General features: G+C 42.9%; 8 protein-coding genes, 1 long non-coding RNA gene and 1 pseudogene across 26 annotated transcripts; 3 read left to right on the plus strand and 7 right to left on the minus strand.

Moving 5' to 3' along the window:
• Positions 1–25879: 25879 nt before the first annotated feature.
• On the plus strand, positions 25880–88704 carry LOC146391823 (protein NLRC3-like). 7 transcript variants are annotated; one of them, XM_084915699.1, is made up of 10 exons: positions 25880–25926; positions 25960–26052; positions 26137–26256; positions 43058–43136; positions 43769–43973; positions 44128–45934; positions 53515–53688; positions 66159–66332; positions 84520–84566; positions 87953–88704. In XM_084915699.1, exons 2-10 carry the CDS (start codon positions 25964–25966, stop codon positions 88495–88497), a joined length of 3240 nt encoding a protein of 1079 aa, XP_084771825.1. In that variant the 5' UTR covers positions 25880–25926; positions 25960–25963; the 3' UTR covers positions 88498–88704. The 7 variants fall into 7 exon arrangements, with proteins under 7 accessions (XP_084771825.1, XP_084771873.1, XP_084771858.1 ...); XM_084915747.1 differs by lacking the exons at positions 25880–25926; positions 25960–26052; positions 26137–26256; positions 43058–43136 and adding an exon at positions 82016–82041 and having other exon boundaries at positions 43922–43973; positions 66159–66291; positions 87953–88161; positions 88341–88450; XM_084915732.1 differs by lacking the exons at positions 25880–25926; positions 25960–26052; positions 26137–26256; positions 43058–43136 and having other exon boundaries at positions 43922–43998; positions 44162–45934.
• Positions 78907–81247, plus strand: LOC146391824 (uncharacterized; annotated as a pseudogene).
• A 7155-nt stretch (positions 88705–95859) lies between the features above and the next one.
• LOC146391825 (sentrin-specific protease 2-like) lies at positions 95860–97733 on the minus strand. Its single transcript, XM_084917437.1, has 6 exons — positions 97671–97733; positions 97461–97549; positions 96680–96785; positions 96377–96482; positions 96167–96228; positions 95860–96073 (listed from the first exon to the last, which is right to left on the minus strand). Exons 1-6 carry the CDS (start codon positions 97725–97727, stop codon positions 95981–95983), a joined length of 513 nt encoding a protein of 170 aa, XP_084773563.1. The 5' UTR covers positions 97728–97733; the 3' UTR covers positions 95860–95980.
• A 4111-nt stretch (positions 97734–101844) lies between these two features.
• Positions 101845–185187, minus strand: LOC146391826 (protein NLRC3-like). Of its 10 annotated transcripts, none has more exons than XM_084915856.1 (10): positions 185093–185187; positions 183563–183655; positions 183301–183450; positions 179843–179919; positions 177899–179726; positions 176216–176389; positions 174295–174471; positions 171382–171558; positions 168838–169011; positions 165767–168162 (listed from the first exon to the last, which is right to left on the minus strand). In XM_084915856.1, exons 2-10 carry the CDS (start codon positions 183649–183651, stop codon positions 168144–168146), a joined length of 2865 nt encoding a protein of 954 aa, XP_084771982.1. In that variant the 5' UTR covers positions 183652–183655; positions 185093–185187; the 3' UTR covers positions 165767–168143. The 10 variants fall into 10 exon arrangements, with proteins under 10 accessions (XP_084771996.1, XP_084771982.1, XP_084771983.1 ...); XM_084915857.1 differs by having other exon boundaries at positions 183563–183652; positions 185093–185163; XM_084915855.1 differs by lacking the exon at positions 185093–185187 and having other exon boundaries at positions 177899–179723; positions 183563–185052.
• On the minus strand, positions 117605–121102 carry LOC146391827 (protein NLRC3-like). The gene is made up of 3 exons (XM_084909734.1): positions 121093–121102; positions 119088–119312; positions 117605–118971 (listed from the first exon to the last, which is right to left on the minus strand). Exons 1-3 carry the CDS (start codon positions 121100–121102, stop codon positions 117620–117622), a joined length of 1587 nt encoding a protein of 528 aa, XP_084765860.1. The 3' UTR covers positions 117605–117619.
• LOC146391828 (uncharacterized) lies at positions 121182–126230 on the minus strand. The gene is made up of 3 exons (XR_014798947.1): positions 126121–126230; positions 121395–121526; positions 121182–121310 (listed from the first exon to the last, which is right to left on the minus strand). It is a non-coding gene; the product is annotated as an uncharacterized LOC146391828 (long non-coding RNA).
• LOC146391829 (uncharacterized) lies at positions 157943–161411 on the minus strand. The gene is made up of 6 exons (XM_084917286.1): positions 161375–161411; positions 160084–160407; positions 159495–159752; positions 159282–159349; positions 158728–158771; positions 157943–157994 (listed from the first exon to the last, which is right to left on the minus strand). Exons 1-6 carry the CDS (start codon positions 161409–161411, stop codon positions 157943–157945), a joined length of 783 nt encoding a protein of 260 aa, XP_084773412.1.
• A 1161-nt stretch (positions 185188–186348) lies between the features above and the next one.
• On the minus strand, positions 186349–192742 carry LOC146391830 (focadhesin-like). The gene is made up of 5 exons (XM_084917425.1): positions 192557–192742; positions 191384–191488; positions 188434–188535; positions 188210–188337; positions 186349–187098 (listed from the first exon to the last, which is right to left on the minus strand). Exons 1-5 carry the CDS (start codon positions 192626–192628, stop codon positions 187056–187058), a joined length of 450 nt encoding a protein of 149 aa, XP_084773551.1. The 5' UTR covers positions 192629–192742; the 3' UTR covers positions 186349–187055.
• Positions 192743–197325: 4583 nt separating this feature from the next.
• On the minus strand, positions 197326–203119 carry LOC146391831 (focadhesin-like). Its single transcript, XM_084917023.1, has 7 exons — positions 203030–203119; positions 202228–202302; positions 201648–201802; positions 200634–200726; positions 198498–198599; positions 198153–198378; positions 197326–197960 (listed from the first exon to the last, which is right to left on the minus strand). Exons 1-7 carry the CDS (start codon positions 203084–203086, stop codon positions 197691–197693), a joined length of 978 nt encoding a protein of 325 aa, XP_084773149.1. The 5' UTR covers positions 203087–203119; the 3' UTR covers positions 197326–197690.
• Positions 203120–213438: 10319 nt separating this feature from the next.
• mllt3 (MLLT3 super elongation complex subunit) lies at positions 213439–236489 on the plus strand. Of its 3 annotated transcripts, none has more exons than XM_084916467.1 (13): positions 213439–213585; positions 214159–214339; positions 222156–222238; positions 223804–223947; positions 224300–224338; positions 225845–225955; positions 228793–229365; positions 232432–232501; positions 234989–235115; positions 235204–235294; positions 235406–235459; positions 235616–235687; positions 236044–236489. In XM_084916467.1, exons 1-13 carry the CDS (start codon positions 213574–213576, stop codon positions 236164–236166), a joined length of 1680 nt encoding a protein of 559 aa, XP_084772593.1. In that variant the 5' UTR covers positions 213439–213573; the 3' UTR covers positions 236167–236489. The 3 variants fall into 3 exon arrangements, with proteins under 3 accessions (XP_084772593.1, XP_084772583.1, XP_084772602.1); XM_084916457.1 differs by having other exon boundaries at positions 234989–235114; positions 235197–235294; XM_084916476.1 differs by lacking the exons at positions 213439–213585; positions 214159–214339 and adding an exon at positions 221292–222075 and having other exon boundaries at positions 234989–235114; positions 235197–235294.
• Positions 236490–262500: the final 26011 nt, after the last annotated feature.

Genomic DNA, 262500 nt, shown 5'->3' on the forward strand with positions numbered 1-262500 from the left:
TCACACGTATTTCTTAGCTAAGTCCACACACAAATCTTTTTTACACACACACAAATTCTTTTTCCACCTACGAATCCTGATTTACAAGTACAAAATATTTATGACCACAATTTGAGCCCATACATCCACAGACTGATGGAGGCAGGAGAAGCTGCCTACAGTCATCAGTCAGTGGATCCACAGTAACATCGACTCTGAGTTCAGCTGCTGATCATCAACTAACTGTTTCTGTCTCGTTCCCAGACTCTGATCTCACATAAAACGAAGCAGATTTATGCTGAAACTAAGCTGCACACAGCTGATGTTAGCCAGGAAAACAGTACAGACTGCTAACGTTACCTTAACATGGAGACGATCAACTGCGCCACAACATTCACGAAAGCGAAAGTAAAAGTGACGCAAGGAAACGATCAGAGAGGCGTTTGAGGGACGTTCAGAGTCAGGAACTTCAGAAACGGATCAGGCTGGAGTTTAATTCTGTTTTCATCTTTAGAAACATCTGGAAAAAGGTTAAAAATACTTAACCAACTTAAAAAATTACAGGCAGACGTTGTTTTATTACAAGAAACCCACATGCCTGTCACAGGTTTGAATAAACTCAAAACACCTGAGTTTCCTAATGTGTTCTCAGCCTGTTATAATTCTAGACAAAGAGGAGTAGCAATTCTAATACATAAAAATATTAATTTCACAGTACTCGATACAGTTATAGATCCAGAGGGCAGATTCCTAATCGTCAAACTATCTATACTTAACCAAAAGCTAGGTATTGTAAGTATATATGGTCCAAATGTTGATGACCCCTCATTCTTCCACGGTTTTTTTAGTACACTCTCCGAACACCTAGACTGCACAATTGTTCTGGGGGGAGACCTCAACCTGGGACTAAATGAAGAAATGGATAGGCTCAATACAGCAGGAACTCAGCGTAACTGGCAGTCCACAAATATAATCAAACAGTATATGAGCGACTTTGGTCTTTGCGATGCATGGCGCTCCCTTCACCCCAACAGTAAGGAATATTCTTTCTTCTCACATGTCCATCACTCCTACTCTCGTCTGGATTATTTTCTGGTCAGCAGCTCACTGCTGAGTCACATTACAGACACTGAGATTCATCCTATAGCTGTCAGCGATCATGCTCCTGTATCTTTAACACTAATACAGATGAATAATACTACACCAAGAAAAAACTGGAGATTTAATATATCACTGCTCAAAGACGAAGAGTTTATCAAATACTTTAAAAAAGAATGGACTCTATATTTAGGCTTTAATGACATTCCTGGAACATCAGCATCTGTCCTCTGGGAAGCAGGGAAAGCCGTGATGACAGGTAAAATAATCTCTTTCTCATCACATAAGAAGAAAGAAGAAAACAAAAAAATTCAGGAACTAGAGAAAAACATCAAATCCTTAGAAAAAGCCTATGTGTCACACCAAGATCAAGAAATATTAAACAAAATACGCAAGACAAAACTAGAATTAAATGAAATTATTAATAAAAAGACTAAATTCTTAGTACAAAGACTTCGCCTGCAAAATTATGAACACGGTAACAAATCCGGACAATTTCTTGCTAACCAGTTAAAAATCAATAAAGAAAAAACAACTATATGTGCTGTTAAAGATTTATCTGGGAATACAATATATGATCCTAAAAAAATAAATAAAATTTTTAGGGATTTCTATGAAACTTTATATACACCACAAATAAACCCATCTAAAAACGAAATTGATCAATTTCTCGACAACATAACTCTTCCAAAATTATTAGACACCCAAGCAATGGCACTGGATTCGCCACTGACGCCAGGTGAACTCCAGGAAGCTCTGATAAGTATGCCCAATAATAAGGCTCCAGGTCCAGATGGTTTTCCAACAGATTTTTACAAAGAATTCTGGACAATTCTGGCACCAGTTTTTCACAGGATGTTGCAGGAAATCAAAGAAAATGGTAGACTACCACCAAATATGAACTCTGCAAATATCAGTCTCTTACAAAAACCAGGCAAAGACCCTGTATATCCCTCAAGCTATCGTCCAATATCCCTTATTAATGTAGACCTTAAAATAATCTGCAAAGCTCTCTCAAAGAGATTAGAGAAAATAACCCCCCTTTTAATTCATCCTGACCAAACTGGTTTTATAAAAGGTAGGCACTCATCAACAAATACACGTAGATTACTTAATTTAATAGACTACTCATGCAGTAAAAACACTGAAACCATAATATTTTCTTTAGATGCAGAAAAAGCATTTGACAGAGTTAACTGGAAATTTATATTTGCAACTTTACATAAATTTGGTTTTGGACCCTGTTTCATAAACTGGTTAAAATATTATATAACTCCCCAACAGCTTGTGTCAGAACAAATGACCAAACATCCTCCCGCTTCTCTCTTCTGAGGGGCACCAGACAGGGATGCCCACTCTCCCCTTCACTGTTTGCAATTTTTATTGAGCCATTAGCAGCAGCAATTAGACAGGCTACAACAATTAAGGGCATAAAATGTAAGAATATAGAACATAAAATCAGCCTTTATGCAGATGATGTGTTACTTTTTCTCCAAAACTCACAAACCAATATCTCTGGGGTAATTGCATTGATAAATTCCTTCTCAAGTGTCTCAGATTATTCAATTAACTGGTCAAAATCAACAGTTCTTCCGATTAATTGCTCCTTCCATAATTCTTCTCCTTCCCCACTGCAATGTGGAAATATAAAATATTTAGGTATTAATGTCTCTCCTAAACTTTCAGAATGAACTAAATTAAACCACATCCCACTTTTAAAGACAGTAGAAGGCGACCTGGCTAGATGGAAATCTTTACCCATATCACTCATGGGAAGGGTCGCCGCTATAAAAATGATGATCTTGCCAAAAATAAACTATTTATTTTCAATGATCCCAAATAAGCCATCACAAGATTAGTTCAGATCTCTAGACTCGTACATTTCTAAATTCCTTTGGAAAGATAAACCCCCACGTATCAGCTTAAAAACACTACAAAGGACCAAGGATAAAGGAGGATTAGATCTGCCTAACTTTAATCACTATTTTTTAGCCAACAGGCTTCAGTTCATCTCTAGATGGTTTAAACACACCCTCTTAGATGAACCTTGGATAGATGTAGAACAGGCACTATGTAATAACCTAGAAATTTCAGACCTACCATTTATCAGCTCAAACATCAAATGACATGAATGCTTTAAAAGCATCAATATTAGCTCTTCTCTGACAGCATGGTGGGAGTTTCTAAAAATGACAGAGTCTTCATTAATCCCATGCAAACGTACACCTATCTGGAACAACCCGGACATATTACAAAACAATAATATGATAAACTTTTCAGATTGGAGTTGCAAAGGAATTAAATACTTGGAACATATATTGGAAGGAACAGACTTTATTTCGTTTGACAGACTAGTTATACAATATGGGATCAACAAGAAACGATTTTTGGAATATCAACAAATTAAATCCATAGTAAAAAAGAAATTTAATCCCAGTGAAGCTGAATTACAAACACCACCAAGTGTGGTACAATTTCTTAGTCTAAAACCCCCCAAATTATTGTCTAAAATATACAGAACACTTTCTAAAATAGATGAATCAATATCCCTTCCTATTGCAAAATGGGAAGCAGATTTATCAATCAACTTAGACCCAAACCTTTGGTCTCAGATATGCTTAAAAACCTTTCAATGAATCAGAAATCCCAGTTTGCAATTAATACAATACAAAATATTACACAGAGTGCACTATACTGGTCATAGGATGTTCAAGATGGGCTATACGCCTTCCAACAACTGCTCACACTGCACAGCAAATACACCGGACAATTACATCCACGCTCTTTGGTTCTGTCCACCAGTTCAGAAATTTTGGCGTGAGATATGTGAAGACTTATCAAAGTGTCTGAAATGTAACATTCCAGCCTCCCCTTTAGTATGCTTGCTGGGCAACTTGGATGAGGTCACTGCAGAAATAAACACAGCCCACGTTGTTTTTATGGCCCTATGCATTGCCAAGAAAATGGTCCTCATTAACTGGAAAAATAAAAATAATCTTAATTCTAACCAATATAAAAACCATCTAATAGATTACATTAGTCTTGATACAACCTCTGCCATCACATATCACATTTGATCAATCCCTTTGGGCTCCTTTGATCGGCTTCATCACCTAGTGGGGGTGGGGGGTCATGGTTTGGTCCTACCTTCGCTATTGTGGTTGATATGGGGGTAGGGACGGCCTTAGGGCGTCTGGGGAGTCCCTAGGGACGTTTCCCTAGGGGGCCTAACCTGGGGGCTGTGGCCATGACCTGGTTAGGAGCTCTGGGGGCTCTTGGATGGTGTTTTCCCTGTGGCTGCGTACAGCGGAGATGGGGGAGGGTCTGTGCTGGCGGACGTTGGTTACTGGCCTGGTAGCCTGGCTGCCCCTGGGAGGGTCCGGGACGGGCGTGGAGGCTTGGGGGTCTGGGGGTGCTCCGCCCCCCGGTCTGGGGTGCTGGCCGGGCCTTGGGGGCTTGGGTCCTGGCTGTTGTGTCGCCGGAGCAGTGGGCGGGTGGGTGCAGGGGGGCTCAGCCCCAGTGCAGGGGACCTCTGGTGCATCGGCCCAACTAGGGGGCTCTCTAACTGGTGGGGAGGTTGTTACATCTTTGCAGGTGGTCTCCTCACCACAGGAGCTCACTCTGCAGGTGGGGGGAGAGATATAGGAGAGGGGGAGAATGAACTCAACCTGGGTGTCTATTGTCTTGTGTAGTTTGGGAGATGATTGGATGATGGGGTGGGTGCAGTTTTCTCTGGGGTGGAGTCGGGTGGGCTGCCCCGGACTCTGTGGGGCTGGGCAGTGCTGCTGCTGCGGGTCCCGGTCCGGATGGGCCTGGGCCCCCTTGCCCTGGTGGGTTCCAGAGCGTGGGGGTGCCTACTGGGGTCAGCGGGGGAGCTGGCCCCAGGGAGGGGCCGCTTGCCCCTCCCTTTCTTCCCTCCCCATCCTCAGCTGCCTCCCTATTCTCGCTCTACCACACCCACCCACACACGCAGGGCTTGGGGTGCAGGTATGTCACCAGGGTGTAGAGGAGGCACTCCCCCTCTGTCCCCTTCTGGCCGCCTGTGCCTCAATTTTATTCTGCAACCTAGACATCCACATTACTCACACTTTCACATAACACATACATATAGGGCCTTGGGGGTGGGCACGTTTTACAGCATCCAGAGGATGGTCGTTGTACTCCAACCCACCTCTGGCGCTGGTGCCCTACCCTCAATTTTAAATGCATTTAGACACTGAGGGTTTTCGGGAGGAGCCGTGCTGCTCTCTGAGAGGAAGCTAGTACCATGCTCTCCTGAGTTTTAAATGCACTTTAGAACAGCACACAACAACATTACATATGAGCGGGCGTAGGGAGGTTTGAGGTCTTCACTCACCCCAGTTCTGTTAGCCGTCAGGGCTGGGGGGCTGGGAGGAGGTGCTGGCCGTTAGACTGGGGTCTGGGATGCGGGGCCTCCCTGCTACTGCAGATAAGGAGGTGGTCCGCTTGCCTCCACCCCAGAGAGAAGGGTTACATCTCCTGGGTCTAGGTGCGGCTTGCCCCTCTGGGGTCGGGGGTACCTGGACCTGGGATATAGAGTATGTTTGGGGAGTGCGACTGTCTGTGCAGTGTCTATTTGTGTCTGTCTACACGTTGGGTGAGTGCCGAGTATTTGGTTGTGCATATGGGGGTGGGAATGCACGTCTGTGTCCGCGTGTGCCTGTTTGTCTGTGTCTATATGTCAGGTTGGGTCTTAGACTCAACCTCTCTGGGTACATCTCAGGCCCTCTAAAGTACGGAGGCCTATCTCCCCTCACCACACTCCCTGCCGGTGGCTGATGCCCTCAGACGATGGTGTGTTGGTGGTCCTTGTCGTCTGGGGCTGAGCGCTCATGTATGTACCGGCTCACTCCTGGTGGCCGATTGGCGGGGCCGGGCGCCTGTGGCCCGGCTGGGCTCCTTCCGGGGGGTGGGATGCCCTCAGGCCTCTGGCCTCTGGGCCTGAAGCTCGGTCCTCTCTGGCACAGCTGGCTGCCGGCAGAGCCCGCGGGCACGCCACTGCAACCCCCTCTGGCCTCTGCTCCGTAGCTGCGGGGTGACCTCTCGTTTGGGGCTCTACTCAGCTCTTCCCAGGAGGGTGGCACGGTTCCCCCCCCCTTTGGTGGTCCTCCTCGGGTCCTTGTACTCTGGGGCCTCTGGATATCTGGGGCCTGGATCTCCTCCATACCTGCTTCATACCCTGGTGGACGGGGCTATGGCTCCCCACACTCCCTAGCAGATCGTTACATGGAGAAACCTTTGGAATACAAGCATGCTGATCCACACAGGTATGCACACAGGTGTACACACGGGTGTACACAGACGCGGACTACACCTTTCTTGGCTGCTGCCTCAAAGCACATTGTGCGCTGTCTATCTTGCGTGCTGCACAATATTGTTTATTATTTAGTATCTACTGTTATCTACTGCTAGCTAGTTTATTGTGATGGTGCTGTTTTTATTATGTTGCTCTTTGTTTGCTTTCTCTTCTGTTTTTTTTCTCCATACAGGTGATACAGGCGTTTTGTTTGTTTGTTTGTTTGTTTTTTCCTTTCTTCCCCCCCTTCTCACCGTCTTTTCTCCCCTTTGGTTTTCTTTCTCTCCCTCTCTTTCTTTCATTCTTTCTCCCTGTCCTATCCCCCAGTCACGTCTGTCCCGTTTGTTAAAAAAAAAAAAAAAAAAAAAAAAAGAAACATCTGGAAATAGTTATAAAAATGCTGCGTAATAAAGAAAAATAGTGTAGATTTGTTTGAGTTGTGTTTAACTGAGCTGTGTCTTTAATCAAATCTAAACTGAAGAGTTCATTTTGTGGAGGAGCAGCAAGACTTTCAGTGTTACTCTCAGGAGAAAGCCTCCCAAATGTCTGTTGTCTTAATAGTGGAATTATCTGGAAAATGAACCAGTTCTTATAAGCTGCTTTTCAATATGAGCAGTCAAAGCATTTTATACAGCGTGCTTCATTCACACAAGCACTTCTTTTTCTAACAATGACACTATGATGGATGCATCGGAGAGGAAGTCGGGGTTCCATATCTTGCCCAAGGATACCGTGGCGTGCAGACTGGAGCAGCCAGGGATCAAACCTCCAACCTTCCAGTTAGTAATTCTACCTGCTGAGCTACAGTCTGTACTTCCTGAACAACACACCCTCCTTTTGTTTCTTTATTTCCAGTAGCAACCAGGACCATAATGAACCCTGACTCCAACAGACACTCAGGATCCACCTGCCCAGTAAGTCACCCGCTAACTGTAACTATCAGAGCCCTGACCTTCTACAGAGACGACCCCCCCCCTCCCACACACACACACACACACACACACACACACCCCTTATACAAATATTAAAAAGTCTGTAACAAGATGAATTGGATCAGATTAAAGCATACTGTGCTGCCTGTCTGCACTCTACATGGACATCGTGACCTTCATGTCATTCAGATTCACTTCCTTCATGTGCCTCAACATTTAACTCTGTTAATAAACAGACCACAAAAAAAATTCCAAAACTTTGTTATAAAAACAAAAATGCTCTGTTTAAATAACTTTTAATGAGCCTTATAAAATAAACACAGTTTAAAAACATCTAGCTAGTAAATAGGGCTGGGTATTGTCACTGATTTCTAGAATCGATTCGATTCCGATTCAATTCAATTCGATTTAAATCTGGGAAATTTTGCCTCAGAAAGTCAGAAATATTATAATTCAGGTCATGCATCAGTACATTTCTATACTTTTTTATATCTATAAAAAGAAATCTGACACTCGCAAGACTTTATCAAAGGTGTGAGCATCACAGCAGATGCCTTTGTGTCAAAGTAGCTGAGGATAAAACAGAAAAACATGAAGGTTTTCCTGGCATGGGATTTTATAAAAATATTCTGCAGTACATAAAAAAAGAAAGAAAACCATTAATCAACATATGAACATTATCTCTGAAGTTACAGCGGTTTTATTAGAGACACGGCTAAGCGTTTTGCATTTTGCATAATTTTAAAAAGTTTACATTTGTTCAGTATTGAACGGCAGAATCTAGGTTTTCTTTTCGGAAGTAAGTAAAAGAAAGAAAAAAAAAACAGCGGCCGACAGCCAGGGGCGGATCTAGAAGGGTGGCATGGGGTGGCAAGTGCCACCCTAAAATGATCCCTTGCCACCCCAAGTGCCACCCCAGTTTTGCATATGACAGTGTTGTTTATTAAAATAAGATAGCATTAACAGTTTGAGCGTAGTGACAGTCAATACTGAATATAAATGCTAAAACTGACCATATTGCATAGTGTCGTCCCCCCCTCCACCATTAACAAATGGTTCAGCCCATAGCAGGACCCAAGCGATGTTTATGATTGTGCCAGAGCACATTTTGAACAACACCATGGGAATTTCGCTTTTTACACAGGTGGTTGGATACACTCCGGAAATGGAAGGAAGGTGAGTGTTATTAACCATCTGTGGTCCACAGACACTGCATCTCCAAATCACATGACTGATGTAAGCTGACATAGCAACAAGCTGCAGCTGCTGAGTCTCTATTTCAGCCCACATTGAAAGTTCGGACTTCAAAGTTTTTTAATTTTAATTACAGGCCAGTAAATCCAGATTTATGATAATATGTAAGGACAGCGCGAAAACAGTAAAGAAAGAAAAAAAGCCACCTCTTTCTTATTGGTGGAAAAATGTACCATGTCGACCAATTAAAAAAAATAAGTCAACACGTGGGATTTGATTGTTTAGGGGAAACTTTTGGGAGTGACGGTAACTGTTTAAGGTCTTTGTGTGATTTCAGATCAGTAATAGTACTATTAATAGTAATAGTAGTACTAATGCAGTATGTCAGTGAAAAAAACAACTAAATTCAGTTGAGCTGAAAAGATACCAAACAAGGCAAGGGGGGAAAAATAAAATGAAACAATCTGATGGTGAAATACAAACGTAAACTCAAAAGGAGTCAAAAATGGCCGGTTGTATTTCAGACCTCAGAAGGTTAATCCAACAAAACATGAAAAATTAGGTTTAAATTTTTGTTCATGACAGTGCAGATTTCTGACATTTTGTGTAATTTAACATGTAACAATGTGATTGTTTTCTAACAAAAAACAGTGAAACTTAAGTTAGATTTGTGTTTGTAAATTAACTGCCCCATGTTGTGTAGCTTTCTGGATTTTATACTTATTGGGCTACATATTTATTTATCATACAGGCTATACAGTACATAACATCAAAACTCACATGTTTTATGTAACTAAAGTGTTTAATTACCGTATTTTCCAGACTACAAAGCGCACCTGAATATTAGCCGCACAAGCTAAAATCAGGGGAAAATCCTGTTTTGTACATACATTAGCCGCACCTGACTAAAAGCCGCAGGTGTTTCAATGTTGACTTATCATATGTAAGAGAATATGCACAAAGGGAATTGTCAGGAAAGAGATGGCTGTTTGGAGACACATCACTGTTATTAATATTTTGAAAAACAAGTTATGGGTACATATTTGCATAACTTTTTAGGGTATATGTACAAGTACCGGTAATTACAAGTACGAAACGTGTACTGTGCTTCATAAACGAGTAACAAATGTAGTACATAACAATAACCTACAGCACACCAGAAAAATACCTTTTAGGCTCAGGTACAGCGACACGGCTTTAACAAGAAGAAAAGTCAGTCATTCACCACCATCTTTCTCTTCTTCCTGCGCACTAAAACCACCAAAGTCCTCTTCTCCAGTGTAAGAAACGAACAGGCTCAGGATGGCTTCATCATCCACTCTCCGCTTCTCTCCTTCGTTGTCACTTTCAAAACCAAAGAAATCCTCGTTGTCAGTGTCAGAGTCGAACACCCTCTGAAGGGCCGTGGCGGTGTCCTCCTCTCCATCATGCAGCAGTCCAGCCCTTCGAAATCCGTTGGTGATCATGGATGTTTTCACACTTTTCCACGCTGTCAGAATCCACTGGTGGAGTTGAGCATAACTTGCTTTTCGCAAGTTTATCGCCGCTCGTCATCCACGCCTCCCGCTGAACGCGTAGCACTACTTTGAAGTTTGTTTTTCGCGCTACTTCGTACGGCACTACGTTGCCTGGCGGACAGACATGTGACCAACATACCACTCTTGAACCCCGATACTGTGTGTCTGATCACATGCCCTTCCGCCAGGCAACGTAGTGCCGTACAACAGCGGAACAAACAAAACAAATCCTCTTACGATATCACAAAAATCATGGACAATTACGGTATGTGGGCTACAGACAATAATTAAGTTGTAGACTATATTTATATGAAAAACGTGTATACTTACTGCATTTGAATCATTTTAACCATATGTAACCACCTGCACATGTGTTTGGGGGAAAAAAGGGGCTTCGATTTTGCCACCCCATTTGATTTCTTTGCCACCCTCATGCCACCTTAAGAAAATTTCTCTAGATCCGCCCCTGCCGACAGCGCTGTAAGAACAGTAGACTTGTGCATAACAAGCAAGCGAATAATGCAGAAAACAGATTTTTAGACAGGAAACTGTTCTTGAAGTACAGAGAGAGAGAGAGAGAGAGAGCTGTGCATGAAGTGTGATTTTATCCTGGTGGCAGCAAAACAATCAGAGGGAATTCATGACGATGTTTATGTGAAGCGAAGTTTGGATCTTCTTTTGCTGCTGGTTTACTCAATATTGTTTGGAGAGAGATAAAACCTGCAGCTTCAGAATCAGCGCAAAAAGGGCGTAAACACAAAGCACGGACCCGCCGAAACATCAGAATCAGCGAGCTGTCGGCTTTCAGCTCGTGTCCGTGCAGTCAGGTGAGAAAGTCACATCTCACTGATTCTGATGCGTCGGCGGCTCCGCGCTTTGTGTTTACGTCTTTGTGCAGAATCCGTGTTCCTGCTCTCATTTACTGTTTTAGCTGTTTGGTGGTTCTTGAAATTTTGTGACGTTTAACCTGAGATTCTGGCGTTTTGGCCAAAATAAATTCGATTCAGGATTTTAATGAATCGATATCACGTCAAGCCAGAATCGATTTTAATCGATAAATCGATTATCAAAACCCATCCCTACTACTAAATCAAGGGTAGCCTGAACTTAAAGTCACACTGAACACAAGTGTCCCTGCTCTCAGATACAAAATATGCCTTTAAAAGTTAAGAGTAATGAAATCAGCAGTTCTGATTCTATAATTTGTAGTATGACACACCACTTGTGCATTTTTGTTGTTTTGATTTACATACGTTGATATTCTGCTGTAAACAACTAATGAGAACATTTTATAAAAGCTTTGAGTGTCCATCAGGATCCTGTAGAAACAGCTTCCATGTCAAAGATCAATATTCTGAATTCTGTTTAGAAAGAAAAACATTTCTAGAAAATTCTCTAAAGAATTCAACATCTGTTTTCTTTTCTACTATTTTTTTAAACGTCCCTCTAGCACAGATTTCTTTAGCCACATGTCTTTCTGTGTCTTCCATACAAATATTAAACGTGCAAACACTCAACACAGCAACACTGAAAGCATTTGATTGTAAATTTCATTCAAATCAAACTTCAAATCTCTTTTTCTCTCTGAAAGAAAGTGACAGCCGACTGAGTCAAAGGCAGAAACCTTATTTAAACACCAAATATTCACCGGCTTCACTTCCTGATCCAGGATTCAAAGAGGACGTTGCACTTACTCAGCTTCTTCCCGTGAACGTCTTCACTCTGCAGCTCTGCTGTCTGGACCAGGTCTGTGTAGAAACAGAGACAATCTTCTGCTTCATCAGTCCTCTGTGTCTGCAGGCTGAAGTCACATTAAACACTTCACACCAGCAAAGAGTCTGAAACTCACAGGTCAAAGGTCAGCTGCTGCACCTTGTGTGATATTGTTTGATCAATAATTAACCTGCAGCAGGTTTCTGCTCCAACTCCAACACACTGAACAACCCTGAGAACAAATCAGATGATGTGGGTGTGTCTGCAAGCTTCAATAGTATTAAACACCTCACACCAGCAATGAGTCTGAAGCTCGCAGGTTAAAGGTCAAAGGTCAGCTGCCACACTGTATATAACATTTCAATATGTATACAACCTGACTGTGGGCGTGTGTGCAGCCATAAACAGTTTAAACATTAAACACTGAACCATAAAAGAAGCTTAAGCTGCAGCTCACAGGTCAAAGCTCAGCTGCTGCAGCCAGTTATGACTTTACATAAATCATCATGTTTTCCCTCTCAGCACTTGGGCTGTTTTGACTCAGCTACACGATGGGAAATGGCCAATGGTTCCACAGCTGTTCTTGTTCACAGCATCATCCAGTTAGAGAGGAAACTGTATAATGCAATGATGATGTTCCAGCGTCACGCTGCAGTTGTTGCTCCTCCTCCATATGCTTACCTGCCACAGTTTAACTCCGCCTCTTAAACAGTCATGTCACCTGATCTGAATGTTTTGTTGTACGATGATGTTATCTTGCTGTTGACGAGGAGGGCGAGAAAAACTAGTTTGTCCTGCAGATGGCGATCTTGCACCGTGTTCAGAGAGCCAACACTTTGATGATGCTGGTCTACTCAACTTACTTTTAGCCTGGGTTGGACTATAAATGAGCAGCTTCCACTCTGGTTTCACTGTTAAACACACTTGTTTGATTTCACTTGTAAAAGTTGGAAAATAAATATTAAATTATTTGTTGGTACATTTTTTTTAAGGGTCAAATATCTTGCTTCATTTGTTAAGGTGGAGAAATGAATCAGGTTAAAATAGTGGTCCTTTAAATCAGTGCAGATGTATAATGTAATTTAAAATGTTGATAATGCTTGTAGTGGGCTTGTAATGTAAATGTGGTCTGATTAAATGTGACATTAATGGTGACGCTGCATAAAACCTGATAAAACAGTTCTAGTAGTGGGTCTGTGTGATCAGCATCAGTGGGTTAAACACACACACACACATATTCAAGCACATGCATATACACACACATACATGAGAAGGTCTGGTTTCTTCGCCAGTTTTCAAGGAGGGTTAAGGATGGTTTCTCCACTGAAAGGAGGTTTTTCCTCCTCCGCTGAGGGCGTTGAGTGTTTGGTTTCTCCACCAATACAGGGAGTGCAGAATTATTAGGCAAGTTGTATTTTTGAGGAATAATTTTATTATTGAACAACAACCATGTTCTCAATGAACCCAAAAAACTCATTAATATCAAAGCTGAATGTTTTTGGAAGTAGTTTTTAGTTTGTTTTTAGTTTTAGCTATTTTAGGGGGATATCTGTGTGTGCAGGTGACTATTACTGTGCAAAATTATTAGGCAACTTAACAAAAAACAAATATATACCCATTTCAATTATTTATTTTTACCAGTGAAACCAATATAACATCTCCACATTCACAAATATACATTTCTGACATTCAAAAACAAAACAAAAACAAATCAGCGACCAATATAGCCACCTTTCTTTGCAAGGACACTCAAAAGCCTGCCATCCATGGATTCTGTCAGTGTTTTGATCTGTTCACCATCAACATTGCGTGCAGCAGCAACCACAGCCTCCCAGACACTGTTCAGAGAGGTGTACTGTTTTCCCTCCTTGTAAATCTCACATTTGATGATGGACCACAGGTTCTCAATGGGGTTCAGATCAGGTGAACAAGGAGGCCATGTCATTCGTTTTTCTTCTTTTATACCCTTTCTTGCCAGCCACGCTGTGGAGTACTTGGACGCGTGTGAAGGAGCATTGTCCTGCATGAAAATCATGTTTTTCTTGAAGGATGCAGACTTCTTCCTGTACCACTGCTTGAAGAAGGTGTCTTCCAGAAACCGGCAGTAGGACTGGGAGTTGAGCTTGACTCCATCCTCAACCCGAAAAGGCCCCACAAGCTCATCTTTGATGATACCAGCCCAAACCAGTACTCCACCTCCACCTTGCTGGCGTCTGAGTCGGACTGGAGCTCTCTGCCCTTTACCAATCCAGCCACGGGCCCATCCATCTGGCCCATCAAGACTCACTCTCATTTCATCAGTCCATAAAACCTTAGAAAAATCAGTCTTGAGATATTTCTTGGCCCAGTCTTGACGTTTCAGCTTGTGTGTCTTGGTCAGTGGTGGTCGTCTTTCAGCCTTTCTTACCTTGGCCATGTCTCTGAGTATTGCACACCTTGTGCTTTTGGGCACTCCAGTGATGTTGCAGCTCTGAAATATGGCCAAACTGGTGGCAAGTGGCATCTTGGCAGCTGCACGCTTGACTTTTCTCAGTTCATGGGCAGTTATTTTGCGCCTTGGTTTTTCCACACGCTTCTTGCGACCCTGTTGACTATTTTGAATGAAACGCTTGATTGTTCGATGATCACGCTTCAGAAGCTTTGCAATTTTGAGACTGCTGCATCCCTCTGCAAGATATCTCACTATTTTTGACTTTTCTGAGCCCGTAAAGTCCTTCTTTTGACCCATTTTGCCAAAGGAAAGGAAGTTGCCTAATAATTATGCACACCTGATATAGGGTGTTGATGTCATTAGACCACACCCCTTCTCATTACAGAGATGCACATCACTTAATATGCTTAATTGGTAGTTCGCTTTCGAGCCTATACAGCTTGGAGTAAGACAACATGCATGCAGAGGATGGTGTGGACAAAATACTCATTTGCCTAATAATTCTGCACTCCCTGTATTTGTTTTACATCTATACTGTCCAGTCTCTCCTGGTGGACATGGCATACAGCAGCATTGTTTTATCTCATTTGAGTCATTGTTAACCTTACCCATCTTTTTAGTCTTCTGAGAGCACTGAAGCTTCTTTCAGCCTCAGTACATGCGTTTTATCCTCAGATTGAAATTATTATTATGTGCTTGATGTGCTTCACCTTTGGCCCTGGCTCTTCCCCTCTGACTGCACTAGGACATATTGCCACCTGATAAAATAACACACTGATTCGTGCCATATAAAAAGTGAGACATGTCAATTCAGATTCTTTGTCAAATATACACTAATGAATCAGTTTACATCAGCAGCCTAACAATTGTTGTGATAATAAATACTAGTTAATCTATAGCACCAAAACATCAGTCAGTCACCTGTGACCTCGCATCTTCACCTCTGTCTGAGCTACAACATGGCAGAGCTGCCTCTGTCACCTGATGAATAACAGTGAGACATTCCGAACAAAAAATTCCAAAATGCAGTCACACATGTGCTTCAAATACAGTTATGAACCAACAAGTCATCATCCAATTTCACCTGTGATCTTGTATCACCATTGCTCTCTGAGCTTTGTGTTGGTTCTTCTGTCACCTGACAAATAGGACATACATGACAATAAGAATAAAATGTGCAGCTGCTTCAGTGTTTCTGTCAGTTTGTGCAGATCTTGACTCATCAGTAATGTTTGTACGGTGAGTGCATTTTTAAAACAATTTTTGAAAACTGCACTACAAGGTGGAATATTTGCAAAATCATGACTACCTCATGATATTTTGTCTCAAAAATTAACCCTATTAATATGTCAGTGCCATTAGAATGAAATTATTGTGTCACCAACATTTTAACGTTAGACATACAATTTTAACAGCCTCTGTAAACTAATATCCTGGCTTGCTCAAAGCTGCCGTTTTCTCTGACAGTTTCAATCAAAATTAGAAATGCTACTCTGAGACTGAGATAACTAATAGTGCTGCATGTTGTGCAGTTAGTTTCCAAAACACGTTATTCATACTTACAAACAATTTTAGCCTGATGTGGGCCAAAGCCCAGCATAGCCTGTAACGTTATTAAGACGGACACATTTTATGAGTGAACTTGGCTTTAACCCTTGTGCGCCCGCCTGTTCTCGGGGCGTGGGTCATGGTGACCCCCCGAGGGGCGTGTGTGTTATGATGATGATGATGATGGTGGTGGTGGTGATGGGGGGGGTCTTAGTGACCCCCTCGGGGCGTATGTGTTATGACGATGATGGGGGGGGTGTCGTAGTGACCCCCTCGGGGCGTATGTGTTATGACGATGATAGGGTGGGGTCGTAGTGACCCCCTCGGAGCATATGTGTTATGATGATAGGGTGTGGTTCGTAGTGACCCCCTCAGAGCATATGTGTTATGACGATGATAGGGGGTCGTAGTGACCCCCTGGGAGCATATGTGTTATGATGATAGGGTGGGGTTCGTAGTGACCCCCTCAGAGCGTATGTGTTATGACGATGATAGGGGGTCGTAGTGACCCCCTCGGAGCATATGTGTTATGATGATAGGGTGGGGTTCGTAGTGACCCCCTCAGAGCGTATGTGTTATGACGATGATAGGGGGTCGTAGTGACCCCCTCGGAGCATATGTGTTATGATGATAGGGTGGGGTTCGTAGTGACCCCCTCGGGGCATATGTGTTATGACGATAGGGTGGGGTGGGTGGTTGGGGTCGTTCGGACCCCCCGAGGGGCGCTTGTGTTACTACGATGTCGGTGGCATCTGAGAAGCAGCGGTGCGGGAAGCGGCGCAGTTGGGACAGTACTTGACGGCGCAGTTGGTGCACGGATGATCTGATATCCTCGTGTTGGTGTTGTTCCCAGACCATCATGAAAATGTTGTTCCAGGTTCAACATTGCAAGTGACCAATCACATTGTTGTGACGTTATTCTTTTGCGCGCCAAGCCATTCGTGCATTTATGAAATTCCAATGTTGCAAGGACAATATCAATTCTGCTTACTGTTTATTAAAGGGTTACGGTTAGGGTTAGGGTTAGGGTCAGGGTCCGTTGATCGGCAGACAGAGGCGGTTTCTTGCAGCTTAAGTACAGTTTTTTGTTTTACGCCGGTTTTTCCCGAAGTCGCAAAAGTATGACGTCACAACATTCTGATTGGTCACTTGCAATGTTGATCCTGGAACAACATTTAGTATGATGATCTGGGAACAACACCAACATGAGGATATCAGGTCGTGCGTTGGTGCACACGTACACTCGGCACTTGTGGCACAGGATCTTGGTCTTGACGTCTTTGCTCCTGGGACACACGCGGCACCTTCGCCTCTTGACCGGAGAGGAGTCGCGTGGCGTAGCGGTGGCAGTACGAGTAGTACGAGCATCGGCATCAGCATCATCGGCCTCAGTGGTAGTAGTACCTCGGGCCGCGACTCGGCCTCCTCCTCCTCGTGCTAACGCCCTGGCTTCGATCATGGGGCGCGCGAGCGCTTTGCCCAGTCGCTCGAGGAAGAGCCTTCGTTTGTTGAGCTTGCCCGCCATCCAGTTGGGGTGAATTTCCCTCCAGAGCACGAACGCGTTGTAGGCCGCGACGTCGACCATGTTGTGGAAAAGGGCCACAGGCCACCTGCAGGTCTTTCTCCTGCAGCTGTACGTGCTCACAACCTTGTCCAGGTTGTCGACGCCTCCCTTGGTGCGGTTGTAATGCAGCACCAAGGGAGGTTTTCCACCGCTGCCGCTGTCGCTACTGCGGCGGCTAGGCCGGGGCTCGGGGCCGGAGCGGTGGTGGTGGTAGCGAGGAGCGGTGGTGAGAAGCAGCACGTTCTTGTTCTTCTTGGCCACGTAGGAGAGGATGATCGTGTCGGGCCCTCTTCCGCCACCTCGTCCTCGTCCCGCGGAGCCACCAAGTACTACAGATTTGACGGAGCCCACGGCCCTGCCCGTGACGCAGCGCAGCTCTCTGGGGATCTCGGGTCTGTTTGATCGCAGAGTGCCCAGCACAGTGTGGCCTCTTTCGCGAAAGAGCCTGTCGGCGAGCTCGCGCGAGGTGAAAAAGTTGTCGCAGGTGACGTTGCGTCTCGGCGCCAATCCCTCGGTGAGGTCCACGACCACTTGAGTGGCCAGGTGCTTTTCGGGAGGGCCGCGCTTGTCGGGCTTGCCGGTGGAGACTTGCATCTTCCATGTGTAGCTGGAACGCGCGTCGCAAGCCACCCATATCTTGATCCCGTACCTGGCGGGTTTGCTGGGCATGTACTGTCTGAACGGACACCTTCCTGATGGCGAGAAAGAGAGAGAGAGAGACATAGAGAGAGACATAGAGGGAGATAGATAGAGAGGTGTGGGAGAGATTGGGGCAGAAACGGATGAAGAGACGTGAGTTTGACAGAGAACACACGTGCAAGAGTGGAAGATAAAGTCATGTAAAAGCACGCACACAACACGCACACAACACACACCATGTACGTACCTCTGAACGGCACCAGTCTCTCGTCGACGTTGACCTCCGGTCCCGGTCGGTACATGGCGGGCAATCTCGCGCACTACTCGTCCCACACGGCTCTGATGGGGGCCAGTTTGTCGTAGCCGCCCTCGCCGTAGCTGTGGCCGCCGCCTCGCCTAGCTTGTCTGGTCTCTCTGTCGTCGAAGCGCAGTGCGCTCAAGTAGGCTCGAAAGGTCTTGAGCGGCATCGCGGCTCTGAACACGGACCTGCCGCTCTCGGCGTCCCACAGGCTCTCGCAGGCCTCTCCCCGGGACCTGTACACGCCGGCAAGCACGAGCAGCCCCACGTAGGCCCGGAACTCGACGCGGCCCATGGGCTTCCATCCGTCGATGGCGGGCCTGCGCCTGTCCGCTTCCAGGTTGGTCATGGCGATCACCGAGTCCTCTATCTCTGGTGGAAAGTAGGCCATGAACGAGGAGGCCTCGTCTCGCGCCGCCGCCACAGCCTCTTCGGTGGGGCCTCGTCCTTGCGGGTCGAGGTCGTCGTTGTCGTCGTGGTCATCATCTTCTTCTTCTTCATAGTCTTTGTCATTATAGTCTTCGTCTTCTTCTTCATCGTCGTAATCATCGGCTGCATCGCGAGTTTCACCGACATCGCCGTGCCTGCGATCGCGCCCAAGATCATGAACGCCACCCGCAGCACGGCCGGCGTCCTCTTGCCAAAGCTCCGAAGCCCCCCGCCCCGGTTCAGCGCCTGCTTCTTCCTCTTCCTCTCGGCAGTTCGACTCACCTTGCGAGCCGCCGTCCTGGCAAAGTTGCAACGGCATTTCGTAACCGTGATCCTCTGCAGCCACATACCCATGTTCCGCCACCTCGTCGTTGTCGTCCTCCTGATCCTCCGAGTAGCGCTCCTTGTCTGTGAGCGTTCGGGCTGTCGAGTCGTTATCCTCCTCGGCCTCTTCCTCCTCCTCTTCCTCCTCCTCCTCCGAGTTCTCCTCTTGTTGTCGTTGGTCTTCCTCGACCCCTAGCCCTCGATAGCGAAACGTGGCTGGTCGCAACAACGGAGCGACCGGAGCCGACCCCGCGTACGCCAAACGCGATGGTGACGGTGATGGTGATGGCGAGCAGGAGGAGGAGGACGATGATGACACCGCCGGCGAAAGCGATCCACCTGTACCAACCTTAGTGCTCTTTGGCTCCCACGGTCTAGTGCGTGACATTGTCTTTGTCTGTCTTCTTCTTTCTCGGTGGCACCTTGTTGTTGTTGTTGTACGGCGTGCGCCCGGACACCGCCTCTGTAGCCAAACCCCAACACGCTTAGTACCCACGATCCCCGCTCTTATCATCTCACCGTGCGACACGCTGTGCTTTCGCCGGGGTGTTTCTCAACCCCCCCACCCCCCCACCCTCTCTCTCTCTCTCTCTCTTGTTTGTCTCCCATCCCCTTGGGGGGGATTTCGCGACCCCCGCATATTCCCTCCTCCCATCCCCTCCCCGAGGGGGGATTTCGCGACCCCCGCCTCTTCCCTCCTCCCTCTCTCTCTCTCTGTCCCATCCCCTCGGGGGGATCTCGCGACCCCAACCACCTTCCTCCCTCCGCGGGGGACCCGCATCCCCCGACCCCGCCGCTCCCCCTGGCGGGAGCATCAGGGTTAAATAAGCATTAACACTAATAAATAAATAAATGTAAATAATATAATAAAAGTATTTTTTTTCAATTCATGTAATATAATTCATTGTAGTACAAATAGATGAACACGTACAGAGTCAAAACCTAATTTTGTAAGAAGACAAGGACATAGAAACAACATTAATAAAAAGGACGATACAAAAAGCATTAGAGACCAGAGGGTATAAAAGGAGTGCAGGTAGGAGAGAGAGCTCATTCTGCTTTCGACAGCCGAACAGTGCACATCTCCAGCAGCCAGCCATTGTTTTGAGCGCTTGGATTTTAGTTGATTTTATTTTCTTTCGTGCCTCACAGGCCTGAGGAAGACCTCTTAAGGTCGAAATGTTGCCTGAGGCACGTTTGAACTTTTTTTGAACCAGAAAACACGTTTTTTTCTTTTTAGGGATTTTTAAGCCTTTGGGCTCTCTTTTAGTTGTTTAAGCCCCTTTTGGGTGTTTCTTTTCTGTTTAAAACCAAGCCTTATTTTTTTTTTTGTTTAAGAGAAATTTAAAAGACAGAGCCGAACAGACGGTTTTTATTTTAAGGGATTTTTAAGCCTTTTGGCTCTCTTTTAGTTGTTTGAGCCCCTTTTGGGTTTCACTTTTATTTGAAAAAACAATTCATAAATTTTTTTGGACATATCATTTAGTTTTTAAAAAATAATATTTAAAAATATAAAAAACAACTAATTAAAAACCACCCGTCATGACGGACGAGTGGCAAGAAGTCCGCTACGGAAGGCGGCGCCAGCGCCTCTTCTTTGACGACCCAGACAGGTATCAGGGGTTCTCCCGTGAGATGGCCCGCGCACCTTCCTTCTACCCTCGTAGGAGGAATCAATTCCCCTACCCTAACCCTAAACCCCGGAAACACTGTGGAGGCCCGTCCCTTAAAGGAGAGGGATGAGCTAAAGGAAGAACAAAAGGAGAAGGAGAAAGAGAAGGAGGAGGGAAAGGAGAAGGACAGGAAAGATGAGATTAGTCTCACCATCCATTTTTTTTTTTTTTTTTGGTAAAACTTGTATACGTGATTTTTAAATGCCATTAGAGGCAGTGGCGGTTTTTGATATGGGCGACATCGTCGTGGGGGCGGCATTATAGCATCGGCAAAAATTGCTTGCACCTGCCCTGACGTCATGCCACCGGTTTTTGGGGATGGCATAGGCACCTCTATTTACGAGGTGCACCTGCTGCTTGCGTTACATTGTTACTTTGAAACCAAGCACACCATTGTTTTTCTTGTGACATTACCAATAGGTTTGATGTGTCACATGGCCCTTTTCCTATTGAAAAAAACAAAATTTGTATCCAAGATGGCCGACTTCTAAATGGCCACCATGGTCACCACCCATCTTGAGGAGTTTGCCCCCTCACATATACTAATGTGCCACAAACACAGCAGTGCTACTAATCCAAAATACTCAAAGCTTCATAGAACTGAAACAAACATTTATTTTTAGCTCCATTCTGCTGCTGATACATACTTTAGGTTTCTGAATATTAAACTTGTTTCTGCTTTTCATAGTGTGTAACTTGAAGGCCCTGAGTACTTTCTCCCACACTGAAAACACTGGAATGATAAAATTTTTTGAACAATACCTAATAAGACTGATTCAGGACAGACAATTAGTTATGTTAAACTTTTTTATCAGTCCTTCACACAGAGGGAACAGTCTGTCTATTCTCTCCATCTGTCAGCTGCTGCTGGCTCTTCCTCCTCCTCTTCCTCACACACTGCTGAGTTTGTCCTGGTGGATCATCAGGGGTGCAAAGCCTCACAGATGATGTGCAGCAGTGGGTTCCTCAGTCTATCCTCACACTGGACACTTGCAGTCTTCACACATGGAAATCAAATGTGTGATAAGCTACAGGATTCAAACACAAATGTATCTTATAAATACATGTTCATACTTTTATTACACAATCAGAGAGAAACAAACCAAACACAAGGAGCCAGAAACAAAAAAAAAGCGCAAACACTGGAGCCCGGAAAACAACAGAACAAAAATAGGCTCACGACAGGCGCAGGCGGCCAGGAAAAACAGTTTCCACAAAGTTCAGGGGGCCGGCCCGGAGGTCGACAGCACAACAGTCCAAAACAGTTCAGGTCCGGAGGCCGGCCGCGCAGAAGGCAACGGCGGCGACTGGGCAGGTCCGGAGGCCGGCCGCGCGGAAGGCAACGGCCTCCATGAATTTACATCATGGAAAGATGTTTTGGGACACACCCTGTCTTCATTAATCTACATGGAAATATAATAAACAAAAACCAAGTTAATAATAAAACTAAAACATTACCAATTCAGTTCTTCTGTTATTAGCAACATGTGAAACATACAGTTCTGTCAGAACACCTTAAGGCTGAGTGAAGTGCACCTAGAGGGATAATGATTAACTTTTGTTTCAGGGTAATGTACTTAAACCTATAAAGTGATATGAGGGTGCAGTAGCTGAGCTTTGACCCGAAAGCTGCAGCTTAAGACTCTTTTATGATTTACTGTTTAATGTTCAAACTGTTTAAGCCTGCACAGACACATCTACTGTAGCAGTGTTGCATCTAATCTTTGACGTGTGAGCTTGAGACTCTTTGATGGTGTGAAGTGTTTAATGTGAGGGCAGCCTGCAGATACAGAGGATTGATTGCAGAGAAGAAGCAGAGGATTTTCTCTGTTTCTACACAGACCTGGTCCAGACAGCAGAGAGCTGAAGAGTGAAGAAGTTGATGGGAAGAAGCTCAGTAAGTGCAACTTTGATTCATTCCAGTCTCTGAGGTTTCCTCTTCATCACAGAGCAGATGCTCTTTGGTTGTTTGCGTGTTTCTGCGGAGAACACACGAAGCCTTGTTTCATCTCTGACGTCTGGTGTTGGATAAAGGATCCAAAGCAACAACAAAGTCTCCAACATCCAGCTCAGAGCCTTTCAAACAGAGTGTGCAGGTTTGTTCTCCTCAGATCATCACATCAGACTAACAGTATGTGTGGGCGTCTTCATCAGACTGTGCTGCAGGTCGGTACCAACATCATGAAATCGTCCTCACACATCTGCCACTGTTTGATCCTCTTTAACAGAGGAAAGTGTGACTGTGCTGTGATGTCTAGTCACACTCAGTGTTCATGTGGACTCTGAGCAGGCTCACAGTCAAACCATAAAACTGGAGTCCTGATTTGAGAACCTGCTTCAGACGCTGGACTTCAGTTTGACTCTGAAGTTGTTTTATGAAGGATCAGAGTTCATGTTTGTCTGTTAAATATTCTCCAGAATTTATGGAGAATATTTAGCAGGACTCAGTGAGCGCACCCTGCTGGTTCCCCCTGAGTGCTGCTGTCAGTCTCCAATGAGCCTGTAGATGGATTTATGGAGACTTTGAGGGATTCGCTGCAGTCCTGCTGTAGTTAGTCCATCATAGCAAGTAAACTACACTTACATTTTTCACTTCCAGCTCAATGTCGTCTGTGCAGCAACATTTCTTCATCAGATCTGTTTGATCTTCTAGTTTCAGATGGATTCAAATGGAAGCTGTTAGCAGGAAACATGAACTCATTCAAACTTAGACTGCTAATACTGACAGCTCACACATGAAGTCACCGCTTGTCTCCAAATCTGCACAGAGATAAAAACTGAGCCACATTGAGCACAATAGATTTTTTCATTGATGCTGATAATAATTAATGTGACATATGCGAGATACAGTGGGATGCAAAAGTTTGGGCAACCTTGTTAATAGTCATTATTTCCCTGTATAAATTGTTGGTTGTTACACTAAAAAATGTGAGTTAAATATATCATATAGGAGACACACACAGTGATATTTGAGAAGTGAAATGAAGTTTATTGGATTTACAGAAAGTGTGCAATAATTGTTTAAACAAAATCAGGCAGGTGCATAAATTTGGGCACTGTTGTCATTTTATTTATTCCAAACCTTTATAACTAATTATTGGAACTCAAATTGGCTTGGTAAGCTCAGTGACCCCTGACCTACCTACATACACAGGTGAATCCAATAATGAGAAAGAGTATTTAAGGGGGTCAGTTGTAAGTTTCCCTCCTCTTTTAATTTTCTCTGAAGAGTAGCAACATGGGGGTCTCAAAACAACTCAAATGACCTGAAGACAAGGATTGTTCACCATCATGGTTTAGGGGAAGGATACAGAAAGCTGTCTCAGAGATTTAAGCTGTATGTTTCCACAATTAGGAACATATTGAGAAAATGGAAGACCACAGGCTCAGTTCAAGTTAAGGCTCAAAGTGGCAGACCAAGAAAAATCTCGGATAGACAGAAGCGATGAATGGTGAGAACAGAGTCAACCCACAGACCAGCACCAAAGACCTACAACATCATCTTGCAGCAGATGGAGTCACTGTGCATCGTTCAACCATTCGGCGCACTTTACACAAGGAGATGCTGTATGCGAGAGTGATGCAGAGGAAGCCTTTTCTCCGCCCACAGCACAAACAGAGCCGCTTGAGGTTTGCTAAAGCACATTTGGACAAGCCAGCTTCATTCTGAAATAAGGTGCTGTGGACTGATGAAACTAAAATTGAGTTATTTTGGCATAACAAGGGGCGTTATGCATGGAGGAAAAAGAACACAGCATTCCAAGAAGAACACGGTAAAATATGGTGGTGGTTCCATCATGCTGTGGGGCTGTGTGGCCAGTGCAGGGACAGTATCAGCAGATTATGGAGACCAATGTCCAGGAATCAGTAACAAAGCTGAAGCTGCGTCGGGGCTGGATCTTTCAACAAGACAACGACGAACCACTGCTCAAAATCTACTAAGGCATTCATGCAGAGGAACAAGTACAACGTTCTGGAACGGCCATCTCAGTCCCCAGACCTGAATATTATTGAAAATCTGTGGTGTGAGTTAAAGAGAGCTGTCCATGCTCGGAAGCCATCAAACCTGAATGAACTAGAGATGTTTTGTAAAGAGGAATGGTCCAAAATACCTTCAACCACAATCCAGACTCTCATTGGAACCTACAGGAAGCGTTTAGAGGCTGTAATTTCTGCAAAAGGCGAATCTACTAAATATTGATTTCATTTCTTTTTTTTGTGGTGCACAAATTTATGCACCTGCCTGATTTTGTTTAAAAAATTATTGCATGCTTTCTGTAAATCCAATAAACTTCATTTCACTTCTCAAATATCACTGTGTGTGTCTCCTATATGATATATTTAACTCACATTTTTTATTGTAACAACCAATGATTTATACAGGAAAATAATGACTATTAACAAGGTTGCCCAAACTTTTGCATCACACTGTATGATGTAACTTCTTGTTCCCTTAAATAACCCTGTCACTGCAAGAGTCTGCTGGCTGCCACACAGTAAGTTTTTCTGAGAATTCTCCTTTTACAGCCATCTTTACTTTCAGGGAAATCTTTCAGAGATTTCAGTTCAGTGTTGTCTCTCTGTGATAAAATCTGAGGAACATCTTCAGCTGCAGCCTCAGCCTTCCAGTCGGAGCCTTTTTCATGATGGGGAGTCTGACTGTTTGATGAGGCCCAACTTCAAAGTCTTGCTGAGCAAATTTGAGAAAATATTGTATATATTTAAGGTTAAAATATGAATACATATAATATATAATATGTTAAAATGTGATACAATCAGTGAAAGAAGTTATTTAAAAACAAAAGCTTTGTTAGAGTCAAAGTAAAAATAGTTCTTGCTGAACAATAGTGCTGGATTTCAAATCTAAATTCTAGTTAAACATGACAGCATGAGAGTTTCTTTCAACCATCAAATTACTCCTTATTACTCAGACACTTTTAATCCAGCTGCTGAAAGATGATTTACGATGTAGCGGAGGTTTTCAAAATATTGTTTCATGTTTTAATATATATGTATATACTTTTAATTAACAGTGAATCAGTGTGAGTCAATGCATCGTGTGTGCTTCATGTCTGCAGCTAGTGGACTGATAGTAGAAGTAGAGCAGCTGATGGCAGCTTCCTCTGCCTCACACTGCTGTCTGACTGCATTCAGGTGACACTGAGATGAAGCAGGAAAAAAGCAGCTGATATTTGGACACCACGCATGATGGAAAGGAGCATTTCAGTTGATGTGCACATGAATGATTTGTGTTTCCTCTGCAGGTGAAGGTAGAAAGTGTGTGTGAGCTGATGTGAATTTAGCAGCATGGATCAGTGTGAGGACAGAGAGGAGGGAGTCCCTCCCTCTAAAACCACTCTGTGTGGGGAACATGAGAGCCAGACCAAAGCTCAGAGGTGAGATGACCATCTCTAACTGTCCATGACTCTTCTCCATGTCACAGCTCAGCACTCACATCACTGCTTCATCATTATTCACAGGAAGAAACGAGGAACTAAACGCAAACATGAACCTGGACCCAGCTGTGTGTCCTTAAAGAGTGACCGGTCTAAAGATAGTGGCATTAATTTTAAAGTCCAGCCTCTGTCTACTGCAGGGAGGTGAGCTGTTAGTAACATGAACTCTTTGATTTAACTGCTTGATATTGTTGGATAAAAACTACAGTGCAAACATATCATTCCCTCAATCCCATTTAAACTGTCTCTTAAAAACAAGCCTTTGGTTCCTAAGCAACTGAAAATCTACTTCAGCTGTCCATCTGCATCTAAAGGTCAAAGGTCACTCTTTCGAGGATGCCAATGTTCACATTTTGGACAGAGAAGACAGATGGTTTGAAAGAGGAGTAAAAGCCGTCTATGTCCACTGTAAACAACCATAGTAGTAATATACCTGTACTATTTTTGCCCCCCCACCCCCACTGTACGGGTTCATGAGCGTGCGTGTACACATGCGTCTTCCCCTGTACTAGGCACTTTTGCTTGTTTATATTCACTTCAGTTCATATATGTTTAACCAGGGTTTTCATTTAATCATTCAATTATGTTTTAATTAAACTACTTTTTGTGGATTCTGGACGTGTCTCAGCAACAGTTATACAGGCATAAGCTCTTAAAAGTAATCCGTTGTTTTACCAATGCCTTGACAACCCTGAAATGGCGATCCGACTTTTTAAATTTATCTACAACTGGTCAGAAAAAATGTGTTTACAATCCTGGTTCTAACGACATTTCACCGGTCATTTTATTTTTAAAAATTTAATTGGTTTAATTTAACCACACCTCATGCTGGTTTTCCCATCCCAGTTGGTTCTTTCTTTCTCTCTCTCTCTCTCTCTCTTTTATATTTACCTTTCTGTTACGATGCTCTGGACATTTCTAAACCCCACAAGTTCAGCCTCAATTTTCAACCCAATTTTCCTATGCTCTCACTTTACCACGTCCAGCCTTCACCTCTCACCGGTCCTCATCCTCTCTTCTCACAGCTTCCTGTGTGGCCTCCCAAATCTAACACAGGCCCAAATCAGCCATTTCTTCTTCTCTCTTCATTCTGTCTTCCTCTTTTCAGTCTTTTCTTGGCGGTTAACTCCCAGCATAGCAAATATGAACTCAGAGAGTCCCGTCCAGTGCTTTCACACAGTCTTGTCACTGGTACACTTCCCAGCTTGTAATTCAGAGTGCATGTTTCCATTAACAATGGTATTCATACATGCTGCTGGACCCGTCAGTGTTTTAGGTCAGTTGTACTATCTTTTGCCTGCTGTGAATTCTTCAAGACCACGGTGTTGTTCTGTCTGTCTTCTGTCTTCATCAGGAGATTGAATGTCCTTTAAGCTTCTTCTCAGGATAAGAACAGGATGAGAGGTGAAGCTGTAAAATTTCAGACAAACCTGGCCTGTTTGTCGTCCCAATTATGTTAATCTATCATTTTGCCACTGTACTCATCCGATGTTGAGCCAAGTCCATGGGCACCTGTATTAACACACTAAGACATTTATTTAATATCATTTTCATTACTATTTCTTAACACATTCATTCTCTAATTCCTCTGTTTTAATTTTGAAACGTCTCTATTTCAGCCTTTGCTCGCACGGTCTCTTTTCTCCAAACTGCCTGCAGACTTCCTGCTTCACTTCCTGCCAGACACACACACACTCTTCATTTCACTGGATTTTCATCCGTTTCTACAGCGTAATCGAACTCTTATTTTATGTTCACACTCTATATATCCTCTGTAACTCCACTAATTTCAATATAAAAAGAATGCAGTCTCAGCACACAAACACTGGACAACATCATGCAGTTATATAGTCAGCACTTTACACTTGCAGCAATACACAATAAACGGACAACCCAGGTACATACAGACACAAACACCATGATCCCTACGGGGGTTTTCTGGCGTCCAACGCCCGGGTCCAACCCTTTTGCCCCCTTCTGCTGGTACCAGACTTTTCCTACACAATTTTGACAAATTTGAAAGCCTCTAAGCCCAGGTCCAACCTTGCTGGTCAATCAACCCGCTTCGGGAACACCGTCACCGATAACGGTCAAATTTCTAGGCCCTATGTTAATTTAAAAGCACTTCCCGCAGCTTGACCAGAAGCTCCACTTAACCAGCGTCTCAGTATTCAACTGGCGCCTGAAGGTTTACCGGTCACTCCATATTGAAATGGTCACACCCGAGCCCAGCTCTACACCCAAATAGCGCATAAAAGAAGTGATCCCTGACCTGGTTATTAACGGGAGCCCGAATCCCCACGGGAACCCCCCGAGCTAATCCGGACGCCGCTGGGCCCCACCGCGCATCCGCGATGAGGAGTCGTTGCCACACGCTGAACAGCTGCGCTCCTAGGAGTCCAACCGGGTCCAACCCTCTAATCAATAGGGAATTAAATCCCTTAACCAAATGTCCTAGTCTAATCTCTTTCTCTTGGATGACACAACACAATTAACGTTACACACAGCATTTCAACCTTAAACACACACCCATTAACTTTAAAATTCACTCCAACATTAACAACAATAAGTTTTCATCAAATATTCCCCAGACTTTACTTTTATTGTCACAAATTACCCCAAAATCTCCATGGACATGTCACTAGAAATCTACTGAGCAGATTCTATAATTTAGTTTAATTTTACCACTACTGAGCCAATTTAACGGTCAGGATCTTTAACTCGGCGAACAGATAATTTAGAATTCATCCAATCTGCACAATTTGCTTTTTTGAAAGGGCTGTGCCTACCTTTAAATCTTTTTAGACCGGTCTCCTGTTCGCCACATTTGTCCTCTCAGCCGCAAAAGAATCATGGTCACAGGCACCAATTATTAAATTTGGTTCTTTTCTGAATTCTTTTAGTGACAGAGAAAGACCGGACTCAGTGTGGTCAAGCTCAAAAAATCATCTTTATTTTACATTTCCGGAAACGGAGAGCTGTAGACACGAGCACACACCCACAGTTCTAAAAGCATTGCAAGCCAAAATGCGTATATATAGTTCTGCTATACGTCACACACAGTTTCGATCAAAACAACTCTGCTTAGTTTCACTTTATGTCTGCACGCTTCCTGTTCTCTGGACAAAGCGTGCCGTCTCCTGTCATTACTCTGTGACTTTTGGCACACATTCTAATTTAGGGGCATTTTCCTACACTGGCCTCTATAAAACAATATAAACAGAAAATAAGCACTAAGAATATATATTTATTTCGTGACACGACACATTCTCTGAATGTCCTTTGTCAGCTTCCAGATTGAAACAGAATAAAGTGTAGCGGTTACCAAAGTCATCACGTGTTATGACCAAGGGTCTGTCCTTTAAATGTCTACCTGTGGTTTGTATCAGCTGGTAGAATTCTCAGGTATAGTGTTTTCTCTGGAAATGTGGCTGGAATAGTTTAGCAGAATAAGCCTGACCATCAGCGTATAAAGAAATGAATTCTATATTGCGGTTTTCAAAATTAAACGGATTACTGGGAAAACTCCCTGTGTAAGCTTCATTTTTGACGAATTTAATGATGACAAATTTAGGTATCTTGCCCATAAATAAATTGTCATTAGTTAATATTCTTGCCCCCACTGGTATGGAGAAATTCTTTAAAGATACCCTGTCTACAGTGTATTTTGCGTTTGCATGATGCAGTGCCTTGCCGTGCGTCAGCCTGAAGCTGGGTGAGAAAGTGACTTTTTTCACAAACATGCTGACAGAAACCATTTTAACTCTATATGTAGTGTTTGTCTTTACAGCGCACACATTTCAGTGACAGATCGATTCCATTAAGTAATATTTTTTCTTGAAAAAACAGGTCTGTGTGTACTGGCGCAATCAATTCAACAATACTGCTATTTGCTGTATGAACACCTCTGGTCACCAGACTCTGGTTCTCTCCTATAGATGTATCATTCATGTGCAATGATGCATCTTTACAGAATAAGTCTTTGCTGAACTGTGTGTCTAAAATCTCCTTATTATAATAGATTAGGCATTATATTACACCTCTGTATGGATACTCATTGGATGACTGGCTTATGAGCCTATCCCCCAGCATTATGTCAACTTGAGAAAATAGTATACAGCCGGGATAATTAACAAATCCTACGTTTGCGTCCCTAGCTAAGTTTGTGCCATCGGCATTTGTGATTCTTATACGCATATAGATATTAGAGTCATTTCGATCCAGGTAATCTTCTCCGGATGATGAAATGTAAAACTTGATCGTCCTACGTCGGTGATTGCAGAAACTGGCGGGATTTCGATAAATGTACTTTTCTCAATGCTAGTCTGTGTGAAGGGCACAGTAAACAGGTCCAGCTCTGGGTTTAGACATTCTCCAGATTGATTGTGTAACAGAGCCATTTAGAATATGTCAAACACTGCAGTTTTTGAACGACTGGTTCTTGGTCTTTTCACTCTGTGTAACTGTCCCCCTTCGGTGGGTCTCCTCACAGGGTTTGTTGGTTTACGCTTTTTAGATGGCGTGCGCACTGTGCTGTGGGGGGGGATCTTAGAATGCTTGGTTGAATACACATGCAAGCCATTGCCATCCCGTTTAGTAGATGCGGGCCTGGTTATGTTGGATATGACATCAGACACTATGCCTGATGTGGCTGTTTTTAGATGGGGTTTGACTACGCTGACTCCTTTTTAAAACAACGGTACAGCAAATCTAAACAAGCTGTCGAACAAACCACCCAGACCTGCCCCATATTGCGTATTGGTGCCGATATACCCTCCGAGCTCTCCCCCCGCCTGTGATATTTTACATATTTTGCTTCATCTGCGTTGTAGACAGCCGTCCTTTTTTTTTAAATGCTGTCTTATCGGACGGAAGTCGAGCTGGACACCTTCCCATATAAAAAGGGTATGTGTTGATTTTGGTCATCTTTCAAATCAATTTCTATGTCACCTACAGTGTAGTGAGGGGTGTCAAATTGTAGAATGGGCACCGGGCGGTCATCGTCTGTTATGGTAAATGGCCTGTATTTGTATAGCGCTTTACTAGTCCCTAAAGACCCCAAAGCGCTTTACACATCCAGTCATCCACCCATTCACACACTGGTGATGGCAGCTACATTGTAGCCACAGCCACCCTGGGGCGCACTGACAGAGGCGAGGCTCCAGGACACTGGCGCCACCGGGCCCTCTGACCACCACCAGTAGGCAATGGGTGAAGTGTCTTGCCCAAGGACACAATGACCGAGACTGTCCAAGCTGGGGCTCGAACCGGCAACCTTTCGATTACAAGGCAAACTCCCAACTCTTGAGCCACGATCGCCCCAAGGAGTCCAAGATAACTGTGGCAGAAACACCTTTAGATGGAAAAGAAGGACAACAACTTAAGGAAAAGGTTAAGCAAATACCTATTTCTGGCACAAGCACAAGGTAAGCAGAACTGTTATCCCAAGACGTACAGACCCAGCTTGACTGTGCTATTCAAATTGCTCCATCACTAAAAACACAGAGGAGAGAACATTTACTCAGGAATAAAAGAAATGTTAACAGCCTGTTTTGTGCATTTTTTACAGAGGTTAATGCATAGGCCAATGACTTACACTGCAATTGTTATACGCAGATGGAAGACAAAGCAGCACTTCTGTGTTACTGGCGGCTTCTACTACAATAGAAAGTTACTTTTGTTAGGTATTACCTGTAATGGCCCTTTATTCATCAGCCCTTAGTAAACAGGGTAAATGACAGACAATAAACCAGTAAAAAATACACAAAACAGTATCCACATCTGAACGAAAGAGTAAAACAGTGAAATGTGGATTATTAAATATTAGGTCTCTCTCCTCCAAGTCTCTGTTAGTACATGACTTAATAATTGATCAACAAATCAATTTACTCTGCCTTACAGAAACCTGGTTGCAGCAGGATGATTATGTTCGTTTACATGAATCAACACCCCCGAGTCATTCTAACTACCAGGAACCTCAAAGCACAGGCAGAGGGGGCGTTGTGGCAGCAATTTTTTCACACCAGCCTATTAATCAGCGAAAAACCCAGACAAACTTTTAATTCATTTGAAAGCCTGATGCTTAGCCTTGTCCAAAAGTAGAGTTGAAATGTACAAGTTGTCACTGACCAGAAATGGGAGATGGAAGTATGTAAATATAATAATAACCACTGCAGCCAAAAAGAGTGCACGACAAGCCCAGTTGTAAGTAAGCTATTAAAACTCGACTGTACACTGTGTTTGTGTTTTCCTGCGAAATAATAAGTTCCTTTGCAGCAGCCTTTCAATGCCTCTCTCTGTCTCTCGCTAGCAAAGTTGACCCAGACAGTAAAGTAAAGCTGGTTTTTGGCTACGGGCCTGACACAGAACCCAACGTATTACCCAGAGGTCCCTTCATTACGGTTCGGAGCCGCTGACCTGTTTTATATATGTGCGGAATAGTTTTCTATACGAGATCGCTGCAAATAGTGCAGCCTTACGTAATGTCCACCCTACTGTTACTTATTTATATTAAGATTTTTAAAAAAAACTTAGTATTCGTATGGCGAGTAGCCTTCAGTAATAGTAATAAATCACACAGCAGTAGTACATTCATGTAGTTGTAAAAAGCATGATAATATACTAAGTAATCCAAAGTATTCAGAATACGTTACTCTTAGTAACAACAAAGTCACAAGGCCAGCATGTTGTTGCCGTTTCAGGAGGATAAGAAGAACATGAATAGAACTATTCTTTGTGTGACTTGATAACAGCTGTCCAGTCTTTTCAGAGAAAACTTGACATTCTAAAACAGGATCTTCAGCAGGAATGTACATATTTTTCCTCAGTGAAAGGGTGTTAACGTTACTTGCTGCATTTGCACAAAAACTGACTGAAAACTTTAAGAATCGGTTTGATGGCTTCGCTTTTGGAGATCAGCTCCACCTTTTCATGAAAAATCCCTTTCTAGTGAAAAATATCATTGCATTCTCAAAGGAGGTTGCACATGTCTACAAATGGGTGGATATAGGTTCTCTGCAAATGGAACTTTCAAGCTGATATGCTGTTAAAAGAGCAATGTGAAGCATCTGATTCTTCTACCTTCTGGATGCAGACTGTGCCAAACACAAGGTTTCCATGACTTACCAAAGTGGCAGTGTATACTGTTGAGGAATATATATATATATGTATATATATATATATATATATATATTCTTATTGCTTATTTTCTGATTATGTTGTTTTATGTATTTAAATAATAAAGGCCTGTATAAAGGAAGGCCAGCTTTGACTCACAAACCAATTGCTTAGCCAGACTGGAACTTTGCAGAACAGGAAGTCTTGTGCAGAGCTGCAGAGGCAGTATATTAAGAACAGGAAGCAGATGCAGACAGAAAAAGCGGAACTAGGCAGATGGTAGCGCACGTAATCACTCTACCAGCAACACACACACACACATCAAGTAAGGCCAGAGGTAAAGAAGCTGTTTTGATCGAAACTGTGTGTGATGTGTGATTACCAAAATAACAGAAGGAGGGAGCAGACTTATATTATACACCTCCGGCTTAATGCTTTAGATCTGCAAGTGGCTTAGCGCTGTGCACATCTCTCTTCCGGAAGATGATTGAATAAAATGATTATAAATACTTTGACCAGTCTGAGTCTGCGTCTTCTCTGTCCAGTAAAAGAATAAAAAGAACTGGGTTCAATATTACCTTAGCCATGTTTGGATTGACATATAGTTTTTGATCAGCCTTCTCAACTGTTAACATGATTAAAAACAAACTTCACTCACAACTGACTAATGAACTTTTGCATGCTTAACCCTTGGATGCACAACCTACCAATACCTACACTCTTCCACAAGTGGGGTCAAAAAGCAGGTCTGCAGGTCCAGATGGCGTCAGCTCCAGGCTCCTGAGATGCTGCGCAGATGAACTGTGTGGCATCCTAGGATATCTGTTCAACCTGAGCCTGTCACTGGGGAAAGTACCACAGCTGTGGAAGAACTCCTGTGTGGTACCGGTACCAAAGACCTCCCATCCCAAGGACCTCAGCAGCTACAGGCCGGTAGCCGTGACATTGCATCTGATGAAGACCCTCGAGAGGTTGGTTCTAAACCATCTGCGCCTGAGGTCTTCATTGGATCCGCTGCAGTTTGCTTACCAGCCTGGCATTGGGGTGGAGGACGCCATCATCTACCTCCTGCACCGAGCTCTGACTCACCTGGAGAAGCCTGGAAGCACTGTGAGGATCATGTTCTTTGATTTCTCCTGTGCTTCAACACCATCCAGCCACGACTTTTGAGAGACAAGCTGGAGCTATCGGGAGTGGACCACCACATGTCCCAGTGGATACTGGACTACCTCACAGAACGTCCACAGTATGTGAGGTCACAGGGCTGTGTCTCTGACACACTGGTCTGCAGTACGGGGGCCCCACAGGGAACTGTGCTGGCACCGTTCCTCTTCACCCTCTACACTGCAGACTTCTCCATCAACTCCCCATGCTGCCAACTACAGAAGTTCTCTGACAACTCTGCCATAGTCGGCCTCATCACAGGTGAGGACGACTCAGAGTACAGACAGTGGACTCTGGACTTTGTTGACTGGTGTCAGCAGAACCACCTGCTGATCAACGCCGGGAAAACCAAGGAGTCGGTGGTGGACTTCCGGAGATGTAGACCCACCACACTGACACCGGTGAACATCCAGGGAGTGGACATTGAGATAGTGGACTCTTATAGGTACCTGGGTGTTCACCTGAATAATAAACTGGACTGGAGCCACAACACTGATGCTCTTTACAGGAAGGGTCAGAGCAGACTCTACCTGCTGAGGCGACTGAGGTCATTTGGAGTCCAGGGAGCGCTTTTAAAGACCTTCTATGACTCTGTGGTGGCTTCTGTCATTTTTTACAGTGTTGTATGTTGGAGCAGCGGTTTATCGGCAGCTGAGAGGAAGAGGTTGGATAAACTCATCAGGAAGGCCAGCTCTGTTCTGGGATGCACCCTGGACCCAGTGCAGGTGGTGGGAGACAGAAGGACTCTGGCCAAAATAACATCTCTGATGGACAGAGTCTCCCACCCCATGCATGTAAATGTTGCTGAACTGCAGAGCTGCTTCAGTGACAGACTGCTGCATCCTCGATGCATGAAGGAGCGTTTCTGCAGGTCCTTCCTCCCTGCAGCTGTCAGACTGTACAATCAGAACTGCTCCCAACAAACATAGATGTTTACTTCTGCGCTGTAACTGCAATAAGTTAATTAACCGATTCGCACTACAACCTGGTTTGCCTCTTATCTGTAGTTATTTTTATTTTATTTAATAACTGTACAGTACTCTGTATATAGTAACCATTGTCCTTAATGTAAATATGTAAGAAAAATTGTGTCCTGTGTACTGTTTGTTTATATATATGTCTTTTTGGCTGCTGTTACAACCAAATTTCCCCTTGTGGGACAATTAAAGGATTATTCTATTCTATTCTATTCTAAAAATGACCCCAAATAGAAACAATGCTTTTTTCTATAAACTCGGTTGCTATTCTTCACAATCTTTAAAACGAAGAGTTGTAATATTTTCATATTTGAGGTATTCCTCATAAAACATGTTTGTGACATGAGGCCCTTTGCATTTTTATTTATTTTTTCATTAATTTTAAGAAATTGCAGTTTTTGTATCCTTGTATCACTTTTGTATGCTTGCTCGGCATATACTGCAGAAGCTAGGTCTTCCCTCTGAAAGGCACAAGTTGTTCATCCACTGTAACACAATCACCGAGGATGAATTTCTGCCTGCAGTTGACCAGGAACAGGCCCCATATGTAGCAGAAAGCTGCCATGTGGTTTGTTTTCAGTCGGTAGGCTCTGGTCCTCTTGTCATCAAAGTACAAGAAATGGCGAATATCTTCAAATCTTTGAATTGACAGAGTGGCCTTGTACAATGGGTTACACCGACTGGTACATTCCAGTTCTTCTCACTTCCTGCAAGAATGGTCAATCAAATGAAGGCCAGGAGCTTATGTTTGATTACATTTTTCCACTCTTTTCCCCTTTCTGTGGCTACTCTTCGTGACTCCATGTTTGTGCATGTCAGCACCTCTTCTATTATCAGACATGAACAACTTCCACGCATCTATTGGGGAGACAGTACTAAACCCAGGTGCAAGCCCTGGCCGACTAATTCAGAATATTGTAGCTAGAGCAGTAAGAGGGGCTCATTCTGTTAGACTCAGTATCCATTTCCTCTTCAGAGGACTCATCAGAGGACTCCTCTGTATCTGACTGGCCTTGTTCAGTGGGGGGGACAATAGTCTGGGTCCTCTATATCTTAGATGTCAGATTCTGAGTCAGTGCCTCCGATGGGCTCTTCATCCCATCCGTCCTGGATCATTTGTAGGGCAAGGTCCACAGGGATCCTAGCTGGCCTCATAGCAGCCATGTTACTTTAGATATTTAAAAAAAAAACAACATCAGAAAGGACAATGTTTTTAAACTATAAACAGGGCTGCACATAAATGGTTCGCAGGTGCGCATTCACTGTTAAAATAAAAGATGCGTACCAGATAAGAAGTTGGAACGCGCGTTTGCGTATTTGATGTTCTGGAGGAGGACAGACATTTGTTCAGAACTCTTAAAGATGTCGAAGAAGCAAGCTCCGTAAGCAATTAGTTTGGTGTTCTTCCACCCAAAAGAAGCATGTATTCTCTTAATTTCTAGGAATACTTTTATTTTGACAGCGAATGCGCACAAGGGGACCACTTATGTGCATCCCTGACTATAAATCATGTATGTTACTGTGTAAAAATTAATTCCTGATCCATCAGATGTGTAAGTGGGACAGTCAGAGTTGCTAAGAATGAAAGTTTCATAGAAGATTCCATAGGAACTCCTTGGGGTCATTTTTTTCCCACTTGTGGAAGAGTGGGGTAGTGATACAAAAACTGCATTTTTTCTAAATTAATGAAAAAATAAATAAAAATGCAAATAGCCTCATGTTACAAACATATTTTCAAGAAAAACAACCCGTGGGGTCATTTTTGATCCCACGTGTGCATCTAAGGGTTAAGAATTGCATTGACCCCATTTCACCCAAAATTTAAAATGTTAGCTGCAAATGTCCCTGCAAATTTCTCCCACTGAAGTGAGAGTCAGCACTGTTTTACAGTATGCAGTTTGGTATTGTGAATACTTTCATTCTTTTTGTAATTATGCCTTTTCAAGACCAAAGAAAAATGCAGGTATGTCAGAGGCACAAAGAAATGGACCTTCCCTGTCGAGCGCTGGGAGAATAACGGCTTGTGTTCTTACATGGCGCTGCCCCTGTTAACCTACTAGATGGCACGCGTTGCCTTTAGACGATCAGGAATAAACATATTTTATAAAGCTACAATTACTTACAGAACGAATGATTATGACCCATCATATTAAAACTGATAAAAATCATGCCTCAGAAAAAACCCAGTGGATAGAATATTAGAAACATTTCTCCCACTGAAAACACTACGTATAGATGAACATATTGAACTTATTCAGATTTCCTTACGTGAAATACTGAGCATGCATCAAGGCGTTATTTCATAGGGGTTTGTTGTTACCTATCAAGCAGCTTTCCCACTGAAGCATAAGACCTCAGTAAGAGGGACTGAATCACCTCTATTATAAGTCAATGATAGTTTGTGTTGTAAGCTACCTCATCTGTTCATCGACAATTATGGACAGATGACTTCCTGTACTCTTTTGTCAAACTACTGCATCTGTCTTCATGGTCAAAAATGTGAACATTTTCTTATTTACATTCAGATGTACGATGAAGCATTTTTCTACCTACCTGGCTCTTTTTGGAGTGGTCATTTACTTTCTCCTTATGTAAAAGTCAGATCATTCCTCACTTGATTTAAAACTGAAGAAATATTATGTGAAAAATGTTAGTGGAATTTTATCATGGACCAAAAAAAGACCGGATCCATTTTTTTTCAAGCAGTCAAGACTACCACAATGTTTCCTGTTTTACTTTGAAGGTCCCTGTCTTATGTCAATGTATTGTTTTGCTTCCTCTCTGTCTAGTTATGTTTAATTAGGTTCAGCTGTGTCTCTCTCCTGTTTGCCATTCCTCGTTTCCCTCTGTGTCTATATATTGTTTGTGTTCACTTCTGCTCCTGGTCGAATTGTCTGTGTTACCTCTGTGTTTCTTCCCCATGTTGTGTCAGCATTTCTGCCGTCAGCTTTCCCTGTGTTTCTTGGTTCCACGTCATTTGTTTCTGGTTTCCATCCTCAGGTTATATGTTTATGCTTAGTTTTCCCTAATTTAGGTCTGGTTTAGTTTTCTCTGATCCACCTGTTTGTAGTTTAGTTCAGCTCTAAATAAAGGCTCACCTTTTCAGGTGACCCCTATAAAGACCCCTATGAGAAGACAGTTTGCCCGCCCTGGAGCCAGGCCCGGGGAATATACTAGAGGGCGAGCGTCTGGTGGCCGGGCCTTAGTCACTGGGGCCCAGCCAGGCACAGCCCGAAAAAGATACATGGGCAGGTCTTCCTGCAGGCTCACCACCTGCAGGAGGCGCCGTTGGGGTCGAGTACATTGTGAGCCGAGTGGCGGCCAGGAGTGGAGGTCCTGGCAGACCGATTCCCAGATACCAAGTCTGGCTATTGGAACATGGAATGTCACCTCTCTGGTGGGGAAGGAGCCGGTGTTAGTGTGTGAGGTTGAGAGGTACCAGCTAGATATAGTTGGGCTCACCTCAATGCACAGCTTGGGTTCTGGAACCAGTCTCCTGGACAGGGGCTGGACTCTGTCTCAGTCTGGAGTTGCCCCTGGTGAGAGGCGGCGGACTGGAGTGGTATCCCCTCGGCTTTCTGCCTGTATGTTGGGGTTTCTCCCAGTGGATGAAAGGGTTTGTTCCCTGTGCCTCCAGGTCAGGGAATGGGTCCTGACCGTCGTCTGCGCTTATGTGCAGAGTGGCGGTTCAGAGTACCCAGCCTTCTTGGAGTGCCTGGGTGGGGTACTGGTGGGTGCTCTGCCTGGGGACTCTGTTGTCCTAGTGGGAAACTTCAATCTTCATGTGGGCAACAACGGTGAGACCTGGAGGGGCTTGATTGGGAGGAACAGCCTCCTGGATCTGAACCTAAGCGGTGTTTTGTTGTTGGACATCTGTGCAAACCACAGTGACAGGGGATTTCTTTGAATCACCCCACAGTTCTTCAGCTGTGACGCCTGAGTTAGAAAACACAAACACTGCAGTTGTCTTTACTCGCGAGGACGGTCACAGAGCGCTCGTACTCGCAAGAGGCACTCACGGACTCGCGCTCTGTCACTGTCTACGTTCTTTATTTATACAAGCTTATGTGTGTACAAAGGCAACAAAGATAACTCAGAGCTACGGTTTTCCCCTTTTCTACGTCTGTATGTTCTCGTAAAAGAGCTGAGGTTTCTATTTTCTACATCTGAATGTTCTCTGAAAACAGGAAGTGGTTAGCTGCTAAATAAGTGAGAAATAAGTTTATCACACAAGAGTTCATGTGAAAAGTCACGTAGACATGTGACTTTTCACATGAAAAAAACACATTTCATGTAGCTGATCACACTATATACAATTTTCTTTTAACATTCCCTCCTGTAGATCAGAAAATGAAATGTACATGTTATCAGTAAGTAACTACTTGTCTTTCACATGTTCAGTTACTATATCATTAGTTGCACTTCATCTTCATCTAACAAATAGGAAAAGAAGTCTTCATGATCTTCATCGGTTTGTGGTACCTCTGCATATGCTGTGAGTGATGTTGCTATCATCTGTGAAATTACAGCTTTTAACCCTTTAAGACCTACCATAGAACCAAGTCCGCCAGAGCTTATATTATATTTTTACATGTTGTAGAGCCATTTTTGGGAGCATTTCAAGTTGCTATACATCAATACAACCATTACAGCCTAAATTTTAATAATTTGTATGCATTAAGTGCATAGTAATTACATAAATTGCAAAAAAGTGCAATAAACTACAAAAAAATTTAAAATCGTTTTTGTTTTTTAACATATATTTCTAGTTAGAGAAATTTAAGAGGCTTATCCCTCAAAACTGTAAATACAAAAAAGTTGCACAAACTAGTTTCCCACCACAGGAAATTTATTTTGAGTGTCTTCATAGTTTTATTTTTGAAATACACCAATTTCTATACACTGCAGGAAAAAAGAAAATAAATATTATAGTGCAAATTTGCAAAAAAACAGCGTATGGATCAAAATAAACTATTTCCAGCAGTGCAATATGAGTCCTAAGCAACCCAGAAACGACACAGAAAGTCATAAAGTCAAACATAACTTTTAAAAACACCAGTATAAGCTCATGAGGCCTTGATGGTAAAAAACTACATTTCCGCGAAAATGACATCACTTCCGGTTTCGGGCAGGTCATGGCGGACATGCGATAGTTCACGCTGATGGACGTAGAAAGTGTTATGAACAGCTGATCGGATCGGCAAAGCGAGTTTCTGGAATATTATGTTTTTGTTGCTGCAAGCGCTTTTTATGCAGTTTTTGCAAATCTATATGTGGAAGGAAACCGTGACCTAGGACAAGCTGATGGCATCAGATGTAAGTACAACTCCTCCGGTTTCATATGCAAAAAAAATTATTGCGCTAGCTCACGTGGTTGCAGTGCTACCGGGATTTAAAAATAGTTACGCAAAACGGAGCGTGCCCGCTCTGACCGGTTTTAAAGGGTTAAACAAGGAATAACAGTGTGATCAGAGATCAGAATTGGTGCACATGTTCCAGTGTGTTTCCCATATATGGTTGGTTGTGTTAAACACGTATCTGTATCAGGCATTGTTCATCCAAGGATGGATGTGGTCTTGTGTCATGTCCAGTAGATGTGAGTTGTCATGTGTTCATCTCTTATCTCGGCTCATGTATGGGTTTCTGCCGTCTTCCAGGTCGGATAGTCTGATGAATAGAGCCATTGCCAGTAGTAAGACGCCAGTCATCACCTGAGAACACTTCATGCTTGAGGTTGGCCACACCCAAATGTATCAGTGAGCCTAAAGTTGGTCAGTGGCTGGAGAGATAGGAGTGCGAGCTGAGCTCAATCAGCACTCCTCTCTCACCACTGGACCCACTGACACCTGGTGAAACACCCCTTACACTTGTGAATCTCTGGTGGTCTGGACTTCAAGCTCTACTTTTTTGCAGTGGCTCTGATGAATCCAAGATGGTCTCTCTGCTATCTTACAGGCTGTGGGTGTGGTCAACCTCAAGCATGAAGTGTTCTCAGGTGATGACTGGTTCGAATCCGGCTCGAAGGACCAATTTAAATGACAGGGGATTTCTAAGAATCACCCCACAGTTCTTCAGCTGTGACGGCTGAGTTAGAAAACACAAACACTGCAGTTGTCTTTACTCGCGAGCACGGTAACAGAGCGCTCGTACTCGCAAGAGGCACTCACGGACTCGCGCTCTGTCACTGTCTGCATTCTTTATTTATACAAGCTTATGTGTGTACAAAGGCAACAAAGATAACTCAGAGCTACGGTTTTCCCCTTTTCTACATCTAAATGTTCTCTGAAAACAGGAAGTGGTTAGCTGCTAAATAAGTGAGAAATAAGTTTATCACACAAGAGTTCATGTGAAGTAAGTCACGTAGACATGTGGATTGCTTAGTGATCAATAAAAAACACATTTCATGTAGCTGATCACACTATGTACAATTTTCTTTTAACACACAGTTTGGCCATAACGAACACCATGTCTGAACATAAGAGTGTCCATAAGTGCATGTGGCACCAGGACGCAGGACTTGCGGCTGCAAGGTGGTTGGTGCCTGTCGCGGTGGTAACCCACGAAGCAAATGGTGGACACATGAGGTGAAGGGAGCCACCAAGCTGAAGCAGGAGTCCTACTGGGCTTGGTTAGCCTGTGGGAGGCAGCTGATAGGTACCGACAGGCCAAGCGGAACGCGACTAAAGCAAAAACTTGGGTGTGGGAGGAGTTCAGAGAGTCCGTGGAAAAGACTTTCAAACTGCCTCGAAGAGATTCTGGCAAACCCTCAGGCAACTCAGAAGGGGAAAGCGGTGCTCTACCTGCACTGTGTATAGTTTGAATGGAGCCCTGCTGATTTTGACTGAGAGAATTGTTGAGGGTGAATAGGCTCAGAGTAGAGCCACTGCTCCTTCAGATCGAAAGGAGCCAGTTGAGGTGGTTTGGGCATCTGACAAAGATGCCTCCTGGGCGCCTTATCAGTGAGGTGTTCAAGGCATGTCTCCATGACCCGGCCCAAGATAAGCGGAAGAAGATGGATGCATGGATGGATGTTTTTTTTTCTACAATTTTCAGTATATATTCAGAAGATTCCAGTTAATATTACATGATGTTGAATTTAATTTGTATGTCAAAAGCAGTTGTTTATACTTTTCTCTCTCTCTTTTCATCAGCTATGTGTTTGTGTTCTTCTTGGAAACCTTACGGTTAGAGTATTAGACCTACATAAATTTACTTCAGTTTTCTTTTTGTATTTTTTATAACTTGAAGATGTCAAACTGAATTGGCCATTGTGAAATAAATAAAATGTTTTATTCAATCTGATTTTAAAGACTATAAAACTGAGAGGTGTTCTCATCTGTTCTTGAAGCCTTCATGACACTGCGAAAGTGTTAGACATAGTGTCCATTGTACGACACTTGAGCAATAACTCCCACATTTCTTGTTTGATGGGATGGTATTAAAAAAGTTCAGTTATGTGACTTGGCTTTTTGAGCACAGAATGCATGATTATGTTTTCATTTGTTCTTTCATAACATGTTTAATACTTTTATTAGAACACTGAATGTTTAGCTGTTCTCAATTTTGTTTTCTTTTTAAAAATTGTGTATGTGTGAGGGGGTGGTGGGGGGCATGGTGGACAAATAGCAACAGATAGCAGGCTATAGTGTTTTGTTTTATCATTTTTATTCTCCATGATTCTTTCACAGAGTGGACCAGGACAGCGCTGAGGTTCCCAGTGGTCAGTCTGCACAGCAGCATCAAACACACTTGGACTCCATATTTATGGTCTGTACATGTACAGTGACTACTTATACATCTATTCTGTTCACAGTCATCTCCATTCTGTATGTGTATGTTTTACCTATTGTAGTGTTTGGAATATTTAGTTATTCATCTTCCTTCTTAACCATAATGGTGTATAACAACTACCACTCTTTTGTTTATTTTTTGTAACTCACTTTAGCTAAGCAGGCAGCTTGTTCCAAAGAACAGGTCTACAGTAACTAAAAGCAGCCTCAGCACATTTAGATTTAATTATGTGACTAATTAAAAGATCTGCACCTTATAAATTACGAGGTCTGACTGGATTAGCACATTGTACATTGGTCAAATCAAAGATTTATTGGGAGGCCAAACCACTGGGAGCTTTATGAACTAAAAACAATATTCTAAAGATAATTCTGTATTGAAGCAGGAGCCAATTATTTTCTTCTCTACGCCCATCTTTTTACTCCCTATGTATTTATATACAACTGTTGCATGTCATTAAATTATGTTCTTCCTCATCATAGTTTGTGTTTCTTACGCCCCAACACTTTTGGGTCTCTATGCTCTTTTTTTCTGCTTTCTCTTTCTCTTCTCACTATAACCTTAATGGATGTGAGTGATTCGGTCATTCATAAAGTATTCTGTTCCAGCTGCTGGAGGAAAACATCATCACTTTCGTGAAGAATGAGCTGAAGAAGATCCAGAAGGTTTTCAGTCCAGATTACCCAGAATGCTTAGAAAGTCAGAGAGAACATGAAGAGCAGAGCAGGAGCAGCAGGAAGGCATTTGTGAATATCACAATAGATTTCCTGAGGAGAATGAAGCAGGAGGAGCTAGCTGACCTTCTCCACAGCAGTAAGAGGATTTCTTTAAAGATTTAAATCTGCTCGATAAATAGGATAAATAGGATAAATAGTTACTGATGTCTCAAAAAAGGGACAAACATACATTTAAAAAGTGTACTTGATAAATACTTAATTGATGTTTTTTTGTTTGTTTGTTCTTATAGGAACTTCCAGTGGGAACTTCCAGTGGAGTCAGTGTGAACTTAAATCTTCTCTGAAGAAGAAGTTCCACTGTCTTTTTCAGGGGATTGCTAAAGCGGAAAATCCAACGCTTCTGAATCAGATCTACACAGAGCTCTACATCACAGAGGGAGGGACTGCAGAGGTCAATGATGAACATGAGGTCAGACAGATTGAAACAGCATCAAGGAAACCAGACAGTCTAGAAGCAATAATCAGACAAGAAGACATCTTTAAAGCCTCACCTGGAAGAGATGAACCAATCAGAACAGTGCTGACAAAGGGAGTGGCTGGCATTGGGAAAACAGTCTTAACACGGAAATACAGCCTGGACTGGGCTGAAGACAAAGCCAACCAGGACATCCAGTTCATATTTCCATTCACTTTCAGAGAGCTGAACGTGCTGAAAGAGGAAAAGTTCAGCTTGGTGGAACTTGTTCATCACTTCTTTACTGAAACCAAAGAGGCAGGAATCTGGAGCTTTGAAGACTTCCAGGTTGTGTTCATCTTTGATGGTCTGGATGAGTGTCAACTTCCTCTGGACTTCCACAAAACTACAATCCTAACTGACCCTAGAAAGTCCACCTCAGTGGATGTGCTGCTGATTAACCTCATCAGGGGGAAACTGCTTCCCTCTGCTCGCCTCTGGATAACCACACGACCTGCAGCAGCCAATCAAATCCCTCCTGACTGTATTGGCATGGTGACAGAGGTCAGAGGGTTCACTGACCCACAGAAGGAGGAGTACTTCAGGAAGAGATTCAGAGAGAAGAAGCAGATCAGCACCATTATCTCCCACATCAAGACATCACGAAGCCTCCACATCATGTGCCACATCCCAGTCTTCTGCTGGATCACTGCTACAGTTCTGGAGGATATGCTGAAAACCAGAGAGGGAGGAGAGCTGCCCAAGATGCTGACTGAGTTGTACATCCACTTCCTGGTTGTTCAGGCCAAAGTGAAGAAGGTCAAGTATGATGGAGGAGCTGAGACAGATCCACACTGGAGTCCAGAGAGCAGGAAGATGATTGAGTCTCTGGGAAAACTGGCTTTTGATCAGCTGCAGAAAGGAAACCTGATCTTCTATGAATCAGACCTGACAGAGTGTGGCATCGATATCAGAGCAGCCTCAGTGTACTCAGGAGTGTTCACACAGATCTTTAAAGAGGAGAGAGGACTGTACCAGGACAAGGTGTTCTGCTTCATCCATCTGAGTGTTCAAGAGTTTCTGGCTGCTCTTCATGTCCATCTGACCTTCATCAACTCTGGACTCAATCCCCTGGAAGAACAACAAACAACCTCCCAGAAGTCTGAAACAAGAGAATCTGCAGATAAACACTTCTACCAGAGTGCTGTGAACAAGGCCTTACAGAGTCCAAATGGACACCTGGACTTGTTCCTCCGCTTCCTCCTGGGTCTTTCACTGCAGACCAATCAGACTTTTCTACGAGGTCTGCTGACACAGACAGGACGTAGCTCACAGACCAATCAGAAAACAGTCCAGTACATGAAGGAGAAGCTCAGTGAGAATCTGTCTGCAGGGAAAAGCATCAATCTGTTCCACTGTCTGAATGAACTGAATGATCGTTCTCTAGTGGAGGAGATCCAACAGTCCCTGAGATCAGGAAGTCTCTCCACAGATAAACTTTCTCCTGCTCAGTGGTCAGCTCTAGTCTTCATTTTATTGTCATCACAAGAAGATCTGGATGTGTTTGACCTGAAGAAATACTCTGCTTCAGAGGAGGCTCTTCTGAGGCTGCTGCCGGTGGTCAAAGTCTCCAACAAAGCTCTGTAAGTAAATATGTGATTATCCTTTAGTATTAAAATGCTCAGTCAACTTAAGAAAAATTATCTAAATAATTATTAATTGATTTTTTTAAAATCATTTCCACTGTCCCCTAATAAGAGCTCTAAATATAGAATCTAGAATGTAATGTTCATCAGCATGTGTAGCTAGTTTATTAAATTTTGAACGTTTCATTGCTGCACAAACATTTGTGTGTGCAATTGTAATCAAGGTACCACCCAAACTTATCCCATTGTGCGCATAAATGTAACAATCACTAACTCCTGAAGAACAAGTACAAAATGTAAATACTAAAAAAATACAAAATCAAAACTTAATGACATGGTCTTTCAGTCTTCTCTGGTAGTTTCATTAGTCCCAAGTTGTAAACTTGTCATTTTGTCCTGATATGTTGTTCTTTATTCTAATGCATACAATGTCAGCTGATTGTTACTGTACCTTGTTTCTTGATGTCATTAAATATAGATGTAGTGCTTTTTTAAATATACGCTATAGTTGTCACAAGAAGGAGATGCAGAGTTTTTCATATTTGTGCGCATTTAATGGGCTGACTTTAAATACCATAAAACAAGGGAGCTCATTATTGATCTCAGAAGAAAAAACAGGTGGTTCAGCAGCCACTGATGATAAATGGGTGAAGGCATGGAGAAGGTGTTTGCATTGGGCACACATGTATTGGAGGACATCATGTGAATACAAAACATAAACTCTTTAATTGGGAAGGCACAGGAGTGAGTACACTTTCTGAAAGTTCTCAGGAAGATCAGCTTCCCACATCTGCTAGTGTTTTTCTTTCACTGTTCCACTGACAGTGTTCCGATTTGTGGCATTTGGGTGAGGTACAGCATCAGCTCTGCAGCTGTTAAATGTCCCTGCAGAGATTACTTCCAAGAAAATAACAAAAAAAAACCAACTACCTACAGAACAGGTCAGGTGAACAGTGGTTAGCACTGATGCCTCAGAGGAAGAAGTTCCTTGGTTATAAATCTGCCAGGGCCTTTCTGTGTAGAGTTTGCATGTTCTCCCTCTGTCTTCCTGGGTTGTCTCCCGGTTACTCTGGCTTCATACTATAGAGCAAAAACATGGGATTAGGTTAACTAGTTATTCTAAAGTTCCCATAGGTGTGAATGACTGTCTGTCTCTCTTTGTTAACCACATGACAGTCTGGCCAACTGTCCAGAGCGTGCCTTGCCTCTCACCCTATGTCAGCTGGGATAGGTTACAGCCCCTCCACACCTTAATTTGGATAAATGCAAGAGAAGGCAAACATTAAGGAGTCATCACACTGCTCTCCATTTTCTTGAACATCACCATTCTGAAAGCTGCTATGACGTGACATAAAAGTGTTTAAATATGTTTAAAGCACATGTTGAAACTTTGAATTACTGAGTGTACTGTATGTGAGATTTACTTAATTTATTTATTTTAATTTTCTTTCTCATTCATATCTTCTCTTATTACTTTTACTTATACTACACGGAGAGCAATTTTGATTCACTAGTTTATAAACTAGTGACTGCTAGTTTAATGCATTAAATTTTGTTGTATTTTACAATGACCAATATATAGAGGAATTGGGGGGTAATTTATACAACCCAGATGTCCAACTGTAATTTTGTTGCTTTTTATCGCCATTGTCATATTCCAGAATCTGAGTCTAAAATGTAAAAGTGGATTAGAAAGGATTACATTTCCAATTATGAAACACAAACTATGTTTTTCTTTGTTTGTTTAGTTATAGTGTGTTTTCAGAAATTCTAAACCAAAATGTGCAGGAGGTGGCATTCAAAAGGACTGGTATTGAGCATGCTTTCAGAAAATGGTCAATAAAAGAAAGAAAAAAAACCTTAAATTGGGTTGTTTCACATAGATGATGAAAAGTGGTGGCCAAATATCCTTGGGCAAGATGCTAACCCCAAATTGCTCTACGATGCATCCATCAGAGTATGAATGTATGTGAATACATAGATATAAAGGACTTGAAGCATAGAACAAAGTGCTTGTGTGAATAGGTGAATGTGGCGTAGTCAGATATGCGGATGCAGACAAAAAGGGAACATGAGGACACAACACCATGGCAGGGCACCAGGTGAGGACAGCGGGCCATGACAGAACCCCCAGTTAACGGGAGCCTCCTGGCAACCTGCCAAACTTGTCAGGGTGCCGCTGGAGAAATTCTCGCAACATGGGATATCAAGAATGGCAGACCGAGGCACCCAGGGAACGTTCTTCCGGACCGTACCCTTCCCAATCCACCAAATACTGAAAGCCCCTACTGCAGCGCCTGGCATCCATAATCCGGGCAATGGAGTAAGCTGGGGCACCATCAATAATCCAGGTGGGTGGAGGGGGCCTGGGAGGAAACATGGAAGACATTTTGAATCTTCATATTAGTAGGTAGCTACAGTCACAGGATTAATGATGGTGTCAATGCAGAACGGCCCAATAAAATGAGGAGACAATTTCCTGGACTCCGTGCGCAAGGGCACGTTTCTCCATGGATAACCAGACTTTCTGACCTGGAGCGCAGGCCAGGGCAGCAACCCTGCGACAATCGGCCATTCTTTTGTTCTGGTCCTGGGTCCAGAGGAGAGCAGCTCGGGTGGCCCTTCACATATGCAGACAACGACGAACATGTTGCTGGACGGAGGGGACCTTATGCTCCCCCTTGGAGATGCAAAGGAGGGGGGGGGGGCTGATAGCCCAGGGATGCCTAAAATGGCGACAGGCCCGTGGCGCAGGATGTCATCGTGTTATGAGCATATTCCACCCACGGCAGTTGGGAACTCCACTGAGACTGATTTGAGGAAACCACACAGCCGAGCATCGCCTCCAGCTCCTGATTGGTCCTCTCCGTCTGCCCATTAGTCTGAGGGTGAAATCCAGAAGAGAGACTTACTTGGGCTCCCAGCGCCGAGCAGAACTGCTTCCACATCCGCGATGTGAACTGTGGACCTCGGTCAGACACCACATCCTGAGGAATGCCGTGCAGGCGGAACGCGTGGTCGGTCAGCAGCTTAGCAGTCTGTAACGCGGTCGGCAGCTTGGGCAGAGCTGCCGACAATATGGGCAGTTTTAGAGAAGCGGTCAACAACAGTGAGAATGACTGTGTTACCAGAAGAAGGGGCCAGTCCAGTAATGAAATCCTGGCCTGAGGAGTCTAGGAGGCGGAGAGGTGGATGTCTTATTCTGGGCACAGGTGGGACAAGCAGCCACAAATTCCTGGACATCTCAAGCCAGAGACGGCCACCAGAACAAATGTTGCATGGAGGTGCAGGTGCGGTTCTTACCAGGGTGGCAGGAGAACTTAGTAAAATGGGTTCACTGGATCACTTGGGCATACACTGCTGTGGGCACATGCAGGGGGTGAGGTGGACCTGTACCAGGACCGGGTTCCCCTCTCTGAGCATCTCTGATCTCCCATGTGAGTGACCCGACGTTGCAAGCAGCAGGTAAGTTGGTCTTGTCCCTCTCAGTGGCGTCCCCTGGCGACGGGAATTGATGAGAGAGGAAATCAGGTTTCACGTTTCGGGAGCCTTGACGGTAAGTAATAGTCATATTGAAGCTTATGAGAAACAATGCCAACCTGGCTTTCCAGGAGTTGAGGCGTTTCGCTGTCCATAGATACTCGAGGTTCTTATGGTCTGTCCATACAACCAGGTGCTGCTCCAATCCCTCAAGCTAGTGTCTCCATTTTTCCAAAACATTTTAATGGCCAGCAACTCTGTCTCCAACGTTATAGTTCTGCTCCACCTATGTGAGACGATGGGGAAAATAGGCACAAGGATCTAGCTTATCCCCTGAGCGCTCCGACAGCACTGCTCCAACTCCTGAGTCAGATGTGTCCACTTCCATAATGGACGGCTGGGAAAGGTCAGGCTACACCAGGATGGGGGCAGATGCACACCATTGCTTAAGCTGATTGAAGGTTTGCTGCGCCGCTGGGAACCACTGAAAAGTTAGCAAAGCCTGGGAACTTCTGCAGCAGCTTACGCATCCAGGACACTGGCCACTCGACCACCGCTTTGACCTTTGCCGGATCAGCACGTAGCTGGCCCCGTTCCACAAAGTATCCCAGAAAGGCAACTGAGGACACTTAAAACTCACATTTTTCCCCCTTGACCAAAAGCCGGTTCTCCAGCAGTCGTTGCAGTACCTGACGAATGTACCTGCTCCTAGTGTTCAGCCTCTGACTTGGAAAAAATCAAAATATCGTCAAGGTGACAAAGTGATTCAAAAAATCCCTCAAAACGTCATTTACCAATGCCTGAAACTTGGCAGGTGCTTTTGTAAGACCAAACGGCATAACCAAATACTCAAAATGGCAGAGGTGAGTATTGAACGCAGTCTTCCATTCATCCCCCTGTCTGATTCGGACCAGATGGTAAGCATTCCTGAGGTTCAGTTTCAAGAAAACCATGGCCCCCTGTAACAGCTCAAAAGCAGAAGATAGTAAAGGCAACAGATTTTTAATTTTGATGGTAATCTTGTTCAACCCACGATAGCCTATGCACGGCCTCAGAGATTTATCCTTCTTCTCGACAAAAAAAGCCGGCCGCTAACAGGGACTTTGAGGGGCAGATTCTCCCTGGTGCCAGAGAGTCTGTGATATAGTGCTCCATGGATTCCCGTTGCGAGGGGCAAGCGAACGAGTTCTTACTGCACCTCTCGGCAAGGTCACGATAAACCGAGGGCACAGAGGAGAGATCAGGGGCGCTGCCCGCCTCAGAACATGGTGAGGGAGACGCAGTGGGTGTAGCACAGCGCAAACCATTTTCGTGTCACCAGCGACTCCAACCAACAACACTCTCCTTGGGCCAGTCAATCTGCGAATTGTGTAAACTCAGCCATGGGAAACCAAGAACAACGAGGGTCCCTGAGGCATCAAATAGGAAGAAGCTGGTTCTTTCTACATGATTTCCGGACATAGAGAGCTGAATGGGTTGGGTGTGTTGAGCGATGGGGTAAGTTTAGTGCCATTCAAGGCAGAAACCTGAAGTGGCTCCACTAGCGATGTCAAAGGAATTTTTAATTCTTTAGCCAGTGAGCAATCTAAAAAACTCTGTTCCGCACCGGAATCAATGAGGGCCAAACACTGATGTGTATGGGTGTGGAGAAGGATTTTAGCCAAGCACTTGACTACGAGTAGGGCAGCGTCTTTACTAGTGCCCGCCAGCATCCCCACGCTTACAGACGGGCGCGCCCCTTTTGCCGCGCCGGGCATGCATCAGCAAAATGTTGCCTTTTCCCACAAGAAAAACACTCACCGACTTGTGGCCGTCTCCTCTGATCCGCGGGCGAGAACTGAGCTCGTCCGAGCTGCATCGGTTCCTCCTCCTCTCTCCAGAACATGGCCTCGAGCCTCCGTCCTCCGCGGAACTCCTGAATGTTGCTGCACTGTCACCATACTGTTCCATGTGGTCATCCATTTTAATGCCCATAGAAATCAAAGCATCAAATGAAGCAGGCAGCTCTTAGCAAGACAGTTTGTGTTTCAGTTTCTTATTAAGGATATTCAGAAAAGCGGAACACAGCACATTCTCCTGCCACCCTGTCTCCTTAGCCAGAATCCAAAAATCAATGGAGAAGTCTGCCACGCTCCTCTTACCTTGCCGAAGATTAAACATCCTGCGGGCTGCTGCATCCTCTCTCGAGCCCTTATCAAACACGCTCCAAAACTTAGAGAGAAAGTCAACATAGGAAATTCCTGGGCGTCCGTTGAGGACCATTTCAGAGCCCATTCTGTTAACAGGCTCATCATCTTTGAGTCATCTTTGAGCTGTCGGTGGCATAGGCCTGCAGCATTCTTTTAATTTCCGCTAGGCTTTGGAGGAGAGCACTCTGCTCCTTGGAAAAATGCTGAAGCATTTGTTCATGCCGGTCAAATTTGTCCCCATGCATTGCCAGAGCCTGCTGCATTGACGCAGAATCCGCTGGGTCCATTCCTGGCTGGATCATTCTGTCAGCTATTAGGATTCACAACCCACACACAGGACTCTTTGAATGAAGATTGTCACTCACCTGACTGTAAATAAATGCACTAAGTGCAGAATATTTTCTTCTGGTGACGATGGCCTGTGTCTCCTTTTCCTCTGTTCCCAAAACCCATGCATCAGCTTAATCCACCTGTTTTCGAGATCGGTTTCTCAGACAATGATCCAGCTCTGACAGGTGCTCAGTCAGTCTCCTAAGACTGATCAGCTGCAGGTGTGTGATTGCTTTCTGGTGCGGCGAGTCCTATGACAGGGACACCACTCTTCGGGCTCGGACTTGCAGGGAGACCAGAACATGTCACACACACACACAGATGAGGAAACAGGGAACATGAGGACACAACACCATGGCAGGGCACCCGGTGAGGACAGCAGGCCATGACAGGCGTAGTGTATAACACACACTGAGTGCGCTATATAAGATTCAGTCCATTTACCAGTTACCAAATGCAGGGTTGTATCATGGTTGTAGTAATAAATTATAATGTTTTTAATGGTATCTAGCAACAATATTGTCATGGTCCTGAGTCTGAGGACTCGGTGTTTTGTGTTTCTTTATATTATTCTTTGTTCTCATTTATTCTGTTTTGTCTTTTGTTTAGGTTTGCTATGTGTTAGTGTTTTTGTTTCATGCCTGCCTGTGTTCCCTCTGTCTGTCCATGGTGTTATTGTGTCTGCTCTTGAGTCTGCCTGTCAAGTTCAGTGTCCTGTCTGGTTCTCTGTGTCTGTTAGTTTCCTGTTTTATTCTGAAAGTTCATGTCTCATGTCAGTGTGTTCAGTTTTACCTCTCCCCTGTCTCGTTAGCCTAATTTCTCCCAGCTGTGTCTCCCTCCTGTGGCCCATTCCCTGATTACTCCCCGTGTATTTTAGCCCTGTGTTTTCCTGTGCTCTCTGTCGCGTCGTCTGTTTAACTCCATGTCAGTCTGCATTACTCTGTGTTACCCGGTATTCATTCTGCGTCTCTCTGCCATCTTTCTTTGTGCATTTTGCTCCTCCTCCCGTGAGTGTTTGGTTTAGTTTAGTTCTTTAGTTTTCCCAGTTTAGGTTTGTTTACTCCCCGCTCTGCTCTTCCTGTTTTTGTCACCTTATCACCTCTGTAAATAAACACTCACTCGCACCCCAGCCAGTACCTGCATTTTGGATCCTTTTTTTTTTTCAATACTCCACACGACTCCTCCCCAGCCATGACAAATATTTAGAAATATTAGAATTATGAAAGTGAACAACAGTACTTTACGCCTGGGTCAGCAGGTACAAAACTAGATTTAGTAGCTAATATAGCAGCTCTTCACTGGTTTCTGTTTCTATATAAAAGTATTCTCATAAGTGCTGCTAATCAGGCACCAATTAGGCACCTGATTGTCAGTACCTAGGGTACTAGAAGCTAAACCATTTGCAGAATAACCTGTTTAGATTTGGGAAAAATGATTTGGCAAGTTTTTAATACGTGCAACCCACAAAGAAATAATCGACCAAACACAAATTGCCTTACTTTTTGTAATTTGTTTCTTTATCTGAGTATGTTCGATATTAAGTTATTTTATTTGTTAACAATAATTATTTGTTTTCAGACTGAGTGCCTGTAAACTCTCAGAGAGAAGCTGTGAAGTTCTGTCCACAGTTGTCAGCTCCCAGTCATCTAGTCTGAGAGAGCTGGACCTGGGTAACAACGACCTGCAGGATTCAGGAGTGATCCTTCTGTCTGCAGGACTGGAGAGTCCACATTGTGCACTGGAAACTCTCAGGTCAAGATTCAGTTTTCTTATGATCACCAAAGTGTTAATTTTATCATCATTATATTACTATTTCATTATAATTTTAATTATATAAAATGTATGGGCAGAATTTTGTGCCATCAGAAACGGAATTTTAATAAGTTAAATTCAAATTTAATATATATATATATATAATATCATATTGAATCTGAATTGTAACTTAAATAAATGCTTTTTAAAACTGAATTTGAATTAGCCTAATTTGAAATTCAATGTATTGGTTTAAAAATGATCGTCACTAAATTGAAATTGAATTATATAGTTTGAAAATGAATTCATTTGCTTTAAAGCTGTATTTTTTTAAAAAAAAAATATACCTCTCGAATAATTTCAGTTTCACTTCTCACCCTTCAGTTTCAGTTCTACAGTTAAATTTCAGTTCCAAACTTCATTTCTTTTTGGCACTTACATTCGGTTCTGGTTCCAGAGTAATCAAGCACAGATTAATAGAACTATGTTTTACAAGGGGACCGAAAGTGTTACTGACAGGAATCTACAGCATCTTGAGTTGGAGCTAGATTAAGAAGTCAGTTGTCATGTTGAATGACCAGTGTATAAACTCTCAGGTTGTTAATAAATGTATAACATGTATAAGAACAAGCGTCATGTTAAAAATAATAGCCGTACAGTAACTTTTATGCTTATTGTAGCTGTTAGCTAAAAACACTAATTTAGCATAGTTTGCCTTGTTTTCAACTTTGACAAACAAATATGATTCCAAAGTTGTCGTGTTGTACCTTCTCAGAGCCCTGTATGCTTGCAGAGACCCCTACATTAGGGAAACATGCAAATGAATGTCCAAAACATCATATTTTTTCACAGTCTGGCAGGGGGAAACTGTATGTGTTGCGAAAAAGGACTCAAATGCAGACCAAAACAGAATGTGAAACGTGTCGTGGAATAACAAAAACGAGCCATTTATTAAGGGCTGGCAAAGAAGTACAAAACAAAGGCAAAGATGAGGCTAAACAATAAACTAAACTGGATGAACTAACACCTTACACATGGAACCTGGCATGGAGACATGTAAAAAACCTGGACATGAACACAGCAGACGACCTGAGAAGGAATGACTGAAAACACACGGACTAAATACACACAGGAGGCTAATGAGGGAAGTGGGAAACACATGGGGAAACAGCTGACACACATGAACATAGCGACGTCACAAGCAGAGTGTAAAACTAAACACAGAACACAGGACCTCTTCAAAACAAATCAGGAAACATAATGAAACGCAGACATGACTACATGAACTTGACAACATAAGAAACACAGACATGAAACACATCAAGGACAAGGGAGCTTTTACACACGGGTTGAAAACACAAGGGGAATATAATAAACAAATGAACTTGAATAACTTAATGAACTTAAACATAGACCATAAACATCAAAATAAACTAAAACTCGAAACGCTGGGTCAAAAGACCCAGGATCTTGACAATTTTAGGTTTATTTATGTCTACACAGCATCCCAAGTCTTTAGCTAACTTAATAACTTTAGCTAAAATGAATAGTTAGTCTAATTTATTAGTGCAGCATTACTGAATCACCTCGGTTTGAAGTGATATGATGTGACATGACATGATATGATATGATATGATATAATATCCCACATAGCAAAATTGGTATGGCCCGGATCTGTCCCACACAATGTGCTTACACATGGCCCACATACCGCAAAGAATGACGGCCCTTTGGTGGCCCAGACCAGGTTTGCCAGAGGTAATCTACACATGGGCCAGCACAGGACCACAAGTGTGTCTGCCACTGGCCTTGTGCAGGCCACCTCTTGCAAAGAGATTGTGGGCCATGTGTAAGTTGTGTGCAGTCACGGGCCATTTGCAGACACACTTCTAGCCCTGTGCTGGCCTAGAACAGTTTCAGCTCTGGTCCCAGATGTCAGCCTTATGGTAAATGGTAAATGCCCTGTATTTGTATATTTGTTTACTAGTCCCTAAGGACCCCAAAGCGCTTTACACATCCAGTCATCCACCAATTCACACACACATTCACACACTGGAGATGGCAGCTACATTGTAGCCACAGCCACCCTGGGGTGCACTGACAGAGTAGAGGCTGCCGGACACTGGCGCCACCGGGCCCTCTGACCACCACCAGTAGGCAACGGGTGAAGTTTCTTGCCCAAGGACACAATGACCGAGACTGTCCAAGCCGGGGCTCGAACCAGCAACCTTCCGATTACAAGGCGAACTCCCAACTCTTCAGCCACGATTGCCCCGTAAAGTAATGTGTACTTTAATCAAGCCATGTAATAGTGCAAAAGTAACATGACAAAACTCTGTTCAGACATGAACAGACGTGTGTGTGTGTGTGTGTGTGTGTGTGTGTGTGTGTGTGTGTGTGTGTGTGTAAAACAGAGGTGAGCATTCTTGCTTAAGATCTAATCATCTTTCACAATGACAACCATATTGATACACAATTCTCTAGCACTCTCACTCGATCCACTCAACGGTGAGTCATTTACTTTGTTTATTTTGTTATAATTAATGAAAATGCGGCGCCGTGGTCGCGCAGTCAAAACGCCCGTAAGTTTAGCGTTACAGCAACTTTGCTAAAACAATGTGAGAATTTGTAGGTGGGTTTTTATATTACTTCCGGCATCGTCTCAGATAGCAGCCTGTCTAACATGCTCTCTACATTTGAAAATTACTTTCCTCTTTCTTTCTTTTGCTCTTATTTATTTCTTTTTTTCTACTTAATTACACAAAAAGTATAAACTGAAAAACCAACTGAGAAATTTTTATCCTTGTTTGGACACAAAATTCCGTGTAAAACTACTGTGATGACCGCGATGCCACACTGCCCCTTTGTCTATAGCTGAGACCAGCTGCTGGGACTCAGACATCATAGCCATGCCGGTATTCAGCACAAGATCCCTGCGGTGATCAAAAGGTACTACCACGGCTGCAGAGCCAGGAATGCATGGAGACCGAGGAGGAAAAGATTCCGTCCTGCTCTCCCGTCAGTAGTGACTGGTAATGTCATATCGCTGGTTAACAAGATGGATGAGATCGTGACGCTAACAAGGACAGAGAAAGTTTTCCGAGAATGCAGTGTTATGTGTTTCATGGAGATATGGCTGCATGAAAACATCCCGGATCTGGTGGTTGATCTAAACGGATTTACGTGTGTGAGAGCGGACAGGGACCCAGGCAGCAGCGAGAAGAAGAGGGGAAGACGACTCGCTCTTTATGTTAACAACCGCTGGTGTTCCCCCAGTCACGTCAAGGCTGTGTGTAACAAACATATTGAACTGTTAGCAGTCGGTCTTCAACCATATTATTTATTGCAATATTTTTCCCTCGCCATTATCATCATTGTTTACATCACCCCTGACGCCAACGCAGCGCAGGCTTATGACATCATCAGCTCGGCGACAGCGGATCTTCTGAATCAAAGCCCCTCTGCGTTTGTGGCTGTAACGGGTGATTTTAAGCACACGAAACCTCTCTACTGTTCTACCCACATTCAATCAGTATGTGGACTGCAAAACCAGAGACAATAAAACACTGGACCTGTTTTATGCCAATGCTACTGAGGCATACACCTCCATCCCTCTCCCTCCTCTGGGCAGGGCAGCTCACAACCTTGTCCACCTCCAGCCACTTTACAAACCTGCCTTTCAGAGACAACCTGCAGCTATAAAAACAGTTATAACATGGACAAGGGAGTCAGAAGAGACACTGCAGGGATGCTTTGAGGCAACGGACTGGGATGTTCTTTGTGATTCTCATCAGGACAATGTTGACAATCTCACAGGCTGTGTTACGGATTACATCAACTTCTGTGTGGACACTGTGGTTCCCAAGAGAAACATTCTTGGCTTCCCCAACAATAAACCCTGGGTAAGTAAGAACATCAAAGTGACTCTGAACAAGAAAAAAAGAGCTTTCAGAAACAGGGACATACATCAGTTGAAAATGGTGCAGAAGGAGCTGAAAGCCAAGATTGCAGAGGGAAGAGAGACTTACAGGAGGAGGCTGGAAAACAACAGGGAGGTGTGGAATGCAATGCGGGCAATTACTGGCTTAAAAAAAAGGTGTTGGGATGGATGGGGACGTTGAAAGTGCAAACAACCTAAATCTACACTTCAATAGGTTCGACTGCCATGCGTCTCCCACCTCCACACCCAACTCTTCTCATCTTCTCCATCTACTCCATTCTCCTCCCCCCTCTCCTGCTGCCCCCTCAGCCTGTCTCACCCTGTCCCTTTCAGAAGATGACATCAAAAGGGAATTGGGCAGACTCTACTCCAGTAAAGCTGCTGGCCCGGATGGTGTCAGTCCCAGAGCCCTCAGGTTCTGTGCTTCCCAGCTTTCTGGAGTTCTGCATCGGCTCTTCAACATGAGTCTGAAACTGCAGAGGGTCCCATCACTCTGGAAGACATCCTGCCTGGTTCCTGTCCCTAAGAAGATTAACCCGTCAACCCCCAGTGACTACAGGCCAGTGGCTCTGACTTCACATGTTATGAAGACGGTGGAGAGATTCATCCTGAGAAATCTGCGCCTGTTGGTGGAGCCTTGGCTGGACCCCCTGCAGTTTTCTTATCAACCCCGTATCGGTGTTGAGGATGCCATCATCTACCTGCTGGACCAGGTTTATTCTCACCTGGACATTGTTGGATGCACTGTGAGGGTCATGTTCTTTGACTTCTCTAGTGCTTTTAACACGATCAGACCATCACTGCTGGGGAATAAGCTCACAGAAATGCAGGTGGACGCCCCAGTGGTAGCTTGGATCACGGACTATTTAACAAGTCGACCACAGCATGTTCGGCTGAAGGGCTGCCACTCGGATAACATCCTGATCAGTATGGGGTCGCCGCAGGGGATGGTCCTATCACCCTTCCTCTTCACCCTCTACACGTCTGACTTCAGGTACAAGTCATTAGTCATGCCATCTGCAGAAATTCTCTGATGACTCTGCCATTGTGGGCTGTATAAGAGATCATGGACTTTACTTTACTCCTACCCCTGTCACCATCAGAGGGGCTGATGTAGAGATCGTGGAGGACTCCCTGTACCGGGGGGTACGCTTGGACTGTAAACTGGACTGAACCAAGAACACTAATGCTGTCTTTAAAAAGGGCAGAGTCGGTTTTCCTACTGAGGCAGCTCAGGTCCTTTAATGTTTGTAGGAAAATGCTGACAATGTTCTATCACTCTGTGGTAGATAGTGTTGTGTTCTTTGCAGCTGTGTGCTCGGGCAGTGGGGTGAAGACAGCCGAAGCCAACAGCCTGAACAAACTGATTAAAAAGGCTGGTTCTGTCCTGGGTGTCAGACTGGAGAACCTGGAGGTGTCTGAGAGGAGAATGATAAAAAAATTTTCTTTGTATCATGGATAACCCCTCCCACCCCATGCGCGCCTCCATGATGGACCATCGGAGCACTTGCAGCAAAAGACTCATCGCACCTGTCCAGAGATTTATTCTAAATGACACTTCTTCAGCTGAGAGTCAGAGAGTGGAGACACACACGCTGTAGGTTTTTACTTGCAAGGGCGTTCACAGAGCGCTCACATCAGAGTGGGGGCCCTGTGAAGTGCGCACTCTGTTCTTGCACTTGTCTTTATTTATACACAAGGAAAATGAATACATTTGTTCAGTGACGTGAGCATGTGCATGTGTGTGTGTGTGTGTGTGCGAGGTCAGTTTTAAATAACAATCAGTTCTAAGCAATGAAAAGAACAATCAGTTCTAAGCAAGGAAAAGGTCATCATGCAGTATTCTATCACAAATAAACTTATATCGTTAAAAGCTTATACTGACTACTCAGTACAATTTTCCCTTAACAGCACTGAAATCCAGAACTGACCGCCACAGTAAATGTCACGGCTGCCGGGGCGAGCCGTGTGGTGTGGGAGGAAAAAGGACCCAAAATGCAGGCAGTGACTGATGATACGAGTGACGTTCATTTACAAGTGGCGGAGTGGCAAAACAGGCAAATGACAAATGACTAAAGAAACCTAAACTGGGAAAACTAAATAACAAACCTGAGGACATACGAAACAGGGTGCGGGGCAGAGAGACGCAGAGAGAGGAAACGAAACACCATGGAACACAGACGAGCCGACAACAAACGCAGACCGACACCCACTATATATACACACACAAGGAGACCAGGAAATGGCATACAGGTGGGAGACACAGCTGATTCTAATACACATAATGACTGGAGGATACAAGCTGAACACAATGACCACAGACACAGACCTTCAGAATAAAAGAGGAAATCCAAAACGCGAACTTAGGGACATAAACCGGGCACAAGGGGAGGACACAGGATACCAAAATCAGAATAAACTAGAACAGAGGAAAATAATCATATAAAACCCAAAACGCTGGGTCAACGACCCAGCACCATGACAGTAAATCTTTTGTGCCAGTGGCAATAATAAAACAAAACTGTAAAATAAAATAAAACTGTACAACTCTTCCTTACTCTGTTGGTGATTTTCCTGAGGATTAATAACAAAGCTATTCTGTTTCCATTCAGACCGTGCAATATCACCGAACAGTTTTTCATTGAATGTTTGTTTCATCTCCCTATCATATGCTGCTACTCTTTTATCCATTTGCACAATACTATCTCACTTTTAGAATCACCTGCACTGATAGCTAAGCTAAGCTATTTAATTTTCAGGATATAGTTATATTGTTGCTTGTTACAGTTATTTGATATTATATTTTGCACTATCCTACCCTACTTTATTTTACTGTATACTTGTATTCTATTGTACATATTGTATATTTTATTCCTCTGCTCCTCTGTCTCTCTTGCTGCATTGAGCATGTGTATGACAAAAAAATTTTGCCCGAGCACTAAAAGTGCAAAGGCCCTATTGTATCTGCTCTGTTTATTATTATTATTAGGGCCCGAGCACTAAAAGTGCGAAGGCCCTATTGTATCTGCTCTGTTTATTATTATTAGGGCCCGAGCACCGAGAGTGCGAAGGCCCTATTGTATCTGCTCCGTTTCTTATTAGGGCCCGAGCACTAAAAGTGCGAAGGCCCTATTGTATCTGCTCCGTTTATTATTATTATTATTATTATTATTATTATTATTATTATTATTATTATTTCGGCAAATGAATCGGCCTTTTGAGGGCCTAAACATGCTCAAAAACTCATGAAATTTTGCACACGCGTCAGGTCTGGTGAAAATTTACGTATTTTAATGTCCTCAGACATGGCCAGGGAAAATTGGCTCAGTAGCGCCACCTAGAAAAATGAAAAACGCGAGCCCCCCGTGTGGGTATGACCTACATGTATGAAATCTGGGACACGTGTACCATGCCGAGACGAACAAAAAAGTCTGTGGGCCCATTGACGCAAACCCAACAGGAAGTCCGCAATTTAGAAGTGAAGGTGACATTTTGGCTCTAATTTTGCCATTTCCATGCCTCGAACTTTTTCGAACTCCTCCTTGGGATTTGGTCGTATAAGCTTCATCTTTGGTCAGTGTCTGAAACCTGGTAAGCTTATAGGAGATATCAAGATGTACAAAAAAGTCTCTTGGAGCAATATCCCAAATCCAACAGGAAGTCAGCCATTTTAAAATTAATGTGCAATTTTGGCGACATTTTCCCCTCTTTTCAGGCACCATACTTTGACGAACTCCTCCAAGGGATTTCATCAGATTGATGCGATCTCCAGTGCGTGGAATCTAAAGACCTTTGTGATGTTAAATTGCGAAGCTTTTTACATTCAGGGAAACGGGGTGGTCATGGCGGCACGTGGAGTTTCAATCACTCGCCAAAAAGCAGTAATCTGCTGTTACTCCAAAACACAATGTCCAATCTCTCCCAAAGGTCGCAGGTGTGATGAGACTCGATCTCGGAAATGTATGTTTTGCCATTTGTCAGTAATGGTTAGAGCGCCACCTAGTGGGATGACTATAATCCTGATTGAATGAGATGAAATGTTAGCTGGTGGTTAAAGGCATGAATTCCATCAATGTGACATCAGATCGGACGTGCTGGTTTTAGGTGTTGGGCGTGGCTCGACGCGCCGGGGGTGCGAGGGCCCTCATAACGCTGCTTGCAGCTTTAATCTTATCTTATCTTTTAGATAACTGTGAGCAGAAGATTCAGGTTCACCCTGCCCGGGATAGAGTTGTCTTCCTGACCATTTTCAGGGGCCATGCTTCCTGAAAATGGTCAAAGAAAGTAGAATTTTTAGGGAGGGTAGTATTGAAAAAAAAATAACATGGATTGTTTTAGATAGATGATGAAAAGGGGTGGCCAAATATCGTTTGAGGAAGATACTAAACCCAAGTTGCTCTACGATGCATCCATCAGAGTTTGACTGTGTATGAATGTTTAGATTAGCCAAACCTACATCCCAACAGGCTTCCAACCCGACGACAGGGCCGTGTCCCTTCTGGAGGCCGGCCATGCCTCCAGCGGTGGTGGCGACACTGGTCTGGAGGCCGGCCACGCCTCCGTACCCCCCTCAACCTTGGACCTGGATCGAGCAGACTCCCCTGCCGCGGGGACCTCCGTCTCCCCACACGGTTCCTCCACCGCTCCCGGCTGGAGCAGCCATTCGCGCAACGGCCCATCTTCTTCCAGCCGGCGCAGACCCCGGCGCGCTTCTTCCACTGCCCGTTGGAGCAGCTCCTCCACCGCATGAGCAGCCCTTCACCCGGCTGCTGCCCCTCCTCCGGCAGGCGTCGACCCCCGCTCGCCTCGTCCACCACCTCCAGCTGTCGAGGTGTCCCAGACGGCTCCCCCACCGCTTACCCACCACCAGGTTCCACCAGTGGGGTTGGTGGCAGCAGTTTTGACCATGACTGGAGCAACATCGCCAGCTCCGCAATTCACCCCAAGTGGCACTCAGCCTGGTCCTGTAGCTCTTCCTGCCACGGCGCGCCCCCGCCTCGTGCTCCCACTGGGTGGCTGCCATTTCGGCCAGCATCTGGGCCAGGGTCCTCCCTTCCCTGGCTCCGGTAAGGACCTGCTGTGCTGCCTCCTGGGTATCGGCACCAGTGTGGTGTGAATGAGATACGGTGGGTCCAGAAAGTGTTGTTTTGAGCCATTTTTATTTGCGGCTACAGCTCACAAGCTGCCAGCCGCACATGCAGCAGACCACAATACCCCACAACCTCTTCTTCTCCGGGTTTTTAACATGGCTGGCATGATTGTGGATGCCGTGCAGGTGCGTCTGCACGGCACTGCCGACCCCGTCTCACCACACTTACATATAAAATACACTGGCACTAAGTATCAGACACATACATATTGTTTTATTAGCAGTTCTCTGGGATTTGGGATTCTCTGTGGATTTGTGTTTATGTGCGTGTGTTTTCCTTTTCTGTTCCCATTTTCCTCTCCTCGTTTTCATCCAGCCCATCATGTCTCTCCCTCATGCTCTCTCAACCACTCTCGTCCACGCTTGATCTCTCGTGCTCTTCCCTCTCTGTTACTTTCTCCATTATTACCTCTCCTTCCTCTGTTCCCTGGCTTTCATCTCTCTCTGTCTCAGTGTGTGTATCTGTTTCCCTGTACTTCCTGTCTTATTTTGACAGTCTTGTGTTCCATGTTTGGTGTGTTGAGTTTGGCAGTGTCATGTTCATTTGTGTCAGCTGTGTTCCCCATGTGTTTCTACTTCCCTCATTACTCTTCTGTGTATTTAAGTCCTTTGTATCCTTTTGTTTATTGTCAGTTCATCTGTTAACTTTCCCTGCTTTTCTGTTTCATGTTTTGTAACCAGGCATTCCTGATTTCATGTACTAATTTTACCCCAGTTCACGTTTTATGTTAGTTTCTCCCCTGGTTATTGTTCCCAGCAGTGTTGGGCAAGTTACTTTGAAAAGGTACTTAATTATAGTTAATAGTTACTTCTTCAAAAAAATAATTGATTTAGTAATTGAGTCACAAGATTCTAAAAGTAATTAATTACTTGAAAAGGAACTATTACGTTACTTTAAAAAAAATGTTTAACCCTCTGGGGTCCAGGGTATAATTGGCTATTTTTAACTACTTCTGAGAGAACTACTATTTGCTTTGCCTTTGTTTGTACCATTTTTACTGTAAATTCAGACCTCACGTGTCTGAATTTACAGTTATGTTTTCATTTTGACATACTGTATTAACACAATTGATCTAAAATCAGACAAAATACATAAAATTCGAGTAGATAAAATTTATATTTTTACTGTAACAACCACAAACATGTTTATTGAATCATATTTCATGACTTTAAATGCAAATATAAATTGTCAATTTTAAAATCATATGCACAAGTTTTGCAAACAAAGTTATTTGCAGCCATTTACCTTTTACCCTTTTTTTTTTATAACCATTTCAAACTATTTACATAATAATCAGGTGTTCTGCATTCAAAAAGATGCCACACAAATTATTTGTGCCACTGCAAAAATTTCTGTCCACTGTAAAGGAGAACATCACAGGACTGATACCTGCAGGTCTGACAGCAGGTGTACCACTCCGTTTTCTGTCTGGAGACAACAGTTGCCTCATTGTTCTGACACAAAACACAAAACTATCCACAACACTACACACTAACTACACAAGAAAACACATTAACTACACACTCCGAACATGCTAAACGTCACAAATCTCTCACATCTCAAAACTCGCTCTCTCTCTCTCTTTCTGCTGTCTTTCTCTTTCTCTCGCCGTCACTCCTAAAACTTCCCCCTCTTCCTAAACAACCACATGTCATGTTGCCATATCGTTTTGATTGGTCAAAATGGTGCATTTTTCCACCAACATGAAAGGGCTGTTTTTGTTTTGGGTTTTCTTTTTCTTTTTTGGGGTTTTTTTTGGGAGGGGAGGGGGGGTCATAAGTAGAGAGTGTTTGCTAGTGCTGTCCTTAGACAGTAAACGTGACGACACTATTCAGGAAAAAACACTGCGTATATATTGTTTATCATGACTCTGGTTTTACGTGGCCTATCAACATAATTAAAAGCTGGCTCACCAAGACTACTTTATTCTTCCTCAGTGAAACAGCAGCACCAATTGAACAGCACTCATGCGACTGTTTTGCCCCCCTTGAGCTCCAGGTGTTGTGCCAGAAAGTTATTGCCCTCCACGGGAGCGTGCGCAGCTGCTTAAAATCGCAGTGCCCAGATTACTTACGTAGACAACTACATCTGTGCAATTGACATAAGATGCGGTAAGCTGAAGACAGCTTCAACCGTCTGTTTATTGAAAAATAGTAACGCGACCGCACCGCACCGCATTTTCTTTTTAGTAACGGTAACGGCGTTGTAACGATATAAATAATAATTAGTTAGATTACTCATTACTGAAAAAAGTAGCGCCATTAGTAACGCTGTTACTTGTAACGCTGTTATTCCCATCACTGGTTCCCAGCCACGATAAAGGCTCGTGTGTCGTTAAAATTCAGTTCTGCCTCATTCATCTGCATGTGGGTCATCACATCACCATGTAATCTGCCATTGCAGATTGTGACATGATGTTTTTAGAACTTGAATTCAAGACGTATAAAGTCAGATGAATCAGACACAGTTCATGAATAACAAACAGAACTTCAACAACTATATTGTTCAAAAGAATTTAAGGTAATTTAAAAGATCTAACACAAGAAGTAGTAAAATATATCAATTATTATAGTTTTCAGGATGAATCTTTATGGAATGATCATTTTTGACAGGGAACACAAAATTATTTAACATCAAATGACCACAACATGAGGGTTAAGGACCTCATTATTTTATATCAACCCAACAGAGAATGTCGCTCTCAGACTGCTACTTTACTAGTGGTTCCAAGAGTATTTAAAAATTGAATTGGAGGCATCCCCTTCAACTTTTAGGCCCCTCGTCTATTGAGCCAGCTTACAGTTGGTATTGAGAGATCTATCTCAACTTTTAAGATTAGGCTTCAAAGTTTCTTTTTTGAAAAATCTTATAGTTAGGAGTGGATCAGGTGACCCTGAACCCTCCCTTAGTTATGCTGCAATAGGCCCTGGCTGCTGGGGATTCCCATGATACATTCAGTGCTTCTTCTTCATTCGTCTCCCTTCAGTCTCTCAGTGTATATACACCATTCTGAATTTATCTCTTTCTTCCACATCTTGTCTTTTGTCTCTCATCTCTCCCCCCTCCTCCTCAACTGTTGGCGGACCATTCCTGAGCCTGGTCCTGCTTGAGGTTTCTTCCTGTTAAAAGGGATTTTTCCCTTCCCACTGCTGTCAAGTGCTTGCTCAAAAGGGTCATCAGATCGTTGTGGTTTTCTTATAGGGTATGGTCTTACTTGGTCTGCATCTTAGAATATAGAGCAAGTTGTTGTGAATTTGGTGTTGTATAAATTAAATGTGATGAAATTAAATTCAGTGAAGTTTGATGATCTTCCTCTGTATCTTCTTTTGGCTGTGGTGTGTTAACTGCTGGATTTTTGTTGTTGTTGTTTGTTTCTGTAGACTCTCAGGCTGTCTGATTACAGCAAGAGGCTGTACTTCTCTGGCCTCTGCCCTGAGCTCCAACCCCTCCCATCTGAGAGAGCTGGACCTGAGCTACAATCATCCAGGAGACTCGGGAATGAAGCTGCTGTCAGCAGGACTGAACGATTTGCATTGGAGACTGGACACTCTCAGGTATGGAGATAATGTCTGATAGAGGAGGAAGAAATGGAAACATTTTACATATATTTGCCTCTTGATGGAGGCAGTCGCATTTTCTCCTTCTCCCTCTCCCTTATCTTTCCTGCTTGGCTTCTCATGTCTTTTGTGTAGTCTTGCTTATTCGAAAACCCTTAGAGAGTCTCCCAGACTTGTTCTCTAAAAACCTAAAGAAGAATTATGGATTTGATCAACTGGTGCCTTAATGAAACTGACAAACACCTGGACTTGGGAGAGCCTGATCGTCCTGCGGAGACATGTGCTGCGGGATACTCGATGGTCGGTTGCGTCGTGTGTCTTGCGACATTCTCGATGGAAGACATTGAACGACATCTACCAATTCGAAACCACGATTATAGAGTTCTGGCTGATTGGAGCTGGCTCGGACCTGGCTCATCAAAGAACAAGAAGCGGCTACAGCTGTTCAAAATCCGACAAGGCTGGACGACATGATAGACGATGGGCAGGGCTGTGAGTACTCAGACTGTGTTTTTGTGAATGCAATATGGATAGGATCTTGGAGAAGCTCATGGCTCTGCTATATGGACAAGATCTTGGAGAAGAACAATGGGAATTGAGAGACCTGGTGACCAGTGATGGACATTAGACCTACTGTAAAATTGGAAGCAGTTTGTTCGCACTAACCAAAACATCTACCATCTTCATCTCATGCAGGCCCCCTGGCGCTAGCTGGATGCTCAAGGCGAAAGCTGACGGGAATAACAAATTCTCCCTTAGATTGTGTTTGTTGTGACTATCTCCATCCTCATTCAAGGCCACCCATGTCGACTGAAGATTGTTGACTTTTGCCTGACCGGGTGAAGGGACACTTTCTCTCGGCTGAACACGGAACAGACACACACACACTCACATGCACACATACGCATGTACCCGGACACAGACCTACACTTACCCCCCCACCCCCTCCAAACGCCTTTGAAGCTTATGTCTTCTATGTTGTGAGATGTGATGATCCATGTGTTATGTGATGAGGTGTTTTTTTTCTGTTCTCAAACTGATCTCCCTGTTGGAGCTCAGTCTGGGGGGAGTTCATTTTTCTCCCCGTCTTTCCTCATGTTGTGCATTTTCCATTGTTATACCTCTCTGACCTGTCTTCCCCATGTGATGTTGTGTAATGTATGTATGGTCGGAAGGGTAAGATGGCGCTGGCAAAACGTCAGCAGCCTTAACCCAATTTCCTTCGGGGTCAGCCTTCGGGGATCAATAAAGTTTAATTGAATTGAATTGAATTGAATAATGATCAAGAAACTGACATCACATCCATTTGTTCATTCACTGGGGTGGTTTCAGTCATTGTGCAAAGGTACTGTTTATAACAGAGGTCTCAAACTCGCGGACCTCCGTCCACTTGCAGCCCACGCCACCTCTACATGCATACTGACATGAAGAAATATTTTATTTAATTATTGTTCAGAAAAATGATTTGATATGAAGGCAGTATAAGCAGAGTGTTCTCTGTAACCTCATGGGCAGTGTAGTCCGTGCTGCAGGGAGAATGGACTGCCATACCCGTCATGTGTCTGTGAACGCGAGGGAGGGAAAAAAAAAAGATGAGTCGAAAAGTAAGAGTTGTCACTGACCAGAAACGGGAGACGGAAGCATGTAAATATAATAATAACCACTGCAGCCAAAAAGAGTGCCTGACGAGCCCAGTTGTAAGTAAGCTATTAAGACTCGACTGTACACTATGTTCGTGTTTCCTCCGAAACAATAAGTTCCGTTGGAGCAGCCTTTCAACGCCTCTTTCTGTCTCTCACTAGCAAAGCTGACCCAGACAGTAAAGCTAGTTACCAGCTACGAGCCCGACGCGGAACCCGACGTATTAGCCAGAAATCTCTTTACCATGGTTCATAGCCGCGGACCTGGCCGAGGTAAGAAGAGACTGCAAACATGTTGAGGGATTGGCTGTGTTAGTTCAGTGACAGGTTTATTTGCAAATAACACAATTTTCACGAGCAGTCAAAAACTACCCACATAGCAAAATTGGTACGGCCCGGACCTGGCCCACACAATGTGCTTATACATGGGCCTCATACCGCAAAGAATGACGGCCCTTTGGTGGCCCAGATCTGGTTTGCCAGAGGTGGCCCACACATGGGCCAGCACAAGGCCGGTTACAGACACGCTGCTGGCCCTGTGCTGGCCCAGAACAGGTTCAGCTCTGGCCCCAGATGTCAGCCCTAATGTGTACCTTAATCAAGCCATGTAATAACAACATGTGCCGGAACATAATCGTGCAAAAGTAACATGACAAAACACTGTTCAGTGAATAGACTGATTCTTACACAGCGCTTTTCTACTCTCTTGGATTATTCAAAGTGCTCAACATGCAACATGCCACATTCACACACTTTCTCTAAACCGAGTGCTTACTAACTACATGCACACTCTTGACACACAGACTGGAGGACCCAGGGATCGAACCACTAACCTTGCAATCAATAGGTGACCTGCTCTACCGTCTGAGCTACAGCCACCCAGTAAACAGGGTAAACATGAGTAAACCGTCACTAGGTTTTGGATAAAGTGTACACTCAAACCTGTCAAGCCTGCATTTGAAATGTTGGCTACCATAGCAGTATAGTATTGCAACATAGCATTTGGGTCTTCTAGTTAAAATAGGAAAAGAGGAACATAAATAGTGCCATCATTTTTTTTTTTTTTTTTTTGTGTCCCGTTTGGATCTTTAGCCATCAGAATTGTTGTCTTAAGGCCAAGAAAGATGCCAAATGGATTTATTTTACCAAGTGGATCATCATGGCCTTGCCATATTGGTCCATTTGATTGACCTTTATTATAATTATGAATTTATTTTATTTTCGGTTGCTACAAACGGGACAGACATGACTGGGGGATAGGACAGGGAGAAAGAATGAAAGAAAGAGAGGGAGAGAAAGAAAGCCAAAGGGGAGAAGAGACGGTGAGAAGGGGGGGAAGAAAGAAAAAACAAACAAACAAAACACCTGGATCACCTGTATGGAGAAAAAAAAACAGAAGAGAAAGCAAACAACAAAGAGCAACATAATAAAAACAGCACCATCACAATAAACTAGCTAGCAGTAGATAACAGTAGATACTAAATATTAAACGATATTGTGCAGCACGCAAGATAGACAGCGCACAATGTGCTTTGAGGCAGCAGCCAAGAAAGGTGTAGTCCGCGTCTGTGAACACCCGTGTGTACACCTGTGTGCATACCTGTGTGGATCAGCATGCTTGTATTCCAAAGGTTTCTCCATGTAACGATCTGCTAGGGAGTGTGGGGAGCCATAGCCCCGTCCACCAGGGTATGAAGCAGGTATGGAGGAGATCCAGGCCCCAGATATCCAGAGGCCCCAGAGTACAAGGACCCGAGGAGGACCACCAAAGGGGGGGGGAACCGTGCCACCCTCCTGGGAAGAGCTGAGTAGAGTAGAGCCCCAAACGAGAGGTCACCCCGCAGCTACGGAGCAGAGGCCAGAGGGGGTTGCAGTGTGGCGTGCCCGCGGGCTCTGCCGGCAGCCAGCTGTGCCAGAGAGGACCGAGCTTCAGGCTCAGAGGCCAGAGGCCTGAGGGCATCCCACCCCCCCGAAGGAGCCCAGCCTGGCCGCAGGCGCCCGGCCCCGCCAATCGGCCACCAGGAGTGAGCCGGTACATACATGAGCGCCCAGCCCCAGACGACAAGGACCACCAACACACCATCGTCTGAGGGCATCAGCCACCGGCAGGGAGTGTGGTGAGGGGAGATAGGCCTCCGTACTTTGGAGGGCCTGAGATGTACCCAGAGAGGTTGAGTCTAAGACCCAACCTGACATATAGACACAGACGAACAGGCACATGCGGACACAGACGTGCATTCCCACCCCATATGCACAACCAAATACTCGGCACTCACCCAACGTGTAGACAGACACAAATAGACACTGCACAGACAGTTACACTCCCCAAACATACTCTATATCCCAGGTCCAGGTACCCCTGCCCTCAGAGGGGCAAGCCGCACCTAGACCCAGGAGATGTAACCCTTCTCTTGGGGTGGAGGCAAGCGGACCACCTCCTTATCTGCAGTAGCAGGGAGGCCCCGCATCCCAGACCCCAGTCTGACGGCCAGCACCTCCTCCCAGCCCCCCAGCCCTGACGGCTAACAGAACCGGGGTGAGTGAAGACCTCAAACCTCCCTACGCCCGCTCATATGTAGTGTTGCTGTGTGCTGTTCTAAAGTGCATTTAAAACTCAGGAGAGCATGGTACTAGCTTCCTCTCAGAGAGCAGCACGGCTCCTCCCGAAAACCCTTAGTGTCTAAATGCATTTAAAATTGAGGGTAGGGCACCAGCGCCAGAGGTGGGTTGGAGTACACCAACCATCCTCTGGATGCTGTAAAACGTGCCCACCCCCAAGGCCCTATATGTATGTGTTATGTGAGAGTGTGAGTGATGTGGATGTCTAGGTTGCAGAATAAAATTGAGGCACAGGCGGCCAGAAGGGGACAGAGGGGGAGTGCCTCCCCTGCACCGTGGTGACATACCTGCACCCCAAGCCCTGCGTGTGTGGGTGGGAGTGGTAGAGCGGGAATAGGGAGGCAGCTGAGGATGGGGGGGGAAGAAAGGGAGGGGCAAGTGGCCCCTCCCTGGGGCCAGCTCCCCCGCTGACCCCAGTAGGCACCCCCACACTCTGGAACCCACCAGGGCAAGGGGGCCCAGGCCCATCCGGACCGGGGCCCGCAGCAGCAGCACCGCCCAGCCCCACAGAGTCCGGGGCAGCCCACCCGACTCCACCCCAGAGAAAACTGCACCCACCCCATCATCCAATCATCTCCCAAACTACACAAGACAATAGACACCCAGGTTGAGTTCATTCTCCACCTCGCCTATATCTCTCCCCCTACCTGCAGAGTGAGCTCCTGTGGTGAGGAGACCACCTGCAAAGATATAACAACCTCCCCACCAGTTAGAGAGCCCCCTAGTTGGGCCGATGCACCAGAGGTCCTCTGCACTGGGGCTGAGCACCCCTGCACCCACCCGCCCACTGCTCCGGCGACACAACAGCCAGGACCCAAGCCCCCAAGGCCCGGCCAGCACCCCAGACCGGGGGGCGGAGCACCCCCAGACCCCCAAGCCTCCACGCCCGTCCCGGACCCTCCCAGGGGCAGCCAGGCTACCAGGCCAGTAACCAACGTCCGCCAGCACAGACCCTCCCCCATCTCTGCTGTACGCAGCCACAGGGAAAACACCATCTAAGAGCCCCCAGAGCTCCTAACCAGGTCATGGCCACAGCCCCCAGGTTAGGCCCCCTAGGGAAACGTCCCTAGGGACTCCCCAGACGCCCTAAAGCCGTCCCTACCCCCATATCAACCACAATAGCGAAGGCAGGACCAAACCATGACCCCCCACCCCCACTAGGTGATGAAGCCGATCAACGGAGCCCAAAGGGATTGATCAAATGTGATGGCAGATGTTGTATCAAGACTAATGTGATCTATTAGATGGTTTTTATATTGGTTAGAATTAAGATTATTTTTATTTTTCCAGTTAATGAGGACCATTTTCTTGGCAATGCATAGGGCCGTAAAAACAACGTGGGCTGTGTTTATTTCTGCAGTGATCTCATCCAAGTTGCCCAGCAAGCATACTAAAGGGGAGGCTGGAATGTTACATTTCAGACACTTTGATAAGTCTTCACATATCTCACGCCAAAATTTCTGAACTGGTGGACAGAGCCAAAGAGCGTGGATGTAATTGTCCGGTGTATTTGCTGTGCAGTGTGAGCAGTTGTTGGAAGGCGTATAGCCCATCTTGAACATCCTATGACCAGTATAGTGCACTCTGTGTAATATTTTGTATTGTATTAATTGCAAACTGGGATTTGTGATCCATTGAAAGGTTTTTAAGCATATCTGAGACCAAAGGTTTGGGTCTAAGTTGATTGATAAATCTGCTTCCCATTTTGCAATAGGAAGGGATATTGATTCATCTATATTAGAAAGTGTTCTGTATATTTTAGACAATAATTTGGGGGGTTTTAGACTAAAAAAATTGTACCACACTTGGTGGTGTTTGTAATTCAGCTTCACTGGGATTAAATTTCTTTTTTACTATGGATTTAATTTGTTGATATTCCAAAAATCGTTTCTTGTTGATCCAATATTGTGTAACTAGTCTGTCAAACGAAATAAAGTCTGTTCCTTCCAACATAGGGCAGGGATAGCTTAGTAGGTAGAGTGGTGGCCCCATGATCGGAAGGTCGGGGGTTCGACTCCACTGAACGGCTACCCTGAGGTACCCCTGAGCAAGGTACCGTCCCTACACACTGCTCCCCGGGCGCTGCATTGGTGGCTGCCCACTGCTTCACTGGGTGAATGGGTTAAATGCAGAGGAACTATTTCCCTATGGGGACCAACACACACACTTTACTTTACTTTACTTTTACATATGTTCCAAGTATTTAATTCCTTTGCAACTCCAATCTGGAAAGTTTATCATATTATTGTTTTGTAATATGTCCGGATTGTTCCAGATAGGTGTACGTTTGCATGGGATTAATGAAGACTCTGTCATTTTTAGAAACTCCCACCATGCTGTCAGAGAAGAGTTAATATTGATGCTTTTAAAGCATTCATGTCGTTTGATGTTTGAGCTGATAAATGGTAGGTCTGAAATTTCTAGGTTATTACATAGTGCCTGTTCTACATCTATCCAAGGTTCATCTAAGAGGGTGTGTTTAAACCATCTAGAGATGAACTGAAGCCTGTTGGCAAAAAAATAGTGATTAAAGTTAGGCAGATCTAATCCTCCTTTATCCTTGGTCCTTTGTATTGTTTTTAAGCTGATACGTGGGGGTTTATCTTTCCAAAGGAATTTAGAAATATACGAGTCTAGAGATCTGAACCAATCTTGTGATGGCTTATTTGGGATCATTGAAAATAAATAGTTTATTTTTGGCAAGACCATCATTTTTATAGCGGCAACCCTTCCCATGAGTGATATAGGTAAAGATTTCCATCTAGCCAGGTCGCCTTCTACTGTCTTTAAAAGTGGGATGTGGTTTAATTTAGTTCATTCTGAAAGTTTAGGAGAGACATTAATACCTAAATATTTTATATTTCCACATTGCAGTGGGGAAGGAGAAGAATTATGGAAGGAGCAATTAATCGGGAGAACTGTTGATTTCGACCAGTTAATTGAATAATCTGAGACACTTGAGAAGGAATTTATCAATGCAATTACCCCAGAGATATTGGTTTGTGAGTTTTGGAGAAAAAGTAACACATCATCTGCATAAAGGCTGATTTTATGTTCTTTATTCTTACATTTTATGCCCTTAATTGTTGTAGCCTGTCTAATTGCTGCTGCTAATGGCTCAATAAAAATTGCAAACAGTGAAGGGGAGAGTGGGCATCCCTGTCTGGTGCCCCTCAGAAGAGAGAAGCGGGAGGATGTTTGGTCATTTGTTCTGACACAAGCTGTTGGGGAGTTATATAATATTTTTAACCAGTTTATGAAACAAGGTCCAAAACCAAATTTATGTAAAGTTGCAAATAGAAATTTCCAGTTAACTCTGTCAAATGCTTTTTCTGCATCGAAAGAAAATATTATGGTTTCAGTGTTTTTACTGCATGAGTAGTCTATTAAATTAAGTAATCTACGTGTATTTGTTGATGAGTGCCTACCTTTTATAAAACCAGTTTGGTCAGGATGAATTAAAAGGGGGGTTATTTTCTCTAATCTCTTTGAGAGAGCTTTGCAGATTATTTTAAGGTCTACATTAATAAGGGATATTGGACGATAGCTTGAAGGAAATACAGGGTCTTTGCCTGGTTTTTGTAAGAGACTGATATTTGCAGAGTTCATATTTGGTGGTAGTCTACCATTTTCTTTGATTTCCTGCAACATCCTGTGAAAAACTGGTGCCAGAATTGTCCAGAATTCTTTGTAAAAATCTGTTGGAAAACCGTCTGGACCTGGAGCCTTATTATTGGGCATACTTATCAGAGCTTCCTGGAGTTCACCTGGCATCAGTGGCAAATCCAGTGCCATATTTTGGGTGTCTAATAATTTTGGAAGAGTTATGTTGTTGAGAAATTGATCAATTTCGTTTTTAGATGGGTTAGTGCCATCATTGCCAGACCTGGCACACGTCTGGTTGACATACACCCTGCCATGACACCAGTCAGTCAGAAGTGCCAGCTTGATCCGGGCCACCTGTTTTCTATGAGCCTGGGCCACATAAACCAAACCACAATTGGGAAAGATGTGGCATGCTATCACATAAACAGTGCCATCTATGCCAGGCCTGGCCCATATCTGGATGACAAACCACTTACTATGCCAGAAGTCAGCCAGCAGTGCCGGCTTGACACCGGATCTGGGCCAGACCTGTCTACTATATGGGTAATGTTTACACTTATGTCTGCATTTTTATTTTGTTAAATATGAACAAAATTTTAGCAGAAGTGCTGTCGCATGTTTGACCAGAAAGAGAGTAACAATTTGTTTATTTGGTAGTTCAATGAAAGGCTTCACTTAGTTAATAGTGAGAAAAAAAAATTGTGTTCACGTTTGCAGTCTTGTTATACAATATGTAAATGGTGAGTCTTCTTCATACACTGAGGTTAATTATGGAGTTCCACAGGGTTCAGTGCTAGGACCAGTTCTGTTTACATTACACATCCTTCCCTTAGGCAGGATCATCAGAAGACATAGGATACATTTTCACTGCTATGCAGATGACACCAAACTCTATCTGTCCATGAAGCCAGTGTGTGTGTTATACACACCAATTAGTTAAACTGCAGGAATGTCTTAAAGACATAAAGACCTGGATGGCCGCTAACTTTCTGCTTTTAATTCAGATAAAACTGAGGTTATTGCACTCGGCCCTGAAAATCTTAGAAATATGGTATCTAACCAGATTCTTAATCTGGATGGCATTAATTTGGCCTCCAGTAACACTGTGAGGAAACCTGTGGTGATTTTTGACTAATATATGTCCTTCAATGCACATATTAAACAAATATTTAGGACTGCTTTTGTCACGGCTAACGAGTGAGCCGTGTGGAGAAAATAAATGAGGACCCAAGAGCAGACACTTGCTGAGATGCGAAGGTGGTTTATTGTAAAATAAAACACAAGGTGAAAATGGCGGAACAGAACTAAAGGTAACCTAAACTGGAAGAAACTAAACTACAAAACAGCAAACCCTAACATCAACATGAAGGGGGGAGAGCAGAGGCACATAAAGGTGGACAGCAGGGTGAACACACGGTGGATATGCAGACAGACCAACGACCACCACACGAGTAGACACGACTTAAATGCACACAGAAGAACACAGGGAGTTTACAAACAGGTGGGGAACACAGCTGGAAGTAATTGTCAAGACGAGACAGGGGAAGCCAAACTGAATACACTCACATGAGACACAGACCTTCACAATAAAAGAGGAAACAAGAAACAATTCACAAGGACACAGACTAATTCATGCATTTATTACTTCTAGGCTGGACTACTGTAATTCATTAATTCATTATTATCAGGAAGTCCTAAAAACTCCCCGAAAAGCCTTCAATTAATCCAAAATGCTGCAGCAAGAGTACTGACAGGGACTAGAAAGAGAGAGCATATTTATCCTGCATTGTCTTCCCTTCATTGGCTCCCTGTTAAATCCAGAATTCAAAATCCTGCTCCTCACATACAAGGTCTTGAATATTCATGCCCCATCTTATCTTAATGACCTTATAGTACCACATCGCAGTTCAGGAATATGGCAGCACTGGAGTATAATGGGTTCCTGGTAGCTTCACGTTTGATTCTTCTCAAATCTTTGGCAGTTAACTTGTTTGTTTTTTTCTCAATACATTTCTTGCGAGCCTGTTGACTATTTGCAACAAAACATTTGATGGTTCTGTGGTCACACCCCAATATCTTTGCAATTTCAAGAGTGCTGCATCCTTCAGAGTCCATCAAATCCCTTTTTTCGCCCATTTCGCCTGAGGGAGAGAAGCTGCCTAATAATTATGCACACCTTTATATAGAGTGTTGATCTCCTTAGGCCACACCCTCACTCATTACGCAAATACTGATCACCTGATATACTAAAACCCAATAAGCACTCAAGTTTATACAGCTTGAAGTTGGACAAGATGCGTAAAAATTATGATATGGCCAAAATACCTACTTGCCTAATAATTGTGCACACAGTGTATGTATTATTGTAGGGTCTACCTTACAATATAAGGCGCCTTGAGGCAACTGTTGTTGTGATTTGGCACTATATAAATAAAATGGAATTGAATTGAATGAAATAGAATATTTGAAATATATATATAAAAAAAACTACATTGTTGTTGTTTTCTTGTTTGTTTCAGGGGTTTTTTGTACCATTTGAATACTAAAGTGGTCCTCTAATGAGATGACGGTGCCAGCAGTGGCCCGCGGCTCATTTGAGTTTGACACCCCTGGTTTATAAGGTTGTGGAAATCTGCAGTCAGCTGAGACTTAAGAAGTCACTTGGATGAGTGACGAAAAAGTCAAATGCTACATCCAGATGAACAGAATCAGTTTTTTGGGATTTTCTTACTGAGAGGATTGAGCATTTGTAAGAGCATTACTAGTTAAAGTTAAAGGATGGTTGGCTCAACAGTGCTCTGACTTTTTGTCAGCCTGGCTACAGTGCTGAAGAGAAACCTAGGGTTGTTCTAATTCTCTTCAATCAGTGATGAGTAGTAAGATGTTCTAGCTTTACGGAGGGCTTTCTTATAAAGCGGCAAACTATTTCTCCAGGCTAAATGATGATCTTCTAAATTTGTGACACGCCATTCCCTCTCCTGCTTACGAGTCATCTGCTGTAGTCTACGTGTTTGAGAATTATACCATGGATTCAAATACTTCTGGTTTGAGGTTTTATTTTTCACAACAGTTAAAGTATCCAGTGTCATACGTAGTGAGGAGTAGTGGTGCAACGGATCACAGTTGATCCGAAATCCGAACCGATCCCACTCCACGGTTCAGTACGCGCGTGATCCGAAGATTTGGAAAAGGAAAAAAAAGTATGTGTATGGTGCGCGTGGTCAATCTGTCAAGCGGTAGTTATGGTCAGCGCTAGCGGTCTAAGTAGCAGAGTAGAGGAGTTTGCGGCATTTAAGCAGCCCTTTGCTGCCCAATCCTACTGGGCTAAAGCTATTACAAAAGCTACTGTGGTGTTTAGCTGCAGACGGGAGGCCGTATTGCATTGTGCAAAACAAGGGGTATAAACTGTGATGAACGTGCTTGAGCCACGCTATGATATTTCGTTGCGCGTCCACTTCAGTATGACAAGATCGTTCCAAACATGTATGAGTAGGAAAAGTTTAAAGTTATGGCTGAACTGTCCCAGGCATCTTGTGTTGCTCTAACTACAAATGGGTGGACCTCCAGGGCAACGGAAAGCCACGTGACCGTGACTGCTCGTTATATCACAGCGGAGTGGTAGATACAAAGCCCTGCACTGCCCTATAGATTACATTAGATTAGATGAAACTTTATATATCCCTCGGGTGGGTTCCTCCGAGAAATTCAGTTTCCAGTAACACAGCACCGACAGAAGGTGCAGAATGTGAGCAGAAATATACCATATATGCACATATATAAATACAGAAAATACAAAAGGGATAAATAGAATAAATAGGAATAAGAATACAAGGGAATGGCACATTTCAAGTATTGTGAGTCTATTACACCGTTGGATATTAACAAAAATTATTGCACAGTGAAAAGGCACTACAGCTACTTGTTCCCCCCTCCCTTGTTCCCGTTTCTCCTCCCTCTCCCCTCCAGCGAGGAGTTAAACAGTTTGATGGCGTGTGGGACAAAGGACTTTTTATGTCTGCTGGTCCTTGACTTTGGGAGAAGCAACCTGTCACTGAACAGACTCCTCTGGTTGTTTATGGCCGTGTGCAGAGGATGCAGAGGATGCCCAGCATGGTCCATAATGTCCATATTGCACCTTAATTTGTTTTTATATAAGTGCGTGGAATGAGTCTTCAGTTGAATGTTTTTTAATAGGCAAAAAATACTTAAATAAGTAAACGGCGAGTCGAATTTTTGTCTTTTTCTATTTTTGCTGATCCGAAAATTGATCCGATCCGAACCCGTGAGATTTTTGATCCGTTGCACCACTAGTGAGGAGGCAAAGTTATTAACAAGATGATCGACCTCAGTTGGAGTAGCGTTGAGGTAGCTGCTCTGCTCTGTGTTGGTAAAGAGCATTGAACATGATAACAATGGGTGGATTAAATTCTAGTTACAGCACTTTCAGAAAGACATCTACTTTGATGAAATCTACTCCCCACTGCTGTGTAATCAATTATTGTAAATTTAAATGTTATCAGGAAATGATCAGAAACACCTCTACATCTAGTTTGGCTCTCAGCGAAGGCGGTCGCACTTTTCTCCTCTCCTCTCCCTTATCTTCCCTGCTTAGCTTCTTATGTCCTTGTCTTGTCTCGTGCTTTTTTTTTTTTCACTTCCCTGGAACACTCTCTCACAGTCTGTGTCTAAAAACCTAAAAGAGAATTATGGATTTGATCAACTGGTCTCTGAATGCTATTGACACCCTTTTCTCAACGAGAAGTCTGGGCTCGGGAGAGCCCGAGTGCCCTGGAGGGACTTTCCCTGCCCAATACACGATGGACGGGTGGCAGAAATGGAGGATCGTGTGCCTGGCGGGACTGTCGATCGAGGACGCTGAAGATATCTACCTATTCGGAACCATGATAACAGGGTTCTTGCTGATCGGAGCTGGCTTGGCCCTGGCTTATTGGAGAATTAAGAAAGCGGAACCGGCTGTTCAAACCCCCACAAGGCTGCCAGCTGGGATTGAAACGATGCGACGAGGTGCAGCTTCTCAGAAAGGGCTCACTGAATGCAGCATGGTTAAGAGCTTGGAGGCGCTTACGGCTGCAGTGAATACTCAGAATAACACCTCTGAGCGTATATTGGATTAGATCAGGGAAGAATCCACTCAGAACAACACCTCTGGGCGGAAGCTGGATTACATCGCGGATCAGTTGGCTGCGGTCGTGAGGTCTCAGAATCTGCTCTGTGAGCAAAAGAGTGACAAGACCACGGAATTGAAGTTTAATAACATCATGGAGAAACTCGCAGCTATCCAACGGGAGATTGAGAGACCAGTGTCGGACTGTTAAAAACAGCTTGAAATTGTCATGAGTTGTTTGTAAAAGAAAAATCACCATCATAATGCGGCTACCCCTTCGGTGCCAGCTGAGGGCTCAAGGCTGGAGCTGAACAAAAACTCCCTGATAACGACTGTGTTGAGTCTGTTCCTTCCCATTCCATGCAAGGCCACCTGGGTTGGCTGGAAGACTGTTTACTTAGCCTGGCAGGGCGAAGGACACTGTCTCAGCTGAACTCTGGACACGCACACACATACACACACACTGATATGCACACACTCATCCCCCCTCCTTTTCCAAATGCCTTCGATGCTTGCTCCCTGCGGAGGAACACGGCGGGTCTGAGCCCGCGCTGGAATGGTAGCGCTGGGCAGGGCGGCTGCTGTGTTTGCTTTGGATTACTCCTCACCCCTCACCCAACCTGTGGCTTGTTATGTCCTTCATAATGTTGTGTTGTGGACATTTATGTGCTTTTTGTGCAGAGGAGTTTTTTTGTTTCCTGTTCCCATGCTGTCCTACCATGGGAGCACAGCATGAGCTGAGCAGAGGTCTCTTTTTTTCCTCTTGTACTTTCCCATTGTAATGTACATTTCAGTGTTTTCTTTCTGTAACGCTACTGATCTCCGACTTGTATCCCCATGTCTGTGTTGTGTGTGTAAGGTCGGGGGGGGGGGGTCCCATTTCACTGCAGGGCAACCTGCATGTGGCGAATAAAGCTTGGATTGATTGATTGATAAATGTTCAGTTTCTATGACATATGTTAAAACAAGATCAAGAGCCTGCAGGCCACCTCCGGCTCGTTGGGCTTTTTATTCCAGCCCGCCGAAGATTGGTGTCTCTCATCCATGTCTCAAGCCATGAAGTCGGGGCAGGGCATGCAGTGTGAAGTTACTCTAATTAAGTAATGACCATGGCAGACCTGATGACACATTCATGCTTTTTAGCATCTCTTCATTCAGACACACAGAGCTGCAGCTTCCACGCCCACATACCCCCATCGCCCGGCTGAGGCCGGGAGCCATCTGGCCGAGCCTACTCTACCACTGCGAGCGGGAGAGGCCCTGGTCAAGCGACGGGGAGATGTGAGTTCAGGTGGCTCCCTGCGAATTAAGCGGCACCGGTGAAGCTCTTCCGGAGGTCGGCCACGTGACAGGTAGATTTGCCGTGGCCGGCACAGTCGTGAGCCCCAGCTCACAGGTGGCTGGGCAGATGTCCGGCGTGCACCGGTCTCTGGTGGGGGTGAGGCCGGTCTGGCGAGCGCACCAATCTCAAGCTTGGCGCACGACTCGCACGCCAGATCCAATCAAGCAGGCTCCCCTGGCACAGGGACCTCTATCTCCTCACGTGGCTCCTCCGTCGCCGCCCCCGCTCCCAGCTCAAGCAGCAGAATGGCTTGCAGGTGTGTTCGCCTTCTTGCAGGACAGTGACTTGCCATGTTGAGCTAATCGACGGAGACTTAACTAGCATGCTAAACACAAATGTGGAGTCATTTACATTATATTCCTTGGCATTGGATGAAAGTAATGACATAAAGGACACCGCTCAGCTTTTAAATTTTTTCAGAGGGAATAATGACAATTTTGAGATAATGGAGGAGTTTTTGGCCATGGAATGCCTAAAGGGGAAAACATGGGGAGAGGACTTGTATCACAGCATGTCGGAGGCCATCAAGAGGCACAAGCTACCTTGGAGTACACTCGCCAAACTCACCACAGATGGATAGCCGCCAAATCTGACTGGAAAAAAACTCGGGTTGCTCAAAAGAAATCTGTATTGCACCTTGATCACGTAGTGAAGCCTGTTGTAAAATGCATTAACTGTATGAGAGCAAGGGGACTTCAGCATCGTCAGTTTATTACGTTTATTGACGAAATTGACGCTGATCACCAGGACTTGCTTTACCACTCCAATATCTGCTGGTTAGGTTTGGGGAAATCATGTCAACGAGTGTGGGAGCACAGAAAGGAGATTGTCTCATTTTTGGAACTACTTGAGAAAGATGGTGATTTTCCTGAGCTGAGTGACACAGATTGGCTTTGTGATTTAGCTGTTGCTGTGGACATACTGGCACACATGAATTAGCTGAATGTGAAGCTGCAAGGCAAAAACCTGTTTGTGCATGAAATGTACACTAACGTCAACGCTCTTAAAATCAAGCTGGTTTTATTCTCAAAACAAATGTCACATAAGTCATTCGCTCATTTCCCCACACTGGCTATGCTGAAAGAGGCCCCTCAACATGTGAAAAAATACAGGAAATCACTGGATGACCTCCATGCGGAATTCTGCCGTCAGTTCTCTGATTTGGGGAAAATTGAATTCACTTCAGCTGGTGTCATGTCCCTTCACACAAGACTCTGAAACAGCGCCACAGGAGTTGCAGTTGGAACTGATTGATCTGCAATGTGACACTGTCTTAAAGAAGTTCACCTCTCTTAAACTGGATGAGTTTTATGCATCATTAAACACAGCCAAATTTCCAAAGATCCAGAAGATGTCACAGAGGATGCTGGTAGTGTTTGGCTCTACGTATGTATGTGAACAGACTTTCAGCATGATGAGCAACAACAAAGCATCCCACAGATCCCATTTGAGTGATGAACACCTCAGATCTGTTCTGAGAATTGCCACAACAAATCTAACAACAGATTTCGACGCACTGACAAAAAAGGGTGATCAACAACACTGTTACCACTAAAAGTGAATGTCAGTATTAATGTTTTTGTTTGATATGTATGCATCTGGTGCTGGCCTGGTCCGTTTTGTAAATTTTAAACTTCAGTGTGGCCCTTGAGCCAAAAGTTTGCCCACCCCTCATCTACTATTGTGATTAAAGTGGGGGGTGGCTTCTTTTACATTTTAAGAGAAGCCAATTAAGTCTATTAACAGATTAACTGCTGTGTTGAGGATGTCATTTGAAGCACCAACATCACCCACAATAATTAATTTATCTCAGATGAGCACTAAATCAGATAAAAAGTCTGAGAAATCAGACAGAAACTCTGTAAGGTCCAGGTGGACGATAGATGATAATGAATAAGGCTGGTTTTTGAGTTTTACAGCTAGGTTGGACAAGGCTAAGAATCAGGGTTTCAAATGAATTGAAAGTCTGTCTGGGTCTTTGGTTGATTGATAGGTTGGTGTGGAAAATTGCTGCCACACCGCCCTCTTGGCCTGTTCGAGGTTTCTCATAGTTTCTCATAGTTGGAATGACTCGGTAGTGTAGATTTATTTAAACTAACATAATCATCCTGCTGCAACCAGATTTCTGTAAGGCAGACTACATCAATTTGTTGATCAATTACCTTTTAATCATCTTTTATCATACCTTTTATCCACCAATAATCACTTTTTACAGGAGGAGGGCCCTGATCTTGATCCTGCTGTCATCTCTGGATGCTATGTATATGCTCTATGTATGTACAGGGTGGGCCATTTATATGGATACACCGTAATAACATGGGAATGGTTGGTGATATTAAAGTCCTGTTTGTGGCACATTAGTATATGTGAGGGGGCAAACTCCTTAAGATGGGTGGTGACCATGGTGGCCATTTAGAAGTCGGCCATCTTGGATACAACTTTTGTTTTTTCAATAGGAAGAGGGCCATATGACACATCAAACTTATTGGTAATGTCACAAGAAAAACAATAGTGTGCTTGGTTTCAACGTAACTTTATTCTTTCATGAGTTATTTACAAGTTTCTGACCACTTATAAAATGTGTTCAATGTGCTGCCCATTGTGTTGGATTGTCAATGCAACCCTCTTCACACACTGATAGCAACACCGCAGGAGAAATGCCAGCACAGGCATCCAGTATCCGTAGTTTCAGGTGCTGCACATCTCATATCTTCACACCATAGACAATTGCCTTCAGATGATCCCAAAGATAAAAGTCTAAGGGGGTCAGATCGGGAGACCTTGGGGGCCATTCAACTGGCCCACGACGACCGATCCACTTTCCAGGAAACTGTTCATCTAGGAATGCTCGGACCTGGCACCCATAATGTGGTGGTGCACCATCTTGCTGGAAAAACTCAGGGAACGTGCCAGCTTCAGTGCATAAAGAGGGAAACACATCATCATGTAGCAATTTCAAATATTCTAAATGGCCACCATGGTCACGACCCATCTTGAGGAGTTTGCCCCCTCACATATACCAATGTGCCACAAACAGGACTTTAATATCACCAACCATTCCCATGTTATTACAGTGTATCCATATAAATGGCCCACCCTGTATATATGCTGCCCCCAGCAGACAACAGCAAAAGGGATGGGATTTCCTATCACACAAACTGGAAGAAGATCTCAAGCTTGTTGCTGCTCACATTAAAGGGCTTTGAGTAGTGTCTGCCCTTCCTTTTTTCTACAATTCAATTCAATTTTATTTATATAGTGCCACATCGCTTTATATTGTACGTTACACCCTACAATAATACATACAGAGAAAAATCCAACAATCATATGAAGGTCACATATTTCACAACCCGTTGCTATTTATGATATACTTCATACATATACATGTACAATATCTTACCTAAAGTGTCATATTAAATAAATAAATAAATAAACTACTTAAACGTAAATTCATGCCCTGATGAAGTTTATCATTTCTTGAAGATGGTTTCTTAAGTGATTCGTTATCAACTTCTGTTTATATAGTTTTAGTTCCTTATTTTGTACTTCTTGATTAGTTAGAGGTGATTTTTGGTTTATTACTTCACTTGCCCCACCACCCTCACCCTGTGGTGCATAAATACTTAATTGAGAGACTCTGGCTAGCCGGGCCATACCCGATAGCTTATGTATAAAAAGCTGCATCAGTCCAAATCATCAGCGGTTTGATCCACGTATGGATTGAAGTGTATTTGTGAAAGTGTTGGACTGTTCCTTTATCAGTGTGTAACAGTGTGTGTATGAGAGCCATGTAATGTCCATGTGTGCATGCTGAAAGAGACTGTGCTGGTCTGACCTCCCTCCACCTTTCAGGTTGGAGCCTGCTGGAGTCCGATGGTTAAGACCAGGTCTGAGGAAGTGTAAGTGTGTTTTTAATGTGATTCATGAAAACAAAGCAGCACACATTCAACCATCTTCAAACTGTCACATCACTCAGTGGCTGTGTCCCAATTAAGAGACCGCACGCTTGAAGTACGCATTTTGAGTGCGATTACGTCACCGCCACGCATCGACGGCTGTCCCAATTCGAATTGTACTTCAAACGCATACCCCAAATCGCCGTCGATTTCCCCAAATATCAAGCGTGGTCCAGTGCACGCTTCGTGGTCCCAAATATCCCACAATTCATAGCGCGGCGGTGGATGTGGATAATTTTGCTGCAAAATACGGCAGACGGCAGAAGGGAGCGGCCGAAGAGCGAACTGTCAAAAGTAAGTACTGAATATGATGTCACTTATTTATGTGCGAATGTTTAATAATAAAGAACATTAAAACATCACTGTTGGCCACATGTCGGCAAAGTTATGTGACATTAGTGATGCTTGTAGTAACTTGGTTTTAAATCCTTTACTTTAAAATATACACCGTTCAGTAGTCGACCTCAATCTTGCAGAGAATGTGATGATTTTGTGGATAATTAAAGTCAGTCATATATCCACAAACACAACAAGCTGAAAGTCAGTGATGCTGCTCGGTTTGCAGTCCTGAATATCACGGCACAAGCAGGATTCACTGCACTGTTAATGTTAGCTATGTTATATTGCTTCCTCTGTTTGGTGGTGTCGAGCCAAACGGACTTTAACGTGTGTTTGAACGAGCTGACGGTTCACTCGTTAGGCTGAAAGAAAGATGCTTTAATCACAGGAGTCACACATGTATCCACTGTACCATCTGGGAACTCTTCTTGTTTAGCACTCGTAATAACACAAACACTAAATCCTCCTTCTCTTGTGCTGTTGTGTAGCAGTGTGTACACCTGAGACTGTCACCTGTCTGTCCTGCACTCCCTCTCTGTTTCTTTCTCTCTGATTGTGGAATAAAAGTATGAACATGTATTTATAAGTTACACTTGTGTTTGAATCCTGCAGCTTATCACACATTTGATTTCCATGTGTGACAACTGCAAGTGTCCAGAGTGAGGACAGACTGAGGGACCCACTGCTGCACATCATCTGTGAGGCTTTGCACCCCTGATGATCCACCAGGACAAATTCAGCAGTAGGGATGGGTATCGTTTAGGTTTTATCCGATACCAGTATCAAACCGGTACTTTTGAAACGGTGCTGGTGCTTAAACGGTGCTCAAACCGGTGCTTAAAGAATGAAGAACACAAACTTTGTCCAAAAACCTCTCATGTTTATCTGTTTTTTGTACAAAGATAACAATGTTAGCCTTTTCTGCAGCTATAGGGCATATATGGTATCACTCTTGGTTGGAAGCAGTGCTTAAACAATGGAAAAAACACAAACTTTGTCCAAAAACCTCTCATGTTTAGCTTTTTTTTTGTAAAAAGACAACAATGTTAGCCTTTTCTGCAGTTATAGGGGATTTATGGTATCACTCTTGGCTGGAAGCAGTGCTTAATCAATGTGGGGAAAAAACACCAACTTTGTCCAAAAACCTCTCATGTTTAGCTGTTTCCCACTTTTTCTTTGGTCATTTTAGCTTTTTTGGCCAGGGTGAAGGGAGTATCTGCCATCAAACAAGAAGACAGCCGCATGTAACTATGACGGTGTTTGCTAGTTCACCTTAAGTGCATTAATTTAATAACATGGTTAGCCTACTCAACGTAAATTACACACGAACAACATTAAGCTACTGACCCAGAGAAGAACGGCTGCTGCTGCCATCATCATTTTTGCTACACTGGCAGGGCTAGGGGCCAGGACTCTCCTCTTTGGGTTTTTGGGGGATGTTGCTAACTCCGGGACCGATAACAGGCACCAAACCCGCAGTAGATGTGCTTGATGTGAGGTCTCGCAGCAAGCTATCAAATACGGTGCATTTCTCGGCTTTTTAAAAAAACGCTATGCGTCGCCAGGTGTTTCATCAGATTCGAGGTGTTACCTCCTTTGCACAGTATCACCTTAAAGCACTTGTTGCAGGCTGCTGAGTTTGCATCTTTTGCTGTGAAGTACAGCCAGACTTTTGACTGCTTCACCTTGGGCGGTTTTAATCTGTAGCTCTGCTCTAAAAGAACATACGTACCTGGGCCCGCCTACTATGCTTGCAAAGGTAAAATGATTGGCTGGAATCCAAAGTGTATGACATCTCAGGAAAAAAAAGCACCGAAATAAAGCACCAAAATGTGCGCTGCTTTTCGGTCTGGTTACTACCGTTTATGTCAGAACCGGTGCCATAATACCGGTACCCATCCCTACTCAGCAGTGTGTGAGGAAGAGGAGGAGGAAGAGCCAGCAGCAGCTGACAGATGGAGAGAATAGACAGACTGTTCCCTGTTTGTGAAGGACTGCTAGAAAAGTTTAAAATAACTAATTGTCTGTCCTGAATCAGTCTTATTGGGTAATGTTCAAATATTTTTATCATCCCAGTGTTTTCAGTGTGGGAGAAAGTACTCAGGGCCTTCAAGTTACACACTATGAAAGGCAGCAACAAGTTTAATATTCAGAAAACTAAAGTATGTATCAGCAGCAGAATGGAGCTAAAAATAAATGTTTGTTTCAGTTCTACGAAGCTTTGAGTATTTTGGATTAGTAGCACTGCTGTGTTTGTTGCATCACATTGCTGTAATTGTTTATATGCTTTATATATTCTGAGGTAAGTTGATCTATAGTGTCACATCATATTCTATAAGGATGTTATGTGTTTGTATACTTTCTGCCCAGTTTGACCCATTTAGCAGACGTCAGCCTGTATCTATTCTGTATGACTTAAAGCAGTTATGACATGGTCTGATTTTCTCACCCAATAAAGGAATATTTAATATATCAGTCTACTCTTCATTCTATCAGAAACAGTATTTACAGCTCGTGTATTTTGTTTTTACACATATATGTAAGCATTGAGCCAAATGTAATGTAATGCCAACATATTAAACGAAAACGAAATAAATAATTGACCCAGAGTTCAAGCTCACTGTTGTTATGTATCCTGTAATATATATATATATGTCATAATACTCTGACAATACATATAATATTGGCCATATTATATTTACATTACCAAAGTGAGATGACTTTAGTCTCATGAACAACATGAGCTAATTGTTATTTACTAACTAATCTTGAAATGACTGTTCAGTACAGAAATGAAGCCCAAAAATCATGTTTTACAGAATCGTGATCTCTTCTTCTCGTACTTAGTGTGCGTACTTCAAGTGTGCGGTCTCTTAATTGGGACTCAGCCAGTCACATCTCTGATGTCAGGAGTCATCATCAAAGTGTCAATCAATGAACAGATGATGGATCAATAACTGCAGCTGGATTGTGTTTGTTCACTCCATCAGATTCCTTTCAACTCACAATCGACACAAACACAGTACACACAACGCTCAAACTGTCTGACAACAACAGGAAGGTGGCACGTGTGGAGGAGGTTCAATCATATCCTGACCATCCAGACAGATTCGATGCGTATCCTCAGCTGCTGTGTAGAAATGGTATGACTGGTCGCTGTTACTGGGAGGTCGAATGGAGAGGAAAAGTTGATATATCAGTGAATTATAGAAGAATCCAAAGGAAAGGTGAAGGTGATGGCGGTGTGTTTGGATGGAATGATCATTCCTGGAGTCTGTGCTGCTCTAGTAATGGTCCTCTTCGTGTCTGTCACAATAATCTAGCAAAATCATTCACCAACTCCTCCTCCTCCTCCTCTTCCTCCTCTGACTCTAACAGAGTAGCAGTGTATGTGGACTGTCCTGCTGGCACTCTGTCCTTCTACAGAGTCTCCTCTGACACTCTGATCCACCTCCACACCTTCAACACCACATTCACTGAACCACTTTATCCTGGGTTTTGGTTTAGTTCTGGTTCGTCACTGTGTCTGTGCTGATTTGAGTGTAAAGAGTGTCCTCCTGTTAGAGAAACACTCTGACTGTTGAACAGATAGTTCAGTCTGTACATTTCTGTCTCTTTCACTCAGAAACACATTTTCAGATTCATGGATTCAATCAGTTGATGTTTTAAACTGTTCTAAATGATTCCTTGTAAACTTCTTCCTCTTCAGTCCTTTAAAGATGGAAAGTCCCATTATACCAGGATCCACATGTTGTTTTTATTTTTCCACTCAAAACTTCACAGTAAATATCAGTATGTTGTGTTTTACCTGAAGCTCATTAAGATCACTTCTAAACAATAATACATACATATATATGATGATTGATTTCTACAGTATGGTATTCATTATATAGTAATACTAAATCAAAGTGGTTGACTTGTGACCTTACAAAATAGGTGTGATTTGAGTCAAATTGCAGATGTTCCAGATGTTTTCAGTCTCTCTGTTTTTCTGTGTAAAAGGGGAAAAATTGGGAGCAAAAAAAGTTAACATGTAGATATCACTGCAGTGAATATCAACTTTGATTTTCAGGACATTTTAGGACTTTTTTTCCTTTCATCATCTTATAATATTAGAATATTTCAAATGAATCCAATATATTTGAAATGTCAGATTTCAAGTCAAATTCGTTGAAATGTTTGTTACAGGTTGTAGAAAGTACACCGTAAGATGTGCACATCAGGAAAACTCAGTCGAATGCATTAAGCTCTAACTGTACTTTGATGTAAGTGTGAGCCTGTAGTTTTCATGTAGTTAGTCAAATCAAGACTTTAACTTTGATCAGAGTTTTCACAGTGACTTAGAAATAGTTAGCCTTCAGTTGTTCCAAAATGCTGCAGCAAGAGTACTGACAGGGACTAGAAAGAGAGAGCAGATTTCTCCTGTATTGGCTTCCCTTCATTGGCTCCCTGTTAAATCCAGAATTGAATTCAATATCCCGATCTTCATATACAAGGTCTTAAATAATCAAGGCCCCATCTTATCTTAATGACCTTATAATACCATATCAACCCCTTATAACATTTCACTCTCGTATTGCAGGCTTAGTTGTTTTTGCTAGAGTATTTAAAAGTAGAATGGGAGGCAGAGCCTTCAATTTCAGGCACCTCTTCTGTGGAACCAGCTTCCAGTTTGGATTCAGGAGACAGACACGATCTCTACTTTTAAGATTTGGCTTAAAACTTTCCTTTTTGCTAAAACATATAGTTAGGGCTGGATTAGGTGACCCTGAATCCTCCCTTAGTTATGCTGAAAAAGGTGTAGGCTGCTGGGGGATTCCCATGATTTCTTTTTCACTCACTATGTGTTTATACACCTCTCTGTATTTAATTATGAGTTACTGTATTATTGTATAGTCTTTACCTTACAACATACGGTATAAATATAAAGCACCTTGAGCTGATTGTATTTGTGATTTGGTGCTATATGAATAAAACTGAATTGAAGGTAATGTGGCGACCCACTAGAGGGCTCCACTCACACCCAAGCTTGGAGGTTCTTTTGTGTTTGGGCGCGATATGCTCAACTGATGTATGGAGGTGAATAAAGTTGGAGTGGAAAACTAGAGCTCCTGTGTTGTGTGTCCATATTGGTGACCCTACTTTGAACATACGGCGAAACCATGGAGATCGCCCTGGAGACGCCAGCGACCACCGGCCCTCTGCCTCCTGCTGTGCGCTCCAGTTGCCAGACTTCTGGCTCTACAACCCCTCGTCATGGTTCGTCCACGTGAAGGCTCAATTTGCTCTCCGCGGCATCTTTGCTGACGACACGAAGTCTCATTATGTGGTGGCATTGCTTGACCCACTAGCCACCTGCCATGCGATGGCCCTCCTCCAGGACCCGCCCGCGCACGGTAAATATGTCGCCCTTAAGGACCTACTACTGTGCATCCTGCTGGCTTCCCGCACGTTCGGAGTGCATGCCCTGGAGTGGACGGGCTGGCGCTGATGGCAGGAAGGATTAGGGATGTGGGATTGAGTCCGGTCCCTGAAGGGTCCAGACGGTGCCCTGTCCATCCCTCTGCCCCTGCCACTTGTCCCCTGCTGGACACGTCTACGGGGAGGCAGCTGCCCTCTCCTGTGACGCACCACCATCCAGCCCTCCGAGTCCATCCGGGACCCCATATTTAAATTTTGTGTCTTGTGTTTTGATGTCGCCTATGTTATCTTTATTTAATAATTGTTTTAATGTGATATTTATTTCAGTTAGATATGTAAAATATGTTTATTTGAATTTACAATCACAAACAAAGGCGAGAGAAAAAAAATAAGAAAAAAACAATTCAATTTGTGTTTTTAAACAAAATTAATAAATGAAATTAATAAACTTTTTTAATTTTTAATAAGTGAAAATCAATGAATTAATGTGCCCACTTCTGCGACGTTTCGACCCAAGATAGGTCTTCCTCAAGCTGGGGCACAATGAATGTCAAGCTGGGAATACACAGAGAGAGACAGAGAGAGAGATGTTGTTTCTTCAACGGTCAGCTCCCAAATGAGCTCCTTTCTGCTGTGCAGCCTTTTATGGGCTTGGTTTGGTGTTCGGTAGTTTAAGTTTAGGTTAGGCAGTGTGTTTTAAAATGTCCATGATGACTTTAGACTAAAAAGAATGTGTTTTTTAACCTTTGTAATAAAATTGTATGAAATGTATTTTTATTTTGTATATTATGTGAATTTTTAAAGAACTATATTTTTTGAAGTGATGTATATACGGTTTTATGATTTTTTTTAGGTTTGCAGAGAAATGTATTTATAATTTTAAACTTGGATGAGTATGTTTTTCACCAATTATGTTTTTATGGGATGGCTGTAGCTCAGGTGGCAGAGCAGGTCAGCCACTAATCAGAAGGTCGGTGGTTTGATCCTAGGCTGCCTCCTGGCTGCATTCCAAATGTCCTTGGGCAAGATACTAACCCCATGTTTGCCTACTGGTGGTGGTCAGAGGGCCCGGTGGCGCCTGTGTCTGGCAGCCTCGCCTCTGTCAGTGCGCCCCAGGGCAGCTGTGGCTACAATGTAGCTTGCTATCGCCAGTGTGTGAATGTGTGTGTGAATGGGTGAATGACTGAATGTAGTGTAAAGCGCTTTGGGGTCCTTAAGGACTAGAAAAGCGCTATACAAATGCAGGCCATTTACCATTTATGCTTTTTGGGTTTGTGTATTTAAGCTATATTTTGTTTTTAAGGGTTTTAATAAAGTTTGTGAATTTAATGACTGTTGTTTTGTTTTGAGTGTAAATTATGAAGTGATTAAAAGGGTCATGAATCAAAATGTCGTGTTTTAATGGTTTCAATAAAGTTTTCATAGGGTTAGGTATTAAGAATTTGAGTTGTTGTTGTTTCACAGTTGTGATTCTGGTGCACTGGCATACAGAGGTCCTTAATTCTCCACCCATTTATAATCCTGTATCCCCTGTACCTTAAGACTTTATTCTCCCTAAGTCCTCTTAGCGGTTCTTTTTATTAGCTTTTTATTGAGTTGTATTTTTAAAGAAATAGACATTCTAATAAATTTTCATTCCCTCTTAACTAAAGAGGAAAAAGGATCTATATTTTTCTAACTTAGCATTCACACGCACTCACCTTCATAAAGTAATTAGTAGGTTTTCAGTGCTCCTATATACAGTGAAATTAATAAGCATACAAACCCATTCACAGGGGACAACCTGTGAATAAAACAGATCCTACAGAATATGTACACTAATATAATAGAATCTCTATTCCGAATATATTTCAATAGTGATCAAATTATTATTTACAGTGGTCTAATCGTCTTTTTTTTTTTAATTCCATTTTCCCACACACAAAAAAGAAAATCCAACTTCACTTGGAGCTCTCACTCTCCAGACCAAGATCCCTGTCATTAAAGGGAATATTATGGTCAAGGAAAGAATACCAAGGTAGGTTTAATTAATGTTTTTTTTGTTTTGTTTTTTTGTGGGAGAAAAGAAGACCAACTGAAAAAGATCACTACCAAATTATTTACATAAGAGGCCCCACAGAGGCTTCCATTCAGCAAGACTAGAATAAATACAAAGTAACTTAAACACTCCTTTCACAAATCCTGCAGTATCAATAACTTTATTATCACACAATAGACAAGAGATAACATATTAATATCAATATGACATTAGTACTATCTAAAATTTAGCCCATAAGGAGTTCTGGTGTTCAATCTTTCGATCCACAGGTCCTCATTTCTCCTCCTCTGTCCCTCCATCCACGCTGCACAGGATTGCAATCCCAGGATGCCCAGAAAATTCGGTGGATGTGTTTGAAAATGTTGGACCAAGGGAGTTTTAAATCTGCCTTACCCAGTGCTATACAGATATTGTTTTAATCTGTCTGCAAGAGTCTTGCCCGCTTCTCCCTCATACATTGGAGAACACCTTTTGCAGATGATAGATCGCACTACATGGCTACTGGTAAGTGCGGTCTTCTCCAAAATTTGAGTTCTGGCTCCCTCGTGTGGATCAAAAAAGGTACTATCCTTTTTTTAAGAAGTAATAATTTAAACCTTGCTTCCTCTTATCCTGTTGTTCACAATACATTCTGCTTTAATCAACATAAATTAGAATTCTTATTCTGTATGCTGACCGCTGTAGCTTTAAGGTTTTAAGGCATTTTGGTTTAGAATTTTAGCCATAACTGGTCACACCAATTTGCAAATATACATTTCGCTGTATCTTGTGTCCAGTGAATATTGTCCCCAGTCGTTTTAAAATGGTCCCCGGAAAGCGGGTTCAGGACCAAAAACCGTTTTGCAGCGAAGTTATTGATGAGAGTCAGATTTCTTTGTTCTTCTTTTGGGAGGAAAGATGAAAAATTGTGATGGGAAAACTACATCAGCATTTGGGAAGACAGATTTTGCATTTTTGTATAGCATTCTTAACTGTTTGAAACTGCGTCCTGATCCGTATTGTTTATACCCACTGACAAAGCTACAAATTTGGTGTGTGGATTAACAGGCATCTTCTCCAATACCTGGAGAAAATGATAGAAAGAAGCCCCCGGATAGCTGTTGATTTGAATATTGTCATTATTGTAGGCCGGTATACGGTTTAAATTAGAGTCACGCAAAAACCAAATTGGCTTATTACCACAGAATGCCCAATCCGCAATTTTTCTGCCCTTTCTGGCTGTATGATAACTAGGACGACACCCATTTAGCGTCTGTTATTTTTCTATACCTTTTTGTCTCTCTCTCTCTCGTTCTCTACCGTATCAGGAGCGAGCCCCTGAGGGGAGGTGGATCTAACTAGAGGTGCGGCAAGGTGGCTATTTTTGGGGTCAGATGAGGTCTCCACACTTTGGTGTTCGGCCACACTGTGGTCTTCAGACCTTTTCATCATCATGTTGTTGGTTTTATTCCCCACCAGCTTTGCCTGGCCACTTGCCCTCCTTTCTCCTTTCGAGCTTTAATCCCAACCTCCATTCCCCCAGGGGGCGCCCCTGCACCGTCAGTCAGAGCTCTGGCAGCAGAAGAATGGGTCTGATTGGTGTTTTGGGGCCCGTCATTACAGGCTTGTATCTCCGGACTAACCTGGAACACTGACACATTAGAGTTACAGTTTTTCGTCTGGTGAAATGAATGACTCTTAGTCATAGTCTGCTGTCCTCTCTGTGCCTCAGGTCTAATTTGTATCTCGCTCCTATTTGCTGTATCTGTAGGTTTTCTCCAGTTTGTTCTAGAGGGAACAAAATCATCATCTATCTGAGGGATCGGAGGCCTAACTTTACCTACCCCTTGGTCTCTCCCCCTCCCCCTGTCTCAACACGGGGTGGGAGGTCAAGGAGGGACAAAGAGGAGCACGAGGGGGGCACGATGGTGAGGAGGACCTTACACCTGTCCGCTGTGGATCCCGAGCAGACCCGGTCACCTGTTCGCTGTTTCCAGGGACGATAGGAGAAATAACCCGGCTTGGTAAGTCATCTCTGACCTTATTAAACTGTGGTATTGGCGCGGGGTCATCTATCAAAGGGGTAAATTGTGAGTCCTGAGTGGTAGGGTTTTTTGTAATCTGAACTTCAGGGTATAACGATGTCTGTTTTAGTCTGTTTATTTCACTCAGAGGTGGAAATTCCTCCTCGCTTTCTAGATTTAATTCATCTGTCGTCTCTTCGTCAAAGGATTCTACAGATGCGAGGGAGCAGAGATGTGTGAGCCCTCCAAGTTTTCAGTGAGTAGAGATCTGACTGCCTCCATCATACCTTCGGCTAACCTGGCTTTGTAACGCTTTGTCATCCAGTTTGCCGTGACCTGAAAAGCTGTATCACCCCATGTTATGTGACTGTGATGTGCCATAATCTTAGTGTAGTGTTCCTGCAGTATAGAAAGGCTATTTTGCAACCATGTCTGTGTATTTCTAGCCACTGCCTCCCCAAGTTCCTCCGTGGGGGAGGAGGGTCTGATAAATGCTGTGAGTTTTAATATCTGTCTCCTCATTCCCGTAGGGGGGATTTCGGTCAAAATAGCTTTATCAATGATGTTTTTGTGGTGTATAGCCTGCATTAATTCAAAGGGTTAGGGTTAGGGCAGGGTTAGGGTTAGGGAGGGTAAGGGGGAGGAAAAAGGAGAGGAAAAGTGTTCCGGTGTTGTGCCAAAGTAGTTACCCCCATCAAAAATTGTTTCCCCATTCACGGGAGCGCGCAAAGTAGGAGGAGCCACTTGCCCAGCTCCGTTGTGTACGCTACTTGTCACTGATCTGCAGTCGACGCAATAAAGAGTAAAAGGTGGAAAACAGCAGACTCGATGAATTTAATATTAGTTTCGTGACATTGTAATGTGCCGTGTGGAAGACAATTTACCTTAAACTGTACACTGAAATAACCTGCTGGGAATACTTTGTCTAGAAAAAGACTTTGATACTATAATACTGTAAAACCAGATGCGATCATGGAAACACGTCGCTCTCCAGTGAATTTACACTCAGTTTACACTTTGTAGCGAAGCTATCACAAATGAGTTTATTTGCAAAATCAATCTCAGTATAACCAATAAGTACAGTAACTTTGGAGACGATTTCTTCTTCACAGCAAAAGTTATGGAGGGATACAGATTTTATCAGGCTGTGTGCCATTGGCTGCCAAAATGTGTGCCCCCCCTATCTGTAATCCATATTGTCTTTGCTATCACAAAGGGTATATTTGCCAAATAAGTCACAGTATAACCAATAAGTACAGTAACTTTGGAGACGATGTCTTATTCACAGCAAAAGTTATTGAGGGATACAGATTTTATCAGGCTGTGTGGCATCGGCTGCCAAAATGTGCCCCCCCCATCAATAATGCACCTTGGCGTTGGTATCACGAAAGAGTTTATTTGCAAAATAAATCACAGTGTAACTAATAACTACAGTAACTTTGGAGACCATTTGGTTTTTTTAGACTTCTTAATTTAACATCTACATCTATATATGTAGATATGTGTTCTCAACAATGTGTGCCATAAGAACACTAGCTGTGGACCTTTAGTGTCAATTATGTACAAGCAAAACAAATAAACACATCTTCTGGTGGTGGGCTTTTCACGCAGAGCTGGTGGAACCACCGCAAACACATCTCACACTGAATCTGTAAAAAAATACATAATTACAAATCCCAATGTTAAAATTTCATTTATGGGAATTGATCATAACATTTAGCAGTCTTTCTTGATGTCATTACCCATTTGTTGTCAGTTTCATGCTCTTCTTCCCCGCAGAAATGACAGATGTTTGTCAAGTCATCTGTTTTAAAAAGTGAAAAAATAGCACATAGAGTATACTACCTACTGCACTTATTACTTCATTCAAACAACTATATGGTTTGTTTCTACAGCCATCATGATGAAAATATTCATGATCTGAGAACGTTGAATGGTGGAAAATGAGTTGCCTGTCTCTAGGAGAAGAGTGGTGGCAATTTGCAGCCTGTGTGTGCTTATGGCCTTTTTTGTAGACGGAAAGTCTATTGACTCTTTTCGCAAGATCTTTTCAGCAAACTGAAAAAGAGATTCTAAGATGACTAAATAGGCTAATATCGTAAATGTTATTTTATAGTAATTTGTTTTCTGTGAATCAATTTCTTTCTTTTATTGTGTAATTATCTTGTATTCCTTTTCCTGTCATTAACATTTATTACAACACAACATTTCCAATATTCTCGTATATATGTATGTATTACGGTTAAGACTTGTACTTTCAATGCAAAGACTCCACATGAGGTAGCGTCCACTTGTTTTGGGTGTTTGACTGTGTCACAAGTCCATCTTGAGACTTTGCATCCTTTTTTTCGCATGAATGCCCTGAAAGACAAGTACAATAAAAACAAATAACATGTTTTAAAATTTTGGTGACACAAAAAGGTGAACAGTATGGAGAGCTTAAGTGTCTGTTGAACATCAAGTTAAGAACACTGACCACACTGTTTTGTTAAAATCATTACTTTTTAAAAGTCTACAACGCATTTCCGTGGACAATTACTTGTGCTTTTTTCCCCGTTTCCGCCCATGATATAGAAATCAATCACTTACACAGTACACTTTGAAGAGATGTGGAGGAGGAGCAAAGATGAAATTCACACATGTATAACCTATGTGAAATTATTTTAGACATTTGTCTGATGTTTTAGTGCTAAACCTCCGCAACACTTTATGCAACTACTAAACATTATTCTCCCCGTGCTGTATTTTCTAATGTAAAAACATCATCTCATACAGACATCAGGTCCTCAAATAAACATTGAAACATGGGGAGACTTCTCTTTAAAGGCAAAATTAACCCATAACACCACAATATCAGAAGGCCAACACAAAAATTTAAACCTGTTGCTGCTAGTTTTTTAATTGTGAGTACCAATTGTTTTTTAAAAATTTTTTGGATTGACATCATACTTATAATTGTCATAATAAACACAAAAATAACAACAGCAACAAAGAGTTTAATAAAGGGTCAAAATAAATTTCAACATTTATCCTTACCTTGTTGATTCCAAACAATTTTGGATACCTTGTTTAGTTTCTCCGAGTGGATCAAGATACAGTGACTTCTTTTCTTGTGGGTAAATGACCTACAGTAAAATTATGTGGAGAATTACATGTAATAATTCAAGACTTAAGATTATCTGCATGCCATGCATTTGTCTTATAAAACTGATTTGATGAATATTGTAAATGCAATTATTTTTTTACCACTAATGTCCAGTGATGATGTTCATTTACAATTCCCAGAATGACTTCATGCTCCATGGGTTTGATCTTAAATTGAAACAAAACAATAAAAATATTCACTTCAGACATAAAAAAAAGAAATGCAATAACATGTTGTTTAGAGTCCTTTTTTATTAAAGCAATTTATGATATATTATATATCATCCACTTATAAAGTACTCTGCGACAGCCATGTTTCACCCCTCATTTCTTTAACCTGTGCAAGAAGCAGGACTATCTTATATTTTTTATAAGTGGTTTTGCACATTACTTCCTCCAAGACTAATAAAGGTCTTTCTAAGGATTGTTTTTGGACATGGAGTTCATTTTCAATCATTTTCAATGCGATCCTTGTACCATCTGCAGAATAACGTTTAATGCTTTCTTAAGCCTGTTTAACAGTGACGTACTCTAATGATAAAAATTTTATTTGTGAAGAAGTTCATGAAGTCATTACTGGTTAACGTTAAAGGGATGGTTGGCTCAAAAGAGCTCTGACTGTCAGGCTGGCTACAGTGTTGAAGAGAAACCTGGGGTTGTTCTTATTTTCTTCAATCAGTGATGAATAGTAAGATGTTCTGGCTTTGCGGAGGGCTTTCTTTTAAAGCAGCAAACTATTTCTCCAGGCTAAATGATGATCCTCTAAATTTGTGACACGCCATTTCCTCTCCAGATTACGAGTCATCTGCTTTAGGGTACGTGTTTGAGAATTATACCACGGAGTCAGGTACTTCTGATTTGAGACCTTAGTTTTCACAGGAGCTACAGTATCCAGACTCGTACGCAGTGAGGAGGTAAAATTATTAACAAGATAATCGACCTCTGTTGGGGTAGCGTTCAGATAGCTGCTCTGCTCTGTGTTGGTACAGGGCATTGAAGATGATAACAGTGGGTGGATTATATTCTTAAACTTAGTTACAGCGCTTTCAGAAAGACATCTACTGTGATAAAGTCTACTCTCCACCGCTGTGTAATCAATTATTGTAAATGTAAATGTTATCAGGAAATGATCAGACAGGAGAGGGTTTTCAGGAAGCACTGTTAAATGTTCATTTTCTATGCCATATGTTAAAACAAGATCTAGAGTGTGATTAAAGTGGTGGGTGGGTTCTTTTACATTTTGAGTTAAACCAATTGAGTCTAATAACAGATTAAATGCCATGTTGAGGCTGTCATTTTTAGCATCTACATGGATGTTAAAATCACCCACAATAATTATTTTATCTGAGCTCAGAACTAAATCAGATAAAAAGTCTGAGAAATCAGACAGAAACTGTGTGTAAGGCCCAGGTGGATGATAGATGATAACAAGTAAGACTGGTTTCTGAGTTTCACAGCTGGGGTGGACAATGTTAAGCATCAGGCTTTCAAATGAATTAACCTGTCTTGGTCTTTCATTAATTAATAGGCTGGTGTGAAAAATTGCTGCCACACCGCCCCCTCGGCCTGTGCTTCAAGGTTTCTGGTAGTTAGAATGACTCGGGGGTGTTGATTCATTTAAACTAACATAATCATCCTGCTGCAACCAGGTTTCTGTAAGGCAGAGTAAATCGATTTGTTGATCAATTATTAAGTCATGTACTAACAGAGACTTGGAGGAGAGAGACCTAATATTTAATAATCCACATTTCACTGTTTTACTCTTTGGTTCAGATGTGGATACTGTACTGTTCTTTCTTTGTAATTGTTTATGTTTAAGTTGTTTGTTGCTGGTTTTTAGTTTGTTTTTTGTCTTTTGGAAGCTGACACAGTCACTATGGAGATGGGTTTTTGGGGGGGTAGCAGGAGGAGAGAAGCTGCAGAGAGGCGTGTAAGACTGCAACTCTGCTTCCTGGTCCCAACTCTGGATAGTCATATTTTGGGGGGTTTAATAAATTTGTCCATATTTCTAGAAATGAGAGCTGCTCCATCCAAAGTGGGATGGATGCCGTCTCTCCTAACAAGGCCAGGTTTCCTCCAGAAGGTTTGCCAATTATCTATGAAGCCCACATCGTTTCTGGGACACCACTCAGACAGCCAGCAATTTAAGGAGAACATGCGGCTAAACGTGTCACTCCTGGTCTGATTGGGGAGGGGACCAGAGAAAACTACAGAGTCCGACATTGTTTTGGCAAAGTTGCACATCGATTCAATATTGATTTTAGTGACCTCCGATTGGCGTAACCGGGTGTCATTACTGCCGACGTGAATTATGATTTTACTGAATTTACGTTTACCCTTAGCCAGCAGTTTTAAATTTCCTTCAATGTCGCCTGCTCTGGCCCCTGGAAGACAATTGACTATGGTTGCCGGTGTCTCTAGCTTCACATGTCTGAGAACAGAATCACCAATTGCCAGAGTTTGACCCCCGGCGGGTGTGTCGCCGAGTGGGGAAAAACGGTTAGACACATGAACGGGTTGGTGGTGTACCTGGGGCTTCTGTTTAGGACTATGCTTCCTCCTCACCGTCACCCAGCCGCCCTCTTTCCCCAGCTGCTTGGGGTCTGCCGGGGAACAGCTAGCGGGGCCTACGCTATCTTCGGCTGCACCAGCTACAGGGGCCTGGCTAGCTACGGGTGAATGAAGGGTGCGAAGCCGAGTCTCCAATTCAGTAATCCTGGCCTCCAGAGCTGCAAATATGCTACATTTGTTACAGATATCATTACTGCTAAAGGAGGCCGAGGAGTAACTAAACATCTGACACAATGAGCAAGAAAGTGCAGGAGGGACAGGTGAAGTAGCCATGGTGCTAACGAGTCAGCTACGAGCTAAGCTAAGCTAGCGAAACAGTACAGAGACAGTGAGTGAATACTTTGGCTATAAATTAGGTAGTGAGTACACAGAAAGTGTGCTTCGGATGAAGCACGTGAAGATTATACTATGAAAACAGAATGTATGTAAAAGTTGTTAATTTAAATTACTAAGCAAATAAGCTGAGCGAGGGAACACCAAGTGACAGCGCCACCAAGAGTGCAAAATGTTGATGAATGAATCAAGATGTTGATTCATTCAATCCTGAATCAATTTTTAATATAAATGTATTTTGCCAGAATCTCAGGTTAAAGCTTCCAAAAGTATTTCAACAACAACCAACCAGATAAAACAGTAAATGAGAGCAGCTAAACACACAAAGATGGAAACACAGAGCGTGGATCGTTCACTCGACGGCACGTACACGGACACGCCGTCGGGGCTGAAAGTGGACAGCTCACAGATCCTGAAGCTGCAGGTTTCATCTGTCTCCAACCAAAACTGACTGAACCAGCAGCAAAAGAAGATCCAAACTACGCTTTACGTTTGATGAACATCGTCATGAATTCTCTCTGACTTTGACGTTTACTTCCTGCACAGCTCTCTCTCTCTCAGTGTACTTCAAGAACAGTTTACCTTCAAAAATCTGTTTTCTGCATTATTCACTGCTTATTACGCACCAGTCTGCTGTTGTGTTCACTGCTGTCGGCCTCCGAAAACAAAGCCTCATTTCTGCTGTTCAATACTGAAGAAATTTAAACCTTTTAAAATGATGACAGATTACAAACTCTCAGCTGTGTCTGTAATCAAACCTCTGTAACTTTGCTTCACTTCAGTAGCATCAGGTCATGTTCACATGTTGATTCATGGTTTGCTTCAGTTTTTGATCGACTGCAGAATATTTTGAAGGTTATCTGCTATAAAAAGCCAGAACAGGAAAATCTGCTTCATGTGTTTCTGTTTGATCCTCAGTGACTTTGACACAAAGGCCTCTGCTGTGATGATCACACCTCTGATCAAGTCTCACAGTGTCAGCTTTGTTTTTATACATATGGATATGTGCTGATAAATGATCAGAATTATAATATTTCCCACTGTCTGCTGTGTGCCGTGACCTTTGACCTGCTAAAGACAGTCAGCTGTGGATTATTCATTGTTGTGTCTGATACTTAGAACTGTGAGGAAGAACACTACACAGTTAATCAGGGTCCCCTCTCTCTGAATCAGGGAAGGTGGGCAGGCCGCGTGTGGGCCGCGGGCCATACGTTGAGTATCACTGTTTGAAATGTGAACATTGTTCTGGTACAGTCAATGGACTAAACCAGAGAAGAAGAAAACAGACTTTACCATGAAGATCCTCAGTGTGGATCAGTATAATATCAGCCTGATGTCTGCAGTTTAGTGTCAGGACAACTTTCACATCATATTCATCTCAGCACAACTAAAACATGCTGACTGACCTCAGAGTTTCAAGTCCACATCCTGGACTCTCCAGGAAACCACACAGATGCTTCACTCCTGAATCCTGCAGCTTGTAGTTGTTTCTCAGGTCCAGCTGTCTCAGATGGGAGGGGTTGGACTTCAGTGCTGCTGCCAGATAATCACAGCTGATCTCTGACAAACCACAGTTCATCAATCTGTATAAAGAATGAAAGGTAACATCATTTTGACTTGCTGTCACCTGGATCTGGACTAATAAACACTGAAGCTCTGAAAAGGAATACAAATCATTTTCTGCCAACTAGCGACACACCAGCAGATAATGGCTCAGAAAGCTAAAATGAGCCAATCATTTCTGTGTTTAGTTCCCCTGAAATCAGATCTGATATCAGCAGCTCTGAGTTCATTCATCATTATTGTCCAGTGATGAGATTTCTGCTCCGTTTGGTAACAGTCAGCCAGAGGTGGGTAGTAACGAGTTACTTGAGTACGTTTTTGAAAAAAACGTACTTTTAAAGTACCTTTTTTGCACGATACTTTTTACTTTTACTTGAGTACATTTGTGAAGAAGAAACGGTACTTTTACTCCGCTACATTTGCAAAATTCGACTCGTTACTTTTAAAAAAAAAAAATTAGTTTAACGCATTAGATAAATGCCGCCAGTGGAGTTTCCGGTAACTTTTTTACCAATGAGATGTGGCCGTACAGTCACATGACCAGTTTGAAATTGTGGCGAGCAGAGCGGCCCAAGCGTTTCAAAGTAGCGGACACACAGTAAGAAGAAACATGAAAAATGGCAGAGTCTACGCTAGAGCTGAAGAGGATGAACAGCCTTGGCCTCATATACAAAGAATGTGTCTGTGAAGGTTCTCAGTCATCCAGGTCATCGTAGTCAAAGGAGCTTGCAAAGAAAAGCGTCTGGACTTCTTTAAGTTACTTGAAGACGTTTCACCTCTCATCCGAGAAGCTTCTTCAGTTCTAAGGTCAAATGGTGGAGAGTCCCAGATATAAACCTAGTGGGAGTTTCCCCCCACAGAGGGACAAAAGGACCCCCTGATGATCCTCTAATCGCCTGAGCCAAGGTGTGAAACTGGGTGTGGGTCCCAATCAGCCAGAGTTTCGGGTGTGTTCATTGTGAAACCTGGCCCCACCTTATCATGCGAATTCCTGAGGTCAGATGGCCCAGGATGTGAGTGGGCGTTAAGGCGTCTGGAAAGGGATCTCAAAACTGGATTATAGATGGCAGAGAGTTGGTGTCGTAAACCCCCGCCTCTGTTCAAAGATGGTCGCTCACAGTGGACATAGATGGCTTCTTTCACTCCTCTTTCAAACCATCTGTCCTCTCTGTCCAAAGTCAGCAAAGAGGCACAGAAAAGAAGACCAGACACCAGCGAGGGAGGATAAGAAGGACAGACGCAACAACATTGTCATCCCCTATGTAGCCGGTGTATCAGAAAAACTTAGGAGAGTTTTCTCCAAGCATGACATCCCGGTGCATTTCAGACCCAGCAACACGCTCAGACAAAAACTGGTTCACCCGAAAGACAAAACGCCAAAACACAGACTTAACAATGTGGTGTATGCTGTACAGTGCAGCGAGGAATGCCCAGACCTCTACATTGGAGAGACCAAACAGCCACTTCACAAGCGCATGGCACAACACAGAAGAGCCACCTCCACAGGACAAGACTCAGCTCAGCAGTCCATCTGCATCTTAAGGATAAAGGTCACTCTTTCGAGGATGCCAATGTTCACATTTTGGACAGAGAGGACAGATGGTTTGAAAGAGGAGTGAAAGAAGCCATCTATGTCCACTGTGAGCGACCATCTTTGAACAGAGGCGGGGGTTTACGACACCAACTCTCTGCCATCTATAATCCAGTTTTGAGATCCCTTCCCAGACGCCTTAACGCCCACTCACATCCTGGGCCATCTGACCTCAGGAATTCGCACGATAAGGTGGGGCCAGGTTTCACAATGAACACACCCGAAACTCTGGCTGATTGGGACCCACACCCAGTTTCACACCTTGGCTCAGGCGATTAGAGGATCATCAGGGGGTCCTTTTGTCCCTCTGTGGGGGGAAACTCCCACTAGGTTTATATCTGGGACTCTCCACCATTTGACCTTAGAACCGAAGAAGCTTCTCGGATGAGAGGTGAAACGTCTTCAAGTAACTTAAAGAAGTCCAGACGCTTTTCTTTGCAAGCTCCTTTGACTATACAAAGAATGTTTCGCTTAAAAGCAGTACAAAAGAACAGCTATGTCTTCAGCGTCGGTGTCTTCAGTGAGAGCCAAAACAACAACTTTTCAGCATGAAACAACTCAACTCGTGTAACCTGAGGAAACGGTAAGTTTTCTGTAAATATCTTTTTAGCTGTGGTTAGCTGGATTTCAGTCTTATGTTACAGCAGCTGTGTCAAGCTCGAGCTGCAAGTCATATTTTCGGCGCTACGTTGTAGTGAGATAAGTTTGTGGGTGTTTTGTGCAGCTTCGGCTGTCCCTTTAACTGCTCGCTGGTTAGCTAGCGTGAGCTATAAGCTAACAGCTAGCCTGGTTAATGACGCTAGAGTTCCATGCACATGCAAACAGCTCGTCTCTACTGCTTTAACTGTTAAAACAGAAGGCAATACTGCGGGTGACAGGGTTTATTATGTGAAACAGCAGCTTGTTTAGTTTAAACAGTCTGCATTAAGCCGGGCAAACACTGCGATTTTATTTTATTTTTTCAGTCACGTTATTCAGCTCCTGCTCAAACTGTACAATTAAATCGCAGAGGTTAGAAGTTCATAGGTCACGATGCAGGGTCTCACACTATACGGCCTGATGCTCTGATGCGACCTGAGTGCTCAAACTGTGCGTCCATAACATGAAGCTTATCATACGAAATCTGTCCCTCGCTCTCCCTCTTTGTGTCTTTCACTCACTCACTCACTCACACAGACACGCACACACACCATCAACTTTGCTAAATTACTAATGGAAAACATTGACCAGGCAGCTGTGATTGAGCAGCAATGTCCATCCAACTCTTTTCATGGTTGTTGTAGTCGTGATAATTTTGTGAGGCCACATTTAAAAGCCTCGGATACGGAAGCGTAGAGCTGCCTCATGTTAGTACAATATACCTTTCACGTTTGAACAATATAATATCACATTCGTACAATATACATAATTATCACGTTCGTACAATATACATATTGTTCAAACGTGAAAGGTATATTGCACGAACATGAAAAGTATATTGTTATGACAATAAACTTTTCACGTTGTAACGTGATATAGCTCTATTTTTCTTTTGCCTGGGTGGCAGCTCTACGCTTACGTACTCAGATGAGCTTGCCTCATCCTACAAGTTGTGCCTCCATCTCTTGTGTCCAGATCACACGCTGCACTGCCGTGCTGCTCCACCTTTTCTCTTTGATTTCTGTATTTGTGCGTGCGCAGTGTGAGAGGCTGCGTTGAGGGGCGACAGGATTTCAAACAGGTTTGATTATCTTGCGACCATACGATTGTTGATTGGGAGCTGGTCGTGAGGTGTTAACTGCTTTTCGTTACCCCATGTATACTATACGATGCACACATGATTAAGGCAAAACTCGGGCCGATCCCCAAAACGGTTGCACGACTGAAATCGGCTCAAAATGGGCCAAAAATCGTACAGTGTATGGCCAGCTTTTGGAGGCTAGCTCCAAACAAACATCTGCAGCTTGGCAGTGTATACAGCACTATAATGACCAGACCTAATTCTTTTGAAAACCTTACATCTTTCCACAGGTCTCCACTTCATCAGACATCACCTAGACACAGAGCTGGATGAGGCCAGCACAAACAGCGGCCTATTCGACGAAGATGATGGATCCATGGGGTCAGGAAAGCCAGAAGCAGGGGAGCTGGAGAGGTACCTTTCATGTCCATTCACTGGAAGTGTGGATCTATTGCATGGCTTTCGTCACATCAAGAAGCTGTCGATCAAAGTCAATACAGTTCTTCCTGCATCTGGAGCTTGTGAAGGACTTCTTAGTCATGCAGGACTCATGTTCACTGCTAAACAGTTACAGCTTCACAGCAAGAACCTTGAGAGCAAACTGCTGCTGAAGCTTAACTGTTATGACATGCATAGGTTCTTTCTCTTCAGCACCCTCTGCTGGTCATAGTGGGAATACTCACCAGCTTATATTTTGGTAGGATTTTTCTTTGTTCCTGTGGGTAGAGGAAACAGGAAGCTGGTCGCTTGTTAGGCTGCAGAATATGCTGTTGCTCTTTAAAACGTTTCTGCCTTGGAGAGTTATTGCTTGTGAGTATTAATGTACAACATGTTTACAAGTTTATTTGGTGCATTTCTATTACAGAGATTTGTTTAGAAACCAGTTATTTCATCTGCTATGTTTATCTTTGAGGAAGCTAAACTCGCTAAGTTGTATTGTGATCAATACTGAGTCGCTGTTGATTACACATACTATATAACAGTATAGTTCATATCCTAGAAGTGTGAGTAAAAAGGAAAAGACATCTTGTAACATTTACTTTGTGTTTGTTTTTAGTTTTACGGGAAGAAAAGGATGTCAATCATTGAACTACTGATGAAGTAAAAAGCCTTAAACTTACTTCCGCCTCCAATGTTCATTGAAACCGTTAGCTGTCTGTCAAGTTGGGTAAAGGGACGCACAATAAGGACAGAACATTAACCATCACCTCACTGAGTGAAGAAATGGCACATTTTTGCTAAAAATGCAGAAATAAATGCACACCCATACAATTTATGGTAAACTGAGCTGCCTTGTATGAACATATGTTGAAGATGCCTCGCTCTGTTTTCTCTGAGGCTGTTGTGCCATTTGGAGCAAAAATGAATATAAAGTTTACAGCATATCTTGTCACTGGAAATTGTTTGCACTGTTTATATATTTATATTATTTACTGTAGGTATTGGTGAAAAAAGCTTTATGTTGTGAAAAACTGAAATCTGGAAATTAGAATTGTTGTGCCTTATTTTGATGTCTTTACATATATTCCTTTTGAAAATAGTAAAATTTGTATATTTATTTATTTTTGTTTGTCTGATAACATTTATTTAAGAAATAAATCGGACATTTAAAACAGTTACTCGCTACTTGAGTAGTCTTTTCGCCAAGTACTTTTTTACTCTTACTTGAGTAACTTTTTTGACGACTACTTTTCACTTTTACTTGAGTAATAATATTTTAAAGTAATGCTACTCTTACTTGAGTACAATTTTTGGATACTCGACCCACCTCTGCAGTCAGCAGATTTTTTCCTGCGTGTGGACGTGAAGTCGTACCTGACAGCAGCAGGTAGCAAACAGAGATCATCTTTCCAGCTGGAATTCTTCACTGAGCTGACCTCATTCAAAATGTTCTGGAGTCAGATTCAAAATAGGAAACAGTCCAAATGTGTGTCTTCACTCTGACTCTGGATCATATCTCAGTGACAGACTGTGGACATTATGGAAGCCTAAATGTGACACCATCTTCCTCCTTCATCTGCAGATTAAAGCCAAACAAAGATTCTCATTAAAAGTCTGCAGGTCTGTATTCTCTCTCAAGTGATGTATTCTCTCTACCTGTCTAAGCGACACACACAGCATACATCCCTAGTTATACACAGACATCTATGGGTGCACTAAGGTTCGTTACATGGAATATAAATGGAGCTGGCTCCAGAGAAAAGAGGTTAAAAATATTTAACCAACTCAAAAAACTACAGGCAGATGTCCTTTTACAAGAGACCCACAGACCTCTTAGAGGTTCGAGTGAACTTAAAACACCTGAGTTTCCTAATGTGTTCTCAGCTTGTTATAATTCTAGACAAAGGGGAGTAGCAATTTTAATACATAAAAATATTAATTTCACAGTACTCGATACAGTTATAGATCCAGAGGGCAGATTCTTAATCATTAAACTATCTATACGTGATAAAAACATATGTATTGTAAGTGTATATGGTCCAAATGTTGATGATCCCTCATTCTTTCACGGTTTTTTTAGTACACTCTCTGAACACTTAGATGGCACACTTGTTCTTGGAGGCGACCTCAACCTTGGACTAAATGAAGACATGGATAGGCTCAATACAGCAGGAACTCAGCGTAATTGGCAATCCACAAATATAATCAAACAGTATATGAGCGACTTTGGTCTTTGCGATGCATGGCGCTCCCTTCACCCCACCAGTAAGGAATATACTTTTTTCTCACGTCCATCACTCCTACTCTCGTCTGGATTATTTTTTGGTCAGCTGCTCACTGCTGAGCGACATTTCAGACACTGAGATTCACCCTATAGCTGTCAGCGATCATGCTCCTGTATCTTTAACACTAATGCACAAGAATAATACTACGCCAAGTAAAAACTGGAGATTTAATACATCACTGCTTAAAGATGAAGACTTTATTAAATATTTTAAAAAAGAGTGGACTTCATATTTAGACTATAATGACACTCCCGGAACATCAGCTTCTGTTCTATGGGAAGCAAGGAAAGCTGTGATGAGAGGTAAAATAATTTCTTTCTCATCACATAAAAAGAAAAAAGAAAACAAAAATATTCAGGAATTAGAAAAAACCGTCAAATCACTAGAAGAAGCCTACGTGTCACACCAAGATCAGGAAACATTGAACAAAATACGCAAAACAAAACTAGAATTAAATGAGATAATTGATAAAAAAAAATAAATAAATTCTTAGTACAAAGACTACGCTTACAAAATTATGAACATGGTAATAAATCCGGTCAATTTCTAGCAAACCAGCTAAAAATAAATAAAGAAAAAACAACTATATGTGCTGTTCAAGATTCATCTGGGAACACAATATATGAACCGAAACAAATAAACAACATTTTCAGGGATTTCTATAAAACGTTGTATTCACCACAAATAAACCCATCTAAAAAGGAAATTGATCAGTTTTTGGACAACATAACGTTTCCAAAATTATTAGACACCCAAGCAACGGCACTGGATTTGCCACTGACATCAGGTGAACTCCAGGAAGCCCTGATAAGTATGCCCAATAATAAGGCTCCAGGTCCAGACGGCTTTCCTGCAGAATTCTACAAAGAATTCTGGACGATTCTAGCACCAGTTTTCTACAGAACATTGTTGGAAATCAAAGAAAAGGGCAGACTTCCATCAAATATGAATTCTGCAAACATTAATCTCCTGCTAAAACCAGGCAAAGACCCTTTATATCCCTCAAGCTATCGTCCAATATCCCTTATAAATGTAGACCTTAAAATAATCTGCAAAGCTCTCTCAAAGAGATTAGAGAAAATAACCCCCCTTTTAATTCATCCTGACCAAACTGGTTTCATAAAAGGTAGGCACTCATCAACAAATACACGCAGATTACTTAATTTGATAGACTACTCATGCAGTAAAAACCTTGAAACTACAATATTTTCTTTAGATGCAGAAAAGGCATTTGACAGAGTTAACTGGAAATTTCTATTTGCAATTTTACACAAATTTGGTTTTGGATCCTCTTTCATTAACTGGTTAAAAATATTATATAACTCCCCAACAGCTTGTGTCAGAACAAATGACCAGACATCCTCCAGCTTCTGTCTCCTGAGGGGCACCAGGCAGGGATGCCCACTCTCCCCTTCACTGTTTGCAATTTTTATTGAACCACTAGCAGCAGCAATTAGACAGAATTCAGAAATTAAGGGCATAAAATGCAAGAACGTGGAACATAAAATCAGCCTTTATGCGGATGATGTGTTACTCTTTCTCCAAAATTCACAAACCAATATCTCTGGGGTGATTGAATTGATAAACTCTTTTGCAAGAATATCAGATTACTCAATTAACTGGTCAAAATCTACAGTCCTTCCAATTAATTGCTCCTTCCATAATTCCTCTTCTACACCACTGCAATAGGGAAATATAAAATATTTAGGTATTAATGTTTCTCCCAAGCTTGCAGATCTAACTAAATTAAACCATATCCCACTTTTAAAGAAAGTAGAAGGTGATCTGGCTAGGTGGAAATGTCTACCCATATCACTTATGGGAAGGGTTGCCGCTATAAAAATGATGGTTTTACCAAAAATAAATTATTTATTCTCAATGATCCCAACTAAACCGCCACAAGATTGGTACAGATCTCTAGATTCATGTATGTCCAAATTCCTTTGGAAAAATAAACCCCCACATATAAGCTTAATCAGAATCAGAATCAGAATACTTTATTAATCCCTGGGGGAAATTATTTTTTGTTACAGTGCTCCATTATAAACCAACATTAAGACAAGACAGACAATACGCTAACTAAGAATAGTACAATATATACATATATATACATACATAAGTCACTCATAAATAAATAGCTGGAAAAGAAACGTGTAGTTGTAGCAGTAACCAGTGTGTTAAGTGGATGCGTTGTACAGGGAGATGGCCACAGGCAGGAAAGATTTCCTGTGTCGTTCAGTGGTGCTTTTCGGTAGTCTCAGTCTCTCACTGAACGTGCTCCTGTGACTGACCAGCATGTCATGGAGTGGGTGGGAGGTGTTATCCAACATTGTCTTTATCTTGGACAGCATCCGCCTCTCCGACACCACCCTCAGTCGCCTCAAAAAATAGAGACGACTCTGGCCCTTCCTGTAAAGTGCTGTGGTGTTTTTAGCCCAGTCCAGTTTATTGTCAATGTGTACTCCAAGGTATTTATCGTCCTCCACAATGTCAACACTGACCCCCTGGATTGAAACAGGGGTCAAGTGTTTCCTGGTCTTCCTGAAGTCCACGATCAGTTCCTTGGTCTTTGCCACGTTGAGCTGCAGATGATTCTGCTCACACCACGTGACAAAGGAGTCGACCACAGCCCGGTACTCTGTCTCATCATCCCTGCTGATGCATCCAACCACCGCAGAGTCATCAGAAAACTTCTGAAGATGGCAGGTCTCTGTGCAGTGGCTGAAATCTGTGGTGTAGAGGGTGAAGAGGAAGGGGGAGAGGACAGTCCCCTGTGGTGCCCCTGTGTTAAAAACACTACAAAAGACCAAGGATAAAGGAGGATTAGAACTACCTAACTTTCAGCACTACTTCTTAGCCAACTGGCTTCAGTTTATCTCAGGATGGCTAAAACATACCCTCTTAGATGAACCTTGGCTAGATGTAGAGCAAGCACTTTGCAATAATCTAGAGATTTCAGATCTACCATTTATCAGCTCAAACATCCAACGACATGAATGCTTCAAAAGCATCAGCATCAGCTCTTCTCTGACAGCATGGTGGGAGTTTCTATAGTTTGAAGTTCTTAGGCACATCTGATCCGTAGATTGGGTCATGTGGCAATACTTTAGCGACTTCAGCGACTTCACGCTTTGCTCTTGATGTGCGTGTGTGTGTCTCTGCTGTGATCTTGAAGGTGTGGTCTGAAATTAGTACTGGTGCACACAGATCGTCCTCCACTCCTTGTTCCCTTGGGTGGGAGCTGGAAAAAACATGCTCAGGATCGAGACACTTGACTACCGATTTGGATTGTTCCTCAATGAAAATCAACAAGGCGCAAAATGAAGAAATCGACGCAATACACATTGTAGTGATGCAACACAGAGTCGCACTGGACATGATTCTAGCTGAAAAAGGAGGTTTGTGCGTATTGTTTAACACCACATGCTGTACATACATCCCAGACAATGTGCATTCACAAAACATGACTGACGCTCTGAACGCCTTGAGAAAGATTAAGGACGCTCAACAACAAGACTATGTCACAAGCACTGAAGATTGGTTGACATGGTTGCTAGGTGGTCCATGGAAGTCCCTACTGATTAAAGGACTTGTTTGTATTGGATTTTTGCTTTTACTATTATGTGTTTTCACAACATGTGTAATACCCTGTCTGAAGAAAATGGTGTCAAACATGGTGACGACCTCTATCAACGCTTATGTAACACTGTCTCAAATGGAAGAAGTTTTGAAAGATGATTCATATAGTGATGTCTAGTCTAATTGAACACAGGACTGTTTCATGACGTTCAAACCGAAAATGTTCAGACATGAGGTTATGAACTGAAAAATATAACAGTACTGTCATAAAAGAAATCTAAACAACAGGAGGGAATGTCAAAGGATTTTTGCTTTTAAAGGTTTTATTATTCATATAATAATCAGCTAAGAGTGTTTATATTTCTGTTTGTACTCAACCAGCTGCACAATTAACCGCTGGCTCTTTGCTCTATAACGGAAACTGTTTGCCGTCACATTATCTGTCAGCAACAGGAAACCGCCACCCAAGAATAAGAAACGACCTTGTAGAGAACACAACGTTTTGAGAAGTCACACCTGCCTGGTTGACTAGATAAGCATGTTATTTTCTTTTTTGTATGCTTCATGCTGTGTATAAATAAAGGCAGAGAGCTGCTGCAGGGTGTGAGTCTCCGTTGAGCTCTCACCCGTGCACGTTAAACTGCTGAAGTGTCTGAGTGTTATTTCATTATATCTGAGTCCTTGATAAAAGAATATCTCTAACAGTAACTTACCCAACACTCATTATGATAAGATATGGTTAATTATATGACAGTTGATTGGTATATTTGGAACAATGGGACCTTGAAAAAAACCTTTTGTTAAATTCTAAGCTACCATTTGCTTTCTTTCTGCTACATCTCCTGCATCTGATCTCACCTGCAGCATGAGTCACTTACCTTTTCCGTCACCAGTGAAGCTAGTTTTTTTTACTTTTGTATTGGCGGCATTCTGGCTCTGTTTTACTCTTCTGTACCACCTTTAGGAGCCAACAACAGGTAAACACGAGCAAGACCAGGTACTTTTCTTTCAAAAAAGATGTCTAATGAAAATTTAAGTTACGGCAAGACTGTCAAAAAACTGTCTTATCCTGGCTTATCCAACTCCCCCATTGCATAAGAACATAATTACAGTGCGCCAGAAGCACAAAATACCAAAAAGTGCACTCTTATCCTCAAGAGCCTGAGTCTGCGCCTGAGTCCATTCTGTTTGACATGGAAAGAGTGGAAAACACACACAATCACACACACACAAGACAACACAGGCTGGCAGTGGGTCACAACGACTTCTGCGTGCAGCAGAGAAACGCTAAGACCACGGAATGGTTCATATGTTCTATTTGAAATCATCAACGATAAGTATGGGCAAAACAAAAACAATCTTTATAAATATCTTGCCTTTCTTTTAGCTTGTTCTCCAGGTGTTGTTTTTCTTTGATACGATGCTGAAAATGCTCTTGTGAGAAGTTTAAATGTTAATTGCTTATATTTAATTATTTTTAACAGTTCTAAATACAACCAAGTATAAAGTCCCTGCTATTTATTAATATAAATCATGAAAGCTATGCACCAGCCACGCCCAAGTCATACAGACTTCATATTTGAAAAACAGCTGTACAAATTCAAATAGCTTAAATTCATCATTCATTACTCAACATTTTCTTCCATATGACATAATTCAACTTATGAATTTATTTCTCGTTTTAACTTGATTTGAGTCATAGGGGCTATAACCTTATTGAAGTCTCATTCCGAACATTCCGGAACCATGGTGCATTCTGGAATTCCGAACATTCCGGAATTATGGCGCATTCCGGAATTCCGAACATTCCGGAACCATGGTGCATTCCGGAATTCCGAACATTCCGGAACTATGGCGCATTCCGGAATTCCGAACATTCCGGAACTATGGCGCATTCCAGAATTCCGAACATTCCGAACATTCCAGAACCATGGTGCATTCCGGAATTCCGAACATTCCGAAATTCCAGAATTCCGAACATTCCGGAACCTTGGTGCAAATAGTTACGGAATGTTCGGAATTCCGGAATGCGTTCCGGAATGTTCGGAATTCCGGGATGCGCCATAGTTCATAGTGTCACAGTTCATGTTTTTTGCCACTTCCCTCTTAGCTCTGAGTCCCCTAGTTCATAGTTGCTGCTCTGTTTTCAGCCTCTCATAGTTCATGCTCTTAGCTCCTGCTCAGCTTTTATTGATATTAACTCTCCTACAGTCCCTCTTCCCCTCCTTCTCATTTGGTACCACCACCTTGACCTTTCCGGAATGTTCGGAATTCCGGGATGCGCCATAGTTGCGGAAAGTTCGGAATTCCGGAATGCGTTCCGGAATGTTCGGAATTCCGGAATGCGCCATGGTTCCGGAATGTTCGGAATTCCGGAATGCGCCAAGGTTCGGGAATGTTCGGAATTCCGGAATGCGTTCCGGAATGTTCGGAATTCCGGAATGCGCCATGGTTCCGGAATGTTCGGAATTCCGGGATGCGCCAAGGTGCCGGAATGTTCTGAATTCCGGGATGTGCCATAATTCATAGTGTCACAGTTCCGAACATTCCGGAACCTTGGCGCATCCCGGAATTCCGAACATTCCGGAAAGGTCAAGGTGGTGGTACCAAATGAGAAGGAGGGGAAGAGGGACTGTAGGAGAGTTAATATCAATAAAAGCTGAGCAGGAGCTAAGAGCATGAACTATGAGAGGCTGAAAACAGAGCAGCAACTATGAACTAGGGGACTCAGAGCTAAGAGGGAAGTGGCAAAAAACATGAACTGTGACACTATGAACTATGGCGCATCCCGGAATTCCGAACATTCTGGGACGCATTCCGGAATTCCGAACATTCCGGAATTATGGCGCAACCCGGAATTCCGAACATTCCGGAACCTTGGCGCATCCCGGAATTCTGAACATTCCGGAACCTTGGCGCATTCCGGAATTCCGAACATTCCGTAACTATGGCGCATCCCGGAATTCCGAACATTCCGGAACGCATTCCGGAATTCCGAACATTCCGTAACTATGGCGCATCCCGGAATTCCGAACATTCCGGAAAGGTCAAGGCCCAGCCAACATGTATATATGGGCCCCACCTGGTATTTGGGTTCTTCACATTAAACCCATATGGGCCATCCCAAGTGAGCACTTTTAGTAGGTCCTAGCTGGGTCAAACATGGGAAACACTTAACTTGGTCCAAAATGGGAAAGACATGTAGGACCCACTTGGGTTTTCCACCTGGGATAGACATGGGCAAACACAGTCATTTAAGGATAGGCTGTTGTTATGTGCCCCAGGTGGGGCAAAGTTATGTAATCAATATATGTTTTAGTATCGATGACACAGGTGGGGCCTACCTGGCCAAACTATATGGGTCACACATGGGCAAATGGAAGTCAGACCCTGAAAACATGTCTATGTGGGCCCCAAATGGGATATGTTAAATTAATATGGGCATATATTTTACATGGGCTCAAGATTGTTTAGTATATATGGGACCCACTTGGGTTTCTAACATCAAATCCATATGGGTGGGCATCCAATGTAGGTCCTAGTTGGGTCAGTGATGGTAAATGTGTACATTGGTTCAAAATGGTAGCACATGCTTATGTGAGGATTCTTCTTCTGTGAAGAGCCTGAGAAAGTGTTATTTGAATAAAGGAGGATTTATTCCAAACAAGCCCATCACAGATTGCACACAACCCAGGGAGTTCTGAAAGTCAAATTGTAAAACGAATCTCAAAAGAACGTATGAACATAACTCTCTTTTATAACCTGCAGACGGCACCCATGGGGTACCATTCTCTAACAAATCACCCTAACTTTAACATATTTGGCACAACCTCAGTCTATCACTTTTGCTACCCTTACGTACAGTCAGATGTTCTTTACCCTTCATTTTTGACCCTCTCAGTATTTAGCCTTGGCTAGCAAATGTACTCAAAGTCCACATTGAGACCTCAAGATGTTATGTGTTATCAGACACTACAACCCCGCTGTCAAGTGAGACTATAGGAACTTTAGTCTTAATTGTTTGAACAACCAGTAATCCTTAATTTGCAAATGCCAAATCTGGATTTTGTCTGTGTAATTCACTTTTATCTTCGGTTTTTTATTTGTATTTTTTGCTTTTCTTTTTTTCTACTCTTGTGTCTGTTTTAAGCACTTATTATTGCTACTGTGACAAGTGAATTTACCTAAGAAGAATCATGAAGTCCTTATTTTATCTTATCTGAGCCTCACCATGCAGCCTACCATGCAGAGCGCTGAAAGTTCACATTAAGTACTTAAAATGAAATCTAAAATTAAAAAGTAACCAGTTTCAAACCAGTTATTTGGAATAGTGTGCAGAGTGTTTTGAGTAACATTGAATGTTCAAAAACACATGTGTGTTCTAAGGTGCATTTAAAACCCAGGAGGGCATGGAGCTACCTGCCAGAGAGCAGCAGGTAAGCGCATAGCCCCTCCTGATAGCCCTCAATGTCTACGTGTATTTAAAATTGAGAGGTGGGCAACGATGCCAGGGGTGAGGTGTACACCCTGATGGTCTTTTGGAGTCCGTGTAGCGTGCCCACCCCCAAGATCCTACATGTATGTGTTACGAGAGTGTGAGTAATGTGAATGTCTAAGTTGTTAGATAAAATTGAGGCACAAGAAGCCAGAAGGGGACAGAGGGGGGGATGCCTCCCCTGCACCCTGGTGACACACCTTTACCCCAAGGCCCTGCATGTGTGGGTGATTGTGGTGGAGCGGGAAGAGGGAGGCAGCTGGAGATGGGGAGGGAAGGAAGGGAGAGGCCAGTAGCCGTAGCCAGTCTTGTTAATGATCTCACTGAGGGGATTCAGGCCTATGCAGAACAGCAGTGGAGACAGAGCATCTCCTCAATAGATCCCACACTTACTGGTGACTTGTGCTACAGGGTAGAAGTTGGCAAGTTGTGTTGTATGCCACATTCCCATTGAGTTCCTGATGAAAGCTTTTAGGGTCCCTGAAAGCCACTCCCTGTGTTTCCTCCCTGAAGTTTCTCTCTCCGTGTCTCCCTATGGATTCAGGTTTCAGTTCAGTCTCTTAGTTTTCCCAGTGTAGAGTTTCCTGAGTTTCTGCATATGCCATCTCGGCTCCTATTGTATTCTGCACTTCCTGTGAATAAATAAAGCTTGCCCTCATCACAACCTCTTCCTGCATTTGGGGTTTTACCTCCACACGGCTTGCCACGCCAGCATTGACACCTTGAGGAATCATAGCCAAAACAGTTCCTCCAGTTCTTAGATCTACTGCAGCCAGTCTTCCCAAAAAAGAGTAATCTGACTTAGTAGTATACAAAGTTTTATATGACAATGTGCATCTATTTGACTGGTTAAAAGTGATGGGCAGGAAATATAAGATAAGATATAATAACCGTTATTAGATAACCTTAATCTGTCCATGAAGCCAGATAACACACACCAATTAGTTAAACTGCAGGAATGTCTTAAAGACATAAAGACCTGGATGGCCACTAACTTTCTGCTTCTTAATTCAGATAAAACTGAGGTTATTGTACTCGGCCCTGAAAATCTTAGAAATATGGTATCTAAGCAGATTCTTACTCTGGATGGCATTACCTTGGCCTCCAGTAACGCTGTGAGGAACCTTGGAGTCATTTTTGACCAGGACATGTCCTTCAATGCACATATTAAACAAATATGTAAGACTGCTTTCTTCCATTTGTGCAACATCTCTAAAGTTAGAAATATCCTGTCTCAGAGTGACACTGAAAAACTAGTTCATGCATTTATTACTTCCAGGCTGGACGACTGTAATTCATTATTATCAGGATGTCCAAAAAACTCACTGAAAAGTCTTCAGCTAATCCAAAATGCTGCAGCAAGAGTCCTGACAGGGACTAGAAAGAGAGAGCAGATTTCTCCTGTTTTGGCTTCCCTTCATTGACTTCATGTTAAATCCAGAATTCAAAATCCTGCTGCTCACATACAAGGTTTTAAATTATCACTACACTACACACAGACTCATTGTAGTCTTTACCCAAGCACTCTTGCACCACCTCTGTCTTCCTGTTGGTGAAGCAGCGGAACATGTAGACTGCAGCCAGAAACTCCAGAAGGCTCAGATGAACAAAGCAGTAGACTGGTTTCTGGAAGATCACACACTCTCTTTTGAAGATCTCTGTACAAACCCCTGAGTACACCGAGGCCTCTGTCACACCCAGACCACACTGCTCCAGGTCTTCTTGGTAGAACATGATGCTTCCTTTCTCCAGATGTTCAAACGCCAGCCTCCCCAGCTTCAGAAGAACTTCCCTGTCAGCCTCCGTCAGCTCCTGTGGACTCGTCTCATGTCCCTCATGGTACTTGTTCTTCTTCCTCTTTGTCTGAACCAGCAGGAAGTGTGAGTACATGTCAGTCAGGGTCTTGGGCAGCTCTCCTCTCTGCTCTGTAGTCAACATGTGCTCCAGAACAGTAGCAGTGATCCAGCAGAAGACTGGGATACTACACATGATGTGGAGGCTCCTGGATGTCTTCATGTGGGAGATGATTCTGCTGGACAGCTCTTCATCACTGAATCTCCTCCTGAAGTACTCCTTCTTCTGGGCGTCAGTGAAGCCTCGTACTTCTGTTAGCCTGTCAACACATGTAGGAGGGATCTGATTGGCTGCTGCAGGTCGGGAAGTTATCCAGACGAGAGCCGAGGGAAGCAGATTCCCCTGGATGAGGTTTGTCAGCAGCTGGCTGACTGATGACTTCTGTGTGACATCAGACAGCAGCTTCCTGTTGGTGAAATCCAATGAAAGTCTGCTTTCATCCAGGCCGTCAAAGATGAACAAAAGCTGAGAGACAGCCAGATTCTCTGCTGTGACCTTCTGTAATGTTGGATGGAAAACATGGAGCAGCTCCAGAAGACTGTACTGCTCATCTCTGATCAGGTTCAGCTCCCTGAATGAAAGCAGAACCACCACACTGACATGTTGGTTCTCCAAGCCCTCTGCCCAGTCCAGAGTGAACTTCTGCACTGAGAAGGTTTTTCCAACACCAGCCACGCCGTTGGTCAGAACCACTCTGATGGGTCTCTGTTGGTCAGGTAAGGCTTTAAAGATGTCCTGGCACCTGATTGGAGCTTCATGGAGGGCGTCCATCTTGGAAGCTGTCTCCAGCTGCCTCACCTCATGTTGGGTATGAACCTCTTCACTCTGTCCCTCTGTGATGTAGAGCTCAGTGTAGATGGTGTTGAGGAGGGTTCTACTTCCTGTTTCATCACTTCCTTCAGTCACACGTTCACATCTCCTCCTCAGACTGATCTTATGTTCATCTAAAGCCTCCTGCAGACCAACATCTGCTGAAAGAAAGAAAAACAATGAGACTAAAGAGAAAGAAAACTCTTCAATGTCTGAACAACACAAGAAGTCCAGTTTTCAGAAATGAGTCCATCAGCAGACAGATGTTCAGTCTTACTTTGTACACAGCTGCTCTGACTGGCTGTCTGCAGTCCAGCTCTGCTTCTGGATCTTTCTCCACACTGGGGACAGGAGGAGTCTCCTGATGAAGCAGACTGGTCCCAGTATGAGGAGATGCACTGTCTGCAGAACCAGTATCCACAGCTGGTAGAGACTGGATCCTTCAGATCCACAGGACAGCTGCTCCTCCTCACAGACACCGCTCCTCTTCCTCTTCCTCTCTCTGTGAACACATTTCTTTATCACTAAAATCATTTACTGACTGTTTCTATAATATCAAAATGTAAAAGATTGTGCAGAAGTTCTGATGGTCACAGAGTAAAGTGGAGATACTTTTCTGTTTGAAGGCAGCGTTCAGTCTGGAAGCAAAGTGATGCTTCATTTGATTTCATCAACACTAATGAGCTGCTTTTCCTGTCTGCCTGCCTCATTAGACACTCAGTGATCTGCCAACAGTTTTCTGTGAATACAAACTTCCTGCAAAGACTTCACAGTAAAAGCCTTCCATCAGAGGGCATCCTGAATGTTTTCCAGTCAGTGTGCAGATTAGCTTGGTTTAGTTCATTTTCATTACTTTACAGAAGTAGCTGATTAGTTACAGAAACACATCCAAGATGAGCAGGTTCCCCTCCAGCATAAACTAAGCAGCTAAAACAAAAGTGTCCCAGCTGTCAGTCAGACTGTACTCGGTGCCACATTACAGATGTGGTTTCTGACAGCTGCTCCAGCTGCAGGATCAAACACATACAAGTCCAAACATCTTTGCTGGTTCTTTATTATTGAACAACACAAGATGTAGTTCTTGTCCCAGCTGAGCATCTGTTATGAAGTCTTTAGCATTAGCATTGGAAGCATATCTGCAACAGAAAATCTTTTTTTTGGTCTTTTTTTTCTAACTTTTGAGAGGGGCCGATGAGGGAGCGAGAGGAGAAGATCGGTGTTCCCACTCTTAGTTATTACAATGAACCCACCATTGACTCTGTCACAGTCAGGGGGTCATGCAGTGGGCCAGCCCACTCCCACTCAGTCTGAGGGGAACCCACACTGTACACTGGTCCTAATGTCAAATCAAACAACAACTACAAGGAAGGAGGAGAGGTAAGAAGGACTAAGGAAAGGAAAAAAGGGAACGCTAACAAATCACCTTCTGTTCATCTCTGGGTTCTCCTGGTGACTCTATATGTCCACACTGGATCCAGCAGTTCCTTTTTATATATTTATTCATTATTTATTTATGTGCGAGATTCTTCTATTCTCATTGTCTTTATCACATCTGTATTTTCAGACTTCCTCCCTCCTTGCCTATATAAACATGGACCCTCCCCTGACCCCTCCTCTTTTAATAATACAAACCAAAGGAATAAATGGCTTTTATATAGAGATATATAACTGTGTGTCATGTTTGCCTTTATTTATGCAGACCCACTCTGAGCTGAACTGGGGGATTATTCCCATCATTCTCCAATGTAGAAAAATATCTGTGCCAGACTTTGGTAAAGTTGGAAAAATATTCACACATTAGTTTGTTCCTCGCAGGCTGTTTTGGACATTAAACAGAATTCATTTGTGGTCAGAGACACTGATAACTTTGCATGTGTCTCAGACAAGACTGAATAAAAAGCTGTTAGGATTTGGCTCCCTGAGCAGTTGGGATGGACTCTGTGGGTTTAGGGGAAAGGAATAAACAGATTCAGTGTCAATAAAACCAGTTTTAACAACTCTGTAATCTGGAGTTGGGTGCTGAGGCTAATCAGTCACCTTGCACCAGAAACAGCTCTGAGACTTGTGAGTGGGGACTACAACGTCAGCCCAGGACCACTGATGTGGTCTGATATATGTGGAGCAGGAGGAGGGCGAGGACAGGTGGAAGGAACCAAACTGACATCAAAGGGTTCATTATGCTTTTCTATGAAATTCTCTCGCTTTTGTGTTTTAATGTCAACCTGCTAGCATGTTTTGGTACCTTGCCATAGCCCTCATCCTTCCCTGTTACTTCATCCTACTCTCTTGCATGTTAAGCACTTTGGTACACCACTGGTTTTTAAATGTGCTATATAAATAAAGTTTGTTGTTGTTGTTGTTCATCTTACTAACAGCTCACCTCTCTGCAGCAGACACAGGCTGGGATTTAAAATAAATGAAGCGCTCTTCAGACCAGTCACTCCTTAAGGACACACAGCTGGGTCCAGGTTAATGTTTACGTTTAGTTCCTTGTTTCTTCCTGTGAATAATGATGGAGCAGTGATGTGAGTGCTGAGCTGTGACATGGAGAAGAGTCATGGACAGTTAGAGATGGTCATCTCACCTCTGAGCTTTGGTCTGGCTCTCATGTTCCCCACACAGAGTGGTTTTAGAGGGAGGGACTCCCTCCTCTCTGTCCTCACACTGATCCATGCTGCTCAATTCACATCAGCTCACACACACTTTCTACCTTCACCTGCAGAGGAAACACAAATCATTCATGTGCACATCAACTGAAATCCTCCTTTCCATCATGTGTGCTGTCCAAATATCAGCTGCTTCTTTCCTGCTTCATCTCAGTGTCAGCTGAATGCAGTCAGACAGCAGTGTGAGGCAGAGGAAGCTGCCATCAGCTGCTCTACTATCAGTCCACTAGATGGAGCCTGAAGCACACACGATGCATTCACTGACACACACTGATTCACTGTGACTGGAAGCTTCAGTCAGTTCAACACGTGTGAACAACATTTTAAACATTTCAGCTGATCCAGGATTCAAAGAGGATCAGCAGAGTTAAAGCTTCACACTAATTATTCCTGCTGAGTTTGCAGAGAACTGCACACACACTGATTCACTGCTAATGAGAAGCTTCTTCCATCCAGTAATTCATCATCCATCAGCTCTGCTGCTGCTCTCAGTCCTGGATTCTGATTACACACTAAAAGCAGCTTTTTAACTCCTGTCTGTAGGAACTCTTACGGTGTGTTCACACCGAACGCGATGGACGCGAACAAAAACGCCCCAAACGCCCCTAATTTGACGCGTGCACATTCGCGTCTCAACGCGTGTCCAAGAAAAATCCATCGCGTGTCAAAATATTTGACGCGCGTGAACCAGAAATGTGGGAGGAAGTTGTGCCAGACGGTATCTTTGCAAGATGGCAGCTGTCGAGCTAGCGCTTGAAGAGAGAGTCTCCCTTCTCTATGTACTGTGGAGAGCAGAGCAGTGGCGTAAAAGACGTCCTCGCCGTACCTGGGTCCATCAGGTCCTCCAGAGGCGTGAGCAGTTTGGTGAGTTTCACCGTTTGCTCCAGGAGCTGCGCCTGGATGACGGCCGATTCCAGCGATATCACCGGCCAGTTTGAGGACCTGCTTTCCCGCGTCGGTCCCAGAATCGCCCGCCTAGACACCAACTACAGCCGCTCAATCCCACCTGCAGAGCGCCTGTCCATCTGCCTGAGGTTAGTAAAAGTATTTAATACGGTAGTCCTTTATTGATACCTGTGGTAATATATGCTAAACCATCCATTTATACACTGCTAACATGGATGTGCTATGCTAACAGTGAATGCTCTCGGTGTTTACTGATAGCAAACTGTGCTACGGAGACGACTGTTTATAATATTTCTAGTGATACTCAGGTCTCATCAAGTCCCGATTTAATTCGATTTATGCTGTTATCAGTGTTTGCAATGATAGCATGGCTGTGGTGTCATATCAATGTATGCGCTCGGTGTTTGCTGATATCAAACTGGTATTAGGACCACTGAGTTAACCTTTGTAGTGATACTCACTCCTTTTTATTTAGACCTGGTTTAATTCTGGTATAGTTGAATATTTGTATATAATCCCTGCAGCTGTCAGACTCTATAACAGGGGTCACCAGCCTTTATTAAAACAGAGTTAGATAAAACTGAACAGTTTGGTTCATCTTTAGTTACATGGTTCTATCTTGATAAGCTGTCTTATCACAGGTTAATTTTTATTAAAATATTAATGATTTAAGCAAGAAAAGGGCTACATGTCAACATCCAACTCTTTATTTCTATTAATGTCTTACTTCATTCCTACCTGATTGACATGTTTAGGAATTATGAGTGATTGGCACACTGTAGTGGAAAAAGTTGCTACCAATCAAATTATGATATGTTAAAGTTAAAACAAAACACAACTGTTTTAGATATTATCTAATATACATTTTGTAATTATCCTTATAATTACAAAATGTTTTATGTAAGATTTAAGTTTTGTGATTTAAATCTGACATCACAAAAGTATTTTGGAATTTGAATAATGTATTTTGTAACTGCAGTACACATAATACTAATTTTGAACAATTTTGTCCAGGTTCCTTGTCACCGGGGACTCCTTCAGGACCAAGCGTTCAGTTACAGAGTCGGCGTGTCCACGGTGAGCCAGATCATCCCCCAGGTAGCGACGGCCATCTGGGACTGTCTAGTGGACGACCTCATGGCTGTGCCTTCACCTGGAGACTGGCGGTCCATCACAGAGGGATTCCAGGAGCGCTGGAACTTCCCTCTCTGCTGTGGAGCTCTGGATGGGAAGCACGTCCAGACGAAGGCACCCCATATATCATATAGGAGACACACACATTGATATACACTAAATATTTATTTCTTTTTTTGTGGTGCCCAAATTTATGCACCTGCTTGATTTTGTTTAAACAATTATTGCACACTTTCTGTAAATCCAGTAAACTTCTTTTCACTTCTCAAATATCACTGTGTGTCTCCTGTATGATATATTTAACTGACATTTTTTATTGTAACAACCAACGATTTATACAGGAAAATAATGTCTATTAACAAGGTTGCCCAAACTTTTGCATCCCACTGTATTAGTATATTTTGTCATTAGTATAATATGAAATAAATTCTACATGTGTCAAGTCTAGTAGAACTGAGACATTAGTCATTATAAAAATTTATTTGAAATAATATTAAAATTCTCAAACAGAAAAACATTAAACATAAATATATAAAATATAAGTATTTACAGAGAGACAGGAATAAAAAGGACCCAGCTGCTTTCCAGAGCAGGAACAAGGCTGAGGAGGAACTGCTCCATTGGAGACTGGTGTGGCCTCTTCAGGGACACCAGGATGGCCAGCTCCACCGCCGATGGACCGTCCTGGGACCCATCCCTCATCTGCCTCGGAGCTGTCCTCCTCTGTGGGCCTGTAAAACAGCACAAAACAAAGAAATGAGAAGGCTGCTACTAGATTTTAATTTCAACATTGAAAAAAACAAAAAACAAAAACAGGATATAATCAGATTGGTTGTAGATATTTAGTAAAGGTGATCACAAGGCAATCCCACCGACTAAAAAGGTATCAGTGCTGCTGTACATACCTGTGGGTGCAGCAGCAGGAGCTCAGAGACTGGGGAGCCAGGAGAAGCAACAGGGGATGCTCTGCTGCAGAATCAGTTGGCTCTATCAATACAGTATTAAATGTTAACAGGTTGAATATAATAATCAGAGAAAGTATATACAGTGGTCCCTCATTTGTTGCAGCAGGGGTTCTCAGAATAACTAGCCCCTCGCCACGCACTTTATACACTGTTTTCCCCACACACATGAACATTGGTCACAGTTCTCACAATTGATTCTCAAAGTGCAAACCTTTGTAGATTGCAAAACGTAAAAGTATTATTATGCCGCGTTTTGTCTTCATCTGCCTGCCACTTTTGTGCGCCTTTTTCCTCGCGGTGCAGGTGTGTATTTCCGAATGAGGGTCATAGTTATGGGTGTTTTTGTGCTGTTTTTTCTATTGGACGTGATGGTTATCAAAACCAAACATGATAAATTTGCCAAGCGCAGGAGACACAACACGGGGGAGATTTGTCAATCAGGCTGCAGAATGCAATGCTGTACGGTGCAAAAAAAAGAAAAGAAAAAGAAAATAAGCGAAAAAGCGAAGCAGTGACGGATGAACAGCGGGACCACTGTGTGCTGTTTATTAATAAACAAAATATATTCCTATATGACAACATGCATAAAAGCAGAACGGTATTTGTAGTCAGTGGGAAAATAGCGGTGGCTTGCTAGCTTTTGTGCGGCTTCCCCGGGTCAGAGAAAACTTTCAAAAGAGAAATGAATGAACTTACCAGGTTGCCGGATCTCTTCACATATCTTCCTCCAAGCTCGGTCCTTTATATTCCTGTCTGTACAGAAAGCAGCTGGTGTCGTACGGCTCCAGGTTGTTTGCTACAGCACTGATTAGCCTTCCCTCCATTGAAGAATGAAGGGCTTTGGCTGGATCTGCCCCTTTGACCTAGGTCACAGCCACGTCACCAGGCTCCTGATTGGTTATCGCGGCGCGATTTGACGCTGGAGTTCAGATTTTTCCAACTCGAGCGGTAGACGCAAAACGCAACACAAAAACTCATGCGCGTGGTCAAACGCGCCAGACGCGCTACACTGACGCGCGTTTCACGCGTTTTGGTGTTTTCGCGATGCAAATCTGCTTCCGAATTTTTGCGGGACCCGCAATCGCGTGTCATTGCGCTTTTCCATTGACTTTACATGTAAACCTTATGCTCTATTCGCGTCCATCGCGTTCGGTGTGAACACACCGTTAGTGTTAGCTTAGTGTTAGCTTAGCCTTAGCATGTGTGGCTAGCTGTGTGGCTAGCTTAGCGTCAGAGCTCTGCAGGTGTCTCCTGTGTAAATATTAATCACAGTGACAGTAAAGGAGGTAAAGGGCTGTGACGTCATCACGTACGCTGCGTCCTCTGTGGGCTCTGAGTGAACTCACAAAGTACAAACTCCAAGTACACAAACACGAACGTAGCTCAGAGTGGGGGCCACACTCGGCCTCGTTGGTCCAGCTGTGAGTCCGTCACCGTGAACTATGGAGCGGCAGATTTGTGCTGGAACTAAGCTGCACACAGCTGATGTTAGCCAGGAAAACATTACACACTGACTTTAATGGAGAGACCGGAAATACAAACACACACAGTTTGTTGTGTGAAGAAATCAAACATGAGCTGAACAAACAGTAAAGTTCCTAAAGACAAACTGTTAAAGGAGGAAACAAAGCAAACTTACAGTTTCTTCACACACCAACAACAAGCTCCACTCCACACCTGGACACTAAACACGGACACACAGGTGAGCTGCTTCCTGGAAGGAGGCGGGACTCCACCTGAAACTCAGCACAGGTGGGAGGGGCTCAGCTCTGTGTGTGCTGATGTGTTAACTTTAAAAATATGCCGTCTGACTGCTCAGACTGAGTCAGAGTAAAGTTCACATGATGACGTGTGGAGACATGAAACCTTGTTGTAGCTGCAGGTGTGAACACACTGATCCCAGATCAGCTCTGCTGTATTTGTAACATGAACATTTCTGCTGCAAAGCTTCAAATGTTCAGCATGTTTCTCTGTTTCCAGTCTATAGATCCAGTCACACTTTCTACCTTCACCTGTGCAGTAAAGACTGAGAGCAGAGCTGAAACCAACCGTCCAATCAGTGAGCAGCATCAACACCTGAGCTTCATTCAGACTCTGTTATTGAAGATGTTGTTGGTACAAAGTTCATCTGCTGCTCACATGAATCCATGAAAGATTTATTTCACTGAATGTTTCTTCAAAGCTCATTTCAACCTGTTGAAGTCATGAATGAGGTGTGTCATGTGACATGTTCAGTATTGTCACACATGTCTAGATTGTCCCTGATATCATAACTGCTCAAACACTGATGATTATATTTGAAGAATTATTACTGATGGCAGCAAAGTTTGAATGGAGCTCTCTGTCTGTGCTGATTTGTCGCCCTCTGGAGGTCAAAGCACAAACTGCATGATGTCACTGCATGATGGAGCGGGGGGGTGGCTTACTTGGCTTAAGCCCGGGTTGTTTTTTCAGAAGCCCGGGGTCTTTTGGAGTGTAATATTTAGTTAGATGCCTGGCTGACAACTGTATAAAACAAAAAACTACACACAATATTCGAAGCACATAGTGCACACTGTGGGAATTTACGACTGTGCGTAAATCCCCCCTAATATTGGTATGATCCGAGCTCAGGCACTAAGCGGGGCGGGGCAGCTGCTGCCTGCGAGTGCGCTGTTGGAGAAACGCAGCCAGGCAGACAGAGGAGAACTGAAGTTCGACCAGGTACCAAAGCAAATCATTCGTACTGTACAAATAATGTAAATATGATGGTGTATCACGAAAGATTGATATCAAACTGATCACTTGACCCATATTACGTTACTTGCTCTTCAAGTGAATCAACAAATGGCGAAATGAAAAGCCAAAAAACAACAATGCTGTTTCTTTAGAGAGTCTTAGCTTACATGTGTGTTTATTTCATATTTTCAGCTGTTTCCCTCCACGGCTAAATAAATTGGTTTCAGTAATGTACTGATATACAAGAATGGACATAAGGAGCTTCTTTCAAAGGAAAAACTCTGGTAGTATTTTATATATTATGCTTCGGGGTTTATGCTTCGGGGTTTGAAAGTATATTCCTTTGGATAACGCCTAATAAGAAAGTTGACCGCATTAACTATGTTCATTATAACTTGCTGAGACTCTCTAACCTTACCAGGGATGCCATGGAAGGGTTTGCAGAATAATCCGACTTCGCTGATGGGAGTGCAGAATCGAATGGCCCTTGACCTGTTGTTGGCAGAGAAAGGGGGCGTCTGTGCCATGTTCGGAGACCTATGCTGTACCTTTATCCCCAATAATACTGCCCCAGATGGCTCAGTAACCCGAGCTCTGGAGGGCCTGAAAATTTGTCTAAAACGAGGTATGAGCACTCAGGTATCGGAAACCCAGTGGAGTCCTGGGTGGCATCCGTGTTTGGATGGTGGAAAGGTTTGGCCATGTCAGCACTTTTTTCCTTGGCCATACTTTTAGGGATACTGGTCACCTGTGGTTGTTGTATCATTCCCTGTGTCAAAGGATTCTTGGTAAAAATGATGGCTAGGGTTGCGGACCCTGGACAGGTGGATTCAATCTACCTGATGAACTTGGAGGCCAGACTGTGGGCCGAGGAGTGATACGACACGAGGTGTGGTAACATTCCTTTTTTGGAATGTCAAAAGAGGGAATGTGGAGATACAGAAATTCTTTTATTGCTGCCATATAACTTGCATCATTATAATTGCATTAATAACATTCTTTACAGCATCATTTCATTTAAGAATATTTCTTACAGTATTGATATTGCATCAAAGTTGTTGATTGAAGATGTCCATTTGAGCTTCCTTACATTATGTTAACTTTTATTACAAGTACGGTTGGAAGTATTTTATACACATTGCATATCTGTGCTTATTTTGAGTTGATGTTCGGTTCATTAAGGGTCTTAAGCTTCACTGGCGTGACTGTCCAGGTGATACATGCTGAGGGAAACTAGAACATAGAAGGATAACTGCAATGCATGCTTACAACACATATAATCTTGGAATGTGTCAGGCCTGAGGCCTTAAATCATTTGGAGTCTCACTATATTTTACTCTACTTGGCAACAGATGACCAGAGTCAATAATTAGCCTCAGAGACCCTGAGGGCTTGAAGTTTATTACCTTGTATGGAAGCTGTTATAGAAAAGAGAAGGTCTATGTCTGTTTATAGCTATTAAAGATGTACAAGATGTACGATTAACTGTGACTAATGTCTGGAACCTATTTTAATCTGTCATTGACGCCATGGGGCGGGGGCGTGTACCCCACTGCTTTATAAGTATCCACAACATGTAATTTGGTCAGAAGACATATGTTGATGTTTTCTCCGGGCTGTTAATAAACTCAACGTTTGATTGCACTTTTCTGGGGCCTCTGTGGTTTGTGACACTGCTCTACATTGATCGATTTCGCGACACAATTAAGAAATACAGATAGTTTCTCTCTTTACTCTTAAAGTTAACAAATATGTTTTTTTATATTTATTAATCTAAAAAAATAAACATTTAGTCTGATTTGATGTTACAATTAAAGAAGTGTTTGTGTTTTGATCTGAAGAGTGTGTAAATATCTGGTTTTAACTGTATATTTGATGATTGTCAGCACAAAGAGGGAGAGAGAGGAACAGAGAGGGAGAGAGAGGAACAGAGAGGGAGATGGCGAACGAGGACAGGTGAGACACACATGTTATGACCTTTCCGGAATGTTCGGAATTCCGGGATGCGCCATAGTTCCGGAATGTTCGGAATTCCGGGATGCGCCAAGGTTCCGGAATGTTCGGAATTCCGGAATGCGCCAAGGTTCCGGAATGTTCGGCATTCCGGGAAGCGCCAAGGTTCCGGAATGTTCGGAATTCCGGAATGCGTTCCGGAATGTTCGGAATTCCGGGATGCGCCATAGTTCATAGTGTCACAGTTCATGTTTTTTGCCACTTCCCTCCTAGCTCTGAGTCCCCTAGTTCATAGTTGCTGCTCTGTTTTCAGCCTCTCATAGTTCATGCTCTTAGCTCCTGCTCAGCTTTTATTGATATTAACTCTCCTACAGTCCCTCTTCCCCTCCTTCTCATTTGGTACCACCACCTTGACCTTTCCGGAATGTTCGGAATTCCGGAATGCGTTCCGGAATGTTCGGAATTCCGGGATGCGCCATAGTTCATAGTGTCACAGTTCATGTTTTTTGCCACTTCCCTCTTAGCTCTGAGTCCCCTAGTTCATAGTTGCTGCTCTGTTTTCAGCCTGTCATAGTTCATGCTCTTAGCTCCTGCTCAGCTTTTATTGATATTAACTCTCCTACAGTCCCTCTTCCCCTCCTTCTCATTTGGTACCACCACCTTGACCTTTCCGGAATGTTCGGAATTCCGGGATGCGCCATAGTTCCGGAATGTTCGGAATTCCGGAATGCGTTCCGGAATGTTTGGAATTCCGGGATGCGCCATAGTTACGGAATGTTCGGAGTTCCGGAATGCGCCAAGGTTCCGGAATGTTCGGAATTCCGGGATGCGCCATAGTTCATAGTGTCACAGTTCATGTTTTTTGCCACTTCCCTCCTAGCTCTGAGTCCCCTAGTTCATAGTTGCTGCTCTGTTTTCAGCCTCTCATAGTTCATGCTCTTAGCTCCTGCTCAGCTTTTATTGATATTAACTCTCCTACAGTCCCTCTTCCCCTCCTTCTCATTTGGTACCACCACCTTGACCTTTCCGGAATGTTCGGAATTCCGGAATGCGTTCCGGAATGTTCGGAATTCCGGGATGCGCCATAGTTCATAGTGTCACAGTTCATGTTTTTTGCCACTTCCCTCTTAGCTCTGAGTCCCCTAGTTCATAGTTGCTGCTCTGTTTTCAGCCTGTCATAGTTCATGCTCTTAGCTCCTGCTCAGCTTTTATTGATATTAACTCTCCTACAGTCCCTCTTCCCCTCCTTCTCATTTGGTACCACCACCTTGACCTTTCCGGAATGTTCGGAATTCCGGGATGCGCCAAGGTTCCGAAATGTTCGGAATTCCGGAATGCGCCATAGTTCCGGAATGTTCGGAATTCCGGGATGCGCCATAGTTCCGGAATGTTCGGAATTCCGGGATGCGCCAAGGTTCCGGAATGTTCGGCATTCCGGGAAGCGCCAAGGTTCCGGAATGTTCGGAATTCCGGAATGCGTTCCGGAATGTTCGGAATTCCGGGATGTGCCATAGTTCATAGTGTCACAGTTCATGTTTTTTGCCACTTCCCTCTTAGCTCTGAGTCCCCTAGTTCATAGTTGCTGCTCTGTTTTCAGCCTCTCATAGTTCATGCTCTTAGCTCCTGCTCAGCTTTTATTGATATTAACTCTCCTACAGTCCCTCTTCCCCTCCTTCTCATTTGGTACCACCACCCCCAGCCAACATTTATATGTGGGGCCCATATGGTTTGGAAATGGGCTGAAAAATGGGCCCCATATAGGATTGTCCGCGGGTTCCGTAATGGCCCCATATTAAATGCCCATATAGGTGTTATGTTAGGAAAATCTGGGAACTAAATGGGCCCCAACTGGGAAAAGTACACAGAAACCCACCTGGGCCCCATATTTCAAGTTTTTTGTGGGGACCATGTGGGTACCACATAGGCTAAAAAGTGGGTTTTAAGTGGGATTGTCCGCGGGTTCCATAATGGCCCCATTTTATAAGCCCATCTCGGTGTTATATTGGTAAAATCTGGGAACTAAATGTGCCCCAACTGGGCAAAGTACACAGAAACCCACCCGGGCCCCATCTTTCAAGTTTTTGTGGGTACCATGTGGGTACCACAAAGGCTAAAAAGTGGGTTTTAAGTGGGATTGTCCGCGGGCTCCATAATGGCCCCATTTTAAATGCCCATCTCGGTGTTATATTGGTAAAATCTGGGAACTAAATGTGCCCCAACTGGGCAAAGTACACAGAAACCCACCTGGGCCCCATCTTTCAAGTTTTTTGTGGGTACCATGTGGGCACCACATAGGCTAAAAAGTGGGTTTTAAGTGGGATTGTCCGCGGGTTCCATAATGGCCCCATTTAATAAGCCCATCTCGGTGTTATATTGGTAAAATCTGGGAAATAGATGGACCCCAACTGGGCAAAGTACACAGAAACCCACCCGGGCCCCACCTTTCAAGTTGTTTTGTGGGTACCATGTGGGCACCACATAGGCTAAAAAGTGGGTTTTAAGTGGGATTGTCCGCGGGTTCCATAATGGCCCCATTTTATAAGCCCATCTCGGTGTTATATTGGTAAAATCTGGGAAATAGATGGACCCCAACTGGGCAAAGTACACTGAAACCCACCTAGGCCCCCATTTTTCAAGTTCTTAGTGGGTACAACATGAGGAAAACATGAGCTAAAAAGTTGGAATGGCATTAGCAGTGGGTTCTGTATTTGCATCTTACTTCTAGTTTGAATTGACTAAGTTCTGGCACTGAGTGGGCCCCATGTAGTAAAACAGTCACAAAATCAATTTTTCAGACGGCTAATACGGGTTCTGTGACACAAACACACCAAATATATTAAAGCTGACCGCAAACAAAATCTAGTTTGTAAATAAAACCATTTCAAAAATCACGAGGGTACACAAAACAACATTTTTCACATTTATTTTGTCCAACAACTGTGATTTTACGTAACTGTATTCCAAAGTGTGTAAACGTTTAAAAACTAGAAATGTCAAACTACAGCAAAATTCCTTAGATATTTGGAACTGTAGCAACATGGGGAAAAAGTCAGATGGAAAACTCAAAAGCTTATCTTGAATCAGCAGGGTTTCTTTTTTGGTTTTTTTACAGAGCCGTAAGTCTATTTTGTACCCTTGCAGCCCTCGGTCCTCCTCTGTCTTTAGCTCCAGTGAACCACTTGGACAGAGCCTTCTCTGCTTCTTGCAAGTTGACTTTTGATGTTAAATAATTCTTCAGTGTCTCTGCAAATGAAGAAGAAGAAAAATGGGCAAGCCAAAGTAAAGTTAATCTTAGCTTACTTCATTTGGTGATGATTTGCAAAGAACAATGTTTATTTCACTTTATTGCCTCAAAAAATATATACAAATTGCATGATAACCAATCTCAGTTACACTTTATTAAAAAAGTTTAGTTTTCTAAAGTTCAAATGTCTCAAGTGAAACTAACTTACCATACACAACATTAAAAAGACGCAAATCTCTGAACGGCCAAGCATGTTGTACTCCACAGCCAGCTCAGGTGATATGAGGAATTTCATCATCCTTCCTGTGGCATCGTCTACACTTGTTTCCCCTGTATCTGCTACCATGGCAACCTGAGGGGAACATACAAAAAGGACAGATTAGATACTGGCATCTGGTTAGGATGCCTCCCTGGTGAGGTGTTTTGGGCACGTCCCACCAGGAAGAGACCCAGAACACCCAGGATATGCTGGAGGGACTATGTTTTTCGGCTGGCCTGGGAATGCCTTGGGATTCCCCCGGAAGAGCTGGGCCAAGTGCCTTGAGAGAGTGAAGTCTGGGCCTCTCTACTTAGTACCGGATTGGGTCGAGGGGCAGCAGCCTAAGCTTAAGATAATGGACCGGAATGGAGGATAAATGGATGCTTTACATATTACTTAATGTTTACTGTGTGGTGATAAAAAAAAAATATGGTAGTAAACACAAGCTAAACTAAAAAAAATTAATTGCGGTTCCTTAACCCTTTATCCCCAATAATGTTACGCAGGATAACTGGTAGGTCTGGTAGGTTTTTTCCTCTACTGTATACTATATGAATGTAATCAAGGATTAATAACAGAAAAAAAAAAAGAAATTGAAATTTTGCCATTTTTACTAAAGGCAATCAAAATGTACATGAATAAAATATTTAAATTAGTCAATTCAAATTAATAACTCTAAAACACTGAACAAAATCAAGTATTTGACCCTGTGGTTTATTTTCGGACATCTCTTTTCTTCTAAAAGTCCAGGCGTGTTGGGCCCCTGGCAGAGCTCAGGTTTGACGAGACAGGTTTGGAAAAAACCTGTCGCTGGTGACTTTTTGGGGGCTAAAGGGTTAAAATAAATAGGAATTGGCCAAAATTTGTATAAACTATGAAATAGCAGAACAAAAGTAAAAAAAAATCTTTATCTGTTATCAGAATCAAATATTTGATTAGAATAAAAAATTTAACTTTCTGGAAGATTTCTCGTTACATCTGTCATAAAAGTAACAACATCTCAGAAAAGAAACATGATAGCAACAAAAAAATATGATAGCAGTGTGATGTGATGGTCCCTGGCCAGATTTTTACACATATAAGCCCTGTGACACAAAAACCACTGAACTCTGACACGCACAGACTGTTTTCCTTTGTGCTAATGAAGAAAAATGCTGGTCTGGTATGTAAAAGGGAATTTATTCTTGCAGGACCTGAAGCTCCGTAATGCAGCCGTCCAACAGCCAAACCTATCTGTTCTCTGATTGTCTTGATGCATGCTCAATCATCCAGGTAAGTAAATCTCCAAAAGTTGATTCTGTTCATCTGGACGTAGCGCTTGCAGCATTTTCTCCCACTGAAAATGCTACGTCCAGATGAACAGAATCAACTTCTGGAGATGTTCTCTGATTGGATTGTTTAATTGGTGATTGACATGAAATTGACCAATCAGCTGAAAGGAAGAAAAATCGGGTCAAAATTTGGATGTGTAAGTATAAATCCACACACAGCCAGGAAAGCCGAGCGCAGAGTTGTTTGTAACACCAATTCAGCCAGAGTGGAGCCAGATGGATTTTCCATCCATCCACACTGTAAAGTCTATAGACCAGCAAGTGATAAATTAACAGTGTTGTTGATATTTTCTAAAACAGTTGTATGCAATAGGAATTGCTGTTTATAGTCCTCCTGTATATCTGCATGTTGCCTCCCAATTAAAACCTGTGATAATGGAGATTCAAATTCATGTCATACCTATACCAACAGTTATCAAGTATCCGGATCGACCTTTACTGATGTGCTTAAAGGAAAATTGTTATTTCCATGTATTTTCCTGTTCTGCCTTCAATTTTGAGGACTTCCCCCCACATTTCTAGTTGTGACAGTGCACCTACAACAAAAAAAATCTGCTGTGATTTACATTTGTTGAAAGAGCAATTTTGTAAAATAGTCTATTTTTGTATGCACAGTTTACAAATCTGTCCTGTACAGCATGGACTGATTGCATGCTAAAAAGTTGTTGCTTAAAAATAAAACAATAAATTTTAATTAATAACATCAGCAGAAAGCCTTGTTATTAATTAGATGTACAATTTCTATAGAATACGAAACAACTCAGTTCATTTTTGATCATATCAATACCAGCATATTACACAACTAGTGATGTTTCTTTTTAGAAAGCCGGCTCCCAACCGGCTCTTCAGGTTGTTTTGTTGCTTTAATTAATTTATTATTAACAACAATATAAAATTATGCACAGAAGGAATTACTAATGTAAAAAAAGAAACGTGGTTTTATTTATATATGTTTATATATAAATATATATGGTGGCCCCTAGAGACAAAGCATGTACAAACTCCAAAACCCATTTCTAGCGTTAACTGAACTTCCAAAACAGAGCTATCCAGATCACTTAATTTACACAATTGAAATCATATGTGTATTGTTTGTGTATTTATACACAAGCACTCATATATATTCATAAAAAATTCCAAAAAATGTTCATTTACCTGTTACTACCACACACCAAATCCGGTCGTTGGTACTTCCTGGCTTGTGTAGTGTTACGGATTCAAATATTGGGGCTGGATACAAGAGGACAAACCACAATAACAACACTGGTCCGGCCGGGTTGAGTCAAACGATGATTTTAATGATCACACGCGTGGGAGATGGACACCGTACGCAGACAGCATCAGATCTCAAAATGGTGGAGCATTGATCAAACTCTTATAGCCTCTAGTGGCCCCCGCCTAATCATAAAAGCCTAAACATTCACATTCTTTCTCTCACACAGTGCCTAAGCTACAACCTTGGCTCCCTGTTTATCTGCTCCTGCTGAGATGGGGCAGACAACTCCAGTATGTTCTGTTCTCTTCTAATCAGACAAATAAGGCGATGACTTCCTGCGAACAGTATTTCTTATAACTCAGCAGCATAATGCATCATAAAACAATATCATTCATTCACAATCAACCAGCAGTCTAATGTAATGCAAATCAGCTTAACAAATGCAATAGTTATCACCTTCTTCTAATTCAGGAGAATAATGCAAACTAAAACTACATAATAATTCACCATCTTTAATTAAGGGTCTAACATGGCATAAAATAATATTATAATCTGACACTCCCCCTTTTGTGCTCTTTAGAATAGAGAGCACACCTACACCCTGTAGTCCAATGCGGCCGGGTTCATTTCTTCTTACGCCTGAGGCCCTTTGTCCCCCTGTTGGGCGAACCATATGTGAGATGACCTCTGTGTTTGCGCAGTCCAGATGCAAGAAGAACTATTATTCCAACAGTAGCAGGTACAGATGACACTCCCCAGTTCTCCCACAGCTTTATTTTGGTGCTACCTTATACCCTTCAGACGTACTCAGACTAGAACCTCTGTCCGAGGAGCTTTTAGCCTTTCTCTTATTGCTGCAGCCACCAGTGTCTTCCAGTTGGGTGATCCACTGCTCTTCTTTCTTCAACCTCAGGGGTTAGACAACCCTTCAGTCGTTGCACAGATCAGGGGATTATTCTGCCCCGATGTCAAACAACAATCTGTGTATCCTCGGGTCCTGTGTATCCCGTGTATTCCCCAGAAAAAGGAACAGGAACGTGTCCCCCTTTTGCCCAAGAGCCTCTCGAACCTCGTTGGTCTGGTGTTCCTGGATCTCCGCCAACCCATTCATGGTTATTGCTGTGTTTATGGGATCCATCCTTTTGAGGTGACTAATCAGAGCCCAAACGCCATGATACTTGGACCCAGTTGGTGTCTCGGCAGTCACTGTGTCTGCCTCTGCTGCGAAGGATCCTCGTATATCTGTGACCTCGTCTGGTGTCTGTTCCTTTCTCTGTAAGAGACAGAAAACCAAAACACCTCTCTGCCTGGCCCTAATAATCTACTGTTGTTATCTACTGACCTTCTGGTGATTCAGAATTGGTTTAGAATATTCAGAATGTCCCAGGGACTTATTCTAATCATATCCTATGTGTGTGTAAGCGTGTTTGCATTTAGCCCTCTGCACTCAAAGTCAATACCTGCAATATATCAGTCCGGACCATCACGCCGGACGAAGCTTATGACCTTCAAAAGACCAAGTGCCAACTCATTATAAGCACATTTGCAAGGTGTGTAAGAAAATTATTAAAACCACTCATGTGTTTCCTTCCGCCCACTGTCCCACGGTTTCCTCTCCAGTGTGGTACTCAGCTTCTCATGAACACAGGCATTTTATCTTCTAAACGCTATTCAATTCATTTCAATGATTAATGCTTAAACATGGAAAAAATGATTTATGCTTCTCACTGGTTCTCTAAAAAAAGGTCCGGAGACCTCTTGGGTCACTATTAGCTTAAGCTTTACCATACCTAAGTTATTAAAACAAATGTAGTCATAAAAATGTTCATATAACCCTTGTTTGATGTTAAAACCCAACTTCCCCCCCTTTTTTGACACATTCCAATGTGTCAAATCAACGGAGCTAGAAAATTAAAAGAAAAGGTTAGTGACCTCATCTCTCAGAAAGTATCAGACTTTCTCCTATCCAGTGTCGTAGCTCCAGTAGGCTCCGCCCGGAGCCAAGAAAAGCATGATATTTGTTGTATTGCTTGTTATATATTATGATTGTTATATGATTCTGATGCAATAATAATGCTGATGCTAAAATAACAGTAAAACACCCCCTTTTATCCCGTTTACCAACTTCACAAATAAACGTGTATCCATGCCTCTTTTAATTTTATTTCCCCCTGTTTTTCCCTCACTGACCACAGCAGGGGAACCTATGTTTTGATTCAGCCATGAATCCAGCCCACCTGATTCATCACTGAGCCCCATCGTCACTGGCGTCTGACAGGGTGGCGCTGCATATTCTTCCTTTAATGTCTCTATTTTCAATCTGTTAATTAGAGTGCTTAAACATGAAGTAGACTACGTCCACAACAAGTCAATACACCTGTAAATGTGGCCAATTATCAATCTATAACCAAGCAATAACGAAAAATAGCTTTTATGTTATGCATGCTTTTAGTCAACCACTCACCCAGAGGATCTTCAATCCCAGAAAATTCCTTCTCCTCATTTAATAAGTCTGTCCTCCTTCCATGCCCTGGTAACTGGTCCATCCAGAGCCATATCATCTCGAAATATACATACACCAAGCCAACCCACACCTTGGTCACACCAACCCTCTTCCGCCCTGAAGATGTCCAACGCCATCTTAGTCTGGATCAGGGTTTTAATAGATTTGCAATTTAATTAGTTTCTATTTAGTTTCGACTTCAGATTTTCAATTTTATGTCAGTTGTAATTAGTTTTTACCAATTGTTTGCTAGTTCAGCCTAGTTTTTTTTTTTTTTTTAAATCCTTAGTTTCAGTTTAGTTTTGATCAGTTTCAGTTATAGTTTTAGTTGTGTTTGCAATAATTAAGTGTAACAAAATCCCAGTTTCATCATATCAGTCATGCTCTTCTGCTTATCCTTGGGTATTGAGACTATTAACTCTTGCAGCGCCGGTGTTCGCAATTTTGGTTCAAGTGAATTGATAATCTTTTTGTAGGCAATTGACTCACACAGTTATGTAGATGTCCCAGTCCTGTTGTCTTGGGATGCATCACGCTGCCTTGCATGGGGTTAGCTTCTGTTTTCTGGGGATGAGGGTTGAGTGGGGGGAGCTCTCTGAGGAGGGGGAGTGTGCTCCCCCTTACCTTTTCAAGGTAAGTTAGGTTAGCCTTCTTGTGTGAGCTCCTCAAGTGCATTTTAAGGTCTGTGGGATTTTTTCCCTTTAGAAGTGTCCCTCATAATTTGTCTCTTTTCACTACATGACACTTGCTTTATCCAAAACACAGTCATATTCAAAGTAATTCCAAATTGGACTCTGGCGCTTTCTCCCGACTTTTCCTGACATGATTCTGCGCGTGGACGGAGCAGCAACACAGACGACTCGACTAACGTACTGCCACCTGCTGGCATAATGAGACACAGCAAGAAAAAATCTGGAAACTAAACTTCATTTTCACCCATGACTATTGTAGGACACGCACACCTCAATGAAAACTAAACACATTTTGCTATAACTTCAGTTAATTTTAGTTAGTTTTGTGAACGCTCATTACAGTTTTAGTTAGTTTTCTTTTTTTGTTCTTATTTTTATTTCTGTTAATGAAAATGTTTTTTTTTTCTTTTCACTTCTAGTTTTCGATATTTCGTTTACATGTACTCTATTTGAACAGGGATTTATCAGTGTCAAATGGGATTTTTTTAGTGTGTGTCTGTAAATGCAAATCAATTTATTTATTTATTTATTTTTCTGAAAGGCAAATATTAAACGGGCTCTAACAAATCCACTTCATTGCGTGCTCATAGATTTTCTTTTGTCAGGGTCGCTCACCCAATGTGCTTTATTTAAGCTTATTAATTCTGTCACGCTTATTAGTGGCTCATGATTGCTTAAGGCCTATGTCTGAACTTGACTACAGAGGCAGAGCATCACTCCATCCTTTCAGGGTGAAGGACTCCACTTTCTTTGTGTCAAGGCAGCTCATAATTATCTTAATAGCTTTACCTAATCAAGTTATGGCTTACCATCACTTGTGTTATAAGTATGAAGTGTCCTAAATTCATTCAAATTTTGTTTCCAATTCACTTGCAGCAGTTTAGACCGAATTATTAACGATAATAACCTTGCTCTGGACTGTCAAAGGTAACTTTAACGCTGACTGTTCCGACAATTCATTTTATAACATTTCCTGGTCAGATTAGGTAATCTCTGCACTCTGGAATCAACATAATCAACATGGTCAATATTTTTCCTGTGTGTTATTTCACCATCTTATCGATTCCAACTCTCCGTCCGCATGTGGTTTGGTACATTATATTTATCTAAAACTCCACTCTGTCTCTAAATGTTTTGAAGAATTTTTCAAGCCGGGGATCAAATTTTGAGAATTTGACCATAAGTGAAAGTTATGGTGTTATCACCCCCTTTTGGGGCTTACCTTTCCCAGTTTTGATGATATTCCTCCCTATTCTTTGCCAGTACCCCCTTTTGGTGGCGAGAAACTGTTGGTGTGGTCAAGTGGGTGCTGTAAAAACAAAAGCTCAGGACAGAACAGTCACCAGTCATGTACTTCATACAAAATTAGCATATATTTGATTTCATATTGATCCTCTGAGTGTAATGGTACATTTTAATTTGAATTTATCAAAGCTAAACACAAAAATTTTCTTTATTTTGCTCTTGTTCTTGTGCAGCACCACCTCTCAGCACATGCCCCTGTCGGTTATATCTCTACTTTTCTGAATTATTGACTATTTCAATGAAAGGACCTAAAAGATGGGGACCAGTGTTTATCCTTACATATCTCCAGTTTGAATGTGACACGCCTATCATTCCCCTGTTATTCACAGACCTCAATAGAGTGTTTTTTTTGGCTTTTTTCTTTTCTTTTTTCCTCTATAAAAGTTAATTGACTTTAACAGTGGGCTGCTATGGTTAATAATAACATGTTCAGTCATGAGTGAAATCAAACCTTTTCTTCACTTTAGCATTTAACCTTCCCAACAATATAATGTGATACATTAATCGAAACACAGCTACTAAAACACAATTTTCTTAATGCAAACATCAGTAACTCAAAATTAGCCACCAAAGGGTTCAGTCTGCAGTTCACGCTCATGTGAAGCTACAGCCTCCCCCTTTAGTCTCTGTCATCCTTCTGTTCTTGTAAAAACAAATCAAAGCAAGACAAAACATCCACCTTTTTTTTTTATAGGCTGGGTGAATTGTTTGTGGACATTTACTAATCCTAAAGTCGGCACCGTTTTTGTCTCAGTATCAAATCAGTTAAAACTTTTAGTCGTCAGTCCATCACAGTCCAGCCACATGCATACATCCACACACATTCATACCAGAAGTTGCTGATAATGGAGTCTCACGCGCAACCTATTCGAGCCTCCCTCACCAGCAAGATGACGTCATCATTTTAAAGGAAAACAGTTCCTTGTTTTTTGACTGGATTGACTCGCTGCAATCCTTTTAGGCTCAGGACTTCTCATGTGATCAATGTCCCATATAAGTGAATTTCTCCCAAGCCCATTATAATCATGGAGAAAAACACTTTGCGACTGTCGTCAGTAAGAATATTTTATAGCGCTTTAAAGTTCAATCTCTCAGGCCTGGATTAAAGAGCTGATTTGTTAAATCAGGAACTCACAAAATACCAAAATATCACCACCGGTGGATCACACCTCTCAGATGTTCTTATTTCAGTGCACTGTAACAAAAGCAAAAACAAACGTAACCAATAAAATACTCTTATAATAACAAATACTGGGGCCCATTGCAAACATGTCCAAGCATAAAACCATCTTTCTCTCTCTTAGAGAAAGAAAACAATCCAAACCTCACTGATGAAATCAACCTAGTGTTAAGCAAAACCCAAAAATCAACTAAAATTCACCAGAAAGTTTTTCTCCCTCCTGGGACAATATTGTGCAGGAATACAGGGACCGTAACTCCTTTTTGCCCTGACAAAAAACGTGTTGGATTTACTTGATTCAATAGTGGACACTGGTTGCACACAAATGTTTTGCTCCGACAGAAACTTAAACAACTGAGTTAAATCAACACAACCTTTTCATATTCAGTAAACCTGCATTTTGTGTTCATAAAACACGATTGAAACATGTTCAGATGGAGTAAGTTGAGCTCCTGGAATATTTTGATCCTTCAATTCTGTCAGTTTATTTCAACACTATTCAATAACTTTTATTCAAATTCTACTTGGTCACTTAAATACTACATGTTGTCTTCATATTGCATACGGCTCAACAAAGTCTAGATCCTGGTTACCATAAAAATTGAATGGGTCTACAACAACTACCATCCTCCTATCTTTCTCCTGGTTGCACCAGGGCTGGGAAATAACCCTGAAGTGATAGGTTGCCAGGCAGGGTACACCCCGGACAGCTGACCAGTCTATCAGATAGAAACAAACAGCCATTCACACTCACATTCATGGATAATTTAGAATCATCAATTAACCTAGCTCTAATAGCTGCATGACTTTTCACTGTGGCAGGAAACCAGAACACCCAGAGAGAAACCACTGCAAACTAGCCAGACTGTGGACCTGCACCCAAGACCTTCTTAATGTGGAGCAACAGCACCAGCCAGCATGCCAACAATGTAGGAAATACAGGAAAGCTATGATTTCCGGTATTTGATGCAGAATTCTTTTGTTCTTGTCCTTGACAGGTTAATCCACAATAAATAGCAATAGCATGCATGGGGTGTGTGTGTCGCTGTCTGCCTCTTATAACTCCAGTGATTTTCCTGTAGTTTGAAATCTTATGCGGTGTTGTGGATTCCGTGAGTTCAGCAGCTAACCACTCTTATTAGATCGTATCGTGTCGTCTCAATGAGAACAAATTGAGTTGTTGGATTTTATTTATTTATTTATTTTTTTTCAGTGTGTTCCTCCTTCAATTAAATCTCACTCCGTTAATTCATCATTTTCACTCTGTACCACTGCTCCTTATCAGGCTGTGTGAAGCACAGTAAACAATTCAGTCGAGGCCTTGAGCCATAAACAGACATCACGCACAGACATTGTTTTCATAACCAAACTGCTTTAGACCCTGTCCCCCAAATCTACACAAACGCCCTCTGGGTGACATGAAACACATTTAACCAATAAACAATCAATGGCTTCTTGTTGTTGTAACAGATTCTGTATTTGGACGTTTGTGTGCAGCTTTTTGCGTGTCAGCATAAGCATTTGTTAGTAAAGCATTCTTCATTGCAGCAGCGTGTGTGTGTGCATCACTCTTCATTGCACAAGCGTGTGCATGTGTGTGTGTGTGTGTGTGTGGATCACTTCTCAGTGAACTGAATCAGCATTTCGATTTGTGTGCGTGTGTGTGTGTGTCATTTCTCACTCAATTGACTCAGCGCGTGTGTGTGTGTGTTTGTCAGTGAATCAACGAGTGCATATGTGTTCATATGTGTGTTTCTCTTCATTCTGAGTCAGTGCATGTAGATGTGTGTGTTTGTGTGTGTTTGTGTGTGTTTGTGTTCATCGCCTTCCTGTTCTGGTGTTCTGGGTAAACCACGGCCTGAAGCGTGCCCTGGGGTCCTGCCCTCCTCCATTTCAGTCTGTTTGCATCCATTGGTGCTGCTGCTCAAAGTTCTGTCCATACTGGTTCTGGCCCCAATTGAGGCAGTCCTTTTCTCCAGTGTCCTGCATCTTCTCCTTGTCCAGCTCCTCCTTAACTTGACCCTTTTGCTTCTGTAGCTCCTTCAGGGCTTGCTCCTGCTGTAGGAGCTTCTTGTCAGGTTTGGCGACCTCCTGCTCCAGCAAGCTCCGGCCTGGTTTCAAGTCCTGTGTCTGGGACTCCAAGCCTGACTGATGGGTTCGATTATCAGCCAGCTCCTCCTGAGCCATGCTCAGTTTCTGCTCTGATGCCTTGAGCTCTTACTGAGGGCAGAAACCTCAGAGTCTTTTCCGTACACGTCAGATTAAAGTCCATTGATGTTTTCCTTGCTTTGCTCCACGGCCTTCTGCAGCTCTGCTGTCCGGCTCTTCTCAGAGGTCAGCTCCTGGCCGAGCCCCGACACCTGTGCCTTCAGCTTATTTTCTTCTTGTGCTTTTGTCCATTCTGAGGTGCCTCCTGACCTCAGTTACTCCTCCTGTCTCTGGCACGCCCTTTTTGCTGCCCGATCATCCGTGTTGGTCAGTCACTGTCCTGCACAGTTTTAATGCAGAGTTGTTAAGGTCAGCATTCTTTTGCTCGGCCTCACTTTTCATCTGGGCTTAATGGGCGTCTCGTCAGAGCTCTGTTAGCTGAAGCTGTCTGGAAATCTCCCCCGTGTAGTGAAACGGGCCTTGGATTTAACGCTCTCCGTCTCCGCTGCATGAGATCGTTTTCCTGCAGCACTGTTGACATTTGCAGGTTGTTGTTGTGGGTCCAGCTGCTGTAGCATTTGGTCAGGGTCACATCAAAGATGGTAGAGGAGTGAGCAAAGATGGTAGAGGGGAGAGCAGGAGTCCAGGTCAGCCTCGGCAAAGCAGCCTGTAATCAAGCATAAAGAGAAAAAACAAAAACAAAACAAAAACAAAACAAAAACAGACGAACAGGAAAATGATGTTGTGTTGGCTGTGTTATTCAGAGAGGGGAGAAACACTGGGCCAGGCCCTGTGTCAGCCTTCTCTCCCCCTTTCTTTTGTTTTTTTTCTCACTATATAATCAACTCATAACCCACCAAGCTGACAGGACAACACAGGTACATGTTAAAATTGTTAAGATCATGTTTAAAAGCCCAAAAAGGAATTTTCTTTCATTCAGTAATCACTTGTATTAATCAATCAGCAGAAAACATGTCACAATTTGAATCTTTTACCCACTAAATTTGTCGTGTCATCACTGGTTGGTCAGACCAGTGTCTTTTTTTTTTTTTTTTTTGAAGTTAAGTTGTTGTCCTGCAACCCAAAAAGTTTATTTGTTAGTAGTGGATAAACTTTATCATTCAACAACAGGTGTATGTTAAGTTTCGCTGCTTTAACCTTGCTGGAAAATCTTCACGTGTTCATGAATGTAAGCTGTTTCTTCATTGCGTGTGTGTGCGTTTGTAGGTGGGTTATTTTAACTTTTTTCTCAAACAAGGCATTCCTCTAACACGTGCCTTTCTCATACATTTCTCTGGTTGTGTGTGTGTTTTTATTTTGTTTCCCAAATTTTGATTTCCCACCTTAAATAACAGCATTTCATGTCTACAGCCAGGAGTTAGAGCTTGCTTGTGAGATTCAGGGACACATGGTGCCAATAACAATTCAGTCAAAAACTTGCCTGCAAATTTCCAGTGATGGTAACCGATAACTGGAGGAGAAGATGTCCTTTAAGCTTCTTTTCCAGGTGGGGACAGAGTGAGGTCAAGCTGTAAACTTTTGAGCCAAAGCTTGGCCTGTCTGTCGTCCCAATTCTGTTTATGCTTTTGCCGCTGTACTCAGGTTTCCAGGTTGGGAGAAATCCACCTGTATTAACACACTAAAACATTTACTTACTATTTCTTTTCTGAAAACATCCACTCACTTCATCTGACGAGATTTTACTCTCTCTCTCTCGGTGCATACTTCTCACAGTCCGGCCGTTGCCTTTTATGGGCATGCAGAGTTCCTGTCACACACACAGCTGAACTTCGTGCTTGATCTCACCCTATATTATGATAAAACCAACAGTAAATCAAATGTAACCGCTTATATTATTGGGCTGAACCAAGAGTCACTTTAAAAATCTTATAAATCCTGCTTCACACCATAAAACTGAAACAAATCACAGCTGTATTTATCACTCAGTCTTACTCTGCCGACTGAAGTGCCGGTCTAAATCATGCACGATTTGTCTTTTCTATATCAAAACTCAGCCAAACATCAAACATTCACCGTAGTCATTCAAAACCTTATTGTAATATTATAATCAGCAAAATCAGCATCTTATTTACAGGTCTTTAACAGTATTTGCAAATCATAATTATAACACTCAATAACACGATAAACCGGAAGCAAAACTCCTCTGTGCGCTTCACAGCAGCCACCTCATTTGCATGTTCACACCGTCTAAAAATAGCTCGCAGCGCTGCAGCGCGCTGTCGTCACACACAGCCTCGTCTCACACACAGCTCTATTATTTTATATTACAAAGACGTCTTATATTTACAACCACTGTCAGGCCTGGCAGATTTAGCGCCTACACAATTTTGACAAATTTAAGTTAACGGGTCCAACCGAAAAAGTCCAACTTTTTTGTAATCAATTAACCAGTATCAGCCTCTAACTGTATCTGGCCTAATCTCTAAAATCCCTAACTCAATTTAACAGTGTCCAAAAAAGCGCAGACACCGTTCCAAACGGTAAAGTGGTGCAACCACTAGTTATTCTGGAGTGCCCCAAGCTCCACAGTGACCAACTGACTATCCCTCAAAGAGGACAAGGCCTAGGCGTCCCCGACCTTGGCAAGCGTTACCTCTGAGCACTGCGCTTCCTAGCAGACTCCAACTGCCGTCCTATAATAATTTATAACACTTTAAAACAACAGTCAACCCCCCAAAACAAGAGTATGACTGAGGCAGGTGCAACCTAGTGGTCAATGGGGACTCCAACCCACAAAATGACCAATTCCCTATCAAACTACTTGGGACTCCAACCCAATTTCTTAGCAGACTCTAACTGCATTTATTTCTCAGCAGACTCTAACTGCATTTATTTCTTAGCAGACTCTAACTGCATTTATTTCTCAGCAGACTCTAACTGCATTTATTTCTCAGCAGCCTCTAACTGCATTTATTTCTCAGCAGACTCTAACTGCATTTATTTCTCAGCAGACTCTAACTGCATTTATTTCTTAGCAGACTCTAACTGCATTTATTTCTCAGCAGACTCTAACTGCATTTATTTCTTAGCAGACTCTAACTGCATTTATTTCTCAGCAGACTCTAACTGCATTTATTTCTTAGCAGACTCTAACTGCATTTATTTCTTAGCAGACTCTAACTGCATTTATTTCTTAGCAGACTCTAACTGCATTTATTTCTCAGCAGACTCTAACTGCATTTATTTCTCAGCAGACTCTAACTGCATTTATTTCTTAGCAGACTCTAACTGCATTTATTTCTCAGCAGACTCTAACTGCATTTATTTCTCAGCAGCCTCTAACTGCATTTATTTCTTAGCAGACTCTAACTGCATTTATTTCTTAGCAGACTCTAACTGCATTTATTTCTTAGCAGACTCTAACTGCATTTATTTCTCAGCAGACTCTAACTGCATTTATTTCTCAGCAGACTCTAACTGCATTTATTTCTTAGCAGACTCTAACTGCATTTATTTCTCAGCAGACTCTAACTGCATTTATTTCTTAGCAGCCTCTAACTGCATTTATTTCTTAGCAGACTCTAACTGCATTTATTTCTTAGCAGACTCTAACTGCATTTATTTCTTAGCAGACCCTAACTGCATTTATTTCTCAGCAGACTCTAACTGCATTTATTTCTTAGCAGACTCTAACTGCATTTATTTCTTAGCAGACTCTAACTGCATTTATTTCTCAGCAGACTCTAACTGCATTTATTTCTTAGCAGACTCTAACTGCTTCAACTCATGAGATTTTTTCATCAAAATTAAAACCGACATTTACCAGTACTTTCAGTGAGTAGACTTCAATTTTGTCATGTCCAATTTGGCACACTTTGGAAATAATTCAACAGGTAGTGCCTTACCTTTGTATAAGCCGGCTTATGCCCACTCACGTCAGACCACTGGCTTGTGCCTGTCCGTTCGACAACCTCGGACCGTCCAAACCTCCAAAATTCCACCCCAATACCACAGGACGAGCCCCCAAACTGTTACGGATTCAAATATTGGGGATGGACACAAGAGGACAAACCACAATAACAACACTGGTCCGGCCGGGTTGAGTCAAACGATGATTTTTAATGATCACACGCGTGGGAGATGGACACCGTACGCAGACAGCATCAGATCTCAAAATGGTGGAGCATTGATCAAACTCTTATAGCCTCTAGTGGCCCCCACCTAATCATAAAAGCCTAAACATTCACATTCTTTCTCTCACACGGCGCCTAAGCTACGACCTTGGCTCCCTGTTTATCTGCTCCCGCTGAGATGGGGCAGAAAACTATAGTGTCCCTTTAATATGGTGAGCAGTTTGCTAAGTGTTAACCCATGTTTAATCTCCAACATGTCTCTTAGGGGTGTTCCTGGACTAATTACTGCTTCCACGATTTCAGTCTCCGAGTGCCCTTTTTCACTCCCATTCTCAATCTGGCGAATCAAGCTGAGATAGGATAGCTTATCCTTCTGCCCATGCTCTCCAATCTGCCCACAGATTTTAAACTCCCTCTTCAGTGTTACCTCTTGAAGAGTTCGCATTGCCTCTGGTCGGGCTCTGGGTGAGTAATCTGCAATATGTACTGGAGTAGCACATGCGGTGTTCTCAAGATCTTTCTTTTGCCCAGACTCTGTGCCATGGGGTTCCCTTTCTGACTGACTCTCCCCTTTGCTTAGTCTCTGGATATATACAGCAATGTCTTTATAAAACTGTTTTACTTGATCCTCTTCCTCACTTTTCTCCACATCATCAAACATGCCCTCTGCCAACCTGATGAGTGTCCTCTTGGTCTTGCTGTGAGACTCTGCGCTGTCCAGGCCGGAACATTTCAGTCGCCTGCAGACATCCACAAGATGCTCTCTCTCCAACTGCCACAAGGCTGCACTCACTTCGTCACGCAGAGGTTGCAGAGTTTCCATTTCTTTTGATTGAAGGTTCGTCTCTTGGGAAAGAAGGTGGTTGGTGATGGTGTTGACTCACTAGTGCCACCTCCTGGCTGGCTCGCCAAAATATGTTACACTGCTGAAATGATGGGCCAACTCATCTCCCGTGCAACATATTTATTTTTACAGAGAAGCTGTAAAGACAGAAAAATGTCTGATTAATCAGTTCTTTCGGCGCGCGGGCCGTACACTGCCTCTTCACCACTGACACTACTTCTTCTAGTGTAGCATCAGCTACCGATGCGTACAGGACTGAGCGCCCTCTGCTGGTGGAACTTAAACAACAGTAAAACTGACATTACAGTGGCCTTACTAAAAGAAAATGTCTCTGAGCATCAAATAAAATGGGGGGCTACTATTTTCATGTCTCTGTCTTTAACATAGTGCCACACACATACTCATTCAGTGCCATCGACAGCAGGTGGAAGGTTGCGAGTTTAATGTTGATTTCCGTTTCCTCAGACGGGTGTGATCCTGCAGAGTCCTGTGAGCATCCTGGAGAGGGGGGCGGAGTCGGTGGGGTCTGGATTAGCAGTGCTGGAGGGGGAGACTCTGAGCGGTCCACAATATGGCAGATGTTGTCTGTAAAAGAAATCCACACATTGCATTTTTTAAAAATATCGGGTATAATGCCAATGTCTCTCACACAGAGACAACCTACCATTTGTTTTTTTTCTTTTTTTCAGTCCTCTGGGTTTTTGATGATTTTTGGCCTGAACAGCTAACAGATCATCTGCAGAGGAATGGTTTATTTGAAGAGTTTCAGTCAGGTTTCAGAGCTCATCACAGCACAGAAACAGCTTTAGTGAAGGTTACAAATGATCTTCTTATGGCCTCTGACAGTGGACTCATCTCTGTGCTCGTCCTGCTAGACCTCAGTGCAGCGTTCGATACTGTTGACCATAATATCCTATTAGAGCGATTAGAACATGCTGTAGGTATTACAGGTACTGCGCTGCAGTGGTTTGTATCATATCTATCTAATAGACTCCAATTTGTGCATGTAAATGGAGAGTCCTCTTCACACACTGAGGTTAATTATGGAGTTCCACAGGGTTCAGTGCTAGGACCAATTCTGTTTACATTATACATGCTTCCCTTAGGCAGCATCATTAGAAGACATAGCATACATTTTCACTGCTATGCCGATGACACCCAGCTCTATCTGTCCATGAAGCCAGATAACACACACCAATGAGTTAAACTGCAGGAATGTCTTAAAGACATAAAGACCTGGATGGCCGCTAACTTTCTGCTTCTTAATTCAGATAAAACTGAGGTTATTGTACTCGGCCCTGAAAATCTTAGAAATATGGTATCTAACCAGATTCTTACTCTGGATGGCATTACCTTGGCCTCCAGTAACGCTGTGAGGAACCTTGGAGTCATTTTTGACCAGGACATGTCCTTCAACGCACATATTAAACAAATATGTAAGACTGCTTTCTTCCATTTGCGCAACATCTCTAAAATTAGAAATATCCTGTCTCAGAGTGACGCTGAAAAACTAGTTCATGCATTTATTACTTCCAGGCTGGACGACTGTAATTCATTATTATCAGGATGTCCAAAAAACTCACTGAAAAGCCTTCAGCTAATCCAAAATGCTGCAGCAAGAGTCCTGACAGGGACTAGAAGGAGAGAGCATATTTCTCCTGTTTTGGCTTCCCTTCATTGGCTTCCTGTTAAATCCAGAATTGAATTCAAAATCCTGCTCCTCACATACAAGGTCTTAAATAATCAGGCCCCATCTTATCTTAATGACCTTGTAGTACCATATCAGCCTATTAGAGCACTTCGCTCTCGCTCTGCAGGCCTACTTGTTGTTCCTAGAGTATTTAAAAGTAGAATGGGAGGCAGAGCCTTCAGTTTTCAGGCCCCTCTTCTGTTGAACCAGCTTCCAGTTTGGATTCGGGAGACAGAAACTATCTCTACTTTTAAGATTAGGCTTAAAACTTTCCTTTTTGCTAAAGCATATAGTTAGGGCTGGACCAGGTGACCCTGAATCCTCCCTTAGTTATGCTGCAATAGACGTAGGCTGCCGGGGGATTCCCAAGATGCATTGAGTTTTTCCTTTCCAGTCACCTTTCTCACTCACTATGTATTAATAGACCTCTCTGCATTGAATCATATCTGTTATTAACCTCTGTCTCTCTTCCACAGCATGTCTTTTATCCTGTCTTCCTTCTCTCACCCCAACCGGTCTCAGCAGATGGCCGCCCCTCCCTGAGCCTGGTTCTGCCGGAGGTTTCTTCCTGTTAAAAGGGAGTTTTTCCTTCCCACTGTCGCCAAAGTGCTTGCTCATAGGGGGTCATATGATTGTTGGGTTTTTCTCTGTATCTATGAAGCGCCTTGAGGCGACTTTTGTTGTGATTTGGCGCTATATAAATAAAATTGAATTGAATTGAATTGAACATGGCAGAAGGTAAACCAATCTTCGGGCCATGTGCGAGCTGATCATATACAAGACGCTTCCTAATATTCTCATAAGAAGAGGTGACCTTGTCTCTCTTGATAGTCTTATCGACCTCATTAAACACCCGCTGCAGTGCTCTCCAGTCTGACCACTGAATAAAAAACAAATCCTTAAACCATGATAAACGTTCTTCAAGGGTGAGGGGGTATGGGTTCAACCTCTTTAGAGGCCCCTGTCCGCAATTACACCCTCCCTGTCTTCACACACACTAAGAAAAATGAAGTTGTCACCAGGACGATTGAAACGGTCCACTTCTACACAGTAGAGTTCAGGTCCTGTTGGACTGACCCATTGCGAAACATAAAGCATCTCCGGGAACCCCGGTTGATCCAGGTCCGGACAGACGACTGAGCGAAACGGTTTCCAATTTTTGATAGACATAGAGTGTGTCCTGCCAACTCCCCAAATCTCCCCTCACCAGAATCTACATACAGGGTCACTTTTCCATCACTATATTTAATTGAATAAACATACCCGCACACACCTCTAAACGCAAAATTAAAATCAGTCTCTGTAGACTCTTGATGGAGTGATGAAGATCGGATATCTGCAGACATACCTAGGGGGTCAGAGGCTGCTCGGATGTCTGATGTGAATGCCATAGTTGGAGGTGGAAATTCTTGCTGAAAGTGTGGTGGGTATCCCATGAAAAAGCTATAAAAACCAAACCCTTTTCTCTCCATTATATTGCTTTTTCTTTATAACACGACCAGTAGGAGACAGAGCATGCGCAGTGGGACCGCATGGCCCGGAAGTGCCCCTTTTTCGGATGAGTGAACGCGCGTGCAAGAGAGTGCATGTGCGCGTGCTCGTACGTGCGAAAGGTGCCAGTTTTAAAGCTCGGCAAAGCTCCTCCCCCACAGAGGTGCCCTATTTATTCTTCTGGAGGGTTTTTGCAGCCTTCATCAGAGTTTCACAAGCCAATAGGTACGGTTTTTAAGTCCTATGCATTTCTTGCTATGTACTATGAGTCTGTGCTGTTATTGTATATTTATTGTGTATCATTTAATTTCCAATTCTTTTTATATATATTGTGTGTTTTTAATGTTAGTTTGGCTGTTGCCTGTGCAAAGGCCAGACCGTGTGTGTGACTGCCCAGCAGGTAACGTTGAGGTTTCACCCGGTGCAATTGTGGCTCTTGTAACCATAAATGGTAAGTTGCTCTTTTGTCACACAGTACATACACAATAGATGTGTTTGCAGGTTTTAGTGCAAATTGTACATTACTACATTGTTTTGAATTACCCTCGGCCCGCAGTATATGTGGGCACCTGTCAAAGGTCATTTGGATTTACCAGACCGCTTTGAAAACAACATGAAATCTTCACAACATGAAAAAAATGAATGCCTTTGTTGAGCCATGACTGGATTTCTCCTTATCCTTCCTAAAGGCCGTTATAACCTTGCACTGCCAGTGGTGAGCTGCACCAGCTGTGACCTAATGTGGTCCCCCTCAGTTAAGGACTTCCAGGGTGGTGGATATTGGCCTGGCACCTTAAATTTCTGCACCCTGTTTTCAATGGATGTCTTTCAGTCTTTCTATGACATTAAGAAGCTGCACCAGGGATGTCACTTAAGGCATTTGTCAAAGTGCTGGATGAAAGAACAGCCCATTTTGGAAGGGTGAGTTTCTAAATTTGTCAAGTTTAAGGAAATTGTGCAAATCAATGTTTATGATGACTGTCCTTGAATATTCTGTTGTTTGTCCTCTACTTAAAAGACTGGCCGAATATCAGCTGATGCCTTTAGTAAAGGAACAACTGTCACTGTGTTCGTTCAGCACTTCAGAGCAGGCGAACTTTGAAGGTGTCTTCATTGAAAAAGATGAGGAAGTTGCTGAGTTTGTGAAATACATCCAGAGACACACAAATGATGTAAGATACACATATATATTAGTGCTGTTAGCGTTAATCTTGTTAAAATGACCATAACCATATACACATACGTGTGTGTGGATACATATTTGGATGGGTGGATATTTATTTTGTTTTTCTCTTGGTGTTGTCGTAATACTATTTACTTGACTTTATCTTAATGCATACTTCATTTTGTCACCATGTGTATTTAAAAAAATAAAAACATGGTTTTTATGAGGTGTTGTGTGAACGTGACTTAAGGCTAATTCAGCTAATTCTTTTGCATTTGGGAAGTTGGATGAAGAGGGCATGGAAATAGCTGTTTGTTTGCTGTTAGTCCTCCTAGCTGCATTGGACATGTTTCGAGGGGAGATCTTTGCTTACCCCCTTTTTCTCCAGAGGAAGTTGGCAGCTAGCGTCCCAGGACATATTATGTTCCTTTGCTCCGATGTGGCCTGTAAATATTTCCCATATTTAACCAACGTGGCTCAGCAGTGCCCTGAGCTGAGGAACCTCTTGTCAATGCGTCCTTTTCTCTCCGTCATGCATGCTAAAGCTCACACTTGGATATGCGAGGTATACTGCAGCTTGTAGTCTTGGATACGTTTAAGACATTTTGTTATAAGGTTGAATGAATTCAGCAGTCATGTATTGTGACCTCCTTTCTATAGATCAAATGGGGAGGTGCGTTTCAGGATGGGGCCGGTTCTACAGTTGGAGAAGAGGTGGAACAAGTAAACAGTTTCCTGTCTAGGGCGGCCATCACAACGAAGTACATGTCTAAAGCAGGTGTGTGTCTGTGTGTGAGATTCCACTCAGTCTCCTGCTCATTCATTCTTATTTGTATACTAACTGAAATGCAGGGCGAACAGACATGCTGACCCTCCTGGCTTTGGGCTGGAACAAAAGGAAAGTGGAACAACTGGGCCGCACTTTGAGCCAGAGAGATCTAAAGGTCATTTTTTCAACACCCATTTTAATGTGTGTGGTAATGGGGGAAAACACCAGTACTCTAAAAATGTCCATATGAATGACATTTATTAATGTATTCTTAGATCATAAGGATCCTTGGAGAACAAGTGGAGAGCCTGAATGCGAGCAGAAATGAGCTGGGTGTGGATGACGACACACTGCAGCAATGGGTGGTCGATGTGCAGCAATGGGCTGAAGGTGAGTCTCAATATAATGCAGTCGTGTATAACAACAGGACCCACCATGGCCTCATTAAAGAACTTAGAATTAAGATCTTTCTGACGGTGTCAACAAACAATGAAAAATAAGCCTTGTAAAAGCAGAATTGATGGCAGAGTCGTTGCGTTTGATCAAATTGGATTGGACCTGGGTTGAAGTGATGTCGTACTAGTTGGTTTTATAAACCTGAACACCAACATACTTGTTATCTCATGATAATGCAGCACATGAAGGCTCCAGATGTCTTATAATGAATATCATCAAGTCAGTGATTACAGAGTCCACTGTAGTTTGGTGACTGTTACTCATCCTGTATTCTGATTAATATTCCTCTCACTTAGAAAGTGATCAAACTGATGGCAGCCTTGGAGCGTTGCAGGCACCAATAGAGGAGCTTGTCGTCATCATCAGAGTGCGAACACAAAGTCTTTACAGACAAAATGGTGTCCCAGTTTCTTTGAAATGGACCGTTTGATGCTCAGTTTGTACAGCTTGTACAGCTACTTTGTAAACAGAATAAAATCAGATCCAGGTTTGTTTAAGCTGGATGTGATTTGTTCTAGCAAACAAATTGATGAGTGTAGATTAAAATGTAAATATATGCGTTATGTGAAGGTGTTCCTTTTTTATGATTATTTACAGATAGCAACAAGAGGCAACACAGAATTCACAGGGTCATCTTAGATGAGAAGAAACGCTTGGCGGCTGCTGTTGTCGACTACAACAAGCTCGCTGAACCAACAAAGCAAATCGTATCCAGTGATGCCCTCATCCAGACCGACGTTTGGCCCTGGCAGAGCACAAGTGAACGTAAGCTCTTGATTTCTAAATATCCTTTTTAAACAAACTCCCAGTATCTGAGCAGTAGTTGAATGTTTTGTTCTTGAATCATAATATGCTACTATGTTTTCCCATCTGATGTTGTTAAACTGTAGCTGCTGCTGACCTCCGGACAAAGAGAAAGGTCTTTGAGAAGGTGATGGCTGTGAGGCGCCTGAGAGAGGAGGAGATGATCCTTTGCAGGGAGATGCAGCATCACTGGACAGTGTTGCGAATGCGATCTGTGGTGTTGGGGACAATCTCCTCAGACTGTAAGCACATCTTTTATTTATTTATACATTTGGTGATGAATTGATTGAAAATAATAGCAGATGCTAAAGTCTTACTGGATCTTTTACCTATATTTGGGTTGCTAGCTGACACTGCCTTGTCCCTTAAAAAAAGTTTAATTATGATCCTAATTCCTTGTGTTTATGAGGTGAGGTTTGTTTGTTTGTTTGTTTGTTTGTTTTACTTCTATTTAATAGTTTTGTTGTTTTTACAGCCTCCCTTGTTGGCATGTCGGAGGATGCACAGAAAGGACTCCATAGCCTGGTTTAAAAACAGCAAAGTGAACTGAAAGCTGAAACGCTCAAAGTAAAGGACGTGTACAAGAGAATCCTCAGCCACCAACCACTCCTGGAAATGGACTCGGAGGAGGAGGAGGAGGAGGAGGAGGACATTCCAGACGATGCCGCTGAGAGTGATTTGAGCACTTCTGATGAAGACTGATTGTGTCATCATTGATGTTATGTTTGGTAAAATAAAAAGTTAATCACATCTGTTTAATGTGATTTTTATAATGTCTGTTTTAGAAATTGCTTATCAACAGACATTTTACATGTTGAGAAGAAAAATGTAATTCCCTTGGTGCAGTTGTTTACCCTGAATCATTCTTTCCCATCTAATTTAATGACTAGTTTACATGTTCAGATACAATAACATCATTTAATTCATGGGATGCTCTCTGGGCTGCTCAAATTACCACAAAATGTAAAAGCACCAGGCAGCACACTCACAAGGACATTTTTTGTTCAGTGTTTTGTTGAAGAAATCAACAAGTACAACTGAGATGTTTGCTGTAGTGGTGTGTTTGTTAAGAAGCATGCCAGCACACTGGTGAACTGACAGTCCCAGAATGCACCCGAGCCAGTGACTCGCCCCAGAGCAAATGAAATTAATTATCTAGAAAGACAACCGTGATCAAAGACTAAGTAAAAGAGTAGGAAACAAAAGATAAGGAAAGGTACTGTGGGGTAGGAAAGAAAGGCCAGAGCTGTGCAAAATGACCTCCAGCAGGCCACAAATATGCACGTCTGTTCAAGCGGTCAGATACTGACTCCATGAGGGTGGTATGAGGGCTCGACGTCCACAGGTGGGGGTTGTGCTTACAGCCCAACATCGTGCAGGATGTTTGGCATTTGCCAGAGAACACCAAGATTGGCAACTTTGCCACTGACGCCCTGTGCTCTTCACAGATGAAAGCAAGTTCACACTAAGTACTTGTGACAGAGTCTGGAGACATATTGGAGAACCTTCTGCTGCCTGAAACATCCTCCAGCATAATGGTTGGGCAGTGGGTCACTAATGGTGTGGGGTGGCATTTCTTTGGGGGACCGCACAGCCCTCCATGTGCTCGGCAGAGGTAGCCTGACTGCCATTAGGTGCTGAAATTAGATCCTCAGACCCCTTGTGAGACTATATGCTGGTGCGGGTGGCCCCGGGTTCCTCCTAATGCAAGACAACGCTAGACCTCATGTGGCTGGAGTGTGTCAGCAGTTCCTGCAAGACGAAGGCATTGATGCTGTGGACTGGCCCGCCCATTCCCCAGACCTGAATCCATTTGAGGACATCTGGGTCATCATGTCTCACTCCATCCACCAACTGCACCACAGACTGTCCAGGAGTTGGCAGATGCTTTAGTCCTGGAGTCTGGGAGGAGATCCATCAGGAGACCATCTGCCACTTCATCAGGAGCATGCCCAGGTGTTGTAGTGAGGTCATACAGGCATGTGGAGGCCACACAGACTACAGAGCCTCATTTTGACGTGTTTGAAGGACATTACATCAAACCCGATTAATGATTCTGTATTGCACTGATCAAGGAACCAACCCAATAGGAGCTAAAGGCATCCTCTTCACATTACTTAACATAGTAAGTTTATACTATGTTTAATGTGCATTTTCTTCATCAGTTTAGAACATAACATGTTAGTGCTCCCTGGTCCTTTTTGGAGACAGGTCCTGAGACAGCAGCCAGCTTTGGAGAACTCATGCCAGCTGTGGTAATTAAGGAATACTTTGATTTAATATTGATTTCATGACAACTATCCTCAGGCACATATTCCTGGATATATACAATGACACGAGTAAACTCCCATTTTAGAATCATGGCCTTCTTTGATCTGACTCACTGCCTCAGACTTTGGACCTGTGTCCCCAAAACTACAGAGAATCCATGACACTGGGTAAGAGGCCTTGATCATGTTATAAGTGAGAGAGTTTGGTGTAACAGTGGTTGAACATGCCAAATCAATCCACAACATACTGCCATTCCCCAGCTGTAACCTGCATATGCATCAAACCAAAACCCAGTACCATAGCCACATGACAGACATACAGATGAGGGTAAAGGGCTGTGTCATGTTGCCAGATAGCTTCATCCCAAAAAAGAGAAACATTCTTCAAAAACAAAAGTTTGTGAATATTTGCTGTATTGCCAGGCCTGAACCAACCTGTTAAACTTATCAAATTATTGTCATAGATATGAACCTATTGATTGAAACAGAATAATCCATTCAAGCCTCCATCATCATCCAAGATCACTGTTAGTATTCAGATTATTTTATCTCTATTTTCCTCTTTGATGATTTGAAAATCAGTATTTGATCAACAGACTTTTTAAAAGTGTATTTTGATCCTATTGTTTACGCGTGTAATTGCATTTTTATTGACATTTTGACAGGAAAACCCTTAATCAAATTGTATCTTTGGTATCTAATAATAATATTAACAATAATGTTACATATGTAATATGTACACAATAATGATTGGCAAACAAACAAGAAAAATAGAAAAAAATGTCAATTTTTTTTCTAATACCCTGTATATATATATATATATATATATATATATAAAAACCACATATGACCACGACTCCAAATGTGCAATTGTCACTGCATCTAAACATGACAGATGACATATTACAAAAAGGTAGAAACGTATAATATACAACATGTTGTGAAGCTGCTACTGGTGCAGTTAACTTTGCTTTAGGCTCCCATACACAGTACTGCTGACCCTAATCACCTCATACAAGATGTTACTTACTTTACGTGCAGTGCAGTATTACTTTAACTTGCAACATGTTATAATAGCCAAGTCACTTCTATATTTATGAGCATGTAGACAATAATGTTGGCTGATATGTAAAACTATGAGATATCGAGTGCTGGGAAGATATTATTGATGGATCAGACTCATGAATGTGTTAGGTACTTAAGCCACAATTAGAGAGTGAAACAGAGACTGACACTGGTTAGAATTGTATAGTAAATATTTTATTTTGAACTTTTATGCTGAACTACAAACTGTGAACTGTGCGATCTCTGCGACCTGTGGTGCCTGGTTTACTGTGTGTAAAACTGCGCAGGTTCCCATGGGTCATCCCACACTTTGCCACTGTCAGGAGAAAAACATAACAAACAACAACCACACACACAAACTAGGATAATTTAGGTTGTGACATATGACAATTTTTTAGGACGAAATATCTTCTATATTCATGTCATGCTTTATACACCTTCATTGTAATATAAATTAATCAAATGAAGTCAGAGAGTAATAATATATGAAGCAGACGTCAAGCAGGACCACAGCAGCAGCCACGATGCTTCAGAACCTGCTGGATGAGAGAGCACAGAAACTCCAGGGAAGACGTTTAGTTAGTAACATGCATGAACTGCATTACTGAGACATGTATGTTTACAGATGGTGGTGAGGGAGAGGGGGAGAGGTTTTAGTAAAAGGAGATGTGACTGCATCTTCAACCAATACTGAGCCTGCATAACCCTGAAAGAGACAGACAGAGAGAGAGGGGGGGGGGGACACTAACCCCCAGCAGTCTGGTCCTGTGACAGCATAACTAAGGGCTGACCTGAACCAGCCCTAACTATAAGCTCTATAAAGAACTAAAGTCTTATGCCAACTCTTAAAAGTCTTGACCACGTCCACCTCCAAAACTCATAATGAACTTTGGAGGTGGACAGCTATCAAGCTCCTCACAGAAGAGCAGCTTGACAGCTAAAAGCTCCCAATTTACTTTAGTCCAAATACATGAATTCAAATTGAGGTGATAACTATTTATCAACAATATGAATGTCTGTTCCCGTCCAACAAAGTTGTTACTACATACCATGTTGAGCAGGGCTTCCACTTGACTTTAACTTCTTCTTTTTCCTGAAAAACACGATATAAACAAACAATTAATTCAGAAAGACATGCAAGTTGCATACAAAAAGGAGCTTATAAACATTTGTGTACTATTGAATGGCTCAATATATTATACAATTAGTTTACAAAAACATAAGAACCACTACAATGCTTGTACTGCCAGCATCGAGTGCATGTCAGCAAAGCAACACTGCTTACATTGTGGCTCACAAGCAAAACTAACTGAAGCAGATGTTACTGAATGGGAAGGAGCACCTCCACATCAATCACTCCTTCTGAGCATGATGTCAGGAGGACTTTAAAGCACGTAAACATCAGGAAGGCAGCACGACCAGGTCGTATCAGGTGGTATGTTCTTATTTAATGTCCTATTTGGAGGAAAATCCTGACTCAGTGGCTGAATTAGTGTCGATTCATCAAATACAAAAGCTTATGGATAGTCAGTCAGGCACAGTTCAAATCCGGGAAGTCCAAAGACGTAAACAAGTCTGCACAGCAGCAGGCTAAATTACTTACATTTACAACTCTCCTGTCTACTATCTCTTCATATTTGAAAATCTTCTGTGTACGGTGTTTTCGGCATTCTGAAAAATAACAAATGAAATATTTACATGAGGTCTGTAAAACTGGAGAAAATGAAAGAATGAAACAAAAATGAAAAAAGAAATCTTATCAAACTTAACGAACCTGTCGTGTGTTTTGTACATTTACAATAACACAACGTCTAACCTTTCCTTTTCCTTTTTTTGGTTGGGACATCCGAGGTGTACGCCGTAGAAATTGAGGGAGATGGAGGAAGTGGAGATGGAGAGGAAGATGCAGGAGGAAGCAGAGATGAAGAGGAGGATGCAGGAGGAAGCAGAGATGAAGAGGAGGATGCAGGAGGAAGCAGAGACGGAGAGGAAGATGCAGGAGGAAGCAGAGATGAAGAGGAGGATGCAGGAGGAAGCAGAGATGAAGAGGAGGATGCAGGAGGAAGCAGAGATGAAGAGGAGGATGCAGGAGGAAGCAGAGATGAAGAGGAAGATGCAGGAGGAAGCAGAGATGAAGAGGAGGATGCAGGAGGAAGCAGAGATGCAGGAGGAGGATGCAGGAGGAAGCAGAGATGAAGAGGAGGATGCAGGAGGAAGCGGCGATGAAGAGGAGGATGCAGGAGGAAGCGGCGATGAAGAGGAGGATGCAGGAGGAAGCAGAGATGAAGAGGAGGATGCAGGAGGAAGCAGAGATGAAGAGGAGGATGCAGGAGGAAGCGGCGATGAAGAGGAGGATGCAGGAGGAAGCGGCGATGAAGAGGAGGATGCAGGAGGAAGCAGAGACAGAGAGGAGGATGCAGGAGGAAGCAGAGATGAAGAGGAGGATGCAGGAGGAAGCAGAGATGAAGAGGAGGATGCAGGAGGAAGCAGAGATGAAGAGGAGGATGCAGGAGGAAGCGGCGATGAAGAGGAGGATGCAGGAGGAAGCGGCGATGAAGAGGAGGATGCAGGAGGCTGACAGAGGGAAGATGTTGGTTCAGGCTCTAAATGAAGAATAAATTCCTGGTTTAGAGCCTCTGGGTCTGGGACTGGTCCAGCATCCACGTTGTCAGCAGAGGATGGTCCAGCTGCTGGTGTAGAACTTTTAGCAGGAGGTGAAACTTGTAATTCTGCAAAATTTTAAATACTAAATATTCATTAAAGGGGGTTGAAAATGTACAGTACACATAAACACATAATAAGTAGTGATTTGCATGTTTTCAGTTAGGTTTTTACTAAAGTTACAACTTGTAAATATTGGCATCAAATAAGGCATCTCACACCCTCACTGACCCAAATCATTCAGGACAAGTGCCCTCAGGGGTAGTGTGACATCTGTAGTGCTTTTCTACTTTGTACATTAATAAATTAATGAGTGTGACTATAAATCCAGAGAGCTAATGACTTTTATCCTCTGATGACATGACTTTCCTGACTTTGTAGTGCATAACATTTGACACTTCAACCTACTGTGACTTAAGAGTTTTGTACAGTGGTGATGCTAACGACCTCAGGGAGGTAATCAGGTGACCTCTTAAGAAGTATATAAGTGTATAAGAATCTTTGTGTTCATATTGGTAACATGTTTACATATGTATTTGTTATACTAGAAAGTCTCAAAGAGAATTATCAGGTGTGGTGTTCGAGAAGATTTGTACAATTACATTTGTATATACATGAGTGTGAAAGACCATAATATACACACACACATATACAAAATTGTTAAGTCAGGTAACACCAGAGGTTCTCGATGGCTAGCTTTGGTGATGTGAACACCACATGGGGAGGTAATAAGGCAGATATAACACTATTTTCATGTTAGCCACAGGACATGTAGGGCAGCTGTCACCTCACAGCAAGAAGGTTACTGGTCTGAAACTTGGCTGAATAATAGAATAGAACAGAATAGAGTAGAGTTGAATAGAATAGCTGGTGACTCTGAACTATCCTCGTCTTCACCATCTTGTTTGTCTCTATGTACCTCGTGGTGAACTGCCTACTTATCTAGGGTGTACCATGAGTATCACCCAAAGACAGCTAGGATAGGCTACCTGATAAGGAGACCTGGTTACAGATAATGGACAAAGCATATCTTACTTCTCAGAAGGTGTTCATAAAGTTTCCTCATCTTCATGAGGATGTCACGTGCAGCACCTTCCGCTGGTTCGATGTGAGCGATCACGTCCCCTACTATACGGCCCTTACGGTCAAACTGTCCAAGAAACAGAATTGGCTGGTAGCCCAGGGCGTGTAGCTTTGAAACCTGCAAGAACAACAAAGAAAAACATGCAGCCAGTCTTTCATGTAAGCAAACGGATGTATAACAAACCTTTAAGTTTCACATCTTTGTTGTTTTATTGTTGTAGATAGTTAAAAAGTATTTATGGCGACCAAACCTGTAAATGTATGATAAAATCCATCTTGAAATGTTTTCTCTCAGTTAATAGCCGATTAAATTAAAAATCAGAAGTAGCTTAAATAAAAATAGTTGAAGTTTTTTCTAGTTTGATGTCTTTAGTGTGATGATGTTATTCTGATGTGAATAACTTTTTTATTTATCCTCTTAGATAAATAAATATTTTATGTGTATATACATGTCTTGTTAGTTTCTTACTTCATGATATACAAGAAAACATTGACAACTGTGATTAATAAAGAAATGTCTAGCAGACCAACCGCTTATTAGATCAGAACTTTTAAACTTACTGACAACTGGGCTGAATTAACCACCCTGCTCGCATTTCTGTTGTTTTTAACAGAGGCAGCCCAGTTGCTGTTTTTAAACTGTTCTTGTTTTTTTTCAATCCCTCCTTTACGTTCAGGCTGCCCAGGCATCCACTGCATGTCTTCCTGTTGCAGGTGTTTGGAGCCTGACAGGAAGGGCATGGTTTGGTTTTTGGCTTTGTCATTTCTGCAAATGAAAATGGAACATGTAGGGATTATTTCAGGTCTGTTTTGGTGAGATGATTACAAAAATAATTTCTGACCAAAGAAATGAATAATATAATAATAGGCAGTATTACACCATGTTTAGAAAAAAAATCAATTAAGAGATTACAGTCGTAAATATTGAGTAAATTACGAGAATAGGGTTAAAAATACTGAATTAATTACAGAAAAGATGCATTGCTAAAATAGAGCAGTACTAACGTTAGCTGGGTGGCCAAGCAAGTGACTTACACAGGAGAATATATTACAAAAGGAAACATTAAATAAACTTTTGCAGAAGTAGTTCTCTTGGTACTAGGGATGGGTATCGAAACCGGTTCTTGTTGAGAACCGGTTCCCACTGTTTTAATTCCTTGGAATTGTTTGCCATTTTTGCAAACGATTCCCTTATCGATTCCAGTCGCCCCGAATGACGTCACCACGTTGCGGAGCGTCATTTACCTGGCAGGAAACCGGGCGCCTAAGCGGCTCAAACGCTCAAAAGTTTGATTATACTTTACGAGAACGGATGACAACAGGGCAACTTGCAATACTTGCAAAGTAGATATTTCATTTAAGGGAGGAAATATGCAAAACCATTTGCTCACAAAACACGCGCCAACCTTAAATAAATGTTGTGTTTTTAACTCGTGAATCTCAACCCAGCAGCAGCGGTAACGTTTGCACGTCCTCTCCCGTTAATGCGGCAGGTAAATAATCAACTAACAGTGCATATTATGTTAGCGCAATCTGCCTTATTACAAAACCTGCCATTACTGTGCATTTAGGTGACCATGATGAGAGAGACAGAGTCTGGCTGGCTCAGATGCTGGCAGTTCTACCAGTAGCGTCTCCTTTCAGGTCAGGATAGACGAATGTCACCGAGCAGTGATTAAGTTTGTGGTAAAAGGCTTGCACCCATTTGCCACAGCAGATGCCACACATGCTACAGAATAATTTATGTTATACTTTGTTATTTCTACAGAAGAATATTTATTTTATTATTTTACATTTACAATTTTTTTTTCTGGGGACCCTGTGACACCCCATTGAAGAGCCGTAGGCTGGATCTCTTAAGATCTCACTGTTGGGTTTGTAAGGCCATGTTACTCCTAAATTTCTATCTTGTTCAAAGAGAAGATATAAAACAAAGTTCTAAGCAAATCGACCTTAGTGTTCTTCTTTTTTAAAAAGAATCGATAAAGAATCGAATTGTTAAACAGAATCGAAAATGGAATCGGAATCGTGAAAATCTTATCAATACCCATCCCTACTTGGTACACAGACTGCTCTGTAAAAACATTTCAAGTTTGATATCAGCTGATTAATATTTTCAGTGAACATGCAAATCACCAACAGTTTATCTCAACTTACTTAGCTGGGATCTGCCTCGTGTAGAAAAACCACTTGGCAGCAGGACCGTGAGTTGAAACATACATTTACTACGACTCCCAAGATGCATTGCAGTAAAAGCCATCCAATCGCCTTGCTTAAAATCTGTTGACGTGTCGCTAAAGGCGCGCTGTAGATAAATATTGCAATTTGTAAAAAAAAAAAAAAAAAAAAAGATAATTAAAAAAAATAAAATAACCAATTTGTAATGACACCATTAAACACTGGGCCAGTTTATTTTCATATTATGATGATAATTATCGCCGGTTATTATTGTAAAGTTGGACCCAAGAAACATACGCTGGAGCAGCACAACTTTTATTTAACACTGTGGTTTTTACTGGGACACAGACACTCCCGCTCTTTCTCTGCTGTCACGTCTGCTTCCCTCCTCCGGCTGTCACTGCCAACATATAAAGAGACACAATCACTGTCAGATCCCAGCACACCTGTTCACCCCGCCCCTGCGCCGCCCCGGGAGCTCACTGCGTCACCCCTCCTCTGCAGCTGGCCAGAGACCACACCCACGCCACAATTATTTTAGAACAAATACAGGAATAACGGGTAGCGTCAAGCTGCTGATTGTCTTCATTTCCATAGCAACGGCGGTTGAGGATTATGGGTATGCAGTTATGGGATTAGTGCGCCGTTAGCGTAAATTGGTCTGATTGGTTGGAGCCGAGCGCATCCAAAACTAACAGGAATGGTGGATAAAACTATAAATGTGTTTTACGTGTGAAATAAAATAATAAACCCAACCAAGGATTATGTACGTTAAATCTGCGCACTTTCAGATCGTGAATCAGTTTGGAAAACACTGTGTGATGGCCACAACATGAAGCGATTTTATTGTTGAATTATCAGTGACACTTTCGTGTGTTTTTGTTGAGAAATGTTAACGATGTCATTAAAAGAAATTAGGGAGAAAAACACGTCAGGGGAGAGGGTCCCCGGTTCTCCAGTTAGATTGTGCTTCATGTTTCGCCGTGACGGGGTTATTATTGGAGTAAATGGATGGCTGGAGCCTCTGCTCGAAGCGTGTCTTATCGCCGCGAGCGGGTTCATATTGGAATGAATTGACAACCCACAGGGTCTCATAACGTGGAAGGGTACCTTTAGCGTCAGCATGAGACGTTAAGGGACGTGACAAATCGTCAGTATTTTACGCGTCAGGAGTGAGAACGGGTATAAAGCATGTAGTGAGCGGTTTTACAGTTTTAAAACAGCTACAATAATTGTAAAAAATAAAGTTTGCTACTTCCCAGATTTCACCTACCGCGGGTTATTTTTAGAACGTAACTCCTGCGATAAACGAGGGACCGCTGTATTATTAATAGCAGAGTCTGGGGCATCTAATTGATTAACATCAACATTGATTATTGTGCACTATTATTTTTGTTCAAGGACAGCAAAAAACATAAAACTCTCTCTCAGCTTGTCCGTTGCCAAAAATGAACACTTTTGTGTATGTTCACAAAATGCTGTAAAATGTATATTTATTAAAACATTTATCTACTTTTACCGACTTTAAACCGACACTTTAAATTAGCTCCAGTCCTTTTCATCAAAACCAAAATTTGATCTACATTCTATTTTTTACACTTTAAATCCCAGTTAGGTTATATATTACCAGTAGCTTTTCAGATAAAACAGTAATAAAGTCCTAATGGTTTCATAAATCTTCATATTTTTTTCATATAAGCATCGGGGACAAGGCTGTCTTGCAATTGTTGAGGTCACTAGTGTGCGCCCTATTTCTTCCAGGATCACTCTTCATTTGTAGGTTTTAGTGGACTCCTACTACTGTGAAGTGGTTTTCATGGGACAGGGGCTTGTATTCCAAGATCTGGGAGATTGTAGAAATGAGCAGTGATGCCCTTCTTGCCATCTTTCCAGAAATATAAGTGATCTGGAAGCTGTTAGTCTTACTTACAGCAGCAGCACTTTCTGCACCTGCAGAAACTCCAGGACACATTTACTAACAGTGTTTGTTGCTGTGTGTGCTGCAGCTGCAGATTTCAATTTTTTTTGAGAGCTAATATTTTGGCTATGGTGTCTTGTTATGAAATGTACAAGAGTAAAAGTGTTAGCATGTGTGTCAAAGCTAAGTTTGACTGGGAAACTCAAAGCTCAATAACCTGTATCAACAAAAATTCACTGCAGCCTGTGTAATATTTGATGCATCATAATTTATTCCAGTCTATCTTGCAAATACATGTTTGCGTTGCAGTGTCATGCACAAACACACACAACTATTAGATCCTTAAGATCAAACCTGCGTCATTCTTTTGGTCCACTGCAGTGTAGCAGTCAAACAAGAAGAAGAAGAAGAAGTGAAGTGGCCACAAATGGCCAGGATAGAGATCAGAGGGTTAATGCGTAAAATGTATAAAAATATTATTGATTACAGGATAATACATTAATGTTAATATCAACAATAAGCTTTTTACTCTGAAGTTATAACAATGCTGTTACATTTACACTTACATTTTTACTATAAGTACGGAAACAAGTGAACATTTTATAATAAGTTTAACTGGAATTCTGTACACTGAAAAACAAACAACACATAAAAAACACAAACAAACAGCCAGTGCCTTCATCTGTCCATTAAATGTCAAACATCGCACTGACCCGTAGTCCCTGCTCGTCAGCACATGCTTTTAAAAAGAGCTCCATGTCCTCTGCAAACTGAAAAACAAAGAGGAAGAAGTCCCTCTACACAAAAACACTGCAGATGACAGGCCAGGCAAACATCTACTGACCTGTTTGAATGCCTCCTCATCGTCCACATATGTGGACATCACATTTTGGGTTATTTAGACCAAAATACTCAATTTTGCTCTACATGGGCCTGATATCCACTTACGAGGATGTTATACTGCCACTGTTCTATCAAAATTTTAAATGAAAATCCTCATTTGTGGCTCTCATTTTTCTTAAAAAAAAAAAAAAGGTAAAAAAAAAAATCTGGTAATTCTTTGTTTTTACATTCATTGGGCCCCAATCAGCCCAAATATCAAAGAGAAATTAAAAATCCATGTCGTGGAAGAGTTCGGGTCTTAGGAGGTTAAGGGAGTTTTCTTTACGATGGGAAAATGTTTTACTCTGTTTCTTTAAGTTCCCCAAGAAGAATGATAAATGTTTTTTATAATAAATTTGTAAATACTTTTAGCTAAATTTTTTATCCATAAATGTAAGTTTACTAATAAAATACCATATTTCTGTCATTTTTTAAGGATGTGGAATTGTACATACAATCAATATCAGACTCCACGAACAAAAAGGCTCTCAAAACAATATATATATGTGAATTTTTGCGTGTATTCATATAATTATTACTTTTTTCTTTTTACCCCTGGTTTTGTGTGTTCATGTTCTATTCATTTGTATACTTCATCTGTTCGTATGTTGTATATTCATTGTTTGTTAAATAAAGTTCTTTAAAAAAAGGAAAAAAAAGTCGATGATCCATGCAGGAATGTATCTCTGCCTACTGTGGAGGTCACGTGTTTCAGGTTAGTGTGGAGGTCCCAATATGGCGCCTCCCCAGCGGCTGCAGCCAGACCTTTCTCCCTCCTGCCTCCACTTTCCCTCATCCACCTGCTGCCTCTGTGGAAGCTCCGCCATAGCCACCACCAAACAACTGACTTATTTTTACACATCGACCAGCATCCGGCCAATCCACCACCTTTCATTGTTTATACCGTTACAAGAAAAATTAAAAAAAAAACACCATCAACCTTTTGTATCTTACACTGATACTTGTCATATTTGTATCTGCACCTAAAAGATAAAAAGTTTTCCATGCTAAAACACAGCTCCACCTCCTGCAGTTCTCCCTCTAAACCACTAGATGTCTCTGTTATCTAAATGAAGACGTGCAGCACAGCAACCACAGCAGCGCTCAGATCACACGTGTCCTGTTATTATGTATAAAAGCATGAAACAGGTGAGACAGGTGGGATCAATATTAATGTTGTGGAAATATATGAAAAAGCAACAGAAGAGTGAAAACATTTCCTGTTTCTAGAAAGATCTTTCAGCTCACAGCTGCTCACAGACTGTATTTACAAGTGACAAACTGCAACTCTACAGTACATCTACAGTATATATCAAATATATTCTGTATTCAAATCTATTGAGTGATGTTTGAAAGTCTTTCCAGGTGAGTTTGATCCAGGAGGGTCTGAAGCCAGAGTCAGACAGAGACTGTGCAGAGACTGTAGAAGGACAGAGCAGCAGCAGAGCAGTCCAGATACACTGATGATCCTCTGTCAGATCCAGAGGGACACACAGGGATGATGCTGGACTCTACATTGTGTCTGACAGTGGAGCTGTTCTCAGAGCAGTTCACTCTGCAGCACTGACAGTCATCTGCACTTCTTCTCATTCCTCTGTCAGTCACTGCTGGATGAAGCTCTCCTCTCCACCTCCCAGTAACATGGCCCAGTCAGAGCGTCTCTACACACAAGCTGCTGCTGCTTCAACCTCTCTGGATCATCAGGACACAGCTCCTCCTCTCTCAGCACACACACCGTCCTGTTTATTGCCATGGTTCCCACCTGCAGAGAGAAGAAGGAAGAGCAGAGGAGATAAACGAGTGTTTCCAGAGACTCTTCATCAGCTGTCAGTCAGTGATGCAGCACATCCAGTATAAAGAGCAGCAGGGACTTCAGTGCTGGGACTGTACTAGGACTCACTGTTGCTTCACTTTTTCTAATCTTTGGATTTTTATTGAAGTTGATGAAAATGTTTTTCCCTCCTAGTTTGAGTTTGGACTTTCATTCATTAGAAGAACCTTGGTGTGTCCACTCTGAGCTCTGTAGGAACCCCAACAACAAGCCCAACAATCCAGATGGACGGTTCCAGCTGTTAACTGGAGGAATTCCATCCAAACATCTGCTCTCACTAAATTCTTCCTCACCTACAGACTGTGTTCTTCACTGCTTTAAACTTGGAAATGAATGCAGTCATTGGTCTGCGTGCTGCTTTGTTCAGAGAGCTGATTGGCTGTTGACAGCGTTTGATCAGAGCGTGTCAGCCGTTACTATGGTGACCATAAAGGTCAGAAACAGGAAGTGTTTGTGTCCAATCCTGAAGCCTGTCACCATTCTCCTCTTACAGCTTCACTGAGAAGCTGCAGCTTTACAGGAAACTCTGGATCTTTGTTTCATGCTGACTGTGTTTAGTACAATACTGCTGACAGCACCACCCACTCACTCCATCACTCTACTGACCCCAGAGTCTCCAGTCTGTAGTCTGGACTCTGCTGAAGATCAGACAGCTGCTTCACATCTGGATCCTTCAGGTTGTTTCTGTACAGGTTCAGCTCTCTCAGATGGGAGGGGTTGGACTTCAGTGCTGCTGCCAGATAATCACAGCTGATCTTTGACAAACCACAGTCCATCAATCTGTATAAAGAATGAAAGATGTAAGTTTATTAGACAAAGTGTGAGCTTGAAATCATTCAGTGTTTCATCATCTGTTCAGAGCTGAAGAAGGTTCAGAATGTAGAAGTTTAGAAAATGGAAACTCCAAACAGCTGAAGCCAACAGGAAGCAGCTTCAAACAGGAAACTGTGCAGAGTTTCAGACTATATGTCCTGATGCAGCCAGTTGGATTTTGGAGATTTGAATCTCTGTTCTGTGACTAAGTCCTTGAATCATTTCTTCCAGTTGGTCCAACAAGACAGACTAAGTATTGGACATGTGTTGTGGCTCCATTAGGGGAGCTTCTAAATGTGATGTGATGGCCCCTCTGGGTCTGTCAGGTCACAGGACTGAAGAGAGCTCAAACTGGGCACACAGTTGTTCCAGTCTGGACCAAAGACTCTATACTGGGACTGAGGGACTGCTTTGACTGCACCCACTGGGACTTTTTAAAGGCTCGTGTTCTCACTTAGATCATCGATTTCTACTTACATTTCTTTCTGGGGAAAATGGGGATTACTTTGAAAACAGGAAGTATTTTCCCCAATAAGCAGCCCTGGATTAGTAAATCACTCCAACATGTTCTCAGGCAGAAGAAGCTGTCTTGTTATGAGGGAGAGAAGAAAAAGATTGAGGCACAGAAACTTGTTGAAAGAGAGATAAAGCAGCTAAAATCAGGTGTAGAAGTAAAGCAGAGGATGAGCTGAATAAAGGACACTCAAGGCTGGCTTGGAAAGGAATGAAGTCCATGGTGGGGATGCAGAACAAGGAGCAAAGATGAATGTGATGCTGAATCAGCAGAAGACTTGGACTCATTTGATTCCAGCTTTGATATCATTGATTTCAATGAAGAGCTTTGTGATTGTAGCAAAGGGCTGGTAGCTCTGAGAGTCCCACTGATGAGGTGTTTGTGTGGAAATCTCTTAGTGGGACCAAAGAGAGAAAAAGCCCTGGTCCTGATGCTGTGGGAGGGAAATGATTGAAGTGTGCTGTGAGGAACTGACTGGGAGATTTTCACACATTTTCCAGTCCTCCTTGGAACAACAGGAAGTTCCCAGCATATGGAAACAAAGGTTAAGTGTCCTATGGCACTCAGTGATGATGGTGCTGTGGCCCCACCACCTCCACCTCTTTGTAAAGGAACTAACTGTAATCTGAAGCTTCAAATGGAACTAAGACTTCCTCCACTAGGTGGCAGTGTCTGATGAGAAAGTGTTAGTGGAGCTGGCCTGGAGTCAGAAACAGGAAGATGCAGGATTTGGGCTGAAATGAGGAAAAGTGGTTAGCACTAGTGCCTTAAAGCAAGAAGGTTGTAGGTTGAAGCTTGTTGGCCTTTCTGTGGAGGTTGGATGTTCTCCCACAGTCCAATGAAATGCTGCTTAGGTTCATTGGTGCTTCTAAATTGGCTGTAGGTGTGGATGTGAGAGAGTGCTTCTCTGTCTCTCTCTGTTGGCCCTGTGATGGACTGCTCACCTGTGCAGGTGGGCCACGCCTCTTGCCCTATGACAGCTAGGGCACAGGCTGCAGCCCTGTGAGCCTAAGCTGAATAAACAGTTAGCAAAAATGATCCATAGATGGCCTGAAATCCCCCAGTTAGCAGTTTGGTAGATAGCTATGACATGCTAATCCCATCCAGCAGCTGTATTCTGCCTGTAAGCTGATCCCTGCTGAGCCAAAGCACTTTTTCATATACAAATTACAACCTTTAATAGAAACCTATTGGTCAGCATCTTATTAGCCTGCTGTTAGCTTCATTCCACAGAAAACTGAGAGAAACTAACAGAGTTGATAAAGAATAAAGAGAAATGTGCTGATTTAAAGCCTTTGAAGTGCTTCAGATGATCTCTGTCCACTTCTGTCCACTCATTCATTCAAGTAAGCTTTCTAATGCAGCTTTGATCTTCACAGCCTGCTTCATGAAACTCATTCTAACCCTGAATGTCAGAGTGTTCCTCCTTCTCTTTCCCATCATTCATGCTGGCAGTGGAGGAGATTTGGATGCTGGACTGTGTTTTGGATGATGTGTGTATGTTTGTGTTGGACTGCTGTCTGTAAAGCAAACGCACATTTTGCTTTGGATTTCAGTGTCAGACAGACTTTAAGGTGGAATGAAGAGTTGGAGAATTTCACAGTGAATTATCCAGTGGAGGATTTTTCTTCTTCTTTGAAGGTTTGAAATGTGAACATTGTTCTGCTGCAGTCAATGGACTAAACCAGAGAAGAAGAAAACAGACTTTACCATGAAGATCCTCAGTGTGGATCAGTATAATATCAGCCTGATGTCTGCAGTTTAGTGTCAGCACAACTTTCACATCATATTCATCTCAGCACAACTAAAACATGCTGACTGACCTCAGAGTTTCAAGTCCACATCCTGGACTCTCCAGAAAACCACACAGATGCTTCACTCCTGAATCCTGCAGGTTGTTGTTGTTACTCAGGTCCAGCTCCTTCAGATGGGAGGGGTTGGACTTCAGTGCTGCTGCCAGGTAATCACAGCTGATCTCTGACAAACCACAGCGATACAATCTGTATAAAGAATGAAAGATGTAAGTTTATTAGACAAAGTGTGAGCTTGAAATCATTCAGTGTTTCATCATCTGTTCAGAGCTGAAGAAGGTTCAGAATGTAGAAGTTTAGAAAATGGAAACTCCAAACAGCTGAAGCCAACAGGAAGCAGCTTCAAACAAACACAACAAGAGAAAAAACTCTGAATGTTTCACATTAAAGTCGTACATTTATCATAAAAACAGGACAAAGACTTGAAAAAGTCGTGTTTTTCCTTCCAGGAACCACAAGGCTTCACTTTTAAAGGTGAAGTGTGAAAGAAATGGACATATTTGAAGTCCAACACCTTTTTCCAGTCACATTATTAAAGCAGACAAACTACAAGCTCATTTTCATTCCAACAAGTCATCTTCTGACCTGGACTAACAACACTGGTCTCTATGTGCAGCTGGCTGTGAGACCAGTGCTCAGGGAGCGTCTACAAAGTGCAACACTGAAAGAACATCACACACTAATTTGCTTCCAGCACTTCCACACAAACATCTACTGTCATTATTGTCACCAAACTCTGTGGATCCTTTATTGCAAATTCAAATGGGATCAAATGGTCAGACAAAAGAGGGTTATGAGGAAATATGATGAAATGTTGTGTATTAGCTGCAAGTTATTGAATCATTTTCCTCAGAAACCAAACAAAATGATTGACAAACATGTTTTTACAAACTCAGTGTTGGACTTGGATCAGCAGGATAAGCCGATGTTTAAAGGCATTTGAGTCTCGCTGTATGAGAGTCCAGTTATTACTCAATATTTATGTCAGGGCTCTGTGTGCAGGCGGATGGAGAAGAGGATCCAAATGCGAGACTCTGAGACTGAATTGAAACTGAGAACCTTAGCTTTATTGCTGGTGATAAACGAAAACATGAACTGAACAATGACACTGAGAACTGAACACACAGGCATAATTCTGAGGGTACGACGCGACACCGAGCATGGGAAAACACAGGGCTTAAATACACAGGGTAGTAATGAGGGAATGGGCAACAGAAGGGAGACACAGCTGGGGGAGATCAGGGCTAACGAGACGGGGGAGCTAAGCTGCACACACTAACATAAGACAAAGACTTTCACAATAAGACAGGAAACAAGAATTACTAAACCAGATGCAGACATGACACTGAGAGACAGACTAGACACTGAACAGAAACTGCAATACACATGAGAACCCAAAACCTAAGAACTGATCCCTCACCAAGAATAACAGAAACAGATCCATAATGATAATAATAAACAAATCACCAGAACATCAGAAAACAATCCATAATGCAAAAATAAACCAAAACATAATAAACTCAAAACACTGGGCCCAACGGACCCAGAACCGTGACAATTTATGGATGATGTTCTTTCAGTGTTGCACTTTGTAGACGCTCCCTGAGCCTCACAGCCAGCTGCACATGGACCAGCTGACATTACCCAGCATTAGAGGCGGCTGTAAAAAAATGGATTTTCCTATTTAAATGGTTTTAATTTGAATAAAGCGATGTTGATTCATTCAATCCTGAATCGATGTTTAATATAAATGTATTTTGCCAGAATCTCAGGTTAAAGCTCCCAAAAGTATTTCAACAACAAGCAAACAGATAAAACAGTAAATGAGAGCAGCTAAACACACAAAGATGGAAACACAGAGCGTGGATCGTTCACTCGACGGCACGTACACGGACACGCCGTCGGGGCTGAAAGTGGACAGCTCACAGATCCTGAAGCTGCAGGTTTCATCTGTCTCCAACCAAAACTGACTGAACCAGCAGCAAAAGAAGATCCAAACTGCGCTTTACGTTTGATGAACATCGTCATGAATTCTCTCTGACTTTGACGTTTACTTCCTGCACAGCTCTCTCTCTCTCAGTGTACTTCAAGAACAGTTTACCTTCAAAAATCTGTTTCCTGCATTATTCACTGCTTATTACGCACCAGTCTGCTGTTGTGTTCACTGCTGTCGGCCTACGAAAACAAAGCCTCATTTCTGCTGTTCAATACTGAAGAAATTGAAACCTTTTAAAATGATGACAGATTACAAACTCTCAGCTGTGTCTGTAATCAAACCTCTGTAACTTTGCTTCACTTCAGTAGCATCAGGTCATGTTCACATGTTGATTCATGGTTTGCTTCAGTTTTTGATCGACTGCAGAATATTTTGAAGGTTATCTGCTATAAAAAGCCAGAACAGGAAAATCTGCTTCATGTGTTCCTGTTTGATCCTCAGTGACTTTGACACAAAGGCCTCTGCTGTGATGATCACACCTCTGATCAAGTCTCACAGTGTCAGCTTTGTTTTTATACATATGGATATGTGCTGATAAATGATCAGAATTATAATATTTCCCACTGTCTGCTGTGTGCCGTGACCTTTGACCTGCTAAAGACAGTCAGCTGTGGATTATTCATTGTTGTGTCTGATACTTAGAACTGTGAGGAAGAACACTACACAGTTAATCAGGGTCCCCTCTCTCTGAATCAGGAAAGGTGGGCAGGCCGCGTGTGGGCCGCGGGCCATACGTTGAGTCTCACTGTTTGAAATTTGAACATTGTTCTGCTGCAGTCAATGGACTAAACCAGAGAAGAAGAAAACAGACTTTACCATGAAGATCCTCAGTGTGGATCAGTATAATATCAGCCTGATGTCTGCAGTTTAGTGTCAGCACAACTTTCACATCATATTCATCTCAGCACAACTAAAACATGCTGACTGACCTCAGAGTTTCAAGTCCACATCCTGGACTCTCCAGGAAACCACACAGATGCTTCACTCCTGAATCCTGCAGCTTGTAGTTGGAGCTCAGGTCCAGCTGTCTCAGATGGGAGGGGTTGGACTTCAGCGCTGCTGCCAGATAATCACAGCTGATCTTTGACAAACCACAGCGATACAATCTGTATAAAGAATGAAAGATGTAAGTTTATTAGACAAAGTGTGAGCTTGAAATCATTCAGTGTTTCATCATCTGTTCAGAGCTGAAGAAGGTTCAGAATGTAGAAGTTTAGAAAATGGAAACTCCAAACAGCTGAAGCCAACAGGAAGCAGCTTCAAACAAACACAACAAGAGAAAAAACTCTGAATGTTTCACATTAAAGTCGTACATTTATCATAAAAACAGGACAAAGACTTGAAAAAGTCGTGTTTTTCCTTCCAGGAACCACAAGGCTTCACTTTTAAAGGTGAAGTGTGAAAGAAATGGACATATTTGAAGTCCAACACCTTTTTCCAGTCACATTATTAAAGCAGACAAACTACAAGCTCATTTTCATTCCAACAAGTCATCTTCTGACCTGGACTAACAACACTGGTCTCTATGTGCAGCTGGCTGTGAGACCAGTGCTCAGGGAGCGTCTACAAAGTGCAACACTGAAAGAACATCACACACTAATTTGCTTCCATCATCCAACCTGGAGAGGAAACAGAGACGCCTCCCCTTCAAAGTAAAAGCTGCTCCTTTTGGACACAGTATCAAAGAAAGTCTACAGTATAACATAGAAAAGTCAGAACAAAGTTTTGGTTGTTTTTAAATTGTGCAGAAATGAAACTACACTAAGCTCAATTATGTGACAGACATTTCATCCCATGTCAGTTTGGCCTCATCCTGGGCCGGATTATCCAGCACACACTCTGACCACAGGCCCAGGGGCCACGCACAGCTGGGCTCCATCCAAGAGACAGGAAACAAACCAACACAATAATAAAAAGCACCATGTGATCTTCTTACATCTTCAAGACAAACATAGTAAAAACATGAGCATATTTGTTTCCTGATAAAATGATGTGACAGGTAGAACAGAGTAAAGTGGTGGTGTTACAGCCTTTCTCCCCTCTGCTGCCGAGGCTGTTAGTCTCTCCCAAACTCAGCTACAGGACTTCCAAATGAATGAAAGCAGCAGAAGTGGCTTTACAAATGAAAGAGGAAGAGGAGAAGAAGAGGAGAGGGAGGCCACCCTGACCATCACTCCAGCTGAAAACATCACACTTCCATTAAAGTTGGTGAGGAAATGTTGAGCAGGATGAGCTGCTGGCTAATCTGGAGGCTGTAGCAGCTGCTCACAGTCACAGTGGATTTCCACTCATGAAAAAGCTCTGGCTGCTTCATTTCTCATCTCATATCAGAGACTTTAAAGCTTCACTGAAGCTGTACTGTGATGCTTCCATATTCCAGTGAGGCCTCCATAATGATTTCAGCTGTTCTGTACACACACTGTGTGCCCTGTATGGCTCAAAGTCTCTGCAGCCTGTTTTTATCTGCTATCATCAGATCTTCATCATCCTCATTCACATCCCTCACACACTCTACAGCCTCATCAGCACTGACTTCATCTTCACTGACTGATGGAGCACAACATGAACCTGTGGAGGCTGAAACACTGTCCTGTCAAACATCTCCCCGTCACCACTCCACTTCTGTCAGCCTTTAAATGAACCCTGCTCAAGTCTGTCACTTCTGTTTGGAGCCAAAAGGAAAAACTGTTGTTCAGTCGTTTGGAAAGACAACATTTCTGAAAGCACTCAAACTTCTTCACATTTGTCTTCAGACACATCCTGAACATTTAGGAACTAAAGAAAGTTTCAAACATCAATCAAAGACCTGAAATATAGAAAAACAACAACAGCCGCAGTCAGTGAACTCACCTCAGAGTCTCCAGCTGACAGTTTGGACTCTCCAGTCCAGCACACAGAAGCTTCATCCCTGAATCCTGATGCTTGTTCCAACTCATGTCCAGCTCTGTCAGATGGGAGGGGTTGGACTTCAGAGCTGAGGCCACAACTTCACAGTGAGACTCTGAGAGTTGACACGGAGTCAGTCTGTGATGATAGAAAATATAAATGTGTTATTATAAAAGCAGAAAATCTGCATTATAAACACAGACTGAATGTATATGAAGACAAAACAGAGTGAGGTCATAATCTGATGAATCTGCTCTTCACATCTGTGCTTCAGCTCCTCTTACTGTGTTTGACATGACACAACGATTGAGTCTCTCTCAGACCTGCAGACTTTTAATGAGAATCTTTGTTTGGCTTTAATCTGCCGATGAAGGAGGAAGATGGTGTCACATTTAGGCTTCCATAATGTCCACAGTCTGTCACTGAGATCTGATCCAGAGTCAGAGTGAAGACACACATGTGGACTGTTTCCTGTTTTGACTCCAGAACATTTTGAATGAGTTCAGCTCAGTGAAGAGTTCCAGCTGGAAAGATGATCTCTGTTTGCTACCTGCTGTCAGGTACGACTGTTCACGTCCACACGCAGGAAAAACCTGCTGACTGTTACCAAACGGAGCAGAAATCTCATCACTGGACAATAATGATGAATGAACTCAGAGCTGCTGATATCAGATCTGATTTCAGGGGAACTAAACACAGAAATGATTGGCTCATTTTAGCTTTCTGAGCCATTATCTGCTGGTGTGTCGCTAGTTGGCAGAAAATGATTTGTATTCCTGTTCAGGGCTTCAGTGTTTATGAGTCCAGATCCAGGTGACAGCAAGTCACAATGATGTTACCTGTCTGTGTCCAGCAGCAGCCTGTATTCACTTTGAATATTGTTATAACCTGACATGGATCAGTTTGTCTTTGATTGGTTTGTAAATGTCACTGTTTCCATTGGACCTGAGTGACGGTACAAAGACAGAGAGGGAGAGAAAGGAGAGAGAGGATGGAGACAGCAAAGAGAGAGCAAACACAAACAGGTGAGAGTGGACAGGTGACCAAGGTCAGCAACCAATCAGAGAGCTTCTGTTTGACCCACAGTCACTGATGATGACTGCACATAACCATCAGTGTGTTACTCTGATATCAAATATGGATCCTGCTCTTATAATAATGATCATCAGATGATATTATTGTGTTATTTTGTAGCTGAATACGATGTTTGTGTGATTATCAGTGAAAGAAGCAGTGAGGAGGATGGAGAGAGAGAGAGGACAGAGGCTGAAGTTAGAAACACTAAAAGGATTTTTCATGGATTTCATGGATGATTTGAGTGATTTCCAGCAGGACACTTAAACATGTCAGTGGACGTCCTAAAGAACATATTCACTGATATGAAACGTGTCACTGAACAGGATTAATATCAGTGGAAACATGGTGGAAACAGCTGTGGCTGCATGGATGTGACACACTTCAAATCTGTTCTCCACTCTTGGATTTGGGATCCATGGAGCTGCTGCTGAGTCTGTACAATAAAGGAATGGTGTGGAAGGTTGCAGCGTACGGACACAAACACTTTGTGGTTACAATCTGATTTGATTTTCAAAATTAAACTACTAACCTACACTGATCAATGATGTTAATGATCACATCTGGACTCACCGAGCCTTTCTGCAGTTCCTCACAGCTGGAATCAGTCTCTGTCGTCCCCGCTCTGATGTTTTGTACTTCTGCAGGTCAAACTCATCCAGAACCTCCTCTGACATCTGCAGCATGAAGGCCAGAGCTGAGCACTGGATCTCAGAGAGTCTCTTCTTTGATCTGTTCTCTGACTTCAGGAACTCTTGGATCTCCTGATGTACTGAGAGGTCGTTCATCTCCATCAGACAGTGGAAGATGTTGATGCTTCTGTCAGGAGAGATTTCATCACTGTTCATCTCCTTCAGGTTGTTGATGACTCTCTGGATGGTTCCTGGACTGATCTCTGTCTGACCCAGCAGACCTACTAAGAGTCTCTGGTTGGACTCCAGACAGAGGCCATGAAGGAAGCGAACAAACAGGTCCAGGTGGCCATTTTTACTCTGGAGGGATTTCTCCATGACTCTCCTCAGAAATACATCAAGTGATTGGAGATCTTTGTTATCAAAAACACTGAAAATCATCTTGGTCAAAGATTTTGGTTTAAGGAAGTTCTTCAGCACCTCTGTCTTCCTGTTGTTGTGACAGTGGAACATGTAGACAGCAGCCAGAAACTCCTGGATGCTCAGATGAACAAAGCAGTAGACTGGTTTCTGGAAGATCACACTCTCTCTTTTGAAGATCTCTGTACAAACTCCTGAGTACACCGAGGCCTCTGTCACATCCAGACCACACTGCTCCAGGTCTTCTTGGTAGAACATGATGTTTCCTTTCTCCAGATGTTCAAACGCCAGCCTCCCCAGCTTCAGAAGAACTTCCCTGTCAGCCTCCGTCAGCTCCTGTGGACTCGTCTCATGTCCCTCATGGTACTTGTTCTTCTTCCTCTTTGTCTGAACCAGCAGGAAGTGTGAGTACATGTCAGTCAGGGTCTTGGGCAGCTCTCCTCTCTGCTCTGTAGTCAACATGTGCTCCAGAACTGTAGCAGTGATCCAGCAGAAGACTGGGATACTACACATGATGTGGAGGCTCCTGGATGTCTTCATGTGGGAGATGATTCTGCTGGACAGCTCTTCATCACTGAATCTCCTCCTGAAGTACTCCTTCTTCTGGGCGTCAGTGAAGCCTCGTACTTCTGTTAGCCTGTCAACACATGTAGGAGGGATCTGATTGGCTGCTGCGGGTCGGGAAGTTATCCAGACGAGAGCCGAGGGAAGCAGCTTCCCCTGGATGAGGTTTGTCAGCAGCTGGCTGACTGATGACTTCTGTGTGACATCAGACAGCAGCTTCCTGTTGGTGAAATCCAATGAAAGTCTGCTTTCATCCAGGCCGTCAAAGATGAACAAAAGCTGAGAGACAGCCAGCTTCTCTGCTGTGACCTTCTGTAATGTTGGATGGAAAACATGGAGCAGCTCCAGAAGACTGTACTGCTCATCTCTGATCAGGTTCAGCTCCCTGAATGAAAGCAGAACCACCACACTGACATGTTGGTTCTCCAAGCCCTCTGCCCAGTCCAGAGTGAACTTCTGCACTGAGAAGGTTTTTCCAACACCAGCCACGCCGTTGGTCAGAACCACTCTGATGGGTCTCTGTTGGTCAGGTAAGGCTTTAAAGATGTCCTGGCACCTGATTGGAGCGTCATGGAGGGCGTCCATCTTGGAAGCTGTCTCCAGCTGCCTCACCTCATGTTGGGTATGAACCTCTTCACTCTGTCCCTCTGTGATGTAAAGCTCCGTGTAGATCCTATTGAGGAGGGTTCTACTTCCTGTTTCATCACTTCCTTCAGTCACACGTTCACATCTCCTCCTCAGACTGATCTTATGTTCATCTAAAACCTCCTGCAGTCCAACATCTGCTGAAAGAAAGAAAAACAATGAGACTAAAGAGAAAGAAAACTCTTCAATGTCTGAACAACACAAGAAGTCCAGTTTTCAGAAATGAGTCCATCAGCAGACAGATGTTCAGTCTTACTTTGTACACAGCTGCTCTGACTGGCTGTCTGCAGTCCAGCTCTGCTTCTGGATCTTTCTCCACACTGTGCAGAAGCTCTGATGGTGACACAGAAAAGTCAAAGTGGAGATACTTCTGTCCACCTTTGATTAGACTCATTATAAAAAGGAAAAGTTTGAACACAGTCATGTTTCCAGTTCACTGACTTACATTTATTCCATGGACACTCACTCTAACCTGAACCACAGCTACAACCCAACATTGTTGAGGCCTCATCTCCTCCTTTCCTGACTGTAGAGGTTAAATATGCAACAACCAACAAATAAAAGAATTTGGTTCATTTCAAAGAAATTCACACGGTGACCAAGTAAAGTAACCGTAGTAACGGAGACAACATCCCGTTGATGGTGGGATTATTTGAAAGATTTGCTTTAGTCACGTCACCAAATGCAGTTGAACCACCCGTGGATCCATGTTTGACCATCCTACCACTCTGAGCTCTGCTTTTTAATCATTTTATTATTATCATCATTCATTTATTCATTCTTTGGAGGGGGGCTATTTCCTAATGCCGCCCTAATAAGGTGATGTTCAAGGGGAAATATAACAGAAACTCTTTCAGTGTTATTCATTAATAAATTAACAGATAAACTGTGAAGAAGAAAAAACCTGAGATTTAAAGGAGAGAGTGAGAAACTTGATCATCCATCCTCATAATACATGTTTATCAGTATCTGCTGTGACCATACTGCAGTAATAACTACAAGTCTACATTTCTGTGACTGTTGATCAATCACAGCAGGAATCTGAGCTCATCTCTGCACACAGAGCAGCTTCAGCTCTGGGATAAACTGCTCGCTTCACGTCCTTCTCAGCTCACAGACACTCATCCTGATATTTTCCTTTAACATTTGATGGTATAATTCATCTGAGTTTACACTTTATCTGCATAAATACAGAAAAACAGACCCAAACACCATAAACCATCAGTTTCACCATGTAGAATATATTGTTGTTTCCTTGCTTTTAACTCAGAGAAAAACTCTGATTTTGATTTTCTCTGTTCTCTTTGCCACAGCCCATCCCAGCAGCAGCTGAAGCAGCTGACTGTCACAACACTGAATAACACTTTAGGAGGAACGTCTTGATGCATTCTCAATCATCCAGGAAAGTAAATCTCCAAAAGTTGATTCTGTTCATCTGGACGTACATAAATGTGGCTATCCCAGCTGGACTTTTGTCAAAGCTGGAAAGGCTCCTAAAGAAAGCTCCAGCCGATCCAGGAGAGAAGGACAACCGCTGACTAAGTGAAAACCTGTAGTGATCCCATATGTGTCAGGAGTATCGGAGCAGTTGAGACGCAGTTTTTCTAAACACCGGGTCTCTGTGGCTTTTAAACCCCAAAACACACTGCGCCAAAAATGTGTCCACCCCAAGGATCGGGTCCCTCGAAACAAACAGAGTAACATAGTGTACGCTGTTAAGTGCAGGAGGATTGTCAGGATTTATACATCGGGGAAACCAAACAACCTCTGGCTACAACACAGAAGAGCTACCTCGTCAGGCCAGGACTCTGCAGTCTATTTACACCTACAGGCCAGTGGACACTCTTTCAATGATGAGGATGTAACATCCTGGACAGGGAGGAACGCTGGTTGGAGGGCGGAGTCAAGGAGGCCATTTACGTGAAAAGGGAAAGACCATCTCTGAATGGAGGAGGGGCCTAAGGGTACATCTGTCACCATCTTACATGCTGTGATTGCAGCCATTCCCCAACTCTCTGTGAATGGGACTCATGGCCATTGATCAGTGGTTGTTGATCAGTGGTTGTTGATCAGTGGTTGTTGATCAGTGGGTTTTGGTCAGCGGTTGTTGATCAATGGTCATGAGAATTTGCATAATTAAGATTAAGGAACTGACCTCCCAGCCCATTGTTCCTTCAGTGGGCTGGTTTCAGTCATTATGCAAATGTCCTGTTTATAAGACTGAAACCTACAGTCAGCTGAGACTGAAGGAGTCACCTGGATGAGTGAAGAAACGTTTCTCCCACAAAACGCTACGAACAGATGAACAGAATCAACTTTTGGAGAAAGTTGAATCAGTATTTCAGCTTTAAGAGGGTATTTTAACACAAACATCAGTCCTTCTACTTAAGTATGTTTGCCTCTTTGTTTACGCCTAAATTAACTTTACTGTTAACGAGTTTCCATGTTTCTGTAATCCACCAGTGTGCTCATGCTTTTTTAATTGAAAAGAGATTTTTAATGATCAAATATAATTATTTTTGTTATTTGTGGATTTTAAATGTCCTTGACAGAGACAGATGATGATCATTATCCTGCACTGTGGTCTCAGGTTTGGTCGAGCTAGCACAAAGAATGGCTGGCTATGTTGAACTTCCTCCTGGGATCTACACTAAGAAGTGAGTCCAACATTAGCAGGGTCTCTTTCCTTTATCTGGATTCACTTTAGCATTCACAGTCACGTGAAGCTTGTTATTAACTCGATAAGTCAACCCAGGGTTTCAGCTGAGCGTTCACATGAAACACATGGTGTTGGCAGCATCTGATCAATCATATTCATGGAGACGTGTATCAGCAACAGAGCAGCTGAGTTTGCAGAAGGAAGTCAAACTAAACCACAGGAACAATATGAGGAGATTACACACATAATAAAATACTAGCAGTAACACAGCTGCTGCAGACAAATCAGTCGTGTGATCGTGTGTGAGAGGAGAAGGACTGCAAAGGAGTTTGCTATTAAAAGCTCTGTATGAATGTGGGAGCATTTGAAGGGCTTTAAAAAGGCCAATATAAAATAAAAGGCAGCAAAATTGCTGACTGTGAAAGTCACCAGACTTATCAGAGCTCTGTGATTAAGACCTGTAAGAACACCTATTTGTACTTGTTGGCATTATATCAAACACACACGTATATTAAGCCTTTGTTTGAACTCTGGTTGAATTTGTTACTTTCAGACTGTGAAACATCACAGAGGCTGCAGCTGCAGATCTTTTCTTTCACCTGGAAATTTACTTTAAATGTTAGATGGAAAATGTATTGCTCAGTTTAACCAAAGTAAGAACAATAATCCATAAACCTTCATGAAGACAAACATCTCCCCAGAACATTGAGCTGCTGAAGTGTCACTGAAGGGAAAAACTATTTGTCCTCCTCCATCCAGCAACACCTGAAACACCTGAGTGGAAGCTCCTCCCTACACTGTGTTTGAAGCAAAGCACAAAGGAGACACCTGCTGGAGCAGCTGGAGTCCTACAGACACTCAGCCTCTTCACTACACAAACACCTCCTACAACATCCACTCTTTCCACTCTGACTGCTGTGTTTGTGGAAACACTCCAACACACACCGCTTCACATACCAACATAGAAATGTGTGTGAAAAAGAGCTGAGCTGATATTAAACACGAGGATTTATTCAGAAATACAGAGTCAGGAACAACATCTAGACACACATTACCTCTCAGCAGCAGAAGAGCATCCTTTAAAGTTTACAACAATATTCTTCGACACGTTGCTCTTTAAGGAAACACAGCTGGGTTCAGGTCCAGGTTCTGGATCAGTTTTAGGGTTATGTCCAGCTGAGCCTGGTACGCCCCACAGCTCTGGGCTTTAAAACAACACACACAGAGGTATGAGTGTGAATAATGATGGAGCAGTGATGTGAGTGCTGAGCTGTGACATGGAGAAGAGTCATGGACAGTTAGAGATGGTCATCTCACCTCTGAGCTTTGGTCTGGCTCTCATGTTCCCCACACAGAGTGGTTTTAGAGGGAGGGACTCCCTCCTCTCTGTCCTCACACTGATCCATGCTGCTGAAAACATCCAGATGAACAGAATCAACTTTTTGGGGATTTACTGGATGATTGAGCATCAAGACACTTTTTAATATTTTACTAATTTCTGAAGCATTTTACCAACTTTGTTCAAATTGGTCTGCTGTCATTTTATTGTTGACAAAAAGAGATTTTGAGTTTGACTGTTGACGTTTCCATGTGGGACTGTTGCTGCAACACCAGGATGTTACTACAGAATACACTTTATATTGTGTGCACTTGGATGTTAGTCCAGTGGTCCTAAACTGACACACCTGCACCTGGATTCATTCTGACCAGATTTTAGCCCAACAGTGTTTCATACTTAATACATCAGACACAAACTCTGCAGCTGTCATTGTGTGCAGCAGGACACTGTGTCCTATGAGTGTTATACTACAATAAACAGAGCCTGACCGCGGGCATAAAGAGGGCAAAAACCCACTTATGCTCTAAAGATGAAGTTCTGTTTCTCTTCAAATGACCCTCAGAGCATGTGGAGGGTCATTAAACGCATCACAGATTACCTCAAGAACAACAGGCTGAAGAACATAAAACAAACGCAGAGTTTCTGTCTGATGGTTTGAACATGAAACAGGAATTATTGAGCAAAAACGGCCAGTTTATTAACTCTGCGGAATTTATGAACTAACATCAGCGCATTGACCTACAATACACGAATGAATATCACCAGTTAAACTGAAAAAGGAAAAAACCTGCACACAAATACGACAGCAGACTATAGCGAACGAGCAGAGAAATGCATTTTATAGATGAAGTGTTGGCAGCGACTTCCGAAAAGCAACTCTTTCGAAATTTCGACTTATTAACTTGGAATTTTGAGAAAACTAACTGTCAATCAGTAATTTACGTGAATGACGTAATTTCTTTGTTACCCGGAAGCTGAAGCCCTCAGCTACAAATCCTACAGCTAAGATACCAGAATTACAGCCAGTCATAAATGCACAAATTGCTGATTATTGTCTGTGTGGCTTCAGAAATGATGAAATCTTTCTGTTATTAGCTGAATCACATGGCGTTAATATCAGCAAACTACTCTCGAAGGCGCCGATTTGTTGCGATGCGGTTTTGAGAGCGCATTGTAGCTAGATTACTGATTGGGAGAACTAACTCAAAATTTCGAGCTACTTTTCTCAAAATTTCGAGTTAATAAGTCGAAATTTCGAGAATGGATCCTTTTTTGTGGCGGAAACGGGCTTCCATAACAGACTGATGGAGGCAGGAGAAGCTGCCTACAGTCATCAGTCAGTGGATCCACAGTAACATCGACTCTGAGTTCAGCTGCTGATCATCAACTAACTGTTTCTGTCTCGTTCCCAGACTCTGATCTCACATAAAACGAAGCAGATTTATGCTGAAACTAAGCTGCGCACAGCTGATGTTAGCCAGGAAAACAGTACAGACTGCTAACGTTACCTTAACTTCGAGACGATCAACTGCGCCACAACATTCACGAAAGCGAAAGTAAAAGCGACGCAAGGAAACGATCAGAGAGGCGTTTGAGGGACGTTCAGAGTCAGGAACCTCAGAAACGGATCAGGCTGGAGTTTAATTCTGTTTTCATCTTTAGAAACATCTGGAAATAGTTATAAACATGCTGCGTAATAAAGAAAAATAGTGTAGATTAGTTTGAGTTGTGTTTAGCTGAGCTGTGTCTTTAATCAAATCTAAACTGAAGAGTTCATTTTGTGGAGGAGCAGCAAGACTTTCAGTGTTACTCTCAGGAGAAAGCCTCCCAAATGTCTGTTGTCTTAATAGCGGAATTATCTGGAAAATGAACCAGTTCTTATAAGCTGCTTTTCAATATGAGCAGTCAAAGCATTTTATACAGCGTGCTTCATTCACACAAGCACTTCTTTTTCTAACAATGACACTATGATGGATGCATCGGAGAGGAAGTCGGGGTTCCACATCTTGCCCAAGGATACCGTGGCGTGCAGACTGGAGCAGCCAGGGATCAAACCTCCAACCTTCCAGTTAGTAATTCTACCTGCTGAGCTACAGTCTGTACTTCCTGAACAACACACCCTCCTTTTGTTTCTTTATTTCCAGTAGCAACCAGGACCATAATGAACCCTGACTCCACAAGACACTCAGGATCCACCTGCCCAGTAAGTCACCCGCTAACTGTAACTATCAGAGCCCTGACCTTCTGCAGAGACGAGTCACACTGAACACAGCAAGTGTCCCTGCTCTGATACAAAACCTGCCTTTAAAAGTTCAGAGTAATGAAATCAGCAGTTCTGATTCTAGAATTTGTAGTCTCACACACTTTTGTTGTTTTGGTTCACATCGGTTGATAATCTGCTGCAAACAACTAATGAGAACATTTTATAAACTTTGAGTGTCCATCAGGATCCTGTAGAAACAGCTTCCTTCTCAAATACTAAACATCATTATTTACATTCTGTTTATTTATTTTTTTAAAGTCACTCTAGCACAGATTTCTTTAGCCGAATGTCTTTCTGTGTCTTCCATACAAACATTAAACATGAAAACACTCAACACAGCAACACTGAAAGCATTTGAGTGTAACTTTCATTCAAATCAAACTTTACACAATTACAATAATGGAAAAAAGACAATCTAAATAGTAATACACAACAACCACTGCAGAAATAAATAAAAGAAAACCAAACACAATCCAGACATGAATACACAAATATATTTAAATCTATATATTTATACATTTTAATATGATGTAAAAGAAAACAAATACAAAACCTATCAAACTACCAATATATAAAAACAAGATCAGAATCCGAATCAGAGACTTTATTTATCCCCAAGGGCCAATTAACCAACACCAGAGCAGCATGACGTTGAAGATCAGCACAATAAGAACAGGCAATAAGAGTGGGATAATAAATACACAGAATATACAGTTTTAAAATTGCAGTTTTAAAATTAAAGTGACTGAAGGTGAATAAATAACTGTAAGTGACTAAAAGTGAGTAAAGTGTTGGTAGTATAAGAGTGTAGTCTATGTTTCTGGTGGGGGAAATGTTCTTATCAGCTGGAGTTAAAAAGCAGAGCTGCTTTGGGGACAAAGGTGGCGCTCCTCCTCCTCCTCTCAGTGCTGCTGGAAATGCAGCGGAGGCGTCGCCCAGAGGGGAGCCATTGAAATGCAGGGTGAAGAATGTGAGAGGGCTCGTTGATGATTTTGGCTGCCTGTCTAAGGGCCTGTTGATGAAAACCTGAGCCAGAGTTCTGACGGGCAGGCCAATGATTTTAGAGCACACTGATGCTGCAGTCTGTTCCTGTATGAAGGCTGAGGGAGTGGAACCAGCAGGTGATGGAGAAGGTCATGATGCTTTCCAGGAAGGCGTAGTAAAAAGTCATCATGATGGGTGTGCTGACTCCAAAGGAGTTGAGTTTCCTAAGGAGGTTTAGCCACCATGTCCCCTGCATGCTGGTAAGGCCTGGTTAACACACACATCAGCGTGGACAAAGTGGAAAATGTGTTTCTTCTCATTTTGTTACTATTTTTATTTAAGAAAAAAAGCATTAAAAGTGCCAGGACACGTTTAAGTAAGTAAATGCCAAACACAGCTTCTTATCATTGCAAACTCTTCTGGCTGCAAATGTTTTACAATAAAAGCAAACGTAAGCATTTGTGAAAACAACGAAACAGCTCAATGATTTGCTAAATTTGTACTGTAGCATCCATCCAGAGGGTTTCCCAGGTTTTCACTAATGCTGGCTAAAAAAGCTGCATGTACATGTCAGCAGGTGTAACAGGCCCCGGACGATGGACAGTGTGCACCAGCTGGTTAGAACAAAGGAAATAATCAAATAAAATCATCGTTTTATTTCATCACCACACATAAAGGCCAGTTCACAAAAACTGACAAGCATTAGCTAACAGCTAACATGTAAAGGACGTGTGCAGGAGCCTGGATGCAGTTTGTGGAGTTTATATGATCAACATAGTTTGGGTTAAAGGTTAAAAGTATAAAGTTATGGCTCACTTGCTTAGAGTTGTATTATATGGGAAGCAATGCTTACAGACTGACATAATAATAGTTTGATTTCTTTTGCTTCAAATGTATACTTTTATTTTGATAGTCAGACAGGAAGTTAGCTGCCTCTCAGTCTCTCTGTTTGAACTGAACTTTGTAAGACTTTGATCCTTCTGGATTCAGTCACGTGTAGCTGCTCTGGACATTTGTACGGAAATATTTAAAACTGGACTCCTGCTGATTTTTGGAGAAACAGGGACTCAGTGGAGCGTCGAGCTGAGGCTTCATTCACTGCAAAGCTACAAAGTGCATTCATTTATCTTAACGAGCAAAGTTGATGTGATGTGACTGAAAAAACAAATATTTCTATTTTTCTGAACTTTCATCAGCTTGTTGAGCAGAAACATCTATGAAGAGTCCAGTCAGTGATTATTACTCATTAGAAGGGAAGATGAAGAATCCTGGTGTTGGAAGCTCACACTGTCTGCACTGTGCATGCAAAGTCCACTGAATGAATGAACCAGTGAATGTAGGAAGTGCCCACTGTTTCTGTAAGTATGGGAGGACCCACCTCTCTCTGCAGATGTCCCTGACACAGGCGGCCCTGGCCAGGATCTGCTCCCACTGGGCGTCCCTCCCCAGCACCACCCTGCTGTCCTGCTGGCTCATTAGACGCTGCAGCTCTGGGTAGACCCGGTCCTTACAGACATGACCAAAGCAGCACACAATCAAAGACAAACAGAAGCTTTGAACACGTGAATATGACATTTATAGTAATGCGTTATTATTGCAAACCTGTTTCTTCCACAGAGCGGTCATGAGGCGCAGTCCCACTGCTCTCAGCTTGGGGGAGCCGGCCAGCATGTGCAGACTGTGCAGCACGATCGGGAAGCAAAGCTGGAATATTACAGCACATATGATCAGAGCCAAGTTTACAAGAGAAACACACGGTTACAGCTGAAGAAGGCAGATGTTAGACGATGACTGCTGGTTTGGAGAGTCCAGCTCACTGACAGAGTGCTTTATACTACAGAGCACTGCATCTATCCCACACAGAGGCTGCTGTGGTCCAATCCCAGCTCCTACAAACTGGGTACAAGAAACACTGTCCGTGTTCACACAGAGAAAACTGTGTGGAAGACGTGGGAATTTCTCTTTGCTCCTTTGTCAAAGTGTTAAACATCGAGAGGGGAACATTTCAGTTATGTGCACAAACTGATTTACCAACATTTGCCACACACAGTGTCCTGCTAATGGTGCTAATATTTAGCACAGTTTGTTTAATGCAGTGTTTGAATTTTTGCTCTTGATATTGTGCCATTCATTTGTGCAGAGACGGCGTCACAGAGATTTGATGGACATCAGTCTGATCTCTGCTTTTACACTGATAAACCTCAAAAACACATCTTTGTTTATTAGGTTCATTTCAGGACCACAGACAGCGCAGGACGATCAGCTGTGCTTTATGGATCTACATAAACTCAGCTGCATTTGATGTGACAGACATGAGCTGTAGATCACAGATACACACACCCCATCAGCACAGATGTGTTAGTGGTTCTGTTAACACCAGCTGGAGACGTTTACAGTTTGTTTTATCCCTCAGCTGTTGTCTAAATACAAGAATGTATGTGTAGGTAAAATACAGTGGGTTGCAAAAGTATTGGGCCCCCTTGAACTTTACCACATTTTGTCACATTACAGCCACAAACATGAATCAGTTTTATTGGAATTCCAGGTGAAAGACCAACACAAAGTGGTGCACACGTGAGAAGTGGAACGAAAATCAGACATGATTCCAAACATTTGTTACAAATAAATAACTGAAAAGTGGGGTGTGTGTAATTATTCAGCCCCCTGAGTCAATACTTTGTAGAACCACCTTTTGCTGCAGTTCCAGCTGCCAGTCTTTTAGGGTCTGTCTCTACCAGCTTTGCACATCTACAGACTGAAATCTTTGCCCATTCTTCTTTGCAAAACAGCTCCAGCTCAGTCAGATTAGATGGACAGCGTTTGTGAACAGCAGTTTTCAGATCTTGCCACAGATTCTGGATTGGATTTAGATCTGGACTTTGACTGGGCCGTTCTAACACATGGATATGTTTTGTTTTAAACCTTTTCCATTGTTGCCCTGGCTTTATGTTTAGGGTCGTTGTCCTGCTGGAAGGTGAACCTCCGCCCCAGTCTCAAGTCTTTTGCAGACTCCAAGAGGTTTTCTTCCAAGACTGCCCTGTATTTGGCTCCATCCATCTTCCCATCAACTCTGACCAGCTTCCCTGTCCCTGCTGAAGAGAAGCACCCCAGAGCACGATGCTGCCACCACCATATCTGACAGTGGGGATGGTGTGTTCAGAGTGATGAGCAGTGTTAGTTTTCCACACATAGCGTTTTGCATTTTGGCCAAAAAGTTCCATTTTGGTCTCATCTGACCAGAGCAGCTTCTTCCACATGTTTGCTGTGTCCCCCACATGGCTTGTGGCAAACTGCAAACGGGACTTCTTATGGTTTTCTGTTAACAATGGCTTTCTTCTTGCCACTCTTCCATAAAGGCCAACTTTGTGCAGTGCACGACTAATAGTTGTCCTATGGACAGATTCCCCCACCTGAGCTGTAGATCTCTGCAGCTCGTCCAGAGTCACCATGGGCCTCTTGGCTGCATTTCTGATCAGCGCTCTCCTTGTTCGGCCTGTGAGTTTAGGTGGACGGCCTTGTCTTGGTAGGTTTACAGTTGTGCCGTACTCCTTCCATTTCTGAATGATGGCTTGAACAGTGCTCCGTGGGATGTTCAAGGCTTGGGAAATCTTTTTGTAGCCTAAGCCTGCTTTAAATTTCTCAACAACTTTATCCCTGACCTGTCTGGTGTGTTCTTTGGACTTCATGGTGTTGGTGCTCCCAATATTCTCTTAGACAACCTCTGAGGCCGTCACAGAGCAGCTGTATTTGTACTGACATTAGATTACACACAGGTGCACTCTATTTAGTCATTAGCACTCATCAGGCAACGTCTATGGGCAACTGACTGCACTCAGACCAAAGGGGCTGAATAATTACGCACACCCCACTTTGTAGTTATTTATTTGTAAAAAATGTTTGGAATCATGTCTGATTTTCGTTCCACTTCTCACGTGTGCACCACTTTGTGTTGGTCTTTCACGTGGAATTCCAATAAAACTGATTCATGTTTGTGGCTGTAACGTGACAAAATGTGGGAAAGTTCAAGGGGCCGAATACTTTTGCAAGCCACTGTATTGTACTTCCAGTCCCAGATTGGAGCCTTTGGATCATGTGACCTCTGTTTATATGATTTCATTACAAAGCTGGGGCTGTTCTATTAGCAAATTACTGGCAACCAAAAATCTCATGTTGCTCTGAACTGAGCAGCTCCTGGCAGACTGAACATGCTGTACTGAAATGAAATGACGGCTTTGCAACTTAAATCACCCAAAAAACTAAACTAACATCTATCACTGCTATTGGTGGATTGTGCTCACAGGCTGGTTTGCCAGTGACCCGGGTATTTGGGACACCCGGGTCCCTGGTTTTTAAACTCTAGAAGCCTCCTGGATGAAGAGAAGCTCCTCAGACTACATGACCTGGATGACCCCACAGATAAAAGCTCATATGTGTGTATGATGGACTAAAACACACTGTGAGCGCTCAGATGAAGTAGAAAGGTGCTGCTGATGTTCCAGCCCCGTCTCCAGACGCTCAGTCAGTACAGGCTCTTCTTAGTCGTGCTGCGTACCTTATGAGTGCCGAGGTCTGGCAGGCTTGTGAGAACAGCGTGAGCCAGGACGGGATTCTTTTCTTTGGTCAGTTTGAACAAAAGAAGCAGCACGAGGGGCGGGACCTGCAGAGGGAAACACCCACATCAGCAAACACACCAACCAAACATTAAATGCACTTTGTCAGACCTTACAGAGGCTGCATCACTGACCTGTACGTGCACACAAACTGACAGCTTCACAGGATGTTCAGCATAAACAGATAGAGCAGGGTTGAGTCTGCCCTTGTGATACTAAATGTGTTGTGCCCATCTTGTACTCTGCAGTCAGTTAAAGCTTCATAGATCACACATGAAGTCCCGACACTTTAGTATGAGACAGGTTACAAATAAGGAAACAGCGAGACAGCATCACGGTCCTTAGACACACCACGCTGCTGTGCAGTGTCACAGCTCTTAATTACCACCACACACCTAATGGCACGCCGAGCCTTAACTGTTGCAGAGCGACCGCTTCACCTGCACGGCCGAGAGCGAGAGGGAGGGGCAAAGAAAATAAAGCTGAGCGATGACACGTCTAATGCTGTCGAGCCAAAAACATCACTTTGAATCAACATCACTGCAGTAAATCATCATTAAGGTTTCATAGTGGTTAGCTTCTGGCTTTTCCTGTAACAAAGACCTGCTGCTGCACGTTTAAGACGACAAGTACGAGCGAGCAGAGATCTCCAGAGGACTCAAATATGCCAACAACCTTCAACCAGTGCATCCAAACACCAGTGTGTGCAGCACTCTGGGAGCAATTAGAGCAGAAGGTGAATCCTCTGGGGCCCGGTGCACGCTTGAGTAATGAGGGGTAAACTTCACACTTCATCTGGAGCTAGTGACTCCAACACAAGTCCAGAGGGAGGTCTGTCCCCTTAGAGCACTCCCTAACCTCTCTCTTTATACGGCAGCAGATTAGCAGCAATCACACAGCAGTGACAGCTTTTATCTTCCTGCTGATCTGAACCATTTCAAAGTCCTGTGTTGGTGCCAAAACACCAGGTTATCAACATGTGTTTACTGCTCTTAGAAAGACAAACACAAGCTAGCTCCCTTACATACAACATATCTACATGTCAGAGGGAACAACATGCATTACTTTATATTCAGTCCACAGATTTAAGAGAACCAGTTGTGTGGGTTATCTACCTGGCAGGGGTCGGCAGCAGCGACAGCCTGGCTTGCTTTCAAAGCCAGCTGGCAGATGTTTTCCTGACCCATGATGATGAGATAAGTCACAATCAGGACGAGAGAGGAGGACAGGCGCTGGCTGGACGACAGGGCGGAGCTGACCGCCAACAGCCAATCGGTCGCTGCTGCTGGACTGTTGGCCACTTTGTGCAGTACCAACAAAGACACGCTGAGCTCACTATACCAGTCACTGACACTGAGAGGGAAACAATATTTTTGGATGGATGTCGTCTATGGTCTAATGCTCTAACACCTACCACCTACCTGCACTATTGTAACAGTGTTTGAATTACGTGGCTACACCTCAAAGAAAGACTCCAAAAACTGAATGTGAGAAACAGGCCTGGGCTACCTGCTGGGTTACCTGCTGGGGTTTATCTGCGGGCCTGCTAACTCTGCGCAGGCTGTGGCTCACTGGGAACAAACCACTTCAGGTGACCCATCATGGAGCTCATCCAGAGGATCAGAGCAGCGATCAAAGCAAAGGGTGACGAATCTAAAACATGTTCTGAGTTACTTCCTTCCACACGTGTTCATAGTTCTGATGGCTTCAGTGAGATTTAGTCTAAACTAATTTTTCACACTAATTCTGGTCACACAGCGTCTCCAACAGCTTTCTTTAATGTGACTGTAGCCTGAGGGTGCACAGCCTGACTTCATCACACAAGTTAGTGTAAACAAACCTGATGACAGCCATGAAAATGAGCAGAGGCAGAGACTGTAGTGCAGGGCTGTCACAGGCCACATATACTTCTATCAGAGATCATTCACGTGTCAGTTATTAACGGCTCGTCAGTACGTAGGAGCCGAATCTTCAACCCTGCTGAGAACCCACACTGAAAAAAATGCAATAGGGTGGTTGTTGAATTTGCATAGAATTACTTCATATATCCAGCATGACTAATTTAAATTTCACATCTAAACATATTTTTGTCTTTTAATTTTCACATATTCTTTAAGAATATTCATTCTTTTAGAACAAATCATGTTGAAAAGAAACAAGTTAGTCGTGTTTTATCCTCAAGCTCCGCCCCCTGGAAAGGAAAAATCGGCTGCACTGTCCGCCATTTTTGTCTCTCGCTTTGGAAAATCTACTACCATCTGGAGTTTTACACTTGAAGGTAAATAAGATTTTAAAGCTAACACACCAGTGAGAAAGAGTGTAGACCCTTTATATATGTGGACTTTTACTGGGGTGTTGTTATTTTACAGGTATGTGGGCTGTTTATCGAAAACCATGAAAGGCTAATGTTAGGCTCCAGTTAGCTAATGGTAACCGAAATTATGCGATAAGCAAATTAGTAATTAACATATATAATGTGAGTTAATATTGTTTGTATATTCTTTCAGTCTAAATTAACAGACTATTACAAACTTGCATCGGTGTCTGTAGTAAGTGGTGGTACCTGCAGTGTCTTAACCATTAAACAAGCTAATGTAGGGCCGGGATATGACTAGTTTGTTGAAACATGTCTGCTGCCAATGTGACTGCTCACACACGGTAACATTACCAGCACATAGCCACAGCCGCTATAAACATGCTGAAAGGTCAATCTAGCTTCTGTAGTCAGCAGCTGGAAGACTCAACACAGACCCAAGATTCAGTGTAACGGTTATCTAAATGTTGTGTGTCCTGTTTGTAAGCCCAGAAAAAGAAATTAAATAAAATGACGACCTTGAGCGTCAAGCTAATGTAAGCGTAATGCTATAGCATAAAGCGACTAATGCAATGATGAGGTTGTTAAATTAGTAAAAATAAAGTAAATATATCCAACATGAATCATTTATATTTTTGGTCTAAACATAATTAAGTCTCACGCCTTTCACTTGTTTTAGAAGGATGTTCAGTCTTTTAAAACCAGTCATGTCAAAATAACAGAAAATAGTTATGTTTTCTGTTGAAACTCCACCCCCCCAGGGTGTGTTCTGCGAGGGAAAATTCACTGTGGCGGTCCGCCATTTTTTGTCTTCGCTTAGTTTACGTTTGGTGCTGAGCTTTACTTTGTCGAGGTAAACTGAAAACTACATGTTTGAGAGGAAACGAAGAGAACATCCATTAGATGGGGAAGTTTTTCTCATGAATTGCTGTTGAGCAACATAATGGAAAAAACAAGTCATTCCTTAAGTTAACTAACGATAATGCTAGCTTAAGCTGCGGGACAATATTATGTGCATTAGCTTTTTTTCAGTGTGTGCCCAGTCACATTCGCTTGTTTTTTCTCAGTGAATACAGACTAACAAACTTGTGTCCATTTAGTTAACTGGTTGTACCTAAAATGTTTTAGTTAAACAGTTAAATAAGCTAGTTTGCCATGGGGTGGGCTCTGTGTGTGTATGTGTGTGTCTCGGGGGGGGGGTGTCTTCACTAAAGTCGGTTTATTTAGGGCATGACACCTATGCAGTACTCATTAGGAGAGGAAGTGCATGACGTGGGGCTTTATTTCATGTTCTGGGGCAGTGAATGTAATGTACTGATAACATGTTAAAGACACACAAAAACCCAACAAATTATTTTAACTGATTTATAGAGAGACTGAGAGGAGGGCTTAAAGAGATAAAAATAATGACGATATAAATATGTTAAATGTATTTTTTCTGTATCGATATATGGTGCTTATCCCTGCTGAAGGGCAGATTGGTGTTGCTTCAGAACAATTCTCTAGCGCTGTTACGTAGAGGTGTTACAGTTAAGGTAAGATAAGTTAAGATAGATGTGCTATCTGACAAACTAATGAAGGTCTTCAAAAGGCGAGGAGGACAAATAGGAAGAAGACTTCAGAACATTCTGGAGCCCATGACCCAGGTAAGAAAAAAATTAATTTGTGTATACACTTTAGGGAAAATAATAATTTTAACAAAATGCTGCTTGTCACTCTATGCCAGGAGTATGTTGAAAATCACCTGGGATTTTCACAATTTACCATGGGTGCGTTTTTTTTTTTCTTCTTTTACCTGCATTAGAACTATGTGTGGAGTTCATAGTTGAACACCTCTCTATGCTCTGACAGTATTCTGCTTCTTTGCATGGAGATTTCACTTCAGAAATGCATTACCTTTTTGAGCATTCTGAGGACTCAAATCACATGCTGTAATGAATCCATTTTTGTTCACCTAATGTGTTAATGTTAACATTTTTTGGAATAGTGACACAGATTAAAATAAGATTTGGTATAATGTTCTTTGACCAGTGTTCTGTTTAATTAAATTTTGGAATTCTGCATTTTCTAGGCCACAGATGAAGCCATTATCCAACGATCTAATAAGGAAACAACCATGGGAATTTACATCATAAAGTCAAGAGATGCCAATGGCAGCCCTGAGGACATCGGGATAGTCCTTGAAGGCCAGAGAGTCTGGCAGGATTTGGATAACTATACCCTAGCAGCTGCAATGCTGTTTGGACTAATGTACACTTTGAACCTCACCTACCCACTGGAAAAGTATACCTTCGAGGTATTATAGAAACTGGTTATGGAGCTCAAAAGGAACAGCCTTTCAAAGAAGGCCCAGGTTTTCAGGACCAGACTGTACGATTGAACAGTTTTCCAGTTATGATGTGGGAACAACATGTTTACCTCTTCGAATATGTACCATCCTTTCTTTTAAGCCAGCACTGGTAAAGTTGCAGTACATAGTGAAACTTATTTTTCTGGCACTTTTCAACTTGGGGCCTTTATTACTGCAGTTTTCACTTTTCAAGCCATGGCTCTTTTAAAAAAAATTCAAACTTTGATTGTCCATTTTTCTCAATGGAAATGGTGCCTTGCACCAATTTCACCAGTTTGCAATTTTTTTCCCAAGGTGCACCACTACAAACAGATTGCATCGTCTAGTATTAGTGATTGTGATGTTTAGTGATAGAAGCAAGCCAATACTAATCAGTTTAGGTCTCTTGGTTTTGTGCCTGTGGGTTATAATGTTATTTTAAGTCTCTTCTTTGTGTCATTTTAATAATTACACCCCTGTTGCCATATTACCTTATGGCTCTTACATTTAAAAAACTATTTTTTACATAAGCGCGATGTCATAAGGCCCCACAATGTTGAATTCAGCTTACAGAAGATAACTTTGAGGAATGTTGTGGAATGTTTTTCAAGAGATGCATTGTACAAATATGACTCATGTATATTTTGGAAGCCTGAATTGAAAGTCCATTGTTACAACTGTGTAGTATTTTCAAAAATACAGGTCAAAAATGTTTTGCTTATTTCTTTGATTGAAGAGAAAGTGTACAGTACATACAGTAAGATCAGCCTTAATTTAGTTTTATTTATTGAACACTCAATTATATATTAGATTATATATTATATATTAGAAATTTGTTATAAAATAAAATAAGCTTACCATAAAATAATCTTGTCAATATAACACATAGTAGTCCAATACAATTAACACAAAAAGTTCATGTCTGATAAACAAGTGGTTTCTATAAATATTTGACCGGAATGAAAAACATAACAACAACATAACAAAGTCATGTTCATGTTACCAGAAAAATGTGTGCAGGTATAACATAAAAAACTAAGGTTAACCAAACATAACTTAATTTCGTGCAACCGATTACAATAATTTTTTTACGTTTATCCCACTGATTATTTTTTTCAGTGCATGTAGGAGGGGTGGGACTGTATTTTAATGGGCACACCATGCAGCAATCACACGCAGAGTGTCTGGGATCATACCATTATGTGACAGAAAGAAGGGGGAGTGTACAGGCCAGGTACACAGAGACGGGCAGCGTGAGCGCGCTAAAGTGAGACCCGCTTTGATTTTCAGCCATCATGGAGGACAAAAGGTTTCACACCTGTTCAGGCCTCAAACTCAGGTGTGCTCTCCCTGGTAGGAGCAACAAGGCTTTTATGAAAACACTGAACCAAACAATGCTACATTTCTACAAAGTGTCTTTGAGTGTCAGATATTCACATGTGTGCATGTCCACGTCAGCTCGCTGCAGTGAGTGAAGAAGCTGATAAGCATTAATGCCAAATAACCCACTGCTGGGAGTCCAGGCTCAGGTTTGGAGCAGAGATATTTGCACACGTAAAAGAAAAAGCATCACTTTTGTTTGCTTCCATATTTAGGCTCGCTCACGTTAACTAGCACAGCAGCGCGGCTTCTTTATCTTTGCTGGTGTCTGATTACAAACAGCGATCACCTGACAGGCTGGAACCAGCTGCTGTATTAAGCCGATTATTGGTCTGCAGTCTCCGTTGAACTCGAGGCATCGCCGACACGCACACAGCAGCTGCAGAGCCAGCGCCGCTTTCTCTGGTTTCCACTGGTCTGCAGAGGTCCCAGTTAGATCTTGGAGCAGAGCGCCCACAAATGCACACAGCTCCAGGACTGCCTCCACGCTGTCCACCTGCAGGACAGAGAGGAAAGGCTGACATAGCTCCATCCTGCTCTCTGTGTTAGTCACTTCCTGTCAATCTGAGCGTATGCAAATGTGTCAGAGAGACACATTTAAATGAAGGATGGTGGACTGTAACATACAGAGTGGAAACATGTCGGCCGTGTCTTTGTACAGTTACCTAACATAACTTCAGCTTGTTACCTGCATGTGTGGAACCAGCTGACAAAGACAGAGCAGCAGCCTGTCAGACACTGGGGACAGCGTTTCCTGCTCCTTGTTCTGGGGGGCGGACCTGGATCCTCCCTGAATGGGCAGCATCACCCTAAGAAGACTCTGTCGAAGGAGCGCGTGCTCGGGTTGCCTGTGAGGTTGGCAGTATAGGTACCGAAGGAAGGGGGCCAGCATGGTGATATAAGCCTCTTTATCTCTGTAACGTGCACACACGCTGGAGTCAGAAGAATCTCTGAAAATATATCATCTCATAATGTCCAGTTGTCTTCAAAGACAACAACATAACAGGCTACGATAGGAACCAGTAAGACTTACCTGTCAACAGCTTTCTGGATAAAGTCATCGATCTCGAACAGCAGAGCCGGCCAGCAGTCCTCTCTGTTCTCCAGGGCTGTGACGTACGGGTGAGGGCTGCTCCTGCAATGGACGGGTCAGTGTCCCAGCTCTGATTCAAGTTATGCTCCCAACAAACCACTGAGTCAGTCTATTACAACGAAGCAAACTAAGAAGGCCTAAATCCACACAAGACCTGTTGCCTTCCTTCTCTCACCCCAACCAATCACAGCACATGGCCCCGCCCCGCCTTGAGGCGACTGTTGTTGTGATTTGTTGCTGTATGAATAAAATGAATTACAAGTTCTCCAAAGAACAAGTGCAAACTGTTAACACTAAAAACTATTGACGGTGTTATTTTAAAGCATCGATCCTTTTTTTGGCCAAGTGCTACACATCGTCACTTTTGCAGAATGCAGTCACATAAATAGTCCTCCAACATCCGTCCTGTTTCCACACAAACTGGATTTATACACCCACTCCCACAGTGACAATCTAAAGGCAAAATGTCACGTAGCTGCCACCTATGAGGATGAAAACATGCTTAAAAATATCGTGTACTCACACGTACCTCTAACCAGAGTCGAGTTTGAGAGACAAAACGTTAGCAGTTCCACACACACTAATGCATCCACTGATACCATTATAGATCCAGCTTTGAATGAAGTGCTGTGTGCCTGTTGAATCATTTTCCAAGTGCAGGAAGGAAGCTCACGTCTGTGCCTGTGACAGCCTGCACTGTGGGCCAGACGTCTACTCCTCCGTGTTTCCAGTCTTCACATGACGTAACCTGTTTGACCACACGTGTCACCCTTCAGCACGCCATTTCCAGACCCTCAGTTTCAATACAGCGCCAACTCGTCAGCCTATCAGAGCACTCCCCACGTTTCAGCACAAAGGAAGCAAACAATCAGGAGTTTCTTCTATTTATTGTGACTCAAAGTCTGTTGGTGTTTCAGAGCACTGGCAGGCAATTTGGACAGGGGAGAGCTTTCTGTTGCACCGCTGATTTCTATACGGATGTTCACGAGTGTCTTCAACCTTTGAGGTGAAGTCTGCATTCATCCACAGGACAGATTTTATACACTAAAAAGAGGAGAGCTCACTATATTGTGACCAAAACATCACTTTTAATGTTAAAACCCTGTTCGTTCTTACAGCGGCCCCATCACTGCAGCCACAGCACCGTCTGTCACTCTGTCCTCACTCGTGAACAACACCCACAGATACTTAAACGCCTCCAACTTGGGCGCCAGCTCGTCCTTGACCTGGAGTGGCTGCTCCACTGTTTTCAGCTTTAAACCACAGCCTCAGACTTGGAGCTGCTGATTCTCATTCCCAATGTTTCACACGCAGCTGCAGAATTACTCAAAACAGCATCGATAACAACACCCACCAGGAATTGATCCGACAGTGATGGCAAAACGGACCAAGCTCCAAAAGTCTTGCTGCATTGCCTCACCAAGCTCCTCGTACAGCTGAGTTTTTGCTTCAGCTTCTGCAAGAGTTACACTCATCCTGTCGATATCTGCCAGAAGATAACCAAGCCTAACAGGACGCTTCAACCTGCTGCTCCTGAACCTCCAATGTCTATCTTCTGGTTCAGAGATTGCCACCAACACATTAAAGTCCCCCAGCAGGACTATGGAGTTGCTAGATGGGGTACCCACCTCACCCAGCAACTCTAAAAAGTACTCTAAACAGCTGTTAGTCACATGTGAACAAATGACTATGGGCACCTGTTCCCAACATGACGGCACAGGGAAGCAACCGTCCTGTCCACCAGGGAAAACGTCTAAATGCTGGCATCAAATCAGGGAGATACAAACGTACCCATTCCCTGCCTGCCACCTCTCACTCTTTACATGTAGTCAGTATTTTTCAACACGCACTAGTTTGGGATGCTCATGCTCCAAGAGCCAGTTTATAGCTGGGACTGAAGCACCAGGGCCACGACTGCCACCCCACAGAGCACCGGACGCCTACAGCACTTCAAGTGGGTGATGGACCAATGCTGCCTCTTTGGACTAGCAGTAAGCTACAAGCTATTTGTAGCTTGATAGATTATCCAAGACAATATGTATGAACATCTCTAGATATTAGACATGAGATACTTACCTGATAGAATACGGACAGGTGAAGTGTCCATCGCTCTGGTCAGCCTGCATCTCCAACAATCGCCGAATGACTTTTATCAACCCTTGAGTGTGTCTGTTGGATATCAGAGTCAGAATAACTGAAAAAACTAACAGTCTGAGTGTTTTCATTGCTTCAAATGTTTTCAAATAGTTACATTATGCTGCACAACGAGGTTAGCGTCCAGATTAGAGAGCATCCAGGTCTGAACTGTGGAACAGTGACCTTTAACATTTTCATGTTTCCAGGTTAAACTTTCAAAGCTATTTTCTTTACTTCACATGAGCCCTGATGGAGAGCAATGACATCGTGGATTTATCCTCAGCACAGACTAAGCTGTGACCTCCATGCGTCTAACTCAGTTTGTAGACTGTCAGTCGGGTTCCTGCACTGGAAGCATTGACTCCATGTTACACACTGGTAGCTGGAAAAGAAGGCGACTGGACTTGATTAAGTTTTAAAGATGTTTCCTTCTTATACAAGGTGGAGAGACCCACATACTTAAACCCTACAGGGCGTTGCCCTCCTTGGAGATGGTCATCGAGCTATTTGTCATGTGCGTCGTCACATGAGTATAAACAAAAGCGTAGGTCATTGTCAACACCAAGGGTTAAGGGTTGAACCACTATGAGACCTTACTGCGACCCATCATGTGACCTTTGCGGTCACCTGAGGCGAGGTGTGAGTGGGCCTTTAAAGGGATTTAAAGACTGAATTTGTAGGTGACGATGGCCAGTAACAGTGGACATACACGGCCTTCTTCATGCCTCTTCTCAGTTCACAGTGTTAGCATTCTCATGCTAAAGAGAGCCTTCTTTGTCCTGCTGATACACAACCTCGTCCTGCTGAGGTCTGTCTTTCATGTTGTGCCTTTGTGCAGCGGCTGTAACGCTGCATGGATGCAGGTTACAGAGCCTCTGTCAGACTCATTGACAAACAGCTGAGCTGAGCTTTCTGAGGCAGGATCGTGGCGTCCAATAACTGCGCGTTGCATACCTTGCAGAAGGCAGGAGGTTGAGGACACCACTGAGGATGTAGTCCAGGTCTGCATGGCCCTGGTCCACCAATAACACCAAGGTGTCACAGCACGCTGAACACACCACAGCACAGTCACTGCAGCACTGCTGCCACAAAGCTTCCAGTGCTGGGCCCTGAACGACAACAGTGATGCAGTCAGTGTTTCAGAAGTCTAACAAGACTATCTGTGCCATTTCCACACATGCACTGAAGCCCTGAATGAAAACGGACAAAGACAGAGGTGCAGGTGAGAATGCAATCTGTCCCACTCAGTTCAGCCACTCGGGCTCAGCACTGATTCAATCCCACAAGGTTTGATTCAATTTGGACTCAGACAGTCAGAAATATTATAACTATGATCGTTTCTCAGTGCATATCCATATTTTATATCTGTGTATAAAAACAAAGCTGACACTGTGAGATCAGAGGTGTCAGCCTCACAGCAGACGTGTCAAAGTCACTGAGGATAAAACACAGGACCACATGAAGCAGATGTTCCTGCTCTTTTATACTTCATGTAACTAAAGAAATGATCATATGTGATCTTACAGGAACTCACCTGAGCACAGGACCAGGTGATTTGCCCATCTGACCCTTTTTCCTTTAAGACAGCTGCAACAAGACTTCTCACCGTCTACAACACAAGAAATCACACTTCTGTACCATTATTCACAATAACAACGAGAGGAAGAGAAACCAACACTACAGAGTGAATGAATGAATGAATGAATGAATGAATGAATGAATGAATGAATGAATGAATGAATGAATGATTGAATGAGTGAATGAATGAATGAATGAATGAGTGAATGAGTGAATGAATGAATGAATGAGTGAATGAATGAATGAATGAATGAGTGAATGAATGAATGAATGAATGAATGAGTGAATGAATGAATGAATGAATGAATGTGCCTACAGGGACCTGAGTCTGTGTGTGTTCAGTAAAACCTGCCTCCCCTCTACATAAACATATTATACACACGAGTGTGAGAGACTCAGAAACCCTCGTGGTTGCCAACAAACATACAAAGTAACTCTGTGTCTTGGATCTTGTTACACTGTAAACTCACCTCATGTCTCTTTAAAATCCTCCAACAGCTGCACACATGTATCCGTGCACCTTACAGTCATGTTACTCTATCAAATAGTTACGTTACTCTTTACTCTGTCTTATCAGGAGACTTTTTTATGAGTATTGCTGAATTCCTGTTAATGGTAGAGATTTTCTGCCTGTGTGAGCTGCTAGTTTACCTCTATCATTAACAAATCACTCGTACCTGTGGAATCTCTGCAGACAAGGGAAGGATCATTTGTATCATTTGGATGGGAGGAGTCACAGAGCAGAGTCCGCCTCTTACCTGGGCTTGTATGACGGGGCTGGGGAACTCGAGCCGCGTCTTTAAACTCTCCATCATGTCACTGGATCACACCTGTGAACATCCAGAATCTCCATTAGAACAAGAGGAGGAGGTTTGATCAAAGTAAAGACAGCTCTGCTGTTGAACTACAGATGATCACATATCAGGGGAAATCAGACTTTAGCTCAGGGATGTGACATCGAACCCCTGACTGATCCAAGCAGGTTATTCTTCCTCTCAAACAAACATTCCCAAATGTTTGTCCCAAACAAAGGAAACCAAGATTACCGTTCAGCCATCCACCCACTAACTAAACAACACTTTAGGTTTTCTTACATATTTTAATATGAATTTATGCTTCTTGATGTTATGCAAACGGAATATTTTGCACAAAATAGAAATTCTCTTTGAGTTGGACTGAATGAATTTCACTTAACCTGATAATAATATTGATAATAATAACAATTATTTATTACATATACTAAACAATGAGGGGATGAGCAGCATCAGTAAACACATATTGCTTTTGAATACTATTAATATACTAACACAGTAACCCAACCCCCTCCCCAAACACACCCAGTCCCACCCACCTGCTGTTACCATAACAATAAGCCAGGCTGTACTGTCCACCTGCTACCAGCAGCCTGTTTACTGGCTCCCAAAAACAGGAACAGGTAAGTCAGCACCTGTTCATCTTATCAACAGCTTATTTACTACAATATGTAGAACAGAGTTACTGACCAGTCAGAGCAGCGTGACAGTGCACACACATACACACACACACACACATGCACACACACACGCGCGTGCACGCACGCGTCACTTCACTTTAAATCTGAACACGTTAAAACGTGTCACCAACATGAAGAAGACATTTCAACAGCATAAAGAAAGCCTTCATTATATTTTAGGTGATGCTGAAAATAAGCTCAGTCCAGTTTCATGGCTGTGAATGGTTTGAAAGTCTGAAACCAAACAGTGCCAGCGGTTTCTACAGGATGTTGCCTATACAGCAAACAATACAGGCTGTGCTGTAATGCTAGGTCTGCACTAGCAATACAAGCCAGAACAATGCATGAGCACGATGCTTTAGAAATGACACCACGGAGGCTTTGCTGTGCAACACTCAGACTGCATGAGCCCGACGGGCCTGACGGGCCGCGGCTTTTTGGGAGCGCACTCAGCGGCACAGTGGCAGCCTGTGATTGCTGTGGTGGAGCCCTGAGGTCATCACAGTCGGGGCTTTGATGGGCAGAGCTTTGACTTTTCTGTGTAAGTACATGAGATTTATGGCAGTTACTTTTCATTTTGATATGTTCTGGTTTATTCTTGTGTTGGTTCATAGAAATGCTTTAGTCACTCTGGGGTCACCACAGCAGGAAGCTCCATTTGTTTCATATGGCAGCTTTTATTTTTAAAGCTTCTTATTTGCCTTTAACCAGTGACTTTGTCACTTCCTGAGCCAACGTGTTACCATGATACTATGGAGGCACACTGGGAATACTGGGAATGCAGAATTAGGAAAAGCTGTGGTTCTTTAAGAGTTTTAGACCTGAGGCATCATCTGCAAAGGATTTTCATCAAGGTATTAAAAACAATCTTTATATTTAAAATGAATGTGTCCAATAAATGTAGTGAGAGCATTCAAATATTTCTGAGAACTGAAAACAATACTTTTGTTAAAGCTTCAAATCTGTACTTGAATCATGATTTAAACTGTGGTTGTGAACAGGGAATAAAATGATGTAAGGAGGTGATGTTGCCGCTCCCCCTCACCTCAGAGACATGTGATCAGTGTGGATGAAACTTTATATGCCAGAACAATGCAATGTTGTTGTTTCCAAATGCATTTTGCTAAACTATTTTAGTACTGTGGCAGTGTGTTGTCATGTATATCTATTAATAAGTGTTCAAACAGTGATGCTAACAGTGCCTGATTACGTCATCTTATATAACAAATATGTAGCTTTCAAAGAGAACACATGGTGATAGATGATGAAGTCTCCCAGCAGCCCTCCTACTGCAGTGTTACTGGGATACGGCTCAGAGACACCTGATCCAGTTCTAACAATAAGCTTTAGAGAAAAAACACAAAAACTAAATGGGGAGTCTCATGAATCCAAGCTGGGAGCTGGTCCACAGGAGATGGGCCACTGAGAGACAGCTGAAGGCACTGCTGAAGGCACTGCCTCCTATTCTACCTAGCAACAACAAATAAGGCTGCAGTCTGAGGAGGGAGTGCTCTATCAGCATAACTTTGTACTACAAGCTTTTTAAGAGATGACAGAGGCTGATTATTCGAGACCTCGTCTGTCAGAAGGAGGATTTTAAATCTTGGATTTAACAGGGAGTCAGTGAAGAGGAGCTAATATGTGACAGATATGCTCTCTTTCTGCTTCCTGTTGGTACTCGTGCTGCAGCGTTTCAGCTTAACTGGAGGCTTTGAGGCTTTTCATGGCACTTGTCTGATAACACTGACTCACAATCGTGCAGCTAGAATCACTCTCAGCTTAGTTCACAGACCTACATGGTTGTCTGTGCACACTGAATGATATATTCTGCTCAAAGATGGCTCCTCACAGCTTCACTGGAGGCCACGATGATGCTGTTTCTAAGAGTTTTAGGGCCGAGCACAACAGCCTCTGTCTGGATTTAGAAGCAGGAAAGTAGAGGTCACCAGGTCTTTTAGGTCTCTGTGATCAACAAATCACAACAACAGTCACGTGAAGGCACAGACCACGAAGTACAGAGAAAATCCCACCAACCGGTCAACCCCAATGAGCAAGGCCTCGGCCACAGCGGGAAGGAAAATCTCCCTTTTAGCCAAAACAGACTGGAGGACGGGCAGACGTCTGACCGACTGGTGGAGAGGGAGGGACTCACATGGTGGATACTCATCTCTCACAGACGGCGGGAGGACAAAGACAAAAGTGTCCCCTCATATCAGGCGGCACCTCCAGGGCTGAAAACTGAAACCTGTGCAGAAGTGCCAAAAACTGCAATTCCCCTAACGGCCTCTGGAGCCTGCATCCCAAAGTGAGACAACCCCAACAGCCCCCTATATGAGCACTGTCACAGTTTACAGCTGTAGCTTTTTACCAGGCCTCACCTCTGCCAATCCAAGTGACCCACCTGTGTCACACACACTGTGAAGCTAAGCAGTGTGTCACAATGAAAGCTCCTGCTTCTTCCATGGTTTATATACACATGCTGTGTGGATCTGTGTCTGAAGGAGCAGAATACATTGGGACGCACACTCAGTGTCCCAAGTGTCACTTTCAAACTATAAAATACAAAAATAAAATCAGCAGCGTTTGCTCTGTTGGTCTCTAAGAGGACATCAGGCTAAATACATCTACTGTTATTAAATTAGTGCGACACACCATGATGAGCTGCACTCACACTGATACAGCCACATAGTACGTGACAGCTCAAATAATTAATCAAGAGTAATCCCCCAGATATATAACAACGCTCAATCTGGAAATGGCAAAGCCGACCACCCAAGACAGAGCAGCATGTTTGTTTCCTGCGGTGCGCAGCTCGTCCTGGTGTTTCCTACATTTCCCACAGGCCAAAGCGCTTCACCACGAAGCTTCCGTACACACGAGGCCATCCACGGTTATCTGGTGATCGGAGAAAACTAAACTGTAAAGTCGTCTGGACACAACTTAGCACTGAACAGGACCTGCTAATAGCAGCTTACCAGAGATAGCAACACAAGCTAATGCTAACGTTATCCAGCTGACGGCAGGTTCACTGTAATAGATACGCGGCTGTAACTGTAACTGCAGCAGGCTAAGAAAGACTAACGAAGCTCAGTTAAAGTTATACATGCTGTTCAAAAAACTTTACCTCCTCCAAATCTCATGAACCCATACTTTACTCATAACGCAACATAGAAAACAAATGAGCTCATTGTGAATTTGGTGGCAGCTAGTGATGTGCGATACCACTGATTTCCTTTCCGATCCGATACCAAGTAATATTCAGGGTGGTATCGACGATACTGATCCGATACCGATACTTTGTACAAAAACTTATTTTATTTATTGTATCTCAAATTATAGCATCATAATGATTACAGGACATCAGATTTCTTGTTCTTATCACTTAATAATGCAGAGTTCATCATATAGAAATAAAAAAAACTGAAGTTGTGCCTATCTGAACACGTTGCCCTCCTGCAGCACTAAAGGACTCTGTGAGAGACGTCTGTCTCGCCCTAGCAGCACCTGTCCCTGTCCTCCTCTTCAGTTCGCCTCAACATACGCTCATCATATTCTGTGATATGATTTACTCTGAGGTGTTTGACAAGGTTAGTGATGTTGCCACAACCATACATGCCAACCCTCCCGATTTTTCCGGGAGAATCCCGGAGCCACCATTCTCCCGATTGTCCACCCGGACAACAAAATTGAAAAACCATATCGTAGAATTCGTAGCGCGGCCCAGCCAATTCCAGTCTCTAACAATGGCGGCAGATACTTAGTTTTAATATTAGGCTACTCTTATTTCTCTTTCTGGGTCGCAAAAAAACTTTTAACATATTTTCAGGTGAGAATGCAGCTGTGTAAACTTCAAATATCTGAGCCGACCGACACATCGTTTTCAAACCCCCGCAGTCTGTCGCTACTCGGGTTAAACATGAGATATAAGTCACTTTGATAACTTCAAAATGTTATTGTTTGGCTTTTTCAGTGTTTTATTTGTTCGTGAGTAAATCGGTTTGGCTGAGATTAAAGTTATTAGATTAGATTAAATTAAATTAAATTTAACTTTATTAATCCATCGGGTGGGTTCCTCCAAGTTTTCACACAGCTGAATAAACGTCAAACAGAAAACTGATTAAACAGAAGTGTGAGACGGTCGAGAGTTTACGTCAGCGCCCGGTTATATAGCAAGGAGCAGACGGCAGTTTCACTCCACCGAGGGAGCTCGTGACGTATACCCGGCTTTCTTTAGACCGCGAAGGCCGGGTCCTCAGGTGGAAGCAGCCTCTGAATTCGGACACCCCCGCTGTTTCCGGGTCGGCCAATAACAACGGTGATATTTAACGTATTTTATCCGATAAATAAACACTGTAAAATTTATTTATCACTCCCCCCCCCCCACCCCAACAGCCCTTTTGAATGTCTCCCTAATTCTGAGGTCTCAAGGTTGGCAAGTATGGCCACAACACTTCACTTTTTTGCCCCATGTATCGCAAACCATGTCTCAGCTGTTTGTGGAGGTAAAATACGTCCGCACACGACTCCAATTACGCTCAGCCTTTGTTGTGAGTGCGCACGCCAGCGGCTGTGAGACATTTATACAGCTGTATTTCGCACATGACTATGAAAGGCGGAAGAGGAAGTAGTTCCTTTGAATGTAGACAATCCGAATGTTATAGTTTCTTTCCACTGTGTTCCTGTTAATGATAAATAACAAATTTACCCTAAATTACTAAAATATCGATATTTTAATGTGAGAATCGATTCTAGAACATAAATGACTGGTATCGGAGGAATCGATATTTCAGGATCGATCCGCACATCACTAGTGGCAGCCAGAGGCGGAGCCAGACATTTGAAACACCCGGGGCTTAGCCCAAAAGGGCAGTATGCATGCGGGATTTTTTTTTTTTTTTTTGGGGGGGGGTAGAAATGACTGAAAGATTAATAGGCTCTGTTTTGAGTTTTGTTCAAAAAAGAATGACTTCATATAGGGAAAAATATATATCACATGTGCAGGACACCTTAAACTAGTTTTTTAATTAAGCAGCAAGGCAGAACAAGGTCAGGGCTGTATCAAGACACGAGGACTAAACCCCAATTCAACCAGACCCAGAACTGATCCAGAATTAAAACAGGACTACAACAGTTCAAAATCAGGACTACTTGGGATTTAACCAAGACAGAACCAGAATCAGAACTAGATGATAGTAGCACTAAAAATCATCATAGACCTGCACTACACTTATTTTTTAATTCTACCAAAGTCCACTATTTAGATTCAGAAAAGTTTATATAATTATTTAGCCTCGTTGTGCAAACAAGCCTGCAGAACTTAATAAATGTAGAATTTGAAAAATAGTAAACCTAAAAAGAAACACTAGGTACGAGATACATGAGTGCCTATGATACGGTGATACTTTTGGTAAACAACCATTTGACTAACATGTGTGTCTCACCTGCTCTTGTTCATCTCTGTTCTGTCCTCATTCTCCATCTCCCTCTCTCTCCCTCTCTCTCCCTCTCTGTTCCTCTCTCTCCCTCTCTGTTCCTCTCTCTCCCTCTCTGTTCCTCTCTCTCCCTCTCTGTTCCTCTCTCTCTCCCTCTTTGTGCTGACAATCATCAAATATACAGATATTTACACACTCTTCAGATAAAAACACAAACACTTTTTTAATTGTAACATCAAATCAGACTAAAGTTTATTTTTTTTAGATTGATAAATATATAAACATATTTGTTAACTTTAAGAGTAAAGAGAGAAACTATCTGTATTTCTTAATTGCAAATGGCACCAAACTGTATTCAAACTGAGCCACACTTATGGAGCTCCACAGTTCTTTTCCTGGTGTTTTGGTTGACATCTCTTGATGTTCCCATGTCACAGAAACAGGCTCTGTGTTTTGCCTTATATGCATCCACAGCTGTGCCACCAATTTACTCACATGGACTCTACGAACCTATCAGAAGCTTCTTCAGCTCAGAATGGAATCGTCTGGAGTTTCTTATTAATTAACAATAAACTTAGTGTATATGTGCTCCTACATTTGATGAAAGTGATAATAAATAGACAGCTCTCTCTCTCTCTTTATTCTGACATTTAACTAATTCAAAATATATTTCAATATTTATCTAAAACAAAAGTTTACTCTAAATTGATGTTGTACAGTAAAAATGTTTTATGTTTTCTCCCTAAAGTGTAAATATCTGGTTACAAATGTGAATATCCTGCTGTGTACTGAAATCCCTCTTGTTTTGCATAGAAATATACTGAACAACATACAAAGCATAATATATAAAACAACATTTACCTGAGTTTTTTCTTTGAAAGAACCCTCTAATGTCCATTCTTATATTTCAGTACATAACTGAAACCTATTTAGTCGGGGAGGGTAAGAACTGAAAATATGAAATAAACACACGTAAGCTAAGACTCTCTAAAAAAAATAGCATTTGTTCGGCTTTTCATTTCGCCAGTTGTTGATTCACTCGAAGAGCAAGTAACGTAATATTGGTCAAGTGATCAGTTTGATATCAATCTTTCGTGATACACCGTCATATTTACATTATTTGTACGGTACGAATGATTTGCTTTGGTACCTGGTCAAACTTAAGCTCTCCTGGCTGGCTCCGTTTCTCCAACAGCGCACTCGCAGGCAGCAGCTGCCCCGCCCTCTCGCTCAGTCGCTTAGTGCCTGAGCTCGGATCATACCAATATCAGGGGGGATTCACGCACAGTCGTAAATTCCCACAGTGTGCACTATGTGCTTCGAATATTGTGTGTACTTTTTGTTTTATACAGTTGTCAGCCAGGCATCTAACTATGAAAAAATTACACTCCAAAAGACCCCGGGCTTCTGACAAAACAACCCGGGCTTAAGCCCAGTAAGCCACCCCCACGCTCCGCCCCTGGTGGCAGCAACATCCCAAAAAGCTTGCAGCATGGCCATGTTTCCAACATCACCTCTACTTTCAACAACCATCCATAAACACCTGGGAACTGAGGAGTCCAGGTGCTGGACTTTTCGGAGAGCATCGTTGTCCCATTTTTGTTTGATATAAGGGACAGAACTGCTCAACAGTCCTGCGGCTTTTCATCTCGTGATGTCACAAATATCTGCACCACAGACAGGCCGGTTCAGGACTTGCGGTCTTCCACTACAAAGCCCTGCTGTAGTGTGCAGCTTAGCAACATCCTCCTTAAACATGTAAAATACATCACCTCCATGGGAGCACATGTTGCTCTAAAACCTGTGTATATAATTCAGTCTGGATGGTTCCTTTCCAAATGTGCAAGGTGCCAATTCCATAGGCACTGATCTAATGCCAACCATCAGAGATGCAGCCTTTTTAAACCGAACACTGATAACAAACTTCAGCTCAGACCATTTGGATATGTCAGTGTTCACAGGCAGAACGTGCAGGTGTTCCTAAACCCATGCAGTGATTTCCATGACAGCGTGCCACCTGAGTAACAGAAGATCATGTTGGTTTTCAGATCTTTACTAGATTTACCCAGTAAAGATTTTACACTGCAGAACATTATTCTGATATTGTGCCACAGTTTGTAGATGGGTAAACCAATGAGAACCCTGTTCTTCCAGTATGCTCCTTTTATACAGCCCCCCGCTGACAGGCGTTAATACCAGGAACAGGTTTTTTGCAGGAAGGCACCAGCGTGTAAATCACTGTGTCTGCTAAAACTCCAAAATAATATTCTTGAGTAATGGTAAGGTGATTAATGCCATTCTAACAAACAGAATAGTGAACTGAGATTATAGTTATGGCGATGCTCTCACATAGTTTTCATCATTCTTATCTCACAAACACTTCAAAATTCATATAAATAACTACAGGGCTTACTCCACTCCTATGGGATCCCACAAGGGTCAATCCTCAGACTAACTCAGCTTTCATTGTATGTTAATTAAGGGTAACTGGACACATTCAGTGGGAAGAATATGCAGCAGTCCTGTACTGTACTATGTACCAGCACTAATTAGATGTAATTTCATTTCCTTCTATCTCCATCCATTTATCCATTTCCTACTGACTATGATTCACACCACTGCTTTAATGTTAATATGTTTGTAAGAAGGATCTGTAACAGTTTATGGTTGAATACACATATTTCTATACTGTGTGATGCGATATGTAGACCTCTCGGTGATGTGTTAAGAGTTTTAGAGGTGTGTTTTAAAAAGTGCTATACAATAATGATGGTTATTTATTGTTATTATTATATGACACTTTAAGCTAATTCTCTGGAGTACACTGAAGGCTAGTTTGTGTAAGAGGATTTTTCATAGACTTTCTTATTATTTTGTCCAAATTTGGGAGTTATTATGCAGTATAGTAAAAAACCTTTTTAGTAACATATATGCACAGAAAAGGGGAAACTGGAGTTTCACTGAATTGCTTCTTTTCGTTAGCCAGGAACAATCAGATTATCATTTTAAACGTAAACTCCAGTTCGAGCGACTTTGAACGTTACATTTAATTGTTTTAAGGCAGAAACATCAGGTTTCCTTTGGGACCTGAACGTAGCGTTCTTACGGGAGGTTGCCGGTAGTTGATTGGAGATCTGTGGATCTGTTGTTCTCTTATTGGTTCTTTGCATCTCGTGCTCTTTCTGAGGCCTCAAGCGGGTACGCCAAGCCGCGCGTGCGCTGTGCCTCTTAAAGCGATCAGGTTTGTTGAACGTAACAAAGACCGTAACGGAAGTGACCGCATTTCATGCTCAAAATAAAATACTGGATAATTTTTGGATAAAGTGCACCGTTGTTAGCAGTCATTAAAATAAATTTAAAGATCAATAATGACACTGTAGTGATAATTAATATTAAATATTAATAATTACTATTACTATTAATTATTAATATAATTATTAATATTAAATGATTTCCCCTAGGGATCAATAAAGTATTCTGATTCTGATTAATATCACAATAGCTCCACGATCTTTTACTTTCCTAACAAATTGGTTTAAAGTCATGGCAAACAGACTTAACATCCAGTAAGTGTGTGAAAATATTCTCTTTGCCGCTGAAGTCCTTTAAAGACTTTATAGACTGTAAATCTCACTCCAGTATCAGTGCTGGGATCCACAGACACGCAGTAAGAGAACAGAGACGCCAGTGAAGGCACTCCTACATTCCTTACTAATACTGCACAGTGAAAACATGCAATTCAACTAAAATAGAGCTTCAATACCAGCAAGACTTGTCGAATGCACGGGCAGCTTCAGGAGACACAAAAAGGAACCTATAGTCATAAAATTAGAGAAGCATAGCTTAGTTTTAATCCTGGCAGAGTGGAGAAGTCTTTGGAGCTGCATTAACAGCTTAATGTGGGAAGTAAATGGATTGCTGGCAACCGTAATTTACTAATTAAAATGATTCATTCTGGGTCATGCATATACAGGTTAAAATCATACAAGCCAGGATTATAAACAGCTGTGTGTATATATGCTAACAACAAAGTCGAAAAGTAGTTAAGAAACCTGAATCTTTTCAAATAAACACATGTGGAGATTGTCTGAAAGACAAAACAAAAGAAAGACAAATCTAAAGAAATATAAATAAGGAGAATGTTAGGTATGTGGGGACCTGGAAGGCATCTTTACCGCAAGTGTTTTACTTTGAAAAGCCCCAAGCGGATACTGTCCACGTCATTACAGACGCTTTACAGCCGGCGAGCCTTTCAAAGTCTTGGGTCTGAGTTGAGTCCCTAAGAAACCATGTCGGCCGTCATAGGCAAACTGCACTCACCTCTCATTTAATATAAAACGAATTCTCCATGAAATAACACGAAGGCTCGGCCTCAGCTATGGCCAACTCGGTAAGTCGCTGCTCACGGTGCTTTGCTGTTCCCGGCTCGGGTTTAAACACTATACGCGTGGACATTTATGGCACACCGGAGGGGTCCGTGGGTTTTTCTGCAACAAGGGTTTTCGGGCTGTACTGCTACTTAGCGCGCCGCTACCACATCAAATAATAGAGATGTTAACTTCACCTCAGAGACAGACAGAGGAAAATCTTTTGGGAGAAACCCCCCAAAACGTTTTGGCTAATGCGCCGATAGAGTGTTGGAGAGCGGCTGTAGTCAGTGAGAGGAGTCGCTGGGCCGGTAACGCAGACATGCCAACTTTGTTGAGAAGTTTGCTCTTTATTCTTACGATGTTACGGTTTAACAGTTGTGTAACGTTAGCTCACGAAACAAAGCACAGGACACACACGAAGGTTGAGATGTGAGCAGCTCAGCTCGTCGTGTTTAAGCTGTTTGCTTCAGCTAAGAGGGACACAAACGTTGTTCGACAGCAGACTGTAGTGTTTCAGGAAAAAACACCTGCACGAAACATGGACCCGTGACCCGTCTTTATTAACGCTAACCCTGCATCGTTGTGCTTTGCAGGGTGCTGTACAGGTGAAACTGGAACTTGGTCATCGTGCCCAGGTCAGAAAGAAACCCACGGTGGAAGGGTTCACCCACGACTGGATGGTGTTTGTGCGAGGACCAGAGCACAGCAACATCCAGCACTTTGTGGAGAAAGTGGTTTTTCATCTGCACGAAAGCTTCCCGAAACCAAAGCGAGGTGAGGAGAGCTGCCCTGGTGCTTTGTGTGGTGGGGTGGAGGGGGGCTAAGGGCTTCACATCTGTAATTGATCAAACACACGCACACATATATATATATATATATATACACATACCTTTAATGTGTGTTGTTTCTTCATGTGCATGCATTTATTTCACACCTGTAGTGCATTGTTGGCAGAGTCAGGTTATCACTCAAAGTCCTTTCTGTCATGTACATGTTGTCTGTGTAATGTTACGTCCTGGTGTCGTTTCACTTTTCATGTTTTCACACAAACAACACAAATTAGTGAGTGAAGAGCTGCAGGCTGATGCTTCGGCTTATTATACTACAGTAATAACAATGATGGCAATAATCATATAATAAGGTGATGTATGTGTCTGCATGCATCTTTTTTTTATTTATAGCAGCAGTAGTAATTAGTATAACATTAGTAGTAGCTGTAATAGACACAATAATATTACTACAGACAAAACTTTATTTAAGTATAAATAGTTTAGTGTGTCATACATTCATTTATGAATTTCCAAACGTTTCCCAGAGCTGTACAAACCAGTGTCAACAACTAACCTTGGAGAACCCCACAGTTAACCTTCAGACTGTCCACCCAGAGTGTTCATCACATAGCTCCACAGACAGTAAGGACGATCAGTAATGTTGAACTTCTTTAGCTCGTGGGCCACATACAGCCCACCTTTATCCTGGGCCAGATCAGTGAAACTCCCCTTTCTGTCAGTGTAAAGAAGTTAGACTCCGAGGTATCTTAAAATAAGGAAAACAGGACGTCTCAACTTTTCTACATGATAAAGAAAGAAATCTGTCAGCGTGACTCTTTGGAATTAAATTCTAAGAAAAAGTCTAAGATAAATGAGTAAAGTTCTGGTAGCTCACTTACTGACCTATAAATCTAAAACTGGACATTTTTAATTTACACAGTTATCTGATTTAACTGTTTCTGTGTTGTTTTATTATTTTAATTATGTTCTTCTTCTACAATAATTCAGTCATGTAGATGGTAAAGCGTTGTTTGTTTGCGCCCGTTGTTTATTAGTAGATTCTGAAATATATTTTACTGCAATAATCTGTAATGAAATTAAGTAAAAGAAATAAAAGCTTTAAGCTGAAATAGTTATTTTGTTAAAGCTAACATATAACTGGGAAAATTTGTTGAAAAATGAACAAGTTAATGTTTTGAAGGTACAACTTCTTCACCACGTGTTGTTGCAGGAGGGGGTCAGAATCGACCCTGTGGTGTCAGTACTGAGTTTGAAATTGTAGTATCCTGACTACCCTGTTCAGCAGTGGCAGACATCATCTGCTTGGAGTGACACACAGTTGAGTTTTTAGAGGAGTACAAGTACAAGATTAACTGTTAATGAAACACAGCACCCAGCTGACACAGCCCAACACACTAGAGCCACTGTGGAAAAGAAGGGTTAGTGTGGTAATATGGAAATCCACCACTGACGGGTGAGGTGATGGCGCTTTCATCTCTTCATCAGTGCACCTGTTGGTGAGTGGCATAGATCAGGGAGCATGCGAAGGTTTTCTCCTTAATAGCAGGAAACATGGGCAAGCACAAGGGTTTAAGACTGTGTTACTGCATCTCTAAACCTTCAGCTCCTATGGGATGTTCCCAGTCTGCACTGGTCAGTATCAAAAGTGATCTAATGAAGGAAGGGGTAAACCAGCAGGGTGCAAAGACTGACCTGTTTGTGCCAGTCCAACGGGTGACTTACTGAAGCTCACACTGGTTTATGTTTATGCTGGTTCTGATAGAAACGTGTCAGAACACACAGCGTGTCGCAGTTTGTTGCACATGGGGCTGCACAGCAGGAAGGATGTCCACGCTGACCCCCGTCTACTGCCAAAAGGGTCACCAGTGGACACCTGAGCATCAGAACAGGATGATGGAGAAGTGGGAGAAGGTGCCTTCTTTGAGTAGCACAAACTGGAACAACTGGGACAAGTCTAAGGTGTTGAGTTGGGCTTCAGATTCCACAGATATCAGTTCAGTCGAGCATCTGTGGGGCGTGTTGGACAAACAAGTCCAGTCCAAGGAGGCCTTGCCTCACAGCTTACATGACTTCCAGGATCTGCTGCTAACATTGATGCCAAACCCCACCCTCCCACCCTCCGGGGTCGAATCCATGGCGGAGTTTAATCTGCCCCCCGATGGCTCACTGACTGGCCCATAATTCATTTTTGACATTTTCCTTTAAACTGTTCTCAAACTGAACTTAATACCTGAGTGTTTCCTAGTTTTACACTAGTGGGTTAGTCTAATGTTTTCCTTGTTTAATCAACTAAGAGATTAGTCACCAGCACATGTTGTTGCACCTGGACGTGGTGTGCTCCGCACAAACATCTGAGCTCAGCTGTTTTTCTTGAGATGGTTCCTTTCCAGTTTAACTGAAACAGCCACACAGGCTCCACCTACACACTGAAATACAACGGAGACGTCACGAGCAGATATTAAAATTACAAACTGAAGTGAGGACTAACAGTTTGCTTTAATGGCAGCAGGTCGTGTGCTGATTTACACGATAACCTTTGCAGTAGTATTTACTACAGATGGTTATAAACTGTAGCCTTGGAAACCAGAGGGTTTGGAGGTGGGGGGGACTAAATGGACGTGGACATCCTTTTAACATGTCTCCATTTCACTTGGCTTGTCAAATGAAATATAAGCTTTGTATGTCCACCTGGACATATCTGGGGTCTGTCGGGACGCCAAAAAATGTAGAAGGTGCTGAACATCAGTCATGTAGCTCTGCTGCTGTTTACAGTTGTCAGCCGGTCTTTATTGGCTTGTGTAGCAACACCAAACCAAACTAGGTCCACTGATAAGATCTCAGATCCTAAGTGCTCTCAATACAGTCTTCTTCATATGTCAGCACATCAGTGTTTTGTTATCAATCCAAACATCGAAGGGAGTCAGAGCGAGAACGCCAAAAGATGGCGCTTGTCTAACTTCTCCTCACTCTCCAAACGATTGGGTGTGTAGCTCGGAGAAGCTCCCCGAGTCGGCGAGTAAAGCCGCCGTTGCGCTTCATCATCGCTACTGTGTAGTTAGCAGGCCAGCGTGGAGGTGTTTCCATGGTGACAGCCAAATGGCAAAGCTGTCTGAACAAATGGAGGTAAAGACGTTGTTAGGAAGCAGCGAAGGCGGTGCTGTTTTTGGCAGCAGAGGCTCGTGCTGCTTAAGCACCTCATTTGGATTCGGTAGTGCCGTTTAATCTACAGATGGAGGGAATCTCTTCAAAGGTGCTTGATATTTCAGAGAATTGTCACTTTTATGGAAAGTTGGAAGATAAAAAGATGGTTCATCTCCCTGAAAACGGCGTGAAATGTGTAGTTTGTTCGTGGAGGAAAAATAAATGAGCTCTGAGAAACTGAGGGGCTTCGGGATTTTGCCGGTATTTGTTTTATTATTTTTTTTAGCTTTGTTGTTCCTTGATTCCTCAGGTGAAACACAAAGAAAGCTCCAGGCTGGCTGCTGTTGTTTACAAGAAAGCATGGGGTTAGGAGGAGGTGCCGATAAACAAGGCGGCCACCTCCAAGGAACAGGAACTGGGCTGTAAATGCCAACTCTTCCTCGGTTCAATCAATGAAAGGAAGTTTGAGGAAGTGGTTTATTGAAGCTTGATTTATTTGGGGTGTCTGTTGAAAGCTCTTTCACTCCTCTCTCAGTTGGCCTTACCATAAAACATTTGTCTTTCTTTACAGTCCCTCCCCACAACAAAGCTCCGAGGCCTGAGTCAGGACTCGCTCTGAGACTCGTGGCCTGCTGGTGGAGTTTTATTAGGGCCTGAAACCTGTGAAAGCCTATGCATTCATTTATTCTTACTTGTTAACCTTTTTTGACATGAATATATCCATAAGCCTGAATAATAAGTCATTGTTGTAGCCATACTCTCCATACTGGGACTTTATATCCAGTACATGCTAGCTAGTAAGCAGATGTAGTGCAGCATGTCTTACCTCGTGAGGTTACAGGAGGCCAATAGTTCCAGGAAGTACTGGTGCACACGTGAAGCCCACCTCTGATGGTGGTGTAGTTTGGTTTCCACGTGCGTAGATTGTCTGTTGGAGCTTTACCCTAAAATATGAAGCACATTAAATCGACTGCGTGTTGGTGCTGTACAAATAAACCACTCGTCTTCTTCTTCTTCTTCTTGTGGCTGCTTCGTTTGAGGGTGCAGCAGATCACCCACCTCAATCACACCCTGCATATCCTTTATTCCCCCCCATGGAAAACATTAATAACAAGGAGCAGCACCGACTGGAGCTGATGAGACCAACCTGCTGTCTCTGTCTGCTGTTCACTTTTTCTCGATGGTTCTCTTAATGTTAGATTTGTTCTAACACTGGTTTGGCAGCTTTTATTGGACATAAAGAATCATAATGTGCTCCATTATTACTTCCTTCTTCATCGGACTCATCAGTTACACGTCTGAGGAGCTACTTTTGTTATCATTATTATGATATGCAGATGTTGTCATAAATCAGATCTGCGTGTTCTCTGCTGTGATTTCAGTTTACGAGTCTGAAGGTTCATCCAAACTTCGTAAACGGTCCTTCTCAGGCATGTTCGAGTTGTCCTACATCGTCTGCATCACGTTTGCTCCTCATCAAACATGTTGATGATGTTGACGCTAATAAAATCAGATCAAATAATAGGAAATTGATCAACCTTTTGCAAGAATTAAAGTTCGCCACCCCGGAGCTCACTGAGCATCCAACACTTCTGTGGTGGTTTTATAGGTGAGGTGTGGAAGTTTCACCCTGCTGTGTGTGCTGTTAGTGTCAGACCTTTGATCAGGAGTTTCTTTCAGTGCGTTTCTGTGGAGGTGTGTGTATCTTAACAGGCTGACATATGTGATATAGTGTGTATGCAGCCTGCTTCTGTACGTGACCTGCATTAGCATGTGTGCTAGCGGGGTGGGAGAGGTACGACGAGCAGCGAGGAGCATGCTAACCTTTAACTTGCTGAGGCTCTCCACCCGTACGGCCTAACTGACCTCCAACACAAACTTTAGCGTGTGCGTTCATCCTGCTCTGCTCTTGCTGCTCAGGAGCTTAATGTTGACCTCATTTTGTCGAAGGGTCTTGCTGTTACCTGATTAGTGTGATGTAGTCAGGAGAGGTGGTGTAGGGTGGTGGAGTGCAGGGTTGTTGTTGGTGCTCTGCTCAGTCAACCACAGACACTCTTCATCACCTGCGGTGAATATCACGATGAATTAGTGTTGTCTGTGCATAAATAAGCACTAATCAGGTTCACCATGACATGAGAAGAATGCTTTTGCTCAGCTTTTTGTAGCGTTCATCCGAGAACAGGAGCAACTGTTGCCTGCTGCACCATAGCTTCATGCTGATGTGCAGCTTTGGTCGGTCCTTGTCTTTGAGATTGTCTTAGTCAGTACTTAGGAACAGTTTTAATAGCACTGTCTCTACTAGAGCAACAGCGATTGAACGCCAAAGTGCCTTTTTACAGGGATGTATGAATGTAAGGGTCGTACATTAGTACCAATATAAACCCACAAACAGATGAGACGCAGGCGTTTGTCAGACAAAGGAAAATGTGACAAAGCGATTACTTAGATCCAGGTTTGGCTGCTTGATCTTTTCCTTCCAAACTATCACATATGTGTCTTTCTTGATAATTCCTTCCACCTTGACAAGATTTCCAGTTGCAGATGGACTGAAGCATACCCACAGCCTAATACTCCCACGCCCTCGTTTCACTGTGGGGACGTGTTTTTGGGGTCTACATCAGTCCCTGCGTTCTCCAAACATAAGCGATGTCTCTATTAGCGCTGTCAAAAAATAGGCACTCAGATGTTAATCACTGACTCCAATGGTACATATTTGCAAGAACATCAATACAAACAGTGCTGTTTTCACATGGCACTGCTGCAGTAAGTCAGGCATGCAGCTAACAGCTGTGTTTAACACCGAACAGTCCTTTCAGAGGCATCTCCAGAGATCAGTGAAGCTTGCATTTCACTAGTATTAAAGTATTAAGTAATTATCATAAATATTAACCTGGCAGGAGCACATGTCAGCATTGCTGTTTAACTATTAGCAATTACCAGGATGTAAAGAGCTGCCTGAAAGGTCAGTTTGGAAATCCAGGCAGTGAGCGTGTGAGCGTTCACAGTAAGCACTCTGTTTTCTCCGTCTTCTTCATTTCACAGCTAATACCACACTTTGTCCAGATGTGATGCATCAAGAATGAGGGGATGTAGGGTTGGGAAGTTCATGCCATAGGTGCTCTTCTAAAGATCTCAGACAGATTTGAGTCTCAGCGTCAAGGTCGGGATCAAGGTTTTGTAAAGTCTTGTGAATGTGATAACTCAAGGAGGAGGTCACCTAAGATTTTCAACTTGATACCAGAGGTGTATCTGCTGAAAATCTCAGATGAGTTTGCGTCCGCTGACCTCGACCTCGTGGTCGGAGGACAACATCTCTGAGAATCAGCTCGGATTTTTAAATGTGTGTCTTTGGCTGAGGGGGGGCGCTGCAGGCCACCAGGATTGATTTTATTTAAATCAACTTTATATTTGAAAGAATTAGTTGAAAGGTAACAACTTGACATTTTCAAGATAGAACGTCTTCACCATTACTTCTGTTGGTGTAGGATGCAGTTATACTCTTCACCTTACTATTTTTCTGGGTATTGGTATTAAAACTGAAACTGTAGTATTGTTACAAGCCTAGTGTCTATGACACATCTGTCCTAAAATAAGGATCCTGATTCATTTTGAGGGTAACAAAGGCTGTGACATGTAATTTTGTCAAACAGCTGCAGAGTTAAAAGTATGGAAGGAAAAAAAATCCTGAAAAGCTTAAAAAAAAAAAAAGCTAACGTTTCACAACAACCATTATGTGCTCCATCAGGTCATGGCCGCTTTTTCAACCTAAACCACTGAAACCTGAGCACATAGCTGTGTATACAAGCACACTGAGAGGTGCCACTGCTGTCGTAGTCCTAGACTACTGGATTAGATCTGTGACCAGTAAGTAAAATAGTTTGTAACTTATTAACAACAATAAGTTTAAACATTTAAATATGAAATTACAAAAGAAGGAAAGAAAATCCAGCCTGGCTTTCACATCTTTCCTCGTGAGTTGAGCAGATGTGATTTTCAGGAACGAAGATGTTGGAGGCAGCAGAGGGACGATGTGAGAAAGATGTCGTCCTTCTCTACTCTCACCCATCCGTACAGCATTTCTACACATTCACACGCATCACCATCGTAGCTGCACGCTGTGATGTGTCAAACGGACAATATTTGAGAATTAAGCAAAGCTTCCTTTGTTCAATAAGCACACGTAACTTAATTGGTACATTTCCTGCATTGGTACATTTTGTGACTCAGGAGGGATCCGTTGTGATCCGTGTGCTCCTCTACGAGCATGCGTGGACGTCTTGGCCTTGTCATGTGTGTTTAAGGCTTTGGTTCTAATGGACGCCCGCTCTCTGTATCGATGCATCAGAGTAGGCTGCAGAAATTGAGTTAATGAGGTCTCATGAGAACACAGCTGCAGGATTAGTGTGTTTAATGACACAATAAATGAAGCAACAGTCTTAATACAGTCCTGTCACCTAGTTCAGGTGTGGAGGGGATGTGATTTATGTAATGGTTGGGTTTTTGTGTTTGTCAGAGCGGCTGTCTCCCAGCAACCCAACCAGATGGCTGCAGCACACTCAGCGCTGCTCTGCATTTCATGTAACTGCATGAATTTAAAGCAAGCTTTGTGAACTGTCAGCCTCCTGGTGCTGAAGTCTAACTGCAGTTTTCTCTTTCAGTGTGCAAGGATCCACCGTACAAAGTGGAGGAATCTGGATACGCAGGCTTCATCTTGCCCATCGAAGTTTATTTCAGAAACAAGGTACATTTAACAAGCAGCACTCAGCTCAGGGTTTGTGTCTGTGGGTAATGCTATTGTTGTAAGACCCTGAACCTCTAGACCATGAAGGGGTTTTTATGTATGCTCTGAACATGTGTCGGGTTTGCACCGGGTCGTTCCTGAACTGCAGCTTTGGAGAGGCTGATTGTCAAAGTGTCCATTCAGAGCTGTTTTCATTTTTCTATCAAGAGTCGCGTCTTTTCAAGCTGTTGCAACATTTCATGTATTATGTGGAAGCTTCTGCAGTGACGGTTACTGAAGGAGTGTACGCGTGATTCAGTTGTGCTCTCTTGAAAGTGGTTTTGCTGGAAAAGAGAAAGAACTGGCCTACCATACTCAGAGGTGTGTGTGCAGCTCTAACAAAGCAGCAGGTCACACACACAGCTGGGCCTAAAGGCGATGCCACCTTTGCCATGTGAGGGTAAAGGCTAGATGAACTGGTTCTCACACAGTGCTTTTCTGCTCTCAGCACTTTGGGTGACGACAGCTGCTAACGTAGGTCATGAATGCAGAGATTTAAGTTAAACGAGACAAAGCTTCACACAGCAAACTGGTGACCCCACACAGATACTGGGCCACTGGCAAATCCAGTGGAGAGAAAGGTGCATTTTGTAGTGCTGGAAGAGCTCCATTATTGGTTAATGGTGCAAAATTCAGACGCAGCATTTGTTCCTGAGTTTTAACTTGTCACTGGTTCCACTGGTTCCACTGGCTCTATTTTCTTTGGCGTTTTCTAGCAGAGAGCCTTTCGAACACGTCTAACAGATGCTGACTCCTGAGCAAAGGTCGTCTCAACCCAAACTGTCATCATTTCATCAAATGGCGATTTAAAATAAAAAAGCCAGTAAAAATAATGAAACTAAGTCCAAAAGCAAAAAATCAAAGTTGATCTTAACCCAGCAAAAACATGGATTCATTTATTTTTTTAATTAGTCATTTACAATCAGGAATTGAGCTTGCTGTGTTACTGTGGTACTTAGTTGGTGCCTAGTGTATCATATTTAACAAATACAGTTCTTGTACATAATCAGTGTGATTTATTTATTTATTTTCCCTTGAAGAAAGTAAATAAATTGCACAACACGTTTTTGCCAGATGTTGCAAATTCAATCAAAATTAAAGGTTTATATGAAAATTAAATTTTAATTAATTCAATTAAAAAAAAAAAAATTCTGTCTGTTATTTCATGGTTCAGGCTTCAGAGGGTGTTTGGGATCTGAATAATGTAGTCCGGTCACAGCAGATGGCCCCGCCCCTCCCTGACCCTGCTGGAGGTTTCTTCCTGTTAAAAGGGAGTTTTTCCTTTCCGCTGTCACCAAAGTGCTGCTCGTAGGGGGTCATATGATTGTTGGCTTTTTCTCTGTATCTACTGTACAATATAAAGCGCCTTGAGGCGACTTTTGCTGTGATTTGATGCTGTGTAAATAAAATGGAATTGAATCTAATTAAATGATGCAGTCAAGAACAGAGCGTGATGTGGGTAACGTGCTGCATGACGGGTTTTTATTGTTTGTCCCTTTCGTGGTTTTCCTTCCACTTCTCTGTAGGAAGAACCGAAGAAAGTTCGCTTTGATTATGACTTGTTCCTCCACCTGGAAGGTCACCCGCCCGTCAATCACCTCCGCTGTGAGAAGCTCACCTTCAACAATCCAACAGAGGAGTTTCGTAGGAAGTTACTGAAAGCTGGAGGGGTAGGCACGAGGGCGTGACAGACCAGGTCCATCCTGGGCTGTCGCTTTATATCATGCATGTAGTATGTGTGGAGTATATGTGTATAGTCTTTACAGCAATGACATTAGTTTACGTTCCTCAGTAAATCTGAGGGTTTTAAAACTGCACTTCAGTATTGATTCACTTTATTTGACATGTCTGGAGCCTCTGATTGGCCTCACAGTGGGCTGAAGTGCTACAGTCAGTCTGGAGAGGACAGTCGATGGCTGAACTAGTTTACCCTGCATATGTGAGATATGAATAGTGATGAGTGCAGTTTGTATTTTTCTGTTTACCAAGATTGTCACGCTGTTCTTCTGTTGTCCTTCACAGCAACGAAATCCTCACAAAAGAAGTTCAGAAGACTCAAAGGTAGGATTTCTAACAGGCTTGTAGCTCATAATGACTCCGTCCTCCCTGTTACTGTTACTTCCCTGTGCTGTTACCACCTCAGCAATGACACAATGTAGCAGTTATTGTTGCTGCAGATGTTAAACTTTGTTGTAGCACTTTAATGTAAGGGATTTCAGTCAAAACCAGTTGTTTCAAATGTGTCCCGTTACTAAATCGTGCACTTGAAAGATTGTCAGATCCAGTGCTCACATAAGACGCCTACAGTCATGGAAACACGGCGTTCACGGGGCATGTATGTACGGCCCTGCTGCCCCACACCAGCAGAGGTGTTGGTTGTTTTCTTGTCTGGAGCTTTTACATCTATGTTAACATAGTGCAACTGTCTTCCTGGAGTTTGCCAAAAATAACAGAGCAGCACAGTTGAGCTTTACAAAGTCACAAATCTGTGGTTGTGTATGGACAGGACCAAAGTGGACATGTTTGCTATAATGTGCAGTATGAAAATCAAACGCTGTTACTAAACATAAAGCATGTGTTTCTTTTTAAAGCTGTGCCAGAAATCGTGGAACAACAGTTTATGTTGCTAAGATGTTGATAAAGTGTTTATAATGAATTCAATAAACACATCTTTAACTTGCCATCCTTTGCTAAGCTTTTTAATTCCCTCACTGGGACTTTCACGTGCACTGACTTCATTTTAATCCAGTTTATTTACCTCCTCAACATGTCCTGAGGTTCTCCAGAGGCCTGGTAATGAGCTAGTCATGTGATTCAGGTGTGTTGACCCAGGGTGAGCTCTGTAACCTGCAGGACACCGGCCCCGCCCCTGCACTGCCATCTAAGATGACAGCAGGTCCACTTCATGATTAGCCATAGTTAGCTAAATGTTTAGGCTAGGCAGGAATCGGGTTCTGTTCTTGAGTAAGATTTCAGACCACGTGAGACGTTTCATGAAGAGGGGCATGTGGTAGCACATGATGACCTATATAAGCATTCGATCAAACGTTTGGGGATTGGAGTTGGAGCGGTGCTCACTTGTTGTGCTTCAGGTGAACCTCGAGTGCAGCCACACACTACCCAGTATAGTGTATGGTCATATGGTTTTGTGTGTTTGGTAACTGTGGCATTTATCTGTTACTCTAAATCTTCATGATACCCATCTTCACTCGTACAAGTGAAGAATCCTTTGTTGTTCTTTCTTTGATTGTTTTTGATGCAGTTTTTTTTTTTATGGGAACGGGTTTGAGCCAAGTCAGTTACATGTGAGGCACTGATGTCACTGGGATGAAATCCATGTAATATAGAACAAATATGTACAAAAGTGCTCACACAAGCTGCTTGACAGTAAAGCTGAACGTTCTTTACTGATGTCCTTTTTTCTGGTACTTGACTCTAAAAACACAGTGATATTACTCAGTAAATGACTGATTCATTAGCAGCTGTCCTGGTAGAGACTGAATACTCTACATTTACTGAAAGCAAAGAACTCTCTGCTCATTTAAGCTGCTGATGTTCCTTTGGCAGGTGATGATAATGCAGGAGGGCTCAGCCTCCCTGTTTGGCTCCCACCTCAAGCTGGCAACACTTCCCAACAGCTCTGACACAAAGAAAAGCAAAGGCTTTAATGCGTCCAAGGTCAGTGTCTCTGCTCTTTACCTTGTTAGCTTATAGCACTGCTGCTACAAAGGTCGCTCGTTTTGCAGCAAAGACCAGCTGCTACAAAAAAGTTGTAGCACAAGCATGAAATATGTTCTTTAAACCTCAGGGTGATTCCTGCTTGTACTGCACTAAACGCTTTGGCCTGTCAGGGCCTGGAGCCTCTCCCAGGGTGCACCGGTGTGCGGTACTAATTTATTTTTTTGTTTTAGATGAATCAGTAAATACTAAAACTACAATATTGTTAGTTGATGTACTTGATTAAAAAAGTAAAAAAAATCAATCAATAAATAATAATATGGTGGTAAAGTTTATATATGCTAAAAGCTTGTTGCTAGGCAACATGATTATGTCATAATGTGTATAATTGAGCTGTGGTGAACAGAACTGACATGGTGTCGTATGTGGATAAGAGTTTTCTGTGTCTATTATTATAGGATATACTGTACAATGTAAAGCTTGTTGTGATTTGTTGCTGTGTGAATAAAATTGAATTGAACTGAGTTCAAACCGAGGTGCTTCGGCCTATTCTTAGCAGGAATGTGCCTGAATCATCAGAGCTGCTGTCATTAGACGTATCAGAAGGACTAGTTGTTTAATGTTAACGCTTTAATTGGTGCCCAGTGGGAGAATATTGTGTCTCCCATACGCAGTCGTCTGCCAGCAAATGGCAAAGCAGCCATCGCTTATAAAACTAGGCCTGTTATTGTTACTCACTGCTGAAGTGCAAAGAATGAGATCGCAGATACAAGACGTGAGCTTTCTCCGAAGGTGGGCTTTTGCTTTGTGATAGGGTGACGAGTTCAAGAGGGACTCGGACTGCAGTCGATGTCCTTCTACATCGAAAGGAGCCATTTGAGTCGGCTGTCGCCGGGTGAGGTGTTCAGGGCGTGGCCTTCTGGGAGGCGGTCCCGGGAGAGGTTGCTTCTCGGCTGGCTTGGGAATGTCTCTGTGTTTCCTTGGATAAACTGAAGAAGGCGGTTGTTGTGAGGGAGCTCTGGGCTTCTTCACTATATTTTTATTTGTACTGTTTCTAGCACGTCCTTGGGTTTCATGTGAGGCGCTCTGCAAACCAAAGTCATTATTGATATATTTATTTTAATGCAACGACCCGTCAGAGGAAAGGGATGATCATTTATTTCTATGAATTGCATCAATGTGCATCATTAATAATGCACAGCACAATGTGCCACAGTGTATTCGTTTTGTCATATTTAATAGTGCATGAACATCTTTAGCAGTAAGTTATCTTCACATCATATTTAACCTTCGATGAGAGACTGGAGCCTACAGTCTTCCACAGGTGGGTCACAAATGTTCAAATCAATGTGTTTTTATGCCACTTGTGTTATTTTGGTTACCAGTAACCAAAATGTTTTGTACCATGTTGTGCTTTAATGTTTGAAATATTCTGTCTTTTTAACGTTTTAAACATTTTGAAAATTGGAAAAAGGGGAAATAATTCCTCAGCAGCAAAGATGTCATCGTCCGTTCTGTGTATATGCATGAGCACATCAGTGTATGTGGTAAGTTTAAAATTTAGATGGCATGATAGCAAAAACATGTTTTATAGCTGGAACATGAAACCAGAACAACTGCTGTTAAAAGCAACCTCAGCAGGTTAGTTTGGAGCCACTGATGCAGCTGAGGGTTACCATCAGGTTACCTGTTTCTGTTCTGGGTTTAGTCTGGTGTTGGAGGATAACGTGTTCATCGTGCACGATGTGAGACGCCACACAGCTGAACCGCATTTAGAGTGTTTGTCCATTATACAGCCGTCAAGCTGAACCCACAGTGTGTTGCAGTGTTTCTTAGTTTCACAGCAGTCGTTTGGCTTTCCTCGTTTAGTCGGCTTAGAAATGAGTGGCCAGGGACATCCCCAATTTTTCTGAGATTGCTGGGATCCACTTTATAATATCTGACGTACATCAGAATGTCAGGGGCCGAAGATTTACCTGTGTGGATGTTTGTGGACAAAGAAACAGATATTTAGTGTTTTAAAGTAAGACAGCATCAGTGTTTCGCTGTACAGTTGATCATTGCAGTGTTTGTCAGCCAATATTGGGACACTGCGTGAAATGTAAATAAAAACAGAATGCACTGATTTAAAACTCATATTTATTCAGAAAAACTTAAAACTAAGTTTTTTAAACTAAGAAAATGTAGAAAAATATGAGCTCATTTGGATTTTGTTGGCACAAACACATTAGCAAACAGAATCAGCTGATCTGTTCCACACTTTGTGTTTTTGTTTCGCCCAATCAGCTTTGGTTTCAACATCAGCGTGAGGGACAGTCAGGATTAGACCCAATCACCTGTTCAGATTATGATCCCACAGAGTGGGACGAAGCCACACCCGAGCAGTGTGACTGCTTCCTTCATAACGGAGGCGTCTTGAAGCTGTACTATCAATAAAGGTTTTTGTACAAGTTTCAGTTAGTGTGTTCAGCACTTTTCCCTGCATTGTTTTTCATTACTATGCATAACTTAATATGTGCACGTGTATGATGTCTTTGCATGTGTGGACTGAGTGGGTTTCATGTCCACGGCACCTTTAAAAACATCTTTGCTTATAAAATCGGTGGCGTGTTCGATACTGTATCAGCTGACAGCGGTGTGGTCTCATTGGCGCCCTGACAGTGCGAGGAGCTTCCCTTTGCCTTGTGCCTGAACACTCTGAGCTTTACGTGTTTTCCCGTGTAGCTTCAGTCTTTCTTTCTCTTTTGTTATTGTTTTGCTTGATGTCACCTTTCATCTCCAGCTACTTAAATATCCGACGCTACTATCTGATCTCCTGTGTTTGTTTCAATCTGCAGGATGGCTCTAAAGGAAACACTTTCCTCATCATGGCCACAACCACCAGCACTGACAACAGCAGCATCTCCAAACTCCACAAGCCATTTAAGGACCATATAGACAAGACCCCAAAAGATTTAAAAGACCCCAAAAGTGCCTTCAGGGACTCGGGCTGGGAACCCGGAAAAGCCCCCAAAGAATCTTCCAGGAAACCCAAAGAGAACCAGCCACTTAGAGAGATCAATCCTAAGATGGGCTTCAAGCAGCCCAAGTCTTTGTCTAAGGAGCGTAGGACTGAGGGGATAACTCATGCGTCGAGGTTAAACAAGCGCTTGTCCGGCCTCGAAGGTGACGATCACGGGACCAAAAGACGCAAAAAGGGGTTTGTGAATTCCTCGGAAATGCAGATTTCAGAGTTAGACGGTCCGTGTTTGGATAAGAAACTACTGAGAGACAGATCGCAGCTGCACACCAGTAAGCTACGAGCAGAAAGCGAGGACGCAGACCTCAGGAGCGTGTCCACGCTGCCGCCATTCCAGGACCTGGTCGATGCTAATGACTCTGATATGGAGGACCAGTCTGCCAGATCGGATGTGAGTAAACGTGACGCTTTACTGTCGTTACAGCTGGGAATGAGCTCATCTACTGGCTCTGCTACATAGGTACAAGTATAAGGCACATCTTCTCCTTGATGTGTATAAACTCAAACAACCACCAGGGATGGTTTGGGGAGGGGGGCACAGTAAACCTGGTGGAAGTTCAGGTGCGTTCGTCTGCACATTGATCGGTTTGGGAGCAAACAGCTGATGATGATGTCGAGTATCTAACAGAGTGTCTGCGTCTTCTTCAAACCCGCGAGCCAAATTAGGAAAATGCTGCAGTTTCATGAACAGGCTGACATTTGACCTTGTTGCCATGCCCACGCTGGTTTGCAGAGAGCCTCCCCATAAAGATGCCGTTTTAAAGCCAAATCGCAGACGAGGAAGATTTATGGTTTTACAGCACCTGAGGAGAAACGAGGGCCGTAAATGGCACAGCTCCTCTTGAATTCTTTTAGCTTTGAAAGAATCAAATGGCTGCGTGTTTGTGCTCCACAGCATTTCTTTATGCAGCAGTTTTTATTTCTGTTGTCAGTGATTGTATGAAGTGCAGCTCTTTCACGCATCGCTCTCTGCCGCGTGGTTGGTCAAAGGAGTTCTCACAGAGTGCCACCAAAACCTGTGTTTTTGTCATGAAAGTAGCTTTGGGGTGGGGGCTGCTGCTGCTGCAGCTACTGGTTGTAAAAAGCATGTGGGGTGACAAATTCCAGGCATTTGATTGTGCCCAGGCTAGCAACCCTGGTGGGCCTGAGGCGACACGGCCCAGCGCTCCCATTGCTTCATCTTTGATCTCAGAGTTTGGGAGTGAGTGCTCGGATAAAAACAGCAGAGAAGGAAACGCGGACGAGGTGATGACATGAAGGAAGGGAAACTGGGTGTGACCTCCGACCAGCACACGTCTGTTTAAAACGAATCGGTTTTATTTCCGTGGCGCCGCATCGTCGAGGCGCTTTGTGCTGGATGGTCAGGACCCCACAGAGATGCTGGTGTCTCAGGATGCTGACGATGTCACACTGGTGACAGATAAATTTAGTAAAAGAAAGTTTATCATCTATTTGATTTAAGTGTCCACTCATCATCTTCACACAGCACGAACATAAGAACATTTAATTATGTCAGAGTGTCTTAAACTTCAAACATGATAAAAATATCTTTATTTTGAATGACAGTATTCATGTTATCCTGAGTCTGTGCAGTGTTTTTCTACATTCAGCTGTTTTAATCACATCCCAGGTATGTTTGCTCTTCATGAGAGTGATGTCGTCTGCTGCTGTGGACAGTCCTCTCTCTTATTTTCAAACTGTAATGAGTGCCAGCCATCTGTTGTCATTAGCTTTGCAGGTTAGCGGGATTCATTATTGTAGGCTGAACAGATCACAGATGGGATATTGATCTGTGACAGTGGACGCGTGGAGGAGCGAGCGGGTTGCTCGCTGTGCAGAGCAGCGGGGGAACCGTAGCTGAACCCATTGTTGGGAACTAATCAGAGGAAATCCAGAGCAGATGAATCGGATGGTTCGAGCGTGAGGAGCAGAGCTGAGGCAGAGCGCTGCGAGCTGTGGATGTGAGAGCGGCTGCAGGCATCAACTTTTCCTACTTTGTTCCCCGTGGTTTCTAAACTAGACCGTCAGACAGTTTCCTGGATGTGCTGGGAGTCGCTTTATTGTCTCTTGATGTGATTGGGTTTGCTTACTTGGAGTAAAGGAGAACAAAAGCCGTAAACAGGAGTGCCGGTCAGATTTATGACACTTTGAAGAAGCTTGTAAACCAGCAGAGCAGCTGTGCGCTCTGTTTCTCTCACGTTTCTCCTCACCATGTTTTGCACTGTGAAGGTTTCCTTATGTATCTGTGCTTGTACATTGAAACACGTTTAAACGTGCACTGTCATTGTTTAAGTCCACATCTGAAAGAGTCAAACATCCTCACTCTGGGCTGTATGAGCCTCTGCTGCCTGTGGGCAGATGCTGCTTCAAGAAAGGGTTTAAAAGAACGATTTTCATTTTTGGCTTTTATGAATCCAAACTACAGACGTGTCAAACACATACATGGACATGAAGGTAAGGACTGTATGGAAATGTCAGCACACACTGTTTCATTTGAACTTTTCTCTGTGTGAGCTCTTATAAAAGGTACTGCTTCAACCTTGAACATTTACACAAAAATCTAATTTTCTCTTGATGCTTTGCCGACCCAACAGAAGATGGATGGCACTATGAAACCAGGCTCCTGTTGGAGCTTTTCTTTTTTCTACTAATGTCAGGACAGGTAGTTCTGACATCAGTTTAAAAAAGACATCCAGTGCTCTCTGCAGCCTCGTTTGTTTGATTTTATGTTTGTATTTGTTGAAAATAAATACAAACCTTGATAAATAAACATATTTTTAATAAAGAGTCCCCCTCACTGTAACTCTTAATTCCTGTCCCTTGGAGATGGTTTGAAAGCCAAACGTGTTCAAAGTGGGAACACTGGTGAGTCCAGGTTGGTCCACTGGTGAGTCCAGGTTGGTCCACTGGTGAGTCCAGGTTGGTCCACTGGTGAGTCCAGGTTGGTCCACTGGTGAGTCCAGGTTGGTCCACTGGTGAGTCCAGGTTGGTCCACTGGTGAGTCCAGGTTGGTCCACTGGTGAGTCCAGGTTGGTCCACTGGTGAGTCCAGGTTGGTCCACTCCTGCTGGGTTTGGTCTTCTTTCAGCACATACATAATAATAACAGTAAATGGTAAATGGCCTGTATTTGTATAGCACTTTACACATCCAGTCATCCACCCATTCACACACACATTCACACACTGGTGATGGCAGCTACATTGTAGCCACAGCCACCCTGGGCGCACTGACAGAGGCGAGGCTGCCGGACACTGGCGCCACCGGGCCCTCTGACCACCACCAGTAGGTAACGGGTGAAGTGTCTCGCCCGAGGACACAACGACCGAGACTGTCCGAGCCGGGGCTCGAACAGTATTCATTTGCTTCTTTGTTTGCAGAACCGCCACATTCAGTCAAACAGCAGTTTGAGTCATATTTTTATCGTTAATCGCTGCCTGTCTCTCTTCTTCCTCCCAGTCTGAGCAGCCCAGTCCAGCGGGTTCCAGCTCCAGTTCAAGCTTTGCTCCCACACCCCACAAACGGCAAGGTAACCGACTTGGACCGTGCACACAAGTTACAAAGTTTAGTTTGTACTGTTTGTTAGTGACACTAACATCATACTTCGTGCAGTCAAAGCGATGTAACCAATAAACCGCTTTGGTTTGTTTGTGTTTTCGTGATTAGATTTATATCATGAGTGCCACGTGAAATTAAACATAATCGTGAGCAAATGATTTAAACTGTACACATGTGTTCAGTGCCATTCAGCAAACCGACAAACAGCCGCCTCGCACACATGCGTGTGCTCAGCAGCACCGTAGAAGAATTGAATTCACTTTTTAATGACTTTTATTTTCAACAAATCAACAACAGCACAGGACAAAGGGGGGTGGGTGGTGGGGCGTTGAGATGTAATCAGATAAAACATCTGGAATAGTAACTGTGATAACAACAATTATCCTAATAGATCTTCAGCTGCTTGTTGGGAGAATCTGGGAGAGGAAAACTAACGTGAGCACAAAGTGTCTGAATGTTTTCCCATCGTCACTTTCCACGATGCACAGAGGACAGGGTGATGTCAGCATGTGACGAGACTACAGTGAGTCAAACTGTTGTGTTACACAGGTGGAAGTATTCAGTCTGGCAGTGTGAAGCTTAAACAGTGTTTTTAACATCACATTAGGTCCAGCTGACATAAACTTATCACACTCACTGGTAGAAATCAAAGAAAGCAAATGCGTCCAACAGTCTGTTGTCATGCAAGCGTAACACCAAGTACACAGTGGTAGCCTAACACTTCTTGTGTGCCCTGTAGAGACTGTGGTATGGTTGTCATAAGGTTGCTACACTGTTTGGATTAAACGCTCCTTAGCAGCAGGATCGATATTGAACAGTGTTGTTTCACCGCCTCCAGCTGACACGCAGCACCCCTGCACACAGGCAGACACACAACCTCTCTCCTCACTACGACACATGTAGCTGACATTCACAACAATGCACAGCACTCAGCAAAACTCCAATGTAAAGAAAACTGAAGTGTTACAGTTACCATAATCGTTAACCTGCTTGGTGGGAATTTAACATGCTCACGATTTGTTAACTTGATATGGAGATAATTCGCTGTTATCATTAAGTCTACATGTATGAAGGCTAATTTACACCACTGAGCCCTGCTCTCAAAGGTAACGCTGTCTGTGCAGCTGGATTTAAGAAGTAAGTGCTTAAAGTTTAAGTTTATATAACACGTTTACCGACATCAGCATGTGATGTCACTGGGTTGGTTAGTTTATGTTAGCTTACTAGTAGCTCGGACCATGCGTCTCCTCAGCCAGGGCTCAGCTATTGCCCATTGTTGGAAGTGGGTGGACCTGAGTCGCTGACGCCCCATGCAGGACTTGCCAATGAGTCTTGGTACTGTACCATGCTGGAATAGCCAGACCTTGAATTTGCCTGGTATGCCTGAACCTGCATCTTATGTAGCCACTCTACATCCTGCTCCTGCAGTGGACGAACTCTCACTTCCAGCCCGCTGGCACAGACTTTCCCGGGAAGGCTGAGGAGAGTGATCCCTCCTTCATATTCTAGTATGAACCATAAGCTTTATTATTGTAAAGTGGAAGCATTAACTAGCTGTGTATATCATATTGTCGGCAGTCATACTGGTATAAATTCTTACGTGATGCAAAACTGTCATACTGAGATATCATTGCTATAGCAACACCAGGTGGTTACGATCCCTAGTGCATGCAATTAAGAGACAAGCCTGGGCATGTCTGGGAGTGAGAGCCACATGTGTCAGTCCGCAGTGGAGCAACTTCAGGAACCTCCAACAATCACAGTCCTCTGCAACATGTCTTCAGTTTTATTGTGAAAATATTGTGCAGGTTCCTGAAGAGTCACAAGGTTAAGTTACTTTAGTTACTGTTTAACAAAAGTTTCCAGGCCAAACTACGACTAACACCAACCCTGTTTCTGTACTACATTTGACTTATTCTGTGTTGCAGTGCCACTTTAATGCTGCTGCAAACGGCACTGTGTGTCATCAGTGACAGTAGCTCATTGGAAGCAATCATGGGATGCCCTTCATTTAATCAAACTTAGAAATGCTGCAGAAAATATCTTTTTGTGTAAATTATCAGAAACATTATTACCACAAATCTTCTTAAAGTATCACTTTGAGCCTGTAGACAAACGGGCACAGCCTGGTTTATAAACTTTTACTTTGAGTTGGTTCAGAAAGTTGAAGACGTGGTAAGAGAGGCTGCTAAATCGTTTTGAGATTGAAGAACATGAAAGAATCCTGTTGTTTTCCTGAGCAATGAGAACAATTGAAAACCAGAGAGGAATGTTTGAACCAGAGCTGTAAGTCAGCTGTGTAGAGTTAGAGATGTGTGCATGTTCCCTTTGAAAGTCAGATACACCGGTCCACATTTGCTGAGCTTTACAGTACCAACGTCACAATCTGCTGCTTTCTGCTTGTATTTCTGAGGTTTAAACTGCAGTGACTGAGGCTTTATTGAACTGTTCCACTCAGTGCTTGGCCCGCTGCAGTCAGTGATGCAGGATCTGCACTCGGACGACGACGACGATTCAGAGGACGACAACGACGACGTGGATTCAGACACGGATCGAGCAGCACACCTCACACACCACCAGCACAGGTTAGTAACCCGAGGGCAGCTTTTTGAATGGCTGCTGAGACAACAGTTTTAATGTCTTTATTCTTTGTGACTTCATACTTGGGATTAGTTTAAGTGATGGCAGCAGAAGTGACAGCTCCTCCCATTCCCCGCTGTCGTGCAGTGAGGCCCCGCCCTTATTAAAGTCTACTAATAACCAGGTAATCATATCAGTAATATACTGGCTTATGTCTTAGATCAGCATCATTGAAAGCCACAGTATCCAGGTGTGTGCGTGACCCTGGGTGACTCTTTGCTCTTCTGTCTGTCAGATAGTGGAAGTAAAAAGTCCCACCAAGCAGAGCAAAAGCATGGAGTGTGACAAGGTGAGAACGAGTGTCTTTGGTTTTTAGAAACAGTGGGTGTAATGTGGAGCAGACTAGTAAATATTCTGAAATATGGAAAGTGTTTTTATGTCTTGAGGTCTGTTACCATCAGCCACTGCTACATCGTGACAGCCGTCTTTGCTGTGTGCTTTTCAGGTTTACCTGGATGAGCTGGTGGAGCTGCATAAAAGACTAATGACACTAAGAGAAGGTCACATACTGCAACAGGTGAGCTGATGTCAGCAGTGTCCGATACGTCCATCAGACACAAACCCACTTCTACAAAGTTTGGGATCCGTGTCAGATGTAAAAACTGAATTCAGTGATTTTCAGATCTCAGATTTTATTCACACGGTTTAAATCGACCAGTTTAGGGAAACACGTTAGCTCAGGTCAAAGCTCTCTTCTGATTGGCCAGCTGAGAGCGTGCTGTGCCTGCAGCAGATGACTGCACAAAGAAATCTGCTTGCTTAAAATAAATATTAGACATTAGACACAAATAATAATGTAGTGATGTAGAACTATTAGTTCATAGTTTACTTTGACCCAGCCTGTGCTCACCACTCTCACTTTCTGTCTTGCAGATTGTAAACCTGATTGAAGAGACCGGACACTTCCACATTACAAACACTACGTTTGACTTTGACCTTTGCTCTTTGGACAGAAGTACAGTAAGGAAGCTGCAGAGCTATCTCGGGACGTCCTGAGGCACGCAGCAGTTGGGTGCTGGATCCGAGCCTCTGACTCGTCCTGAATCAGTTCCAGCTGTAGTTGGCGTGTCTAAACCTCACAGTGGGTCCAGCCTGCTGCTTCGACCCCCCTGAACAAAGAGTTCACCCTGCTGCAGAAATCGGGGGTAGATGTACGAGATCAGGATGTCAGCAGGCAACAATCTGAAAGCTTGATATGAAGGGTTGGTGGGTGGGAGTGATTCTGCTGCCATGTATGTTGTTGTTTATCGTGACAAATGCATGATCAACTTTGCCTTACAACTTTGTACGTCTTATTTATTAAATTAAATTTGCAGGTGTGTGTGTGCGTGCGTGTGTGTTGGGTGGAAAAAAGTGAAACAGGACTTTGTTGAAGAGCTCTATAAGGCACAAGTCTGACCAGTAACACTACTCTGCTTCAGTCTCCGATCAGATATCCGATTCATTCATTTCCCTGGGATCAAACAGCGTCCACACAGATGCATCTCTGTTATTCTGTTTTGTTGTGTGCGACCTCAGTTTGCAAAGACGTGTGAAATATGAAGAAGAATCCAGCTGGAGGTCTGGATACAAAGTGACACATCATGGCGAGCGTGCTGAGTTGAGAGCGCCGTCGTTTGAAAACTAAAAGTTGAGAAGTTTCTCCAGTTTGTTCTGGAGTTAAAGCTTTAAAAAGACTTTATTTGTAAGTGTGTCTTTATTAAAGCCACCTTTATGCAAACTCTGAACTTTGAATCCACTGGAGCTTTACAAAAATCTTTGGCCTCGTTTCCTTTAACAGAAATACTGCTGCAAGTGTCCTTCCTACATAGGAGTGTAGGGAGCACATTAACATAAAGGTCCTTCTGAGAATAAAGTGGAAATGTGCAGATTAGTTATTGCAACTAAACCTGATCCTGAAGCATTTCACCAGCTCACAGTGCAGCCGTGGCACTTAAAACGACTGTCATCGCCACATTTCGGTGTTTTTCTCTAAATAGATTTGTGACTTTATTCTCAAAATGATCGATATTGTTTTATCTTACTGTAGTCCTGTTACTCGGCTCTACAAAGTGAACTCATTTTACCAGCTTTAAATACCAGCTGAACTCATGTCGGCTGCTTTAAAACCTGTTTAATGTTGTTTAAACAGCAGGGCATGAATGGCTGCTCGCCTGTGCTGAGCACTCATCTTTGATACAGGAGAGCTGCCTCTCAGGAGGTCCTGCCTCCTGCCCACTGACTGAAACTTCATTTCTTAAGCTTGTGCTTCTGATTGTCTGCCTAAACACAGATCATGGGTTCAGTTGGTTCAGGATGTTTGTAGACAAAGATCCACTAACACGTGGAGTTGTACAACCAACCCAAAACCCGTAGGAGGAACCGTTAACAGGTACTCTGAGGTGTGGATGTGTTTCACCTGTTAAATCAAAGCTCAGCGTGAGACGAGGCCTTTCTTGGAGTCGCCACAGGGACACGTGACAGTCTGATGAGGATGATTTCGTATTTTGAGGATTGAATGAACCATAAATGTTCTGTATGATGTACAGATCGCACACATGTGGATGAGCTGGTTTTTGTATGTGCGTCTGAAGTAGCTGTGTACACTGTGCACAAATTGTGGTGTCAGGCCCAAAATGTTTGCTGTGTGCATCTTACAGCAGCCTCTGATCATTAGTTCAAAATATCAGCTTTTAGCACCACCTAGTGGTAGCATGTTAAAACTGCTGCACAGCTCCCTGAAGTGGGAAATCCGCAGTTAAATGATTTATCTCATCTTTATTCACTGCTTATATTAAGTTAATGTGAATGACGCATACAGAGCCCTGCCTTTGGTTCAAGCAGACTTACTCCACGATTCTGTGACCATCGTTACCCCCAAAGTCGATGTCTTTGCCTAAAAACATGTAAAATGTTGTTTCCTGGTTAAAGCAGTCACAGGACATCCCTCCGTACAGGAAGCTAAAATAGACTGATTGCCCCCTATTGGCTGTTAGTACAGGCCGACAGCTTCACCCTTCTGTACTACACCTTAAAATAATATAAGCTCATTAATAGCACTAATAAAAATGTGATTATCTGACCAGTTTTTGATGTGATGCTTTATAAACAGTGCGTTTCGTTATGGCTGACAGCTGCAGAGGCCCCTGTTTAGATTACAGTAACTGTTCTGCATCCTTAAAACTAACCTGCCTGTTCCAACAACAAACTTAAGTAGTGCAGCTGCTAAACTGTAGTGATGTACTCAGAGCCTGGAGACCCAGACAATGCCACTGGTAAAATCAGTTCCCTCGTTTCCTACAAGCTAAACAAGCAAAAGTAGTTTTGGGTTTTTTGGACTGCCTTCATGTCATGAAACAATGACAACCTGCAGCTGGAGGACTGGTACCTTCTGTATTTAATTCCATAACAGAATCTGAGGCCATGGTCCTCAGCAGGAAAAGGGTGGAGTGCCCACTCCAGGTCACCCCACCCACAGTGGGCTGATCTCTTAGATGGACATTAACATCCCCCACCCCTCGTCAGGTTTTCCAACTGCTTTGTGGATAAGACGTCTTGGACGATCATCTTGGATGTTGCAGGAAACAGCGGGATGTTTCATCCCGGGGATGGAGGTGCCATGTTTTTGCTGATGTTCTAAACGAGCTCATCTGCACAGCATAGTGGAAGCATGTGCTAGGATCATTGTAGTCTCACCTTCATGCTACCATTGCTACTGCTATTGTAATCATTTATTTAAACAGCATTATCTCTGGTGGACACGATAAAGGCTTCATTACGAGCCACGAGGGTTTTGTGTTGCTTTTGTAAACTAAAAGGGAAAGTCCCCACTGAGACTCCTTTAAGCCATTCTCGTTTGAGAAAATGTAGCTGAGGGAGCGGAGTACAAAGGAAGAATGGAACCGAGGGGTGGGAGAACGCTTCAGCGGTCCGGCAAACACTTCCTCCAATAAAACTGGGAGACCTTCAAAATAACCTCCCGCAGAAGAGACACAGAGACATCGACTGTCACACTGGCATAAGGCCAAGGAAGTGAAAAGCTGCCCACCCACCAAAGCCCACCCTCACGTCCACACAAACCTCTGCACATGATGACACATCTGCCCTTCCTCACTCGTATCACTGCCTGCAGCTGTGAAGGCAGGCTGCTTGGGGAAAACACACTTCCTTCACTTCTACACATAAGCAAGTGCAACTGACTGATTTCATCGTAAATTGTAAACAAAATAAATATTAATTCATTTAAAAAAGTGCTCTTTGAGTTTCCTTGGCATATTGTTTACAAACAAGCATGTTGGCACAGCGGATTTATCACTGAACACAGTAGTAGCTCGATCTGCATGTTTACAAACCCTTTGTAAGTAACCAAGTTCAAGCAGCCACATATAGATTCATTAGACTTTGGCTCAGTGACGTGAATCAGTTGAGATGAAGCCTTGCAGATAAAGAAGATATCCGACATCAATAACACAGTTCCTTGAGGACTGCAGTGCTAATAGGACCGATGCAATGAATGCTACTATCATCAATTTGGTTAAAAGGTTAATTACTCTAAGCTGGATAACTAAGCTAATAAAATATTAACCGATGCATCTCAAAGTTGGGACAGGGCCATCTCTACTGCTGACCATGAAACAGAGCTTTTGACCCACTGCTAGTTTAGTTTTGGTCATCATGCGACCTGCAGTCAGCTGAGGCTGAAGCAGTGATGTGGTCACTCAGTGAAAATGCAACATCCAGATGAACAGAATACACTAATACACTGTCCATAAAATATGGAAATATGAAGTTTTACATTTTAGAGCGTTCCAGCTTTTCTTGGAATTGAGATCGTGTCACGTTATGGCATTTATTCACCTCAAACATACAGTATGCACATTGACCCACACAGAAATAACTGCAAAGTGAAGATAATCAAAATTAAGCTATGAAATCACAAAAAAAAATCAGGTTCCAGCTCACGAATAGTTTTTCCTCCTCAACTCATTCCCGTTTCTCCCAGCGGGGAAGCTGACAACAAAGTGAAGACCACCAGAGTGTACGTGGCCTCTGTTTGCAGAGGGATCCTCGACCTCCCAGCTGTTGTCATCAAATTTGCAAAGAGCTGCCATAATTCAAACACGTGCATGGATGCTATGCTTTTGGCTCGCTCGTGTCCGTCATTTCCCCCTGTGGCCAATCATGTTGGCTTTCCTGTTGCTCTCCTGTGGAATTCTGGGTGGGGGGCATTTCTGTCTTCCTCCCTCCCCCACCCTTTTGCTCACAAAATGCATACAAATTAGCTGTTCAAAAAATTCAATCAAGTTATGTAAAGGACAAAAGCAAGCAGACTTCAAAGGGGCGGGATGAGGAGGCATGCTGCATACAAAGGCTCCAGACACTTCTTTCAGCACTCAGACCCCCTGCACCAGCAAAACGGACCCAGCCTCTTGGAACAAAGCCCAGTCCTGAACCTGGTCTTTGATTTCAGGGGTCTTGGCACTGCTCCTTCTTTGCTTTGTTCGTCTTGATGGAGCTACGCTGTGTAGCAAACCGTGACCCATGCAGCCCACCCTGTTTGCATGAGGCAGCACACACAGTCATACATGCAGACAAAGCCAAACTGCCATAAAACAGGAAATAAGAAGAAAGCTGACAAGGGGAAAAAACCAGTGTGCTGACAATACAGTCTCATCTCTCACAGATTACAGGCACCGTGAGTGTTGCTGCTGCCTGTTCTGATAAATTAGTCATGTGTGATGGTGCGTCAGAACAAGGAAGCGGGAAGGGAAAGAAAAACCAAACTTAGATTCCCCGCTCTCCTGGAAACCGCCTCATTGTCTGTGTTGTCCAACGCCGCATTTGTTTTTTAGCGTGCTAGTTTCTACTCCATTCTCAAGCATTTATAAAAATCTAACATCGGATATGTTTATTTAATTTACTGGGGTTGTATTTGAAGAATTACTTGCAGTACGTAACTGTGCACTTCTGGAAACGAGAGGCAAAAGACACAAGCAGTCAGCTGATCCAAAAACAGCTACAGTAAGTACAGCAGGTCAAAGGTAACGCAGGCTCTGCTTTGTTTTAGCTACTTTCACAGTTCAGCAAACTCAGACTAAACCAGGTAAATCTCAAGCTGACTGTTTTATTAAGGTAGAAGTCCACAAGATGTGAAAAACAGCACAATTTTTACAACACAGCTACCACCATGCTAATGTCTGCAGCCTGTTAGCAGCCCAAATGAAGCAGCAGCATTGTAGGGACAGAGATGAACAGGGAGACAGAATCAGATGAATTTTTCTGAGTGCATCCTCCACAGAGCATACACAAGAAGAAAACCATAATCATTTGTCCTCATTGTAAACAGAAGCTAAACTAAAACCACTGCAAAAGAAAACATCACAGTGAAACAGTCCAAGGACCGCCCACGGGGGATCTTATCACAGCCACAGAACACAGCCTCTCCAGTCTAACCTCACATTACAAGAAAAGCAGGCCTTCACATCCCTGAGCAAAGACCAAGACATGCCACCGTCTGTACCCAGGGGGCACTGTACCCTTTACCCCATATATGTGGACTTCAGAAGCTCCACAAAGAAGCAGTCCCACTCAGACCCAGTGTTAGCAGCACAATCTCAGCCACCATCCTAGCTCCCCTTGTGGGGAACACACTCACATCAAAAACTCCACCAACTTCACCAACAAGGTCCAGAAACACCGGATCCAGATGAAACCATCTAGATTGTTTGATGTGGTCTCACTCCACACTTGCACACCGACAGCTGAGACAGTGGAGACTGTCAGAAAACCACTACAGCAGGACGGCTACCGAGGAAACAGAAGCAGCTTTACTTCAGTCACACATGCACACTGTTGGGCCTCTGCTGTACCTCCACATATTTTATCTGGGTCATAATAAAAACTCAAGAAGTCCAACCCTTCACTGTTCACATCAACTCAATGGATAGATAATAATAACAATAATAATTTATCGTTGAAGTTTAGCAGAAGCCCACACACACAGACCTGTACCTACTCTTTGACTAGTAATCAGGACCCTCAACACCAGACAGAAAAATAATCTTCCATATTCCACCGAATATGGAAAAATATTTGGGGGTAATATTTGAGTTCAACAAAGCCCTGAGAACACCGACTTTACTATAAGAACCAGGATGCTGCTTTATGAATGGCAGCGTCTCCAGTCTGAAACCGTGACTCTAACAGGGAGGCAGGTTACAGTGATGGACAATAAATGATTTGGTGAGGAGTGTGAGGCTGACGTTGCACCCCCAATGGGTGGTCCACCAACAAACATTCATATCTGTGTGAGCCGAACATGAACATTTTCATATGTTGTATGTGTGTCATTAAATCACCAAAGTCTGGAGCGAGTAGATTGCAGGACACAAAAAGGCAAAAAGAACTAAAACGACTACAGGTGAGACACTGAGCTTTCATCCGTGTTGCTGCGTTCTTTTTTTACCTCCATCGTGAGTTTCCACAACTTTTTATTAACATAGTCTACATTCACCTGAGGGCTCACCCCAACTCCACCTGCAGCATCGTCTCAGAGGCAGAAGCTGCAGGCGCTCTCCCTCGACGCCCCAAACTTTATAATGGAGGATTTTAACCTATATCGGCCAATGGCATTAATTAGTGCGTAACGTCTCTCTTAAATCAACTTTGGGAAATTTGTATCAGTATGTATCCTGTCCTACCAGACAGGATAAAATCTTGGACCATTTTACAGATTGGTGGAAAACACTTATAAATCCCTCCCGCTTTCTTCCTCTGGGATCTTCTGCCCATCTATAAAACTGATCAAGGATGTTGACATACGGTCAGAAACATCAAACTAAAAACCAACAATAAACAACTTAAACATAAAAAATCACAAAGAAAGAACAATACAGTATCCACATCTGAACCAAAGAGTAAAACAGTGAAATGTGGATTATTAAATATCAGGTCTCTCTCTTCCAAGTCTCTGTTAGTTCATGACCAGAGATGGGCAGTAACGCATTCCTTGTAACGCGTTACTGTAATCCGATTACTTTTTTCAAGTAATGAGTAAAGTAAGGGATTACTATTGCAAAAACGGTAATTAGATTACCGTTACTTTCCCGTAGGAACGCTGCGTTACTGCATTACTAAAACCGTGGGTTTTTTGCGAGAATGTCTCATGACAGTGATGTAAGCAAGTGCGACGTTTGTGACAACAGCTGTGTGCAGATCAACAATGGATCATATATCGAGTGCGGGAGAGAGTATGAGCGTGCAGCGTTTAAAGCGTGGAAGTACTGACCTTACTTTAAGTTTGATTCCATAAAAAGTGACAAAAACATTAGCGTCCGCTGTGCGTGGGAAGAAAACTTCTTTTTACAGCGAAAAAAACCCCTAAACTTCCGAGCAAGCACCGAGTGCGCTATGACGTAATGGGAAATTCACAGAGAAACTCGCGGATTCTTCCACTGACCGCCGCAGCACACCTGCACCAGGGTAAACCTCCGCCTACCCGACTCCTGCTTTACAGGTGAAAATAGAGCAAAAGGACCACTAGTCTTTGACTTTATTTATTTTCTGCTGTGTTTTACTTGCAGCTATTTGAAAGAGTGAGTGTAAACACACACACACAAAAAAAATATGCTTGATGCATAAAGTTAAAAGATTAAAACTAATAAAACAAGTTTTAAAAAGGGACTTTTCCATTTGATTACATTTTGTATGATGGATTATGTAGAAAAAGTAGAATTGGGCTGAAAGATCTATCACTTCATCACCTATTCAGGTTGTAAATCGTGTTTTTAAAAAGTAACTAAGTAACTAAGTAACTAAGTAATTAATTACTTTTGCTCACAGTGGTCCAAGCGACTGCTCAGGGAGTTTGTGTGTTCAGACACATGAAACATTAGAGGGAACATTGATAATATGTGTTATTGCAACACGGTCTAGAGTTACAAGCAACCAGAGGACATGTTAAACTACTAAAACCAGCACGCAGCTTTTACTCATAAAGACACACGACCGCCAGCAGCATCGGCGCGCCATCCTTACCTTGCAATATGATGGAAGTGTGATGTTGAGATTGCATATAGCATTTTGTGCAAGTGACCTGTAGTTCCTCGGTTCTTTCATAAATGACAAGCGGCCACATGGCTCCTGAGTGTTGTCTCTGATCTGCCAAAGCCAAGCGGGTCAACGTTAGCCAGCTGCTCATTACTAAACCCGATTCCATGTTATACGAAGAACATTGGCTGACACTTGCAGCACTTGCTCAGAAGAAATAAACGATGACTCACTTTGATGAAGAGTGCTAATCGGTTCTCCTTAAAGGCGTAAAAGCTGAAGAGGTGATGTTGGCCGCTTTTCGTGAGGGGAACAAGGTTACCAAAGCAGTCTGCATAGATAGGTTTGCCTTCCAGGACCTAGTAAATGTAACACATGCATACATGATGGAATAATCACGCCTGACATCTTACATGTTTACATCCTTCTTTAGATATTTCTTCTTCTTAGACTAGAGTCAACCACTCAAAGGTTTTTTGATGAATAACTATGTTGACAGGTTTTATTGGGGTTTCAGGTCATTCCCTAACTCTTTCTTGTATAACTTGGTGTTAGACTCCCTCCGCTCTCCTTTCTCACCTCTACATCTCGGCTGCGCGCCACCTCGGCGAAGTTCTCCTGCTGTTCCAGCGTTTTATCAATCTTGTCATCAGTCATGCAAAAGCAGCGCAATCGGGCTTCAATCGGGTCGTGGGTCTTGGCGAAGATGACGAACTTGGCCATGTAAGGGACACAGATGATTTCCCGATACACCTGAGTGGAGAAGTTGACCGATTCCTGGACTTGCCGACAGTCTATGAGCCAGAACCTAGAAATCAGAAGAGTGTTAGGAGCGAGCTGGTGTCTGTGGCTGATATTTGGTTCAGCTGGTTTACCTGGCAGACACGTTGGTGGTAAAGGACACACAGTCATTAATAAAAGTTAACGGAGTAGTTCCTGTTATATCCTCCCACTGGGCTGGCGTTGTTCCACCTGCGTGACATGAAATGTTAGAATGTGGAGACGTGTCTCAGCTTAACCCGTTAAGATTTGAACTTTTCTACGGCTTCTCTAACCGGTGATGCTACAAAGCAATCGTAGGGTGGGTGTGTCCCCTCCAAAGCCATTGAGGACGGGGTCGGAGTTGCTCTTGGGGACAGGGATTGTCATGGTGATGGGCTTATGAAATTTTCTCCTGCGGGGCTCCAGAGTGACAATGGGACTGAAGCTGGCCTTATTCCCCAGGATCTTCCTTACGACGTCTATGCTCACTGGCTGGGCCTGCGAGACAAGAGGAAAGCCTGGCTGTGAGGTAACCGTACGCAGACAGCACATGTGCTTTGATCCACCTCTTTTGATTCCATTTAGTAAAGACATCTGTTTACCTGCAGTCCAACCCTGATCCTCTTGGTCAGCGCCCCCTCAGGAAAAACTGCCTGAACTTGTGGTACAACAGTGCTGCTGAGGATGCCTCCTTCAGGACCAATCAGATTGCTGTCTTGCTTGATGCGTGACACCACAGCAAAGTATTGTGGGAAATCTCTAGTGATGATACGGCAAATGCGTTTCCTCTCCAGCTCTTCGGGAGTTTCCAGTTCTGGAGAAGGTGAGACAGAAAAGACGTCATCAGGCCTTTATCGTTTGACGCCGCGGTGTCGTCAGCCCGTATCGGAGACTGACCCTCGTCCATGCCGTTGAGTATCTGGTTGAGCTCCTCTTGAGTGTGTTCGCAGTGATGCTCCTTCCAGCTCTCTCCTGTTTCGCTCCGCAGAATCACCAGCTCCCGCTCCTTCCCTCGGAGGGCAGCGAAGTGAGGGATCTCCACAATGACAGGACTGGAGGGACAAGATACGCTGGGTAAGTCCAAGTAAAACTAAGCGCGTGGTGTGATGGAATATAACAGGTAAGAGTGCATTTGTGCATGAGGTAAGTCTCCTGTTCTTTGACTGTTCATCTTTGTATCTGGATACGAACCCGACTGTACCTGTGCTTCAGACACAGAGGGTGCATCGCTCCTCTTGCTCTGGCTTCACTGCTATGTAAATTACATTTTAGCTCCAACTCATAGGTTTCATTTTTTCTGCAGACATTAGACTGATGTGTTGACACCAGAGATGGGCAGTAACGCGTTACTTGTAACATACGCCTTTTTTCAAGTAACGAGTAAAGTAAGGGATTACTATTGCAAAAACGGTAATTAGATTACCGTTACTTTCCCGTAGGAACGCTGCGTTACTGCGTTACTAAAACCGTGATTTTTTTGTGAGAATGTCTCATGACAGTGACGTAAGCGAGTGCGACGTTGGTGACAACAGCTGTGCGCAGATCAACAATGAATAATATATCGAGTGCGGGAGAGAGTATGAGCGTGCAGCGTTTAAAGCGTGGAAGTACTGACCTTACTTTGAGTTTGATTCCATAAAAAGTGACAAAAACATTAGTGTCCGTTGTGCGTGGGAAGAAAACTTCTTTTTACAGCGAAAAAAACCCTAAACAAGCACCGAGTAGCTACCACGTAATGGGAAACTCACAGAGAAACTCGCGGATTCTTCCACTGACCGCTGCGGCTCACCTGCACCAGGGTAAACCTCCGCCTACCTCACTCCTAATTTACAGATGAAAATAGAGCAACAGGACCGCTAGTCTTTGACTTTATTTATTTTCTGCTGTGTTTTACTTGCATCTATTTGAAAGACTGAGTGTAAACACTCAAAAAATAATTATTTTATGTGCTGGAATGTGCAGAAAATAGGTTTAAATGTTAAACAAATTTCTTCCAGTCAGAGAATGTTGCATATAATTAAATTTTTGCTTGATGCATAAAGTTAAAAGATTAAAACTAATAAAACAAGTTTTAAAAAGAGACTTTTCCATTTGATTACATTTTGTATGATGGATTATGCAGAAAAAGTAGAATTGGGCTGAAAGATCTATCGCTTTATCACCAATTCAGGTTGTAAATCGTGTTTTTAAAAAGTAACTAAGTAACTAAGTAATTAATTACTCTTGAAAATAAGTAATCAGTAAAGTAACGGGATTACTTTTTTGGGGAAGTAATCAGTAATTAGTTACTGATTACTTTTTTCAAGTAACTTGACCAACACTGTTCATGACTTAATAATTGATCAACAAATCGATTTACTCTGCCTTACAGAAACCTGGTTGTAGCAGGATGATTATGTTAGTTTAAATGAATCAACACCCGCGAGTCATTCTAACTACCAGAAACCTCGAAGCACAGGCCGAGGGGGCGGTGTGGCAGCAATTTTTCACACCAGCCTATTAATTAATGAAAGACCAAGACAGACATTTAATTCATTTGAAAGCCTGATGCTTAGCATTGTCCACCCCAGCTGTGAAACTCAGAAACCAGTCTTACTTGTTATCATCTATCGTCCACCTGGGCCTTACACAGAGTTTCTCTCTGATTTCTCAGACTTTTTATCTGAAATAGTGCTCAGCTCAGATAAAATAATTATTGTGGGTGATTTTAACATCCATGTAGATGCTAAAAATGACAGCCTCAACATTACATTTAATCTGTTATTAGACTCATTTGGCTTCTCTCAAAATGTAAAAGAACCCACCCACCACTTTAATCACACTCTATTTACGGTGGCCCCTAGAGACAAAGCAAGTACAAACTCCAAAACATGTAAAAACTCTGAAGCACGTACAAAACACAACGGAAGTGCTCCAGAATGCTAGGTGCAGTGTTGAGCTTTTGTTACCTAGAGGCTACACATGTCATGGTCTGCAGACCGTGGGGATGTGGGGAAAGGAGGACCCAAATGCTGGACTCTGTACAGTAAACAGTGTGTTTATTTACAGTGCAGTACATATTAACACAAATAATCACCGTGCATTTCCCTGACTCCCGTTTTGTGTCTTCCTCCCCGATAAGTCCGTGTCTTGTGCTCTCCGCTCCCGTGTGTCTGCACTCTCCGTGCTCGCTGCTCTGGCTTTTCACGCTCTTTCTGCAAGAAATAATAGAAGCAGTGGTAAGGACGCTCAACTACTATGGGCATGAACTCACTGGACTTGGTACTAACAACACTAACGTGGAGTCTCACACAATGATCCCGCGCCGGTGGAGGCTTCACCACGCCGTTAAGTAGCTCCCTCCGCTGACGCTCATCCGCTGCAGGTGTGTAGCATCCTCCTTGGGCGTGGCCCGTCATCCACAGGCCTGACGGTGCCTGTAGCCCAGCCTCCTGGCTACAGCCACAACCACGCACACACACACACACACACACACACACACACACACACTTCCCTATACATTGACACATGGAACAAAACCCCAGATGGCGGAACAGTGCACACACATACACCAAATAACAATAATAACAACAACAACAACAACAATAATAATAATAACAATAATAATAACAATAATAATAATAATAATAATAACAACAACAATCTACACTGCTCACGGACCCCGAGTCCGTGACAACACAAGCCAGGAAGTACCAACAACCAGATTTGTTGTGTGGTAGTAACATGCAAATGAACATTTTTTTTTAAAATTATTTTAATATATATCAGTGCTTGTGTATAAATACACAAACAATACACATAAGTTTTAAATTGTGTAATTTAAGTGATCTCGATAGCTCTGTTTTGGAAGTTCAGTTAACGCTAGAAATGTGTTTTGGACTTTGTACATGCTTTTTGGAGTTTGTACGTGCCTTGTCTCTGTAACCACTTTTTTTTACATTAGTAATTCCTTTTGTGCATGATTTTATATTGTTGTTAATAATAAATTAATTAAAGCAACAAAACAACCTGAAGAGCCGGTTGGGAGCCGAAAGAGCCGGCTCTTTTTAGTGAGCCGAGCCAAAAGAGCCGGAAATCCCATCACTAATGCTCACCCTACCTTTCTGCTCAGCAACATCAGGTGCAGTGAACAGGTGAGTGCAACCACACTCGCCCCGCACCCATGCACCAATACAGTGAGTGCATTTAAACCAACCCTCTTAATCCAAAACAAAAAGGGACAACTCATAGAGCTCCTACATACCGGCCACTAATTATTTCACAGGAATAATTACATCATACTTACCATGTAGGAGACATATTGATTGACAAAATCAATCCTTTACCAAACATTCAATAACACAATTTTAATTCAAAAATGAACAAATCCACATTAATACAAATAGACATTTGAAAAGCCACATAATCTCTTTGACTCTTCTGCTTCCTGTAGAAGACACACTTTAGTGATTGACCTGTCCAAACACCCAGTCTTTGTTTTAATACGAAGCTGACGTACAAGTCCTTTACCATCAGAAACTGCTTTCAAAACCCCTCCAGTTACCCAAGCGTTACGAGGCGCAGAAGCATCGACAACGATAACCACATCCCCAGGAATGAAGTTTCATCTACTTCTCTGCCACTTCTGATGCTCTTGAAGCTGGGGCAGGTACTCCTTAACCCAGCGCTTCCAGAACAGGTCAGGCATGTACTGTAATTGTCTCCATCGACGTCGTCCATATATGTCCTCCCTCTGAAACACTCCTGGTGGCATCAATAGCTTGGTCTTAAGCAGCAACAGCAACAGATCAAAAAAATGCCTCAGCTCGGATGGGCTGATGCGGTTCCTCTTAGTATCTGCTTCCTTAAACCGAACACTGATAACAAACTTCAGCTCAGACCATTTGGATATGTCAGTGTTCACAGGCAGAACGTGCAGGTGTTCCTAAACCCATGCAGTGATTTCCATGGCAGCGTGCCACCTGAGTAACAGAAGATCATGTTGGTTTTCAGATCTTTACTAGATTTACCCAGTAAAGATTTTACACTGCAGAACATTATTCTGATATTGTGCCACAGTTTGTAGATGGGTAAACCAATGAGAATCCTGTTCTTCCAGTATGCTCCTTTTATACCCAATTAAATGACTTCCCTATGGCCAGATAAGCGAATTAGTTGCAAAATATTCCTGTCCCTCCAACACTTACTTCTCTGGGTTTTTCTTGTCCCCGTCCCACCTTTATAAAGATGAGTCGATGCCCTTAAATTCAAGATCAACTAATACTTTTCACAAAGTAGTAAAATCTTTCAGTTTAAATATTTTTGAACATTAATTTAAATTAATAACTGTTGCCTGAATGTACAGTTTCCATTTCGTGAATACCATTTTTCATATGCATAGCCTTCTGCTGATATTATTCCTGGTATACATTTCTAAAATACAAGTCGTTACTGAAGTTTTCCAAAAACCTGCTTCTTCAACTGGTTAAGGAACCCTGCACCTTGCATCAGTTCTAATCTAGTTTCTCTCAGAGTCACAGCACTAAAACACCATCTATCCATCTGTTCTGTCCTCACTAGATGTGGGCGTGACTTAGCTTATCCAGTTTGACAGACAGTGAACAGAATGAGAAGAAGAGAATGCTTTGAACTGAGATTCTTCTTTACTTCGATCTGCATCTCCAGTTTACAGGCCATGTTACTAAGGCTTCTTATACATGGTATCCCTTATCCATTTTCATTTCTCTCCTTTCTCTTTTCTTTTTGTAAAACTAAATAAACACAAAACAGATAATTACCTTCTCATTCACTGAACATACATAATGTACTAATTGAAACTTAGTTTTCATGACAACCAGCAAAAACATAAATATTAAGGTTGCCTAAATTAAACATAAACATCACCTTCAGTTAACTAGCATTATTGATCATAGCAAGTTAGCAAACACATGCTAATATACAGTCGCTAGCACACAAGTAGCTTTACAAATGAGTAATGACCACACAGCTGAAATAGTAACTCAGTATACTCACATTACACATGCATCACAAATCAGATAGTTAAGGTTATAGTATGTAATGGAAACTTACAGGCATGCGTGGGCAAAAGTTTCACCTCCACTGAGCACTTGTAGCAAACTAGCTGGGCATAACAACTTCCCAAGTACCAACTGTGGCCACAAGAGGGTGCCAAATCATACAAACAAAAGCATATTACCACATTAAAGTTATACCAACACACTCCCCGCCTGGTATAAAGTATTTTATACCACTACTTCTTTTACTTTACTGTTTAGTTTCCTGTGTACTTCAGTCTTTCTTTATAGTTTCCTTGGGGAACAGGAGGATGAGCTGAGAAACTGGACGTAGGTAAATCCGTGGAGCACCTTGTTTCACAACCCTAACCTCCACCTTTCTGATTTTATTATCTTGACTAGGGATGTTCTTAACAATGAGACCAATAGGCCATTCATTTCGCTTGGTTTGGTCATCCTTCAGTAAGACAATGTCTCCGACTTGCATGTCCCTTTTGTCATTGATCCACTTCTTTCTGGACTGCAGTGTTGTCAAATATTCTTGTCGCCATCGTTTCCAAAAGATGTCGGCTAGACATTGGACATGTCGCCACTGTTTCCTGTATAGGTCCTTCAAGTCAAACACCCCTTCGGGAGCAGACACAACGTTTGCCTTCTGAGTAAGAAGCATTGCTGGTGTCAAGACTGTCGGTGACTCTGGATCTGTACTCACCGGAACCAATGGACGAGCATTCATAATTGCCATCACTTCTGCCATCAAGGTGACAAGGACTTCATGAGAAAGACGGGTAGGCCCAGACTGCAGCAGCATGGCATCTAAGATCCGACGAGCAACACCAATCATTCTTTCCCATGAGCCTCCCATATGGGATGAGTGTGGTGCATTAAAGGTCCATGAGCAGCCTTCATTACTAAGGTAATTTCGGACCTCTGAGTCATCTGTAAAGATCCTTAACTCTCTACAGGCACCGACGAAGTTGGTTCCATGGTCAGACCTGAGAACCTTGGAAGGTCCTCGTATGGCAAAAAACCTTAAGGCGTTAATAAAGCTTGAGGTGGACATGGATTCAATCACCTCTATATGCACTGCTCGTGTTCCTAGGCACGTAAACAACACTGCCCATCGCTTGTTTTCTGCTGTGCCTCCTCTTGTTCGTCGTGACACTACACTCCATGGTCCAAAGACATCTAGACCAACTCTGGTGAACGGGGGTTCTATGGAAAGCCTATCCTCAGGCAAGTCAGACATCTTTTGCTCTTGAGGCTTTCCTCTGAGTTTGCGGCATATGACACATCCATAGATCAAGCTAGAAACCAGCTTTCTTGCGCCAATTATCCACAAACCGGCTGAGCGAAGTGCCCCCTCAGTTAAGTGGCGACCTTGGTGGGCAACTTCCTGGTGATGATGTCTCACTAACAAAGTTGTCACATGGTGTCTCTTTGGAGGTATGACTGGGTGTTTTTCATCATATGGAAGGTCAGCTGAAGAGAGCCGTCCACCTACTCTAAGCACTCCATCCTGATCGATAAAGGGGTTCAACCTCCACAGAGGACTTGCTTCGGAAATTTGTTTCCCTCTCTCCAATTGTTTCACTTCTTCCGTGAATACTAACTGTTGAACACTCCAGATCACTCTAAATTTTGCCTGTGTTTGTGGATTTTGAGGGACTTGTTTTGAAAGCCTGGACCTGTATCTTGCCACGCTGATGAGCTTCACCATTCCATTTATCAGAGTTTTCCATGAGGAGAACCGTTCAAATCTCTGTGGACTGAGAGGTCTATCAGTAGCCTTAGTTGTCAGGGTGCTGACTTCTGGGCGAATCTCTGCATCGTGCTGTGGTTCAACAAGGTCAAACTTAGTTAATGTCACTGATGGTCACTTCCTGTTCCTGCTCAAACACAGTGGTGTTTCTGAGTAGCTTATTTGCTTAGCAATTTAATTAACAACTTTTAAATACATTCTTCTTTCATAGTATAATCTTCATGTGCTTCATCCGAAGCACACTTTCTGTGTACTCACTACCTAATTTATAGCCAAAGTATTCACTCACTGTCTCTGTACTGTTTCGCTAGCTTAGCTTAGCTCGTAGCCGACTCGTTAGCACCATGGCTACTTCACCTGTCCCTCCTGCACTTTCTTGCTCATTGTATCAGATGTTTAGTTACTCCTCGGCCTCCTTTAGCAGTAATGATATCTGTAACAAATGTAGCATATTTGCAGCTCTGGAGGCCAGGATTACTGAATTGGAGACTCGGCTTCGCACCCTTCATTCACCCGTAGCTAGCCAGGCCCCTGTAGCTGGTGCAGCCGAAGATAGCGTAGGCCCCGCTAGCTGTTCCCCGGCAGACCCCAAGCAGCTGGGGAAAGAGGGCGGCTGGGTGACGGTGAGGAGGAAGCATAGTCCTAAACAGAAGCCCCAGGTACACCACCAACCCGTTCATGTGTCTAACCGTTTTTCCCCACTCAGTGACACACCCGCCGGGGGTCAAACTCTGGTAATTGGTGATTCTGTTCTCAGACATGTGAAGCTAGAGACACTGGCAACCATAGTCAATTGTCTTCCAGGGGCCAGAGCAGGCGACATTGAAGGAAATTTAAAACTGCTGGCTAAGGGTAAACGTAAATTCAGTAAAATCATAATTCACGTCGGCAGTAATGACACCCGGTTACGCCAATCGGAGGTCACTAAAATCAATATTGAATCGATGTGCAACTTTGCTAAAACAATGTCGGACTCTGTAGTTTTCTCTGGTCCCCTCCCCAATCAGACCAGGAGTGACATGTTTAGCCGCATGTTCTCCTTAAATTGCTGGCTGTCTGAGTGGTGTCCCAGAAACGATGTGGGCTTCATAGATAATTGGCAAACCTTCTGGAGGAAACCTGGTCTTGTTAGGAGAGACGGCATCCATCCCACTTTGGATGGAGCAGCTCTCATTTCTAGAAATATGGACAAATTTATTAAACCCCCCAAAATATGACTATCCAGAGTTGGGACCAGGAAGCAGAGTTGCAGTCTTACACGCCTCTCTGCAGCTTCTCTCCTCCTGCTACCCCCCCAAAAACCCATCTCCATAGAGACTGTGTCAGCTTCCAAAAAGACAAAAAACAAACTAAAAACCAGCAACAAACAACTTAAACATAAACAATTACAAAGAAAGAACAGTACAGTATCCACATCTGAACCAAAGAGTAAAACAGTGAAATGTGGATTATTAAATATTAGGTCTCTCTCCTCCAAGTCTCTGTTAGTACATGACTTAATAATTGATCAACAAATTGATTTACTCTGCCTTACAGAAACCTGGTTGTAGCAGGATGATTATGTTAGTTTAAATGAATCAACACCCCCGAGTCATTCTAACTACCAGAAACCTCGAAGCACAGGCCGAGGGGGCGGTGTGGCAGCAATTTTTCACACCAGCCTATTAATTAATGAAAGACCAAGACAGACATTTAATTCATTTGAAAGCCTGATGCTTAGCATTGTCCACCCCAGCTGTGAAACTCAGAAACCAGTCTTACTTGTTATCATCTATCGTCCACCTGGGCCTTACACAGAGTTTCTGTCTGATTTCTCAGACTTTATATCTAATTTAGTTCTGAGCTCAAATAAAATAATTATTGTGGGTGATTTTAACATCCATGTAGATGCTAAAAATGACAGCCTCAACATGGCATTTAGTCTGTTATTAGACTCAATTGGCTTCTCTCAAAATGTAAAAGAACCCACCCACCACTTTAATCACACTCTAGATCTTGTTTTAACATATGGCATAGAAACTGAACATTTAACAGTGTTTCCTGAAAACCCTCTCCTGTCTGATCATTTCCTGATAACATTTACATTTACAATAATTGATTACACAGCGGTGGAGAGTAGATTTTATCAAAGTAGATGTCTTTCTGAAAGCGCTGTAACTAAGTTTAAGAATATAATCCACCTACTGTTATCATCTTCAATGCCCTGTACCAACACAGAGCAGAGCAGCTATCTGAACGCTACCCCAACAGAGGTCGATTATCTTGTTAATAATTTCACCTCCTCACTACGTACGACTCTGGATACTGTAGCTCCAGTGAAAACTAAGGTCTCTAATCAGAAGTACCTGACTCCGTGGTATAATTCTCAAACACGTACCCTAAAGCAGATGACTCGTAATCTGGAGAGGAAATGGCGTGTCACAAATTTAGAGGATCATCATTTAGCCTGGAGAAATAGTTTGCTGCTTTATAAGAAAGCCCTCCGCAAAGCCAGAACATCTTACTATTCATCACTGATTGAAGAAAATAAGAACAACCCCAGGTTTCTCTTCAGCACTGTAGCCAGGCTGACAAAGAGTCAGAGCTCTGTTGAGACAACCATCCCTTTAACGTTAACTAGTAATGACTTCATGAACTTCTTCACAAATAAAATTTTTATCGTTAGAGAAAAAATTACCAGTAATCATCCCACAGATGTAATATTATCTACAGCTACTCTTAGTACCATTGATGTTAAGTTAGACTCTTTTTCTCCAATTGATCTTTCTGAGTTAACTTCAATAATTACTTCCTCCAAACCATCAACGTGTCTTTTAGACCCCATTCCTACAAAACTGCTCAAAGAAGTCCTGCCATTAATTAATTCTTCGATCTTAAATATGATCAACCTATCTCTAATGGTCAGCTATGTACCACAGGCCTTCAAGCTGGCTGTGGTTAAACCTTTACTCAAAAAGCCATCTCTAGACCCAGCAGTCTTAGCTAATTATAGGCCAATCTCCAACCTTCCTTTCATATCAAAAATCCTTGAAAGAGTAGTTGTCAAACAGCTAACAGATCATCTGCAGAGGAATGGTTTATTTGAAGAGTTTCAGTCAGGTTTCAGAGCTCATCACAGCACAGAAACAGCTTTAGTGAAGGTTACAAATGATCTTCTTATGGCCTCTGACAGTGGACTCATCTCTGTGCTCGTCCTGCTAGACCTCAGTGCAGCGTTCGATACTGTTGACCATAATATCCTATTAGAGCGATTAGAACATGCTGTAGGTATTACAGGTACTGCACTGCAGTGGTTTGTATCATATCTATCTAATAGACTCCAATTTGTGCATGTAAATGGAGAGTCCTCTTCACACACTGAGGTTAATTATGGAGTTCCACAGGGTTCAGTGCTAGGACCAATTCTGTTTACATTATACATGCTTCCCTTAGGCAGCATCATTAGAAGACATAGCATACATTTTCACTGCTATGCAGATGACACCCAGCTCTATCTGTCCATGAAGCCAGATGGGTTTTTCTCTGTATCTATGAAGCGCCTTGAGGCGACTTTTGTTGTGATTTGGCGCTATATACATAAAATTGAATTGAATTGAATTGAATTGATGGGGATACCTGTTGTTGGGCCTGCTTTAGGAACTGAGGACCAGTGAACCAGCTTGTTTTGTGCAGGAGACTTGCTGCAATCGGCCTTGTTGCGATGTCAGCTGGGTTGTTCTCTGTTGCAACATAATTCCACTGCGTGCATGTAGTGGACTTCCTAATTCTGGAGACTCTGTTGGACACATAGATGTAAAACCTTCGCGAAGCATTATAGATGTAGCCTAGCACAATCTTGCTGTCTGTGTAATACCTTACGGCATGCAGCTCAAGGTCCATCTCCTGACAAATGAGCTCTTCTACCTCTACAGCAAGAACTGCAGCACACAGCTCCAATCGGGGGATGGTATGTGCAGGCTTGGGTGCTAGCTGGGATTTACCCATGACAAACCCGATGAAGCACTGTCCTTGTTTATCAATAGCTCGTAAGTAGGCAACTGCTGCAATAGCCATTGACGAGGCATCTGAGAAGACACAAAGCTCTTGGTGCTGCATGGAGGACAGAGAAGACGGAATATAAGGCCTGGGTATGTGCCGAAGCTCTACCTCTGACAGGGAGTCTTTCCATGCATTCCATTGTCTTTCTTTGGCAGGTGGAAGAGGATCATCCCATTCACATGGTTCTGTGGTAAGTTCTCTGATGAGGGCTTTGCCTTGGACAGTGATGGGAGCAATAAAACCTAACGGGTCATACAAGCTGTTGACTGTAGAGAGTATGCCTCGCTTAGTGAAGGGTCTTTCTTCCTTGGAAACTTGGAAGGTGAAAGAATCTGATTCAAGACTCCAGCTCAGTCCAAGGCTACGCTGAACAGGAAGAGGATCTGTCCCTAGGTCTAGGTTTTTCAGGTCCTTGGCCAGATCATCAGCTGGAAATGCATCCATTACCTTGCTACTGTTTGAGGCAATTTTGTGTAGCCGTAAATTGGACTCAGCTAACATCTTCTGTGTTCTTTGTAGAAGACTGATGGCTTCTGTTTCTGTAGGGAGTGAAATCAGACTGTCGTCGACATAAAAGTTTCTGGTAACAAACTCCCTTGCATCTTTGCCGTGCTCTGCCTCTCCTGCTTGAGCTGCCTTTCTCAGCCCATAGATCGCCACAGCTGGTGAGGGGCTATTGCCAAACACATGCACTGTCATGCGGAACTCTGTCACATCTTTTGTGAGGTCATTGTCTCGGTACCAGAGAAAACGTAGGTAGTTCCGGTGATCTTCCCTTACAGTAAAGCAGTAGAACATCTGTTCCACATCTGCAGTTATTGCTATAAGCTCTTTTCGAAACTGCAGTAGCACTCCAACCAAAGTGTTGTTCAAGTCTGGACCACTTAAAAGGACATCATTCAATGACACCCCCTCGTGTTTGGCGCTCGAGTCAAAAACTACCCGTATTTGTCCAGGCTTTTGCGGATGGTATACTCCAAACAATGGAAGATACCAGCACTCTTCATCAGGCTTCAAAGCAGGTGCTAACTCTGCTTGCTGACTGTCAAACATCTTCTGCATGAACTTAACAAAGTGATCTCTCATGTCTGCCTTCCTGTCGAGACTCCGCTTGAGAGTATGCAGTCGTTTGAGAGCCTGCTGGCGGTTGTTTGGCAGTCGCTGCCTATGTGTTACAAAGGGCAGAGGCGCGACCCAACTATTACAGTTGTCTTGGTACATCTCGCTTTGCATGATCTTGAGGAAACGTTCATCTTCCAGTGAAGGTCCGGGTCTCTCATCGTCTTCGCTCTTGATGAACACTGTATCACCGAGGTTGTCTGTTTTGACCCCGTGATAAGTATCCATGTGGCTTTGAGTAGTGCATCTCTGCTGGACTGCTAACAGCTTTTCCTTTGCATTCATACTGTTGAAGCACGGGCTGAGATATGATGGTCTCCCGTTGAGCAGCACGTTAGTTTTATAGGTTCTCACAGCAGAGCTCGGCTTATGTGTGCGCCCCAAACAGACATCTCCTATGACTACCCAGCCAAGGTCGAGCCGTTGAGCAAATGGAGCATCTGCTGGTCCATTGTGTTGTTCTCTCACTTTATGCAAATTCAACACATCCCTTCCTAGGAGCAGAAGGATTTGTGCGTCTGAATTGATGGGAGGGATTTTGTGTGCAATGTCCTTCAAGTGAGGAAAATGTTGTGCAACTTCAGGAGAGGGTATCTCAGACCGGTTCTCTGGAATCATATCACATTCCAGCAATGGAGGTAGAGGTACCTTGGTGTTGCCATCAATCGACTCTATGATGAAGTGTTTGGCTCGCTTTCCACTCATTTCCATTATGCCTGAGCACGTCTTGAGTGTGTATGTCTCTGTGTTCCCGTCCACCTCGAAGATGTCAAAAAACATGGATCGTGCGAGAGAGCGGTTGCTCTGATCATCTAAGACTGCATATAGTTTGATTGCTTTCTCTCTCTTGCCAGAAGGATAAACCAGAGCTAGACAGATTTTGGCACAAGACCTAGGGCTATGCCAATCTCCACAGACTTCAGTGCACATGGCTTTAGCTGAGGTTGACACTGGCATGGCTTGAGGCTCCCCGCCATGCTTTCCTGTCTCTAGTGGCAGTCTGAAGTCGTGAGGGTTGGGCCTGGATGCAAAGCCGAGATGTGCTTGTCGCTTTCACATTCCTTACAAGTAATTTTGGCTGTGCAGTTCTTTGCTAGATGCTTGGTGGATCCACAACATCTAAAGCATATGTTCTTCTCCTTTAGGTAAGCTCTTCTTTCTTCAAGAGACTTTCTACGAAAACTGCGACATTTCCTAAGAGGGTGTGGTTTCCTATGGAGAGGACACTGCTTGTCTGGGGTCATCCCACTTATCCAATTCACTTACCCCCTGTTCACATGACACATCTGTCTTTCTTACTGATATCTGTGTTCTGTTATACCTTATAGGTCGTTCAGCTTTCCCTACGCCTGTTGAGAGAAAAAAGAAGCTGGGATCATTCCTGATTCTCGCTTGTTCTCGCACAAACTGGGAAAAGACAGAGAAAGGTGGGAAAGCAACGTTGTGGTTTGTTTTGAACTTGAATGCACATGAAATCCACTTCTCTTGCAATGTGTGTGGTAGTTTCTCTACAATAGGATTGACACCACGTGCTGTGTCGAGGAAAGCGAGCCCAGGTGAGTGCCCTTCTGCTTTGGCGAGTTCCAGTTCAAGTAAGAGGTCACCAAGTTCCCTCAGCCTGCTATTGTCTTTGGCAGATATTTTTGCAAAGTCTTCTATTTTCTTAAAGAGGGCATGTTCAATCACCTCCAGAGCTCCATATGACTCCTCCAAGCGCTGCCAAACCATTTCAAGGCTTGCAGCAACATTATAAATTTGCGCAGCGCTGACTCTCCTTGCTTGCTCAGACGACTGTGGTCCTAACCATTTTATAAGGAGGTCAAGTTCCTCTCTAGGTGACAAAGACAAGTCCTTGATTACATTTAAGAAGGAGGATTTCCATGCACGGTAGTTTTGGGGTTCGTCATCAAATTTCTGTATAGTAGTTGACACAAGCTCTCGTCTCATTAAATATTTTGCCACATCTGTTATAGCAGATGAGTTATTGTGGGTAGGTGGTATTGGCGTGAGTGGTTCAAACTGATGTGCTGGACTTGTGTATGTCCCATGATCGTGGTGATCGCTGGGTGGATGTTGCTGTCTCAGCTCCTGATGTCTGAGGTCCTCCTCTTTCCACAGGGGTGCTTTGGGTAGAGCCACAGATGAGCTTGGATATCCTTTTTAAGGTATGGTGATGACTGTGTGTTATCTTCAGCAGGAGTATTTTCTTGAATATTTTGCACATATGACTGACTGTCAATGTAATCTTGAACTCTTTGCTTACAGTCTGCAGGGATGACTGGGAGTTGCCCGCTTTTCTGGGAATTTTGTTCCTCAAGCTGAACAGCTGCCTCCAAGACCTGTGCTTCAGCTGATGCAGCAGCAGCCATTTTCTTCACCTGGAGAATATGCAGCTGTGCTTGGATTTGAGCTTGTTGTTTCATAGCTTCCGCTTCTTGTTCCGCATAAGCCAACTGCGCTTGTGCAGCCTCTGCTTTGGCACGTGCCCTGAGCGCTGCAACGCTTGCTGTTGACCTGTTGGAAAGTTTTGAGCTGGAACAGTATGATCTTGTCTCCAGAGATCCAAGTGTCTCTACCTGCTGGGCTTGGTTAGCTGATGGCTCAGACATTGTGAATACAGTAGCCGCCTTGAATGGTGAAATCTGCTGAATTGTATGCCTTTTTACTGTTCTGTCCTCACTAGATGTGGGCGTGATTTAGCTTATCCAGTTTGACAGACAGTGAACAGAATGAGAAGAAGAGAATGCTTTGAACTGAGATTCTTCTTTACTTCGATCTGCATCTCCAGTTTACAGGCCATGTTACTAAGGCTTCTTATACATGGTATCCCTTATCCATTTTCATTTCTCTCCTTTCTCTTTTCTTTTTGTAAAACTAAATAAACACAAAACAGATAATTACCTTCTCATTCACTGAACATACATAATGTACTAATTGAAACTTAGTTTTCATGACAACCAGCAAAAACATAAATATTAAGGTTGCCTAAATTAAACATAAACATCACCTTCAGTTAACTAGCATTATTGATCATAGCAAGTTAGCAAACACATGCTAATATACAGTCGCTAGCACACAAGTAGCTTTACAAATGAGTAATGACCACACAGCTGAAATAGTAACTCAGTATACTCACATTACACATGCATCACAAATCAGATAGTTAAGGTTATAGTATGTAATGGAAACTTACAGGCATGCGTGGGCAAAAGTTTCACCTCCACTGAGCACTTGTAGCAAACTAGCTGGGCATAACAACTTCCTAAGTACCAACTGTGGCCACAAGAGGGTGCCAAATCATACAAACAAAAGCATATTACCACATTAAAGTTATACCAACACACCATCCTCTTAACCTCTCCTCCAACTTAGGAACCTGTGGTGTCACGAACCCATCCCACCTGTCATGGGTACCTCTTGACCTGCCACTAGTCCATCACTGAGAGACAGAACCACACACTCATATTCACACTATGGTCAATTAAATTTAGGGCCCTTGGATTGTAGGAGAAAACAGGAATACAGCCCCCCGCTGACAGGCGTTAATACCAGGAACAGGTTTTTTGCAGGAAGGCACCAGCGTGTAAATCACTGTGCCTGCTGAAACTCCAAAATAATATTCTTGAGTAATGGTAAGGTGATTAATGCCATTCTAACAGAATAGTGAACTGAGATTATAGTTATAGCGATGCTCTCACATAGTTTTCATCATTCTTATCTCACAAACACTTCAACATTCATTTAAATAACTACAGGGCTTACTCCACTCCTATGGGATCCCACAAGGGTCAATCCTCAGACTAACTCAGCTTTCATTGTATGTTAATTAAGGGTAACTGGACACATTCAGTGGGAAGAATATGCAGCAGTCCTATACTGTACTATGTACCAGTAATAATTAGATGTAATTTCATTTCCTTCTATCTCCATCCATTTATCCATTTCCTACTGACTATGATTCACACCACTGCTTTAATGTTAATATGATTGTAAGAAGGATCTGTAACAGTTTATGGTTGAATACACATATTTCTATACTGTGTGATGCGATATGTAGACCTCTCGGTGATGTGTTAAGAGTTTCAGAAATGTGTTATAAATAGTGCTATACAATAATGATGGTTATTTATTGTTGTTATTATATGACACTTTAAGCTAATTCTCTGGAGTACACTGAAGGCTAGTTTGTGTAAGAGGATTTTTCATAGACTTTCTTATTATTTTGTCCAAATTTGGGAGTTATTATGCAGTTTAGTAGAAAACCTTTTTAGTAACATATATGCACAGAAAATGGGGAACTGGAGTTTTACTGAATTGCTTCTTTTCATTTGCCAGGAGCAATCAGATTATCATTTGTTGTGGAAATTTTAATTACCAAAGCCTGTAGACACGATGAGTTGTAACAACACCTTTATTTCAGCTATCTCATGCATAAGGAGGGACGTCAGTCAGGGGCAGTGTTGGGTAAGTTACTTTAAATTAGTAACTTAGTTACATTACTAGTTACTTCTATCAAAAGTAACTCAGTTACTTCAAGTTACTCGTTACTTTCAGAGTAGCTAGTTACTAGGGAAAGTAACTTTGGTTTTACTCAGAATTCTCTTGTTA

The sequence above is a fragment of the Perissodus microlepis genome, chromosome 3 (genome assembly GCF_051167445.1).
Source record: "Perissodus microlepis isolate ML-2025 ecotype Zambia chromosome 3, ASM5116744v1, whole genome shotgun sequence".
Classification (NCBI taxonomy): domain Eukaryota; kingdom Metazoa; phylum Chordata; class Actinopteri; order Cichliformes; family Cichlidae; genus Perissodus; species Perissodus microlepis.

What these genes read in the sequence shown, in the direction of transcription:
- LOC146391831 (XM_084917023.1), bottom strand. Translation starts at nt 203,086, where the DNA reads ATGATGGAGAGTTTAAAGACGCGGCTCGAGTTCCCCAGCCCCGTCATA. An exon ending in GCCCCGTCATACAAGCCCAG is followed by an intron (nt 202,303 to 203,029) that starts GTAAGAGGCGGA and finishes CTTGTGTTGTAG; the next exon opens with ACGGTGAGAAGTCTTGTTGC. An exon ending in AACCTCCTGCCTTCTGCAAG is followed by an intron (nt 200,727 to 201,647) that starts GTATGCAACGCG and finishes GATATCCAACAG; the next exon opens with ACACACTCAAGGGTTGATAA.
- LOC146391827 (XM_084909734.1), bottom strand. An exon ending in TCAGAGCAGCTGTGTACAAA is followed by an intron (nt 118,972 to 119,087) that starts GTAAGACTGAAC and finishes TCTTTCTTTCAG; the next exon opens with CAGATGTTGGTCTGCAGGAG.
- LOC146391825 (XM_084917437.1), bottom strand. Translation starts at nt 97,727, where the DNA reads ATGGAGCATGAAGTCATTCTGGGAATTGTAAATGAACATCATCACTGG. An exon ending in ATCATCACTGGACATTAGTG is followed by an intron (nt 97,550 to 97,670) that starts GTAAAAAAATAA and finishes ATTTTACTGTAG; the next exon opens with GTCATTTACCCACAAGAAAA. An exon ending in CACTCTTCTCCTAGAGACAG is followed by an intron (nt 96,229 to 96,376) that starts GCAACTCATTTT and finishes TTTTTAAAACAG; the next exon opens with ATGACTTGACAAACATCTGT.
- LOC146391826 (XM_084915854.1), bottom strand. Translation starts at nt 183,714, where the DNA reads ATGCTCAATCATCCAGTAAATCCCCAAAAAGTTGATTCTGTTCATCTG. An exon ending in AGGAACTGCAGAAAGGCTCG is followed by an intron (nt 176,390 to 177,898) that starts GTGAGTCCAGAT and finishes CTATCATCACAG; the next exon opens with ACTGACTCCGTGTCAACTCT. An exon ending in TGTCAGCTGGAGACTCTGAG is followed by an intron (nt 174,472 to 176,215) that starts GTGAGTTCACTG and finishes TTCTTTATACAG; the next exon opens with ATTGTATCGCTGTGGTTTGT.
- mllt3 (XM_084916457.1), top strand. An exon ending in CCTCACACACCACCAGCACA is followed by an intron (nt 235,115 to 235,196) that starts GGTTAGTAACCC and finishes ACTTCATACTTG; the next exon opens with GGATTAGTTTAAGTGATGGC. An exon ending in AAGGTCACATACTGCAACAG is followed by an intron (nt 235,688 to 236,043) that starts GTGAGCTGATGT and finishes TCTGTCTTGCAG; the next exon opens with ATTGTAAACCTGATTGAAGA.
- LOC146391830 (XM_084917425.1), bottom strand. Translation starts at nt 192,628, where the DNA reads ATGGGTCAGGAAAACATCTGCCAGCTGGCTTTGAAAGCAAGCCAGGCT. An exon ending in CAGACCTCGGCACTCATAAG is followed by an intron (nt 188,536 to 191,383) that starts GTACGCAGCACG and finishes GTAATATTCCAG; the next exon opens with CTTTGCTTCCCGATCGTGCT. An exon ending in CCGCTCTGTGGAAGAAACAG is followed by an intron (nt 188,338 to 188,433) that starts GTTTGCAATAAT and finishes CATGTCTGTAAG; the next exon opens with GACCGGGTCTACCCAGAGCT.
- LOC146391823 (XM_084915699.1), top strand. Translation starts at nt 25,964, where the DNA reads ATGGATCAGTGTGAGGACAGAGAGGAGGGAGTCCCTCCCTCTAAAACC. An exon ending in ACTTGGACTCCATATTTATG is followed by an intron (nt 43,137 to 43,768) that starts GTCTGTACATGT and finishes ATTCTGTTCCAG; the next exon opens with CTGCTGGAGGAAAACATCAT. An exon ending in TGGAGACTGGACACTCTCAG is followed by an intron (nt 66,333 to 84,519) that starts GTATGGAGATAA and finishes TCCACCTTTCAG; the next exon opens with GTTGGAGCCTGCTGGAGTCC.
- LOC146391829 (XM_084917286.1), bottom strand. Translation starts at nt 161,411, where the DNA reads ATGAAGATGAGGAAACTTTATGAACACCTTCTGAGAA. An exon ending in TTATGAACACCTTCTGAGAA is followed by an intron (nt 160,408 to 161,374) that starts GTAAGATATGCT and finishes AAAATTTTGCAG; the next exon opens with AATTACAAGTTTCACCTCCT. An exon ending in TGGAAGCCCTGCTCAACATG is followed by an intron (nt 157,995 to 158,727) that starts GTATGTAGTAAC and finishes TTCTCCTGACAG; the next exon opens with TGGCAAAGTGTGGGATGACC.